Source organism: Eutrigla gurnardus, assembly GCF_963514095.1.
Source record: "Eutrigla gurnardus genome assembly, chromosome: 19".
Classification (NCBI taxonomy): Eukaryota; Metazoa; Chordata; class Actinopteri; order Perciformes; family Triglidae; genus Eutrigla; species Eutrigla gurnardus.
Window position 1 is genome coordinate 7,015,010 of NC_139930.1, and position 288,358 is coordinate 7,303,367.

At 42.3% G+C, this 288,358-nt stretch overlaps 1 protein-coding gene across 2 annotated transcripts; it reads right to left on the reverse strand.

The window, feature by feature from the left end:
- Window positions 1-56,046: 56,046 nt before the first annotated feature.
- LOC311029753 (leucine-rich repeat transmembrane neuronal protein 4) lies at window positions 56,047-163,001 on the reverse strand. Of its 2 annotated transcripts, none has more exons than XM_084035074.1 (3): window positions 162,737-163,001; window positions 153,478-155,039; window positions 56,047-56,703 (listed from the first exon to the last, which is right to left on the reverse strand). In XM_084035074.1, exons 1-3 carry the CDS (start codon window positions 162,738-162,740, stop codon window positions 56,383-56,385), a joined length of 1,887 nt encoding a protein of 628 aa, XP_083891200.1. In that variant the 5' UTR covers window positions 162,741-163,001; the 3' UTR covers window positions 56,047-56,382. The 2 variants fall into 2 exon arrangements, 1 of the variants encoding a protein (XP_083891200.1); XR_014598911.1 differs by having other exon boundaries at window positions 56,603-56,703; window positions 153,415-155,039.
- Window positions 163,002-288,358: the final 125,357 nt, after the last annotated feature.

Genomic DNA, 288,358 nt, shown 5'->3' on the forward strand with positions numbered 1-288,358 from the left:
GTGGCAAAAACCCTCGCCGAGACTGCGCTGAAAGCTCGCCAGCTCCAACCTGGTCTACTTTAGGCGCAAGGCGTAAATAAAGTCCATTCATTCAATGCGAATCACAGCTGGCGGAGTGGAAGTTTGGTTGATGGCGCGCAGTGCGCACACGTCACCGAGACCTCACAGGCAGGTTTCCACAGTTCCAGGCACATTTAAATGCAATAAATAATCACAACAAACACTATTTAATGCAACTAATTGAATCAACACGTGAATTTATATCTATATAGATTGTCCCGTCACATCTGACGTCAGATCAAAGGCGGATGGCACGCGTAACGGAAACTCAGCCTCTCGGACCAAAAGATCTCCCTCTCTCTCTCCTGTTTTTTATAATATGGGCATTGTTATTATTATGATACGCGCGCACAGCGCGTGATGAGCGTGGTGGGAGCGATGGCGCTGCTTCTGTCATCGGGTTGTCAAGTGACGGAACTTGCACTGAACCTCCCCTAACGCATTAAAGGTGAGGAGAGGAGCTCATTTGATTGGTGAAGATCTGAATCGGCTGTATTACAGTTTTTGCCGAATGCTTACACACATGTTGCAGACTTTGGCTCACTGTGTCATAACTTAACACACAGGTCGAGTAAGACACAGCACATGGAGATAAAGTCTTAACTTATACGGCAAAATGAAACTCTTGAAACAAAACCTAACAATCCCATTTCAAAACAGTTTTTAGCATCAAAACATTAAACACATGCACCTTTGTTTGCGCTCTTTCCTAGCAGCAACAACACACAGATGTGCTTTATGCAAAACACAGAGACATGGTAACTAAAATGTTCTACAAAACAGAGTTGTAAGAAAACGATTGGAAGACATTTAGGCTATGGATCCCGTCTCCTGTTGGCATTTGGCCACATCACCTCATCCACATCACAGGCAATGTCCTCCCTTGCCAAGCAACGGGGGAAATATCTCCTTGCATGCCGAATCCAACCCTGTATGGACCTCACCTCAATGTGGCCGCATGCCTCTTCCATGGCTTCTAGAAGAGGCATGCGGGCATGTGGTTGACGGTCATAAACCTTCCAGCGCCATGCTGAAAAGAACTCCTCAATTGGATTCAGAAATGGGCTGTACGGTGGCAAGTTGAGTGTAATGAATCTATTATGGTTGGTGAACCAGTCCCGGACCAGAGCCGCCCGATGGAAACTGACATTATCCCAGACGACAACAAACTGGGGCTGCTCTGGCCCGTCCTGGACTACTGTTTCATAAAGTGTGTCCAGAAAGCGAATAATGAGGGCTGTGTTGTAGGGACCGAGGATGGAGTGGTGATGCAGGACTCCCTGTACACTGATGGCGGCACACAAGGTGATATTTCCCCCGCGCTGACCAGGGACATGCACTATGGCCCTTTGCCCAATAATGTTTCGGCCCCGACGTCTGGTTTTCGCCAGGTTGAACCCAGCCTCATCTACACAAATAAACTCATGCTGCTGTGGAGCTGCATCAAGTTCCAGGAATCTCTAAAACAGAAAAATGTAGATAATGTACAGTGGATATAACGTGATTGAAAACACAGGACTATCACTTTTACATTTACACACAATACTGTGTGTGTGTGTGTGTGTGTGTGTGGCTTACTTGCACATAGTCATGACGGAGGTCTTTGACTCTCGCACTGTTCCTCTCGAATGGAACTCGATATAGCTGCTTCAGTGAGATGTTGTGCTTTTTGAGGATGCGGGAGAGTGTAGATATGCTGACAGTGTTGATGCCAGTGAAGGTTATTTGATCTGCAAGGATCTGCTCTCTCAAATCACGAAGCCGGATTTCATTATTTGCCAAAACAATATTGACGATGGCCACCTCCTGTTCATCACTGAGCATAGCCTGCCTTCCACCCTGTGCAGGTCGTCTGGCAGTTCTGTAGAAAATGAAACATCATACTTTAAACCCATAGACCTACAGTAATACAGCAATGTATTGTACTGTGCATTTGAACAATGTGCAATACTGTAATTTCTTTGGTACATTTTAGTGTGGAAACTTTAAAACATACCTGTTTTCCAGTCTGAACGTTCTAATAATTGAGGCTACTGAGTATAGCGACTCAGGTTTGGATGGACTCTCTGCCCAGCCTCCCTCATTGTAAGGCCATGATTTATAACATGGTCCACCAAAGTGGCCCTCATGTCATCGGATATTTGTCTTCTGTTGCCTGCTCCCCTTCTTCGTCCTCTTCCTCGTCTTGCTGCTGCTCTTCCTCTCCCTCTTCCTGCCTCCAAGTTTCCAAAGTTGGCACAAAGGAGCTGAGCTCACATCAGGTGTATTTGTAGTGCTATGGCTTAGACTGATTGGTCTACAATTAGATGTTAAATGTTTTCATGTGTGTGAGTCAGTGTGCTTTTCCAATTTTAGTTGTGTTTTGTATTTTAAATCGATGTGTTTTCCCAATGATTGCATGAGTCTTCCTTTTTGAACAATGTGTCTTGTGTAAAAAAAACAGTGTGTAGTGTTTTGCAAGAAGTGTGTTGGAGAATTTCAAACACAGTGCAAAGCATATATTGTGTTTGCAGGTTTGGTGCTTTTGTTTAGGGCATGGTCACCAAAGCTAGAGGTTGTGATGATTTGGGCATAGCAACCACTTTTAGTGTTTAAGCATTAGGCAAAAACTGTAATCCCAGTCCACGCCTCGTCTCCTCCTCGTCTCCCACTCACGCCTTCTTCTCCTCCCTCTTTCCCACTTGCGCCGGTGGGCGAGACGGGAGGCACACAGGCACACGGTGCACGAAACTCGCAAAGTCCAGGCGGACACACCCCGTCGGCGCGGCGCAGGTGAGCTGAAAGCTGACTGCGCCTGGTCTACGAAACTAGGGCCCAGTGAATCTACTGATGTTTGGCTGTACCCTTTGTCCGGCCTCCCTCATGCTCATACCATGGACAAGAACATGGTCAATCACAGTAGCTCTGATTTCATCAGATATTACTGTTCTTTGTCTTTGCTGACCACCTCAACCTCCTCGACCACCTCTCACACGAACTCCTCCTTTCAGATTTCTAACCATTGTAGTGCCTCACAAGCTAGTGCTCTCTGAATATATGTTCCCTCACATCGTTAGCCACAAGTGTGATCAATTTTGAGTTGTTGTGTTCAACCAGTGACACCTGTGCTTTACTTGTGTTTGACTTGCCACCTGTGCTCACCATTATGCAACACAGGTACATCACAATGAAAATGTGTTGGCAAGTTGTGTCTAAACAGGTGAAAAGTGCTTATGGCTTTGCCAAAAGAGTGACTGATTCAATCAGTGGGTTCAGGCAACGGAGCATTTGGTTCAGACAATAGGGTTTAGTGTTTTAGCAATTGAGAAAAACTGTAATAATACACTTTATTTCAGGGCGCCTATCTTAACACTCAAGGTCGCCTTAGAGTTTTCAACAGGCAAGTACAGTTAAAACGGGTTCAAGCTAAAATTAAAATAATGGATCAAATAAAATTTAACAAAAAAACATATCTGTGAGTTTGAAAGTGGAGTTAGGTGGGATAGGCCAGTCTGAACAGGTGTGTTTTGTGGGAGGTTTTAAAGATGGGGGAGAGGCTCTGGTGGATAGGGGAGGGAGTTCCAGAGATGAGGGGCTGCACAGCTGAAAGCTCTGAACCCCATCGTGGACATGGAGGCAGATGGAGTGGAGAGCTGGGAGGAAGAAGAGGATCGGAGTGTTCTGGATAGAGTGTAGGGCTGGGAGGAAGAAGAGGATTGGAGTGTTCGAGATGAGTGTAGGGCTGGAGGAGTTCAGAGAGGTAGGAAGGAGCGAGATTATGGAGGGCTTTGAAGGTGAGGAGGAGAATCTTAAAATGAATACGGTATTGGATAGGCAGCCAGTGGAGTTGTTTTAGGATGGGAGTGATGTGTTCAGAAGATGGGGTAAGAACTCAGAAGGGGAAGTTGAAGCCTTGGTACGTCTCATGCAAAACGCGTCTGGATCAGAAGCCAAGGGGCACAGCCATGCGTCAATATTTGATGAGTGGGGATTGTAAACGCTTACAGATAGCTCATCACCTCCATATTTTCACCCTCTCAAGTATGCGCCTCTTCCTCCACTCTCCATTCAAGCAGCTAAGAAGCAGTAATATACTTAACGTGAGATGCATAGCCTCAGTGGGCTGGCTTGAGCCCGTTTAGTGTCTCCTCTATAGCAGTGAGGCATGCTCCTTATAGTTTTCCAATAGTGGATAAAGCCTGTCCTTGTTCTGTTGTTCTCTCCAATAAAAGGCAGCAATCTATAAGCCTGGTAGGCTGGATCCAGGAAAGGTGCTATCCTGAGACAGATTATATGGTGCTAACAGGATCGGCACTGGTGGATGAGACCAGGGAGGAAAATAATAAAAGAAAGGGGGGCTCCTATTGATTGTGCTCCTTTCCTTTCATTAGGCTTCTTGAATGCTTGGCAGTGATGCATTTATATAAGGGCATCCTGGAGACGTGTCCGTCCAGTTTTGTCTAAAGCAACAAATGTGGTGAGATAATCTGTATTTCATCAATGTCATTGATTCACATCACATTTGTGGAAGGAAGATATTTTTTTGTATCCATAAAAAAGCAGTTATTCCCAGAATGAAGGGTAATATGTGCAAAAGTACTTATCATTCAGAAACGCATTAAGCATAATAAAGTAATACTGTTGTCAAAAGCCCAAATATTTTGGACTAACACTCTTTCTACTGTCCATCAGTGATTGCCTTATTAGTTATAAGGTATGTTCCTATGCAATGTCATTTGTAGACTGGTTGTTAGTCACCTTTCATTCAGGCAGCGCTGATGCATCGCAGAAGTAAACGAGACGTCGTTATAGTTTAATGTGTCTTATTCGTTTAAGCTTTAGATATCTAGACTACACAATTGAAGGAACATATTGGGAGTAATGATAATATGTTATTATCCCAATCTGTAATGCTTTACGTTTTTATAGTCACAAATTAGTTCTGGGTGTAGGCTATGCACGCAATTTTCTTCTTTCAAATAAAATCCATATTGGGAGTGTTTTTAGCCATGCATGGCTTTACGTATGACACTGCCTGTCTGCCTCCACCACATTGGGCCAAACATATCTCAACAAAACTAAAAAAAATTTGTACAGCCCTTCATGATACCCAGAGGATAAACTCTATAGTGCCACCAGCAGGTTTAGATTTGTCTTAACAATGGATTTCCTGTTTTAGAAATATTTCTACTCTCTGCAGTAACTTTATACTACGCAACCTTCAAACTGTTCACTGGTAATATATTTATATTATATATTCAACTTGTTATAAACTCCTGGTAAAGTTGAATCATGATTTATATTTTTATGTTTTAAGTGCAACACAAAACACGTGCTAAGGGTGAGGTTAAGACCATTGTCTTGGCTAAATACTGAAAAAGTATTGAAGTGTGATGATGTGATAGCAGTAAATAACTATCTGCAATATTAAGTAATATCAACCTGAAAATGAAGTCACTTCCTTTGTGTGTTGTAATCCAAGTTTCCATGCCGACGCAGAAGCGTAGCAACGGACCTCCAGTTCCCCTTCAAGTGAACAGCTTAGCTTTGTCAGAACTTTTGCTGTTGTTTGCACTTGTAACCGGATGATATATGGTATCTATTCATTTCGGTTCTTTGGTGTCCTCGTTAGTCTGTTTTGCGACAGGTATGGCGATCGCGGCAGGTGTGACACGCCCTTTTCCGGCACCTGTAGTGCCGCCGTGGCCTCGGCCGCTAATGCGGGGTGGTTTATATACCCCCCGGTTATTTAGTCTCTGTCTCTCTTCTGCCGAAGCGGGTGCTGCGTGTTGGCAGCTCCGCCGAGCCATGGTATCCCGGCGTCTGTGCAGTGTTCCGCAGGTTGGCGCGGTGGGCCGGGATGGTGTGTGTGCGTGTGTGTCCCCCCCTGTCCGGGTAGCTGCCGCTGCTGCCGCCGTAGCTGCTAACAGCTATTAGCGCTGATGCGGGCTCGACGCAGCTTGTCTGGCTGCTGTGTGCCCTGTCTTGCCTCCAAACTCTTGCCTTTAATGCCTAGCCTCTCCTTTTACTAGCCTTGCTCTGTGTATTTAGCCTCTGTTTTATTAGCCTTGCTCTGGGGAGTCAGCCTCTGTTTTATTAGCCTCGCTTTGTTTAATTAGCGTTGCTCTGTTTAGTTGTAACCAGTCGCGTTGCTCTGCGTACTTAGCGTAACCAGTCGCGCTGCTCTTGTCGCATAGACAAGCTTTGAAGCTACTGGAGTTCAATCTTGTCCGCTCAGATCAGACCGTGAGTTGTCAGTGGGGGGTAGAGGGAAAATATTGCAGCAGTGACAGTGAAGGACCTGCTAAATATATATATGTTGCATGGTTTATCTTGGTTTTCTCGTTTCAGTTTCCAGTTGATTTGTTTTTGTTTTTTTTAGTTTATTTAAGAGCAGTGACCGCTGCTGGAGCTAGCTGTTTATCGCCCCCCTTCCTCTTAGCTGGACCGCTACGGATGGGTGTAAGTGGAACACCATATTTTCTCTGACATTAAAGAAAATAACTATACAAATGTTTTAGAGCTAACTTAATAAAAATTGTTTACTGCAAGAAATAAAGATTGTTAACTTATACATCATACGTGCCTGTATTCATTTGTGTGCAGACCTGTGTATGGGATGTTTTCGGGAAACCCCCTCTGAGATATTAAAGTTAAAGGAGTATACTCTTTAGGTGGAAGTCCTAAGGTGGCGTTGTCGGTGTTATATAGATTCTCTAGATCTGCTGCTCACAGTTAGACGGGGCCAAGTGCACGCCGCGGCGGCGGCGGGCCACATTCTTGGCGTTGTCGGCAGGATCAGGCCACACACTGTTTGTGTTTTAGTTATGATCTTGCTTTACAATACTAAAACATGACTACAAGTTTATATAACATGTGACATACTGTGTTGTAAGCTGCAGGTAACATGGTATATGACAGCTCTGAGAAACTGCATGCGAGAAACTTGTTTTTAGCCGAGAAGCTAACTGCTGTTTTTATGAGGGCTCCGATGTGATTGTGTTCCTTTCAGAATCTCATCTAGCCATGAATTGCAGTGACTTTTTTGGAGATTTTGTCAAATAAATCCATAATGATGAATTGTAATTTATGTCTTCAAACAGGGAATCCATGACTGAATGTTTTGGGAATTATTTCTTATGTCTTTTTTGTGTGGAAATTAGTTGTTGTTGTTAAGAAGTCCACTAGCAATTGCTGACACCTTGGGTTGTGTCTGGTGATAAATCAGCGGCTTGTCAGCCAATCAGAAGCTGTGTTTCTGATGGGTGGCACTTCTGATCTCAAGCACATTGCGCAAGGGAATAACATGTTATTAAAATGAGCATATATGTTGATGATTTATAATTTACAGTCTATTCAACTGCAGTTTATATGAACAGATCAATGACCAGAAATTTTAGAATACATTTTATTTTAGTACCTTTTAGACATCAAAAACACACTTTGCAAAGTGGCTTGAAAGACGAATAGTTTTTATTGAGTTATTTGCATTATAAAAACCCACTTGTTCTGTAGGACCATCACTGCGGTCCTGGTGTTGAAGTCTTTTTGTACGCCAAGCCATTCAACCAGTTTTATTTACAAGGATGCCAGTCAATCAAGATTTTAATTTCCATGTTTCCAAGCCAACTTTCCAAATACAGTACAAGGAGATGTGTTTGTGTACATCACTAAAGCTTTTTACAAAGCTGAGGTGAGAAAAGAGTCAAATAACGTGAAACAGTTAAAGGATCTGGGAGTGTCAAATCTACTGTCTCCATTCACTTGGATCACTTGCTGCAAAGGAACCAGGAAATGTATTCAAATTCAAATGATCGATAGCGTCCCTCAATTAATAACCTGTAAAATAAAATGTTAACATATCCCAGTCCATCAGCTAATCCCTAGCAAGGGGCTGCTATATGTTCTCACAGAGGAGAGAAGGTCATTCTATGTATGCCGCCGGGGATAAAAGACACCCTGCCGACACCCTAGCTTAGTTAATAATTCAGACAATTCACTACCGTAGATCACTCGATGCAACTTACAACCGTCATAGTGTGAAAGTGCAGATATGATAGTGAGTGGATTAGGGAGACTTCAGACTTGTAGCTGTAGATCAGGAAATCCTCAACACCAAACACAGATTCGCTACTGAGGAAACTTCATAGCGCGAAACAGCAGACACTCGCATAGCCCAACTGAGTGAATCTGCTTCCTCCAGCGCGAAATAGAATTTCTATGCTCTGGGTGATAATCACTCATGTGACTCAAGTCACTCGTAAACTCGGATCAGTTTTGTGATTAACTCAGAAGTCCAAGAGTCCGCACACTAAGTCGAGTTTAGCGCCTCGATTACAAAGTCATACCTTCTCATTCTTTTTCTATTCCTCTATACTGGAAGAAGCCATTCGAGCTGCTTTTAACAAATACCAAAATATACATTGTAGAATTACTGTGTATGTTGCTTCTAGCTTGATGAAATAAGCACCAAAAAGCCCTTTGAGAAATGCAGCTAGTGGAGACTACCTGAGACAGAGCAGTCTTCGGTTCGGACGTGGTATTGATCCACTTACAACAGCTGGCTTCCAGCCTCGGGAGCACGGTGGACCTCGGCTGGGCTCTCAGCTTGCCTTCTGCGTCTGCCCAGCGAGCAAATGGCATTCCAGCTGAGATCAAAAGGCCACCGTGGATGCCAATAGAAGTGCAATCCTCCCCTCTTTCACATTCCATCCATTGCAACATTTGGAGCTGATAGCAGGCAATGATGTGACAAATTCACCCTCCATCAATCTGAGCATTCTGAGCACAGAAACTCGACACTTGAGGGGAAAGTGGAGTTTCTTGTCGGAGTCCTAGCCATCTCGGAGACATGCAAATAGGAAAAAAGCAATTTGCAAGTGCTCTAGCCTAAATAATCTCTCAGGGATGTTGCTGTTGTACTTTTTTGATTTAAGAAATGATGTCAATAGATGTTGATGAAGTACTCCGGTAATTCCTTTGTTTGGATATTTTTTTAAAGAAGTCAAGTTTCTTTTACCCACTAAGCTACTGGCTCAGGACAGGGATTGTGTTTTATCCCTTTGGTTTTGGCAAACATTAGTCTTTTATCGACGCCTCGCATAAACAAGTTGTCACTCAAGTCAGCAGTCGTTGCTAATTAGATTCTCGCTGGCTTGATTTAATGTGTAGGACACTTTATGGCGTGCTGCATTTAACTTCTCATCAGAGCCCTCTGAGATGTCAAACCTAGAGAGAAGCACATTTTAAACTGTTCGTGTTTAAAGAGGACTGCATTTTTGCAGACTGATTTAACAAGATCTTGGATCTGAGGGGATTACCCCTCTCGGAGGATGACAATCAGCTAGAATAAATTGAGCCCTGGTTACAAAAGGTTTTTTTTCCTAAGCTCACTCAAAGGAGTCCTACTGAGCTACTGTGTATCTATGTGGGATTTTCAACAATGTGGAAAGATAAAAGTCATCTTTTGGCTGTTAAAATCTGTAACATGCAGATGCTGAGCTTAATAATGACTGAAAAAATAGCCTCTTGTTACTTTCTAGTGCAGTCACAATCCCCCCTTCTTGTTTGGACTACCTGCCAGTCGTATTATTATCTAATGTGAGGAATCTGTTTTCCCACCCTTTTAGTCACCTTTGCTTCAAACTGGAGAGACACCTAACATGCCTGTGGACCAAAAGTAAACTATAGTTGTTCTGCAATTTTTCTTAACACTGGATTTCCCACCATTTCTTTTTTCCAACCCAGGCATTACCAAGAAAATAGGAAAAAGGAAATGTACTGTCTGTAAATATACTGTATGAGTAGTAAAGCACCCTGACTATTTTTGGTTTGCTCCCGTATTTGGTCGATTAGAGATCTCCTGGAGGAAATGTATTGCAAAGCAATTAAGCAAAAGCGTTGTTTGATGAGTTGAGTTTTCCACAGGCGTCACCTAAGTTGGAAAGCCTCTTCTTTACAAACAACTTCTTTATTTATTTTCAGCGGGGAGGGAAGTCAGGTCAAGGTGTTCGATTAAATGGTAGCAATTTAGAAAAGTGGATCGAGGCTGGCTTTCAGATGGCCCATGGTGCAGGAAAGAGCTACAGGGAAAGTGGTTCAGGCTGAGATACTTGCTCTGCAGGGGTCACCTTCTCCTCTCCACCTCACCGTAAGGAACTAATGCTGCCAACAAAAAAAAAAAGAAAACGTCTCTCAAGAGGACTGAGATGCTTCATGCTATAGAATCATAATGTCATTGGTGAATAAAGCTCAAGCAAACTTCATTTCCAAAGTTTCCTGTTCTGAAAATCATTGCAATTGTAAAAGGGAAATCCTGGTGGTCTGTCAATAACAGTGTATGAAGCTATGATCATTTCACATTGTGGAAAGGAAAAAGTAGCAAGCACTCTGTTGCTGAATACGACATGCAATGCTTGTAGTTTGTAGCAATGTATCAAACTTGTTTCAGGAACAGAAGAATCACTGAAGTGCGTTTTTGTCTACCAAGTCTCAAATAAACTCTAGCAAACAGGAGGATTATGGGAGATCAAATTCTGACTTTTTGATTTGTTTTTTAACTTTTTCTCCTTTTTTTTATTGATTTTTTTTTCTGGTTTTCCCTTTTGTGCTTCTCCTTTTTTTCCCTTATTTTTTCCACGCATTATTTTGCAAAATTCACCCGAGGCAAAGAATAAAATACACAGATAGTTTAAGAACATGGAGACAACAAGACATCAAGGATGCAGGACATGGGATACTTTTGATGTGAAGCTTATCTTTGGTTATGTAAGAGTATAAGTCATGGTGCAAGCATGTGAATGGAGAAAGAAAAAGGGAACAAACAAAAATAAGCACAGAGCAATCAGCAACTTTTAAGCAGCACCTGTCTTGGTAGGGGTCAAAACCCCCAAATCCCCATGAAACCAGAGCAATTTTAGATTGAACCTTAACCCTAATGCAGACTATGTGCAGCAGCTACAATGCGCTCCCTAGACATTTTTTCCCCCAGCAAAATACAATTAGAGCATTTGCTGTTGTCCAGTCTGACCTTTGAGAGCTTGTGAGGACAAAGCCAGAAGAGGAATTCTTTAATATAGAACCGTGCACCCACAGACCAACACTTTGAAAATGAAAAAAAGGGTATGGTTTGGAAATGTCATGATGGTCACACCAAGATTGTTTACTGTTGTGATCTTAAAACGGCAGACCTCCGCTATCCATCACTATCAAATCCTTGATATAGAGTCAGCTATTAATGAATTTTGTACAGCTAGAATCCACCGCTCTGTCCATTTAATTGAGACCTGTCAATAGAGACTCAATTAATCAGTGCTGTTATGCGCCACTGGAAGAGTGGGGATGAATCTAATTGTATAAGTGGGATTATGGAAGTCTAGGTAATATTAAAATCAATAAAAGAGGAAGGGGAAAAAAACCACCAACAAAGCAAAAATAGTCTTCAGGCTCGCATTGCTCCTTAGAAAATCCATTTAGGGACCTTGGGACACATAATGATTCAAAACCAGGGGGATTATTTCCTGCGTGCTGTTCTGGCTGAGATATACAGTCCTGAGGCCGCGCATAGGTCAACCTCGTTTTTTTTTAACTACCATCTTGGGAGAGGGCTGAGGCCGGTGCAAAGCTTACAAGGTAGTCATTTTCAACCCGCCGAGAAAAGGTTGGTGCCATTTACAGATAACAGCTTACAGGGAGCAGAATATGCCTGAAAACAGCATGGCGAGATAGGAAATCACATTCGGCGTAGATACATCTAGTCTCATGCTAAAGCGCCCGTGGTAAATTAATTCAGAATAATCACAGATTGGCCGCTTGAGTAATATCTCCATCGCTGAATGGGCAGCCGATGTAGTCTGGCAGTTTATTCCGAGACATTACATGCTCACCGATGGCGGCATTTTTTTAGTTAATCGCAACCTCGGAATTAATGCAGAGGTGGGGGTTTATGATAAATAGGACAACCGTAAGGCCTGCATGCATAAATGCTGTTTAAGTATGTTCCGGGGTCCGTGGATAAATTGCGCCACGGTAAATTGGGCGAGGTGCTGTGTCATGCTGAAAGGTTGCAGGCGTACAGCAGCAGTGAATCCCCCCTTCACAGTGGAAACACACCTGCAATCTATCTGATTTAACGGTGGCTGACAGGGGGTTTGGTGGTACAAGGGATTCGGGAGAGACACTGCATACAGAAAAAAGAGTGAAGGGGGTAGAGAGGTGGCAGATAGGAAGGAGGATAAAGAGAGATTGAGTGAAAGACAGTCCTCTTGGAAGATGGCCGACAGCTTTCTTGTACAGGAGGGAGGAAGTCACTGAAGCGAAGGAGACACCGTCCCCTTTCCTGCTCCTGCAGGAGCTGACACCTCTCCTCACATAAAATGTCATCCTCCCTTTTCCCCACTTTCCAAACTAACTGACTGTCACTCACAGATATCTGTATCCATTACTTACTTTTATAGACGCTGGCAGAAACAAACCCCATCTTCCCGCATCACCTTGAGCATCAGTATGGCATACAATTATTCAGAACTTGATACAGTGTATGGCTGCATTAGAGTTCAGCGACCTGACCTGAACCCAGTGGGTCCCAGCGACGGGGCTGCTTCGCGGCATGAAGTAAACGTATTGAGACCTTGCTTTACCTGTCCGTCGTTTTCTCTCCGACTCTGTCGGTCTTCTCCGCCGATGCGTGTTATGTGATGCAAGTAGACATGCAATTCCAACTGGGAAGTGGGGTAAAAGACGGGGCTTAGCTTATGCGGTTGACCTGATGCAACCCTCTTCTTCCAAGTTAATCTACTAACAGGTAAGGCAGATCATTTATTATTCTGAGGGTGTGCACCACCACAGAACCTATGCCTAGTCCACTAGAAGTTATATATGTTTTGTGCCGGAGGGTCACATTCTGTGTTGGTCTGTTGCCACTTTCAGTGAGAAAACCTTTCCGAAGAAGCATAGAACACTTTGTGTAAAGAAAAACAAATGTATTGCCAGTTTGGTGTTGAAGAACTTGACAGGCCCACACAGAGCCCTAACCCCAATGGCATCCAACACTTTGCTATGAACTAGATCACCGCAAAATCAATGGGCTCTCACAAATAGAAAAGATGGTCCAATCACATTTTCCCTGACACATTTCCCTTTGAATGTTTTCTCTTTCATTCCTTTTTAAACTCACTGCATTGGTATTAGTGAAAAAAAATTATCTTTCCTTTTTTAAACTCATTAAAAAGAATTGGCTGCCAGCTAAGAAACAAGATCATAACCCACTGATCCTCCGCACATCGTGGCGCTGCTACCTGTTGATCCGACTCATTACTATCAAAGCCCAGAGGTGCCTTGCCAGAGGATATGGTCCCCCTCGCTGCCTTAGATCCTCTGACATTTCTCCTGTCACTGTTCCAGGATCTGGACAGAGACATAAAGGTTATAGACCCTTGGCAGAGTGCTCCTTAACTTTTGAATGCCTTTTGAATAAGTGTTCACTCTTCTTATGTCACTTTTAAAGTTTATGAGGGATATAAAAAAAAAAAAAAAATACAATACGTAATATATAACTTTTTATCTGCTGATTATTTTGATCTGTTTTGTAAAGCTTTTTTGTTTTCATAAAGTACTGTGTAACTTGGTTATTGTCATTTATTATTATTGTACAGTGTGAAGACTGAAGTAAACATCTAAACTAATCATGGCCTCGGTTATGAATAATAAGAGGACTGACGGCCAGTTCATATATAATGGGCTGTTTACAGCACATTTAGGTCTGACTGATGCTGAGAGTGAGTAAAAACAAATTATATGTTTTAATGGCAACGGATGCATGTTAAGTGAGGACATAATGAGAGTCAGTTTCATCAGCATGGATCCGTACAAGCAAGCTTTTATATTAACTATTAAAATGGTAAATGGGGATTCATGAGCTAAATATTTCTGGAAGAAGCAGCAAGACACAAATAGACTGTGATAATCGTCCTGGATATACATGTAAAAGGGAAGCTTGGCTTACTAGGAAGTAAAACTTAAAGAGTACATCGTAATACTAGTTTGGAATGTTAATGAGTTCACTTACATGCATCCCATTCCATGTAGGGAGAAGTAATGACATACATGGAATATATTTGTAACTTTGTTTTCATTATTGTATGATAACATCAAAGTGATAATAGTTTTTTATTAGCTTAAAATGAGCCATTCATATCTACATAGTGAGCAGTCATCTGCTATTGTCAAAGTAGGTGTCTTATGGCAAGGCAAACACCAGGACTTGTGCATTTTAATTAGTTTAATAACAATAAAAACCAACAGATTATGGTGTGTACTGGTTTTATACAGTTTAGACAACACATCCAATTCTGATTAAATCCCATGTCCTTCCAGAAATATCATGTTAGCTGCTCCTCTTGTTATTGTCCAAACTTTCCTTTTCTTATTTTACCATTCCAAGATCTTGCGAGCAGCATATTCTTACAAAACTTCCACTGATTCCATGCAAACATGCAAAAGCACGTTTCTACAGTAACCAAGTCTTGTTTTTTGTTACCTGAAAGTCACTGTGGATCTCCGATACGCAATCTGCAACCTCACCGCTAGATTCCACTGACTCCTACAAAATACTCCTTCTAGTCAGAGAATTCCCGAAGCCAATAAGATGTCTAAATAACTCAATATCTATACGAGGGATTGGCAGGACATTTTGGACAAAGTGGTGGACCAACCAACTGTCATCGCCATCCCGAGATCCAGCTGCTAGAGTCCCTTAAAACGGAAATGTGACATACATAAAATGTGCCAAGAAACCAACCAAGAACTCATTATATTATCTGTGCTTGTTTCGGAGGCTGCTTTCAAGTTTTGTTGGTTAAAAGCATGCAACATTTCATTAAAACTCTCACGCCACGCTACATTTAAATTGCATTTTGCTCGGGGTTGAAATTGTTATGTGCCTGAGAGTGTATGTCAGTAACAACACTGACCAAAGCAAAAGACTTTAATTAGTCACTTCATGCTTTCTACTACATTAATCCATGTTTGGCTCATTCCAATTTAAAGATACTTACAAGTACTTTGATGTCACACACGCCTGGTGGTTTGTGTGTGTGTGTGTGGCAATAGCGGTCGGCAGGAGATTATTTAATTGCATCTTATTACATTTTATTACGTACAACACGTTTGTTGAGACAATTTGTCATGACGTTTTCCACGGTGCAAAGCCAGATTCACCCACCAGCTCAGGCAGACCACATGCTGGATCAGGCAGGAGCAATCTGTTCAGTCGCTGACAGAATGCTTGTCCTTGTATTCTAATTCACCTTGGAATCTGACATTAAATCTGTGAAATCTGGCACTTTGTTTATGGCTATACAAGGGTCCACAGGGCTTTTGTAATGGCAGTCCAAATTAAATGGCAAGATTGAAATCATTTTGGGTTGCGTTTTAATTTAGTTTATTTTTTTCTTCTTCCCTTTATAAATTTCAGATGTTAATCTTTATCTTTTATTCAGCAAGCGGAGCCACCCTAAGAGCAGATCAAGTGCTTGCAAATCCTCACAATCACAAATTTATTAGTTCAACATTGAAACCTTTTAAATTAAGTCGAATAAAAAGATTATCTTGCATAATCAAAGAAGGGTATTGAGAAAAGACAAAACAAACTGAAGATTGGGTCAAGGGGCAACCCACACAATGCACAGAAACACACTGGATAGGCATATCTATGTAAACTAATTCACTGATATTTTGGCCCATAAATGTCATTAAATCCTCTAAAGCTAATACAAATATTTACACTGTTACTTCCATCTTTCTAGGCAGCCATCAGTTCCTATTGATTGTAATATCTAGAAAGCCTTTTGCACAGCCTTGACACTTGTTTGAGACAAGCATTCATCACTCTGAACATTCAGTTCACCTTTATTTCATTTTGTCGCCAATTTAATGGTGCTCGGATGGTGGCACACCCAGACAGAGGGCCGCTTTCAATGTGTCCTTCCTGTGCATTAACCCTGTAAAACCCAGACATGCAGAAACAAATTGCAAAACATTTGTTGATTTTTTTAGGTTTTAGGTTGGGCCTAAGTGGGAATGGAATTTCTGTACTCATACTGTCTAAGTCTAAGATGTTATTTTTATATGTTTAATTTGCAGGGTTAACTGCTTGTTTACCCCCATTATAGTATATATTGCTTGTAATAATATAATAACTGGTCATATTTTTTATCAATAGCCATGTATTACACATAGGGTAAAATTTACATTATCTACATTCAATTTACAAAACTCAATTTTTTTCATAATCCACAGACGACCTCTCTGAACGCAACGATCACATCCTTCAACGTGTACAGAAGTGGCATTCAAATAAAAATGTATTTTCAGAGTGGAGATCCTAATCCTTTCCCAACAATACTGTGTCTGGTCTGTTATGCCCTCTATTATCATACTAAGAGGTATACATGCCTCCACCCCCAAGAACACTTGTCTGCTGCATTGTCCAAGGACGGGTCATCAATGGCATGAACAAAGCAACAAGCATCCCTGAACTCAGCCCAGAACATTCAGAGCCTGTTTCCAGTCTCTGAATACAACAAGCAGCTATTGGGCAAACACACAAAGCTAAAGAAAGCCCTGGATCAATTACGTTTTTTTTTTTTTTAACTTCATGGTCAGACAACTGGACGTATGAACACAACTTCTATCCAATAACATTGTGAGGATACAAAATGGGACCCATTGACTATGTTAATGTGGGCCTTACAAATACAAACATTCAGAGATATTTGTATGATATTGTCTTGTTTGGTTCGTGTCCATTTGTGTTGTGCTATTAAGTTTTATAGAGGCAGTTATTTAACTCTATGGGAGGCGGAGGAATTGTACGGGATTACATGTTTCTGTTTTTACGCCGAGCCCGAATCTGTACCCAAATGCGGATTGTGCAAATGCAGTGTGTGAAAAGCGTCTTTGTGCATTTGTGTGAATGCAGAAAGCTGTTTTGGCCCGTCAACCTACACCTTTCCCTCTCCCTGTCATCTCTTCAGGCGTGCGGGCGCTGGAGCGTGAAGGCGAGCACCGCTTCCCTCCCTCATTGAGGATGCCAGTCGTCTCCTCTGGTGTCCTGCAGGCACAGCGGCAGTCGACAGATGCCAAAGAGAGGGGAAAGAGGAAGACATCGAACTTATAAGAATAACAACAACAACAGCGGCAGCAACAAATTTGAGAGGCGGGAGAACGCGTTGGCCCCATCTGAGTGGCTCCATCACTTACTTTAACAATGTTAAGGAGGGACTTGTGCGTTTTCTGTCTACATCAGAGGAAAAGATAGAGGCAGAAAGAAAACATCTGAGACAAAAAGAGAACGGAAGACGAGGACGGCGCTGTTTAAAGTTGGTGCCAGTGCACCACAGAGGGAAAAGGATTCCAGTGTTTATCCCCTCTTCTTTATCGTACGTACTTCCCCCTGGAATGACTAATAGAATTAGGCATGAATTTTAGGCTGATCTTTTTGGTGTGATGAACCAGAAAAAGGAATCACAGCCACAGTATGCACTTTGATAGGGAATCCAAAAGGAATAATGTAAAAAATGATGCTATTTTCACCCAGGTCTCAGAAGCCATCAATTCTATTTGCACCCAAACCCAGGCACTCATTAAATGCAATATGTGTATCGTCTAATGTAGGCTATATTTTTCGCTAAACTTAACCAAGTAGTTTTTGTTAAACCTAACCCATGTGCAAATCATGATGATAAAAAAAGTGAATAAGTAAAAGTGTTAACAAATGACTTCTGGTGCTATTTGCTGTTGCAAAATTAAGATATAATAATAATAATAATAATAATAATAATAATAATAATAATAATAATAATATTGGCTGAACTTCTTACCATGTAACTACTCTCAACGGACAGTCTGAATAAAAATCACCCTGCTGCATGTATGATACTAAGATGTGCAGGAGGCCGTTCTGGCTACATTTGAGGTGACAATACTAGCTTTTAACACACAGTAAAACATGTATCATCTCTTTTTACCACTCTGCAGTCGATATTCCTTTGAAAAACACATTAAAACAGCGTTTGAGGCTGTCTCTGCGGAGGAAAGGACGCAAATTATGAGACAATTTATTTCTATGTTCTGGCAGGATGCACATTAAGATGGTGAGACCCCATTCTCTAAACCGGGTCCGGATGTGGCCTCACCCTCTCCCTACAACAAAAGCCGAATTTTCAGCTGAATTGATAGATTTGGACAGCGACATTCTATTATCTTGCTGAATTGATTTTCATTTATGGATGACGTGGACGTGCAGGAGGGTTTTCTTTTTTTAAAACAGCATTAAAAAGAAGTCAAATATGATTATGCATCACTTTTACCCTCTTCTGTCTTGTTCCTTCATTTCCTTTCTTTGTGTGTTTTTTTTTTTTTTATCCATCTGCCATAGTAGTTAGAGATAATGCCACTTCCCTGTCCACTAACAACAGCCAAAGGCTAATTAGATGCATGCATTATTTGGAAACAGTATGCTTCTACTTTGCTCCTCCAAGCCGACATTATCTCAAGTACGCACAAGCCCAGATGGAGATAATGGCAAGAAGGGATTACATTTAGTTCACCGCTGCCAGATATCCGAGAGATATTTCCCAGTAGTTCTACTCCACATCCCACTTCTCCTGTCTCAGCTCTTGGTGGGATCAGTGGGACATGCCAAAACAATGTTTCTGCAGCATCTTTGTTTTCTCACTTCGTGCTCTCAAGTCTCATTCCAAGAAGTGAAAGCTTAGCACTGTGGAGGAGCTGGGGAGTGTACCTGGCGCAGGACTTTAATCACTACAAAACAGATTCAGCGGAGTCCATTTGTTTGAATGTGATTCAATGAGCCTAGCAGAAGTCACACCTGACAAGAAAAGAGTTTTGCCATCCCTCCGTGGTTTTGGCAATTGGAACAGGCCGTGGAATGCATGCCAATTACTTGCTTGCACAAAGTGGATTACACATAAAAAAAGTTGACGGTTTAACTCTGGAAAGTGTTGCATAAATTATTAAAGTAAATCTGGATTTGATTTACAACACATTGAATGTGTATTTTGCAGTATTCATCCAGTGTCGGGGTCAACTTCAGTTCTTCCGTATTTTTAAAAATCATCATTAGCAGAAAGTACACTGGGTGATTGCCCTGAAAACTCTGAAGTACATACACTTCTTGTAGTACATTTTATCTGATGAAGCCTCTTCAATGAGAAGCAAAATATCCCTAAAGACATGAAGCAATTCCAGTTACGATAAAGCTTGACCGAGAACATTCAGACATCTTCATCTGATAATTAATTGTGCTACCATAGCTTGACATCATGCTGCATATATATTTGATATTATGTTGCTAACGGTGACAAACACATTATTTATGGAATAAGATATACATTTGGAAGAGTAAATCAGAGTTCAAATAAAGCTTATTTGTAACCAAAATGTGCTTAAAATCTGATGAATATATGGCTCTTTGTATTAGAAAAAGTGCTATATTCATTCAATTTATTATTATTGGTGACAAACTCCTGCATGGTGTAATGAAAATGAAAATCAGTCTCGTTACCTCCTGCTGTTTGTGTTCCACCCTTCTCCCATCACACATGAAGTGTGACCGCAGTAGCATTGTCAGAAAATAATTGTTTTGTTTCAAATCAGCTTGTGGTATTCAAAATAAACTGACAAAAAGATACAAATAATTCAAGAATAAAATAAAGAAAGAATTATGCTGATTATTTTTGCTCTATGTGACCATTTACATATTCAATCCCCGTCATCCCTCACATTCTGCTATTTAGATGTTCGCAGTATTTAAAGCCAAACTGTACATCAGATGTATGGAAGCAATCAAGTGTAAAAGCGCCACGCATTCTTGAACATTCTTCCTCATTTGATAGATGAGATTCAATTAGACTGTACAGCACCGAGGCTGTAGGGCTGTGGATGTATAATTGCCTCTAAATTAAAAAAAGGTTAATTACATCCACAGCTAGTGTTTTCAAAATATGTGAAGGTTATTATTATTTAATGGAATATTTAAACGCAGACATTTCGAGACGTAACGTCGTTATCTAATCTATATTACGAGCTACTCAGCATTTAGACAAATAGCTAATTTTTTCATGCAACAATGACTTTTAACAATTAGAATGTTTAATAGTGTTATTTTTTTAATTAACAGCTGAAGCTGTGTATATAAGGTTTAATGTGTTGAATTTAAGAAAGCATTCTGATTCTTAACCTAAATGACTGTGTGTACTTGGCTTACACATAGAAAGGAGATAGAAGTTTTTTGGGGAAAACCCCCTGTTATTGTGTAGAGTCACTTGTCTCTTATGTAAATAAAGAGTACTCAGTCACAGAGTTATTCAAGGGCTTCATTCAAACTCCACTTTCGTTAGTTAAACAGCGCATAATGTTTGTGTTTGGTCTCTAAATAAATCATGAGTGTATTTTGGCTGTAATCAGGCGGTAACCTCCGAGTCGAAAAGTGAAGTCAAAGCCAAAGTGCCTTAAGGCAGGAACACACCGGCCCAACCATTGGACGTCTGAAGCGTTTGGAGAGGCTCGGACGAGGTCGGGAACACATATGTTTGGTGTGTACAGCTGCGTCGGAAGCTTTCGGAGCCGCGCGGACGTTGTCTGATCAGACTGAGCATACGAAGTCTGAGGAGGTGGGCTGTTGGACGTCTGAGCCATTGGATACTCTGATTGGCGGTGTGCTAGCGAATCAGAGTATCCAATGGCGGTGTGTGGGCGGGGCGGAAGTGACGATGGTAAACAACAAACCACATAAACAGAGATGGCACAGAGTACAGATTTTACTTCGTCGTTGCATCGCACTTTTGGTTATTTCTGCACATTTATCGAAGCAATGGCTACGTGGAGCGAAGAGACAGAAGAGCCGAACGAATACTGAACCAAGACTGTGTGTGCACTGTTTTTATCTGCACTCCGTTCCGTCATTTCCTGTTTTCCTGTTTTGGAGTACTGGCACGAGACTAGCGCCACCCGCTGTTAAGGAGGCTTATTGCATCTCGCGCAAGCGCAGAACGTACACGCTGCTGTGTTGTCGGAAGCACGTCGAAGCGATGTGTACAACGCAACTTTTCTGCCGAACGGGTCAGACGAGAGGCCACAGAGTGGGCGGAGAGTGGTCGGATAAGGCAGTTGGACGTCTGGGCGGTGTGTGGGGGCCTTTAAACTTGCATTCTCTCTGCTGGCCAACAGGGGGCGACTCCTCTGGTTGCAAAACAGAATTTGGATTGGGTGGAAGTCTATCAGAAAATGACCCGATTTCTCACTTATTGTCTAATACTTATTGTCTCAGTAAATATTATGAACATGAGTTTGTGGTCTCAATCTCTTATTTCAAGTATTCTTTAATCCAGCATGATGTTCATTTAGTAAATCATGGTCCCAGCTAGAGTCAAATAGACAATAAAGCAAGGTATGCTTGAGGGTGGGACTACCTTGTGATTGACAGGTTGCTACCACGGCAAGGCTGCCACCTTACCATGCAATTAGCTCCTACGATTTGCGGCTCAAATCCTGGAAGCTAACTTTGTGAACAACTTCACAGAAGAATCCAGATCGAGCCAGGTTCAGGTTGACTGCTTTTCTGGGTGACGTTCTGCTGTTTGGCTTCATTAGATTCACCTGTGACTCCTCTGCATCCCAAATATGGTCACTTCCATTCACTGGTGGTAAAAATCCAAGATCGCAAACTTGAGTCTTCAATCAAAGAGTGTCATCTCTACTTCCTTTTAAAAGTCTGGTGTGCCTGTAAGATTGGTATTAAAATGGCAGATTCAAGTGTTTCTGCAGCTTTGAATGGATAAACTCAACAAATATGGATTTAAACTGAATATTTTGCCTCATAAAAACATGTTTCAATGCATTTTGGATCTCACAGCACTGTGGATTTATTGGAAATGTTTGCAAGTTAGTCCTCAAGTGACCTTCGGCTCTGCAGTGAACGCGTGTGTTGGCCGGGTCACAAGTCTCTGTGTGTGTTTACCTTTGTCTGTTTGTCTTTCTATGAGTGTATGTTTACCGCTTTTTTGGTTTTGATTTTGTTGTCATTGTTTTTCCCGGAGTTTTGCTCACAGAATTGCTCCCTGTACGCTTAATATTGATATTGACATTGGTGATAAAAGGATTGTTTTTCCAAGTCATTTCCATCTGCCCTTCAGCAGCAGGCGAGACAGAAAGCAGCCAACACGCTGGCTAATCCCAAACCCCCCCTCCATCGCTGCTGAGTCCTGCTTGTTCAGGTGATGGCATTATTAAGGCCAGCTGACATGGCTTAAACAGTCTGCTTCCAAATAGTACATAATAGCCAGGTCATTGCAAGGTGAGCAGGCTGCTAGTGGGTGGCGTTAAGGGGGCTCTGAGGGGAGGATACCACTGACCCCTGGGGCCCCCGCTGTCTGCTGTAGAGCAACAGGGGCGTGCTTGTTGGTAGTCAATTCAAGTCATATGTTCACACACTGCTTCAAAGACTTCATGGACAATACCCATAGGTCCATCGGGTTAATCCATAATTGATCACAAAAGCGTTCACCCAAGCAAGATGCAGTTGGAGGGATGTTAAATGTCGAACCATCTCAGCAACATCTGATCCACACTGCAAAAGGGGGGAAATAATTGGGAGGGTTAGCTGAGGTCAAGTTGGTAGCCTGTGCAGTAGTCCTGGCTATTAGGTCTAATAGTGACTTTTCATAAGGACATATGGTTCAGCTCAGCTGGTTCCGTATATTTCTATTCCATGTTCTTGGGTTAAAATGATATCAGTATCTTTAGGTTAAGGTTATGGCATATCATGTTTAAAGCTGTATTAAAAATAGACTAGTCCCTTACACATTATAAAATCAGGTTCATTATCAGCTGCAGTCCTTCATATAACTGCAGTCTCAATGCATTTGGAGGGGAACGTACCTTCCACCAGATTACTAGCAGGTTTGAATCGTGTGATAAATGAAATTGAAACAAAACTGCAACAAAACGTACTTGGTTAGATTCAGTAAAAACACTGCGGTTGGCTTAAATAGCTAAATTAAGTTTGTGAGTAAAATAGAAATAAGTCAAGTAAGTGACTTTGATTTTAACACGGGATAAGAACAGTGATGTCCTGTGTGTGTGTTCCATTCTCAGCTATGTCTCTGAAAAGTAATATACAATATAAAAGTAATTTGTTTCTATCCTAGAAAATCAATCCAGATTTAGTCCACGTTATCACAAGCGAGGAAGTATGAAGGGCAATATAAGTTGTTGTATACACACTTTCTACAAACATGTGACTGCTGCTAACAACATGTTTATTCTCCTGGTGGTCACGTACACGTTTTAACACAAACATGCAACAGCACCTCTGAGGGGTATTCCATCAAACTCGCTAAGCGCAAAGCCGGGCTAATTTCGATAAGCCTCGCTACCTTTAGCGAGAGTTGCGTTCCATCAACGTGACTTAAGGCACTCTCCGCTAAGTAACCATGGGAATTTATCCGACCAAACTAGCCTGCCCCGGGGCAGGCTAACCATCAGGCTTACTTTAGCGGGGTTTCAGAGAAGTCCGTCTGTTGGAAACAACTGTACCAGCAGAAGGTTCCGCCAAGCCTAGTCCTCGTGATTTCGTCACGTGAAAGACCAAAAATTACCAAAATTACATATATGAAGTACAAACAGACTATATTTTCATCAAGCGTCTAAGAATACATGCTTACAATTAAAAAAATATGAATAAATCGTTTATTTTGTTTAATACCAACTGGCCATATTATTGTCTAAAGCCCCCAGTTGGGTGAGTGGTGATGCACCTGCCGTCGGACGTGGGCATCCCAGGTTCACATCCCAGGGAGGACATCTCATGTTTTTTTTTTTTTTTGTGCTTGTATAATTGTCTTTAGATCAGAGAATTAGACCAACATTTTACCTTAACTATGATAAATATGTCATACAATTTCCCCAGAACCCAAATATAACTTGCAAAAACATGATAGGCATAAAGATGTTATTATTAATAGCATGATATAGATCCCAATGACAAAGGCATTGCTGCATGCAATTTTCAGCCACATAAATTCCTTTCAGGTGAGTTCATTAATAAGTTCATTGAATGTGTTCATTGAATTGTTGAGATAAATGAGTTGGTCAATGTAGATACATTTACTAGGCCTATTTATAAAAAAAAGAGAGAGAGAGAGAGAGAGAGAGAGAGAGAAAGAGAAAGAGAGAGAGAGTTCCGGATAAAGAAAGAAGTTTCACAAAGTTCCAGTCAGGAATTGAACCATGGCCAGCCACGTGCAAAGCCAGCGCGTTACCTCTACACTATCCTCACGTTTGAGAAATCGTTGTCAGTGTTATATTAGAACATGTTACTCTTAACGGTACTTCCGTATTTAATCGCTCGGCAATTCTTGCCCAAGCAGCCTCGCAAATTTTTATTTATCACACCTTTTTTGGTTATGATGGGTTTGTACTCCTCGTACAGTTCCATCAATAATTTTTGCTCTGGTCTTTTCTGCCATTTTCTCGATGATTCGACATTCACGATTCTGGTCTGGCTTCATATCCCGTGAACGGCGTAACACAAGACAACTTTAACCTGGCTTGAATTAGCCTCAACAAGGCGCGGCTGAAATGCGTTAATGGAATGGGTTTAGCCGCAGTTGGCGTTAGTTCTAACCAGGCTTAACTAGGTAAGCGCCGCCTTAATTAGCGAGTTTGGTGGAATACCCCTCTGGTTTCTCTGCTTTTCTGGCAGAGACGATCCTGTTGCTTCAACATATGATGATACCTGACGTCCCGCAGAGCCATTTTCATCCAAGATCCAGCACGCTATGGCATTTGAATGGAGAGTATGATTAGACAATATGCACCAGCTGTGCCAATCAACTCACCTGGCACTGCTGTGATGAGCCTGATCCACACCTCTGTCTCTCTTCTGCAGCTCAATACCAACCATGCTCACCTCCACATGTTGTATCTTCCCTCAAAGTCGTGAATACAGTCTCATAGAACCACTCGCATGGCCGTGAAGCTAAAGGTCCTGATAGTGCTGGGATGAAACAGAAACGGAAGAGAACAATAAACATGAGGCAGCAGTGAGATGGGACTTCCAGGCCAACACTGCACCTGCACCCACTGCCAGGTACAAACATGCATTGGACCAGCATCTGAGTGGAAAGAGAGACAAAAACGGACACACACAGAGAGACACACACACACCTATATAGACAGCAAACAGAGGCAGACGTGCAGAAACAACTCATTAGCTGTCTTCAATTCAAACCTTCCTATTTCTATGGAAGAGCTGCATTTGATATTGTTAATTTCAGTCCTCTCCCCATTTATTATCTCTCCCCCGGACGGTTCAACATGTTCATGTGGGCGTTGGGGCTGTCGGCGCGCTCTGCTGACTGCTCCGATTATTGCTATCCATCATTTGTTTATACTCTCATTTAGAAAAGGAGGGCGCTCCTGTTATCGCTGCAGAGGTTACACGGGGTCAGAGCCATCTTTGGCTTTGCTCGCCCCCACACACCGTGCGCTGCGAGCTTGCTCTTCATAGCATAATGCTCGTGCCCACAGGGCTCCGGCTAACGGTGGCGAGGACGCCGCTCCCTGTGAGCGCTGCTCGCACGTCCCCTTTTCACTGCTCCCTCTTACAAAGCCTTGCCACAGAGCCGGCGATGAGCGGAGGCCGATGCTGCACACGGGGAGACCGCTGTTACGGTTTTTCACATGTTGCTCCGAAAAGCGTAGCCTCTCTGAGCGCTGACTGTGTTGAGTCTTTGCTCCTGTAGAGCTCTGAGAATAGGTCATTGGTGGAACACGCCTGGAAGTCCTCCTTATTAAAAAAGGCATACATATTCCCTGTTGTGTTCATGCTAATCCCATACCATTCGGATTTTTTCGCACAGTCCGAGCTGCTCTCGGTGTTCTGGGTGTGCCTGCCTCCGTGTTATATTTTGAATCCTTCGTGAAGTGTTTGACACGGAGCTGCTGTGCAATACAATCTGGGTTAAAACACCACATATGCACCTTGCAGTGATACAAAAAATAAACGCTCAACTCCAAGTTGCCCCTGGCGAGAGAGAGAGAGGAGTATTTCTCCAAGCCGGGACCCTGAAGGATACTGCTGCAGAATTACGCTGCTCGCCGTAGACCTGCTACTGAGCAATAACATCACACACCTGTCACGGTGTGTTCCAGAGGTGGCTGTGTGTCTTTTCCTGTTAGCAACACAATAAATGGAATGCTAAGGGTGTTCTCTCGGACGAGCCACGCACGTACTTTGCTGTGGAGTCATCTCGTGTTAAGTCACGCTAACCGCGGCTACAGGGCTAACGTGCTGGATAAACGGCATTGCCGGCTGCCCACAAGGCAGAGCGGGGGGTCGTGACATTGTCTGGGGAGGGCCTGTGGTCACTCTCAGCACACATACTGCAGGCTTCTTTCTTCTTTTTTTTCTCTCCACTGTGTCAGGTGCTTCAGTCCCTCTTCCCTGTTTGCTGTCCTCTCATTAAGCAGCCTCTGGGGAGACGCTGCTGGGCAGCTCTTTTCTGGTCCATAATGATGATGTTGATCCTCTAGGCTTTCAGCCAAACCCGGAAAACTTTCTATACTTAGAAAGACCGTCATAAGCATATCTGCAATAACATGATCAACGCAGGAATGAAAAATAAGGCTGGGCAAAGATTTTAGGGGTTATTCAGGCTTAGTGGCGTAGTGAGCATCTGCCTTCTGATCTGTCTTTGGGCAATATCATATCAGAATAATGAGGACAGATATACTCCAGCTTTGAGACTCTGCAAAGAAATCTTTGAACACATTTAACATGTAATTAATTTAGTGGCTTGCTGAGTACAGTTCCATAACTCTCATATCATAGTGTGTCAGAGAAGAATTACTCATGTACAGTGGGCAAATGTGACATGTTATACCGTGATACAATGACGAACTACTGAAAGTGAATCCACTCAAATGATTTGGTGAAAGCCTCAACAGTTTTTACACATTATTTCCCAACCTCTGCATGTGGAGGAAGGTGACAGCAATAATTATGGAGAGAGGAGATACACTTTTCACAGACAGAAGCTCAAACGCTGTATGGGGTAAAAAGGAGCCCAGTTTTAAAAGAGAAGGCAATCAAACCATTTGTGTGGTTCATAAACCAGGAAACGGGGGAAAGGACATGGCATTCAAAGAGAATGGATTTTTATTTTTTTATTTGGCTGTATATGAATACAGAATGACCTGCAAAACCTCCAATAATCCAAACATTATTCTGGGATTACTTTTTTAATAAAATGTCCTTTGAATTTGAGATAAAATGGTGTGTATTGCATTGATTGTCTTCTCCTCTGAGGTTGTCACAACTTTCCCGAAAAATGTCTCTAATTGGCAAAATGGGTCTTTATTTATATATTAGTATGCAATTAAAAGCATTTGGATTCAGTATATCTGACACAATGACACACTCATTATTGAAATAGCATATTTGCACAGAAATTTGCACTGGATCAATGTGATTGCCCCAGTACTCCGTTATCACACCAAATGCACAATCACACCATTGAGCTTTTTTGGAAGAAGGTCATTATTTTGAAAGGCGAACGAAATGCACTCATAAATTGTGAACCAACTGAGAGCTATGGTTAGTCACCACGGTGTATACTCATGTGTACAACATTTCCAAAGTTATTGTCCACTGTGATTGGGTCTGTTCTGATACCAGCAGTGAGGAAATCTCTTTCTAATGGGATTCCAGAGGGAAGGACGGGGACCAGAATCCACCGTCTTCATTCTGTGCAACTAAGTTCAACCAAAGTTTATGTGAGTCTTCAGCAGTCTCTAACAAGCGGGTATCTTCCAAAGTGTTTTCGTGCAAATCTCCCTCTATGTTCTGCAATGCCTCTGCAACCGCTCGGCAAAGAAAGAGCAGCAAATTATATTCTAAAACAAATATAATATTGGAATGTAGCCACTTGATTTGTGTAGTCCAGACTGCAGAAACCTCAAATAAATAAAAAAAACTTTAGAGTGCACTTAAGCATACAAATACAATAGTGGATTTTTTTGTCTCCCATCTATTCCAAATTAATCTCTTCTCAGCAATGATTACACTAAGTAATAATTCTCTGAATGTACAACATAGTGCATGTGAATACTGTTCTGAGTTGAAACTTCCTTATAGGCTATAGAATTGCAATATTGTAACATAAAAAAACACAATTCAAATGTGATGTTCTTTTAGTTACGCAATTCCCAGTTACAAAATTCCCTGAAATAAACATCATCAATTCCATTCGATTTAACCGGGAGGTCTATGTCAACAAGACTGAGAAGCCGTGCTGGTATTGCAGGCGTTGAAACTCAACAGTTACTACTGAGCCTTTAGGCAAAGCCTCAGCTGCACTCAGTGTCCAGAGGTGAAGACTGTATCAGTGCAGGGCAGCGTGTGTGCAACTGTGTGAATGTTAAGCGAGGCATTGTTGTAAGCGAGCCTGCGTGCTCAGCAAACCTTCCTTGAATAAATAACGCTTCAAATAGAGAGAGAGCGAGAGAGCACGCGAGATGTGACGAAGGTCATGAGACAGATTCCATGATCTTGCAAGTTCACATTATGCACCTCTACGCCTGCTGAGACACCAAGGCAGCCCATTAGATAGAATTTAATATAAAGAAAGAAACCGTATTTCAGGGGCATAAGCCAAGGCTTTGGCAGGAAGGGAACCGCATTTCACAGAGTGCTGTGCAACTTTGTCAGGTAAACGTGACTGTTAGGGACAAGCGGAGATTGATGGAATCTTTCTTCTTCTTTTTTTTTTTCCTTTTTTTCCCCTTGGCTCAGCATTCTTTGATTTCCACAGCACAAGGGGAGGAAAAAGGGGGAGAGGAGGAATGATAGATAGGAAATCATGTCATTTATATCCCTATAGGTCACTCTATCACTCCACTGGCTGAGAGAGAGAGAGAAGGGAGAGAAAGAAAGATGGCGAGACACGGGTACAGTTTGGAAATATAGAAAAAAAAACATCTTTGTTTACAGCAGCCTCCTGTAAAGAGATTTTGCTGAGGTGCTTGGGTTCAGACATTTCTGGGAACGTGAGTGCTGTCATTCACGCAGTCTCAATTAGCATCTGGCCACTTCTGTCTGATTGGCTGAACCCCCCCAACACACACACGCACACACACTGTTTTGCAGTCCTTGAAGCGTAACTGCGTAGTGCTTTTCAATTTCCGCCTATTGCCGCTTTGCCACTGCCACCTTACATTTACTGGGAGGCAATGCATGAAGATGACCTGGGTTTAAAGCAGAAGTGCTTCTCCTTATAATTGCTTCTGCAGAGACATTGATTGATAAAAGCCTTCGGGGTCTCCAGGCCAGAATGGTTTACAAAAAACAGGGACATGGTGGCCATTGGAACATGCCAGTCCTTATTGCATTACATCAAGGTTTTTTTCGCCTTTTTTACTCGTTGGCTTTCATACGGCGGACGATTCTTTACTGGCCATTTGTCATGTGTCATCGTGCCGTATGAATATATCTAATGATCTGATGAGTTAGAGCTTTTAGAGTTGTAAGTGCTCATTGAGGGGTCGTGACCTACCACTACTGTCAATCTTTTCCTTTGTCAAATCTCACAGCCTGCAATTATCTAGCAGGAAAAGCACGGCTCGGACATCGATCAAAGGAGTGGAAATGTAATATGAAAATGATTTTTTTTGCGTAACCATGTAATAGTTTCGGAAAAAGCACAGTTGATGTTGTCATTTTTGTCATCCTCTTTATCTCACATACTGTTTTGGAAACATCTCTACTTGTCATTTCATTGTAAAACATCCTTATTCTCGAAGGGGGATATACACAATATTGCCAAAAGATATGAATTTAAGTGACATCCCATTCTTAAGCCATAGGGTTTAATATGACGTCGGTCCACCCTTTGCAGCTTTAACAGCTTCGACTCTTCTGGGAAGGCTTTCCACAAGGTTTAGGAGATCATGGGACTTTTTGACCATTCTTCCAGAAGTATATTTGTGAGGTCACACACTGATGTTGGAGGGAAGGCCTGGCTCTCAGTCTCCACTCTTATTCATCCCAAAGGTGTTCTATCGGGTTGAGATCAGGACTCTGTGCAGGCCAGTCAAGTTCATCCACACCAAACTCTCTCCTCCATGTCTTTATGGACCTTGCTTTGTGCACTGGTACACAGTCATGTTGGAACAGGAAGGGGTCATCCCCAAACTGTTCCCACAAAGATGGAAATATCAGTTTGAAAACAGTGATTATGTATATAATATAGTATTATGCTCAGTTTTTTCCAACTAACTTTGAAAATAATAACAGTTAATGTTTGCTATCAATTTAATGAATGATGTTACTTGGTTAACAATTGTCTTTTCAGTGATCTAATTTAATTCTATTGTTATTTCATGTTCTTTTATTTCTTGCTGATGCTGTGCCGTAGCTTGGCAACCATGCACTCAAGAGTCTCTGCATCACCCAACCCATTCACCATCCTCACTCCCCTTCCTCTCATATTTTCTTTTCCTCTGTTCTCAGTTTTAACTCAATTTAAAACATTGACCTTAAAAATGATTTCCCTCATCCTAACCCTTGAAGCTCCAAAATCCAGTGAGAGAGTGGAGTATTGCTTTTTTATTTTTTTTGTCTCGGCGTGTGCTCACACTCCCTCCTTCTATCCCTCCCCCTTTGTGCCCCCGTATTTCTCTCTATCTCCCTTTCTCTCTCTCTTTGTGTGCATAGACCTGCCTGACTCTCTCTGTTGACTGACATGCCTTTCAATCTCTGATGGATTTTCTTTTCCTTCTGTGCCTGTTTTTCTCCTCACCCACGCACACAGGTTCTCTCTCCTTAACGCTGCGATTGTACATCTTACTGTAGCCAGAACCTCCCCCCCCCCCCCCCTCCCCCGCACACCATCACCCATCCATACCCATTCACAGGACATGCGTGGCGTCCCCTTGCAATTAATTGTCCATCTCTTCCTCGCTCATGCAGATTTGTGGCTCAAAAGCGAGAACACTCAGATTTACGCCGGTAAACAATTACCACGTTCCACTGCAACATTACAGCCGCATGTTAAATGACCTGTCATTCGTGTCTGTGCAGGAAAAAGCTTTTGGTTTAGGTTTGATTCTGTGTAAACCCATCAATTGGATCCTACTGAGGAAGGAGGAAAAAACCCATGAGCTTCTCCTGCACACGCTCACCCACAAGACTCATTACTCATCCGAGTGTTCATCCACAGACTATCGGCATCAAGCTTTCCCCATAAGTGAACACTTTTTCATATGCAAATGTGTCTCTTCCAACCCTTTATTATTCCGTATTTGCATGCTGTTCTGAAAATGCCTCAACTCCCCCAACCCCTCCCTCCCTCCACCTGCCTTTCATCATACAAAACAAAAGGTATTACACATGATTCAGTGCAGCAACTGCTGCAAGATCTTTGAGGCACTGCAGTAATGCAAATTAGACCCCAGCAAAAAATTCTGTAGCCGCTAATCCATTTTCTATGCATATTCACACTGTGCCGTCTCTTTCATGAATCCGAATGAAATGTCAAGACACGATAAGGCCTCGGCAAACCGCTATGATTGCCTTAAGCACGACAAATGTCCATGGAAAGAACATCAGGCCATTAAATTAGCAAGTATGACATTAATGACAGGACAGGACCAACACGCAGTTTTTTTGTGGACCCACATAGATTTAACTCATCAATATATTCCCAGGCTTCCATCCAAAGACCATTTTGTGTGGTGTTTAACAAGAGAATCGTTGAGGTTTAAGTTTAGCTTATCTGCAACTAAGTGCATTGACCAACACGTTTTAGATACAAGATTTCTCCGAGTCGTTTGTCAGAGCATTTGATTCATCGATTGCTGTCAGGATGTAAAGAGCTTTTCAACAAATATAAGAAATGTTTTTGAAAAATATTACCAACTGTATCTTTAAAGTGCCAAAAGTAAGAGTACTGGCTGTGCTGAATATTGGCCCCTGTGAGTAATACACTGTCACCTGCACCAGTCCCACACACAGTTGGCTGTACACTCTTTATTTCATCGCCGGTGCAACGTGTGCACACATGTAATACTCGGAGGGGGCCGTGCCAACAAACGCACACTTAATTAGCACAATGTGGTGATTGATCGGCCCAAATTACGCCTCAATTCTACTGGTGACACATTTAGATTTGATGATGCATTTAATGGCCCTCAACAACTTGTGTATTTATTGTGTAAGTGGAACATTAAGGCTGAGTGTTGCCAGTTTAAACAACTGTTACTGCTAAATTGTCTTCTCTCTAATCAGCGAAATAATAATCGCGATGGAAAGAAATGAGCGGTTTCATTTCTCTGTTTATACATTTTCACCATGTTCCTCCTCAGCAGGTGTTGCTTTGCGTATCAGAGCTACAGCTGAAAGGAGAACACTTGACAGAAAGAAAATATTCACTCCGCCGATTTGTCATCCTCCTTGTTCCACTCATCTGACTGGGATGAGGACGGGAAGGGGCGGCAAGGGGGATATCTTTGGAATATCTGTTTAACATCCTAATTGGAAATGACAAGCACAGTGGCGCGTTCAGCCCTGCAGGGGAGATCAAGGAGCTGGAGCTCCGTGAGACACGGCAGTATGGATCGGAACCAAACCGATCCCCCTCTCGCCTTGGCTAATTAACACCTGGCTCCGACTAATTAGCTAAATCTACAGGCATTCCAGAAACCACACACAGAAAAAAAAAACGAGGGGGGGAGGATGTAAGATTTACAGCCCGATGTTGGACCGTAGTTGCGTCGCTAGAGCCTCTACCTGTCAGTGTGAACAGGTGTTCTCGTCCCTCCGCTGTACCGCACAGAGCGGAAAATGAAATGAGTGAGGTGTGGGGGAATTTCAGCCGAGCATTTTGTATCACTAATACCGCCTGTTAAGTGGTCCCACCGGTGTTTTACACAGCTCGTCATGTGTTCGACAGTTCTAGTCAAAAATAATAACCCAGTTTTAGCATCTCCCCCCCTTGAACGATAACTTCATCAAAAACCTGAGTGTCGACAAATTCAGCAAACGTGAAACAGTCAGGAGTTTTGCCTCACTACAGGTATTTCTGTGGTTATTGTTGCCTCAATAAATGAAAAAAATACAAATAAAAATTTTGACAAACTGTCATTCATAATTAATTGGCCTAATATTGAGTTAGTACTGATAACCCACCAGACAAAAGAGCCTCAAGGCTGTTCGACTAAACAAAAACATCTTGGTTTGGCTGCCGTGGCAACAAGAAAACAGTAATTACATTAGGTACACCAGCAGGTGCTTTCTCTCTCACATACACACAACCATATTGCAGTGGCTGCTTTCAGAGAGGGAACAGCCATCACCCTGCATCGTCACGTGGAACCCAGCAACGGGAGAATTCATGTCCATCTTAACTCGTCGACAGCTCCGCTCACCTTCTCCACCTTTTCCCTCACGAGTGTGCTTCAAAGCCGGAGCCGTTGTTTACCCAGCTGATGGAAATTGACTTAGCTTTCATTTGGCGTGTTGACGCCAAGAAGACACTGAAAAGTCTATTGTAGCGCTTCAGCTTCGCTTCAGGTAATGAGCAAAAAGGACAGTCATTCCGTTCGGTGATTACAGGTAGTAATTAAGACACTGATCCTGTAATTAAGCAGCGGCAGGTATGTTGTGCTCAGAATACATCATCTTTTTTTCTTTCCAGCAGTCCATTTACCACCCCCTCCCCTCTTTAATTCTCAAGAGGCAGACACTTACACCAATATTGGAATGAGGCACTCACTTCAGGTTATCAACTTTGAAAACAACTCTCCCCTGTGCCATGGCGAGATTATGAATTATGGCTGAGTCACTCTTATAGTCAGTAGCTTTCATCTGTCCCCCCATCCCTGGTCAATCTGTTGAGCTGTTTGTTTGTCTGTCTCAGTCTTGTCAGCCTCATTCTCCCGCTAATCCTCACTTTCCCTTGCTTTCTCTCTCTCTGTGTCTCTCTGCTATTCCTCTCTTCAGGGGCTTCTTTTGCAGAGGCTCTTCTTCAAGTTCAGCCCCGTATTTTAGTGCAGAGCTAATTTTACCCTGTCAAATATTTCAAATGATTTCCCTGCCACCACTGCAGGGCCGGGGATGCCGTGCATCATGCTCTCATGTTCTCTCCAGCCTTTTTTCTGACAGCAGCTCTCAGAGTTCGAGGAAAAAGGGAACAAACCACATGTTATGGATAATTAATAGTGAGGAGAGTAAGCTGAAGTGACAGCTGTTTTTCACATTTTATAATTAGGCACAATGATTTGCTCTTGAAGGTGCAACATGGAAGATAAGGACAGAATTTTGATTTACAACGTTCAAAAAACGTATTGTGTTGGCAGGGATATCAATTCAAATGAGAATGCTAAACAGCGAGGCCTGTCTTGTCTTGTAAGACCACTTGTATCTGGAGAGGCATTAGTGAGTCACTGTAGCATCCAGGCTGTCCTCAGTCCAACATGAGAGGACGAAGAACTAGAGCTGCCCAGAGGGCTTGTCAATCGCATTGAAGGTCGACGGTCTGTGTTTATTTTAGTTGGTTTAGTGGATAAAATCCAAAGAGCCAGAAATAAGAAAAGTACTTGTGTTTTCATTTCATCAACGCCAACAGTGGGATGCTGCGCTGGGAGGAAAGCGAGCACAGCTCAAGGAGACAGACCTTCAGTTAGAAGTTAGCTTGAATTTGGATCCCAGGTCAGGAAACTTTCTGTTGCTGCCATTATAAAAGCCTTTGAGTTGCTGCAGCTGCTGACTGAGGGTCCGTCTCCCGTAGCCGCTACATGAACACTTCCTATGTCAATTGTCATTATGTTTGAGCACCAAGCATCATTGATATAAACACAGGGAGTCCACCTGCTCTGATCCTGAGCTCTGTCCTGCAATTTGTCTGCCCAGTGCAGCTTGATCTGGGATGCCACGATGGAGCCAGGTCTCTGCAACGATGTTGAGTCACAGACCTCCCGTTGGTGAATTACCCTGAAGCCTTATTTCATCCATCTTATTTTTAGTGACCAGACATTGGACAACCAGGAGCATGCTGGGTAGTGGGCTATACCCTTCGGTATGATTCGGGATGGCTTACATTCCATCTTGTCTCTCAGCCTTCTCCTCCTGTGGCAGTCAACACAACTATTTGTGGCATTTGGTCAGCAGGTCTGGCTGCTGATCAACCGTTAGGCGGTGATCATCCCAAGGTCCATAGTTCCCCGACTTCCTTTTTCAATGTTGATGAACGTATTCTATATGCCATTCTGTGCTCCAATAATAATCTTGAAAAATCAATGAAGAAAAAAATGTGAGCTACCGGCTGCAGTCGCTGTTTGGTCTTTGTTTGAGAGCTACTGTATTTAGCTAAGAATCTATACGTGCAGTAATAACCGTGCATTGGCATTTGATGAGAAGAGCGACACACTACCTGGTGGATGAATATACATCAGAAGACTGGCTGGGACTCTTGAAAGCTCCCTCCGGAGCCATAGAAGACATTTTGCAGGCTTAGTCGTCCTCTGTGTGATGAGTAAACTGAACTTGAACCAATCAGCTCATTATTATTGTATGCTGATTCCATTCTTATTTATCTGACGGGACGAAGTAAGAGCTTGATGTGGGGCCAGTACAGTGAAGTGATCCCATTGTATTATTAATGAGCGGATCACTTCAAACAGACTAATACATCAGAGGCAGCAGGAGATTGTCTAATAACAAAAATCAAGAGAATTAAGGAACAGAAGGTTACGCCACCAGCAAGAGCGTTCATTGAGAGCATATATATATATATATATATATATATATATATATATATATATATATATACATATTGCTTCTGTGGCATCCAAGAGAGGGTATTATGGATTTGGATCTATTGTATTGCTGGGTTCAAGTGTTGCTCATGGAGCAGCGTTATTGCCTCAGTAATAAAACGATACACGAATGGTTGAGAAAGCCCATCTACCGAGAATGAGGTGTAGTGTCTGCTTTTCTCCGTGAGCTCTGCACACCGCACGGTTACAGTAAATTGAAAATCCGATGCATTTGAAATGTGTGCGGCGCACTACAACAAAAGCTTATTAATCAATTTAGCCTCTCTCTCCGGAGCTGTGATGTGCAATACATCCAAATATGATCTGCTTTGGACTTTTTGAAGACTTGCGTGCAAAAACTTGCACACATTTTTAAATACAATCACACAGACCCAGAGCTCTTTGAAAGTCAGACTGTCCAAAAAAAAGAGCCTCTCTCTCTCTATCTCTCTGTTTGATAACGGTGTTCAGTTTGAGCTTTGCAACTGCTTAAGCGGTGACGTGACGAGAGCTGACTTCTACTTGTTACTCTCCGGAGGCGTGATTCAGTTCTTTAGAAGTTAACGGCCTTGATGCAAACAAGAGCTTTACCAAAAATAACACGCCGCAAACTTTCAAAGACAAAGTTTCTGTGTGTGTGTGTTGTTTTTTTTTTTTTCAGTTAAGTTCTATTTCAATTTGCATTGAGCTCACACATTTTTTTCAGAGAAGTAAGGTGTTTTGATGACGAGAAAAAACGAAAGATAGAGAGAGACTATGGAGCTTTGTTGGCAAAGTCTCAGGACGATACAGGATTTGAATTATTTTGTGCCCTTGAACAATGACCACAAATGAGTTAGAGACTTCTGTCTGGAGCCTGGAAGGAGAGATCAGATGCACTCTATTGCTTTTTCTCCTCCTTGTTTTTTCACCCGCATGTCTCTGAAAAAGTTTTCCCACAATGGATGCTGAGCATGTAGAATTTACACATCAATGAAATCTGATCTATTTGACTTGTGGCTAAGGTCTAAACACTAGAGGAGAAATCAGAACCCTACGGCCTCCACAAATGCCCAGTGACATAGTTTCATGGATCAAAAGGGAAGATGAAACATGGATTAAGGACATCTAAATGCCGCTTTCCATTTCTAGAAACATATTGAATACAATTCGGTAAAAGAGCAGGTTGCTACGGTAAGAGTGAACATGAGAACTCTAGGAGTCAGGGGTTACGAAGCTTACCAACACTCTTTTTGAAGATTTCCTCCCATCCGGCCATGACACTCCCTCCCCTGCAGAGAGCAACGTGCTTTGATACATCTTTGCCTTTATTCAGATAAATGAGCAGTCTGTTGGGGCTCTGTGCTGCACTATGTGGCTGAGAGCAAGAAGTCTCTCATTAAGTCGTCTAAATGCCATTGTAAAAGCGTATCTTCAACACGGAGGGAAAGAGCACACATTTAAGTGAGGATGGAAATGAAACAGCTCAGAGTAAACCAGATTGACCCTCAGGATTGCAAGCGGTGCAACAAGCCTTTCAGATTTGACTTCATGTACAGAGGCATTGTAGGGGTTCATTATCAGACTTGCTCACAGTCCCGCAGTTCAGTGTTTACGCTTGATTACTATTCAGCACCGCTGAGCTGTTTGCGAGATTCATTCATTCATCTTGGCGCGTGGTGTTAACCTAACCCGTCTATCTTTATTGCCCCTTTGAGAAAAATAGGATTGTGTAATAGTGCCGGAGCAAGAAATGAAACATACAGTAAATAGGGCATAAATAAGGGTTTTCCCTTTTTAATGGGGTGTTTTGCTGCTATTCAATATTCAGTATTTATCACATTATGCTTCTGAATTGCTCGCATAGGGCCACGGTACATATTATTCCAACAGATATTCTCCCTTCAGGATGAGAAAACTATCAACAAATAAACATGCTCCGCTCCCGTTGGAAGCATTTTTCGTCAGTCACAACAACACCATCGTTGTTTTTTTTGCACTTATATTTGTTAATTTTGCGGCTGCAAATGAATCTGCTTGTGCGTGGGAGGGCAGAGAGCCACAGCTTGGCCTGTGTTTATGCAGCTGAGTGGAGTTCTGTTAATCACTCTGGCATGGAACTGCAAACACAACAGAATGGAGCAGGTTTTTGTTACCCTCACCCCGGTTAAGGTAAATGGGTAATTCTAACGGTAGAAAAGGAAGGCTGTCCTCTTAAGAAGAAACCGTTGTTTCAATAAGTCACCCAAAACGATATGACATATGTTGACAACGATCATTGTATAACATTTACCACATGTGTAGTCTATGTATATGGAGGAGCGCGGGGTCAAAGGATGAGTCTAAAAACTAAGGAGACCCCTGTTCATGTCCTGTGTGAGACCAGAAGTCAACATTGACTAATTTGTTATGTAACTTCCGTACCTCAGTCATGCCACCTGTATTATTATTTTCAAACCACAGTCTTTTTCCTAAACCTAATCAAATAGTGTTGTTGATTAAAGATGGCGTCTGGTGTGAAGCTGTTAACAAAGCGTCCATGATTCAAGGTCAAATTCACAGCTGAATGTTAAAGTAATCTCGGTAGCTAATTGCATTGCTAGACTGGTGGCAAATGTAGCAAGGTCGCATTAGTGACGCTGTGGTAGAGACCTGTCAATCACAAGGTGGCCACGCCCTATAGCGTACTCTGCTGGATCGTCTATTTTAGTCAAAATGGGACCATAATTGACTAAATACGCGGTGCTTTATCAAAGAAGACTCAACACTTATTTGAGATCAACACAATCAAAGCAGATTTTTGCAACCAGTGGAGTCGCCCCCTGATGGTCAGTAGAGAGAATTGAAGTCCGAGGCCCTTCCGCATTGGCTGCACTTTACAGAACCGGAGGTTGCCCCCTGGGTTTCCAATTTTTTTTCTGCGAGCCGTGCCGTTCACTGCAAAATAGACAGTGAAAAAGTGATATAGCAGCAATGTTACCAGAGTTTCAATGACCCTCGAGCTCTCTGTGGACAGAATGCCTTCATCTGTTAACGCAAGGCTTTTTCTCATCTATTGTTCTATAGCAGGTCAGAAATGTGGAAAACACAATGACCTGCATGACTCCATGAATTAATAGAGCACTAGTTTTTAATTGTACTTTTACGCTGCATGCTTAGTAACGGTTCTTACATTTACATTTAGGGTCCAAAGCGACTTAAAATGAGTACATTTCTCGAAAGAAAGAAAGCATAACATATCATCACCGATTAAGTAAGAGCGAAAAAACAGAAACAAGCGTCAGATCCTCATCTGAGTAAAGTGTCTGTTCAGCAAGGATACCTTAAGTACAACAGTGTTCGTTCCACCACTGAGGCCCCAGAACAGAGAAGAGTCTGGACTTTGCTGAGCGACATTTGTTTGATTTCAGCGATGGTGGTACCAGCCGGCCAGCTGAAGTAGAGGAGCGAAGTGCTCGCTTCGGGGCGTGAGGTTTGACCAGTGTTTGAAGGTAGATGGGTGCCGTTCCATTGATGGCCCTGAAGGCCAGTGCCATCGTCTTGAATTGGATGCGTGCTGCAACAGGGAGCCAGTGGAGGTCACAGAGGAGGGGGGTCACATGGGAGAATTTGGGTAGATTGAAGACAAGGAGTGCTGCGGCGTTCTGGATACGCTGCAATGGTTTAGTCGCCGAGGCCAGGAATCCGGCCAGGAGAGAGTTGCAGTAGTCAAGGCGGGTGATGACCAGTGCTTGGACCAGGAGTTGCGTTGCATCCTTTGTTAGGAAAGACCGGATCCTGCAGATGTTGTAGAGGGAAAATCTGCAGGATCGGGCCACAGCAGTGATGTTTGGGGTGCAGGATAGTTGGTCATCGAGGATTACACCCAGGTTCCTCGCAGTTGATGAAGGCAATACTGTGATGTCCTCGACAGTGACCGACAGGTCCATGCGAGGGCAGTCTTTCCCTGGAATGAAGAGGAGTTCGGTTTTATTCAGGTTAAGCTTGAGGTGATGTGCAGTTGTCCAGACAGAGATGTCAGCCAGACAGTCCGAGATGTGAGTTGCAATGTGAGTGTCGGAGGTTGGGGGAAAAGAGAGGAATAGCTGGGTGTCGTCTGCATAACAATGGTAGGAGAATCCATGTATTGTGATTACAGAGCCTAGTGATCTGTTGTATAGTGAGAACAGAAGCGGTCCTAATATTGAGCCTTGAGGGACACCCGTGTCCAGTGAACAGGGTTTGGACATAGAGCTATTCCATGTGACCTGAAAGGTGCGATTTGTCAGGTATGATGTGAACCAGGTTAGAGCAGAGTCAGTGATGCCAAGTTCAGCCAAGGTGGAGAGGAGGATTTGGTGGTTGACTGTGTCGAATGCAGCAGATAGGTCGAGGAGAATGAGAACGGAGGAGTGGGATGAGTCTCTGCCATTTCGCAGGGACTCAGTCACTGTGAGGAGGGCCGTCTCAGTGGAGTGAGCAGTCCTGAATCAGGGTCAAGGAGGTTGTTTTGTGAGAGATAGGATGACAGTTAGTTGTAGGCAGCACGTTCCAGGGTTTTAGAGAGGAATGAAAGAAGAGATACAGGTCTGTAGCTTTGGATGTCAGTTTTTTTTTTTTAGGAATGGCTTCACTGTAGCTGTCTTGAAAGCTGCTGGAATGAGACCTGAGGTGAGGAGTTGATCAGGGTGGTGAGGAATGGCAAGATGTCATGTGAGATGTCTTGGAGAAGAGAGGAGGGAATCGGGTTAAGGGAGCAGGTGGTGGCACGGTTAGACGTAACAAGTGCGTGAACGTCTTCAGAGGAGAGAGGGCTGAAGCTGGTAAGGCCATCAGAGTTGAGAGTGGGGGGAGATGTTTTCTGGGAGGTTATAGGAGTGAATGAGGAGCTGATGTCATTTACTTTCTTGGTAAAGTAAGTTGCAAAGTCATCAGCAGTGAGGGAGGAAGGAGGGGGAGGGGTAGTAGGGGTGAGGAGGGAGGAGAACATGGAGAAGAGTTTCCTGGGGTTGGAGGCGGAAGAGTTGATCCTTGACAGGTAGAAAGCAGATTTAGCTGCCGATACAGTTGATACAGTGAAATCAGAGAGGAGGTGGTGGTATTGAAAATAGATGTATACAATACTTTTATAATAAAATTACATTTTGGCCATGGCCCAGGCATGCTTCATTCTAGAGGGCAAACTATGTGTTTTCATCAAATTGGAGGATTTGTTTTAGCCATACTGCATAGAGTCTGTATGAAGCTTCTCCTTTTCAGCTTTAATCACTGTAGTCACCATACCAACAGGAGTAAGCTCCAACTCTTGTATGTAATCTACAGCAGAGAGTGTGATGCAATACTAAAAATGTGAAGATGCAATGATTTTAATGTATGTAGATATCTATTTTCGCATTCATGCACTTCCCACATCTCTTTGGGCTGGGGTCACACCAGGCTACTCCTGAACCAACATAGTATCCACATAATTTTTGGCATATAATTTTATTTACAAGTTTATGTATGAAAAAATGTACTCTCCTCCTTTCCCAGGCTTGAATCCTGGTTTGGGTTCAGGTTCCTTCTATGTGGTGTTTGCATGCTCTCCCCGTGTTAGCATGGGTTCTGTCCCACAGTCCAAAGACATGCAGGATGGGGATAGGTTCATTGATTAGGTTAATTGTCTGTAGGTGTGAATGTGATTGTGGATGATTGTCTGTCAGGACAAGGCAGGATGTGTTGCCAACCTTTAAACATAAATCAGGTTCAGGTTACAGAACAATTCAATGCTCATGACAACTTTAAAGGTCTGGCAGGGAAGGACTGGAGAGGGAACAGGATGTTGGTGGGCGGGGCAACTGCAGAGCAGATGAGGGAAGTGGGAGCAGGTGTGTAGATGGGTGAGCCAGTCCGAGGGCGTAAAGACAGACTGTGAGAGTCCATTTGTAAAACTTGAAAAGACAGATTCAGGTCTCTATGGGGTCATTGTACAGTGTAGCTCAGTGAAAAACCCAACCATGCATGGTTATACAAGAGGCAGTTCATGCCAAATAAATAATCTGAGTACAACACTAGACACGCCTGTCATTCTCAAATTCCCACTCTGAGAAAACCGACTGAACTCTGAATTGTATCTTGAAAATATTTAACTCTGTCTTGGATCTAATAGAATTTAGTTTGATACCAAAGTCAAAGGCCACTTCACAAGCTATCTAGTTTGATTATGTCTGCTGCTTTCCTTTCTTCTCCTCACTGTCTTTAACCTTTTATCATTTTATTATCTGTAATGCAAGTCAAGTACCCGAGAGCAGATTTCTTAACAAATTAATAGATAGATTTCAAAGATGATTTATAGAAGACAAGAGATGCACGAGAGCACACACACACACACACACACACACACACACACACACACACACACACACACACACACACACGTTGATGTTATGTGCAGCTAATGCTAAGCTGCTAGCTTCGAGCAGAGATGAGTAGTGGGCTCCAGAGTTCTGGAAAACTGATTTCTTTCTAACTCCACAATCCAAGATTTTTTTCAGCCGACACTGAATCATTTGAAGGTACTTCATACAGCGCCCCCTGGAGACACACAAGACTCCCCATTATGCAACAGTACTTCCCTTAAATACTTATGCACTCATCATGCACTCTGAAAATGGGATTTAATATTATTCGTGAATTTCATATATAGAACATTCAATAAAATGGACACTTTGAGTTAAAGAGATATTGGGGGGTTGTTACACGTTACCTTGTGCAAGCAGCTACTGATTAATGTTGTTGGTGGTTTCTTAGGGGAAGGATTTAAAAAATCCAACATCACTCACAATAGTCAATGGCTTTTGTGGTCTTGCAGTTAGAAGCGTAATGTAACCATCCATCAACCCAACCTCTGAGACCCATTTGCACCACAGAAGATGTTCCGTAGTTTAGCGTCCTAATTCATCAATCCCCACTAGTTTGGAGCCTCAGTGAAATCACTTACTGCCATGTACCACCATATAGGAGCATCATTGTTCCCTGATCTGCTCCACTTGCTTTGTTACGCTGTGATGACGTCCATCCCTCCCTTTCAACACTAAAGTCCTTACCCAGTGGAGGGTTTTAGTGCAGCCTTCCCTCAAAGGTTTTCAAATAATGCATGACTCTGTGCGCGCGTGCGTGCGTGCGTGTGTGTCAGGAAGAAGCACCAATTTAGACAAAAGTGGTTTTAGTCGGGGAAGAGAGGTCCAGATCTGGAGAGTGATTGCACCCCGTGAGAGAGACTGAAACCTCCACACGAGGGAGTTAAAGACGGTTTGTAGTGAAAAAAAAAAAAAAAAGTACGACAGGTTGAAACCCCCATGAGAGACGTTGAAACCTCAGGCGACCTACCCGACTCGTTCAGGCTGGTGAAATGAAGCAGTTGTGCTTTGCAGCTATGCTTTTAATAGATCTCACTCGTTTTCTGGCAGCGTTTTGGTTGACTTTTTTTTTTCTCAGCACGGAACACGACAGAAGAGGATTAGAATGAAAAATGTATTCAGCAACGATGACGTTAAAAAGGCTGGTTGGAATAAAGAATTGCTAAAGCGCCTACTTTAAGGATTTCCCCGTAAAGCAGATGCAGGAAGAAAGTTGAAACTAAACATTTGGCTCCACGCAACTTGGTTTAAACACATTTTTTATAGTTTTTTTTATATCATTGGCAGATGAGTTCGGAAAACTAGAATATATATAGTTTTTTTCCCTGTTTAGGGATGTTGTGACAATTACATGTCGTTAGACCTCAGAATTACCTAAATAGATTTGTGAGCAAATTAAGCTAGTCTCTTGATACCTTCACATCTTAGTCTGGGATTCATTACAAAGCGAGGATGTTAAATTGTGTTTTTCAGATGCTTAAAAACCATTTTTCTTAACCATGTTTACTTCATTCCTCACACTGTAGTTATATTATATTATAGTTATATTAAATCAGCTTTGTTACATAGAGGGTTGTCAAATTCAAAACGATTAATTACATTAAAGTTCAAAACACTGTATGCTTACGAGCACATGCTTCCCAGCATGCATTGCATTAAGGTTAAAGTCCTTCCTAAAACATGCGGTTAACAAAAGAATACTGGACGTAGTGCCGTTCAGTCTGCTCCTCTTAAAAATTAGAATGCACAATTGCATTTAAGATCAAGTTTCTCGTGTCACAGCATGCCCAACGTATTGAGCAAATGTCGTGAGCGAACGTTTCTCATCATGTTGTTTTAAAGCCGTGGTGTGCATCTCATGGCATTTCCTGAAGCGAGGTTATCAGGCTCACTGCCGTCCTTGAGATCATGAACTCTTGCGGTCACAAACTCTGCAAACGTCATTCATGTGGAAAAATGTGCTCAGTAGCAGCACACTCTTTAACGGCTTCTACGTTTAGGCACCCTCAACTGTGTTCCCCATCATCATGTGTAGCGTAGGGGAAAGGCTGCTGATTTAAGCTGAAGCTCATTGACCCCCCCCCCCCCTTGCATGGTGTCCCTGCTTTCCCTCCATTACACACTGCTGCTGTCTGGTGGAAGTAAACACCCGTCCGGTTAAAGCTTCACTACTTTGTCAGGAGAACCTCGGTGACCTTGGATGTGCATCTTCAAATCTGTTTGCCTCTGATGCCCAGCAGCCAGGCTTTGTTCTGCTCTGTCACTGGGGGGATGGACTCCCCCTCCAGTGAATCACTGGGTTGTTATGGCGGAAAACACCCGCTTAAAGCTCCCCTGCTGGCATCTGACAGTGTGTGTGTGTGTTTCACCGAAAAGAAAACCTAGAGTAACAACAAAGTTGAAAGATGTTATCTTAGCACACTTAAAGAACACGCACAAATGGATTTTTGTCTGAAGATTTGCACAGAAATTGATAAAAAACTGTATATGTGCGGACGGATCATGATTCCAGCCGATTGCTGCCTGAGGGAAATGTTTGACCAGTGAAATCCTTCATTCTAAGTTATGTCATATCTCCTTATAGCTCCAGGTAGCTTCCTGTCCAAACATGGAACCCATTGGCCGATGAGGAGGAGGGCAATGAAAACGGGAAGCCTAGCAGCTGGGATACAGTAGAGATGATAATATAGCTGATGTGCACTTACGTTACGTGTTGCTCATGGCACAAGGCTGCTCACAACAGCTGGTGTTAGCGTCATTTATTGTGTGGTAAATGTAAGTCCCTGAGACATTCTCTACACGGTTAGTTTTTTTGTTGTGCAGGATATAAAATAAGAGATATTTATTATTGTGATGAAAATAGAATATTGATAATTGGCATCAATATGTGCATGTCAGTGTGCATAGATAAAAACCTACAAATGAATATGATATTGACAATCGTAAATCCTTATTTCTGTTTCTGTTTTGAAGAGAAAATTTAATTTCTCCTATGTGATTGCAGTCAGAGCGTCATTTTAAATGCACTGTCTATTGTGAGACGCTGAAAGAAAAAGGCCACATGAGAGCATGTAAACCAAAAGACAGCAAAATATAAACTCCCCCTTTTTTTTTAAATGTGGACTGCTCATTCCAGGTCAAGGGGAACATGTGGCACAGTGTGTAAAAGGAAAGTGCCAAAGGGAATGGAGAAAAGGGTTTTCTATAGAGGGCAACAAATGTGGATGAAATGTACTTACTCTCGCTTCGGACTCAGCACACAGTTGAAAGCCGGTGTAGGCTGCATGAGGACGAGACATTGTACATGCCTGAGGAGCTCCATTACTTACAGTGGATGTAGGGCCAACAGTGCCATAGAAATCTTTGTCTAGTTGGGGGGGAAAAAAGAGAGAGCGGGAGAGAGTTAGAGTTGCAAAACACTGAGAAACAACCTAAGTGTGTATCAAACCCATGAATTTCTCCATTCCCCTTCCAGCTGCGAGTTGCCGGTCCCGCACCGCCACCGCCGCCACACTGCTTTAAAAGGTCACTGTGAATCAGACACTGCATACTTACCAAGCCACCTGACCCGGCCAATCAACCGGCAGCCACAGGCTTTCTTTTATGCAGACTGAGACGAGGTGGGCTGTGTGCAATCAGCTGAAAGAGGCTGACCTCTCAGCCATGTCAGACCTTCTTTTTTTAACCTTTCAGATAAAGTGCGCCTTTTCAGAGGAAAAGCTGGCGCCCTTCCATTGCATAGTAATTTGGCATGTTGTGATACGAAGCTCACGGCATTTCAGCGTACCGTAAACAGCATCTTATAGTAGCCGAGACATATATAAGCACTTTGGTTCAAATGGTTAAACATTATGATGTTAAGTTGTAGAAATTCAGATGATGTTCTCCAGGTAAAATGAGAACTCCCATGCGATTAGCAGCATCCTTTAGCAGTAGGAAAAAAGGTTCACGACCGAGTTGTGATCCAGGTGATGGTTACCTGGCTACGGGTTTGAACGCTTGATGTAAAGTAGCGGTAATTCCTTGATGTTTGTGTTGACGTTTACTCCAGAGGATGTGCGATCAGTGGAGAAAAGTAAAAGGATAGCAAGACCTCATGTCCCGAAAACCGCTGTGAGCCGGAATGTGAGCAAGCCTGTCATGTTCCTCCGACGCGGTGACGGCGAGATGTGCGCATCTGAAGTGACAGCGGGCTGAAGCGCACAGATCTCCCTGTCTCTGTGACACTGACGGAGCTCCTCTACTGAGGATATTTGGTTCACTCGGAACAACTCTCCAAAAAAAGAGTTTTTTTAAATAAACTCTGAAATGTAGGTTACGTGGCCACTGTCTGGTTTTTGCCCTGTGCCTGTTCAGTACTGTGGTGATTCACCATGCACCTCCGATGAAGGAATGTCACCGGTGATACAGTCACACTGCACATTTTACTTTTTGTGCCACCGACACCTTTCTGTTTGGAACATTCCCCAAAGCATCTTGAAGGGGAGCTCTGCTGATTTCACACGGCAAAGTCTGTTTACAGCTCCTGAGGAACATTGTGGCTTTAGAGGGAGCTGCCAGAAGCCAGTCAGTCAGGAAAGAAGTGAGCTTACCAGACCTCTATAGCAGGCTGCTTATCTCTGACACAGTTCAGCTGCATCGTGGGTAATGTAGGTGCCATATTTCGAAAAAGAAGGAGTATGGGAGGAAAAATATAATGTATCTGTTTCTGCTGCAACAATTTTTGTACTTTAACATTTTTTTTTACGGTCAATATGATGGGATGAGAGGAAGGAGTGGGTGGGTGTGGTTACAAATGAAGCATACACAACGACAGTGTGAATCAGCAAGCTGGAAACTGAACCGGTTCTGAAAGCCTCCAGTTCTGAGAAGTGAAGCCAATGTGGAAGTGCCTTAAACTTGAATTCTCTCTACTGGCCATCAGGGTCGTCCTGGTTGCAAGAAAAGACATCTGATTGTCTAGAAGTTTATCAGAAAATTACCCTACTTCTCACTTGATTTATTATCCCAGCAAACATCGTAAACATGAGTTTATGGTCTCAATCTATAGTTTCAAGTCTTCTTCAATATAGCATGATGTAGTAAAGTAAAAGATGGTCCATTTAGGGGAAATAGACCAAGGCAGGCCGTGTGATTGATAGGTGTTGTGTGTGTTTTCGACTTCATACTTTAACCCTTCCCCAGTGTGTTTCCAGTTTACAAAAGTGAATTGTAACATTTTGGTTACCTTAAAAATGTCTTATTCAGGGTTTGGTCATACTTAACAAAATATCGAGATCAAGACTTCACAATCAGTCTACAATCAGTCCAATGGGTGACATCACGATGACTTTACAGTCAATGATTCGACTGCAAGATCTTCAGTGAACGTTTAAGATGCTTTTGGAAAACTGCTTTTATATCACTTTTTCATCTCTGCTTCATGTTTTATTTCTGGGCCAATTTTGGATAAATTGTGTTCACAAAATGCTGGATAAAGTGTTCTGAATTAGTTACAGCTGTAAGCAGAATTTCCAGCATGCTGGCAAAAAAACACTTTTTTATTTGGAGCTTCTCAGATGCTTGAACTACAGGGGACAACAGGCTCCTCACACCTTTTGTGGGGATTGTGACAATGTGATCACTGATCACAATGTGTCTCATACTGTGGTCCGCTGTTCTTGTTCTCATGGTGCTCTCTGTGGACTGTGTTGCTATTTTGAGTAAAACCCCAGTCAGGCTAACCACAGGCTGTCAAAGCCTGCTCAGTGGGATTCTGTTCCCTCGTTGGACTCTTTGATTGCCCTTCTGCAGGTGGTGAAAGGTCCAGATTACACTCATTAGCCTCCAGGGAATGTGTTTAGATGTCTGGCTGGACATCTTATACCTGTCAGTTACAGTCCAGCCTTGCAGAATTTATATGTATTTGAGACATCTTTGTCTGGCTGAAAGGAATTTTCCCAGGCACAATTGTGGCCAAGGAAATCCTTAAATTACAGCGAGGAATTGAGAAGACAGCGTGGAAACTCACATGTTGAGAGAAATCAGATCTGCCTCAACCATTAGACATTTACAACAAAGCTGGATCTCAAACAGCCAAAGCCACATTCACTGTAATATATATATATATATATATATATATATATATATATATATATATATATATATATATATATATATATATATACACCAGGGGCTGGCAATGCCCATGCATAAATGTCTTTGGACTTTTTCTCCTTTCAACCATTGGCTCAGTGACATACTGTTATGTTAAGAATGATCAATGACCAGTCCTCACTGGGGGGAAAAAAACAACTCTTTCTTCTCTGTGAAGTACCTTGTGCTATGAACTCAGCTTTTATTATTAAAGGTATCCTTCATGAAAAATCAAACGCTATTGAATCACCTTTGCTCAGCTGCTTGTAGCTGGTTTGTTTTGTCCATATAATCCTTAAGGTGAGGAAGCATACAACACTTTCCCAGCATGATCTCATGAACTGTGGAAGGTCAAACAACGACACAGAGAGAGAGTTGTAGGTGGTTGCATCAGTCATCCTAAGCCTACAAAAATAATCCAGTTGAAATGTGGGACTGATGGGACCCTTGCTGCATTTGATGCGTGGAAACCGTGTTCCCATGCTCCAACTGGGTGTTGGAACTGTGTTGTCATGTACCCGCGTTTACCTGTCAGGTGTTTTTGATTGGTTGGCTTACTTAATATGAGCCAGTCTGAGGGAAGAGGCCTGAGATTGGCCGATGACAACAATTTTTGTTGTTGCAAACCTTTGTTGCTCAAGTATTTTGGTTTGGTTTCTGTCTGTGTCTACTTGTTGACCCTAAATGAACCAAACCAAGGTCCATACAAGGTCGACTTTGGGAGAGGAGGATGCTTGGCTGGCATCCAACCTGCCAGTGGCGTGAGCGTTAATGAGTGGAGCAGCGGTTGAGAGGTCAAGCAGCTCGCTGGGTTTCCGGCAAGGCCTGCGTTCACTATCCTAGCTTTTGTTGTGGACTGTTAGAAGGTGGTACAGCCTTCAGGCTTTGTGATAGCTCTCCTCCACCTAAAAGTACCAGTGCCCCATGTTATGTGATAGTAACCCACTCTTGCAGCACTATGATGACTTTGACATTACACTCCTAGCAAAGCATGAACAATGCTTAAAACAAGAACTGCCATTATGGCCTGACAGAGTTGGGGTTTTTACAGTCTAGAAGTTACTAGGTACTAAAATAAAACACAATATTTCTGAGCATGTATTCTTCTCATAGAGCATTGACATTTCATACATTATTACCATATATGGTCATTTTGAAATCTCTGTTATTCCATAGTGCAGTGCAGACCCGGCTGCAGAAAAAACATTAAGGGGGGGCATTACATTTTTTCAGGGGGGCAAACTTTTTCAACATACATTTTATTTGCTTCAGGCTGAACAATGGCTCTGCGACCACTCTTACAGTGCGGAGAAATAATTTTCCTCTTACTAAAAAAGGGCAGTTCATCCCACAATCTAAAAAAACAAACAAACAAACAAAATAGTGTAGTGCTGTGTCCATTTATTCAACTGAAGCATTTATTCAAGAAGACCAGCAACAAGGGTTGTGGCATGCAGATAGCACCATCCAGCTTCACTTCTACTGGAAACGTCAGCACTGATGTCAACCTGAACACTGAAGTTAACATTCATACTGGGAGCGGTACAGCAGCTAGGGAGCTACCTCTCCTAGCATGAATGTTTACTCCAGTGTTACTGTTGACTTCAGTGCTGACGTTTCCAGTAGAAGTGAATATCACTGCTTCCTGCCCGCTCTCGTCGTCACTTCTTGTCCGCGTATTTTTTGGGAAAAAAATACGGATATCCATACCAAACACCACAGCTAACTAGCGACTCTATGAGCAACTGCGACCATGGACGTCAAGTACTAACAGCATCCCTCTCATGAGTCTGACTCAGTGACCCGCCCCCCCAACACCCGGAATTGGCCAGCACGTTGCCTTTGTTCGTTGATTGGATTGGTTGAATTGTATGATCGACAAACCGAGATAGGAATAATAGAGAGTTGGCCACTCCGAGGTAAAAAACAAAACCCAAATAAAATAAACAGCTTCCAGCCCAGGGCGGGCACAGCTGACTCTGTGGGCGGGCACGGCCCGCCAATGCCCGCCCATGCCCGCCCATGCCGCCGGGACTGGTGCAGTGGTCGGCAATTGAGGAAGACAGCCTCTGATTGGTGGACAGACTCAACCAAAGGCATCAGGAATTGTCTTTCAACATGAAACATTAGAATAATAATCCCAAAAACATTCAGAACACATTCAGTAATGGATATGTCCTTGTGGATTTATTTGACAAAGTGTCCGAAAGGTCACTGCAGTTCAAGGCTGGATTACAAAGCTTCTGAAAGGGCTATGATCGCATCAGAGCCCTCATTGAATTGGCACAATGGCTGATTTCTCCACTAAAAGCAAATCCCTCACATGCACTGTCTCAGAGATATTGATATGTTGTATGTGACGTACTTGACTGCTTATTTTCTTCGACTCCTCCAGATGCACAGATTATCCTTCATAACCTCAGAGAACGATATACTGTTACACTGTATACACAGGCTGACTATTACTGCTATCTAATGATGGTGTGTAAAATTCCTTTAATGTGAGTAACGCATTACATTCAGCTCAACAACACATGACAACTCCCATCTTTAGATGTTTATTTCTGATATCATCATCAAAATTTTTACAAAACATTTTCTGACAATAATATACTCAAAGAAGAGCCATATTTTTGCGCTTGGACCAGGTCTCCACAAAAATGCGTTAGGTCTGAATACAGTAAAAAGAACAAAAAAATTGAAATAAGAAAAAAGAAAAACAAAACTCACCAACAAAACCAACTACCAAAGAAAACAATGCAGCGCATATTTACACCCTACAGAAAGCGACGCTCTCTGCAGGAAATGGATGAGAAGGAGACAGCGGGGATCCCCTGGATTTATATGGAAAGCGTTTAAGTGGCGGCAAAGAAAGAAATAGGGAGAGTGCTTTGAACCTGCATGGAAACAAAGACTAATTCTGATATTGCTTTCTGTCACGTTCTCTCTCTCGCTGCACTCTCAAGCCAACTGCAGCCCATTTAAATAAAAACCTTCCTTTGTCTTCGGTGCTCATGTTAAATCCAATTAGGTGCGCAAAAGGGCTTTGTTGGACAAACGGAAAAGTGTGTTTCCCTGACAGAGGTTAATGATCATGATGCCCTCCCTTTCTGTATCCCCCCCCCCCCCCCCCCCCAATAAGAGCAATGGCAGAAAAACAGAGTCAGGACAATGAAGGGTCAAAGGTTAAAGACTTCTTGCTAATGTGAATCGTGGAACAATAACAATCAATGGGGACCGGGCTGGCCTGAGCATCAGTAATCATCAGTAATGGTGACGTTGGTTCAGAGGAGGTAGAGGTGTAAGTGCTGCTATAGATGCGCGCACACACACACACACACACACATACAGGTTGCCTGGGTACATGCAGACTAACTAGCAAAAGTCCCAGTCTCTCTTCCTGCCTTTAAGCACGACAAAGTTATTCATTCTTACCACTTGGCAGTCTGCACGCACACACACACACGCTAATGACACACTAACCAAAAATAGGAACTCAAATTAGGTGTCTAAACTTGGCAGATGGGTCACATTTCTTAATTCTCCTGTATAAGTGCTGACTGTGTGGAGTCGTGACTGTGGCCCGTATATGGGTCCTCCAGCGCTGCCTGTGGGTGAGACACAGACGCATGGTAGAGGTGAGAAGCTAGAACTCCACGTCAGGCTTGGATTTAATTTATCAAATCTATTTATCAGGTAATGGATTAGAACCTACTGAACCGTCACAGATGGCCTTGGGTGAGCTGAAATGGATGGGAGTGTCGAAACCTGCCGTGCTTTTTTATCATCTATCAAAGCATGTGCCTGTGTTTGTGTTTTTTATTTATTTTTCACTTTTTTATTTGTGTATACATTTATTGACCTGCAGTTAAAAGCTGAAAAAATAAAATGGATTTTGGATAACTCATAAGCAAATAAGGTCTTTTTAACAATGTGTGAGTTTGTGTGTTTGTGTAGGCGAGCATGCATAATACATACAGTATAGAAGATGCGAGTAGATTTGGGTATGCCTTTTTTGTGCCGTATGTAACTGTGTGTGTGTCTGTGTGTGTGTGTGTGTGTGTGTGTGTGTGTGTGTGTTTCTGTGTGTGTGTGTGTGTGTGTGTGTGCGCCCGGGACATTCGGAAACATCACAAAGCTTCCCTCACAATACAATGTGTCCTTGTACTTATACCCGTTTGTCCCTCCACATCCTTTATTGTACAACATGTCCCCCTCTTGTCTCCCCTGCTTTCTGATTTGAGTTTTTTTTTTTTCCTCTGCGCATTAACACTGAAATATGGAACTTTTCACTGCAATTCTTCAGACCTTTATTCACCCCTCCAGAAGCAAAAAAAAAAAAAAAAAAACAGAAAGAAAGAAAGAAAGAAACGGAGAGAAAAAATAACAGAAATTTTCCCAGTGGGGACTTGAGCCCAAACTCAAAGAGTAAAGGGGGGTGGTGGTGGGAGGAGGGGGAGGAAGGAGCTCTGGGTGTACAAAACCATAAACAAACAAAAGCAGAGGAGAAAATAAAGCCTGTTGGCATTGCGAGGCAGGCGTAGAGGGTCCTGGAGTTGAGCTCAAACATGCATTATTAGCATGCAGCGCCTGGGCTGCCAGCTCTTGGATGGCAAAAAAAAAAAGGAACGGACAAAAGACTAAATAATTACCGGCAGCAGGATTCGAACATTCCGCTGAACATATCCGATGTTATCAGGGAGGTAGCCATGATTAATCAATCGCCTATTAGTAGTTGATTTAATTGTGAACAAACGAAGATTTTAATAGCTTCTTTTCTAATTACACATGAAGGGCGAAGTAGCTTTGATCATTGTGTTTAGACGGAATTGAACCATTATCACTGCTGAAAACTGGAGTAATTACATCATGTGGGGTACTGGGATTTTTTCGCAGGAGACCATTAAAGGGAAAGCCTCTCCCTGGAGTGAGTGGCTGGGACAGGCCTATTTCTCTGTGTAACAGCCTATGCAGTGCCAGGGAGTTCTACCTTAGGCGAGTTGGGGAGGAGGGGGTGGGGGGTGGGATGGATCGGCACACACGTTGCTTAAAAAAAAAGAAGAAAAGAAAAAAAACAGTGAAGTTGTCCATGACACGTGCTGCTGGTTCTAGGGCACTCCAGACAGGAAATATCTCCCGTACTGTTTGTCTCTGGTTCAGCGCTCCTCCCTCACTGGGCATAGTTTTCCCAAAAATATCAGCATGCGGACAGAAATAGAACATCATTAAACAGGTTCACCCGAGTCACCCGGAGGCAGACATGAAAATTCAGGCCAAGGAGTTAGCAGGGGTGATATAGAGCAAGGCAAGACAATACATGGATAGAATCGAGAGAGCTCCCATTATAAAGACATCAGCACAGCTGCTATTACAAAGTAAACTCCACCAGCACTATTAAGCAACCGCACTGAGCGAATTCAACTGCTTTTGTATGCATTTATCCTGTACACGAAGGGGAACCCAAACCCTAAGACTTTTGGGTCACTTGTTGTTTTGTGGCTGGTTTTTGGTCAAACATTGAACACAATAATGGCACATCAAAGAAAAGAAAAAAACATCCTTCCCAAGTTAAACTCTTGGTATAAAGAACAGCACACTTCCTCTCCCAGAGTGGGCCGTAAAATGGCAGAGTGGAGGATTGTTAAACAACAGGAGGGTTGGGATGCACCTAACAACACATCACACGGCCAACTCCTGCTAGATGAGACATGTCAGAACAGAAAATGTGGATCACTATGAGGTTCTGAAGTATATCATAATAACAGGGCTCCCGATATTCCCTTCTTCTGGTGATGACTGGGTTTTGAGAAATAACCTCGGTAACATAATTAGTGTTAAATGGCTGAATAGTGACGGGAGCATATATAGAAAAATATTTATCATCGAAACAACAGGAGCGATACAGTAGGAACCTCTTCACCGAGTCATCCTGGTAACAGATTCCCACCGGAGAGTGAATAAGGCCCCTCTTCTGTTCACAAGCAGTTTGTGTTTCAGAAGAAGTGAAGTTCATACTTTTTTTCTTTTTTTTTTTTGTTTCCTCTTCATCTTTAAAGATTCACTATTTACACGATAAATATTCAATTTTTGTCCTTTGATTAGTCTTATAGAATTTCTTGACATCATCTTCGAACACCTCAAAAACGGTCTCATGTTCCAAGACAAAACAATAAAAGAAACAAAACAACAAAAATCCCTAGTTTTTCTCTTATCTTGAGGATGCACCCCGCTTTTGCGAGGACATTTTGGCCCCTGGCATTTTTATATGCAGATCAATCAGTCGCGCCCGTGGGAGGACCAAGCACGGTTTTCCACCAACTCCCAAGAGTATGACCACTGACATGTAGAAAACGCCCCGGTGCACTGCTCGGATTAAGCCGGAGATGATATTTGACAGGCTATCACGGCCGTGTCTGCAGTCCCCATTAGCTCCGCAAGTCAATGAGTAGCAGTGCTCGACAGGGTTACCAAGTGCAATAAAGTCCAGCACTGCAGGCACGCGAAAAAAATAAAAAAGATGATGTCAGGCAATATTCCCAGTGGAGTCCCAGGGTTCATACGCAGGTTAAAGAGAAGTCAGCGTGCCGGTTCAACATGCCCCCACTAGGCACGGTTGTTCTCTGTGGTGGAGGGGAGGGGAGGGGGGGGGGGGGGGGGGGAGGAGAGCACATGGCCAGAGCTTTGCCAACACGACCACAGCGAGATGGTGCGCTCCAAATTGTCCAGTGTGATAAAAGTCAAACATTGACTGAACAATGTTTCAAATGACCGTTTGGGGCAGTGACAGTGGTTTGACCTTCTGTAAAAGTGGGCCTTTTATCGGAACAATATGTACAATACTTTCCATTCAAATGGACTAATTTGACCACGTGAATTCCCCATGATTACCTCTTTAAAGCATAGTCGATCATTCAGCTGGGATATAATCATATACAAAGACCTGCCGTTCTGCTGTGAAAAGAGGCCGCTGCACGTTTAAGGAATTTGGAGGGAAACTTCCCACCTTAAAGTGTTGGTGTTTGCCATGCGTGGCGTCACCAAGATTGTGAATAATTGATGTTGGGAAGACCGGGTAGTCGTTCCGATAAATATTCTTTAAAACGTCACTTGTATGCGGTGACTTTGCTAATCTGTGAAGATTACGCCCAGTCCACCTTAAAAACCACCAGGGGGTTTGGTTGTAATTGTGAATGTGAGTTGGCAGAGGCCATTTTAGTAGGCCGACTGGCATTTTAAGAACGCCCTCAGCGAAAGTAGCTTATGTGCATTAAAATAAAAAAAAATAAAAAAAATACAAGTAAACTCTTTGGTTTGACATGCACATTAAATGGAATTCAGCATGAAGTCCCACATCTAAAGGAAACAATGACAAAAGTGAGATCAATTCGATGAAATTGTTTCGAATGACTCATCTTTATGAAATACTGACTCGATACTTTTAATAATAATCACAGTAAGAAGCCGTTCGCTCGTCACATGATATCCAGCTCCATCTCTCTTTTTTTTATGTTTTATGTTAACTGCTCTCACCTGATGGAGAACTTGTGTTTATTGCACGTCCCCCTCAACCTCCTGACTCGGTGCATGTGGACTGAGACGAACAGGTGCCCCATGATGGGATATGGCTAAGACCAGATGTATAAACTAAGCTAATACTTTTTCATTGTAATGCTGTATTATCTTCCATGATTCAGTAGTAACGAGTTTTATGTGAGGTGCTTTGAAAAAAAAAAAAAGGAATCTAAATGATGTGCAGGGATGTCTCACCCACGACTGTATATTAGTGAGACTGTGTGTGTTTTAAGATGCTAAATAACCTCCAGGCAGAATTAGAAATGTTTCGTCCTCTAGTTTACACACTCGTGTTCTGAAAACAAGGCCCCACTGAATAACCAGCTCGCCCGCCCCCTTCATTACAAAGTCCTTGCCCCCACTTCCAACGAGCAGCCTCGGCTTGCTAGCGTCCGAATTTGAGTGTGCCGGTGCGTTCGGCGGGAGGGTAAGGGCCGCTGGGACCTTCAGACGGTGGTCTGAGGGGCGGCGGAGGAGAGCGAGGCCCTGGCACGGGGGCACCTATGCTGGCAGCGGAGGGCACGGCAGGCAGCGCCACTGTCTGTATAGTGCCCCTATCACACGGCCCCAGGTCCTCCAGGCCCTCCAGGCCCTGTGGGGGTCCCTCATAGCCCATGTTGAGCCGCAGGGGTTGATGGGCCTGACAGTAGTCTACGATAGGCTGTTCGTAGCGGTAGAAGGTCAGCGCGCCCAACTGGTGGGGGACCTGTTCAGAAGACAGACAGAGAGCAGAGAGGGAAAGATAGGAAGGAGGGCGTGATGGAGAGGATAACGCCAGGAAAAGTGGACAAGAGTGAAGGAGAAGAGGACATAGAAGGGGACAGAGAGAGAAGAAGAAAATCATTAGCCTCACCAATTCTCAGCCAGCTGTGTGCTTCAGATGTATGAAAATGACTGAAATGATTACACACCAGAGTTATGTCAGTTAATGGTGAAGTCAAATAAATAAATAACTAGGATTCATTTCTGGACTTTTATACATATAAAAACAAATACAGCAACCCCTGGCTAAAAAGCTACCACAGCCCGAGCTGTGTTCTTTTCAAATAAACATTACACACTTTCAAATTATGTTTGGTTGGGGTTTTTTTTTTAATGCATTCAATTTGTCACACAACATTTCATTGTGCCTGTGTGACTCCAAGCCTACAGAGCAGTTAATTTGGCAGTTAACTGCTGGCCCTCTGTAATCATCCTCACATGGCGACCACCTGAGCCTGCAGCTTCCCCCCCCAAAAAAAAACATTTGCTGCAAAGTCCCTCCAAAAGCGAGCAACTGTTTTTCCTTTTACCGATGCGAGAAACATTTCACCTGCCCGAGTCTTGTACTGTAGCTCTCCCTGCAACTCAATCAAATACAGCATTTTGCATGTTAAAATATGCACGCATGAACAGCAGGGAAAACATGCTGCATATGACGACCTCCTCTTTTGTCTTCAACCCTGCCGATGAGAGCTGGAGTGAATACGCTCTGTCTCAGCGCCATGTCACTTGTGTGACGGCCAGGAGCGCTCGTCACATCTGGCTGTGTGTCTTGGCTTGCCCCCCCCCCCCAACCTTCAAACATGCCAAACAAACAGATGAGTCTCTCATGACACTCCACAATTACTCCCCAACTAAATCACACACTTCTTCTTTTTTTTTTTTAAAGGCCAATTAAGAGATCCCTAACAGGCTGTAAAAACAGCGAGGGAAGATGGCAGCTGACCTGGATTAAACACAGCAGCCTGGCAGAGCGACAGATCATCAGATCTGTACACACAGGCGACAAGAAACACACAACAACAGCGGGAGCTGCAGATATGACACCGACACGGAAGACATGAATAATACAACCCCGGACTCTTGAGGAGGCGTAGGAGGAGGAGGAGGAGACGTGTCACAACTGCACCGTCTTTCATGCACATCCTTGACGTCGCGGTTTTAACCTTAACTGGTGGAGGTTCGCTTCTTTAAAAATACTGTAATGTAAATCAGGTCACCCTTTTTACATTACATTTACAAATTACATTTTTGTACTTATCCTTTTTGGTATCTGAACATGAAGATGTGGTTTTAAGGGCCAAGACTTTGAGTTACCTTGAAGGTTTGTGCTGTAACCAGGTGGAAACCTTCGATTCTGACTAGTGAAGCCAATGCAGATGTGCATTAAACTTGCATTCACTGCCCATCATCAGGGGGCGACTCCTCTGGAAAATTATTTTTTCACTTACATTTTACACAATACATGTTATAACATTATGGTCACTTACAAAATGTTGAACTTTAAAACCATGGGTGATGTCAGAGTGACTATGTCCACTGAAATGCATTAGTACTTGATAATTATGATTGAAAAGCTCAAAAGCAACACATCCTTTCCAGAAATAATGGTCTGGTAAACATGGTTAATATACATTTATTGGTTTATACAAAAGAACATTGAAGAAATAATCGGCCCAAAAAGTTTGGCACCAGAATTTTCAGATTGTGTGTGTGATCTCAAAACTTTGAAACCACATGCAAAACTAGTGCTGTTTAATTTGGTCAACTGAGTGGAGGGCAATCGGGAAGCAGAGGATTTTCTAACAGCAATTCCAAATACAGTACAAATTATGTCCCGGAGGAGCAAAGCAGGAAGAGACAAGTCAACAAAGTGGATTCAGAAATAAGAGAATCATCGGTTCCAGCGACCCAGAAAAGCACCAATATTCTTGTACATTTATTAAACTTATCATATAATGGCATTCTGAGTGCAGCAATCCTATTTGAGGGAACTTAAGAGAATGCACGCCAAGCTTTTCTAAAAGAGGGCCGACTGTGTCAATGAAATGCAGATATATGCCGGCTGGGGAGGGGGAATAGTGTGTTTGTGTGAGCGGGCACCGATTTCAAAGTCAAATGCAAACAGTCCGGGCTAACGCTGCTCGGCGGTTCAGAAATGATCCCGAACCACGGGGCCAAGATAAAGCCACTCTGAAAGCATTAACACCAGTTCTGTTTTAGATTAGAAAAAAAATGTTTATTTGTTGCTTCAGGCTTTACTGTAAAAAGCGCAACCATGATGCAGTGCTGCAATACAATTTGGCAAAATTGTAATGGTGTATTCGTGTAAAAAGGCTGCTGAGAGCATGCTTGCCTGGTCTACAGATAATGTACGGTGCCGGAGTTACATATTCACCCATCAGGCCTCCAACCTTACTTTCAGCTCCGTCCACACACCTCCAGAGCCTCCTCCTTCCTTCTTTTCATACCTCGTTCCTCCTCAGATGGACTCCCATAAAGTGCAGCTGACTCATTACATTACAGGCACTCAGTGGATTACTCCCCTCATTCCCCTTTCAGTTTAAACTCTTCACCACCACCACCACCACCACCAGCTCAATCCCAGTCCACCTCAGCTCTCCTCATAGGTCCAACAGACTAATTAACTGATATTAAGTCCAAACCATTTCAGTGGATTACATCACATTGTCAGGGCATAAATCTAACCTTGTGCAGAGTGTGTGATGCATATTTGTACATGGACGGAAGAAGGGACAGAACATAAAAAAAGAGAAAACAGATACAGCAACAGGAGACTTATTCATCTTTTAACATTCCGTCTACACCTTTTAACATTCAGTACAGCTCTAAAAAATGGTGCATAAATGTAAAAAAAGGAGCAGATTTGGCTCGTTGGACAATGTCGTTGATGCAAAACGCTGTTTGTGTCAGATTTTCCGTGAACAAAAAAAGGTGCTATTGATATTCACCGCCCGTCCGTGCAGTCAAGAGGCACGGCTAGCTCATTAGGAATGCTATCGGCCTCTCTTTGTGCCTCTCAGCATTAGGAAATTATTAATTCCTCACGCCGAAGAGTCTGTTGACTGTGGAGGCTGCCAAATATGTAAACGGATAACATCTGGTCAGGCGAACAAAAATACAGCATAGACACTTCAATTTATTTTCCGAATGTTCTAAAAATACGTGGCGTGGGTGGGAATGAATGATGCGGGGGCTTATCTAACAGGTCAGAACGCTGCGGAGAAGTTCCTGCTGCTTTTTATTTTAAAAAAAGTGTAAACTGGGCCAAATCCTTTCAGTTTGTCATCCATCCGTCACTCTTCACGCTTAATCGAGGTGCTTTTGACCATTTATCCACCGTCTTCTTAGCAGATTGCTATAGATGTGCCTACCATATTAAAAAAAGGTGCGGCAAAATTTTAATATTCCATCTATCATTCATTATCTAATTGCTTCCATTAAATTGGAAAACTGGTGGCTGTGTAAACAGAGCGTCAGTGAGGCCTATATTGCAGGCGGCGGGTGATTTCTTCATAAATCTGAAGAGTGAAAATGGTATTATGAGTGTCATGCAGAGCTGCAAAGCATCTCACAAGAACTATCATTTCATGTAATTTTGTGTTGAGCATCCTTACGCTGGAAAACTATGCATTAGAACTGATCTGAACGTTTCGGTGATCAGCACCCGGGCATGCCTCTCTCTTTCGGCACTACTTTTTCAAATTTTTCTATTTTTGTGCTGGAAAGCCCATGTGATTGCAACCTGAGCTCCTCAGGCAGGAACTTCCTGGCAGGTTTAAGGTCTAGACGCTCCCTCCCTTCAAGCATAAAGACATAAAGGAGCAGGCTGGCTCACTCACTAAATCTGAAGCTCTTAGGCTTGTTTAGCACTGAGCACGTCATTTACATATTCAGCTCTGAATGGGTGCCCAAGTATGTTGCCACAATGCAGAAAAAGTAGGTCTAACATAACACATACTGGTCCTTGACAAATTGGTTCATCTTCCACTGGTTCGTCGTGTCTTCAGGGAATAAGTGCTTCATACGGCAGCTTTACTTTGACACATCCAACCTTACCTAAAGTTATGTATCTATGTTGAACACAATAAGAGCTGCACTCACAGTTAGTACATGTGGGAAAGGGAATAGCATGAGGTCATGTTCCTACGCGCCAGGTAGCACATGAACTTTAGAAAGGCAAAGCAATGATCCCAGTATTTATGAATGATTCATTTGAGTTTAAAGGGCCGGTGTGTAGGGTTTGGCGGTAGCAGTGAGGTTGCACACTGCAAACAAGTCAAAACTCTCCCATGGGCCAAGCATGTAGGGCATCTACCATGGAGACATTCTTGTTAATATTGAAGATTAAAGCAAAAAACCTGCTTATTTTCTTTAATTTTATTTTTATTTTTTTCAATATATTTTTCTCTCTTATTTTTCCATATAGTGTTATCCTTATCATTTGCCATTTTGTGTATGAATGTTCTGAAATGTCATCTCCACCTTCACTGTTTTAATGATTTGTCATCTTTTCCACATTGTATTAAAACTAGAATAGGAAAACCGGAATGGCTCCATCTAGAGCCAGCATTTGGTTTGTCCCTCCTCAGCTACTGTAGAAATGTTGAGGTGAAGAGGACCCAAAACACAACTGGCTCATTCAAAGGCAGTGGAAAATGATTATTCGTTTCAGGTAATTACACACTAAAAATCAGACTATGATATTCCATTTCTGCCCATAGATGCCTCTAAATCAGGTGTGTCAAACTGATCCAGTAAAGGGCCACTGTGGCTGCAGGTTTTCATTCCAACCAAGCAAGAACACACCTGACTCGACTTATTCACCTACCTGATTTGCCTTCAAACCTTGATTGGTTGGATCAGGTGTGTTCTTGCTTGGTTGGAATGAAAACCTGCAGCCACAGCGGCCCTTTACTGGATCAGTTTGACACACCTGCTCTAAATGCTACACGCCGTCCCTTTAAGACAAAAGAAGGCCACAGCAGTGATCCTCCTAGGAAGAACCTTGCAATCAAGAAGGGTTTCGGTCCACAAAACCTTTTTTATTATCATCTCCTATCACTGGATGCATTTAAGTCTTGGCATGTGCAGTTGTCAATGTCCAACTCTCCAATGAGCTTTCACCTCTCCATAGGACGACGTTCTCATGTGAGTGTGAGCCTTATTGGTGTGGGTCCAACATTTCATTCTGCAGTTTCTACTTGTCAGAAGACATTTGCATGAAGAAAAAACAAACCTCCCTCAACTCCCCACGCTGCACTGCTGGATGGATTTCTGCTTCTTTGGATCTCTGCCACAAGTACCTGATTGTGCTTCAGCTGACAATGACTGGCATCCTGCCTCTTTATCTCCGGATGCCTGAACACACTAGAGTGACCTCAGGGACATTTTGTCCCAAAAGCGTTGAAACAAGCTGCATGAGGAAGTTAGAGTCCAGCTGAAACGGTATTTTCGGAGTTTCTAGCTTCTGTGTGATGTATTTCCGAGTGAAACAGGATCGGCAGTCGGGACATGACTTGACAGTTAAAAAGATAAGCTCACAACCTTCTCCAGCTCTGTGCAGAGTCAAAGTTGCAGATTGATTGATGGATGGATGGATGGATGTCATGATATTATTGGTAGCTAATGTAAGCACTCATCATATTTTGTTTTCCAGGAAGAATAAAAGATTGAATTTTGAGATAAAATTATGAATAAATGTATTGTTGTGCACAATATCACTGGGGATACGATCTTAAATGGTTTGAAATGCATTTCAGCTTGACTTTTACTTTTTATCGGATCCACTTTTGCTTCTTTTGATTACATAGTTGTCATATTTAAAGCTGTGTGATACATTTTTTATTTTATTTTTGTGCTGGTCAAATTATATATTGCTTTCTTTTAAGTGATACCGTGTGATCCATCATGCACAAGCACATGCCTCATAACCAAAGACTGTAAAAACCTGATCAGAGAATTGCAAAAACAATTTGCATCCTCCATCTGTGTATATTTCCACAATCCTTCCTCATAACAGCTGCAGTTTGTTAGGGGAGTCTCTTAAAAAAACAGACCGCAAAATCCCATAAATTCATTTTTTACAGTGTTCCAGTGGCCCTTTTCAAGTTGCGTCTCATTTTGCATTCATGCTTTTATGAGCAGCTAAGGAGACAGTAACTGTGCCACAGGCAGACCATGCTAATGCCTCCCTGAGCTGCAGGAGCATTCCGGTTCAAAAGTCTGCCGCTCTCCCAGCCAAACACTTTGATCCTCTCAAGTCACCGTATTGTGGCACACAGACACATAACATAACAGAGTGAATCGGAGGCGCAACAGACTCCCAGTAAAATGTTGCCCGGGCTGTTGCTTTTTTTTTTAATTCTCATTAATGTTCAGTCTTTTTATGTCTGCACACCCATGAATTAGCTTGGGAATAACTCATTTTGAGTTTTGTCTGCTTCTGTGAAGTAATCTCAAAAACAAAACAGGTTGTCTATCAATTTTTTTTTAGACAGCGTTAAATATTACTGTTGTTATTGACTTGTATCCTTGTAAAACATTGTTTTCCAGCATGTATCTGTTTATCTGTATTGTGTTATGGAATATTAAACAATTTGTGGGCTTACTTTTTTCATTTTGGGAATTATAGAAATAAACCATGACTGAGCTACTGGAAATAACCGTATAATTACTCTTTTCTTTGCCCAATTCCCATCCCTCCAGTCCTCTACGCAGACGTCGAGAGATACCGTATATTACCGTGATTCATTTCAGTTCATCTATATTTAAAGCACGGCGTGATGCATATTTGATGTAAAGGTCCAGTGTTTATGCCGTTGAAACGGTTTCTCTATAACCGTGTCCCACAGTGCTGTGTTGTTGTACAAAGTACTTACTGCCACTGAGAATAAATCTCAGCTCCCACAGAGCTCTGGGTTTGTGTCTGTCATGCTTGTGCCCCCCCACTACAACATCATTCGCTTCCCGACTATTATCTCGCCTTCACTTTTACTTGCATATTGCTAAATGAAATCATCAATTGGCAATGCATTTAAATTGAATGTGGGACCAGTAATGGTGCAGGTTGTTCATATTATGAATCATTATGATGATATACATGTATTATGAATTATTATATTATGGCATATAATAATACAATTTTACCCTTGCACTGTAATCATACTAATATTAGTACTGAGGTGGTGGTGGGAGGAACAGTAGTGATGGCAGTAATGTTCTTAGGGGTAGTAGTAGTAATAGTGGGATTTGTGGGCATAGTACTGCTTGTAGTAGTAGTAGTAGTAGTAGTAGTATTAGTAATGATGTAAGTAGTAATAGTAGTAATAATAGTAGTAGTGGTGGTGGATGTGGTGGTAGTAGTAGGACTAGTTGTACTAGTATTGGTACTGATGATAGTAGTAGTAGTGGTGGGGCTGGATGTGGCGGTGGTAGTAGGAGTGCTACTGAAGATAGTAGTAGTAGTAGTAGTAATCATACTGATGAAAGTAGTAGTAATGGTGCTGGATGGGGTGGTGGTATTAGGAGTGGTACTGAAGGTAGTAGTAGTAGTAGTAGTAGTAGTAGTAGTAGTGGGGCTGGGTGTGGGGGTAGTAGTACTGGTATTGGTACTTGTAGTGGTGATTGTGGTGAATGCAGTGATAGCAGTAATACATTTACATTTAGGTCATTTAGCAGATGCTTTTGTCCAAAGCGACTTACAATAAGTACATTTGTCAAAAGAAGGAAACAAAGAAACCACAACGTATCATTGCCGATAAAGTAAGAGCTAAAAATAGAACAAGTGTTAGGTCCTCATCTGAGTAAAGTATACCTTAAGAGCAACAGTGCTATGATCAGAGTGCTATAGTTTTTTTTTTTTTTTTTGGGGGGGGGGGGGTCATGTGGTGTCATCATTAGTGGGTCATGCTACTAACAATACTGGTAGTGGTGGTAGTAGCAGTAGCAATAGTAGTAAAGGTTGTGATAGTGCATGTGCTGATGGTAGTATTAGTTGTAGTAGTTGTGGATGTGTGGTAGTAGTAATAGTAGTTTCCAACATTTATATGGTTCAGTACCTGCTGCTGCAGCTCAGTAAAACAGCTCAGCTTACGAAGGCCGTATGTTAACATGTTAATAGCATGTACCGTCTGTACACACGTAGATCGACTCTAAAGACTAAATCACATGTTCTCTGGAAACCTGTGAAGAGCGCTGTCTGCACGTGTGACCGCCGTGTTCCCGCTGTGTGCCGCTCCAGCATGCGGGGGTGGTCGGCACAGATGTTGCGAGGCGGGCTTCGATGACACGGAGCCCACCAGTCAGGTTTTCAGCAGAGCGCTGTGCGTGGACGTGTCTGAGGGGGTGTGAAGCTAAACACCATCCGTTTGTTTTCAGACAGCCCATCCCGAGAGGAACACTTCCCTCGCTGCATTTGTAAGCGCCTGAATGTTTCCTTTTGTGTGTCACATTTCCAAAAAAGTGCTGCTGTTGCTGCTGCGGTCGAAGTGGCTGGAATTGATTCACTCTTCCTCCTCTGCCACATCCTGTTCCAACAACACAAACAGCCCCGGTACAAGTGAATAGAGGAATGGCTGTGGGTCTCTGGGGGCTCTGTGCTTGTTAATTAACGCCCACTTCCAGACGATCGAATCAAGCGCCCCAGCCATCTGATCAAATATTTCCTGAAATTACACCCTGCCCACATATTCCATTTCACCCAGAAATAGATGACAGTAAAGAGGCTAAAGATGCTCTAACTGCTGCTTTATTGTGTCTTAAAGACAAACTTCCGTCGGATTAAAGGGGCCTCCCAGGACTGCACTAGTCGTAGAGCCATAAAGGGTCAGTTAACTTCAGAGGCAGAATGTACAACCTTGACTTCCCCCTCGTAGAGCCGTGTGTGAAAATGAGCCCACATGTCCACATTTTAAACTAATTGATTCTCTAAACAAGCCGTTAGCCTCCCACTAATTCCTTAATGACCAGAGGTCCCTTTATGTGCCGTGACTCTTGATTACAGGTCTCTGGCACAACACATACACACACACACACAGATAGCTGGATGCACTAATAAATACATACAGAGCTCCACTACAGGAATGTGGTTTTAAAGGAAGGTAAAGTGAGAGAAAAAACTGGGGGAAAGACTGGGAAGGAGGGCAGGATCGAGGCCCCCTTCACGCACCGATGAGCGCCCAGCGTCGGCTCATCACAACCTCCTCCCACTCGACGGTACGTACAGTGAGAAAGGGGCTTCCGCAGACCACAGCAAATGGGCCGTGAAATGTTACTCACTGCTCAACACGTTCCTCGGCCCAGTTTGCTTTCACACACACATTCAGCACAACACACAATTACCACAACTAATGAAGGCGAGGGCTGTGGAACAATGGGGATGAGAAGGAAAGCTTGCAGTGTACAGTACGTTTCGTTTCCAAGTCTCATGCTCACTTCTGTCAGTATAGATAAGGCCTCCAACTAATGATTGTTATCGTTGTTAATTATTTTTCTTTCAATTGTTTATTTTGTGAAACATCAGAAAACTCTTTTGTTGCTTGTTTTGTCCGACCGACAGTTTAAAACTCATTTTAAATTGTGGGAAATAGCACAAAAAAAATAAATTATCACATTTGAAATGAATTTTTTTCCATTACAAATGATGACCAATTGATTATCATAAATGTAGATTCTGTTTACCGATGAATCGCATAAATGAATACTCGCCATAGACGAGGTGGACATAGTCATTGTGATGTCCCCCATTGGTTTGTGGACTACGGTTTTCATGCGTCAAGTTCAGCATTTTGACAGTCGCCATCTTGGATTTTTTGCAACCAGTGAATGGGAGTGTGGACACAAGCAGCAGGGCAGCAACCTAACTCCATCTGGCTCCATCTGGCTTCTGGTGCAAAGTTTGCTTCATAATTTGTGGTAAACGTTAGGCTACAGCTAATTGTTTCGAAGCAAATTATTCTTTTCCATTTTTTTGTTGCCCTGTGATTATCTCTCCAGCTAAATACATGCTGCCCTGGGTGTAATTACCTGCAGGCACTGCTTAGGGAAAAGTCATTCACCATATCTGCATGTTTTCAGGGTAACAAAACAACACCTATGTGCTTGGTTTTAGCATTAGCCCATCATACTGAGCATGATAGTCAGAAGAAATTAAACATCACAATAATTATATGATTACATTTTTATTCATTAGTTACCCTCATTTCTGGGTTGTGTAATATAAATTAACCCTTTAGCAGGCACGTTGTGCAGCTGAAACCATCCATGTCCTTTTATTTTTATGTTATCTATATACATGCAAATGATCAAACCCAGGGCACACTGAACAAACAAATTTCAATTGCTTGAGCTCCACTCATTCAATAAATCTCGGAAGCCAGAACGACATTTGTGTCAAAGGAGAACAATTTGTAGTTTAATTTCTGCTGTCCCACATTGAATTCAAAGTTCCCAAATCTCTTGGCTCCTGAGGTCTTGCATTACGTTCTGCTTCCAGTCGCGGCGGCACTGGCAGTGTGTCTGAGTAATGAGCATGACCCAACATAAACGCTGTGTGGCCAACTTGGCTCCACACCGGGAGCGTCAGTCGCACTTTAATCAGGGATATTGGGCAGGAGTGTGCCTGGGAAGGCAGGCCGGGGCTTTTAAAGACCTGACTAATAAGACATGTCAAAGGGAGCTGGGCCGCAGCCAGAACTGATATGCAGACCTTCTTCCTATCTGCTTCCCATCTTGCCTCGCCACGTACTGACTTAACAGCATTCAGGCACAGATGGCGTTTTAACAAAGCTAGATATTCACTGATGCAAACAAACAAACGCAAAACCATCTCAACGCAGCATGTGGCGTTCACGGTTAATCATTTTCTCCCTCTTTCTCTTGGCTCTCTGCAGATTTTCAACCCTCGCACGGACGATTTAAAAGTAAAGACAAGGTCAGGAACGTTCCTTTTTTTTTAAATAGTTCTCCACATCTCCAGTTCAACACATTCTGTTTTTAAATTTAATGTGTGAAATGCCAGTTATTTTAATTATTTCTTGGCAAAATGCTACTCCTCACCCACTCGTCGGTCTCTGGCATGCAGCAGGAAGGCAGCGGCCGTGATTGAGTAGTAGGTGTTTTATTTCATTGGAGAAGATGGAAAGCAAAGAAGATGGAGGGTTGTATGGAGATGCATTGAATTCCTGCCTGTTAAACAGTATTAAGTAATATTCTTAAATTTAAAAGGAAAGGAAAACATGGCACAAAAGCAATGAATATGTGTAAGATGATTGACAAGCTTCCGAATAGACCGGAAGATACAAAAGCTAATGAGTGAAGGGATGGAATGTATTTATAATGATAACTTACAGCATGTGGCTGCAAGAGTCCTTAAATAAGGAGTGAGTTAATGTCAGTAAAAAAGGTGTACATTTAACCTCATCCTTATGGCCACTTGGCCCAACATCATTAAAGTATTGTAACGCTGAAGAGTGCGCATGATTAACGTTGTGAAACAGTCTTTAACGCTGTATGGCAAGGCTGGTGGTACACAAGTCATTTTATATTAGGGTTAGAAAAAACACAATGGTTTGGCTTAAAATAAATAACGTAACATAAGCTACCGACCTGGGACGGGGCTGGGACTGGGGAATATCACAACTTATAGCTATTTTTGTCAGTCATCTAATCAAATCTAATGCTTAAAACACTGAAAGGGATCTTCCTGCTCCAATATTAACAAATCATTCATATCATGTAATTTATAAAATAATCTTTGTAGTTTTTTAGAGATGGGGTCCTTTAAAAATTATACTCCATTTCTGGTTTATACTTGGTTTTGGTCAGCTAGCCCATTCTGTTGGTCAAACGCTAAATGTGTTTGTCAGAAATATCACACCCACAATCCTAACCAGTAAACAGGAGCTGCACTGCTGAGGAGTAGTGGGATTTTAGCCACTTCAACTCCTCTTCCTTTGGAAGTCGATACAAAGAAAATGTTCTCTTGCACCACAGAAAACAGCCTCTTCTTCACATGGCGACTCAGCTCTGCTTTTTCTACCTTTGTTTGAGGGAGCGCCAAACTAGCAAATGTGTTACTTGGTGACATCACCACTTTATGGAAGAAAAGGCAAGATTTCAATTGAGGTTTTTCAAGCAGTTCAGGAGCAGAGTTCCTGTGGTGGGGAGTACCTCCCTTTGGACTAAGGAAAGGGAGAGAACAGGAAAACATCCTCTCTAGGGTCTTCTTTTAAAAACACATGTTGTGAAAGGCTACATTCGGTGTGGTTTTACCAATTTATTTTCTTTGACAAAGTGCACTAACATGCATGGAATTCCCTCTGTGAAATGAAATCCAAAACAACAACTTATTTGGCAGTAATTATGATAGATTGTGGAGTGCTGAATTAATGAGGAGGCGTATGTTTTTATCTGAAAAAAGGTAATTAGCCACTGGGCTTAAGTAATCAGAGGAAAATCCTGGTCGCTACTGGCAATCCCTGAGGGGACGGTTTTGCATATCCATCCGCGGCAGAGCAAATCCCTCAAGAGAGAACCTTTTCACTGAGAAATCTTGACCAGGCAGCCCCTTTGAGGCTCGAACATCTCTCGTTGGAATTTCAATTAGAGGTTGTGCAAATGGATCAAACTCCGCGGCGCAAAAAGACATGTAGAATTCAGGGAATTTGGGGCAAATGACTTCTTTGATCACCTTGCCATTGTTTGACACCAAGTGAAGTCTGGCGCCCGTTTCATCTCTCTTCATTTGCTTCGACACAAGACATTTAAGGCTATAAATCCATCGGTGTCTCATTCATCAACTTTTGGTTCGCTGCACAAACACGATCGCCTAAATAATGATATTAGAATAGAATGCATACCCTTTCTTGTACCCCATCGATCATTTACTAACTCACTTTGCATCTTTTGTCATCCCCTTCAGAGTTGATCTCCAACTTGACCCACAGTAGTCCGTCTCACTGTGTATTTCTCCTCTTGAAGTCCTTGCTTATGTTTTGCTATTATATATATAAACGCTGTGATTCTACAGCTGTGATATCTGCCCATTCATTTAGCAGCACGTCTGTCTGCAGGAAGAGGGATCACTACTGCTATTCTTGAAGTTACTGTAATATAGGTTTTTTTTCGTTATCTGAATCGAACATCTGAAGATAAACGGTGTCAGATGCTCAAGATGTTAAAGCCATTGCAGACAAAAATGTATTACCAAACCAGAGAAGAGCTTTTAGACTGGTTTAAGTATTTGGCCGGCCTTCATTTCGCTCTTAGATGAAGACAAGTTGGACAAAATGAAAGACTTATTTGGGTTTTCAGAGACCTGTTGGAAAGGTACAGTGGCACGGACATCATCAGTCACTTTCCTCTGCCCAAAGACGCCTTTCTGAGCCTGACTGAAGAGTTAGCAGAAGTAATGAGCCCTGCCACATTAAGAAGCCGCGGCATCTCGCCTCGGCTAAAGGTCTGCATATGCTGATTATATTGCCACTCTCTTCGCTGACTTTTCACGGTAAAATGTCCCTGTAATGAATGAATTCTTGAGCAGCTGAGCAGTTTTACAATGCAGTATTATTCCGCGATATGTCCACTTTCATAGCAAATCAGTCCCATTTAAAAGGTGCTAAATCAAAAATTCAGAGCATTAATAAAGCAGCAAACAGCTGATGAAGCCGTCGTCGCAAAGCATATCACTGTTGTTTGCACTGTTAGCTGCTAGCAGCCGTCTCCATGTTGAGAGCCATATGGAGCCAATAGGTCTGAATTTTTTATTGAGCACCTTCTAATATAGCTTTGTGTAACACATGAATTAAGATGTTAATCATAAGTCTCACCATTAGTTTCATGTACGTTACATTTAAAGTTTCTGAAGTCGCCCCCTGGATTATGTCATTCTAATCCATGATAGGCTACTGTAATTTAAGAAAAAATAAGATTTGTGGTTATGAAGACAGACTGACTGTGTTAGTTTACCATGTTCCTCTTCTTGTAACGCACACAGAGCAAAACATGTCGCTGCAAGCAGCAGAGACAAGCAAACACTGAATGACAGCACTGACGGCACCACGGTAAACCTTGTGAGATGCCTGTTTAGCAAATGGTAATTAAAACCGCCTGAATCCTCAAATCCCTGATAAATATTTCATCAGGTGGCTCTTGGTGATTGCTATTGTAATGGAGCAACTGTATATAAATTGCCTTTAGTCATATTATTGCAGCGTCCCCACCCACTCTCCGTCTTACAGATGGCAGCAGCCTGAATGCATGGACACACAAACATGTATATACACATTTGCAGAAAAATTCTGGCTGCTGTTACAAAAGCAAACAATCGCACTCCCTGTCGCACTGTTATTTTTGTCTTTTTTTATGTAAATGAAACAGTATGCAAGAATCATTGCGTAGCACTGTAACAAGTTCCACGCAATACAAATACACAACGTGCACAAATGCTTTTTTGAGGGATTCACACATTTCACATTTTCACAGGTTTATGTGAAAACATAAATATCATCCCCCCCAACGACACCCCCCCCCCCCCCCCCCCCGCCGCCTTTCACCCAATGCATGCTGGGACAATGTTGTACGACTCCATGACTAGAAAATAAACGAGCGCGTATGACAGATGGATGGATGGACGGACGTCACTCCAATGTACAATGTGAACAATGGAAATAAAAAATATCACTCCTCCGCTGTCAGTGAATGAAAGATGGACCATCGAAGCTCGGTTTGAGTGATCGCCCTCGTGGACCCGCAGAACTGTTTAATATTACAGTTAGGCTCTCAGTTCCAAATCATAAAATGACTCTTGTACCACCTGAGGAGTTCCAGGCACCGCAGGATTTCATAGCACTTCTGTTAACATATGAGGTTACAGATCTAGAATAAGGTGGTCCAGGGATGGGCTCCAAACCTGACAGAATTTTTTAACAGTAAAACAGTAAAATACCCCAGTCCTCTGCACTCTGAACAGCAGTTGGTCCGAGCCTACAGTCATGTGTTTCCATGTGCTGTCAAGCTCCCCGTCACCTTCTCTCGCCCACGAGCTGCTCCCGTATCTCCTTTTATTCCTCTCTCCCTCATCTGTACATGCCTCTGTCATCTCGTCCTTTCCGTTGCTCAGCTCAGGTTGGACAAATGATTCGGAGAAACAGCATGTGGTGCTTTGAAACACACATCTTTTACTCTCAGTGGTGTGATTAAAACTAACCCATACACTCATCCATTAGTAATTTATCGGCCATTCTGTGTGTTTTTTGTACGCTTTGATTTGATCCTGAGAAATAAGCAACGTTTAAATGAGCCTATTATAGGAATAAAATGGTTTCTCATCTCATTTCCTTAACTAATTTCCTTATGGCTGAAAAAATTAATGACTGGACTTATTAGATATAACGCCCAGGAAAAAAAAAATAAACGCTGCCGATAGGAGATCCTTTGCAGTGTGACACACACTGGACACTTAAAGGTGTTGCGACGTGTTTTGCATTTCGATCTAGTAGCAGAAATAGAATGCAACAAACAATCCTGGTTGTATTCGATTATAATCTCTCTAAACTGAAAAGAATGCTGGTGTTTATATTATTTTAGACTAAGAATGAGTCATCGGTCGTGTGTAAGAAGTGGACATAGTCACTGTGGTTTGTAGACTACTGTTTTGAGGCTTTGAATGACAATAAATGAGGGCTGAGTTAATTATAACTGAATGCTGAATAAGGCATGTTTAGATGACAACAATGTTACACATAGATTGCATGAATTGAAAGCACACTGGAAGGGTTTAATTTATTAGACAGCAAACACAACTACTAGACCAGAAAATGCCCTAAAGCATACCTGCTTTATCATCCATTTTACTCTAAATGGAAGAATTGCAACCAGCGATTGGGACCATAAACTCATGTTTACAATTTTATACTGAGATAATAAATCAAGCAAGAAGCAGAGTGATTTTCTCACAGGCTTCTATATAATCGGACTTCTTTTTGCAACCAGAGGAGTTGCCCCCTGATGGCCGACAGCGAGAATGCAAGTGTAAGGCACTTCTGCATTGGGTTCACTTGTCAGAACTGGAGGATTCCGCCTACATGGAGTTCGTTGTCTTTCACCGACCATGTTTTACCGTATCGCAGAGTGAACGAAGAGTGTTGCCACCACCATAACACGCTTGTCAAACCGCCTGACTTAAGTTGTTCCTAAAGTAGGGTAATAATGGTAAGGATATCTTCTGAGCGAAGTGAATGGCATTACTATGGATTTGCACTCGGTGGCCTTTTAAAGGAAGGAGTGAGCAGAAGGATGTTCATTTGGACAGGAATGAAGAGAAACAGGGTGACTGAGAAAAAAATCAGCTCAAAACAGCTCACTCTGCAGTACTTCCTCACTCGCAGCCAGTTTAGGCACAGTGTCATGTTTTTTTTTAAAAGAGCAATGTCCCACGTTCTACTAAATGCCAACAAATCCTACGCACACAATTGGCCTTAATCCACAGTTTTAAATGACATTTTAAATGACTATTTTGATGTTACCTATGATTTTGTTTCCACTAAAAGCTGTCGACTCCTTTCGCTGCTTATTGCAGGTGAAACTCAAATGACAAAGGCAACACATTTTCTCACAGTTTTGACAACACTGCAGATGTTTCGTCTGGAGGTAAATCATTGTCCTGATTTAATTTTCTCAGCTCAAATAAACGTGGAGACAAGTCTGGCAGGCCTGTCCTCCAGTGACTAGCTGACTAATGAGCTGGCAGGCTGCAGACATATTGTTAAGAAACATCACATAATGACTCAAGTAAAACACACTTTGGTAGCCGTCATGTCTCTGTAAAAAAATAAATAAATAAAAAATAAAGTCTTTTGTGCTTGGAAACAATAAATAATGGAGCTTTAGCTTGTAGGCATTTTACCACATCACTCCTGGCCAAGTCGAGTGTCAGCCCAAACACTCCAGAGTCCTTCTGGCTGATAATGGCAGTCAGCTTGCCGGTGGCACAACCGACTGGTTTTTGCTGCCTTTGCAAGTTTGACAATCAATTGCTCACTCAGCCCGACTTAACGCATATTCAGTCCTTTACATCCCCCCGAAATAGCTTCATATACATCGGCTTGTCTTTTCTGTTACTTTTTCCCAGGTTTTACATTTCCCGTTCTCAACTCGACCCACAACATTCACCCTTTTAGTTCTACTCAAAATTACATTACGATGATTGGCAGAACCTTCAGCTAAACACACAGACAAACCGAGCGTACACAGGCAAGCTCAATTTGTATCCTGGCATGTGCTTCAACAGGATTTTTAAGCTGACAGATGTAGAATAACGGGGCCTGCTCTGCCCCGACTACTAAATCAAAGAACCTCCACGTTCTCCCGCGGTGCAAATCTTTGGGAACGGCACTCAAAATGGAGCATGGACGGTGAGAGGTGACAGAAATTTGGAGCTCAGGAATAAAAGACCTTAGGGATTCCTCTTGTCCTTGGTAGAGTCAGTTATCTCTCTGCAATGGCATGACAGACACATTCTCATGTTTATGGAGAAATACAGAAATTCATTAATACAGCCGAACTGACTTAGGGCATGATCATACTGCGCTAGAATACTAATACTTAGCTCCATAGCCTATTGAGACCTCGTCCGACTTTTAATAGAGTGTATTTGGATGTCCTTGTCAGAACATTTTGTTATCTCTCACAATGAATATATATTGTCTATATTTTCTTCCCTTTTCCTTTTTTTTGCAGCAGCACAAGGTGATCTGAGGATAATTTTGTTTCAGTTCCATGCTCATTCAGCAAGTTAACTCTTTGTTCAGGTAATTACACAGCAGCTCGTGTCTGTATGGGTATTTATGGAAATCTGAAATGCGGGCTAATTATTGTAATTATTTTTCTCGGTTGGCTCCTTTTATTTAGGAATAGTCATCACATGTGAAGAAAAGAAAACATATTCTTTGCTTTTGATAAATTATTCTAAATATATACAAAAATATTGCATGAATTTGATCACTCCTATTTATTTTTCTTATTTCCATTTGAAAGGATTCTGTTTTCAGTTTCTGGCACTATAGTTCCAAAATGGAAAGTCATGCTGCATTAAACAACAACACAAATATGATGACTTTTGATACTGAAGAAAATGTGACTATTATGCCAGATCTAAAGCTATGAGGAAAGCCTTTTTTGTATTCATTTTTGAGCTGATTTATTTGTCCAACATTGTAAATAGTACTGAACTAAACAGGTTTGTTTTTGGTATTATTTGCAGCGGTAGCTTGCCACCATGGAGCTAGCACTGATATGAATAGAATGCAGATAGAAATGCAGCTTTGCAGTGACAAGTTCAAAATGTCCGGTCTTTGATATGAAAATTCCAAAGACAAATCTGCTTCAGAAATATCATCAACTGGACAGGATGTGTCGGAGTCTGCCAACGGGTAGACGTATCTCTGTATCTGAACCAGCTCCTTATCAAATGCCAAATACTGGCAATATGTGATGTGCAGCACACGATATACATGACATGCAGTCCACCGGTGATGTTACAAGACTCTCATCACATCTAATGTCTTCAAAATCCAGCATGTTGTCCTTTAAAGAGAATAAAAACAACAGGAAAAAAAAGACATGGAAAGATTGAGGACACTTTCTTCACTGTCAGTGATGTGTAACGCAGAGTCAATCCTTCACTTCTCGTGTGTTGGAGTACACATGAAAGCGGCCTGATGGCTCTAGCCTTTTTTAATGCATTTCTCAGGGTAATTGCAGTTTCTTCCTTACTTTTAAAGCCCTGTCAGTCTGCCTGAGCTAAATGACAGCCTCGTGGTAACCGAATTACAGGGAGGAGAGGAGCCAAGAATCGCCTTCCTCTGACTCGCTTGCTAAGTGGTCCGATTGCGAGGTTATGTCCTGGGCATTAAGAGACCACAGTTTCCATAGCAACGTACCCACGCACACGCCAAAAAGTTCCTGCAAGCGTCTGATGCAAAGTCATCTCAATTAATTCTCGGTAATTTAAGAACAATGGGGTTTTTTTTAATCTGTAGAGTCGCTCATGACAGCCTAACATACAAAATTAACTATTATCTGTTTTTTTTTTAAAAACTTCACTTTAATAGCAGTGAGCAATGGTGGACTCCCACGATGGAAAAAGATGCAGCAAAAGTACCCACTGGAGTGCCCTACCAGTAGAGAAAACATGATGACATGCTCTCTGGGGTGCCCTGCCAGTGGAGAAAACATGATGAAATGCCCCCTGGGGTGCCCTACCAGTGGAGAAAACATGATGAAGTGTTCTCTGGGGTACCCTCAAGTGGAGAAGACATGATGATGTGCTCTCTGGGGTGCCCTGCCAGTGGAGAAAACATGATGAAGTGCCCTCTGGGATGCCCTACCAGTGGAGAAAACATAATGACATGCTATCTGGGGTGACCTGCCAGTGGAGAAAACATGATGAAATGCCCCCTGGGGTGCCCTACCAGTGGAGAAAACATGATGAAGTGTTCTCTGGGGTACCCTCAAGTGGAGAAAACATGATGATGTACTCTCTGGGGTGCCGTACCATTGGAGAAAACATCATGAAGTGTTCTCTGGGGTACCCTCAAGTGGAGAAAACATGATGACCTACTCTCTGGGGTGCCCTACCAGTAGAGAACAATAGATGCTAATGGGGGCCCTTAAACAGAGGGAACATGATGTTCATGTTGAGTGTCTCAAAAGAAAAAAATACATACAACATTGTTAAGAAGGTTTATACAGCCATCTTGCTGTAATTATTTGTCTCATTTGTAGCTATGAAATGCTGTTTGAAATCACAGAATGTGGCACCCTTGAGTAGTTGTCATTATTACACTGTTTATGCATAGCAAGTTGTGTAAATGTTCAAATTTCTCTGCGGCGTGCCGCTACAGCTAGCATTTGCTGAATTTAATATGAGACATCAGGTCCTCATATTAGCAGACTGATTTGGCTTTGTGTTTTGCACTGAGAGGCAATTCAGATGAGAACGTCTACATTCAACAGGAGGTTGTTAAATCAAAGGGACTTGAAACAAACGCTGTGGCTGTTTGATCATGACGAGAAAATGTTCCTCATGATTTGTTACTCTATATAAGGAACATGGAATATCAGCATATTTCATACTCCTGCTATCTGTTGGTTTAAGTGTTTTTTAATGTGGTGAGGCTTCGAACCTTAAATAAATACACTGAAAATGGAACCTAGCCAAGCAATAAAAAAGTAAAGTATTCAGCAATCATGTCTATGAAACAGCCTTCAAGTCACCAGGCAATTAAATTGAAAGACTACCAATAGTAGTGAAATACATAAGGCTGACCAAATCCATACATTCAAAGATAAAAATACTGATTTCAACTGAAAAATACATTCACAAAACCATTAATAAAGTCAAAAAGAGTAAATATATTGTGAGAAATTATCAAATATAACTGATGGTTTTTCCACATTGTTATATATGTTGTCAGGGAAGAAGTCCATCATATCAGCAGTGGACCACATGACTGCCCCACTGTCCAATATCCAATAAAAGGAAAAAAGCGTCAACTAAATTGGCAGCCTAACAATAGTCTGACTCACCAGATGTTTGACTCTAGATAATGCCACCATTGGTTCCAGCAGGTTTTGGCTGCCCCCCCTCCTTCTGCTCTGCTCTCTGCGTTAACATGTTCAAAGCCCCCCTTTTACAATCTGCAGCAGCAGCGAAGCTAACAGCACAGCTAGCAGCAGAATACTCGAAAATTCATGATGGAAAACGGCAACGGTTTGATCTTGCGGCCCATGTTGTTCAAACAATTGTTCGCTTAATTACAGTAGAAGGGCAATTTGCATGTCCGCATGCTAGCTCTATTTCCTCCTGACACCTCTGTATTTGGTAGGAGGGATTAGAGAGTGTTTTCTCTCTTTTTTTTGTCTTGTCTAGTTGAAAAACAGGTTCTGCCAGGTCATTACTCAGTCCTGGTAGAACTAAACCCAAAGTGGTGATAATGGATTGGGTAACTGTAATCATAATGAGCTTTATTTAAATAAAGTGCTTTTTTTAAAGACAACGTCATGAAGTGCTTTACAGGGACATCAAGATTAAAACACTCAAAAGAGTAGAAGAGAATGCAAAACAGCCGCATAACGGGAATAAATCACAGTTACTGCAAAGAGTAGCACCAATTCTGAGACTAAAATAGAGTTGATGAATTGCACCGAAGCGCAGATAAATGACACACAGTAAGCTGTAAGGACGTCGCTCCCCGTTCTGCAATGCATCAACGCTGGCTGAGTGAAAGGCGAATGTACAAGTTGGGTGGTCTACAAATGACATTAGATAGAGAGCGGCATTTCTATGCAATGCATTCAAAGTGCGTGTTTGTGGGGCGGAGGAGGGGAGGGGCTGATGGTGAATAATGGGAAATCTGACTGTTATAATGTTCATGTCATATAATGTGTTTGAAAGTTCAGTTTTAATCACAGGGGTTTAAGCTGAAAGGTCATGCTGAGATCTTGTTTCCCCTCTGAGAAAGATTGACATTATAACAGCAGTGGTCATATATTTTTGGAATGTTGCTTGGCAACCTGATACATTACAAGAATAAAATCCACAGCAGAAGACGTGTCACAGGTGGTAATACAGAGATTCAGGAAGCCTCTAGTCTGTCTGAAAGACAGCGACCATGACATCACTTGAGCTTTCACGTGTCTTCATGAAATCCTGGACTACATTTAAGCGCCACACTGTCACCCACCGGTCCCCGTAGTGCACTCACATGTCAGCAGTCACTTTGGCCTTCGCCTCCGGCCCTTCTACATTTTACCTGTCACTTTCATAGTTGACTGTTATACCTTATGCCATAGGGTGTGGTATAACAGTTAACTGCATGATCCGATCCCATCTACAGTGTTTCGGCAACCTTTATGACATGAAGAGCCATTATTTCATTTTCTTATTAATCAGATTGACGTCAGCTGGACAGATAGATTAAGTTTGATGATGTCAGATACAGATACATCTCCGATGGATCTGTCAGGATTTGGTTTCACGGAATGCGAGCGCAAGAAAAATCAATGAAGCTGCCGTCAATAACCGGCTGCACAACTGCCAATGGCTGTGAAAGAGGTCATTTTGTATGTGGATAACAGGAAACTTTAACATTTAAAAAAAAAACTCTCTTGCAAACCTTTTGACAGTGTGCCATTAGACGAGCAAAAAAATAGATATTTATACAAAATGGGATCATTTACTAAATGGCTTTCAGGTATCCTTACTAATTAGTAATCTCCATTTGCACAGATGGCTGGAGAAGTGCTGTCACACTGCTTGTAAACATCATCTGGTTCAATGGGAGCTTGGCTGTATATGCCCTAAAATATACCTCTTACCGCCCGCACACATTTTATGCTGAAATGTTGTGTGTCTTTCATGCTGTAGATATTCCTATATGTTGTATGAGAGTCTTTATGACTAAGAGTGATTCGCTGGAGCAGGTGAATAAGACAAATTCTCGGTCTGTCTGTCTGTCTGTTCTGTCTGTCTCACTAAAAAATGCACCCAAGCAGCACCGAAAACTGCTTCCCCGGCCGTGTTTTGAGATACACTAAACCTCACTTGCTTTTATGCTCCATTTAGCATCTAAAAAGGTATCTGAAAGTATGAATATCAATGAGGACGAGCAGATTTGTGTAGGAGGATGAAGATTTGATACAACACACATACATGAGAGCGGAGATGTGAGGGAAAGAAAAGAAAAGCGAAGGAGGTGGAATCAAGATGAATAGGGAAAAGGTAAAAAAAAAGGGAGAGAGGGAGGGAAAGCAGACAGAAGGAGGAAGGAGAGAGAGAAGGAGAGGCCACATGAGAATACAGTCATGCGCCCACTGAGGCGTAGCGCTCATGGCTGGGCTGTGGCACTCATTATTGATGTAGTAGAAAATTTGCGCCGACAGGAAACGAAGCTGCCAGCTGTCCCCCCCATTATGACATTATCTCAGAAGGATGGCCGACAGCCGCCGTGTATCCGATCACCCGAGCCGCCCCCTGGCATGTCCAGAGGAGAGCTCGGTTCCACAGTGGACATGCACACTTACACATGTGTACACACACACACACACACTCACAGAGGCTACCAAAATGGGGAATCTCATACACATCCATTTGCAAATGGACAAACACAGTAGCTAAAAAGCCTTCCAACAGTCTCCAACGCCAACCCAACATGGCAACGAGCACAAACTGTACACTTTGAATTCAATTATTTTTTTTTTGTGTGGGATGTGACATTCAGGAGACACCGAACCAGACGTGCGGCACAGAGCAGATATGTTGCAACTAATCTGCTTCCTCTATAACGTTCATCCGATGTTCGATGGATGTCGACTGATTTATGTGATAGAGGATCAACTTGGGTGTAGGACCCCAAAAAAAGGATTGGTTCACCCAAATGACACATTAAACACACACAAACTCAAATTATGTGGACATGCCCATCTATTTACTTTTGGTCCAATTTTATTTATATATTCAAGTTTACAGTTTTCAACGTATTTGATGTTTTTTTGTGAGAATACAGTGAGAATATATAAAGGCACATGTCGTCATGTAAAAGATAAAATAAGATGAAAATGACAATAATACGATTGAAAGACAATTAATTGTAAGATAAATCTGATAACAAAAATAAAATATATTATATCAATGTGTCAAATAATGCAGCATGCTCAGCAATTACATGCATATTGTCTTTCTTCCATCTTCACAGAAAGTCTGGTTTAGAGCATTTGGGCACTGACCATGCGGCGTTATGTAACGCATTGGAAGCAACAATGGATCGACTACATACATATAAATGAAGTGTGCCTTCAGCATTGTCGGTAACAACTCCTTCCAGTTTAAACATTATGCACGGAGTGAGTTTCGTTGAGAAGAACTTGACTGGCCTACGCAGAGCCCTGACCTCAAATGTAGCAAACGTTAGGATGAATTGAAACCCAGATTCCAAGGATAATTGGCAGCACATTGTGTCTGATTTTGACACCAGCATCCCAGCTGCTAAAAAACAGTCACAGCTGGGGTTTTTTTTAAACTACAAACACAATCTTGCTCTAACCCTCAACCAAGCAGTTTTCGTTGCCAAAAATGTATCATATCTATTCTTCAAATCAAAACCACTTCTTTTTTCATTAAGGCATGTTGGAAAAAACTCGACATGGAGTAGGCAGCCAGTGGCTACAGCACACTAACGTCTAATGTTCTCGTTTGTTCAACAAATAATCGCAGTGAGTTACATGGTTGCAACGTTGTGGAAGTATGAAAGAGAAAAGCGAGAGTATAAGCCTGTTCGCCGAGCAGTACAAGCCACGTTAATGCATCCAACCAACCTCCGACTCACTGAAAATACGCTGCCATGATGTTCAACAGATAAAGTAGAAACCTACAAGCAGTTTCACAAGGACAGTCACGTAAGGTGAGAGGAGTTATAAAAAAGTAGCTACCCATACATTTAAATACTATAGATTGAATAAATCAACCGAGGAGGTAATGATATGCACATAATAACGGCACACAGGATGGAGGGAACGACATACCATTTGTACGCCCCCCCACCCCGTGTTTTTATGCACATACCGATGAGCCTCCTTGTGCCGAGACAGCACAGGTGATGTGTCTGTTCATGGGCCGGGGCTCATTAAAAACGGAGAGAGAATGGGATTTTTCCGGTAGTGCCTTGGCAGCTTCTCTTACTTCCCTGCACCCCCTTATAGGTATCGCTGACATTCCTGCCGAGGAGGAGCCAACCCCAAAAATGCACCACAAGAGACGGAAATAGATTTGAACTCTGCCCGGCAACCAGGCAGGCACTGCAGATCCCTGCACCAAGTGTGTGGCACGCTAGCGGGCAGACCCCCACGGGGGCTCAGGAGGCTCTACCAAGCAGGACAGACGGAACAGGATGGATGTGAGCAAGACCTCCTCCGCACCAGCTTTCCACTTGAACTCTGAATGTGTCACTAAGATTAATGATTTTTTTTCCCCCTGAATTATTCCAGCCTTTTCTCTTGTGCAATGAGGCCACGAAGGCATCACATTCAGTTTCATTTCAATCTTGAAGAAAGAAAAAAAAACATTCCACTGTTTCTTGAAATTGGGTGGACATTTTTCCCTCCTGCTGCATTGTTTCCATAGCTGCGACTGCCACTGAGTCATCACCAAGGGAGATGAGGAAGCAATTGTTTGCCTTCTAATTAACACATCTCACTATATACAATGTCATGTAGTGACTTCGTCAATATCTTCACTGGCCTGAGACCTGAGAGTTACATTGCAAAAAAGCATTATCACTGAATGAGTGAAAGTAGACGCTGACCTGTAGTGTGAATCTCTCTGCTGAACTGCTGAAGCATCCTGCTTCCACCACAGGAAACACACACTGAAACATCAGCACACACCCCCAGTCGTAAGAAATGTGCAGGATGTTTGAGAAAAATTCACAAATCTCTCACTAGCCTTCTTCTTCCTGTCAGAGCCTCAACAAAGAGCATCTTTTTTTAATGATGTTTCACTTTTATTTATGGAACTTGGCATTAGTTACTGCTCGTATTAATCAACTGCAATTGCTGCCCCAATTAATATGTGTCCGGGGTTCTTTTATTCTGCGAACAAACAACTCATTTTCATTAAACCAACACTTTGTCACATCCCTTGGCATCTGATCCCCACGCACCCTTCAGCATCTGACACTTTCAAATAACAGCAAACACATCTGCTTCATTATTGCACTTTCAACCAGGAGACCTGTGTTCATGTCCCTGAGTATGTTTAGTTGTTTGTGACATGATTTCCTTACCTTTGTTACATTGTTTATGTGTACATGTATTTTAAGCCCAGAGAAGTGTTTTTGTTGGAATTTGCATTAACCACATTAATGCGACCGTACAAGCTATCCAGAACATTCAAAAGTAATGCCAAGAGGTCTGACAAAATTGTTAAGATTCTGTTTCGTTGTTTTGCATTTTGTTTTTCTCCTTTCCCCTCCCTTTTCTGTTTCTTCCCACAGAGCTTGTGTGGCAGGGGGCGTGGCAGGGGCGTGGCTCGCTTCGCCCTCTGCAGCAAACGAGGCACACCTGCTTCCACTCACCTCATCAACCTGCTCCATAAAAGCCTGGGGTGCAGTCGAATAGTCTTTTTTGCTTAGGAAGGTTCCTAACTGAAGAAGTGACCCGGAAGTAAACAAGTGGCCGCCATGATAAGAGCTGTTCGAATTCTCTAAATGCATAGGAAAGGAGCTCCAATGCTTCCTTTCAGAGCTCCTTTAGCATAGGATGCAACGGACCTTCCTATGCGATAGGAAAGGAGATTACGCCGACCCACAATTCTTTGCAAGAGCAACATTTAAAGTGCCGCACACCTTGGCCGTAATGAAAACAAACGATATGTGCATTTACATATTTAACAATGACTTCCATGCAGACATATAGTAATTGGAATAGTGATAATAAATGTGTGGACAGTGATAATAATTGAATGTTTTTTTTTTATTTATTTCAATCATGTTACAAATGTTTGACAAAAACTAAACTAAAACCACAAATGAAAAGTAAATAAAACAACGGTCAAACAGAAAGGAGGAGCTGCTGGACCTGAAGCCGGTCAGTGAACCAGCTGCTTATAAAACCAACATGGGGAGAAGTGGACGATGCGCTTTTTGTAGTCCATTATTGTAGTTTCTCCAGTGCAGACGCACGTCAATCGCCGGTGCCGATCATCAGCTGTCAATCATCAGCGGCCGCGTTATAATGACGTATCTTAGTGAAAGTCCGGTCGGATTCTCTGAGCACCGCGGTCGACTATTCCTAAGTCCTTTTGCGTTCTCCTATCGTCTTTCCTTAACCCCGTGACGTTTTCCCCAGAGGTCAAGGAATAGGAGATAGGAATAGGAGTTAGGACCTTATTTTTTGACTATTCGACTGCACCCCGGGTTTTCATACCACAGCTCCAGATCCCCTTGTTTGGTAGTGTGTCTTTTCCTAGTGTTTGCCACAGTGTTGGTTGTTACTACTCATGATTAGTTGTGTTGTGTGTGTTATTTGCCTTTTGAGACTAAGCAGTGTTTTTCCAGTGTGCCTCACCACGCTGCCAGCTCCTGAGTTTACGTGTCCACTATCCTTGTGGAGCTCCTGGTGAAAACTTTTGTGCCAGCTCCTACCTCTCAACCTGCTCTGCGCTTAAATTAACTTTTTTTTTTTGCACCATCCACCTCTGTCAGTCTCTGCTCGGGGATCTGATAGAAATTGCCTGACTAACAAAAATGTCAGTATGTGACAAGTTGGCAAAATCATTTTTAAAAAATGCTGTCAGATGGGGCTGCGCGGTGGTGTAGTGGGTAGCACTGTCGCACCTGTCGGTTCGGGTTCCTTCTGTGTGGAGTTTGCATGTTCTCCCCGTGTGAGCGTGGGTTCTCTCCGGGTTCTCCGGCTTCCTCCCACAGTCCAAAGACATGCAGGATGGGGATAGGTTAATTGGTGACTCTAAATTGCCCATAGGTGTGAATGTGAGTGTGAATGGTTGTCTGTCTCTACATGTTAGCCCTGTGATAGACTGGCGACCTGTTCAGGGTGTGCCCTGCCTTCGCCCAATGATAGCTGGGATCGACTCCAGCCTCCCTGCGACCCTGAATACAAGATAAAGCGGTAGACGATGGATCGAAGGGCTGTCAAATGACAAATTTGAGACATCCAAGTGATTTAGGAAAGTTTAGCCACAATCTGAAGAGAGCAAAAACAAATTGTGACCAAGACACCTAGTAAAGGCATTGGTACGTTTGGGCTCAAAATCAAAACCGCTATATCGCTTGTTTCTCTTTTTAAACACACATGACTTAATGGATAGCAATGTCATTCTGTTGAACCGCCTCATTCTATCAGATTGATTGCAATGGAATTTTGTGCAGACATTCATGGTCCCCACAGGGTGAAGCTTAATGAGCTAAACTGTTTTGGCAACAACTGAATGGATTGGAATGACATTTGGTACAGACACAATGTCCCTTCTAGGATGAATTGTAATTGCAAATTAACTGTTCAGGTTAGACACCCCAAAACTTTTCATTCAGCACATCATCATCTGATTTGCTCAATATGTTATTTTCAAAGAAATACCTGCAAGACTAATGATATCCCCATCAGCCTCTGCTGTACCTTATGTTAAGTGATAATTAGCAAACGTTAGAAAGCTGACATGCGAAACAAATACCCCCCCCCCAAAAAAAAAAACTTAGCCACCAGACTCTGCTGTACTTTCTGATAAGCCTTAATTAGCAAATATTAACATGCTGCCATGCTAAAACAAGATGTTGAACATGGCATCATTATACCTGCTAAATAAGCTAGCATGCTCACAATGCGGATGCTAACATTCCTCAAAATCACCTCCGTGCCTCACAGAACCGCTAGCACGGCATTAGTTTAAGTCCTGTTCTCTACTGCGTTGCATTTCTGAGGTGGCACCGTCACGTATATTTATATTACATTGCTGTAACCTTTTCTTCTCGTCTGTTATACTGTAAATTGTATGTGCATGATACCCAGCTCTCTCCTCACTCCCTTTCAAGGTTATTAACTGCTTTGTTTGGCATGAAATGATACATCAGTATGTTGCACGTGCACTGAATCCCAAGCACGTCTCACTGGCGCTGCACCGTGTTGTTAGAATGCAGACATAAATAAGGCAGTTACTGTAGACCTACAGCAGCCAAATGGGAGTTTTACAGCAAAACCATTTGGTTTCATTGTAGCATTTCCCCGTTTTTCAGGATCACATTGAGAACCCGCTAACTAAGAGCAACATAAATAGACCATTAAAGCTAATGGTATGTGCTTCAGTCTGCCATTGGATGTTCTTGTCCCTTTGCTTGTTTGAGGTAAATGCCATATAACATGTACAGCAGCTGCATGTAATGGGGAAGAAAAGATGTACAGAGGAGAAATGTTTGTTTGCTAAATAGGAAACACAATGTGCTCTTTTAGCCCCTCACATGAGTATTTACAGCTGCCTGTAATGGAATATCTCCACACACAGAAAAGGAGCCAAGTGATCGGTGGGGTTTCGAGCTCTCTTGTTAAAAAAAATTCCTCACTTTTTACCATTCTGCTGTCTGCAGGGTTTCACATGGCCTGTTTTTGACTCTCTTTCACCCCCACGTTGCACAAGAGTGCATTCCGGAGGTCCAATGAATAAAAATGCCATGTCAACTCGGAAAAGAAGAAAGAAAATCTCCACTCAGAGCTGTCAGTGATTTTCCCTTCTCGCCTTTACCATGGAAAGCTAGTAAAAAAGTTAACCTTCCTCACATAAATTGGCTCGGAGATTTATTTCTCCCCTGACATTCTCTCTGGAGATGCCACCGGGAAACCTGGGCATCTGCTCTTTGGAGGGAGATGACAGGGCTATTGTTAGGGGGCGGCAGCACTGGAAAGCTATTCTCTTGCCTCATCCCCCTCTGTCTCTTTTCTATTTCCTTCTCACTCTCTTTCTCTCTCCTTTTACGAAGCCTTTCAAAAGGCGATGACAGTCAGCCACTTAAAAGGCAAAAGGCCAAGGCCCACATCTGTCTATTTCACCTTATTAATTTCAATATCTTTCCGCTTCATCATATTCAAAATCCCAAGAGACAACCCAGTCAAATCATTGGTGTCATGTAAGAATAGGCATCATGACAGATGGCAAGTATGACGCTCCCTTGGGTTTAAATGTTCTCAATAATAATTATCTAGCTTCGCACCACCACCCTATTTCTGATCTCCCAGAAAAATGATATATGGATCAAATATTACTGGGAGATTTTTTTTTATTTTTTTTATATTTAACAATTACTCTATTAGGGCTATATTTTAGGAATGCAGAAATATGAGTGCCAGGCATTCACTGACTATAAGCTGCCCATGCAATGCAATTGTATAGAATCTGGCTGACTGGGTTAAATTGTGACTGCCACCTCCAGGGCAGCAGAGGCCTCTGGGATGCGGCGTGGGTGTCAAGGCAACTGAGACTCGCACACAGACGTCACCGGGCCAGATTAGGGGGGTATGACAGGGCAGACCCCTAATCCATCATCTGGGAGATTACAGGAACATGACGCAGCGCACCACCAAATCCCTTTAATCATCCAAATGTTCCATTCTCAGCCAACGGTGCCGTAGGAAGAACAATAAGGGCTCAGGGGAGAGGAGCTGTCACAGAATATTTCCTCCCTGGGCCTTTGCTGGCTTGCTTCATGACACTCACAAGCAGCTTAGGTTTCAGTAATATGGAAGAGCTACTCTGGACGGGGCCAAGTCAATTAAGCCAGACCAGTGTTTTTATAAGAGGAGATGCTAAAGAGACTGGGGGTGTAAGGATGAGCAGACGATGCTTGTCTTTGATGTCCCGTGGGTTCTCAGAAATCAGTCCATGTCATGGCTGCAAGAAAGGGCAATTAGCCTGAAGAAGTGTGTGTCACCTGAGTCAATCTTATTGCACTCTGACAAAGCACTCGATCACTTTTTGTCCAAAAAGAATAATAATCGTAAAAAAGAGAAGGTCTGTGAGTTATTTCAAAGAAGTCGAATGATGTGAAGAGAAATGGGCCAAAAGGAGACAAAGGCACAGAGTGAGGTTTGAAAGCAAGTTTTCAAACGTAGCAGATAAACTGCAGGTAGTTTGTCTGTTCATTTCAAAACAACGGTATGAGTCATACAGTGTTTTGTGATCTGCCACCCTTGTTAGTTAGGAAGAGTTTAAGGAAGTAAAACTTTCAAGCAAAGTTTAAAATAAACTAATATTGACTGTTGGTACGAGACAGAAGCTAAAAGCTGTGATCTCCAGTGTTGAAGTAAGCTTGTAGCCTGACTTCAACAACAACACAATACTTGGACCGTTGCTGCAGAGACACCGAATGCCAGCGGATTAGCTAGGAGTGCTACTTCACGGACGCAGGTTATCAAAGATCAGGTGCTTTTAGGATCAGAGGACATACCATGAGATCAGCGAAAGACAAACAACAGACTTGCACTTTGTAGCTTTGTGATCAATAAATCATAAACCAAAAAAATACCAAAGCAATGTGCTTTGCAAAAATTAGAAAACCTTTTAATGAATGGGGTTTCTGCCTACGCATTTTAACTCAGTCTTCTTCAGGGCAATTAAAATCAAGTCACAGCTCACAGATATGCCAAGACTCTTGTCAGCTGCCAGGCAACTGCAATCAGTGTAACGATGGCTAATCGACGCAGGTGCAGTCAAGCAGGTAGATGGGTACAATTCTGATCGAGGATATACAGTATACAATGCCACAATACAGATGATTTGTCAGCATAGGTTCCAATGGCTCATTGAATGTTGATTGTTTCCCTCCAAGAAATTATACATGTTCCCTATTGAAAGCATGCATTAAGTATTATCAAAATAGCAAGTGTTTTATGTGCTGTGGCAAAAAAAAAAAAAAAAAATGATATTGTGCCATTGCCAAGCCTCACTTTTGTAAAGGAGGAAGTGTGAATTAGCACTGGACCATTCACCCACTGGCCGTGTCCATATGTCCAAGCTTTTCTGGGAGAACGTTAAATTGAAAATATATCAAGTTTAAACTGCTTTAATGTAACTTCAATGTCCCTCTTGCCGTAGTTTTTATGTGAGAGTGATCCTTTAATGATCTTTATGGCTGCAAGCTAAACAACTATGACAAAACGGTTGCCCAAGAGAAGCCCTCCAACGACGGGCCCTTTCATCAACGAGCTAACCACTCTCAATGGAAAAGGTGACTTCTAGCCTGCAGCTACATCTAAGGAAAACGGTAATAAATACTGAATGAAATGGGATCCTCATAACTTTCATGGGAACACTGTTCTGTACAATCATCATTATTTAATTCCATTTTCATGGTATTTTATTCATGTCTTACTACTATAGACTAGTAACAGTGAGCGTGCCCAGACTCTTTAGAAATTACCTAGAACTGTACATGTAAATAATATCAGCCTGCCCCAGATCTCCACTTTGTTCTTCGTTAAAGTTCTAATATTAGCAACCAACATCTGTAAAGCAACCTATTTACTGAGCTCTTCCCAAGATTAGACTGCTGTCACTTCTGTAGGATCTTACTCAATGTGTATGGTATGATTTGCATATCCTCTGCTCTGTCTAGAAGGTATCATTCAAGGGTTTTTCAGTTCACTTCAGGTGAATGTCGCTATTCTAGTACTATCTTGAAATTGCACATTGCCTTCAAACTTTTTTTCTCCCATACTCTGAATTCAAGGCGATGCAGAGTTGGATATCTATAGCTTTTTGCAAAACTTATCAAAAAGTGCCTTGATTTTATTGATGTTTTAGTATTATTTCTGACTGTGGAACTTGCCAAATAATGAACTCCATGCACAGCCTTTCATATTCCAAGCTCATCTCAAATTCTACACCCACAAGCCACTCTGCTCCGCTACGAACGATATGAATCATGCATTTGTGAAGCGGCGAGGTGCCGAGCATGTCGTAAGGTTAGCCAAATTAACAGCCAACGTTCGAACATCACTGCGTGTGCAGACTCTTTTCAGTCTGTTTATTATCTGATTTATTTATTTTGGATAGGTTATTCTCAACATTTGATCCAACTTGGTTTATTAAAGTTAATATAAACAATGATTGCAGATGCAATGTGTGTATGCAAATATTGCAATTATCATGTAGTGAAAGTCAGCCAGTGATCGACCACTAACTCATCAAAGTTGTATACATGTTGTATTGTCGGTGGAAACAGCAGTAACCAGAGAGATCTTTGCTTCTACCTGCACGCACACACACACACACACACACACACACACTGATGAAAGAGCAGGCCTGTTCCTGAATGGCAGACACGTCTTTGAAGCCAGATTGCAGGTAACAAGCATGCTGGCCTGATTGACCTCCGAGAAATGGAAGAAAATCCTCAAGTCAAAGCTTAATGCAAAGTCTACTGTACGGAATAGACACAGTGAAAATAGTGTGTATTATATATTGTGAGGAGGAATTGTCAGTGCAGAGGATTCTACCCCAATAACATCAGGTATATAAGCTTAGCATACCAAGTCCTAATTTTTTCTTTGCTTCTTCTGACTGCTAAATTACTACTGATAGCGATACCGCTGCATGATGTCTATATATTGTCACGCTATGAAACCATGCACACTGTGTCTGATGTGTTATTATTTTATTTGTTGCGAAAATGCACAATACAAGACAAAACTGACTGAATAACGTGGGAGCAATGTACAGATCAGGTCCTAGACAGGGCGAATGAATGAATTATATTAGAAGCTATCATCACCTAGCACAATCTTTCTAATGTTTATTTAGTTTTGTGATCATGATTCCAAGCTGTAAATATTCGCCAATTCTGTAAATATTTCGGAGACAGTGTGTAAACATGTTTGACACCGTATGAAAAATATGGCATTGGAAACATGAAACCAGTTGGTATTTTTACAGCACAAACACATATTCATGTACGTCACTCTGAATGTATGTACCCTGATACTGAATAGGAAACAGACGTAAAAGCCATGTCATTGAATTTCTTAACTGATTAACAATTTCCAACCTGAGTCATACTTTGCTTTTTATTCCATTTGTTTTAACAGGCCTCGTCCGACATGACAGTAGCCATTTATAACAGTTGCCAGAGGTAATTTAGTCTCCGCCGGTTGCAAATCATGTTTCTGTTCTGGATTTTGTCATTTGTTCCGCAAACTCATCAACCTTAAAATAAATGTTTCTCCGAAGCGCACGTCTACTGCTTTGAACACATCCGGTTCCTTGGCTGAGTCACTGCTTGTTATGGACTAAATGTGCTGCTTAGGAAATCAGCTTGACAGTGCAAATTACTTCAAACGCATCCTAAAAATGCAATAGCGCTACTTGATTTTTTTAGGTTTTTTTTTCTAAACGACATGTCAAAGATAATCAAAGACGGAAATTAAGCATTTATGTCCCTGGAAGATATATATCAAAGCTGACCATTTGCTCCATGATGTTGTCACAGAGACATTTGTGAAGCTATATCATGTTGAGCTGCTCTACTTTAGTTGTTATTCATTATTTCAAACAGCTATGCTTTAAACATCTCCACTGTTCAACTATACTAATTATTAATCTCTGCAAAACAGAAAACTATGTCACACCAGCTAAAGTTAGTAACCATCGGTTTCCTCAGTCTGTTTGCTTGTCTACTCTAGATAATTTTTTTTCTAGCTGTGATGCCAGAAGCACATTGTAAGAGTGCTTTTGTATTAGATTTTTTTCTCCTTTTCAAACGCAGTGTTTTATTGTCCAGCAGCGAGTCGAACTGCCTTCATGTGTTTTCTTGGAACTGTCAGCTGAGACCAACACGCTGGAGCTGCTTTTCCAGGAGCTGCAGTGCAAAAGGAGAAATGTAACAAAGACACACTGCACACGTTTAATTCCCAGGAGGATGACACTCTCGCTGTATAATTACCCAAAATGACACATCTTGTTGTGACCCATTTTTGTTCATTTTGGAGTCCTTTGAGTCGTTCTGTACATGTTGTGATCGGCTTGTAGCCTGCGGCGGCTGTCGTCTGCAGAAGAGGTCTTTAACGTTGTTCAGGCCAAGGAACCCTTTGCAGTGATTATTACATTATTACATATCATATTAAAATTGTGTTGCTTATTAAACCGGGCCAATAATAAAGTGTCGTGCAGCTTATAGTGCCATGTATAAAGGTACTTTGTAATGATGTATGTATACAATGCTAAGCTAATACATGTTCATATATTTATAGAACATATTGTAATTCTATGTCGGCATTTATACATCATAAAGTTTAACAAATAGGAAGATGTATATTTTCTTTCTGTATTGTAGGTTGCATTCATGTCTATGTGTATTTTAGACACAGGAAAAAAGTTTGGGATTAAACCATTTTGGAGACCCCCCACAGTAACTCTGCATACCCCCTTGCGCCCTCTGTTGGAGATCTCTGGTCTATAGTTTGTTCTGCTATCATAATTGAAATTTTGGAATTTGTATCGTGCAAAAAAGAAAGATGCTCTTGAGATTGTGGTGAAAAAGAGTGCGCCTCGTCACGTGATCGTCCCATCTCTCACCTGCGGTGAGCCACAGCTGTGTCTAACGAAGCATCTAACGGATAATTTCAGTTTATTGAAAACAAAGGAAGGCCTATTATGATAGATTTGGCTGTCTGTTTTCTACCGGTTATGATAACGCTGTACTCATAAAAGTAACTGCTGAGATCTGGAAACGTGGTGGCAAAGGAGTAATGGCCCTGAAGCTACTTAAATAAGATGCAGAAGTTGTAATTGTCAAATCATCTTTTCGAGCCGGCATGAAATGTGTTGCTATCATTGATACGGCAGCTCGCTGTGATCGGTTTCAGCTCGCGCATCAATTTCGAGCCATCGTGTGCAACAACAGTTTTTTGGCAGTTTGAGCAGAACTGAAATGAGATTTGCATCGGTTTTAAAGCGACCACCCCCCTCCCACACACACACACACACACACACACACACACACACAAGCTGCTACCTCAGCAAGGAAGAAGAAAATGGTGGGGAGTGAAGCACCTTGACCTGTTGACAGACTCGTCGCACGCTCTGTTGTGATCGCAGCTGGGTCCGTCCCGTCTTGTTTTGGTGTGGGTGTTTTTTTTTTTTTTTTTTAGCTCCAATTCGGATGAGATTGGAGCTAAAACTCACTCCTACCACGAGCCATCTCCGTCTCTCTCTCTCTCCCCTGCTGTGTTTGTGCAAGACAACGTGGCCGTGTAGGCACATGTGAGAGCATGGGGGCGTGCAAGAGGAAAAACAGACAGAAGGAGGAGGAGCGTTTGAAGCATATCCTTGCCGTGGCGTACGTTGTTTCCACACCTGCGGGGCAAAAGGCTGCACGTGCCTCGTGTGGAAAAAAACAGCGAGGACGAGTTACGGAGGAATGGCAATTAGGCAAACATTCAAATATGCTCTCTCTCTCTATATATATATATATAAATATACATATTTATGTTAAGGTCAGCGTGTCCATTAACAGCCCGATGGTGGGATAAGTAATGGCGTGTGTGGGCCTCGCGGTGCCATGTGACAGGGGACAATCTGCACACCTGTGCTCTCATCTGCTCCTCCGTGGGAGGACTGATATTAAGTCATTACCGCAGGCGCTGCCAGCACATACTGCGATTGCACACATGGCTGCTAGGGCGAGTGTGTCGCCACTGGATCAGGCAGGCTGCATGTTTTTTTCATCAGCCCAGACTCCTGAGCGGACGATAAAGAAAACAAAACTGCCATCGTGGGCGTTTATGGAACGCACAGGCCCTTTGGTAGTTGATTAGTCATAGGATGTTAGATTCTGCATTCCTGTTTTTTTTTTTGCATGAATGGGAGGGGGGGGGCACCCTAGGGATCCAGGAAATGGGAAGCAGATATAAAAAAAAGTCCACCGATTCGAAAGTAAATGGATGGATTTTGTTCGGCAGCGTCTCAGGAAACCCATTGCAAACACTTGATTTGGACTGACAGGCTCTAGGACTGGATGCAACCGGGACCTAACAGGATTTTAGGGTCGGTACTCGCAGAAGTGGAATCATTATTTCAGTGAGCTATGAAAGCTGCACATGCCATCCAACATGGCAGCAAATACCAACCCACTTGACAGAAAAGAAATAAACAAAATCTCTGCTCTCAAGCAATGTGTCGCATGTTAACGGCACAAAACACCGGAAGGCAAAAAGGACACTAACACAGCAAGTAGCATGCACCGCACCGAAGGCTGACGATTTCATGGACCATGATGACACTGTGATGACATACCTCCACTATACCTCCAGGTTAAACCAATACCGTGAGCCAAACATTTTCCACGACACCTAAAAGCTCTTTAGGTTTGTTTAAAAAAAAAATGCTTTTCAGCAGTTAAACACATTTTCTATATCCATTGTTCACAGTAAATTTTACCCATATTAAAAGCTCCGCTAGCATCACCCACAACAAACCCCAAAACAAAACGTATTTGTTAACCTGTGTGTACCATTGAAGTGTCTGTGAATAGTTCAAATTTTTCGCTTTGACGATTGAAGGGAATGTCCGTAAACTACAGTGTAACATACATTCATAACGCAAACATACAGACACAAAGACACCCCGAGGTGGTCTAATGATTCTGCTTTTGCCCCCCCTGGGGTTTACAATAAATGGAGCGAAGCCTGCGAGCTAGTTCAGGCAGACAACTCGAGCCGCGCCTTCATAATCATGTGACATACCTCATAGTCCAATAATCTTCTCCCACTCACATCCTCCCTATTTGGCGGTCTATTTAAGCTATGACGTTTCCCGTGTCCCCCCTTCGGCTGTCATTGCCTCTGCTGCACGTCAGTACTGCTGTCAACTTCGTACAAACCCCTCCCACCTCCCCAGCATCCACCTGTAGGCTCCGGAGGGGGGGTTAAGATATTTACTCATCACTACCCATTGTCTCTTGTAAGTTTAGCTGGGGAGTGATGAGACCGGAGCCTAGACGCCAAACTCTAATTATGTGCTGCTGCTACAATAAACATGTTAAACGTGAGTTGTCTGACTGAATTGTGTTTCCTGTTTCCTGGGGGATGAAAGAGAGAACATGAGACACGCGACGTAGGAAGAATTCCTAACTAGATTGGATGAAAAAGTAAACACAATCTCCTGCAATTTGCCTATCAATCAGGACAGCGTGTCTCTGGGAGAGGCGGGCCTAATTATGGCCCAAATTAACATTGACTGCTTTCTAATGGAATTATTCAGACAGCCTGTGTTTGTAGATGCCAGTCCCTCATTTGCTATTCCCATTCATTAGGGCTGCACATTACACTTTGGTGGTCTTCGGCAACTGATTTACTTTTTTTTTTACGCTTAAGTTCGGAAGCCAGATCGTCCTCCAGAGGATGTGCTTCCCCACCTCGTTCTCTCCTCCTCCTACCCTGCAGACCAAAGGCCCGCCGCTGCCCTCGTTTTCTCGCTTTTCCCTCTGGGTGGCTTGGCAGGAGTGGCTGCTGTTACCGGCGATGACATGGGCAGATTAGACGTCAGTGGCCGGCCGGTAAACCATGCATAAAATAAAAGGAAACGTTCGTAGATGAGTGGGTTTCCGTGATGCTGCATGTACCGGGAGGCTGGGGTAACCGAGGGTGCTGAGAGAAAAGCTAGTCACGAGGAAGAGTTGAGGACGCGTCAAAGCTGGAACGGGAGGCGAACGTTAACGAGCAGAGGGACGCCAAATGGCGCCGATATCCGTGGACTTCTGCCACCGTCACTGCAAGTGCCAAACTTGGTAGAGAGAAAGAAAAAAAATGAGGAGAGGGAAGTGGCATTTTGTGCATGCACAAATGACAGAAAGAGGAGAAAGAGGGAGATATTGAAATGAAATATCACAGGCCTCATTTATGTTCGCTCCACTCCTTCGGGGCCCCGCTGCAGACCGGGCACATCCATTGTGCTTACAGTAACTGCTATCTGCCAAACGACCTCCATCGGAGTTATTTGAGGAGCGGTGGTACGGTTCAAGGTGGCTCGAGGCCATCCTCCAGTAAGTCTTTTAGGGAGTGATGCTCTTCCAGTCGCGGATTCGATGCCGGGGAGACGTTGCATCGGCGATCCCCCCCCCCCGTTCAGAGTCGACGGGGTCCTTTGTGAAGCTCCATGAAAGTCATCATTAAAGTTGCATAATGCCTCTTGACTGCCAACGACAATAACTTATGACATCTGTCTCAGTGTTTCATGTTGCCTGTCACAAGCAGTTAAGAGCCAGTTCTTGCCGTAATCACTGAGAAGATGGATTACCGGGGATTTTTGGGAGCTACTCCTTCATTGTTTGCTGTCATGTGGCAGGAAGATTTAAGCGTTGTGAATAGAAAGGTAACACTGTCAGCTTAGCGAGGCTCTTATAATGGCAGAGTGTGGAAAACACGCTGTTCTAACACGTTTCCCTTTCATGCATACACATATTGTTTTGGTTTGTTTCCTAGACTTTCAGATGAAATAGAGGGACGAGGCTGAGATAAAACAATGAGGCAGGCCTTCACCGCTTAATGGCGTGGAAATACAAATGGAACCACATTTAATGGCAAATTGCGACGCTAGGGGGGCTGTTATTAAGATGACACCTTGGATCAATCCGTCCCCTCAGTTTAGCCTCGTGTTAGGAAGAAAGAGTCAGACAGTCAAGGTTGCAACGCTGGATCGGGGAGGGGAAACATATTCAGAAAGGACTTTGCTATGGGGAAAGGTAAATCTATTTACAGCGACAACGTCTTGGGAAATAGGAGGGGAAGAGAGTGGGGAGGAAAAAAGTAAAAAAGAAAAAGGGCTTGAGGAATGATTTCACCAACGTGCGAGGCAAACAAACAAAACGGAGAACACGAAATAGGACGAGAAGCACAGCTTCAAAGCTCGCGGGTTGATTTTCAAAAAAGAATTTCATGTCGACTGAAGGACATCTCTTTGAAAAAAAACACACAAAAACAATAGAAAACAAACATCAACCACACACACGGCGGAGCCAATTATGGCAACAGCAAAGCTAGTATTACAATTACCTTATACTCTATGATAATGATAATTAAACAGAAGCCGGAGAATCGTATAGCTATCAGTGGGGATACAAAAAAATATGGTTAACAGGATTCATATGCAGATAAAGCGCATGAGAGGCACTTAGTTAAATCATTAACACTAGATGAATAAAAGGCCCGTAGCTCATCGACTGAAATACAAATCATTCAGCCTCTCCTGGAAATAATTAAAGACCGTCACATCCATGAAGACAAATGGCACACAGCGATGCTGTCGCAGGTTTACAGCCAAGAGACAGCCGCCTCGATGTGTTTTTCCTCTCAGAAGCTGCAGCTCCTCAGCTCTCCACATTTTACAGGCCCTTACATCTCATTTCAGCACCTGTCAGATGTGTCTGTGCAAGTGTAGTCGATACAGAAGAGCTTTTCCTTTTGTGTTGCTTACCCATCCTCTTTAACCACATGGATTGGTAAATTGGGAAGGGAGGTGGCTGCATGCAATTTCACCACGTGGCGATGATAAGGACCCGGAACAATTGCAACTTCTAGCATTTTTCCAATCGAAGAATCAAATGGCGTCTTGCTCTCCCGCGAAGCACCTATGCGAGAAGTGACTCTCTAAGCATTCCAGCAGATGTCTTATTCAGAATCTATCAGCAAGTAATATCCCAGAGCAACTACTGTATATCTGATAACTGACGGTGCACAACCCCTCACTTCCTCCTCCATTTCCTGAGAGGAAGCCTTCAGAGGGAACATTGCGTCGCTGATAAAAACTCACACAGCCCCTTTATTTGCCGGGTAAAAAGATTGCCAGAGCAAAGAAGCATTGTATAAGACGGCGGCTCCTCTGGTGCTGCCGCGGATGTGAGATTTCGTCTCTCACCTGACTGCGGGGCCCCCGGACGCTGTTTTTCACAAGCCGGGGTGAAAATAAGGGGATCAGATCCGTCCCGCTGCCACGATTTAATGGGCAGCGACTCACTCTTGACATAGCCGAGAGTGCCATAGAGTAAAACGCAGAGTAGATAGGGGGGACATCCTGTGTATGCCATGCTTTTAAGTTCACAAGGCAGGGTGTGGACATTAAGAGATTTAATATGCATCCAGTCGGATTGTCATAGCTGCCTGCTGCTGGTAACTATTCGCTGAGAGAGAGAGAGGCTTCTCGGAGAATGGATGGCAGCCGTCCGAGTGCACTGTGCACAGGAACCAATTTTAGATTAAAACCCACACAGGGCAGGGAGTTTGCTTTTTCTGTGCGCTACATTTCCCTTTGACATCTTAAAAGCCATTAGTTCAGCAATGCACACCAATGCTTTGCACAATAGGACTTTGGAATGCTGCCTTTTAGACATTATATGGGCACAAACGACAGAGCACTCGCGCAGAGGGAGATGCACAGAAAAAGACTAAAGCAGAGAAATACAGTAATTCAGAGAGGAACGATTCAGGCAGGGTGGCGGAGGGAGAGCAAAGAGCAGAGACAGTGGAGTAAAAAAAAAATGGCATCTTTAGAAACACAAAAGCCTTGGAGAGTTGAGCCGGCCAGCCAAATCCATTAAGTTTTAATAAAAAGACCATCACAAGGGCAATAAACTTCATGCAGTGTGTAAACCTCGCCTTGACTCACTTTGTTGTTTTTTATGGCTTAACAAAGTACGTTCAACTGCCCTCTAGATAATCTTTAGATTCCAACTTTTAAACAAAAAGATAATGATATATGAGACATATGTTCGCTGCCGGCTGCTCTCAGCAAACAGAGCTCACCTTCGGAGGAATATATATCCATAACTGACGTATTTAAGATCCTTATGTCTCCTCCAATGTGTCACATTGTATAAATAAAGGAGAGAAGGGGTTGATGTGGATCATTTGTCAGCATTGGGGATGACACTCCATTGTTTCGATATGTTGTAAACTCGAGGTGTGTGCTTGAGCAGGCCTGTCTCCTAAAAACACATTTTGAGGGAAACGTTATCTTATTATAGTCCACATAAGGAGGGGGTCGCGCTAATGGATGGATCAAACAAACAGGACTTTCACCCAGCAGACCATGGTTCATGCAAAAACTCCCATTTAATGTACTTCCATTGTTTAAATAACGTATTAGAAAAACAATACCACATAATTTTTTTCAATTTACAACGTCGACCACATATTTAAAGCAGTTGAAGAACTGTGACCGCAAACATTTTGCCCCGAACTGTAATTGAGAATGTTTAGTTGTACTTGTGTAGCAGACTAGGGTTGAGCCTGATAAATCCAACCATCAGCTCCTTGTATTATTTCCCCACATCCCAGTCAGTCAGATGTCATGGGTTTCTTTGACCCAGTTAGTAAACCCACCATCAGTCTCTCTGAAGTATCCCGCACCTTGCTTAAAATTAACTTTTTTTTAAGGTTCTTTTTATTCTGCTCTCTGACTTTCAAATAAATAATTTTTTGGTTCTCTTTCCCTCTCCCTTCTTTATTATTCTCCCCGTCTCGTTTTTGTCTGTATGTAAATTGGTGCCCCAGATATATGTGGGGGAGCATTTGTTGTTCTGTGGAAACAAGGCAAGATGCTTCATTTTTAAGGTTTAATTTGGTAAACAGTTACACAATCCTCATTCATTGATGTCAAAACAGCAGAAATTAGGGCAGATTTAAACTGTCAAGCAACCTTTAGCCTGAATCTCATCATATAACAACATCCCTATATTTCTGTATAAAGGCTTTTCAAATTTTTAATAAGGGCCCCCCACCAAAAAAAAAGACATGATCACCAATATTGTGGCTCATACACCATATTTCACTTCAAAATTAGCCTTTTAGATTTTAAAATATGATCCCAGTTAACTAGAAGGCTCATATTTGCTCATGAACAGATGTTAACAAGTACTCTGAAAACAAATTAAAATTAATAAAATGATTACCAAGTTAAGATAATCAAAGGAGCAAAGCGACATGCAAAAGATATAATACACATGCAGCACGATTAAAGGAGAATAAATAATAAGTGTAGGGTATGGCATGCATATCGAAATTCAGAGCATGCAGGGACGAGTCAGTATTCAGCAACGTTTACCGCCGCTGACCGGGTAGCATCGTTTGATCAGCACTTAATGACACTTAACGCAGTCGCTTCAAGACAGCCCCACTCATTGAGAGCAGAACAGATGTTTTACCAAAGCGATGCTGCAGTTTTAATTAGCCATTGATAGCGAATAGCGGCAGCAAACAAGTGCAGTTTGCCACAGGAGCCGAAACCCCGTAGACGGATGGCGAGGAAGAGCCGCGTAATAGAAGGGCGGGGGAACGTAAAAAGGGAAGCCATCAATGGTGGTTGTTAGGAAAGCTGAAATTGTGGGGTTGCTGTCACAAACGGTGATTTGACCATATACTTGTTCTGTCATTCAGGGGGCTTGAGCTGCAGTTAAGAAGATTCATAGGCGAACGCGAGGAGCCTAAACATCTGGTGGTGTATCTATGGAGTGGGCGCCATGCTGTGGCTTCCGAGAACCTCTCCAGGAAGGAGACAATCATCATTTCTTTCTCCATATGGCGCTCCTTAACGGCACAATATTGCACCAGCCATTACTCATTCAAACAGGTGCACTCATGAGCCCGGTTCAAAACTCAAATGTACAGATGGCTGCGGTTTGGAAGAATAAAGCACAAGTATCATCAACTGCGGGATTGGAAACCTATAGCTCAAGAAGGGAAAAAAAAAAAAAAACAATTTCAGAAGCCCATGACACTGGAGGTGCAATGCACTCAAAACTATCAATTTCAGGTAGAGAATTATGGAACGTTCTTATGCTTGACACCGGGAGTTTATTCTAACCACAAGGAATCGTGAGGGGGTTTTCCAATAGATGTCTGCTGAGGCTATAATGCCAGTCCATCTACAGCAGCACACTCCAGCTCCCCTGAAAGCAATTCTCAATGCCATACACAATCCCATTCTCTGACTGATCCCCCATTCCACTTGTACAGGAGCATGTGCATCATACACACACAAACAAGGAGGGGGGGGGGGGGGCAGGGTTGATTGCCTTTTGTCCACTCCTGAAAGGCTGGCCACCTGGCTCCTGCTCACCTTCAAAAGGGTTCATTATGGCGGCTGTGCACCCGTCCAGCTGCTGCTTTTTACACTAAAGACATGGAATCTCTCTTTCGGCCCCCAGCAGCCCCCACCACCACCACCACCTCGTGCTCTTACAGCCCTCAACCCTTCACCCCTTGTTGGCCTGTCACGCCACAAAACGACAAGGTGTTGTTTCAGAGCACTAACCAGCCTGCCGCCTGTCTCGGCGTGTGCCCCCGAGGCCCCGTCTTCAAGTAGCATCCCCACAATAGCCATCCATCCTCCTCTGAAGATCGCCAGCCTGGTGTCTGTAAATTATAAATGGCTGATGTGAACCCTTTCCCCCCCTTTAACGGTGACAGAAATGAATCCCCTGTTAGAAATTGCTGTAGCATGTAACAGCCCTGGAGCGGCCCAGTTTAGAGGGTTTAACAAGGTTAAATGAGTGTGCTGGGATGGTTTAGAAAAGCAGAGGGGGGACAAGAGGAAAAGGGCTCACGCGCAGCATTTTGATGTTCGGATTTGTAAAAACCATGATGATGCGTCATGAGCCTTTATAAACTCATAAACAGCCCCCTCTCGCACCACAGGCAGTAAAGAAAGAGAGACAGGGGAACGCCAGTAAACGCAGCACAAACAGACTCCGGGACGGTGGCTGTCTCCATGTAAAACCAGCCATATCAGCTTTTAATAGGAAGTGTCCCCACTTTGACTTTAATCTGCCCGAGCACTGTATAAACAGCTGAAACTGGGGCGTGAACTGAAAAAAAAAGGTAGTAAAGTGTCTCCTGTGTGTTGATGCTTCGGTCAACATCTGTATCCCCCCCCCCCCATGCTTACGAGGATTATATTACTTGACTGACGGAAGATAATTTGAATTAACATTTCACCATGTGGTGTAAATAGATACCTCAGCTCTCCTACTTGCTATTTTAACTCTCATTTTTATGCACACATAGAAACACACAAAGAGAGATTTTTTTTTTTTGCTTTTTGTCTTTTTCACAATTTTCTTTAAACAAATCCCTGGGACACCCTGCAATATTAAGTGTGTTTTCACAGTTCTTTGGAAGAAAGCCACACTTATTCAAACTTCCCCACAGTAGGACAATGATGAACTGAATTACCCTCGCCTTGTATTCATATTGTCATTTCCTCTAAAGCCCAAATGTTTCTGAGCATAAGAAATTACATTTAGTAAATTAATAAAACATAATGGACTGCATTTGGTAGAGTCTGTTTGATTTTTAACCAACTTTCCTCCCGATAGGAATAAATGTGCCATTATACAAAGACTGCAGGTCCACAGGCGTGCAGCTTTTCACTCATTTTCATTGTCTAACCCTCTGAATCTCAAGCAGTTTTGGGCCGTTTTTTGGTCCCATCCCATTTTACTCACTCTGGCCTCATTTTTCACTGCGATACGTTCTGCACCTCTATGGGAAAAGAACAATCATGGACAGAAGTAGAGAGAACTAAAAGAAAACGTCTTTGTGCAGTTATGTTGTAATTCATGAAAACTTTTTCAATATTCTTTGATAATGTATTTCACAAAAATGTTTTCTACAAATCTACAAAGTTTTGCCAAGTGTCAGTATACCAATATTGGGGGAAAAAAGGCAACTATTGACATTTTTACAACCTCTACTTACCGCCAGTTTTGGTGGTCTCCACCCAGTTAATCATTGATTCCCAGTTGGGTTGATGAGCACAGGATTTAATGGTTGTTCGTTTTTTAACAGGATGTGGTCTGTGCAAGTGGTTTATTTTGGGCAACATAGTAAATGAAAGATGTCGAATAAAGTGATCCGGATTCAGTTTTACAATTTGAAGCTTTAATTTGGTTGCTTTTCCTGAAGGGCTTGTCAGAAATGATGCGTTCAAGGACCGTCAGAAAATTGATAAATTCATCAAAATGTCTGTTTTCACAACTTCTGGCTGTGATAGATGGTGTAATGTTGGGAATTTAAAAAATTAAGAAAAGAAAGAAAACCTGCTTTTCCAACCAGTTGGTTTTGGGATTCAGAAGGCTAAACAGAGCTGAGGGACAAGGTTAAAGGTGCAATCTGCCACTTTTTATGTGTTGATAATATCAAATCAGTGTTGGATGGTAAATGTGGAATTGAAGTAATAAATGCCTGAGTGAGTGCTTTATTGACCCAGAACGCTGAGTTTGCAGCTGTAAAACCATAAATATATATGTATGTGTGTGTGTGTGTGTGTGTGTGTGTCTGTAGTGCAGAGGACGTTACAGATTAGGGTACATCTTACATTGATATGGCCAAATTGTATAAACCATGCGTGAGGATGCATAATGCATCCTGGTACAGAGCAGTAGTAGTTACTCGGTCAATAAAGCACGCACTGAGTTATTTATTGCTTCAATCGACTACATTTCCCATCAACACTGATTGGAGATCCACATAAAAGGTGGCAGATTTTACTTCTAAGTAGAATAAGTACCAGTAATTAAGGTACAAAGATTGTTGCAGGCTTAGTGTGGGTGCATGCATGTGTGTTTTTCTCCACGGAGAAAAACACACATGCCTGTGACTTTGACTTTGCGTGTCTGTGTGTGTGTTTGATGGGGACCGTGATTGTATTTTCCTTTCTCCCGTCCCCCGAGGAGGTGACATGGTTGGTATTGTAATTCCACTCTCATTTCCTACGTTGCGGCGGCAACTGCAGACTTGTCACTCAGGAGCAGCAGAGAATAGGCCTGTCAATCAGTCAAGGAGCCATTACCGGAGCGACGGCTGAAAAGGCTGCGCTTGCCCCGCGCCTTGTTAGCATAACGAAATTTTAACACTTTGTCCATCTGCACACGATGATTAGCGGGATGGGCGACTGCGAGGAAATAATAGGGAACAAAAGGATTGAACAGAGAGCCTAGTGGGAATAAAAAATAAAAAAGTACCATTAGATTACAGTGTCTTTGTTGAAAGATAATCGGTATGAGTGAGGACTGTGAGTTGAACTGCAGAGAAGTTTAACGAAATAAAAACATCTGGCTATGTTGGGGAGGCTGTTATTACCTCATGCTAAAATGATGGTAAACTGTAAATGAAGACACAATGCAAAGTATGGTACAATGATGGACCAGCTCCAGCAGACAGACGCACGGCAGAAAGACAAATGGTGCCAGGCGAGAGCGAAAAGCCAACAAATGAATGGAGAGCCGGAGCAAGGTTGCTTTTTAAAAAAGGAGAAGCAGTAAGAGAAACCTAATACAGGGTGACGTGAGCAGGGTGCGGTGCGTGACAGGTGGAGTGGGGAGGGTGGATGGGTGCCTCAGCCCTGCTGTGTGCCTTAAACAGAGCAGAGCTCTAACCAGAATACCATCCATCATGCAGTCAGTCACAAGTGTGACATGACAGGCGAAACCGTTTCCTGTCAAGGCAGAAAAATACAAAAAGAGAGCATGGGGGCAGGGGGGGAGCTAAAACAAAAATAATAGAATATGAGAAGATGAGAAAAAGGTGATTGAAGGGAGCGGAGGAACAGGAAAGACAGAGGCAATCAGTTCAGATGGGACTCGCTTCGATTGGCATTGTCGGTAAGGAAGCCGTATTTTCTTGCTTCACATGTGAACATTTTAGTGAACGGAAATGCAACTTTTGTCAGAAAACGTCAGAAAAGTGTTTTTTTTTTTTTTTTACCATCATCCAATTGCATGAATTGAGAGGCAGCCTTGTTCAGTTGCTGGAAACATGGGACTATATGACTTTACAAGTCGTTTTCATTCTCGGCAACACTTTCTATTGTCCTGGGAGCTAAAACTATGAAGCTCCACTACAGTTGTAGTAGAGGGATATTAATCTGAAATAAAACAGGTAGGTTTATTCAACACAATCGCTTAGTTAGGTTTCGGAAGATACGGCAAAGAAAAGCGTTTACAATATAACATTCATCCATCAATCTATACATCTACCAGCAATTTAGACTCTATAATTAACCTAGTAGTATAGGAGAACACCCACGCCTCCAAATCCAACGACTCAACATAAATATGGAAAAACACACAAACATCGGTCTCCTGCTTGAAAGTCCTGTGTTTGTTTGACCTGCGTCACGTTTTCCACCTCTACATTCAGGACCTGAGACTATTGTTTCCATTTAACGGCATATCAATTATATAGTCCCCCAGTCCCATCACACTCAGCGATCATGTTCCAGCAAACAAACACGGGTTTGGTGGCGACTAAGCCAGAGCTACAAGGATGATCCTAAATAAATGCGTGTGTTGCTTCAAGCCCGCTGGATGTTTAGCTGGCTGTTTGCGAACACATCCATCATTTGTATAAGGAAACAATATGTCAGCAGATGTGTGTTTTCATCTTGTTTTTGTCTGTATTCTGTCTAAACGGCATCTTAAGTGTCACGCTATGTCTGTCCCATTGGGTTTAAGCCAATGGGCAATATTGTCATTTATTTCTCGGTTTATGGGCTCTGTTGGAGTCTACGTAGCATCTATTCTCACAGACGCCAGTGAAACACTCGACCAGAGTCCATTTAACGGTGGGTGTTTGGAATCCCTGACAGCGTGGACCCTGGAGAGAGCCAGATCATTCAGCCTCGTAAGATGCTTGTACTTTGCATTTTCATCTTATGTAATTCTTTTACAAGGCCAGCAGTTTACTTTAATATCTTTCTTATGTGAAGCAAAACTTTTTTTCCCCCCTTCTTCCTGCCGGATCACATGTTGGAACAAAGCGCACCAGCGCAAAGCGTTTTTTGCTCAAAAGGGCGACGACAATTATGATTTCAGCGCCACGATGGAGAGCAAGACAAATGTTGTTCCGATGAGCGCTGGACTGAATTAGGCCACATGTGTGAGAAAGTCCCAGTTTGTTGGTGCTGTAAAGCACAAACAAGCCGCTGTTGGGATGAAGGAAAAATAAATATATAACGGGAATTGAGTTTGCATCCTGCAGGATTTTTTTTTTTTTTTTTGCGGGGGGGGGGGTGTATAGTACAAATTAGCCCTCTTGAGGAGGAGAAGCCTGAGAAGCCATTAGGGTGAGGAAGTGCAAAACACTTAACCCTTTCATCAGCCGGACCTCATTCACCCCCCCATTCATTTTTGTATTCCGCTCCATCCCTGGTCCTCTTCCCTTCACATCAGCTGTCTCTCGGGGGTTTAGTCCCTCCTCCTTTTCCCCTTTATGTATGCCTTTTTTCTACTCCCTCTCTCTTTCATTTTTCCTCTCTTGTTCTCTGTCACTCTCTCTACCTTCCTATCTCCCCTCCTCTGCTGTTTCTGGCGCACAGAGCAGAGGGCTCCACAGGGGACCAGTTATCGATTGAACTGAGTCAGCTATGTCCACTTTAATTCATTAAACCCCCACTGTCAATGCCCATTGGGCAATTCCAATAATGTAAAGGGACGAGCCAGAGCCTCCGCATGTTGGGGTTACACTATAGGTGTGTGTGTGTATATATGCAATGGCTATATGGAATAATTGCATGCAGGTAAAAAAATAAATAAATAAATCATGAAAAAAAAACTGCTGTCCTCCACGACTCTTGGTGAGAAAATGGAAATTAATAAATCAAGTTGGAGAGGGCAACCAACATTCCCTTCTAACTTAGGGGAGAGCAGTAATGGAATTGAAGTAATGCATTGGCCCTGCTTGCATCCACACTTTACCTGACAATATATATCTTTGCTGCTCTGAATGTCTAGATATAGAGTAAGTAGAGTAAGAATAATTATCCAAGCAGTTCAGTATTTTTTTACGCCGGACTTTGCATTTCATTTGGAGTGGTGAATAAAAAAAGAAAGTCAGGAGCCGTAGCAACAACATGAGAAGCCCGAGCAAAGCAAATCAGGGTGGATTTATCTTCAATCAGGACGCTGCTCTGTTTCATCTCTGCGTAGCTTTAAAAAAAAAGGGCAAGTGGTATCACAACCGCTCTGATCCCCGTCACGAGCCGCTCGCCCCGCTGCGTGGAACCGAGTCTGGAGAAAAATAGAAACGGGAGCCACGTGCGTGCAATCACATTACACACTTGTCAGCTTAAAAGGTCAACGTATTAGTTTGGTTTCCGACTGCATTTGCAAGTCGCTCCAGTCAAGTCATCGCACTTATGTTTTCACTTAAAAAAAAAAACACAACAAATTATATGAAAATATGCATTTTCTAGCTGATGGCATTTTCCCTGTTTCTGATCAAAGCGGGAGGAACAAAAGGGGATGCACTGCAGCAGGGCCAGGGCTTCCAAGGCGGAGATGCATTACATGTATTGTGACACGGGATGCTTCGCCAAGAGTGTGACAGCGGCAATCCAATGAGTGTGCCGCAGCAGGCCCCGCCGCCTCTCCCTCCGCTTCCACGCTTCAGATCGATTGCAGATGGCAGACGCGTTATAGTGTGAACATTGTGTGCGACTGTGCTTTCATTCGCGTTGGTCAATACGAGGCGGCGCTCATCCATCTGCATTACTGAGCCTCCCTCGCCCGGCGTAGGGGATGCGACACATCGGGGCTACATGCATGGGACGCGTGCTGGGTTTGGCTCCCTACCTCCTCACTGTCAGAGGGCCCGACATGTGAGAATGTGAAAGCTCTGTTGCGTTCACACGGCCTTCCCTTGGCGGCTCCAGCATGAATGGCAACGACACTGCATCATGGGTCTGGGTTATCCCTGCCAGCCACTCGAGTCATCATTTATAGATTTACATTTAAGTCATTTACTATCTGGAGCGTGTTCACCGATGGGCACGGAGGCTTTTTTAATCCTTCTGTGGACACTGGCATGCAAACACACCTTTGCATCATTTGTGCTTCGACCTCCGTCTGTATACTTTGTGTGCATGCGAGAGAAGGTGTGTGTGTGTGTGTGTGTGTGTGTTCCCAGGGGGATGAAGCAGTATTCACCAGGCCTTATTAAAATGCCAGTCTGGCCTAACGCAGTTCGGGAAGGCACAGGCGGCTGTCCCTATCTCACACACACACACACACACACACACACACACACACACACACACACACACACACACACAGCTTCCACCACGCTTGTTTCACCACGGTAGGCCGAGACATTATGAACTCTTGTTTTTTCTGTTTGTTGTCCCTCACTATCTCTCTCTCTCTCTCTCTCTCTCTCTCTCTCTCTCTGGCTCTCGTTGTCATTGTCTCTCCCTCAGAATGACCCAAGAAGGTCAGCAGCTTACAGGATGAAATGAATGCATGCGTTCGCTTCCTTATATATGTGATGATCTCCTGGGATTCCTACACACTTAATTCATGTGGTAATTACATTTAATGTAATCACAGTGTTGTTATCCATAAGTGTTTACACTACTTTGCCAGCAAAATTGTGTTTTTTTTTCATACATGCATGTATAATATTAGACACAATTTGCATAAATGATTATGGGTTCTCTGAACTAGGCTTTGGATGAAAAATTAATTACACAATTTCCCCGACCAATCTAACAATTCACATTTCCCAATAGACACATGTTGTTTAAGTGAATCTTAAATAAATCATAAATCATGAGGTCCCCTACATAAAGTAAAGATAAAGCAACTTTATTGCATAGTTTTTGTATTTATGAAATCAGCCTCTATCTATCCTTCCTCAACCACGACGGCGACAGCTTTTTCAAGTCACATGAAAATCTAAAATTCTAATGGGGTTCTTTTCATCATAGCTAGGCATGATGACACTTTCTACCAATTTTAGGGGTGATGACTCGACTTGAACATGAGCCTTGACAGCTGGCTGCAGTCATTCCACATGCATTATTGTCCTCATCCAGCGATATGGCCTCTAATTAATCCTTAGTAGTCTGCCGCTTAAACTTGCTTTAAGCGATGAAAATGTAGACTTTAAAGATGAATAAATAAAGACATACACAGATGGCAATTTAAGTGTCAATTGTCCTGCAGTGACCTTGAATGAATAACTTATTCAAAGAAAAACAGAATTCAGGTAACCCCAATTTCGTTCCGCACAAAAATAAATGGTGCACGGACGTTGTTATGGTAACTATAACATAGTCAATACAATTATAATAACCTTATTTACAATAGTGTTTTAAAGAGTATTACATATTTTAAGATTTATAATGATTTAAGCATTATTTTTCTTTTTGAGTACTGTTAGATTGCTGGACTGACACATGAGTGAAAGTAGACAGAAGTGCCATCAGACGTAGTCCCCAGAATGTTTCATGACTCATGTTCTCTTATGGAGAAAGGTTCTGGCAGTCTGGTATTTAGTTTTTCCCCGTGACCGTCTGCTTGCAGGCTGTCTCTGTGAGGAACTCAGGGTTACTGACCCATTGTTTGTTCTGCACATGAATCCTCAACAGCTGCCAAGACCACTTCTCGTATCGCCGGGTAGACATCAAGAACTCGCAACCCAATTGTCATCCGCAATAAGCAGCATGACCTCTCTTGCGTCTCACGATATGTGTATGTGGAGTGAAACGTCGCGTAAATGGATCTGTACGGCGTCGAGCCCTCCATTGACTTCCACACACAGCTGTGAGTATACATGTATGAGTGCGGCACGCTGTACTTTAAGTGAAGCTCCTTCAGCACGCGGGGAGCCTCCGCCGGCTCTCGTTCCGCATTCACTTCTGACACTCACATCTATTTGTCATTCACTTATACAGAGGAAGACAAGTGCCTCTAAAGTGCTACATTCTCTGACAGAGAGCTCACCTTCAGAGCCTAATGAACATGTTGAAATTCAATGAATTTTAATTTGCCGTGATATTAGGACACGGGATAAAAGCGGGGAGAATTTATTAGGAGGGAAATTGAAAAGAAGAAGACTTCTTGACTTCCTGCACGCTCTTCATGAAAAGAATAAAAAAGATTGAGGAGAGAAAGCGGGAAAAAAAACAATTAGCTTTGAAACTATAATCTCTATCTTAATGGATGGAGAGGTACTTAAAGGGGAGTCATGGCTTATCTTCCTTACTCAGTTCTTCTCATGCCCTCTAATAAGTCTCGCTTTGCCACATACGGTTCACATGAAAAATCCCCCCAAAAACAATAGAAAAGTAGACAACAAGGTGTTGATGTTTTGTTTCTCCCCCTGCAGCTTCTTCTTCTTCTTGAAAGGATGTTTTTCTGGAGGAAAAATAAGGTCATGGAATGAATCTACAAACAGCCAGATTTGACAGGAAACTGTTTGCCACTTTTCTTATACCTCCCGTATGAAATATATCTTTAAAAGCTGTGTGTTTTGTGATGTTCTGCGTTCATGTCTCTATCTGTCGTGCGCATCCTTTTGCAAGTCATATCTCAGACGCCGGTGCTGATGCTAGCGCATGGATAAACTTGAAAATGAGTTTTTTGTTTTTTTTTCAGGTGTACCACGATGCTCTTTCATGCACAGCAATGAGGCGCACAATGTGTCTCTACACAAACACCCCGACCTTCACACACACACTCCGCCGTGCACACTCGCGCCCAGATGTGCACTTGTGCAATGCAGCGTAGTTATAATTAACAACTGGCCTAGTAATTCTTCCCTGCGAGCCGAGCAGGCAAACTGCTCCTCTAACACAGACGGAGTCAAACTGGAGACACACCGATGGCAATGTTCTAAATGTCGTCTTCTAACTTTGTTATCGTCATCTAAAGTGCTTATCAACGACGGCACGGGAGAAGATTTTACTGGGAATCAGGATAAAAAAACAAACGATAAATTGATCCTTTTGAGATTTAATCGTTAATATTGTCAGAAGTGACTTGAAAAAAGCTGCCTCACTTTGTCAGACAAGTAAAAAATATTTTTAAAACTTGCAGATTGTACTATGTACTAATAAAGGCATTTTACAGTCATCTTGAACACTTTTAAGCACATTGTGATGATTATTGGGCTAATATCGTGAATCATAATTAAAAGGATAAAAGCATGCCATTTTCATTTGGCCCATGCCTTGTGGTTATATAGATAAAAAACACAATTCATATGATTAGAAAAAAATATATATTTTCATTAAATACTTCAATTGCTCTGATTCATATTGATGTTTAAATTATGTATCATAAGATTCTAAGAGCTGGTGTAATAATCTCTAATACAGGGATGCCAGGGTTACGGCCCCGGCCCGACTGTATGTCACATCCGGGTGATAAATATATAATATAGATATATTTTTTTTAATTATTATTTTATCTATTTTTTTTTTAAATATATACCGTAAATCCTCTAATACTGGCCTGTATTCTATTACCGGCCAGTCACATTGGCCAGGGCAAGTGTCGACAGGCAGCTTTATTTCCATACTTCCCATTCATTCAGTCAGGTTCGTGTCGCGAAGATTTTGGCTGAGGCTATATTAAAGGATTTACGGTATGCCCTGCAATGCATTCGACTCACGGCGAGTGTGGAGAGACGGTGCGCCACTACCTCCCGCAAGCTTTCGAAAATCTTTTAAACTGAATGTTGTCCATGTAAAATAAAGACAGATTCAGCAACTGCATAGCTTATTTCTCACTTAAAATGTTTTCAGAAACACGTTTCGGTGAACTATTGTCGTAAAATAAGAGAAAGTTTCCAAACGAGCCGCCATGTTGGTCGGTTTAAAATTCGGGAGCAGACAGGACAGCTGTGAAAGCGATCGTCCAATCATGTGCAGCCATGTAGTGTGCATGTGATTGTATGAAGGAGAGCGCCTGTCAATCATCCTCCTTTGTAATGTATGTAATTTAGGCCTCATTGTGAGGCTATTTTGGTGCCAATGCAATTTCTTTTTGATGTGTAGGCCTTCATGAATAATTTCAAATAGCTACCTATCCATGTGTTGAGTCAATGTTTGGCCTTTTTAGTCCGAAAGTGTAATCCGGCCCCCTGAGGTCTCACTTGAAAAAAATCTGGCCCCCTGTCCAATTTCACCCTGGCATCCCTGCTCTAATATCTATGCTGTGAAAACATCTTCAAACAACTGGATTCATTCAAGTTTCTTGACAAAAACTACATTTTATGGGATTACATTTGAACACATCATGAGAGTTAGAATTTATTTTGGGATTTATGAGTTTTAAGACTTCTTCACTCACGCTGCAGATGTTAAACACCGATGACCTTTTGCATGTTTGTGGCTGTGACATGTGACATCACTGCCTGTGCTGCTGTGTGCCGACATAAAACCATAACCACTGGCAAAGACCAGCAAGGAAATCGTAAATGAGAGATTTGCAGGTCAATCACCTCGAAACCGGCCAGTTTTGTTCGGCGGCCGATCGATCAGCGCCTCTGTAAATCAAACCGTTGGCCCGGCCTTGGCTTGCTTTAAGACATTTTTAGAAACCTTCCAACTTTTACACCTGCATGGAGTCGCTTCTCCATACTATCACTCTGTGGAATCGCTGGGAAGTGATTTTTACACTGCAGAGGGTACCGAGCTGCAGGACGTAGTCTACCGGCCCGCTATAAAGCATGACACTGTCTTTGGGGGTGTCAGCATGAGTTGTCACCTGTGAGCCACATCCATCATGGGGAACTACCAGCCAGAGTCGGTGTCTCATCTCCCTCTGTAGCCAACTGCTGCCTTACCGGGTCCCGAGGATGAAGAGCACATCTAAATGAGAGTAAAATGTGAACATGTTCTCGTGGCTACAGCTCCATCAGTCTTTTTTTTAATATATATTACAAAGTTAGCGAGTGAATAAAGTGTGGAGTATAGCAATTAGGAGCCAGATAGAGCTAAAAAGATTGTACATTCATCAGGTGGATAGAAACTCGCCTCTGGATGACATCTAATATTAGTCTTTTGGAAATTTAAATTGGCACCACGTTGGTCATAAAAGCCCCAAAGGTCAGGACATTACTTTGAATACAGTATACTGTAGTGGTATGATCACCTGATATGTACATCTGCTATGCATCATACAGCAACTGCAGAAAAGAAGAAGAAACGAAGCACATTCTAACACAACAAAATCTCTGCCTCCCAAAATGAATGCATAGCTTTTTCTTTCTATTCCTTATGGCAAACAGTGTTTTTAAGAAGAAAAAAAAATTCAAGTAGAGCAGCAGCAGTTATGTTCTCTGCAGCCACCATATTGTCAAAGAAAAAAAAATCTGGAAGAGCTAAAAGCATGAACACTTTGGGACTTTAGCAGGTGCACTTATTTTTTTTTTTTGCTGCAAGAGCAATAAATGAAAGCATGGAAGGTGTACCCATAGCTACACCTGCACAATTTATTTACACTCAAAGCTTTGTCACGAAGGTGAACGGATCATTTTACATGCAAGGTTCATTTGGAGAGAGTATCTGTGCAGGCTATTAATATGCTCTCTTCTGGATAAGTGGATGCTTTTCTTTCCTGCACATGTTGGAACTAGCAAGGGAACACTGTGTTTACAACGGCAACCAGCACCTGAAATAGCTCTCTGTGTGCACAGGCTGTCATTTTAATGCAACAGATACTGTGTATTGTCACTTAATATTATGCTATGCACACCAGGGGATTGCAGTGGCAGGAAGACGAAAAACAACAAAAAGATAAATGAACTCTTTAATCTCTCAGCATAGCAACTCCACCAATGCATCAAATTGAACTATTAAAAGCTTCTGTGGCAGAGTAAAGGAAAGAGATTAAACAAAGAGTCCAAATACATAATGCACTGGAGTATGAGCTAATCCTCACTTTGTTTATGATTTTTAAAATGTAAAAAAAAAAAATATTGGTGAAGAAATCTTGATGGGGATAATTGAGAAAGGAAAAACAAGATTTAGTGGAAGAGGCAGTTCTCCTTTCTTATCATCTAAGGCCAATTAGAAAAACCACATAACCCACATATTTCAGTGTTGAAAGCAACCGAATATAAATCAAACTAAACTGTTTTATCTCATGTGTATTCAAGGCTGTGTGACATAAAGAAATGATCTGCAATAGAAATGATAATAGACTCCCAAGATATTAATAATGCTCAAAGCAATTAATGCCCCCCTTTATGCCTTTTAAAAAAAAACAATTGTTTGTCAAAGCTGTCTCTCTTTTTTCTTATTTTCCTCCAGCAGGAAAAATCCAGCACTGTTTCTGTGGCAACTGGAATTCAAAGCATCAGCGCTGAATGCCAGACATCATGGGTAAATGAAGGTTATGTAAGCCCAATGCCCGGAAATTATTGAAAATTGAAGACTGTTGGGCAGGGAAAAAAAGAGGATGAATAGGAAATGAGTCCAAAGAAGAGGCCTGCTGCTGTAGAACGTGACACACACACACACACACACACACACACACACACACACACACACATACACACTCCAAGAAAAAAGCTGTTCTATAACTTTGCACCCACATTTGATTTAACTCAGTGGGGGTTGTGCCTAGATGACATCAAACTCCCCCATCTCCCCATCCCTCCTGTGGTCATATTGAACCAGTCCTTCCACATATCCCCCCCCACACACACACACACACACCACCTCTGCCCTGTTTGCTCCTCACCCACTGGTAAACATTTCATCACTCCTCAAGGAGACCCATAAAACAAAGTCACTGCTCAGCTGATGATCCCGTCCCGATTCGCTTAAAGGGAAAGTGTGAATAGATCGGCTCGCATTTAAGGAGCAAAGAAAAAGGAAAAAAAAAATAAATTCAGCATGAGCCTTTTAATTTTTAAAGTAAGACAGGGTGTTCCCTGCAGCGAAAGAGATAAAGAGTTAGAGACTGAGCGGGAAAGGAAGGGAAAGGAAGGGAAATGTTATGCAGTTTTCTAGTTGCCTAGATACGGGGAGAAAAAAAAGGGTGGTCACCTCACTTATTGTTAGGTGTCTGATGCGTAAATTGAAATGGGCACGTGCACAAACATGATCGTTATCCGATTTAGTTGTGTGATTCCCTACAGTATATGTCTGGACCTTTTTATTTAGGTGCTCATTGTTCTTCAGGATGGTGAGGAATGTAAGTTGCTCACGTGGATTAACACCCCCCCCCCACACACACACACACACACGCACACACACACTCACACGACTCGTGCACATTTGGAGTGGGAGAAGTGCTGATTTCTCGCCGCTGAGCCCAGAGGAGAAAGGAGCTCATTACGAACTCTGAAAGATTTACGAGCTATTACAGAACAACTCCAACTGTTCATTTACTGAGATGTGCTTTTATTTGTTTACTTCTGTATTAAAGCACGGATTGAGTGATTAAAAATAACATAATGAAGGCTGCTGTTCCTCTCGGTGGTGGTGGGGAGGGGACCGCTGTGTACCTCTGTACCTTACCCTGCTAGGAACAGCATTATGGTGGGAGCAAAGCTTTAAAGAGGACTAAAAAGCCTGTTCTTAACCATTAAATTAGCATCTAAAGTGGCAGGTCTTAATTTCTCTTCATCAGACGGAAATGTCAGCGGAGACGAGGCACGTGGTACCTCTCCGGCACTCACTTCTCACCTTGCCCACTTTGAATACTAAAGCATTCGTCTGAATTCACCTGAAGCCGATCGCAGGCATCTGTTTTGCAAGCGGGGGGGGGGACAGAATTACATCGTAATGTGCGGGTACAAAATGAGAGTTTTGATAAACTGCTTTTCAAGTCCGAGGGGGATGTCCGTTTTCATTTGCTGTAATTGTTTCTCAGTCATGTGTAAAGAAACCAACTTCCCTCCAGGTCTTGCGGGACACCTGATCAAGGACTCGGGCTGATTGGATACATATGCTTTTACAAAGTGGGTTAAGATGAAGAAAATGCTGGAAAACAGCCGATGCATTTAGGAACCTCGGCAGGATCCCGGAACAGAGAGCTTTCCATTCCAATCAACTTGTCAAAATTAGAAACGCATCTGTGCGATGTAATGTCAAGATGATGCAAAACAATCGATTCAAAATCCCATTACGCCCACGTGAAAAATACAGAGAAATTGCATTTTTTCCTCATGAGATTGGTTGTTGTTTTGTTTTAGAGTGTGGGATCCAATATGTTGTTTTCATGGCCAAAAGGAACCAGGGACCCGACAGACAAAAGTAATAATACGGGGTGACTCGTACACGCTCCGAATGTGATAGTGGCACTGTGTGTGGTAACTGGAGGCTTCGGGAGCTGCTGAGAAAGGGACACAAACACACTGGGCAACACATTCTCACTCCCGTCACATACCCTTTATCAGGCCCTACGCTCCAAGATATGACTCTGCAGGTTCCCCTCGAACATCCGTTCTGGACTCAGGGACAGGGTGTCATTTTCATACATACATAGAGATGCTGCATTCATACGCGGAATCTGGAGGTAACGGGAAAAGACTTTGGTAAGAGAAGCATCCTGGTATCCATTTGTGGTGCGAGCGGTACTGACCGATCCCATTTGAGCAAGTTGAATGCAAGTCAACAGTCCGTGTGGGGAGAAAAAGAGGTGGACCACACTGACAGAAATGCAATCTTGGAACCCTCCGACTGTCGTCCGATGTTGATTTAGCTTTTGATTTGTTTAAAATGAGCTTGTAAACTGGCAACTTGACAGACACGCCGGTCACACAAGTCGTCTCTCGACTCCAACTCCAGTCTTGCATATCAAGTTGCTAATCGGACTCTAAACAATGAGCAGTCTGACATCGGAAGCCCCTAATTTCATCCCCTTGGCCCCCCGAGGCTGATCCATTTACAGAGCCATGATTGACAGGTTCTGAGATTCTAACATGCATGCAGTTTCTTTTCAAAATAAACTTCTAACATAACTTTAGTTTTTAGGTTCCTGTCATGTTTCGGCAACAGAAGTACTTAGTTAGGGTAAGTGAAAGAGTGAGGTGTGGGTTAAGATGAGACATGCCCTGTATTATTTAAGTACATTACGTAACAGGAGGGGAAATTAAGTCATTTATTAACTACAATCCATACAGGACATGACTAGCAGTCTCTCGTGTTTGTTCGACCCAACCATCCACCCTGAAAGTGGACTTTATCCCCCTTTTTACCACCTCAGTTGATCGTCTAATACTGATGCAGATGGGTTTACATTGTGTTACGTATTCATGCAGGATCTCCTAACTACCGGTGAGTACGTCGCTACGGTGACCAGGAAGAATGATAGCTGTAAGTATGAATGTTCCAAGTCGCGGTCGCCCCAAACTTGCCCTTTAATAAATTGTATGACGAGGAGTAAAACAAAATCACATTGGAAAAAAGAAAGATGGAGAGGCTGGAAGACGGGTGGTGGGAGGAGGAAGGGTGGGTCGAGAGAAATGCTATAACTCAGACTCGCTCTCTGGGGTAAGGTCTCTAAATTACAGTGAGATGTGGACAGCTTGTCAATGCCGAGGCCTGAGCCAGAGCTGTGGAGCAACACCACACATGCACACACACACACACACACACACACACACACACACACACACACACACACACACACACACACACACTGCTTTCATACCGTTAGTAAGTGCCTCTCTATCTAGCTACCTACCCATTTCCGTTCTTCATTCTCTTTGCTGACTCTAACCTGAAGTCTACATGTGTTACCGCCAAAATGTGCCCATACATACATCCAACACTCACAGACATGTAGTGAAGCAGAAAATTGGATGGCCAATCCAAATTCCTCGCCGGCCGTTTTTCGCAAAGAAGCGTTTTTGGTGCATTAGCAAAGATCCCGCCGCCCCTCAACTCGGTAGTTACAATGACAAGTGGCTTGCACGAGAGTTGACTCAGACGTTTTTATGGTTCATCAAGCCTTCACCTTCGCGATTCATCTTCCCCAGCCGTAGTTAAATCAAACAAATGAATTTGTCTTAAAGATTTCATCGTTGGGGTTGCACAAAAACAGCACAGCGACGGTGACGTCTGGCAAAATCAATTTCAAATGCGGCCCCTTTGTGTGCGGATTCAATGAATGTCATTTTCCCCATTGAGACAGCTTACATTAAATCAATAGGATGACCTCGGTGCAGACTTTGTGTATCTGCTGCAAATTAAAATGGATATTAACTTTGGATCAGATATTTTTTATCAGCAATACTCAAGAGGACGCCAGAAATGGGTTGAAATGGCATCGTCATCTGGTTCGCACAGTTGAGTTTAGAGTTGCATGATGAACAGGGGAGTTTTTGTATATTTTTATGAAATATTTAAATGTCTTAGTAACACAACTTGCTAGCAAAAGAGAACATTATGAAATATCGGGGCACGATGATTTCCTTGATGCAGAAATTAAATTTGACGATAAAAAATTAATCAGCCGTAAAAACACTGAATATAATGGAATTCCCAAAATATGGATGCAGTGTGTGAAAATCAGTTTTTTTTTCACAGCACCTAAGCCAAATTAACATAAGAAACATTCTGTCACTATATTTTGGTTTCATGTATGGGCATGCCGTGTTTGTGTTTAATGGATCACGAGGCTCAGCTCTCTCACACACGCACACACACACACACACACACAGTCATGTAGCAGAGGTGCTCTGAGACGGCTAGCATAGTTCACACTTTAGCTCTGACTTTCCACTCGCTGACAGTTTTTTGGAGCTTCCCAACAAGATCAGAGGCAAATTGATGTTGGCTCTGCGCTCTCGGCTCACGAATGCATCACCTAGCGGGCTAAATATCTGACCTGGCAGGGAGCTACAGTCAATGGGAATGCAAGGCAGGTGTTGAGGGGAAACTTAAGGAAGTGGTCACCACTCATCCAAAAAACCCTAACGGCTAAATTGAAAGCATTTCATTGTACAGAAGATGGAAAGTGTTGTTTTCCAACTGTATTGGATCACTTTCAGTGATTCAAAAATAGTGCAATGTTGGATTACATCATTCACCATGCGATTATAGTATTTTTTCTGTGCTTATATATTGGGGGGGGGGGGGAAGCAGATTTCATAGAATCCCAATAAAAAAAGTTGGTTCTCATATTGCATTCATATGTATACGTTTAAGCCACGGAGGGCTTTTAGATTTGGATTAAATGTTGATCCAAATTTATATGATGAGCAATGAATTGAATGCGCTCTGCAAACTACAGCAGACTTTTCAAACTGTCTTGTGTCTTCGGGTTCTCAGAATCTTCTGGCTGCACCTCCAGTGCATGTATATAGTCTATGTGCAATATCCATTATTTATTTATTAAGTCCAATGTTGTACGCTGGAGCAAATAATTGGAACACATAATTTAATACATGAATGGTTCTGCTGCTGTGTTAAAAAAGACCATCAGGCTCCGCTGTTTTGCTGCAGGTATACATCTCTATTTGTTCAATAATTCAACTGCTGAAATGCTTTATTTAGTGGACCCCTTCAGCTCCATCTAATTCTAATTTCTGCCTTCGGAGCTTGGAGACAGTATTTAGAACTGCAAAGAAAACTCCCCACACCCAGGGTGGCGTTGGTGGTGACTCGGAACAACCACAGCCACATGTTTATGGAAATGAGTGAGAATTGGAAGGCCGGGGTTGATGCATCTCTGCCAAAGCATTCCAGCAGGATTCATCACTTCCAGTTCTATCTGCAGAGAAAAAATGTGGGCTACGGGCCTGTCGTTTCTTCCGAAGCCTGCCATCAACCAGCTGGAAGACAGTCAATTAGCCTGGTGCCCCCCCCTTCTCAGCGGGCTGCAAGCTCCCTCAGTTTCAATCTATGTAGATAGCTGTCAGTCACAAAGAGAGTCAATGAGGGAAAAAAATCCTGAAGAATCCTATAATACCCCTGCTGTGGCCCGAGGCAGTGTGAATGATTGGATGTGTTGAATCGGAGCGTCTGGTCCGAGGCCTGTTGGCTCGGTGCCTCGACCGAGCCGCCACCGTTCTCCACCTGCCCCGCCCCCCCCGCTGTCTGCTCCCATGCTCATTTACAGTCAGCTTGTGTTGTTTTTTTTTTTACGTGATCAATTTTCTCCTGCCCAGCCACAGGCTTCTGCACCTCTTCCTGCCTCGGCGTCCAGCTCCCTGCAAGAGGAGGAGTTGGAGACGGATACCTGCTGAGTCGAGCAAAGCCGCTCCGTCGCCAGCCTGATGCACCATAAAGGACCACGGGAGGACATCCAGAAGTTATTAGCAAGGATCAGACTCTTGTTTTGACTAACAAGAAAGGACAGGAGAGAGGAATTCAAAGTGTGAAGAAGTTGGAAACAGTCTTGCTCTGCGATGCTTTTCTTTGAAGAAGTTTTGAGCTTCAGGAAAGAGGATGTGGCAGATGAAAAGTGTTTGATCCTGTGCGAGATGCAAAGGAAGGTTGGTCATGTTAGACACTAATGGAAAAAAAAAAGTTATGAAATGGTCTTTCTAACTATTCTGAAAAAAATGTAATTATTGTGCTGTGGATGCACTTTGGTATCACGGAGGGGACAGAACTTTAACCCCCTGCAATGTGATGATTAAGATTATTTATATTTATATGCTGAATATCTATATTAAGAGACAACGTCAACATAAAAATATGACCATGTGAGCTTTTATTTGTTTGTATTTGTGTTACTATTGCTCCTCAAATTGAGCAACTTTTGAGATTCCCTGCATGTGCAACAGTGCACCTATTTGAATGAAAGGATTTTCAAGTTGAATATGGTCTTGAAGGCACAACCAATCAATAGTAAGTACAATACAATAAGGTGTGGTGAATGTAGAGCCAAGAAAGCAATAACAAAAATAAACGTGTGTGTACTCTGCTGACAGATTAGAACTGGGCCTGTGACTGGTTTCCAATCCATGAAATTGCAAGTGAAACTGGAAAATCTGTCAAACTAAAGCTGACAAAGCCAGAGAAGAGGAGCACACCAAGAATATGGGACAGTAGTGTCCAGGCTCCTGCTTGCGTTTCCCTTAGCTGGAGTGGTCCTGGGTGTCCCAGGCTTAGTACAATGTACCATATTAATAATACATGGCTTCACCCAGTATGTGGCAGACACAGGGGTTGGAGACGAGATGGCTGCATCCCAATTTGTGCGAGCTATGCTCTCATTGAGGTCGCACAACAAAGGTGTACACATGTCAGCATCAGACTTAATTCTTTGATTTACATTGTTACAGATGCTGAGAAATAAAGTGCAATAGCAGCCTCTTTAAACACAAAAAAATACATTTGTATGCCAATGCTGCTTTAAATCTAAATATAAATCTGTTTCTCTCTCCTCCCTCAAAAATGTTTCTTTGAAAAAGAAAGAAAACCCAAATTTCCCAGCCCTGCATCCATTAGGCAATTTTCAGGAAAATATGCAGGGATTTGTTCAGCTTAGTCACGATTGAACGTGGCAGGAAATCTAAAAGAGCTTAGAGAGAAAGATGGGAGACGGAGTGAGAGGAGGAGACGAGAGCGATGTGGGATGAATCGCGGGCCGCCCCAAACTCCTCGAGGCGTTTTGAGATCCTACTCCCCTGCTTGGAGTTACACAGAATCCACCTGGGGAATAAGAGCGCAATGAACCCGCGAGTGAGCCGAGTGGCACATTGAGACTCTCCTTGCACAGCTGATGATATGAGTGAGGATTGATGGTTGCGGGGAGAAAGACACTTGAGAAAGAGGGTCATTCATGTATGCAAAATTCAAACACATGCAGGAAGGATGGAAAGGAAGTCTCTCTTATTTTGGGAACTGAATGCCACCCAAAAATATATTTCAGCGCAGATTCAAGCATTCGTTTAAACAAAAACATCAGTATTCCTACCAGTTTACAGGCAGTTTGGAAATACTAACCTCGGTATGTCAAAATTAGCTTGGTTAACATCAAGACATGCCAACTACAAAAAACAAAAAACAAAAAAAAATCAAGAATATCCTAAATGATGTGAGACAGTAACAAGGCCGTGGTAGTAAACACGCTGTGGTAGCAACCACGCTGTGGTAGCAACCTGTCAATCACATGGTAGCCCCGCCCTAAAGCATCCCCCGCTGTATCATCTATCTGACTCTAAATGGACCATCATTTACTAAATGAACATCATGCTGTTTTGAAAAAAAAAATAAAAATTAACTAGCAATTGAGACCGTTTACTGAGATAATGAATCCAGTGAGAAGGAGGGTAATTTTCTCATTGACTTGTTTGCAAACAGAGGAGTCGCCCCCTGAGGGCCAGTAGAGAGAATGTTAGTTTAAGGCACTTCAGCTTTGGCTTTATCTTTCAGAACCGGAGGTTTCCTCCTGTTACTACCCTGCAGAAGTGTTTATCCCACCTAAAACACACAATCAGATTGACACGCTCTATGTGACACAATTGGTAACAAGCCAGAGGATCCGTTTAGAAATGTAGTCTGGACCTTCAGGTTTGAAAGTGATCTCAGCGACGCAGAATCAACATTTTCTTTGCCAGGTGAGGCTCCACACACAAACACAATTTACCAGGGGGCTCGTTAGATGCACATTACGTTTGAGCCTGTCATAACTGAGCAGTGCTCACCAGTGGTGCCTGGGGGTCCGGGGCCCACATGTCATTCACCTCACACCTCGCTAATGGCCATCTGTGGTCATTATAGCCCACCAATGAGTCATACCTACGTTCCTGAATGCGGCCTCTGCTCCTCAAGGGCCGCCGCCGCTGTTGTTGCTTACTTCGGCTGTTGTTTTCGATGTTTGTTCTCTCCATCTACCCCCTCAAACACACCACACTGACCCACCAGAATGCCTACAGTCATGCAGGGCCTTGTTTATCTGCCAGCCACGATGGGTGAGATACACACACACACACAGCAGTACACACAGCAAATATGGAGTCTCTAATGGAGGATCTTCTCACGCTTTTTCTCCTTGCAGAGTATATCCTTTTCATTCTGGTTCAATCCCCCGCTCTTACTCCACATCTCTTCTGTTCAGCTCCTTCAATCTCTCTCTGTCTCTCTGCCCTCTCCCCAGTATATCAGCCGGTGTCTGGGCCCAGCTGTGGATTAGATCACTGTGGCTAAACTCATAGTGGTGTTCCATCAGGCCAGGAGAATGGTGGGCCGTTTCATCAAAAAACTCATTCCTCATGTGAGAACTAATGCACTGTAGGCGAAGTCCCGGCTGTGCCAGGGCCCGGGATATGCGGATTCAGCTACTGCTGCCCCCAGATAAAACCCCAGCAGCAAAATAAAAAGCACAACCCATAAAAGGGGATGTGGTGGTGGGGGGGAAATTTATCGGCATGCAGTCGTGGCCAATGGTGACTTTATCTGTTTGTGTGCAGGGGCGGACAGCTACATTTCCACAATGTGCGTCTACATGCTCTGCTGTGTGAGCATGCATTTATATGAGGGGGGTTGTGTCCTATTGTGTGAACCTGCATTTTTACACATATTTGGGGGGTTTATAGGCAGTGGTCGATGAGGTTGCGAACAATTGGTGCTGTGTTTCTCTTCCTCACCACTAGTGGGCAGCTCCAAGCAGCCTTTTCCACAGACTAGAAAACATCTAGCCACTTCCCTGTGGCCTCAGTAATTACACCCATCAGGACAAAGAGTGAAGAGGAATACCAATGAGGGAAAACACAGAGGGCCGCAGCATGGACTCTTGATTATACGTGCATGGCCAAAGCCTTGGTCATGAGCAAGGAGCCAATTCCAAAAGGATGAAACCACTCACGGCCAATGGAATATAACCGCTATTCCATACAAACACAATTACGCACTGTTCAGCTGTAGGAGGTGGGCAAGGAAAAAGACCCCTGCAAGGAGAAAACTGGATGTCAAATTAAATTTGACAGACAGGACTATTTTTTTTAACTCATTTACTCCGTGCAGATTTCTCATTCCAGCTCCCAAATTGACAATTGTGGCATGTAGCCAATTTTTGGCAGTTGAAGATACGGAGGGACGTAGCATGCAGGGTGACTGAGGATATATTCTGTCACTCATTTTGGTTCAGGAAGGGAACCGTCTTCTTTTTTCAAGGGAGGGGGGGAGCAGAAGAAGCCAGAGGAGAATGATGAGGCAGCAATCATACAGAGCGTCCATCTGGCTCTGCCAACTTCAAACGCAGAGGCCTTTTGGGAGAGTGAAAGAGTCAGCTGAAGTCCTCGTAGACAGGCCATTATCTAGACCAGTTTCCCTAACCTTCAGGGCAGCGCTGTGATAGCTCCATCCCGAGGGGCGATCGGCTAGATAGACAGTAACCGAGATGTATGAAACACAGGGAGAAATGAGAAATCTGCATCCCTCCTTGGCAGAGGCTGTGTGGAGAACAAATTCTGTGTTTTCATTGATAAATGGCTGTGGAGAAAGCGAGTGGGCATTGTGCCTCACTCTATCATCCAAACAACAGTATCTCTCTCAGGGAGTCCTTCCGCTTCCAAACCACCCCTACTGGCTTTGGCGTTGGGCGGATCTGCCAAGCCTCCTTGCCCGTAGCCGCCAAACACAGAATTATCCATTGCTTGCTTGCTCTCTTGCTCATTTCCTTCCCCCGTTTCCCCTTTTTTCCTATCTCACTCCTTCAGTGGAATGAAGCCACTGACAGGCAGATGAGCAGATGGGGATCGACAGTGTTCCCCGGGCCGAAAGCTAATTGGGAGAGACTGGGAAAGGATTTGGCGCTGCTGAATAGCCCTGACATGATGGGAAAATCAATGCACACTTCCAGTGTATTTGCATCACGCTGAAGTGAGAGACCACAGCCTTAATGTTGACTCTGCTGGGAGTCATTAAGAGTTTTGTTTCAACTCTGACCCCTGGATCTGACAACCACGCTCCAGACAGATTTAATCACACATGGGTGGTCTTGTGGCAGTCGGGGAGGAGATTTATGCATTTCTCATGACCGCCAAGTCCTTGCACTTTACTACGGTTACTGTTGGACGCCGCTCCATACCGACCGTCAGGAAATGTGACCGGAGCTTTAATGAAGTATTTCGCCCACAAGAATATAGATGCAGAAGGAATCATACTTCAGACAGATGTGCTGTCCAGGTATATGTAGGCTGCAGCCAACCTGCTGTTTGTATGTTTGTGTTTAATTGAGTTGTTGTACTAAAAATATAGTAGGAATAACAATCTCTGGATCATTGTCCATTTCAGAACTCTGGACAGTGCCACATTCACAAACAACACACAACAAAATAGTGCAATCCACGATTGTGAATCGGCTAAGCAATACATCTTTACCACTAATTTTGTTGTGACGAATCTCCTGTAGACATTTAATCAGAGGGCAATCAATTAGCACAAAAAAGATGACAACAGCCATAACTTGATCAATCAGATGTAACTATGAACATTCCTAGTGGGGGGCATCCCTAAAAAGTAAAGTTGCACCGCTTACACAGAGTTAAACTGTTTACATATTTACATGTTTAGATGTTTAGACCAACAGCAAAGAGCCTCAATAACGGCTGCGGTTACTGACCCCCTGTTGTTCCCCCTCATACTTAGTATTGCTATCCTACAGCTTCTAATGAGCTTCTAATTCATGCCGGGGGGAAAACCAGGAATGTGTCCGTTGATAAAAGTCTGGCGAAAACGCAGTTTAAGACATAACAGTTACTATATTAGTGTTTAAGTTATTTGGGATTCAACCACCATATACCTACAGTAAAAAAGTATATATATATAAATGTATTATTTATTTTATTTTTTTAACATACCCCCTATTTCAAGACAGGTGGCAACCATGCACTGAATAACACTTGTTATTATGGTAAACATCGAAGCATGTAATAATGGTACTAAAGGATCAGATCAACCTGGACATTTACATTCCATATTATCAATGAATTATTATAATTACAATTCAAAACAAAGTTGCAACAGCCAAAAGAAAGAGAAGGAAAGAAAAAGGACAAAATAGTTGATTGATATTGGGAGTGAGTAATGCTTTGGCTCAATTTCAGCTAAGACTTGACTGCTGTAGAAAAACTATACGATCTGAAGCTTCTTGGCAGAGAAAACCAGCCTTTAATTGAAAAAAAGGTTTCACCAGCACAACTCCTGCAATGTCAACCAAACAGTCTTCTCTTTGTGTGTTTCCACAGATGCAACATGAATAAATCAAATTTGCAGTACAACATTTTAGAGACACTTAAAAGGAGCCTGACATTTGCATTATTATAAAACTGAACCTCGTCAGAATGTTAATGAACCTCTGCGGGCAAGATTTGAATCGCAGATGATTATTAATGTGTGGCTCCAAAGGGAATCAATATGTGGAATAAAAGTGCTCAACTTCACTTCTCCATTCCCTCCAATTGTTGTATTTGCCCACAATGACTGCACTCTGAAACTCTGCAAAACTATGAGATACGATTCATCACCGGATTCACAGCGTTCAATTCAACATGATTTGATTGCCTCACTGACATTTATAAATGCTATTCGCTATTGATAATAAATACGTATGATATCCCAGAAATGATGCTGAAACGGAAAATGCAATACTGAGATATAGCACGTAATAATCTGCTTCACTGAAGGCGAAATGGTCCTCGATAATAGCGGCTGGCCAAAGTAAATACATCTTGAAAACGGCGTGCGATACTGTAAGTCTGTCAGCACCTTTGGGACTGAGTCAATGCCAGGAGGCGATGGGGAGTTTGAATCTGTGCTCCAGAAAAGCGATGAAAAAAAAAAAAGAAGCCCACCCGCAGCTCCCACAATGAGAGATGGAGGAACATGACATAAACGTTACTGCTTTAAAATCAGGAAGCCTACAGGGGACTGTCTCTCCCTGCATGGAACAGATTGGCCTCATCATTTTCCAACTGTGTGACAATGGAAAAGTGGCTCTCTGATTTTTGCGACATTTCCTTCCTTCTTCGTACATCCCGTCTGATTGTGCACCAGCCAACAACGCCTAAACAATACAGACCACAAAACACTTTGGATGGTGCTTAAAAGGAAGATCTTATCTGAATCAGCGCCATCACTTACAGCTTCCCCTCTCGCCTAATAGAAACGCCTCACCACCAACGCTGACTCCAATTGCAGTGTTGGTTCATCCCAAATTACAAAAGAAACCCATTTTCTGGCTGACCTCTAGTGGAACCGAGACATGCAGGTAGGTGTTGCTCATCTGTGTTGCTGCTCACAGCGCTGTTAAATTACATCACAACAATTCAATATTAATGTGTCTTTCCATAAACCGGTTGTTGTAGATAATCTACCTCGCTTAGGAAATAGACCCCATGGAAACTGAAATCAAATACATACAAATATGGATGCTTTTGCTGTCCATTTTGTTTTTACTGTTAATCAGTGCCCTTTTGTGCCAGAAAAAAATACAATAATAATAACTCCTTAAAACTGCTTAATTCTTAGCTGCTGTTCAATCACTACTCAGTGAGATCATGTTACATAGCCCAACCAAAATATTTGTTAGGTGAAACATTAAATGCAATTCAATGTGGATGTAAAAGTGATTAGCAGTAATTCCCACACAAATAGATTGTACTTATTTTAAACAGCCCAAATATATTTAGCCATTTTAGAGAGAATGACACCATCACCATGTAATGGGTGCTGTGTAATGTCTGCACCGATTGAATGTTTTCAGTCCTGATACAGAACCCTGGGTTTGGGGTATCTGCAGATCCTGAATAGCGATCAGAGGCAGTGGTTAATCAATAAACTGTATGCCTGACTGTGGGGAAGAGACTGGGACCTTACTGGGAGATTATTTTATTGTAAGGAAAAGACAGGTTTGACTTTGAACATTGCTTTCTTAAAATTGTGAAACAAAATTGAAAAAAATGAATACATAGTTGTAAATGTACCATGTTTTTATTTATTATTAAAACACTAAACACAAGCAACTTGGTAAGCTTAGTGGACATATTAAGGGACGCATTTTTTATTTATTGTTTTACTTTCATTTAAAAATATTTTTTCCAACACATAATGTATCCTTCAAAAAAAAATCATGCAATATTAGAGATAGTGATCGGTGACGGCCATCGCTGTCATCTTACTCGCTGCTATGCCGATGGCAGTCAACAAGAAGAACATCCAGGATAACTATGTTGCGTTGATAAAGGGTGCGTCGCCAGTTGACAGCACACTTTGTGAATTATCCATACATTTGACATTTATTCTGATTGATTCAGTGATTTTTTTTTCATATTGTATTTGTACTTTTCAACGCCACATATTTTTATTTGTGATTTTGTTGAACAGCGACACAAGATACAAACGATGATAACTGGGGCAGGGGTTTAGAACGTTGTCCCCCCAACACAACCATTAGGATGAACTGAGGTACTGCTGTGGGTCAGTATGCAGCACCGCCTTATCCCGGATCACAGCGCTGATACATTTCATCCCAGGGTTTTCCGGATAGCACGTTATCTTCATAGACAGCCAATGGGGGATCTTGACCCGTGCACCCGTTCTCCACTGCCTCGTTTTTCCTTTTCAAAATATGAGCAAAAGTCTCAAGAATCTGCGAATGACAACTTGACTTTTGCCGAGATGTTAAACACAGATGTAAGATATTAGCAGTGCCACAGCACAACACACTGCAATTTCACTCTCGCTGCCGCTGTTTGATGTAGAACAAGCGGAGTGATGATCAAACGGTGCAGCTTGATGTGAGCGGAATTAAGCGGCGGCGCGGAGACAAAGATCTGAGGGGAGTTGTGACAATGAGGAGAGAGGAAGATACTCCGCAGTTCTCACAGCGCGGACAGAACACGTGTTCCTCTTAATGTTCGGCGTGGCGCGTCGCTGCTTGAAGACCTCATCCGATGCGACGGCTCAAGAGAAATCAGAAAGATGAGGAGGGGGAAAAAACAAAAAATGTCCCGGTTGTCATGGAAACATTGTCCATCCTGGTGACATTGCCCTCATTGTGACAGGTGCTTCCTTTACAACGTCAGGTGAAATGAAAAACAGTCGATTCTTATTCTCCACCAGTCAGCTATTATATATGAACCTCGCTCTTCGCCTCGCTATCTATCATCCATCCCCCCCCCCCCCCCCATCTTTTATTTGCCGCTCCCATCTTAGGAAGACAAACCTCCGTGTCTATCTCCTGTTCTCTCAAAAGAAACCCCGACACAAACTCTGAGAAGTTGTTTATAGTTCACAGACAGCTTCCTCCTGGGGTTCTGGTGTCCCAGAAAGCCTTGCAAATGCAGTGGGGAGATTAGCTTTCTGAGACCCCCCCCCCCACACACACACACACACACACACGCATACCACCACCCCATATGCTCAAGAAATGCATGCAAATTTGTGAATGCCACTGAACATTTGCTGTGAAATTATGCATTTGATACTATTTCGTTTTCTCATCTCTGTGGGGAACATTTTAAGGACCCCGGAGGTATATAGCACTCAGGATGACAGGTGAAGCCCGTTGTTGATGTTGTTTTGTCGGCCTATATATTGAATGAACTCTGCAAACTTAGTCATACAATATATGTGCATGAGAGTATATAAGTGAATGACAGGGAGCTACAGGAATGAGTCCTAAAATCCATCAAATAAGTCAGCGTTTTTGCACATCCAATTGTCTTTAGTTGGTTTTTTGAAAGGGTTTTTGGTTGGATGCCTGAGGTCTATGTTGAACACAAAGCTTTACTGATGTCAACGTTTTGTTCTGTGATAAATTAATTTTTTAAGCTTTTACTTTTCTCAAAATGAGCTAAATGAGACTACACATCATTGTCATGCCTTGTTGTGTATACTTTGTGTATAACATGGTGTTCATTTATGAAGATGATCTTATAAGAATGAAACTTTCTGAAAAAATCCAAAAGAAAAATGCTAAATTCTGGGTTCAGCCTACGAATGATATATCATATCTGCATCCAATATACGTATATAATGTGTTTTCATCTAAAATGTGTATAAAAGGACAGTGTCAGCCCATATAAACTGAATATAGGGAATATACGATGAAAGTTAGAAAATCCAGCATAAACAAACAACAATAATATTACTAATTTTACACCTTTCGGATTTGTTTTGAGGAATTCCGACGTCATAATGAGGACAGAAGGAAACAAATAATGAATTTTGCAAGCAGGAAGAGACTCTCTCTCAAGTGAAAGAGGCGCAGCTGTCAGCCCTCGACTGGATTCAGCTGTTGCACATCTGAAACTCAATTTGAAAGGGACTTTGACAGGTGCAAATAATCACACCATGCTTGGTGGGAACCTGGGCAAACTGTACGTCAAAATGTAGTGTGTTCCTCTCTGCTGAAAATCCGTCGGATGAGATCAATAACCTTAATTAGCAGCAGCTGCCTTGGAGGATTCCCCCCCCTTTTCCCTGTGAAGAATTCTCTCTCAGGAGGTGCACTCCTTAGCTTTTACTACTACCAAAAGTCCGGTTTTCATGTGGTAACTGACGTTCCAAACAAGACTCTATTTCAGAGGGTAGAGTACTATTTAAAGCAGATTACACATTTCATTTGAGAAGAACGAAGTTGATCTCATTATTGCATTAAATGTCTCACTTTTAGAATGAAATGAATGCTTTTGACCCTGCAGAGGCGCGTGATTGCTGGGTCAAGATCCTGAAGTATGGTCCGGCATGGTCCGACAGGCATTAAAGGGATCCAGCATTAAGTGGATCTGTTCATTCAGGAAGCCGCTGGTAGTGTTTACTACTCAAGTGTCTACTTGTGGGCATTGAACCAAACCCCGTACAGAAAGTAGGCCATGCAAATTATGCCGAGGAGGCCCTGGGTAAGTGGGAGCTATAGAAATAAAGACAGAGAGAACCAAATAAAATCCCACACAGAAAAAACGGTCCACATTTAACAGGCCAAAAAAAATGTGTTTGCACCAAATTCTGATACTCTCAAGGAGGAGATGCAAAGCCGGTGAATCACAGCATCAACTATACAAGAAATGTGGGAGAAACTAGAGCAGACTAAACAGATTTATGCTCAGGGACCGTGATGGTTAAGTCTGCAGACTGTGGCATAATGGTGAGTCACTTTATACACCAGTTAGAGTGCAGAACCTTGAAAGCTCCCCGATCGCAGACCCGCGTGGCCTCAGAGTAACCTGGGATTACAGGCAGGGTAAAGGAGCTGGAGACAAACTCGCCAAGCTGTTACACAGAATCTACAGAAAGCCGAAGACTCTGGCTTGTGTTGTGGCCACGCTCCTTCTTAGAAAGGGCTCACTCCATCCATGGTTCTCCCCAGAGCTGAGCTGTGAGATATGCTCTAAGTTACACAAAGCTACGGTACACCACTAAAAATGTTCACGTCTCCGTCGTAAACCTTTACGTTTCCGCCTGAAACCTAAAAGAAGAAAAAAAAAAATGGGTGAAATAGAAGGTTTCTCAGCTGAAGCTGAGTTCGCTGCAATGCCCCCGTGGCCTCGTCTAATACGGTGAAGGCAATCACGACTGAGGTTTGACATTTGAAATAATATTACACGGGAGCAAGGAGGGAAAGGGATTCTCAGCTTCTGGTGTGGAAGAAACGACTTCACCTCGACCCTCTTTTGGTCTCTATTTCAGACTGCCCCCCGTGGAAATAAGTCAGAAGTGAAAGCGAAGTGAAATAAATAGTACAAATATACTATGTGAATGTATACGTAGTGTATATATATGGTATAATAGAGGGATAGAGAGAGAGAGAGAGAGAGAGAGAGAGAGAGAGAGAGAGAGAGGGAAAGAAAAAAAAAACTGGCAAATGTTCTGTGGAGATGCAGCAGGGAAGCAAGATGACCTTGATACACAAATAGCTCATCTTTACAGGAGAAAACAAGGGGGGAAAGATGAAAAATGATCCCTTAAGATATTTATCAAATTATGGTCCATTGGCAGTGTGGCAGCTCTCTTTCAGGTAATTATCACCTTGTATTCTATCATATTTCATCAGCGTGTTCATATTCCTGATTGAGTGAAGGTGTTGCAGGAGCTCTTAAGATGCGCATGCTTTATCAAACTCAGCTCCATTGGCTTCTTCCCTTTAAATTATTAGGTAATTCATCTTTAAATGGTAAGTGCCGTCAAGTTTAGCCCCTGGTGGTGTGTCCATGTGGTTAAAATGCATCCGCCTTGCTTAAAGTAATACTTTGACATTAATGAAATTAGGTTATTCAGTTTTTTTTGTTTTTTTTTGCAGAGTGAGAAGATTGATTAACATCGTGAAAGGGAGACACATCCTAAAACCTTTACCAGGTGCCAGACACGTTCCTCACTCAGGACCAATCAGAGCAGAGCTGAGCAACAGTGTCTGATCCGCCCACACGGAGGGACAGAGCATGATGAAATGGACGAGAAACGATAAGTGCAGTGTTAAAACAAGCATGTATGAAATATAAAATAACTGGAAAAGCAATTTTCCTAGAAACTACTAAATAGAAAACCATGTAGGAAATATGAACAAAATCAAATTGCTGCAGGATAAAAATTTCTGGGAGATTTTAATATAATGTGTTGATTTTTGAGATTGCTGACACTCATGCTTGTACTGTAAATATTGATGAACAGCTAAGCAGCTTAGTATAAAGACTGGAACTGGGGGGGGGGGGGGGGCGGGAGACAAATACCCTGTTCTTTAACATTAACAAATAAACATCATCATCTTCTAAATGAACTTCAGCAAATATTTGCCTATTCACTCAACCTGCAGACACACATAACATAACCATTAGGACAGATACCGACTGATCAGGAATCAGTGCGATGGAGCCAATATGCTCATTACAAAGGTTTATATTGGAATGGAAATGTCTGATAATTTCAAAGATTTATATTCTCCAAGTTGCTGGTGAAAGATTAATTATTTTGATAACAATTCAGTAAATGTCTATGTATTGAATTGTGCCATTTAGTTTGACAAAGTTACTGCAATGCAGTAAAACCTGATGAAGAGCTTACAAACGCTGGTATCAGATCTGTACTCGATATCATCACAAAGCCTGTGTGGCGGATCGAGACTGAAAAAGCCAATCGTTGCGTCCCTAATTAGCGTTAATCTGGAGTCGTGTTTCTGTCCACTTGATGAATGCAAGTTATTTTAGCGCCGTTTTGAGCTCTGGTTTGTCCCCCATACACATGTGACAGTCGTGGGTTCAGAGCTGCAGAGTAGGTGCTTGTTCTTTCATGGGCTCATCACTACTTTACTTGTCATTCCATCGAATGGTCTAAAAAATGGGGAGTAAAAGTTGATTTTAAAATAACCAGCATTTCTTGTTTCCTAAATACATATTTAGGCCCATATTTTAAAGATGTTCCAGCTGAACACTAGCCCCTAATAAATTAAGCCAATTTCTGCATCCCTGCAATATTCATTTCTGCCTTTTTTAATTGCAGTATACCGCTTTTCCCGCAAGAAAGACAAGCAAACCCTGATGAGTTAATCATGCAGCTCATTATGAAGCCAGCGTGGCGCGTGAGAGTGTCAACAGTTAGTCTTGATCAGTATTCACAGTGCAGCCATTTTTTGAATGGTCCCAGCCACAAGTGGGATAACTGCCTCATTATTCTGGGCACAGAGTGAGAAGGTTGGGCCTCGACGCCGCGCAGCATCATCAAAGTCAGCATCTTTTATACATGGCTCCTTGGCTGCTAGTCACAACTGCCGCCACGGCCTGTTTTTTTTCCCCCCACCAAGCTGGAGGGAAGCATCCGGCGTTTTCCTGTGCCAGTGTTTTTGCAGATTACCGCCGTGATCTGCGCACAGGAGGTGTAGCGCTGGAGGCACGGCGCCATCCAGCCGCACGGTGACCACCTGCATTGTGCGAAGCCCCGTATATCTCCAAAGACAATGTGGTGCAGGCAATCTCCGCCGCCTCCAGCTGGGCTTTTGTCTCGTCCTCGCGTGGCAACACGGAAAAAAAGGACAGCCGTGGCTTTGCCTGAGCTGCCCTCCGCAGCAGCATGTGTTGTGTTTATCACCTCGGAACATATTGTCACCGTTCGGTCAAGCCTGGAAACATGGCGAACAAGACGGAGCGGGAGAGAGAGAGGGAAGACGGCGCAGAAATATAGACCAGGGAAAGAATATCCGGAAGACGGGAAGAGCAGATGAGGGAACGGGAGCATCAGAAGATTGGGCGAGTGCGTCACGGACGGGAGGGAGACTAATTAAGGAAGGCTGGATTAATTAGGCTTCCAGTATGCCTGCCTCTCATGCTCCCACCGAGCTTCATGCCAGTACACAGGCCCCCTAACAAACTCCCAAAAGCCAGCCCATCTATTGTTCCACACATTTTCCATTAATTTACTGGAATGTCTGTTTTCACTCTCAACGCAGGCCACTGTGGGGTTTAAAGCCGCGCTGTAAATTCTGTAAATTACAGTAAACACCTTTTTAAAAAAAGGATAGGCATAACCTCCCGCTTGCCTGTGCAAATGTAATTTACTGCAAGCCGCGTGTTAATAATTGCAATGAGGTTAAATGTCCAATCGTTGAAGGACATGGCCTTTAATTTTGTGATGCTACCTACACAGGTAGTGCAACTGCAAATGTTTGCTTATCAAATCATGTCTGCTCATGATGGCGTCCTAAAAAGACAACAATCTACCAGTTTGGGGGGCACCGTTTTAAAATACTATCATAAAAAAGATCTGCCTTCTGAAAAAGCTACCAGCAATTTTATTAATTGCGCAACGTTCCAATCCAACAGACATCTTCATCAGGCTTCATCAAATCCCCATCAGTCAGCAGTGTGTACAGACACTCCTCACTCAGGTGATTGGAATCTGCATGTTTGAGAGTCAATCTACTCAAGCTGGCCCAATCAGAGCTGTTTCACCTACGACATGCCTAAAGGTACTAAACATCAACACCTGTTTAGATTTCTAATGAATGCAGACAAGCATTTTACATATAACATCTAAAAATTGAGTCTCATACAGAGAAACAAAAACTAAATACAAAACTATCGGGGAAAATACATAGAAAAAGGGAAAAAAAATAATACACTATAGGCCAAAAGAACAAAAATAAAACAGTCATGTCAACATGAATCACAAAAACGTCCAAAATGTATCATGAGACTACTATATGAAAAAAATACAAAAAATACAAAATGTAATACAATATAATGGATTTTGTGTGTCATCATTTACATTATATATATGTTTTTTGTTGTTTTTATCCAATGCCCATTTAACTTTGTTGGATGTGTGACCCTACATCATGTTTGCAAAATACTTCCTTCCAATATACATAATTCAAGTTTTTTTTTATTTTTTATCAAAAATATAATGTATAATAATGTAATACTTTGGTCTTTTGTCCAGTTTAATATGACAGATTTTCACTTTTTTAAAAGTAAAATGATAACATATTTATCATTTCTCTTGACTTATTCCACTAACAGATTTTCACTTTTTTAAAAGTAAAGAAAACTTAAATGCGTCAATTATAGGCAAAATATGACTTTGAGGTTTTTGGAGTGTGCATGTGTGTGAGCTCCAAATGAATTAATATTTGATGTTTATTTCACCTCGACACAGTACAAAAGGAGGAAAAAAGCTAGTGATCTTTTTGCAAGTTACATCATCAACTTGGTTTGTCTTCCCACTCACCTGTTTGTTGTTTGAGTAATTAAATTTAATCCCAGTCCGTCGTGTCGAGAGGTTAAATTAGGGGAAGAGGGTTCTCAGGCTTGCACAGATACAATAAAACTTCAACAACATATTATTTATGGAGACGCTTTCAACGGTTCTTTCTTTCTTGCGTGATAGAAATGGAATGATGAGGCTTAGCAGATGATCTGATGAATGAGTCTGTTCTTCAATCTCCACATAAACAGCCAAAGAGACAAGTGTCCACTTCACCCGCGTTTCAAATGAAGCCGGGGGCTCAGCTGCCACAAAAGGGAGCATAAATCTCACAAAATCAATATTGGGATTATGTGCAGGAGAGGTGGTAGGGTGAAGTTTAAAAAGGGATAACTTTTAATTGTATTAACAGCAGTAATTATTTCCTATGATGGTGATATTAGGAGAAACAAACCAGTCACCGTCCACAACAAGGAACAGAAGTTGCTATTCCAAATTGGTCTAGAACTGTGAAATATTTATTTTATATGTATTTTCTATAGAGTAGGAACATATGTGTTCCCTCTATAGTTTTTGGATCATTAAACTATAAAGCGAGTATGTGTGTCACGTATCTCAAGAACCGCTCATGCTTTGGACGTGCAGGGTCCAAGTTTGTGCAATCTGGATACGTGACACGTGCAGACTGAGTCTGGCTGCTACTGGTAATTGCTCATTGACTGCAGTTCACTTTTGCTGCTGGATGCTGGCTAAAGTAACTTGACAACCGAACTCTTCTTTACTTCCGTGGAGTCCAGTGTTGAGTTGTTGGCAGGCTCTGAATGGCTATGTCTCCCCCCCCTCCAACAACACTGCAAGCAGCAATAATAGGAGTCAAGCATTCGGCCCATTCAGACCGTACACACTTCCAAAGGGCCACACCCCGACGTGGTGTTGCACTAGTCTAATGAATCCAAAGCAAATAACTCCTCCGAAAAAAAAAGCCCTTCTCCGGTGACTCCACTCCAAATGCAATTCGAACCTGCCTTCTCTCCTTCACCAAATACCCTTGGCCTCCGTCTAGCCTGGAATATGATGGGATGAATATTTATTGTGGGTCCTGGCTTTTGATGGGCCGCATTGGAAAGGTTGGAGAAAAAAAAATAGAGTGGAAGAAAATCTGGTATCGCCATTTCTGGCCTGATTGACACTCCAGTTTGTAGCAAGTAATTCATTCTGAGAGGGAGGCACAAGTGCCCCCTCTCCTACTCCCAGAACAAGTTTATGATAATCCTAATAAATTATGATGCGCCGCACAGACATTAAAATCTCTGATTGGCACTAAATCAAACAGGCTGTGCCTCTCAGGTCAGAGAGAGCTGAGAGAGTCAGTGTGCGTGCTCTTCCCCACTCCAACTATCTATTTTCCCTCCTACTTAAAATCCGACATCACTCCAGGTCCATCCACCCATTTCTCTTTCCTCTCTACTTTGGTCTCAACTTGTAATTTTCCATTGCTCTGCTGTGTCCTTGTTGTGACCACACCTTGTTTTGCAGCTGACTTGATAAATAAAGTGACAGCGCAAAATGATTCCTCTGCAAAAAAAACAAAAGCCTGCGACATGGAGTGAGGTACCATGGGAGAATGTGTTGCCTTGCTTTTCTTCTGTATTTGTCCTGATTCCCTGCATTGCTCTGTATGTATTTTTTTTAATCATTTTTTTTTGCAGGTTATTTAATTCACGGTTGAAAGGAGAAACAGACCGAAACCCACCACTTTAATCTGAGCACCCATGCACACATTATTCTACCATCATCAACTATAGCAGTCATACGTCCAAAATCAATTTGTTAACCCAATTCTGGTCAGACTGATGCTGATTACTGCCTTGCACTGGCCCTTAATGAGAAGGGGGGGGAAACTCCATCTCCCTTGATTAAAAAGAGTGGACAAAAAATGCCAAATGCTAAAAAAAATGCTATTTAATTTTTGGGGTGTGTTTGTTCTGTTTAAAAGTAATATTCGGGAATGCGGAATTTCATAATCGACGCTCGAATACATGACGTCTACAGGAATTCTTCTCTGCTCTAAAGATAGCAACCCCACTAAAGGTTGGGATCGCTTTTTAGACACTCATCGGCTCGGTTATGTCATCGCGGAGAAGCTGCATTGTCAAATCAGACACGCTGAAATGAACAATTCAATTAATAAGAATGGAACTGAAGGAGAGTGGCTGAGGTGATTAAAATGTTCTATTTGCATTGATTGTGATGCACTTTGGAATGCGTCCCATTTCGAATGTCCCACGTTACAAAGAGCACCATCCTCCCACTCGGTGAGAGCATCCAGTAAATCATACTCCCCGGTGAATGTTTTAGTGCTGAGGCTAGTGACCCCATCCATTCACAGACAGACTGCTTGTTAATGGTTATAATCAGTGGCAAAATAGCAGGGAGGAATCATATCTCAAAGGCTGGATATCAGGTAAGATGAATGGGTGAAATATCAGACACATTGCCGATAAAAGAAGGCAGTCTCTTGATGGGTTCGGCATGAAGGACGGACAGGTTGAAGAAGAACAGTTGGGCTTGAACAATGTAAAATTGGATGCAGTGAGAGCTGCGATTATTTACATTATCGATCATCCAATTTTCTTTTCTCTGCTCCGAAACCCTTAAATATTCTGTTCGCAATGATATAACACATCCTCCCATTTGAGAAGGTGAAACAGTCATGGAAAAGCTGGAACAGCATTAAAACAGTTAATAATCCTGAGAGATGCCTGTTGTGAATGACTTTCAGTTTTCTTTTAAATTCATAACAAGCCCGCTGAGCACACCAGTCTTTCCTTGAATGAGTCATTACTAGGGTATCAGGAGGCAACATGCAGTTCAATATCCATCTTGGGAGGTTTTATTCTTTTTTAAATACAGTACAACATATACTAAACCTGTCAGATACATAATTCACAGACAATTAGAACCCTGTTCCATAATCTAGTTGTGATACCTGGTACTGTGCCTACATGACACATGTTCTTACAAAAACCTGTTTAATTAAATAACTGTATAAGTCATTGACAAACAGCATACATGGCCAGGTAGTGTTCCACCACAGGAGCACAGGTTGGTATATAGGGATCTGGGAAAAACCTCTATGTAAAATCTTCTTCTTTTAACACAAACAATTTAACACAAATTCCACATCTTAACATGATATCTAGTCATATCGATATCAGGCCACAGACAAACTCTATGCGTTCTTACTAGCGATGGTAGGCTACAGTCAGGGATGTACCAGGACAAAAATCCAGTCTAGGACTTTGGGATGCAGTAGCCTTTCATGAGAGCGTGTGAAAGGCACACGTAGACCCTTTTTTGGAAGTAATTTAAATAGTAATATTAATAAACTTCAAAATGTTGCATACTACATTTACATACAAAGACAATAACAAAATAAAAGACACACAGATACAATACATTCAATTCTAGGCCTAAATTAATGAGTTTGAAGTCATTGTTATAATAGTATAATAAATGCATATTCCCTCTTAAACCCGCTTTGACTTGCACATCCTTTTTCTCCTACTGCTGGGTCCTGCTGGTCCTCTTGGTCCTGCCTCCTCTGTACTCTCTCTAACAGTTCCAAACTTGGCCTTTCCACTACGAAACATGTCTGTTAATTTTGCACATTATGTTTCAATAGTTTTTTTCTTTTTAATCTTATCTTCCCCGCGACACCATTTCTTCCTCATCTCCACCACCTTATTTTTAGTTTCAACATTTTTTCGTTTTCTCTTTGTAAGTTCATTGGGAAGTAAGTGACCCGGCCGAGGCTCAGGCTGAGCCAATCGGATTGAACAAAAAGTGGAGCGGTCCAAGTTGTCAGGGGCCGTTCAGCCGTTTGCATCCCTCCTCTAAATTGACAGTATTAACTTTCCCAGTCTGACTGCCGGGCCAGAGTTCCATTTTATGCCGTCTGCGGATGTGAAAGCCAGGCCAGCCAGTGTTGCAGCTGAGGGCTGTACCGTCACCTGTTTTAAAACGTCCATGATTGGAATGGACATCTGAAATTGAAATATGACCGCCGGCCGGTTCAATCCGGGATCGACCGCCGTTCGGGAAATCTCCCGAACATCCCCACGGCCAGTCGGCCCCTGCTCTCCGCCACCGCCCCAACTTAATTCTGAACGTAGTGGTGTGTGCCCGCAATAACGGTCCGTGTGGAACAATGATCCCTGAGCTGAGCAGGCCACATAAGGCGGGTGATAGGAATTAAACGAAGCCTCGAGGCAGAGATTTAGCTTCAACCATTTTTTGTAGTCGAGTTACTTGAGTAATCGTTTCAGCCCATTGCTGTTCATGTAAAAGTCTGTCAATACTGCAGATGTTGGCACGTAGCAGCAATTAAATGCTGTTTATGGAGGCCATGTCCCAGAGTACAAATTTAACTTTGCTCGACTATATTGGATCATGGAAGTACTGAGATGTTTTGGATGGCTGAACCTAACGGCCAAATAAAGACGGTTACACCCCAAGTTGATGGAGGGACCGTTTGATTCCTCTGTCTCATTCTCCTTAAAAAATAAGAAACCCAGTTGGGATTTTGACCTTGGACAACAATTTGCAATCATGTGAATGTGGCCGTTCCAAATGAATTATTAGAACTGCATTTACTTTTAAAAGATGTCCAAGGACTTTGTGAAGTAACAGATTTATAACAGACACAAGGCTCAGGTGGGCTTTGCACTCTTCATTTCATCATTTTATGGTCATCATTATCTGTGTTTTTTTTTTCATATTCCAAGTGACAGTCGATGAATACAGAGAAGGGGTTCCTGTTCCCGAAGTAGCCTCACTAGTTTCACGGCACAATCAATCCCCAACGTATGCATTGTCAGTTTCATCAATACAGAGCTTTTATTACCTCGCTAATTCAATCGAGAATGATGGACCATTTTATTTCACTATGAAATATGGCCACCAAATATATATAATGTGTTACATAGAGGGTATTGCATAGCGAGGCAGATATTGCTCTGGAACATGAGTACATTAGAGAGCTTTAATACGGTCGTCTCCTTATCTTTTTTTCTTTTCAAAAGTGTCTTGGGATGTCTCTCTGTTTGACTGAACAATGGGTTGGGTCGTATTCTTCGGACAAGTGTTTATATTACGTTCTCCACAGCTCAGACATGTGAGGCCGGAATACTAACGTGAGGCTGTGGGAGAATAGAAGTCATCAATCACAAGAGGTGTGCATGTTCCTGCAGTGGAAGACAGCCTGAATCCGGGGCTGAAGCAGCGAGGCCACAGCGTGGGACGCTGGAGGTTGACAGAGACAGGTAATTAACTAAAAATAATATGTGCTTGACACAGCACAGGAGGAAAAAAATGGCTTTAAGAGGTATAGGAGACACAACGGAATGAAACCTCCGAGAATAGCCCCGCTCCAGAGATGAAGGTTACTTTGTACGCAAGCATGAGTGGATGCAGCACATGCAAGCCAGCCCGCTCTGACACCTACACGCCGGAGAAGGATCAGACTTAAAAGGCACAGGGAAATTTCATTAGATTTTCAACATCAATGTATTTCACTCACCCACGCCGCTTCATGTGAGTCCTTCATACCTAGGGCCTATACGGTGTAAAAAGGGCTGGCAGCACATCAGTGTGAGGAATGTGATGTCTGATTGCTTTTTTGCTCCCATGTAATTATTGTTGTTGCAACGGTTGCAACTTACTTTCCTCAACAATAATGACTTAATAATTTGCTTCTATGAAATCACTTCAGCAAAAACTCAAGAAACAGCATACATGCTGAAAGCAGACCCAAATATAAAAATGCATAGCTAGATTTCCAGAAAAAAATAAATTGATAAATCTAGCGATCAACTGTTCATGATCGATCGCCTCTCTTCGGGTTCTCCATGCAAACCTGTTTGGTTATTACGAGTGTTCAAATGGATCTCCGGCCAGCACCCGGTCTCCTATAATTATACTGTGTGTGTGTGTGTGTGTGTGTGTGTGTGTGCGTGTGTAGGGGGAACAGCAATGTTCTATGCTGAACATTAGTAATTGTTAAGTCTTGAACATATAGTTGACAAACAAAACATGATGAAAAATCCTACAAAACTACATTATGTGAGGCAACAAAACGTCTTGATTAGTTTAAGTGAACACCACCATGGATTGGCTTACAATTACGATGAAATTGTACAAAACAAAAACGCAACACAGGTACTTGGTAAAGTTTCAGCAGCAAATGTACTTGGTTCACACAGGACTCTAACTCCAGCCTCCTGGGTGAAAGTCATGTGTGGGTTTTTTTGTTTTGTTTTTCCAACTACAACCCACTCTGTCCTGCTCCCTATGTGGACTCCTGTTTGCTTATTTGAAATTAATCTGTGATATGCCAAGAGCAGACATTATTCACGCTAATAATTATTCCTCGTAGCCTAATTGACGACGCAGTTTTTGTGTGTGGGAACGTGATCGTTAGTAGACCCGGCTTAAAGACTGCATATAAAGGGTTGAAGCTCTGATTGTCTTATATTGATTGACAGAGTTTATTCTGTAGTGTTTCAATAATGATATGATAATTGTGTCATCATAGTAAACAAGGTGCTGCTTTAATAATCAGCATGCTATTTTGAATATGTATGCCAATAAACCAGTCTGCTAAATAACTTGTCAGAAAACATCACAATTGTCTGGTCTTTAGAATTATGTTCTGGTCTGACCAACATATTCAATCTGCATTTACATTACCTGTTGTTGATTTCATTTCTCTTCATCAACTCTCTTCAATTAACCAACTAATTGTTTCAGAACCACAATAAATGGAAATTAACTATCTCGTCTGCTCTTCAGTGTGTGTTATTGAAACAGCTTAGCACTAAATGCAATTGTACTTTGATCTCAGCAGAAGTTTTTCAATCCAAGTAATTAACCAAAGAAGTTTGACCCTATTTTGATCAAAAGTGCTCTTTAATTCTGAGAAAACACACAAACTCTACTGCACTGCACTTTTGATCGGACCGCTGAAGAGAACACGGCAATCTGCTGGGCTTCGCCTCGGCCTTATTATCCACCCTCAAAAAAAAAAATCTTAGAGCCATCACCCGTCAGTGGATGGACAGCTGTCTGTGGACAAAGGCCTGTGTGTCTTTGTGGACGGACGCCTGCCAATCTAGCTGTCGAGCCTGGATGACTGCCTGATTTCTCTGGCTTTCTAACTGCTCCTCCTGTCCGCCTGTCCACCGCTCCGTCCTGTTGAGCGCGCTTCTCTGCCAGGTTCACTTGCCTACCTGTCTTACTCCACTTCAACGATGAGCCAGTCCATCTTTTCCGCCTGTTGAATCTACTGAGCAGGATGACTTGAAAGCTGTCAGTACCAATAAAAGCTCATGCATCTCCTCAGCTCCGGGAAACGGGGGACATTTTCCGAGACTTAATACCGTTACAGAATGTCTTAAAATTATAGGATGTATTGATACAATGCAGATTTTCATCAGTTATATTTTGCTTCTTTTTTCAAGGTTATTTCTGAAATGCATTTTGTACGATATAGAAACACCATAGTCTGTATAAAAGAAGTTGAAATAGTTTATGTAACTTCACCCATTGGTTGGTGGACTACAGTTTTGAATCCTTGACTTTGGTATTTTGGTCATCACCTTGTTAGTTTTGGTTGTCACCATCTTGGTTTTTGGTCATCACCAGGGTTACAGTTGTAAGACATCAACTTCCAGACATGTAGCGACCTGCCAATCCCATGGTAGCCCAGCTCTATAGCATACCCTGCTATATCATGTGTCCGACTAAAAATGGCACCATAATTTACTCAATGAAAATCATGCTGTATTGAAAACGACTTCTAGTGAATCAGTCCATAAACTCAGTCATTTACGAATAGATTTCCTACAATTGGACTTCTGAATGCAGATAGAGGAGTCTGCAGTTTCATTGTGTCGGCTGGTGACCTCATGTATAAATATATGGTCAGTCCATGAATAGAACGGATAAAGATGTACATTTTCCCATCCCAGCAGCTGCGAGAACTTCAAGACACGAGATGCAGGGTTCACGCTCAGTCAGTGCTGTGAATACGTGTAATTAGTTAAGTGGAAACAGCTGTGAAACAGAGTGCACTGCGGACACATCACATTGGTGAATCCTACAAGGGATCACAAGGTGACTTCTGGGTTTGGAAATTTGTCTGCACAAAAAAAGCATGCCTATTTTTTTTTTCTCCTCCATGTGACTAATTTCATCGATCGATATGAAAGTGCAATTGCATGAGACATAAATGTCAGTAGAAAGATCATGTACTGTGTTCTTTGGTTAGGAACAGATTCAAAAAGAGTACGTAAGAAATCCTAAGGAGACACAAATCTGTGGTCCTTTAATACTATGTTCACCCACAGAGGAGTGCAAAGACAAAGCCTCCATCCTCTCATTTACAGTGTTCCTCTTAATTGCAGTAGTTGGTTAATGAGGACGAGATAAAGATTCGGATAACAACTCTTCCTACAAGTAATGAATTGAGGGTTTAATTCCTTGAAAGATGCAGCGTTTAATTCGAAGTAAGTTTCATGATGCTAGGCCCCACGAAAGATATTTCATAGAAAATATAAATTTGACTTGGGGAACGCTTTAATAATTTAATCTGACAGCAGCATTGTGCAAAGATGACAGGCTAATTACACTTGACACATTGTCAATTTATTAAATTGCACATCATTTTTTAGGGTAAGAGTGAACTAGTCTGCACAACTTCAGCAGAAGTGCTTCATTCAAGAGAGCTGCTGAGATTAAAGGAAAAAAAACCTGATTAAAAAATCCTACCAGGCTTGGTCGCCTTTCACATTTTATGTCTCTTCAGGCCTGAACAGATGCTCTGCTGCAGGTACTAAGCTGTGTACTTAGATGCACATCCATGAAGGACTCATCTTCCCTCTTACCCGCTGATTTACAAGTATTTGAATTTTGTGACTAATGGACAAAGTGATGGTAAGGCTGTCCAACCTTACGGAATATGGTCTTATAGTTAATGAGGAAAAATGAGTGCTTCATTGGGCCAGATCCACAGTAATATCTAACCTTGATTCCCTACCTTCCACTGTTATGGTGCAATTAATATATATACATATATATATATATATATACATACAACAAACTATGGAAAAAGTTGAAATATTTTGTTTTTTTCTCTCTCGATAAATCTGCTGAAATCACAAAATAAATTGCAAGAGAGCGAACTATAGTTCATAAAACCTATTTTTTTATCATGAAAAAGAAGACCTGATAAAATCTGTCAAAATTATCATACTGAATTGCTTATTTTAAGTCTAAAATGTTTTCCGATACATTTTAGATTTCTGGTTCGCTGTAAAATGAGAACGGTTGTGACTTGGACGCCATGTTGAAAACAGTCAAAACCAAGCACACGGACAGAGACTTCTCGGCTTTGATTGGGTGTTTTTTTGTTTGTTTTTTGTTTACTGTCTCAGGTCAACATGTTCTCAATCCAATGTGTAAGCTTGGTCAGTGCTCCAGAGCTTCAAACTATTAACCTCTACAATGACTTTAGCATCACGTTTGCACTGTCAATATATGGTTATTACATGCAATAGTGTCTTTGAAAAAAAAAAAAAAAAACTCCCAAACATGAGTCTACTGATTGTTTGTTTGACCCGTCCACCTCTCCTCACCCCCGTGTGGTCGATTTCCCTCTTTATGCTACATCTGTTGCTCTGCCCATGTCGTGTGCACCGAACACCAAGGCAAATTCCTTGTATGTTAATGTTTTTGGCAATAAGCTCATTTCTGATTCTGATGCAGTGCTCACACAATAATGAGCGTCGGTGTAAGGCACCATGACGCACTGACCAAGCTGCGTTATTTGATTCCTTGGCAGTGAGAACAGGTTGCTCATGCACTTCTGTCAGGATAAAGTACAGAAAAATATAATAAAACAATATAGATTTTTTTTTAAATTACCACATGTAGCGTTAATTACTCGCTGCTAATCAGTGAGTGAGTGTAAATATGTTTTTTTGATATGAATGAAAACAACGATTGCTAATTCCATCTTGTTTTAAGATAGAGAATACATAAATGTGAATAATTCTCAAATGGGATGATTAATACCGGAAAAAGAAAATAAGACTCACATTGCACTGACAGCTTGTTTACAAAAATAAAGCTTTTAGGATGTACATTTTGGAGAGAGCTAGCTTGACAAGATGAAGATGTGTGTGCTTGCTTCGCCTCTGCTCCACATTTGTTCTATAGAAAGGGAGTTTGATATTATATACTGCAATACATGTAACTGAGTGTAGATGCTGGTTCAAGTCATGCTTCTAATTTGAGATTACACTTGCATTTGCTCTGCATCAGTAAGCTTGCCTTCGTTTATTACATCCAATTTATAAAAAAAAGGATGATTTTTTCTTCCAAAATAAAAATCCATTCATATCCAGTATATGTAATTCTGTTTTTTTCATCCACATGGGGGGACTGAATAGAAAAAGCTGTAAAGAGCAGCAGTACTCATCAGAGGTATTGAAACAAATGAGAGGCGGTAAAACTCACAGGAGACCTGTGTGAAACAAATAATGCACTGGTTTGAAAAATGGCTTTGAGAGTGATCAGACCACTAGGGGGGGAAATCATAATAATTGCTGAGCAAGCAGGTGCAAAACAAGTACATGGAAATTGTAAAAGGACTGAAGATGAGCATCATGGACGAGTAGCGGGCATAACGGAGGCAGTGCATCAGGAGGCTTAGCGTTAATGATGCACGTGGGTTGCACTGTGGAAACTGGGAGGAAAAGAAAAGAGAGTCTTGCCTCTTTTCCAGGTAATGTAATTGCTATATTGGTGATCTAACACCCTCATTAAGCATGGATCAAACGGCGGCGCAGAAAGCTGCGGCACGGAACCACAGTGTGAAACAGACAGGATTAGCGGATGAGAGAGATGTTCTCTCAAGCACAGTGCATGTTTGAAGTCTCCCACACGGCTAATTGTCGACGGAAGACACTAGCATCAAGAAGTTCAGCCTCCCCGCTGAATTACAGATAGCTTACTTGCCCTTGGCTCGCCTCCCAGTGTTTGTGTTGATTTTTTTTTCTGAGCAATTAACGATCTGACACCATGACCTGCACTGTAGAAACGGGGCGGGAGGAGAAACGGGGAGAAAGGGAAACTGCAACATACCTTTTTAAGAAAAGTGACACGGGTCAAATTAGTGGTGTGTAGCGTTAATTTCAGAGTGTTACATCATGGCCTTTGACTGTCGCAGAAGTATCAAATATGTGTAGCAAAGCCTTCCATAAAAGGCATCTAAGAAACGACACAAAAGGCTTTTTCATGTAATAAATTTGCAAAAAGAAATACACAAAGTAGAATCCACACTGTATACAAATGGAGAGGTACAAGCTCCAATTTGAGATGACCCTTAAAAATGACCTGTTTCATTTTCCTGATAAACAACCTTGAGTCCTTTTGAATGAAGTAGCATGAAGTTATACTGACAGAAAAAAGTTCTGAGGAGGAGGTTGGGGCGGTTGGTTTGACATAAAAGGTGTGTCACTCTCACTTTCCCTGTTAAAACACATTTAATGCCTTTTTTAATACTATGAAGGCAATCTCAGTAGCAGTTTTCGTTTTAAGTGTTTTTTGTTGCCAAGTAGTTTAGTTAGGACCTGCATTAAAGTCTATAACCCAATGAGCTAGGTGGGGTTTTTTTTGACACAGAACCATCTGAGAAGCAGCCATTGGAACAGGGCAGGTACTTTCAAAAACTATACTTGCGGGTGATTAGATTAGCCATCAATCAAACTTGAACCGACGCGAGAGAAAAGCGAAAACAGGATTGTTCTTTGCTTTTCTTTCATTGAAGAAATGCTTTCCCGTTCTGATGTAAGTGATGCTGTTGCAGCATCTACACGACCCTCTTCACGAATTGTTGTCACATACACACACCTAAACCACACCCAGTGCTCAAGGACACAAACACATGAGTTGAATCCTGACATGGGTCAGGGTTCTCATATGATCAATAATCTTGCTCATGATCTCGTGGGAATCAAGCTGCCATGCAAGTTAACAGTGTGCGAGAAGTTCCACTTAATTCCTGAGTACCAGGATGGAATATAAAGTTGAATGCCATCAGCATGGGTACAAGCTTTAAGACTACAGCTAGTAGTGTTGTTCTGCTTATAGTAAAATAGTGCTAGCATTGCCAACCTTTACTTGTGTAACCCGGTTAAAAATATAGAGGAATAAATAATGGGTTAAGAAAAGCACTCATTTATTATTTATTTATATTGGTTTATATATATTTTTTGTTGAGTTTATTTAACGTGGGGAAACTCCAATCAGTGAGGAGGTTACAGGTCGACTGAATCAGGAAGAGGGCGGACCCCGGAAGTGACGTGCGGAGCAAGGAGGAGCTGCATGGCGGTGAATGCGTTACTGCAGAGCCAAAGACTTTAAGAACTAAGGACGCTGTTTGACAAACGTAAGTCGAGACCAACGGACAGTGAGTCTCAGAGTGACTGTTTAGTCAACACAGCACCGTGTTTTGATTTGTATGAGGACTATTCTGGAAAAGAGTGTCCGACGAAGAAACGCAGCTAAAGCTAAAGTAGCTCACGCTAGCACACCTGACGGACTTCCGCACCGAGCAGCTCGCTCAGCCACTCGCCTGTGTGGAGCCTGTTAGCCTGCTGTGTATTCAACCTACATGAGGAGACCCGCGGTGGGTGTCTGCCACGGACGCTGCCGGGAGAACGGGAAGCTGACTGGAGAGCGGGAGGAATCGTCAACGACCGACGCCGCAGCAACACGCTGTATCGGGGAAGGGACGATTACGACGCCATTACTGCCGTGAGTTTGGTTTCTTTGGCGCGAGGCGCGCAGCAGCCATTGTGGTTTTCTTGGCTCCAACGCACACAAGCATCGGCCCAGGCCTGCATCACTCCACTGACTCATTGGGTACCCATTACATCACATTACAGTACATTCCTTTACTTTTTATTTTAACTTATTGAATAGAAAGTGCCGGCTTTAGAAGGTAATATTTTATTTGTTGTGTATTGAAACTGAGTGTGTTGAGTGTGCACAGAGTGAAAAAAAGTACAGTAAGCAATTGAATTGACTGAAATACTGTTTATTGGGGTTTATGGATCCATTGACAGAGTTAATAGGATAAACATAAGACAGAGGTTTGCCATTGAATAATGTTGTGTTTTTTTATTTTTCATTGTTAAAATATGTGTGTGTGTTTAATATTCACTAAAGTAAATTGCTAAAGCTTACCCGTTGATATTCTTTTCTTTGGTCATCTGGTATCTTATGAGTATTTCTGGTTGGGTCAAGAGGGCTTTTCAGGGAAGTTAAAAGAACTTAAAGGGTCACTAAGAGTGATAAATACAAGCTAAAAACAGTAGTAACAACAAGTTGTGTTAAATAAAAGTAGTTGTAACAAGGGGATAAATAGACAAGGTCATAAATACGTTATTACAGCATACTTACCTATTATTATTAATTAACCTAAAAAGAAAGCGATTTCTTAAACTTAAAGAACTTGGGGAGCGCACCTCAGTAAATTAGACCTGACGTCTAGAGGGCGCTACACTTGATAAAGGGTATACATTCTTAATCAATATGTTAATATTGTAGTTGATTCATTTTCAGTTGATGAATTTTTTTTCTGTTTGAGGGACATCCCCGTGAGGGCCATTACATACTGGGAGTGTGATGAATTAACAACATTAAAAGGGCCATATCAATATTAATACAACTGTAAATATATAACAAACTATTCATACAGGCAGTGCTGTAAACACTTTCCATTGGAAATGCAACTCTTTTGAATAGATTTTGCACAGGCAGAGGACCAACTACCAGGATACTATTGATGCAGAGCAGCATCTGGCAGTCTGTCTGAGGTAAATTGTTGTGTAGCCTAAGCTATTGGAAGCTATTTGATTGAGTTCTCTTTTATCAAAGTGCTCTGAGGGATTTGAGTTCTCTGCGGTAAACCGTTACGAACTGTGTATGTCTAGGACTTTAATTGTGAAAGTTAAGAACCAGGGAGGGGATCAGGCCTGCATCAGGTCTGCCCTGCCTTTTTCAAGGTTGTTGTTCAATGTTTTGAATATGTCTGTTCCACACAATGTGATTGACTGATGCCTTATTAAAGAATTAATCAAACCGGCCCTGATGAGTGAAACAAGCAGATGTAAGGACACTGCAGTTAGGTGTAAAGAATGTTGAGACTGCAGTAAGAGCAACCTCAGCATTGTGCTCTGTACAAACTTATTCAGAAAGTTGGTTAAAGGGCAGCACAGTCAGTACAAGTAGGTGTCATATTATTTGTCTAGGTTTCTAGAATCAGATGTCAGGATCCCCCCCCCCCCCCCCCCCCCCCCCCCCAAAAAAAAAAAAAACCCAAACATTAATTATTTCAAAGACAGCTATACGCAGCGTGACATTATAAGTGGGTGAGATTGTAGTTTGGAAAAGGTCAGCAGTGGTAACAAAGGCAGATCTGAGGAAGAAGAGTCAAAAGGGCACAGAGTAGTCCTGCTGGCAGAAATGAGTTTCAGGAGTTTTCACAATGAGTTAGGTAGACTAAGGTGTAGGGAGTGATTTAGTGGGTAAGACTACCGGGTAGTTGTCAGAACAGGCGGAACATTAAAGGAAGGAACAGGATACGACAAATGAGGGGACCTGGATGGATGGTGGTAGAGGTCAAATGTTGCCAGACACATACAAATACTACAAAATGAAAGACGAAGAAAAATAAAGGCGTTAATGTGGTGTGTGGCCAGGTTACACTATGAGTTAGAAGAAGAAGAACAAGGACAGACAGTGATGTTCTGATACATGAAAAGGTGACATGAGTGGCACGGACTCAAGATCAGGTCAAATCCATCGGCCCTATCAAGAACACAGATGGGAAGGAAATATATCAAAAGAAGATGGGGATGAAATGATCCTCTCTATGGAAAGGTTGAAGTGACGTCGGAAAATGAGGATCGGACCCATCTTCAGGCAATTCAGTAGAAAGGCTGCCAGACGCCACATCCGTGTCAGCATGGACCCGGGGGCTGATAAAGCACAATCATGTGAAGAGGCCCGTGGTGAGTTATAGCGATGGCAGGGAAATCCAAATGAAAGAAATGGCATGAGTGACACAGGAGGATGCAATAAGCAATTCCCACTCGAGAGGAGATGAACAGACCTGAGCCGGCGCGACTTAGAGCCCGAGGAGACGCAGCGACGCTACGCGGCGGGGAGAGTGCAGCAGGTGGTGCCGCCGCCGCCGCCTTCTGTCGAGTGATTTATGCCGGCGCGAGAGCGAAATGTAGAAACAAGACAGCAGCACATTCTGAGGTGAACTCAGGAGTTTGCGGACTGCTGACTGATAGTTCCTGTCTCCCTTCTACAATGTTTTGGGATGAGACGGAGGGATAGATAAGGCTGGAGAGAAGGCATTTTCAAGGATATAAGAAAAACAAAATGGAGGAGAGTGCTGGCAAAGACGGGGGCATTCACTTGCTTTTGCTCCACATGTTCACACACAGATTGCTTTTCACACAATATGGCTTCATTATATGGCTGTAGCTGTCCAGGTTGTGTAAGAGACCGGAGGCCGACAAGCCACAGTGTTGACAGTAACAATGCCCTACAGGTGTACTAATTAGCAGATTGCAGAAAGCAGGGGAGGGAGGGCCGAGTCAGCTTTTAAATAAAAAGAATGGAAAACAACAAAAGCAGCCCGTGAAAGCGAACCACACACCTTTTAGAATAGATGATAAACTAATGTCAGTATTTTCCCCCCAATACCAAACTGTGTGTAATAAACACACCTCACCTTTTTAGGATTACATATGTGTTAAGGTAACAGCTTATACCTTATACAGGGAGGAGAATCAGAATTGGTGAACCTGCCGAAAGATCATGTAATTGATGTGTTAATTAACCTTTGTATGCATAATTGTAAACTTTCTATTGGGAGCCTTACAGTGTTGGCAGTGTATTTCTTTCTAATTGAGTACTGTGGTTTCGACAGTGGCACACTTCATTCACTCTCTCCTTTTATTACTTTCATTAAATCCCTTGATCTATTCCTATTTTTGCTGTAAATAATAAAACAAAAACTCACAATGAATCACAAATATTTTTTTTCCCCTGAATTGTTATAACCTGCTGGCTCTGTAAAGCTGATTTGGCCCTTGCTCCTATTAGTATGGGTTAATTCCTCTTTATTTGGTTCACAGATGAAAGATAAAAGAGTCAGTTTAATTGCCAAGTTCAATCAAGTCAAGATAAAAGGCTAAATAGACGGGATGGTTTCGGTGGTAAATGGCAGGCCGCCTTCTAGCTAACATTGATGGAGAAGCTGCAAGGTATTTTGTGTGGGGTCCCTTGGAGTGGAAGCAGTATGGGGGCAAGTAGCGGGACTGGGGGGACACCTTTGATAGATGCTGCCTCCTCCAGGGCCTGGACCGTGCTATATGAGTGTGAAAATTGTCTGATCCAATTGGAATGGGGCATCGGGAATGAAAATGAGTGCCTGGGAATGACAATCAGCCATTTCATCCCTTGTAATGTGACGTACTGGAAGGAAACCAATGCACATTCTTTTGTTTGCCTTCACCTAGCATGACAGTATCCCCTCCTCCCCATTGCAGCTAATGCCTCCTGATCCTCGGTGCAATAGCCTTCACTTGTTTGTGTAATATTATATAACTGTTGGCAATAACAGTTCTCCACCAAACAATGGTAACATAAAGTATTATTATTGTTCAGGTTCCCTGAAACACATAAAAAAAAAATACAGAAAAATAATTGATTGATGGCAACTAAAACTGAACACGAGTCCATATTAACTGCTATTTTCAAATATGTATTATAATCATTTGCCTATAATTACAACTAACTCTAAAAATGAATATCAAAAATAAATAATTGTTCATTTACTATTATTATTGTTTTTGTATTTTTTTTTTGTTTTAATATAGATGTGGTTCCTGTGGGCAGCTATCTCCTGCTGTGCACTTTCCAAATGAGAGCAAATTGGCTAGTCATGTATATTATGTCCAATCATATTTTTGAGTCCTATTTGTAAAGTTCTCGTACTGGATTATGCTATATTTTTACGGATAAAATCTAAAATTGATGCATTCTATGCATATTGCTGACTTAAGATCATGCTGTGCTGTGAATGAAGCACAGCGGTTGAAAATTAACTGGATCCTCCTATTGCATTTTACATTTTTAAAAATCACACTACACATAAAGCAGCACTGTAGGCTGACAGGAGGCATTCAGAGCATATGGGCACAGGAAACAACAACAAAATAGCTGCTGTGATTTGTGGTCCCTCTTTACAGTAAAACCAGTGCGACCAACCAGCAGGTATTACATATTACTAGGTGACCTGCCTCCAGGAAAGCCAGACGGTCAGTAACAGAATTGAAAAAGAACGTGGAGCGCTGAGTCGTCCTCCTCCACCTCGCTGTTGAAACCTCTGCATTTTATAGTCATTCCTCCAGAGAGAACCTGCCAGAAATCCATGCCACGGATATGCAGAGAAAATCTAGGAACTAGACTGAGTATGAGTGGGCTGGTAATGTGAAAATATAGAGAGAGCTTAACCGAAATATGTCTTATGCCACTTGGGTTACAGCTTCAGATGGTGGGCTACCTGATAATCCTGGAGGATTTAGCCCTTCCGTAGGCCCTCTGTTACAACTCGGCCAGTTAATCAGCGATAATAAATAAATTCCTATGGAAGCTTTGGTTAGCTATAGCTTGGAAAACACAGCAGTAGAATAAAAGAGGTTTCACCAAGCAAGTCAGGTTCACAAAAAAGCTGCTGAAAGCAAAAGTATTCCCACAATGCTGGAGTCTGCAAATACCTTTTAGAAGAAATTCACTTGCCTGTGTACAAAACATTTCAAAGGATTTCCCACTCCTTTCGGGACTATCAAACCCTTTTGCTTTCTGTGTGTGTGTGAGTGTCAAGAAATGTGCCTTCTTTTTCATATCTTTGTGTTGTGTGGACGGCCAATGAAAGTATGCATTTCAGTTTCTGTAACTAATCAATAAAGTCGGTGAGTGCCTTCTGCAAGTCAGTGTGGAAAGGAATGAATGTCAGAAAAGATGTGCTATTGGGGCACTACGGACATTCAGTATTTCCTCAAGTCATAGCTTTGTCAAGAAAAGTCATCGGCTACAGGGAAGTTGTATTATATGAAAAAAGTATCTTGTAGCATTCACATCCTGACTTCAGAAATGAATCTACCACCATTCAGCTATTGTTCTTTATACAATACTGCTCATCAAAGACTGAATAGCAGTGGAGCAAACACACAATGAGAGCAAACACGTGCCTAAACAAGCGCAAATGTCTCATCACAATCTGCATAGCTTAGGCAAGATTATGTGCAATCAGTCTCATTTATCCGTCTGTCGTTACGCCTTGTGCGGTAAAACAAACTAAGCAGAGATTAATGTTTAAGAGAATATACAAACACCCATCTAAAAACAACAGATATGTTGTTATTTACAAAGACAGGCTAAAATCATTTATAAAAAGATACGTGGGTGCACAGCGTTTACCCAACTGTCTGTGTGAGGCTAAGGTAATCAAGTAGCAGGTTTTACATCTATCAAAGCAGAGTAAATAATTACCTCTGGTCGTCTCGCTGTGGACAGAGTTTTGTTTAGGAGGAGTGGCGGTGGTGTGGGTCATACCTCGCATTCTCGGGAGCCGGAGATGGTATAGGTGCAGGGCCCGGTTCCATTCACAAGCACATCCATGGCCTCAGAGTTGGTGGGCTTGTAGTCCACATAGTACTCCTGCAGTGGAGAGCTCAGGGTGCGCTCCGTCTCTCTAGCTTTCTTGCGGCGTTTGCGGGCTGCTGCCGAATGCTCCTGCAGCTGCTTGACACTGCTAGGATAGCGCTTCCAAGACACGTAGATCACCAACAGGATCATCGCAACGGATAGAAAAAGGGCAACGCTTCCGGCCACAATCTTATGGAAGGACACAGGCTCCAAGTCTTGCTCTGGGGGAAGTGCCACAGGTGGGGTAACAGCTGACAATGTGGGGCCCCTGATAGATCCCTCTCCTCTCTTTCCAGAACCAGTAGGAAAAGCCAGAATGGCTGGTTGGCGTTCAGTCTGCTCAGGGAATCTGGATGGGGTTGCTGGAATACTCACAGTGAGCGTTGTTGCTGGGTTTGATTGACAAACACCAAAAGCTTCGACAGCATCCATCACTTTCTCACCCTGGGCTTTCTTGGGGGAGGCGCAGATCATTGTGGTCTCTTTTGCCCCTCTGAAGTTTCTTAGCCAGGCCACCAGAGGACAGATAGCAGGGCCACAATCCCATACATTCCCAGCTAAGCTAATAGTAGTCAAAGAGATCCAGGCATCAACCACCTCCTGGGAGACATTGGTCAGCTTGTTGGAGTCCAGATTTAGGGTCTGCAGGTTGGGTAGGCATTGGTAAACGACAGCATCTACTTCCATCAGATCGTTTCCAGACAAATCCAGTTTCTGGATGGAGGCCCAGGTCCAGGTTAGGCCCTGGTTCATTGAGCGAATGCGATTCCACTGCAGGTAAAGTGCTCGCAGATTGTAGAGGCGAGGAAAGTGGGAGAAATTGATCTTTGAGAACTGGTTATGCTCCAGATGCAGTTCAGTGAGCTTGACTAGGCCTGAAAATGCATTCCGAGTGATACTGCGCAGGCGGTTGTAACCCAGATCCAGGAACTCCAAATTTCTGCAATCTTGGAATAGACGCACTGGGACGGTTTTTAGAGAATTTGAGCGTATGTGAAGGCTGAGAAGCTTTCGCAGGCCCTGGAACTGCCCAGGCTGCAAGGCTTGCAGTTTGTTGTATGACAGGTCCAGATTCCGCAAATTGGGGACGGGGTGGAATGTGGTGTTGTGGAGCGATGTAATCTTGTTGGAACTCAGGATCAACTCTTTGAGCCTGCGGACCCCCTGAAAGGCCATTCCATCAACAGAAGCAATGTAATTGTGGTCCAAGTAGAGCCAGATGAGGTGGTTGAGGCCTACAAACTGGCCAGCGCGAAGACTGGCGAGGCTGTTGTACCGTAAAGACAGGCCCTCACAGCCTCCTGAGAGGTTCTTGGGGACATCGCGAAAGGCGCTTGACTCACAGTAGACAATTTTTCCATCACAGCGACAGCTCTTGGGGCACGGGCGCTCACTCAAAGATGGATTTGCCGCTAGCCACACCTGCATCAGGAGTTGGACCACTAGCCAGCGACGCCGCAGAGCAGAGCCTATAGGGAGAAGAGGGGGAGGGGAAATGGTAAAGAAGAAAAAAGTTAAGCAGTTTAATTTATTATGAAAAAACAAAAACAAATCAAGCATTAATAATTTTCACTTAGTAAACAAACAGTGATTTCCTTGTGTTTAGTATGAGTGTGAATTGATCTATTGTCTGTTTCTCAAGATAATATGTGGATATATTGATATACACCCAGACCAGACTAAATGGTCCCAAAAACATGAGGCCATGCAACCTTTGCAGTTTAATGTACAACCAAATGCAGCATCATGCGTGCTTCTACATTTTAATGTTTTCCTTTTATCATTAAGTAATGATATAATATTTTAGATTAAATTCATTGTAATGATGTGCGCATCTGAAGGGGGAGGATAGATGTGATGGCTGCACTAAATAGTTCATTTTCACCTCAGAGATTTTGTTGACCTTTTTACCGTATGAGTATTTCACATAAATGAGCAATTATATAAATTATGCTTCATACACCATCATTTATTTGGTGTTGTTTAAAGTGTATTAGTTCATATTTGTAGTGTGTACATTCAGTTCACTTCTCTACAGTCAATTTAGTTTGTATTTGGATAACTTAGGCCTTAGGTTCTTTGTTTTTGAGTTTCTAGTGATGATGGTGGAGTTGCTGGATGCTGCTGTTGGAGGGAAACCATGTCAGGATGCAAAACAAAAGATGTACATCAGATTGTACCAAGTGGGGCGACATAATGGCGGAGATTGGGATTTGTTTAGAGATTTTAACCTATATTAGTATTGTTTAGGTTGATTGATAGGATAGTCGTTCTGATATTTCCCTTTTATTTGTAATTAAGTTGGTCTTTGTGTTACCCCTTTGTTTTGTCTGGTCATCCATCATGTATGTTACCCTTCATGTTCTGTTTGCTGGTTGAGATTTTTCCATCCCTTGGAAACACCCTATTTTCACTCAAATGTCACAGCAATGTCCAAGGCTGTCACCTACATTGTTAACACTTCCCCTTACACTGACCCATGTTCATCATGCCTACAACATCACTATTGATATATGTCCAGTCCTATTACATCTTACAATTGAGGAGTATGTGCTTTACAGAAAGACATTGAAACTGATGTCTTCCAGCCTACAGTGTCTGCAGCTATAGATCGAGCTTCACGGTGCAGCTTCTATGTAGGTTATAGCAGGAAGGAAGAGTTGCACAAATCACTGTTCGATTCAAGTCTGACAAAAGTTCAAGAAAACATCTTATGAATAATGTGACTCATCACCACCGAAGTGCATTGCTTATTTTTTTCCACACACATTTCTTGCAGGTTCATGACCTCATCAATATGATTTTATAAATAACTTAAAACTCTTGAGACTCACGTGTAAATTAGAATCGACTGCAAGCTTTTATTGATTTATTTTAAAGAGGCAACAGCTTTTATGTACTGATTAATACCACTCACTTTGATCAATTGACACGTCTCTGCGGTTATTAAGTGGGACAAATCAAAGTCATATTTTAATCACAAATAACATCGTGTGGACTCATTACACAAATGACAAGGTCTTAGCTGTTGGCGATTGATGTCATTTGTGTTGCGTGTTTACAGTGAACAAACACTGACAAGCACTGTTGAAGCAAAGCAACTTGCAGTTTGCTCAGTCATAACTTTATCTGTATTTGTATTCAGTCATCCCATAATCCATCATCGCACCAATGGCAGAAGCAGATAAGTCATGAAAGGCAGGGCATACAGAGCAAATTAACATTCAAGAGCTGCCCGTTCTGTATACAATCCCGGAGGTGCTTTCAATTCAAACTCCAGCCATTTCATGTATAACCAAACCAAAGCAGCACAGGTTCAGCATGAATCATCGATTCAGCTCTCTACAGGTTCAGATGAAAAATCGGTATGAACCCGGTCGAATTACACAACTCATCTCTGCCACAGAAAACAACTAGCTGGATGCCAAAGTGTGTCTGTGGGCTAATTGTGTGAGTGTGAGTGAAAAGTGAGGAACAGTGGTCAGTAGCTTTCTGTGATATCACTCCTTGTTCTGAGGTGAGACAGAGTTGTTTCCATTAAAATAGTTCCCCTTTGCAGAGCCACTAATGATGTGTCATTAAGATACATTGATTTCCCCTTGAGGTAGTGTGTGTGTGTGTGGGGGGGGGGGGGGGGATTCACTACTTGTGTGTTTCTCAAGGCAATACCATCAAGTGTGAACTTTATTACCATAATCACTGTGACGCAGGATTAATAAGTCATGATAAAAGTAGTCCATGCTTTAATTAGCTTACAAATGCACGTTGTGTTGGCAGGCGCCAACCTGAATGTGTTGTATGAGACGTGTTACTTTGGCGACGGGCTAAAACTGGCGCAGTTGAGGCAACAATCAAGATTTCAATTTTCAAGTGGTTTTCGGTAATCTTTGCAGGATTTGTCATAAATGATTCCCTGACACACAGTGGCTGAAAGGCATCATAGAGCATATGCTATCTAACATAGCCATTTCGCTCCATGCCAAGCATCTGCCGATCCCATATGGGTGTTGTATGTGTGTGTTTTGTGTGTTTAACTGAGAGAGACACTTCCTGCTTGTTTTCAGAGGCATCTTTCATCATTCCCTACAGATGGAAAGAACCAGGGAACTGTACAGATGTGTTGTGCTGGCTATTGATTACACCAGCAGATAGATCAATCGTGCTGCTTCATCTTGGATCCCGCAATTGTTATGCTTTTGCATTAATGTTGTCTGGGATCACAAGACGTGGGGTGTCTGAGTGTGCCAATTAGTTTGGTCTCTCAGGTTTCTAAATGTAACTAATTTGCCGATGACGACTGCATGCCTCGCAGGCAAAAAGGTAGAATGAGCAGAAGAATATCGATATAGAACAATGCCCATGTGTAATGTTCCATGTGCATTTAAAGCGATGTTAATCGACTGGGGAACAGAATGTGTGGGCTGTTAAACATGAATGCATACTTTCTAAAAAAAAATATGTGTTTGACTGGTGCGTCCCAGGAGGTTGTAGAAGCAGACCCCATATTGCTTTTATTTCCCATGTGCATAATAGGCCTGCTTCATTCGAAGTGACTCTGCCATCTCTTTCAGATTGAGCCTGTCTTGCAAGGCACCTCTCCCCGCCTTACTGACACTCTATGTGGTTTAATGAGCGCTCTCTTCGCTAATGCCATTGTAAGCCATCTCCTTCCCTACCACTTCTCTAATCTTATTCACAAAGGAGCACACGTCGCCCTCTGAGTTGTCACTCGCAGGGCTCGTGTCTCTATTACCTCTAACCTGAGCTAACTCTCGCAATTACTGTTCTTATGTTGTATCTATTTAAATGGAAAATTCCTCCTTCATTTCATTTTCCGTCCTATTGAAGATGCATGGTAGTTATACACGTCATTGAACCCTGCAGACATCAGGCTGTTGTTAGCATGTGAAGTCTACTCTTTATGCATGTAACTGAAACCAGTGCCTCAGCTCTTCCCCTTCCCTGGTTGATTTTCCATTTTCGCCCTTCGACTGTGCACGCTTTCAGAGGATGAACATTTGTCTTGCTTTCTTTTTTCGCCTCACCGTACAGACCTGTGACTCTCATCTTTTTTATTTGTCACCCTCTGCAGTTATGTGCCGGAATCTAATATGAATGGACAGGTCGAAGCTAAAGTTTGTCCAAAGGCATGCGCGTAATGCTTAGTTAAGTAGCCGACAGCCCCGCTGTCCTCAGCACTAGAAGATAGCTGTTTTTCTGCCTCTCAACCTTAACACACAGAGAGTGCAAGTGCACTTTACTGCTGACCTAAAATAAAACCAAATGTAGCTTAATAACTTGGCAAATGGACTCGCTAACCGGTGCTCTTTGAGTGCACACAAGTGGCCCATTGCTATCCGGCGGCTGTCATTGACAAAACTGCTACCAGCCTTAGCCTTGACTGCACATAAAGGCTGGACAGGAGCCGAACACATCGGGAAGGACGTCCCCAGACCAGCCTAAGCCATCCTATTAGTCTCCTATTATCTTTGAGATGATAGCATGGCCTGCCAAGTTAGGCCCATTCTACCAGTGCTCGGAAAACATTGTGTCCTGGTGTGCCCGTCTTGTATTCGTAGCACTGATTAGGTAGAATGTAGAAAAAAGCACTGCAGGGAGTATTCTCGTGAATACTGCACATGCACACACACCACCACACACACGACCAATCAGCCTTCACTCTACACTGTACTGGAGCGGAGTAAGTCCGTCGCACCATTAGAACTCTGCTCTGTGCTCACCACAATAGGCCTCGTTTCATTATGGTTACTGTGGCAACGCAACACATTGCCCCATCAGCCAAAGTTGTGAAATCTAGGTTTGTGCCAGACAGTATATTGGTAATTATCATTCCTATGCCAAAATGAAAGTGATTTTATCTGTTCTTACTATCACAACTAGTCAGCTGGGATTGGCTCCAGCCCAGGACTTTCATAACGAATATGATATATATATAAAATAATCTCAAGCCCACAGTGCATTAATCAGCACCAGTGATGAGTCAATTTGAAATCCTTAATTACAAACCAGTTTAGCATCTCTTGTCTATGGATCTGACACCCCGCATCTCCGTTCTCCATGTGCGTGCTCACCAAAACGTTATGAATATGTTTATGAATATGATTTGGATTGTGATAGTAAATATAATAATGTCAAATACAACACAGGTGCAGTTTAATGTATAAATATTGTATACACTTACAAAGTTCTAAAACACTGACAACCCCCAGATCAGACAGCATCTTATTAGGAACCTGTCAGTCCCAAGGTAGCCACGGCGTAAAGCGTACCCTGGTTAATGGTCTATTTGACTCTAAATGGACCATCATTTACTAAATGAACATCATGCTGTGTCGGAAAAGACTTCAATTGAGACCATAAACTTTTGTTTACAATATTTACTGAGGTAATAAATCAAATCAGAAGTAGGATACTTTTCTCAAAGACTTCTAATCAATTGTTTTGCAACCAGAGGAGTCGCCTCCTCCTGGTCATTAGAAATAAAACAAGTTTAAGTCACTTCTGTATTGGCTTCATTCGTCAGGATTGGAGGTTTCTGCCTGGTTAGAATTGTTTGTTTACAGAAAGATTAGGGGTTTGATTAGTTTAAAGCCTCATCATATGCTGAACCCAAACCAGGAGGCAGATGTTCCCCTGTTCATCATTATTTCTAAGAGAAACTTCCCTGAATGAAGGGCTCAATACAAATTAAGTTTGAAATGCATATGTCACTGTAAAGGTTGTGCTTTGTTTCTTCTACCATGTCAACCTAGATATGCAATCAAAGAACCGCATCCTGGTCAAGTTGCCCCCATGAATCCCGAGTGATGGTATCGTGTTACTGGGCAACACAGCCCTGAAAATGCAGACCGAACAAACACTAAAAGCATGACTCTGAAAGCAGAAAGACATTTGAATTTTAGATATTGAGAGTGAGAAGATTTTCTTCAAAGAGATGTTTTATTTTATATTAGAACACATACTAAGTGCTACTGGTGAACCTTACCGAGGTGTACTGTGTGTACTACTTGCAGCCCCTACAAACCTGGATGGTGCAGGTAATAAATGCTGCATCCCAGAGTGCTTCACAAGCCATTGATTCTTCTTTCAAATAAGCAAATGTTCTTTCAAACAACAAATGCTGTGATATTGCCCCAAGAGGGCCTGTTGAACCCCTACCTTAACCTGCTTCACCCTGACATTTCAAAAACAATACCTGTTGGATGCCGTCGGTCCAGCACAAGGTCATCTGTTGCCTGCAATACTGAGCTGCTGCGTACACGGACGAGCCAACACCACACTGATTTTAATATGAACAAAGGAGGTTTGCATCTATTTAATTTGGAATTACGCAGCCAGCGTGGGGGAATGTCATTTAGGTCTCCCAGTTCATCTTAAAGCTATGCGACTGCATCTCTGGCTGTGGCTTCCTTTACCATCCCCACCCGACTGTTCCCTTTCTACAAAGCAGATCTCTAATGATATGGTCCATGAAACATAAGTGCATTGCATGCTGCTAATAAAGAGCATCGCAGTAAGGATGACTGAGACCACAGCGACACATAATCATGGAATAATTGCGGGCAACAGCATGAAGCTGCACGCTCGACAAAAGTTGCAGTTTGGACTTAAATGTGTCCGGAGGCCCGTGTGTGCACATGAGTCAAAATCGTTGTTTTTTTGGGTTTTTTTTCTGACATGCTCTGATATTTAATTAATTAACCAGCCCATAAACTAGAGTTCTATGATTAACAATATATGGTTCGCTTTTCAGCCCACATAAATTACGGGCGGGCTCCTCCGGCCTGTACTGTATGGCTTTCCGTGCTGTTGTAGCTTGTATTGATGTGGTGCAGTAACCCACCGAGGGTCGATATATCATGCGGCCTCGCAATTAATGGCACAGCACAGCAAGCAGTGAACTTGGCCATCTGTAAACCAGTTAAGGATGGCTGAGGAGATTAGGATACCCCAGACAACGATAGCTGACCAAAAAAAAGAATGCAAAAGATGGAGAGCGAGCCGAGTTTTTACAAGGTTGCGAGGTTCATTTGTTGTCATTGTACAAGAGGAGATGCGCAACCTAATGCAGGGGAGAAGGCATGCCTTAATACCGAACAGCTAAACAGTTAAATACCAAGAGAGGGACAGAGTGTAACGGGAGGCACTGAGGGTGGCGGGCTATTAGTGTGCAACTGTGCACACGCTTAAGGGAGACAGAACGGGGCAACACTGGTAATTCTCATTAGAAACATAACTGTGAATAAAATGGGGAATGCACATGCACGCGCACAGGCAGAGAAATACCATCATGCATTAGTGAAACAGTGTGGTATTCACACACACACACACACAGCACAGAGAGAGAGAGAGGGAGGGAGATGTAGAGTATTGATACATGGACACAGATTTATGCTGGATTTGGAGAGTCCTTCTTGATAGCAGGTGCAGAATACGACGGCTTTCTTGAATGAGAATCAGTCTTCTAAGCAAAACCTGCACGAGCCCACAAGAGTTTTTTTCTTCTTTTTTTTGGGGGGGGGGGCGTCAGCACCGGGTTGAAACTGGACAGCGAGGTTCGTGCGTCCAAGTCCAATCAATGATTATGCAGGGCCACGCTTTATAAAGTTGACTGGCTTCCAACATTTACCGTGATTAGCATTTCGGTCCATGTCAATGAGCCAGCCAGTCTAACTAGTCAAGAAGAAAAGAGAGAGAAAAAAAGGATAGACCTCACTGAGGCGTAACGGGTTGATTTGCTCGTGGTTTTATTTGGAGCAAATCTTTACGCGCACATCGTTAAATAAGTGCAGGCGCTATAATAATCGGATACCGCCAAGAAACGGGGGGGGGGGGGGAGAGAAAAAAAAACACATTGCAGCTCTGCGAATAATAGGCTACAGCAGAGGCTTCAACCACATCCTCCAATCTCCCCGAACCACTTCACAAAAGACGCCAAAACCCTTATCAGACACTAGAACGACGCATTTTGAAACGACGACCATTTTTCTTGATGCAAACATCTGATTCAACCCGATCGGAAGATACGCTGCGTCCCGTGGTGTATTCTGAGAAAAGGAGGACAACAGGAGACTATATCTCTCTGCATATCTATTTGGATAACAACACGCGCTATCTCGAAGACGGTGACATAAACAGAACTTACCCATATCCGCGTATCTGTCAGCTCCAGCCTACAGGTTTTAATGGCTTCTAGTGCGCGACATCCGAGTCCGCATGACGCGCTCTCCACGGACAGGTACCGTCCTAATCCACTAGCCCGGTCTCTCCGCGCAGCCGCCGACTCCAAAGCGCACCTGCCCTTTACTCTCCCGGACCTGGATGTGCTATCCGGTTTAGTTCTGCATGTATAACGGCGCAGCTGAAGCGGGGCGAATGTCATTTAATTCCAACGCCGGATTAGAAGGGTAAAAAACAACCAAAAAAGAGAGAGATCCGGTTTCAAAACTCCCGATCCATGTCTTCGCGCTGGGAGAGTCGTTTCCTTTTTTCTTTTTTTTTTCTTTCAAGTTACAGCCAAAAAGAGTACCGCAGTAAAGACAGACAGTAGCGAAACCACATCCAAGTGATTCATGTCAGTCTCACATGGAGAATCCGGGAAAATCCTCTCCCGAAACTTCACAAATAGGGTGGAATTGTGAGGGGGGGGGGGGGGGGGAAGACAAGACGTCGTTTTCCAAAAAAGAGTCCAGCAGCCGTTAGATTCCTCTCCCAAGTGAAAGCCCAGTGTTTCTTTCCCCGAGGATGCTCAGTGTGATCCGCGCATGGCGCACAGAGGAAAGTAACGCACGGCTGTCCACGGGACTCCGCCAAAAGCTGCGAAACGAGACCCGCGGAGAAAATCAAACAGCCAAATATCCACCTTTTTGGTCCGAATCCTCCTTTCAGCCTCGCTCGGTTTGAAACGCAGCATGACGCCGTCGTTAATCACGTCCGCATGTCGACGCAACTTTGTCAGGCAGAATCGGAATGCCCTCTTCTGGCGAGACTGCGACCCGCGTGAACTTGTCAAAGGGGTGCGTCGTGAGTGAAAATGTGAGGGTGGCACGAATTTTAGGGGAAGGTTGATACAGGGGACGACATGGATCCTGTCATCAAGGGGGGGAAGGGGGGGGGGGGGGGGGGGCGATGGGGGCGATCCCCTTTGTTTTAACCGTTTAATTAGTCTCTTTCATGTGTCTTTATTCAATAAATGTTTCCACAATTCTCTATTTGTGATATGAATAAAGAATAAAGAATCAATTCATTGTTATATCCAGAATATGAAATTATATTCTGTTGAGACTCAGTTTTAGACTTATGGTTAGGCTTGGGTTAAAATTAGACAGTGTTTAGCTTGCAGGTCGGTTTGTGGTCGGAATCTAAGGAATGCAGTGTGTCGTGAAGGTCGTCACAAGTAGCCTGAATACAGACAAGCAGGAGCCTACGTGTGTGAGAGTGAGGTCCATGTAAAGGCTGCTGGAGCCACATAGCTGTGGACCAATAGAAGCTGCTGTAGGACGCTGTCCATGGTGCTGAAACGCTGCATCTACGTGACTGAACACACGCGGGGCTGATTGTTGGACCTGGCCAAGTCCTAAATTCTCGTTTCTAACAATAACTGGTTATCAGGGAGGGACTGGGACCAGCAGCCACAAACAGCATTCTTCCTAACACTCCGCATTGGAAATGCAATGGCACTTAATCGACAGCGGCCTCCCTCTGCGTCACCCCGGCTGCCTTTTGAAAGCGTGGGTGTATTTAAGGAAGGAATAGGCAGCTGAATATTTAATGTGAATTGCGTCTGCACTGGGTTACTAATCTTTGTTGCCCCTGTCTTTCAAACTTAAATACAGCTGACCTCATACTGGCATCCATATAAATAACTCGTAAGTACAAGGAATTTGGTTAAAGATTTTTTTTTTTTTTAAAGGATTTGTTCATGTTGGCAGAGGTGCTGCCTTTTTCACTTGGGCGTTTCCATTTTTCATATTTTCACTCGGCAACATTTCAAAGTGAAATTATTATGTCTGCCATTCAAAGCATATGAGCTCTCCGTATATTTAATATAATACTGTAGGCCTATAGTTGAAATTCCGATGGGGGGGTCAAACTGGGAACCTACTCCAAAATTAAAATCCACTTACCAAAAATGATGTTAATATTCTCAATGTCAATGAACTATTTTACTTTTTGATACGCCTTGCTTTCAATAAATCACATTTCCAAATGCAGAAATGGAGCAGTTTTTTTCATCACAGTACTTTTACTTCAGTAAAGGATGTGAAACCACTTCCACCACTAATATTCTCGAAGCCCATCGAACATTCAGGGTGATGTATGTCTTTCACCAGGGAAGGTCGGACTATTTAAATTAATGTGTCCTGCAGCTTTTTAAGGTAGTACAGAGGGTTTATACCCTGCAGCACCTCTTGCACTTATTCTCAGCTAATCACTTGGTGATGTGATTGCCACCAAATACCCCTCTTCACTTGATGGTATGGTATATTATATACGTGCATACTAATCAGCATTGCAGCGTTGGCAAGACATGTCGCATGAATGTCAATGACAGCTTTCAACTCAAATCATGTCTTTTTACAGTAATCCCTTCCTGATAAATTAGCATCCCCATTCATCTGCTCAGTGTTGGATTTTTTTTTTTTCTCAGTGCAACTCTCAAAATGGATCCAGACAATTCTCCCACACCATCTTGAAATTCAGCATCTTACAATGTGTGGCTCAGCCTCAGTATCTGCTCCCATGCAATTTGGCTGATGACTTTACTTCTGGATTCGGTTCAACAAGCAGGGGCCATTCTGCTGACGGCGCTGAAACAATTAATACCCTGTGAAGTTATGGAGATACAGACAGCGCCAGCCCACAGCGGTGATTTCTCTCCTGAAGAAATATAACTGTATAGTTTACCCTCACCTTTTTACTCCACCAATGAATTGCCTCTGCTTGTTGGTTTAAGTGTCTGTCAGGTAGGTAGTATACAACATTTGCAGAGAGGGGGAAAAAGGGAATAAATGCAGAGGTCTTGAACAGAACAATCTACTCTTTGCTCTCACGTAAACTATTTTTCCCCCTGTTTTGACATTAAACAACCAACAGTAGCTGGTCACTGTCATGAGTCATTTTATCCTCCTGGAGCAAGATTTAGTTTTAAAGGTGCAACGACGAATGTCCAGCCACCTGCTTTGACGAAGTAGGGGGCAGCATTTCACTTCTGCTACAGGGCCTATTTAAAACAAGCCAACTACCAAGAATGTGTAACCTTCAACCAAACTGCTGAAACTCTGAGAGCCGGTTCATATAACACCGATACCTCTGAGCCACAGCAACCCAGTGCTGGGTCTGATGACGCTCTACGTTGCCCTCTAGTGTGACGCTTGCATGTGTCGGGCCCAGTGTCTCAATATACGCTCATTACATGCATAGTGTCTTTTATTAAGGTGTAGGCCACCCAACCTCTTGACTGACTAATGACTCTAGCGATGGAAACGAGTCACGTGCCTACGACCACTAATTATTCATGTGACAATTGATTTACTTGACAAATTGTCAACATTTTCTTTCAGCTGCCTCCTGGATGAAAATCTCAATCAGAGACTCAGATTGAAGATCAGTGGTCCGATCCCCAGCTCCTCCAGTCCACATGTCCAAGTGTCCTTGGGCAAGATATCGAGCCCCAAATTTCCCCCGAAGGCTGTGCCATCCATGTGGAAATGTGTGCGTGAATGAGTGATAAATTAGATCCTGAGGTGGAAACCATCAATGTATGAATGTGTGTGTGTGAATGTTGACATGTAATGTGAAACAGTTTCAATGGTCAGAAAACTAGAAAAAACGCTAAAAATGCAGGTTCATTGTTGGTTGTTAGTAACTTGAATAATTACTGTCAATAGTCACGTGACTGTGTTGCTCAGTAGTCACGTGAGTCGTAACTAAGTGGGTTTTTTTGCCTCAACCCAAGTTCCAATGAGTCGGTAGTCAGTCAAGTTAACGTTAACCATGCTCTTTTCTGAACCTAAGTTCCTGTGGAGAAGATAATTTAGTTTGAAAAGAAACCATACATGTAATAAGTGTTTACACACTGTAACATGCAAAGGTCACATCTGACATCATCAGACCCAGCGCTGGGGTTTGCACCAGCTGAACTGGAGCTAACTGTTAGCTTACTGGGGGTACATCCCCCGGAGCTGCTGCATGCTCGGCTCCAGCACCATATATTGCCATAACTTTTAATATGACTGAAAAAACGTTGCTTTTCTACATTCTTTTGATTATATTGGTGAATTTCTTTTGAATGTTTCAATACGACAAAGTCATGGCCACATCCTGACTTTTTAAAAATCTGAACCTCTGCCTTGTTTGGAACAGTTTTTGTTGCCGGGCAACGTTCAATTGTTGAACAATCTTTCAGGTCTTAAATGTTGAGGCCTTCAGAGATTCAGAGAGCACTGCTCCTTGAGGTCTCTCAGAAACATATGTATAGCAAACAGTGACGGGAGATGAAGGTAATCTTCTTTGTGCCTGAAAGCAATTCATAAGCTAAGTAATGCTGTGCAAAAGCAAATAGAAATGTGTGCGTGGGATCATCTATCCTGCCTGCTGTCACCAACAAATCACTGTTCTGATCAATGAATAATTGCATATTAAAATAACAGAGCTATAAAAAGAAAACCGGAGATACAAGATAGATGGATGAACAGGCTGTGGACGGTCCAACGTCATATCTGTGTGGTTAAATGTTTGGCATTCACTGGTGCATGTGTTCTGTCTAAGTGATTCTGACAACAGAAGATATTTTAAGGCGTTCTCCAGGGTGAGAGACAGCTCCGCTCCGTCCTTCCCGTGTTCACATTAGACCGGGACTTGTTCTCTCTGGTGTTCTTTTCTTTTTCCATTTCCTCTGATCTTAAGCCTGGCAGAATCATCTTAACCCGCCTCAAGGCAATTTTCAACCTGACACTGAGTTTCTCAAGTTCACCCATGAATGTGAATCATCGAGCAAAATATCCAGGGACAGCTTATATGGCCAACACTATGCCATACGAAAATAAAACTTTTTACTTCCTCCCGTTTGCTTTTTTTTTCTTCGTTTAAAAGAAAAGGTGTTTTTAGTACAAAGAACGGTGCGAAAGCCAAGGTTGCCACAGCAGATGCGGTAGTTGTAAATCTCTGTTTTGCAGGTCGTTTCCATTAACCTTTACCTCAAGCTGGGTTCCAATCTGGAGGGCTGTGTTCCACACACTGCAGCTCCGGTTGGGGCTGAGGTGGTCGGGTTTAAACGTGCATGAAAGCAGACATATGTAAAGCGCTTTCAACGTGTTGAAACAGACAGGTTAAAACACACTATTTGTAGTGATTGCGAGGTGGAGTAAGATCACAATGTGGTGTGAAAAGATTGCACTGGTGGGTTTGTGTGGGACTAGAGGTCAAAGCATGTGCTGTGATTTAGAAATGTGTGTTTTGTCTACCATGAAGTAATTAATGGGTTTCCATGTATTTATGTACAAATGAATATATATAACCATACTTTGGAAACATTCTTAGGTTTTTTCCGTATTTAAAATTGTTTTATACCTGTGCTGAAACATATTATTTGGTAATTGCAGTGATTTGATTACTTTATTACTTTGTTGCTTCTTGAATTTTGGGTTCGGCTTGTTCATTGTTTTTTTGGGGGGAAATAAACAGAGGGTTGATCGAATAAACGGAGGGTTGATTGGTGGAAAGAATTAGCTTCACACAGGAGCTGGGGGTAAGAGGACCTATGTAGACGGACTTTATTTTGAAAGGACGGTACAGGGGTGAAAACGGTGTCATAGTTTGAAGCTTGTGAACAATGACAAAGCTGCATTTGACACATTGGGGTGAGAATATGTTGTGTATATCCTAAACATATTATTCTTCCTTTTATGATTTACTGATTTATTTGCTGTTTGCAAATTTACAAATGTACATTATACATTACTGGCATCTGGGGAATTGTGGTGGAATAGTAAGGAAAGTTTAGCATTTCTTTGCTAAACTTAATTTTAATTCCTCTGCTTATCTACTGCAACCCAACAAATCCCTTACTATGCAGTCTGCATAATATGTGCAAAAATATATATAAAGCACATTTGTTGATATTATGATTTTTAAGTCTTAATCAGTGGCAATTATCACACTGTCTGTGTTGTTCCGCTCCACTCCTGGTAAAGACAATTCAGTTAATTCCCTAAATTAATCTGTTTCTCTTCATGTACACATTCTCATTCATATTTTTGTAGCCATTTCATTTAATGAGGGCGATTATATGAAATATATAATTAATTGAAGTAATGCACCATACAAGCCTACACTTCCTGCCTTTCCTTCCCCTATCCCTGCATGACTTCTGGAAGTGTCGCCAATATGTGCATTCAAAACAGCCAACATTTGAACACAGTGGTCTGGTGCTTCAAGCATTTTTTTTTCTTGAATCACACATACATCATGTTAGTTCTGTACCCAATAATACTAAAATTAAAAAAAAAATGATTAGCCTTGTGAGTTTGTGACATGACCACACTGAAGATCTCATGTTTTGTATTTTGCTGATTAGACATTCTATCTTTGTAGTGTAACTCTTCCCTCAGTGTTTCACTGCAGATTTTGTTCCCTCAACTGCTTGATTCCATTCCCGCTTCATGGGTTTTGTCTTGGCAAAGATGTCAGAGATAAGAGGTGGGCATCTGTGTATGGCAGTGCCTTGCCATCTGTCAACTGCCCATGGGGTCTCTGTGGACATAAGCTCACATGGGTGGAACATGGTTGGGAAGAAAGTTTCCAGTGTAATTCAGGGGATACTTAACACTGATTCTTCAGGTTTATTGTGTATTTATTTGATGGGGTTGGATAAGAATTGATGATAAAATGAAGTTTTAAATCAGCCAAGTGAGTTTCCTTTTTCTTAGGGAAATGGAAATGGCTTCCATCGCTGATCTCATGTTGGCAAATAGAAAGGCTACCAGAAATAAATGGCCTGTCATTATTTATTTCAATGCCCCTATTTCTTCGATACAGAGGACCTTATAATGCCATGTGGGGTCAAAGGAAAAGACACAAGGGATGTCTGCAAATACTCCTGCGAGACGGAATCATTTACATAATGTAAGATGATAAGGATCTATAAACCCAGCAGATCAATGAGGTCCAATTACAGGCCACTGGAGTTTCTTATCTTCTTCAGTTTAACTTTGTGCTGCCTGTGGTCCTCCACTTTCATTAAATCCCCAATGTGATTAGACTGGCTGATTGGCACAAGTTGAAGATTATCACCGAACGCAATCGCTGTTTGCCTGCTTACTTTTGTGTTCAAAGACACAAGGGAAGCATCCTCAAGGACACATTTTAATGTGGTTTCTTGACAAATAGCATTTTGTGCCGTGTCTTCTAGCTATTATCATGTTGTGTCTCATTATTTTTCTATAATTCTGCCAATGTTAATGACTCTTGTAGCTGTGACCTTTGCTAAATGAACACATGCGTTACACATGAAAAACATGGTCATTGTTCTGTTCTTTTGTTTTCTTCCCATCTTGCAGTTTTAGGGGTTTTAGGGGCCTTTTGGGAGGGGCTGTGAGCTGTGGGGCTGCACCTTTTGGTAATGTGCATTCACCTGTGAGAGACTCAGAGCCATCCAAGGTTATAGCCAGGAGGCGCAGAGGGGTGAGCGGGAGCTATTTGCACACAAATGTATGCACACAAAACCACCACCTCCGCAGATTTCCTCCAAACTCAAAAATATGGACAGTTTTTCATCTTCATTTGTTCTTCTTGTGTACGAGTCATTTGTTTGTTTGATGTTCTGAGCTGAATGAACGGTAATTTGAAGTTGGGAGATGAAGGGGAAAAAAGCATTCTTTTGATCCTTTCCCCCTAATTTATTGTTGACTTGTGGATTACAGAGCAGCTCATTGTAGTGGCGAGGAGGACGGGGAAACGAGACGCCTGCACGCAGTGTTTATGGTGTCATGGTGACACATCGGAGGCGTGCAGATAAGCGGGGCTCTGAAGTGGACTTCCATGTGACTCAGCATGTTTGACCAATTAATCAGCATGTCACTTGCTCCCCGAAGCCTGGACACACCCACCTTGTGACACATTCCAACGGTTGTGGTAGCTCATCAGACCCTCAGACCCCCCCCCCCCCCCCCCCCCCCTTCATCCCGCTCACAGCCCCTCATTCCTCTATTTTTGGCATCAGACATTCTGGGCACGTAGGTCTCAGCACAATGTAAATTATTCAGCCTGGCTTGCCAGAGGCTGGGAGCGAATCATAAATCGCAGATGGTCTCAGGCTATTTCATATGGGTGACCGTGGTTAAACACCAATGCACAGAATCATTTTGAAACCCACACAAATATAAGGTTCCATTACTTGTAGCACGGCGCAAGAGTATTTTGCTTTTGAACTTACCTGATGTGGCCTTTTTTGATGTGCACCATGTGACATGTACGGCTCCTCCCAACTCCTGGCTCGGCGCCAAGGAAGTTCCTGCAGAGGTTAATTATCCGTCGATGGATGCAGAATATGGCATGTCAGGTTTTTGTAAATGGCTTTGATATTGTCTTTCCTTCGAACAAGATCTATCTATCTATCTATCTATCTATCTATCTATCTATCTATCTATCTATCTATCTATCTATCTATCTATCTATCTATCTATCTATCTATCTATCTATCGATCTATCTATCTATCTATCTATCTATCTGAGTAATGGAATGTGTGTATTTCTTTCCAGATTTCCAAATATCAGCCATAAGTTGGCATTTAGCTCAGGTATTGTACGGCAAAGGAGCGAGCTGAAAGAACTGAAAGGATGCCACTTCCTCTTTCCGTGCGGTTGTATTTGACATTTCATGACATTTTTCCTAAAGAATACATAAACTCCAACTTCAAAGTGTGCTCTTTGCTGCTATCTAATAATTGGCAACCTCTGCGTTGTGGGAGACGCAGTATAATGAGGCGCCATGAGATGTGTTACTTCGGGGTGAAACAAACTCCCTTTTTGTGTTTCCCAGACTTCCTGACTTATAACCTGTCAGGGTGATGATGTGGTGCGGCTCTTTTTCCCCGTGGCTTCGCCGGTTGACTTCTTTGACAGAGTGAGCAGTGCCATGAAAAATGGGCGAAGGAAGCAGGTCTGGTGTCGGGCACAGATGCCAGAGCGCGGAGGCGCTCAGTAGGGCGGCGTGAGGCAGTTTGCTGTTTAATTACACACTGTGGGAGTCACCTTCCTCAGACCTCGGAGTTCACACGCTCAGGCCAAGGGCCCAACATACACACACACGCATTGAAAACAGCATATTTAAGAGGACATTTTATTGACCTACAATCAAAAAAAGTGGAAACTACGTTATTCATTATCAATGCCTAAACCAAACCCTACCTTAAACGTGCAAAGAAAAGCAGCTCAGTGGAAAGCAGCTCAGGACATAACACTCACATATAATCATAGTTACAGTTTCAATGACAAATGGAGTTGCTTATTTACCCATTCAGCACACATGGAGCAATGCTATCATTCATTTGGAGCTGTGTGTATTTCCATCTGGTGCATAAGTTCAGTAATTGCCAGAGGAGTCCAAAGTACAGACATTCTAGTACAGAGACTTTTGTTCAAATATACTCTGGTAAAAGTTGAAGTAGTGATTCTACTGCTTTATTCAAGTAAAATGCAGGTGTTTGTGTGTGTGTGTGCATGATATATATAAAATAATATTTACAAAGACAACACAATTTGAATAATACCTCACTGGAACATATGTTTGGCATTTCTCTCTTTAACATGTTTTTATTATTTGAATTTGTGGTTGTCTTGTTTCTGTTTTTCGGACGTGTCCTGTGTAATAATAATAATAATAATAATAATAATAATAATAATAACTACAAAACATAACTGACTAGGACATATTGGAAAAACATGCAACCAACTGAGACATTAATTTTTTCTATACATTAGTCTAAAAAAGAACATAGCAGTGTATGGTTTTCATATCTGTGCCTAAAACACAACAACAGAAGGTAAATGTACATAATCCCAATGAAAAGAAAAGTTAGTTAGTTAGTTAGTTAGTTAGTTAGTTAGTTAGTTAGTTAGTTAGTTAGTTAGTTAGTTAGTTAGTTAGTTAGTCAAGTAAGTTGCCAGTTTTAGTCTTTGAAAAACATTTCTGAATAAATGAACTAAAAACAAACAAACAAAATCGGGACAATGTTTAAACACACATAATTCAGGTCACTTTTGGGGACGTTACAATGACATACATTTGTTTGTATGTCACACACACACACACACACATGCACAGGGACAGATGACAGAAAGGTTCATACACACAACAAAAGTCATTTTGAAATGCCCACCATCGTTTGTCTGCTCAGCACCAGTCAAATGTTTTCCTCCGTACTCAGTAGTCTGCCTCGTCCTTGGCCTCTCATGGTCAAACGTAGCTCATTTGTAATGGAGAGTGACCGTCCACTTTGTTCCCTTCTTTTTCTTTTCTTTTTTTTTTTTTTGTTTCCACACAGCATCCACACTAGCTCCATCCCCCATTCACCCTAATTTCCACTAATGATTAGTCAAGGATAAAGAAACGATGGGGCTTTTCACACGTCGCTAACAAGTCGAAGGCTCTCACCCCACAAAGATTAAAGGCAGGCTCTTTTGTGCACTGTGGAGCGAAGACCGATAAATCCTCATTGATGCTCTCGCAGGGTAATTATCACAGGACCCGGAGGCAAAGATCAAATCACTGTGTGGTATTGACAGCGTGGTTTGATACAAACAGGTATGGCGGACCAGACTACAGGAGGCACCACTATCAGTCCTTCATAGCGTTAAAATCCAACACCCCTCTTTTATCTAACTCTTCAGGGTTTAGGCATAACCAGTATAAATGGTAAATGGTCCTCATTTATATAGCACTTTTATCCAAAGCGCTTTACAATATTGACTGACATTCACTCATACACACATTCACACACCGACGGCGGAGTCAACCACGCAAGGTGGCAGCCAGCTCGTCAGGAGCAATTAGGGTGAGGTGTCTTGCTCAGGGACACCAGGCACTCAGCTAGGAGGAGCTGGGGATCAAACCGGCAATCTTGCGGTTACCAGCCAACCCACTCTACCTCCTGAGCTAATGCCCCCCATATGGTCAGTATGGTCAACTGACATATTTGAATTCTGAATATGGAAAAGCAGATTCAATGTACACACTAACTATAACAACAGGACTCACTGGTAACAATGTTGAAACATTGTGACACAGGGGGGAAAAATCTGAAATGTTCAAGTGCCCATGAAAATGAAACATGCCATGATAAAGTGAATATGACTCACTGAATTGTTTTCTCGTTTTTCACGTAGCAATCTCAGCTATTTTTCCTTTAATGCTGTAGAATATTTGTAAAAAAAAAAACATGGCTTAAAGGTTTTGATTGACAGCTTTCCACACAAATCCCAGCTTGACTGGGTTTGTCGCTGTGGAAGTGGAGAGAAAAACAAGATAATCTCTGAATGGCGTGAAGTATTGAGGGCTGGTAGAGGCAAGGAAAGATAAACAGCCAGAGAAAAAGAGGGATAGACAAAGAGAGAGAGAGAGAGAGAGTGAGAGAGAGATTCTTCCCTCCTCTCGTGTGTGTGTGTGTGTGTGTGTGTGTGCGTGCGTCGGCGCTGTGTGCGTGTTTTACGTGCCTTCCAGAAGGGGCCAGTGTTTGTGTGCACATGCTGATGACTTTGACAGCCGGGCTGTATCAGCAAAAACATGGCGTATAAATTGCGATGGTTTCAGATGCCTCATGCAGTATTGACTGCTAATATCGTGGCCGGGCCTCTGTGGAATAGCACAACAAACCAGACACACAGAAAATATGTATTATCTCAGGGAAAACACTGCCGTTCTAAAGGCGGACACGTGTGAACACAATATACATATATATATATACATTTTGATGTGCACAAACATGCTCACACTGCCATCAGGCATACAACTTTGCTCTGTATGTATACAGCTTTTGTGCGTCCTGATGTCTGCAACTATATATGAATACATGAATGAACAAATGAACGTCTCCACTAAATATTCAGCACTTCGGCACAAGGCTCCTCTGACTCTGCAAAACAAGAAAACTTCAGGGAATACTTCATAATAGGCATGTCTAGTAGATCCATTAAACCACTGCAGTGTTTTTAATGCACAACAGAGAAAAAAATCAATCACAATTACAAGAGCAACACAACAGCTGTTTAGGCAAAAGTGTGTACTGCGACTATGCTTAGTTTAAGTCATGACAGACTGGGGATCATGTGCAAGGAAGAATAGATTCTCAAAGGGAAATAAGTAGCAATAAAAGTGATGTTGTGTTAGCGTTGTGTTAGTCGGATGAGACCGTAAATACGTGTTTGTTTGAGAGATACCAAAAAGTCGTGACACATTTGTCAGACATGAACATGACTTTCACACATGACCTTGAATCATGCTGTATCTCTTACGAGTAGAATGGCCCTTAAATAATATGAGCTGTAAAACATGAAATTGACTTCCGTCTCACATTAAAGGAACACTTCACCCACAAAAGTGACCATTTGTATATCAATTACTCACCTTGAAAAGGCCAGACAAAGTGACGTATTTGGGGGCCGTGTTTAACAACAGCAGAACTATATAAAATAACATCTGTTTGGAAAACTCTCAAACTACTTGCGCGGTATAATCCAAGTGCCGTTTATTCAGTACTTCCCAAACTCATGCATCTTCGCCAAAATCTAAAATACCTCCCCATAAAAAGTCTCACGATTAAACATGCTGCTCATCCGTGCGAGTCCAGATGAGTCCGAAGTGTTTTAAGTCATAAGATTTTATTGGAGCTGCATATGTTTGGGAGGTAGCGAGCGTGAGACTTGGATTATACTACTTCAGTTGTGTTTAGAACCGAATGTTTTGGCGTAATCAAGACATTTCTCAGTTTTTTTTATTTTTTTATATTCACTGTGGAGGCATGCGAGAAAACAAAGTATTGTCAAGGTAACAACATTGTTAAAATTTGGCCAGGTACTCATCAGTTCAGCCTCATAAACAGTATGAACATAAAAACAACATGGACGAGCCCACGCGGCACAGTGCTGCTGTAATTCATCAATACAATGTTCTTGCCCTTTTTGTAAAACGCTTATTGAACTGCTCATCATAACTGTATTTATTTGTGAAAAAATAAAGATATATCATTTTAACATTGTTTGAATGATTAAATGTTCAGATGAAGGCCGTGATATCTGGAATTATTAAAATAATCATTTAACAGGAAAATATTTAGTCTTAAATTTTAGTAAAAACTAAGCAATTCCATGTCAGTCTGGAACATTATTATAAGGCAAAACCTTAGATAATGTACTTTATTGTGATTGCAGATAAAAGATAATGATAAAAATGGCAAAATGTGAAATTTTACACATTTTCTCTTTGCACTTTTGGCGATCTGCATCCGGCTCAACACTGTAGTTGTTTTCATCAGACAACATATTCATACTTTAGGTTTGTACCCGACATGAACAAAACATCTTTCTTTGCACATAACAAACAATTTGTTTCATGAATTTTACACACACACAAAAAAAATCATATAAAACAAACATATGCCCTCACTTAGCTCACTTGATATAATATCTTTATTTTTGGCAATTTGCGTGGACAACTCACAAGTCCGTTCCAGAGTCGAATAATCTCCCATTAATGTCTTACGTTCCCATCACACTTCCCCACTAAAGGCCAAAACTGGTGTAGGCTTATGAACTCCCCGAAATGATTGAATTGCTCTGTAATGATCTGTTACAATCCACCTGCTCACCTCCAAATGCCAGCTGCATAATCTGAAACGGGACACACTCAAGATTTTTAACAGTTGTGTGTAAGTAGGGCATCCCACATCGTTACAGTTTGACTTTGTTCTGCACAGATAACTGCTGGAATAAGCTAATCTTAACAAAAACATAATAATAATTATCATTATTATTATTATTATTATTATTATTATTATTACTATTATTATACTTTAACGACTGCTGCTGTTTTCTTTAGTAGTTATTCTACTTTTATTTCTGCCACTAATATGAATAATTTATTTTCTAGGGTTTGACTATGTTGTTATTTTGTTTTTGTACACGTCATCTATTGTACTTATTTCCATCCTTCCTTAGTTGCTCTCCTTCAGGTTTCTTACTTGTTTTACCCTGTTAAAAGATTTAAATTTAGGACATTTCTCCTTTTGGGTCCCGTGACAGAAGATGTTATATGCTGTACATGATGGTAAACCCCTCTGAGGGCTATATGAAGAATATTTAATTCAATTATTTCTAAGGCCAGCACGTTAACAGTCCTGGTTTCTAATCGTAAAGAAATGTATATTAAATATCATAACCATCAAGCACTTCACAGTGTATGACACCCATTGACCGACTTTCATTCCCCACTGTTCAGGACTCGGTCGAACTCGGTCAAATCAGCAGCGGGACTGTGCACGTCGAAGGTGATGAAGTAAAGTCTCAAAGACAGTAAGTAAAATGTATGTACCTGTAATTCGAGTAAGTCCTAATCTTTGCGACTGAGTCAGGTTAAGAGGCTGCCGAACCGATCCGTGTCGCGGGGATCACGGCATTCCAAGACGTCCATTAATACTCATTAATGGGATTCTCACAGGCTTAAGGTTGAGGATGATCTCTTCTAGCCGAGTATTGCTTTCTCTCTGCAGCCGGCTGGGCCTGCCGATGAGCGGATGATGAAGCAAGAAAACTGCCAAGGTACTTCATCAGAGGCTTGGCTGGGATCTGAAATTAGTTATTATTAGACAGGGATACATCCTGGAGTTCATTTCATCAAGTAAATTTGGGGTATTACCGCAGGGCGGTTTGATTTATTTTTGATCATTCATACTGCGTGGGGACTCATTGGCACCGACTACAAACACATTGATAGGATTTTGTAAGCTCCTAGTGGCCCCAAACTATCTGTATCTATCTTTGTATCTATCCAACTAAATTCATACTGTGGTTGCTTTGTGAATATGGGACCTCAGAGCAAAATACAGTTGCTGCCCTATTTGTGTGCACGCCATCCTAAAGCTGGTCATTAATTCTCATTAAGTGCTGTCAGTAAGGACCATTAACCAGGCTAGAGAATAATCACCTCCCCAGAGTGGTGACCCGTTTAGGGCGCAGGTAAGGGTTAACAGAAACAGCCCACCTTAGATGTAGCAACAACACAACATGGCGAGCGTTCTGTAATGGAGCATTTTGCATTCCTAACACCAAAGGGTAAACTACGTCTCTGGAAAGGATAAAAAGGGGAAAAAAGATTAACGGCATGTTTATTCCCTCGACACGTTGAGATTTAAAAGTTTCCTTATCAGACAGTCGAAAGGATCATAGACTTACGTCCCACTCAGCAAATATTATATTTGGAGTAATGCTATACAGTGACATTATTTGTATTGGATAAAGGCTGTTACTGTTGGAATACCCACTTTAGCATGTTGGCACATGTTAAACGCCTATATTCTGACCTTAATCTACTGGATAAGAGCATTATCGCCTGTTTTTCACACCACTGCAGTGATCACTGGGATTACAGGGAGCATTATGTGAGCTTTTTTTTTTTTATCGAATGTATCAAGATTAAATATGTGTGTTCAGTGTTGGTTTAGAGGGGGCGATGGTGTCTTCTTTTATCAGCATCATATGTAAAGTTGACTTAATCCCCAGCAATACTGGAACAATAACAACAGCAACCACAACAGTGCTTTTCTGCATTATTATTATTTTTGTCCTTTGTGCAAGTGGAGGGATGTGATGGTTAAGGTTAGGTTGAGGGGAAGATCATGTTTCAATTGAAGTCAGTACTTGGTTAGAGATAAGGAAAGATTTCGGTTAAGGTGAGGGGGAGCTTTGTTGTCATGGTTGCAATGAACACTTAGATAAGGTGAAGGAACAATCTTTGTCATGCTTACCAAAATTGTGAATGTCCATTGTTTTGTTGACCCATCGATCTACCTTTTCCTCCCTAAGCAGACTTTGTTGCCTCCATAATAACATCACCTGTCTTCCTACTTTGCTCCTGTCTTACTTCCTGTAGAGATTAGGCTGATGCAATGATGTTAAGACCAATGAAGTTAACTGAGGCACATAAAAAAATATGAGGTGTGGTTGAAAACGTACAGCTGAACAGGATGAGGGGCAGTTTGAGCTGACTGGTGAATGACAAAGTGTAGTTTCGGCTGAAGGCAGTTGAGAAATTGTGATAATTTGCTTGAGCTTGACAACTAGTCTGAGGGTCCTTTCACACTTATACCTTGTTTGGTCTGGACTTTTGGACTTTTCCGTTTGACACAAACCAATAATTCCGGTGTTAAACCTTCTTCCTGGACCACATAGGGCCGGTGGAAAGTGGTGGTCTCAGGTTGGATCAAATTGAATCATGGTTTGATCTGATTATTGTGTGAAAAACATTGAACTTCCCAAAAATAGCAATTTCTGGCAGGCAGAACAACACAAAACAAAATGAGCAAGTAGGCTACATGTGGAGAGGAGAGACCACATATTTAACTGGCATTTGGTCTGATGATTTTATGAAAAACCCATTGAAAATAATCACACTTTTCAATGATTTTCCAAGAGGACTGAAGAGCCCGTCAACAAACCACTGGATGGAGATACAGCTCATGTAGGCTATGATGACAGGATGTAGGTATGTCATGTATGTTTCTTTGGTGCACTTGCATGATTGCAATATGAAACCAAAACTTTCCAATGTATATTACGTGACAAAAACGTGAACCACGTTTTGGATTTTTAGGTGTGAAATAGCCTGAACGTAGCCCTGATACTTGTTCTATGGTCCAAATATCATGCTGTGTACAGTGTCTGCAAGCAGTAGATTATAAATATAGAAAAAAAGAAGGTATTTCTGACATAAACCAGTTTGTCATACACATCTGCATCATCTATGCATCGTGTCAGCAGTTGTCGCTTCTATTAACTTGATAATGCAACACCTTTAAACTTTGACCTTTCAGAAAGCAACCTGCCATATGAACCGTGTTGCTCCCTCTCTGTGTGGAGTAGCAGCGATGACTGTGGAAATATTTATCTTGTGGGTTTGAAACCCTGGTAATCTCCGCATGAGGTAATAGAAAGCTCGGAGAGACTGGATGGGAGAAGAAAAGGTCACGTCTCAGTGAAAAAGAGAGTGGCATTTCCCAGTCACAGTCTTGGAAAAACAGTTCAAGCGAATTGAAAAAGTCACACCTTTCAAGCAACCCTGGGTTCTCAAAATGACGTTCCCATACAATGAAACTGCATTCTCAATTATGTTTCGGGGGCGATGGATTTTCTCCCAGATCAAGGTTGCACTTTCAATACACGGTTAAACTAAATGACTTAGTAAGTAAAATGTGAAAAAAAAAGTTTTTGTCAAGGACCATGACTCCTGGTTTTCCTTGTTTCTCCCTATGTTTCCTCCGGTGTCTCCTCCTCCCCCATCAGTGTGTGTGTGTGTGTGTGTAATTCCCTGCACCTGGTCCACCTCCACACCTGCTCCTCATTAAGCCATCAGCCCTGCTTAAAGCCTCCTGGCTGACTGCAAGAAGAAGGCAGATAATTCTACCTGACTTAGTGTCAGTCACTCGGCCGTATAGCAAGAGAGAGCTTAAAAAGATCTCAACTGTGATTTTTTTTTTTTTACTGTTGTAGTTCTGCGCCACCATCCAGCTGTCACCATGAAGGATCTGCACACCTTCACCTTCACGTTCTCCTGAGCATCCCACTCACACCCCGATCCAGGTCTGAGCTGCCGGCCATCCAGGACCTCTGCAGCCAGCGCTGCAGGAGGAAGACACAGCAGATACACTCTGACCTCAGCCATCCCAACCACAGCCTGTTCAAGCTCCTGCCGTCAGGCAGGCGGCTCAGGAGCATCTGAACCCGGACCAGCAGGTTCAGAGACTTTTTTTTTTTACACAGGCCATCAAGCTACTGAACTGCTGAGAAACCCTATGCACACACACCCGCCACTTTAAGAACAACTAAATTCTCTATCGTTTGTATTTCTTTCTACTGATTCCTTTAACATTTGTTTACATTTTGTGCACTGAAGGTAATGTGTATCCTTTACTTTATTTTTGCTAAATTTAATTTGACTTTATTTTATTTGTGACACCTGTACTTTTATTTCTACTTTTCAATAGTTGAGTTTGCACTGAGACTATGAATTGCATTACTGGCAACGCATGCTTGCATTGCTACAATGTACATGACTTAAAAAAAAAAAAAAAAAAACTCTGGACTTTGCTCTGACACCAGCCCGTGCCTCTTCACCATTCATTATTGATTAAACTGTTAAAACTTAACGAGCTGTGGTTGTGTCTGCTTCTGTGTCCAACTGAAAACCAACTGTAACAGTTTGCATACTTCTGAGGTTTCACTCAGTGGATGACCAGCAGGTCTCCTGGGTGAAAGTCCGGTGTTTGTTTAACCTATCCATCCACCTCAACCTCCTTCGTACATGTGTGGACTAGAACATGAATTAGAAATGATTAAACGTTAAAACATGAGAATATGTTTTCCCTAAATACACAACTGACAGAAACCAGCCTGAAACGCAGGAAATTAGCATTTGGATCACGTCGCAGATCCAATCAATTAGTTTAAAAAAGGTACATTGCCCGTTTGAAGAACGACTGATGAGACACCATGGTATAAAAACAAAGGTACCAAACCTAATTTAGAATCTGCTTTTATTAAATGTCTTTCAAGTGTTATTTCGTATTGCAGCTGTAATGCCCTTTGAGGCTATAACAATGTTTGCAGTCTCTATAAATAACTCTTAACATGCGCAAAGGGAAAACAATGAATTAATTTAGCATCCCTTTGTTCCATACAAAATCCACCAACAAGTCCTTGAGCTTTGACACAAATAATAAAAGTCATCCAACCGTATGTCAGTGTAGGTTAATGGACATGAAAAGATTATGGATGTGAAAATCTCAATTGCACTCTGCTATAAGCAGTTGCTTTTCAGTTGTTAGCATTGCGTTGACATCCTGGGGTGGATCAGTAATTATAGGCTTTTGAAAATCACTCCAAATCCGACAGCCCCGAGAAGCAGCAAATTTAACAAGAGGAGAAATAAACAGTGTGACAGCAAGATGCAGAGAGAAATGATTATGCTATTTACAGGATGTTCATAACTACAACCTATATTTTTAAAGTGTTTCATTAAAGACTTTTCTAGATGGTGGGAGCCTGTTATTGACTCTGACTGGCTCTCTGGCCAGCAGAGAAGTTTTCAGCGAAAAGAGAGTCAGGCACTGGATACAAAGAGCAGATTGCAGCACAAAGCATAATGTAGGTTGAATTAACAATCGACTGTAGCAGCGTCCCTCATCAGCGAATGCAGGAAATGAATACGGCACACACACCCATTCGTGAAGGCACATTATGAGCAATCGACCACTTCCACGCCGGGCCCGAACTGTGACAAGCTTCTTCATGAACTCTTTGAAAAACAGTCCAAGAGAGAGGAAGAGAGGGAGAGAGCAAGGATAGCACAAGAAGCCGGCGGGAGCTAGCAGCAGATGTTTCACACCCAAGAGGGTAAACAGCATTTGTAGGGCATGAAATTGATTCAAAGCTTTTTGATGGGGAAAGAGAGGGAACGGAAAAAAGGAAAGAAGCATTTAGGTGAAATGAAATCAACTATATGTTCATTCCAGGGTAATTGAAAAGAAAATGGGAAAGATATGGAAAACGTATTTGTGTCTTTGCATCAGAGAGGATTTTCCCTCTGAAGATTCAGCTCGCTGAGGTTGGCGAGTGCGTTGATGTAAGTTGATCCCAGCAGGTATCTCACCTCTCAGACTCTTAAGACCTGAGGCAAGCTCTATGACACACATACTGAGCATTTTCTTTCGGTATAATGCCTTTGGTTTGAGGGGAGGTGACATCTTCATAGAGTAACAGTGAGCTGTCGAGCCCGAGGCTGTGTGAGAATAGGTGCTACATCTGTTTCAATGCTTTCCCCCCCAGAATCCTTTCAATGGAACTGGACCATTTATCTGGGTAAGCATTGCTTTATTTTATTTATTGTTTTATGACAAATTGAAGAAAGATCTAAACTAAATGACTGAAATAGCCATTAAATTTAACTCTGCCTTTTTCAGTCGAGTAGATTCAGCAGTAGCATTGACTTCAGAGGCCTGGACCCCCTCAGGCTGCACCACGAGCCCTCCCAGGCCAAACGCTTAGTTCTATCCTCAGCAGCCCCTGTGTAATCCCATATCAAAGGTCTCAGAAAATCAGGACCACATTCTCTTGGGTGAGAGCCATATGAGTGATATGAACCTTGTTTTAATCTATCTCCCGCAGGTTAGCCCTTTGTTAATCTCTATAAACAGATTGTGTATACATATGCAGAAACCGAAGCCTTCTGATTTTCCGTTTGCAGTCCGAGTAGGATCGGCCATTCACATTTGGTTGAATGCATTGGCCAAAATGCAATATAGGTACCCACCAGTGGTACATGTCTCTCTACTCCAGTCTTGCACCTGAAGGTGGTTATCTGAGTGTATATCTGCTGGATTCAGTGGTGCCCAAACAATCAAGCCCCTCGCCTCCATGACAGCCGATGTGTTTTGAGATTTGCTCCTTGGAGGCTTAAAAATTGCAATTTTATATGCCTTCATTCCCAATCATATAGATAACTGAAATATGGTCAAGTAAATATAGTTGCATTTAGTTCCCTGATCACAAAGTAAACATCAAGAAGCAAACCCACACATGCATGTTATAACTTTATTTCTATAATAGTGAGGACTTTTCTCATTTGATGTAAGGTTTGAAGATGTTTTAAAATACCACGTTTCACATTAGAAATATGAGTTAGCTGTTAGGAACTCTGCAAGGCTGTCGGCCAACTTGGGCATAGTGGTGCTTGTAGCTGTTATGGGGCCCGTTTCACAAAGCAGGTTCAACAAACTCTGAACCTAACCCTGAACTCTGAGTTGACCAACTTACCACGAGGAGAGCGTCATTAGATATTACTGAGTGTTTATGTAGAAAACGAGCTCATCCTTAGAAAGCGGAGCAACGTAACTGCAGCAAAGTAGCGATAGTTAGCGTGGCAGACAATTACTGCCCGATCTAATGTGTATAACTGAATGAAACAGTCTATTGATCTAAAGGTAATAAGTCTTTATTTTCAGACTTGCACAGCTACACTGTGGTGTAATGGTTAACAACGCCGCCCACGGTGCAGGCGACAGGGATTCAACTCCCGTAGGTCACAAAGTAGCGCAATGAATGAATTATCATTTTCATTGGGTGTAATCCCCCCAGGCACAGAAAGAAAGTGGCGTCAGTAGAAAATTAAGCATAAGAATATTGCGCAAATACGTTGACTAAGGCTTATGATTTTAATCATATTTCACATATTAAACAGTAAATATAAGCAGATATTTCAACACAGAAATGTACTTAAACATTTCATAAATCTCCTGTTTGCAAAAACACTACCTCCGCAAAGAATCTGGTTGCGGATTATGTCCGCGATATGAAATGTTGAAAATGTCGGAGAATATTGTTTAGATAATATCTAATGTGATTGGAAGGAAAGGTAATCAAAATTGTCTCCCAACGCAAAGCTGCTAAAATCACTTTTATTTCCATATCGATTAGGTTGACGATGAAAGGACGGCACATTTTTTCAGAGTTGGTTCAGATTCCGGAAAAAGGCGGAGACATGTAGGGAGAAACTCAGGGTTTGTTGAAGCAAACCTGCTAGCGAGCAGAGGCCTGTACTACGAAGCGGGATTTGGGCTTAGCGAGGTAAGTTGAGCGTTAACCCTGGGTTTTCCGTCCTACGAAGCTGGTTCACTTCTTACCGGGATAAATCGCCATGGTTACTTACGCTGTGGAGCTAACCTGCTCCGGAGCAGGTTATGTTCCTGATAAGAGATCAACGTGGAGAAACACACCGCCGACTGACCAATCAGCTCTCTTGGTGCGGCGACATAAAAAAAAAGAAGCTCGGTGGATCGTGAGAGGGTCTGGTAGGAGAACTATAGAGTGTACGGAGACCGGCAAAACCCTTTTTCTGTCCCTGACGATGTTTTATATGAGATATACAGATTCTCATCAGAGGGAAAGACTTTTCTTTGTCAGCGTACAGCCTACTTGCCACTTTGAATTATGTTTTTATATTTATTTGATTTGCTCCCAAGTCCGTTTTACACCGCCGGGATTGCAGCTGAAAGAATGAGGCTGATATTGTCATAAACCACGTTATAAGAATACATCCAAGCAACAAATTCATTATTTTAAAGTTATATGTTTGGCCTTTTATTGCTGAAGGACATCGTACGAGTTAAAGGGACTAAAGAAAGAGTGACGACATGATTTAAAAGACGGCCGCAGGGCGGATTCGAACCGGGGCCGCTGTAAGGAGCCTCGTAACACGGGTCGGTAACTCTAGCACTAAGCTATCAGCGAAGTTACTGTTGGAGTCAAATCAGTCTGATCTACTAGTGCCCTTTTGATGGGGCAGTCATATTATACTACTAATACTACTAATACGACTTCCGCATTCCACACAGTCGGCGAGTTTTTGCCAGCTGTCCTTCCTGCATTTGGCAGATGACACTGTTGCCTTTTGCCTGTATTATATGTTTAACTTTTTCGTATTTCTGTAAGATTATGGTTCGCTCCTCGTACGTGAAATACGCCGCTCCGCTGCCGTAGTCTGATCCATGTTTGTGATTGGTCAAATGCTGCAAACGCCGCCTCTTTCATGTGCACGCGCTGATAGCTCAATTGGAAAACCCTGGGTTGACTTAACGAGTTGATAACCAGCTTCGTGTGACCGCTTATCTCCGATCTCCTTTGTTAGGGTAAGTCAAGCTGGATCTCTGAAAGAAACCCTGGGTATGTTGAACTCGCTTCGTAGTACGGGCCCCAGGTTAGGTTCACGGAGTATGTTACCCGGGTAACTGACTCAGATTTATGCTGAACTGGCTTTGTGAAACCGAAAAACCAGAGTTTCCCTCATCTCAGGGTTAACTAACTCAAGGTTTTCACTAAACCTGCTTCATGAAACGGACCCATGGTCATGCCATAACTCCAGTTTTCCTAGTGTTTACCATGTCCCCCCTCCCTCGCGTTCCTGACTTTGTTTGTTTGTGTCTCTTTGTCAGCTGCCGTGGGCGTGGTCCCTGTTCCTCACCTCTCTGACTTCCAGCTCCTCCCTGCTCACACTCCTGCAATCAGCAATCAGCACACCAGTCACCAATCATCTCATCAGATCTACCCTCATGTTTTTTCTGTGACGCGCTCTTTTTGTTTTGTATTTTGGGGTTTTTCAGTTCACCAGTCACTCCCTGCCACGCCTGCTTCCCTGCCTCTGCAGCATCCTGTCCCTTTATTGCCATTACTCCCTGAACTCGCATGCACGTTTATTTTAGTGTTTCCATCTCTGTGATACTTGTGTTTGTTCTTTGTGCTTAAGGAACACTGGCTCATCATGCTATCACAATGTTAACAAGCTCATGAAAAGCAGGTTCAGTTTGTGTTCATAAGTGACTGTTCGTTATTTATTTTAAGACCCACTGGAGGGGTTTTCAGACCCCTGATCACTTTATGCATAAAGATTAATGTGTGCTGACTGAGATGTATTTTTATACTATATTTGAAATGTTGCTCTTTTCTTGACAAAAGCTGAGGAACCCCCCTTTACACTAAAAATTGTTCGGTGTTTCCTCGTCTTAAAGATATTAACATTTGATCAGTAAAATACAGGGTATCTTCCAATTTCCATAGGCCTAGTGTTCATCTTCTGGGGAATAAGAATGTCTTTACCAAATCAAAGCCATAATGACAGTTGTGACCCCTTCAAGCTAGTGTTTATAAAATATTAAACATCCCATCCTGTCATATCTTTGACCCCTCAGTAACCCCATGGAGGGGATCCAGACCTACAGTTTGGGAATACAAATATTTGACTAAACTAGTTCATATACAGCAATCTTTTGCAGAAGGGGTAATATTTTCAATCCTGAGTGTCTGGAGCCTTTGCACATCAAGTCCCGCCGATCCACAAACTTTAGTGCCAGTTTAATCCGGATTTGCCATCAGTTTCAGTTGTAGATTCGAGGGAGCAAGCAGTTAATAGTTTGTCGAGGGTTGAAAGTTGGAACTGTGTGTGTGGGATAAGAGCGGTGCCTGAGCAGACAGCTTCATTCTGGTTTTTCTTCGGGTCCTTCTGTGGCTCTGAGCGGATGTGCTGTGCAGGAGCTGTATTTCTTAACTCGGGAAAAGTAATGTGACGTCCTGCATAAGAAAACCCTGAGCTTGCCAAACACTCTCTCTCTCTTTCTCTCTCTCTCTCTCTCACACACACACACACGCACGCACAGTACCGACCGACCACCATAGCTTGTTGTGTAGTAAATCATTGCCCTCTCGCTGGTCTATTAAGATATGGAAAGCTCCACATGGGATTTATACAGTCAATCTATTTTACTGGTCTTTGGTCTCAATGCTGCCATCAGGTTTGTTCCTTAAGTGCCTTATCAGTTAAATGCAGCTGTGATGGACCATGTGTTCAACTGCAAATGTGAGTGTGACTTTAGTATGAGTACAGAGCTACAGTCTATTTGCTGCATATGTAAAATAAATATGCCAACGTAAAATGGCTGTTCTTAAGTAACTTGAGACTTCATTGTTATCTAATCTAAAATAGTATAGCTACAGCAAATTAAGTTGTGTTGTGTATCAGACTGCAAAACTTGTATATTAATGTAATATATGAATATTTGCACAAGTTTTGGAGTTCAAATTGTGCGGTGACTAAGAGCAACAGCCAAAAGACAACATAAAACATGGCCAGAAATGCAGTTGGGAGCATATGATTTCACATTTCTTCTTCTGTTAGAGAGGTGAGATTTTCCACACTGCGTCACACTGTAGCTGCAGTAATAAAGATTACACCAGAGCCTGGGTGAAAAGCCTATTACACTGTGCTGTGCATTAGTGAAATATACAATACAAGAAAAGAAAAAAGGTACCAAAGCTAAATCTCATCTCTTGAAAGGACATTGCATCACGTGATTGTGTGTTCCTAGTGCCTCCAAATTAATGGTATAAATCAGGAGCAGAAGCCCCAACAGATTTTTAAATAGATTTAAACAGTTAGGTATGAATAGAAAGTTCAAGTATCTGACTGAATGAGTCAAAAGTTGGATGTCAATGACCTTTTTACTCATTATAGTAAAACTGTTGCAACTGTGGAGTGAACTGACTGCCTTTGGCGAATTTGTCATTCAAACTTTCTTTTTATTTCTCAAAACAAATCAGTGTATGACTTTATTCAATTTGGGATGAGAATGTATAAATGATGTGTATATATATACACACACACACACACACACACACACACACACACACACACACACACACACACACACACACACAGTGTTGGGAGTAACGCGTTACAAAAGTAATGCATTACTGTAATGCATTACGTTTTGCTGTAACGCAGTAATGTAAGGCATTACAAAAAAAAAACTGGTATTATTTTACTCGGTACAAATCTCAGTAACGCACATTACAATGCATTTTAAACCCGAAATCAATTGACTCTACATTCGCGATCGCGAGATGGGCATACACTCCACTTTTGGAAAAGTGTGAAAGCCGGTCCGTGTGATTCTACACTATGTTAATTAAGCGCTGTTGTTAGCAGGCTGACTCCACGACTCCCGGTCGGTCAGAGCGCAGCCGACCTGGCACACCGAGGATCAACCGCTGAGGGGCGGCGGCGAAGAGGCGGAGGCTCCGATTCTCCCCGTCGCTTTTGAACCGCTTTTATGTCCGCGTCTGTTACGACCCCAAATAGTATCCAGGGGGATCTGGGGAGTAACAAAGAATATTTTTAGGTTCTGGGGGACAAGGAGGAGACACAGACAGAGGTAACGGTAAGCAAAAAAGGTTTATTGATGGGCCAAAGAACTAAGAACCACTTTCCCAAAAGAGGAAAGCACAAATCAAAAGAACTAACTCCAAACCAACCAAATACTTCACTACTCAGAACTACAACAACGGCACTCCGTCACCAGCTCCCACACACAAACAATTGTCAACTGCTTGATGGCACAAAAGGCCCTGTGCAGCTGTCTGCTCCCAGCTTATATAGCCCTCAGGTGAGCACAGGTGCACTAAATTTCCTGATTATATATATATATATGATTTTATTCCGGACACATGAAGATCCATAGTACAATAAAAGATAGACTCAATATAAAAACAACAATATAACACAACACATAAAATAAGAGATCAGCATACAACACTTGCGGTATACAAACATGCCCTCCAATGTCTCCAGAGTGTGGATGAGAACCTGACAGAGCTGAGCCCAGGCTTGACCAATGCCAGGGTTGCAATCAGAAAGGGGGGGGAAAGGTCATCTGGGGAGAGAACACAATGAAACACAAACACAACACACTAGATCCGTAACACTCCCTCCCATAAGAGCAAACATGTAATTTTGCAACATCAGAGCCACCACAAACTCTAATTGTCACCACATGGGAAACCGACTACTCGCTTCACCATTCACGTGGGTCAGTTACCCATACATTCAACCCCAAAAAATGTACAAATGGGTAACCTACCCTCTTCCCACCTTACCCGCGGGATAGTGCGTCCGCCACAACATTCTCTGTCCCCTTCTTGTGCTGGATGTCCAGATTGTAACCCTGCACTAACAAAGCCCAACGCATTAACCTCTGGTTATGGTTGTACATCTGGGCTAGGAACACGAGAGGGTTATGGTCGGTATACACAGTCACTGACGCGGAACTGGAACCAACATACACCTCGAACTGCTGCAGCGCCAGTAGCATGGCTAAGGTCTCCTCTATCGTAGAGTAGTTCAGCTGATGTCTTTTGAACTTAATTGAGAAGTAGCACACAGGAGGGCACACATCTCCCCCTCCTTCCTGCAGCAGCACAGCACCGGCTCCAGAAGCACTGGCGTCAACCTCTAACTTGAACGGAAGAGAGAAGTTAGGCGCAGCCAGGACAGGGGCACTGCAGAGAAGAGACTTAGCAGCGTTGAAGGCATGTTGGCACTCATCGTTCCATGCAAAAGGCACAGCAGGGCTACACAATTTAGTGAGAGGTGCCACCACAGAGAAGTTTTTACAAAAACACCGGTAGTACCCAGTCATACCCAGAAACCGACGGAGCTCACGTCTGGTTGTAGGAACGGGATAGGACAGCACGGCGGTGATTTTAGCGTCTACTGGACGGACCTGTCCGTGACCCACCTGTTTCCCCAGATACGTGATTGTAGCCTTACCAAACTCACACTTTGCAAGGTTTAGGGTCAGAGAGGCCTCCACAAGCCGTTGGAACACCACGTTCAAGCTGGCTAGATGGTCAGCCCAGGTGTCAGAGTACACCACCACATCATCAAGATACACATTGCAACGGGGCACATCTCCCAACACCAGTTGCATCAGACGCTGAAAAGTAGCAGGTGCATTCCTCATGCCAAAGGCCATTACGGTGTACTGCAGGAAATGGTCAGGCGTTACAAAAGCTGAGATATCCGAAGCCCGTGACATTAAAGGAACCTGCCAATATCCCTTTAATAGGTCTAATTTTGTAATGAACACTGCTGGGCCAATGCTGTCTATACAATCTTCCATCCTAGGCAGTGGGAAGGAATCTGGTACAGTAACTGCATTGACTTTGCGGAAATCCGTACAAAAACGGGCCGTGCCGTCAGACTTAGGAGCCAACAAACATGGTGAGCTCCAGGGGCTGCGACTGGGCTTAGCTAAACCATTTGACAACAGATACTCTGCCTCTTTTCTCATGACCTCCCTTTTTGCCATAGGGCAACGGTAAGCATGCTGCTTGATAGGGGCGGCATTACTGACTTCGACATCGTAGCTCAACACATTGGTGCATGATGGCACATCATGGAACAAAGTGGGACAGGAGTGAAGCAAACGGATTACATCTTCCCACTGACAATCAGAGAGATAAGATAGATGTGTTCCTATTTCAGACATCGAGTTCAGTAACCTGCCACATTGCTGACCGTTGATAATTGAGGCCAAACCATCATCAGACATGGCTTCCCCACAAACCAATGAAGCAGAAATTGCTTCGGAAGCAACAGTATCCAAAGTTACCTTCTCCTTTACTTGGACCTCTTCCCTGGAATGATAAGGTTTAAGCATGTTGATATGGCATAGTCATGTTTTTCGTCGGCGCTCAGGTGTGTGTATGATGTAATCAGTGATTGACACCTTATTCTTCACCACATACGGACCTGAGAAACGAGCCGTCAGAGCAGATCCAGGCAAGGGTAGTAATACCAGAACTTGATCACCAGGTTGAAACTGCCGTTCAACCGCTTTCCTGTCAAACCGTGTTTTCATACTCTCCTGGGATGAGGAGAGTGCCTCTTTAGCCAGCAAGACTGCCCGATGCAGATGCTCCCTACACTGGGAGACAAAATCCAATATATTAGTCTCTTGAGAGGAATCTGACATAAACCGCTCCTTCAACACTTTAAGGGGGCCACGCACATTATGCCCAAACACCAGTTCAGCTGGGCTGAATCCGAGGGACTCCTGTGTAGCATCACAAATTGCAAAGAGAACAAAGGGAAGCCCCTCATCCCAATCCTTCTCTGTATCATGACAGTACTTCCTTAACATCGACTTTAAAGTCTGGTGCCAACGTTCAAGTGCACCTTGGGACTCTGGATGGTATGCACTAGACACAAAGTGCGATATGCCTAAAGACTGCAACGTCTGTTGGAAGGTTTTGGAAAGGAAATTTGTTCCTTGATCAGTTGGCACCACTTTGGGTAACCCAAAGGTAGTGAAAAACTTAGTCAGAGCTTTTGTAATGGTTGGCGCGGTGATCTTTCGCAGGGGAATTGCCTCTGGAAAACGAGTGGTAACACACATCATAGTTAGCAAGAACTGATTACCCGACTTCGTTTTGGGCAGAGGGCCAACACAATCCACAATGACCCGTGCGAATGGCTCACCAACAGCAGGGATAGGTCGTAAGGGGGCCGGAGGCACAACCTGGTTGGGTTTCCCCACCATCTGGCAGGTGCGACAGGTGTTACAGAAACGCCTCACATCAGCTTTCATTCCTGGCCAGAAGAAATGTTTCAACATTCGGTCATACGTCTTCGTAACACCTAGATGACCAGACCATAGATGCTCATGCGCTAATTCTAGCACCTGCTGCCGACACCCAATTGGAACCACTAGCTGTTGAACCGTGCCCCAATCCTCAACTGAATCATCTGATGTTCCCATCCGCGAAACCCATTTACGCATTAACACCCCATCGTCAACACTGAAACACTGTTTCCTACTGCCCTTACAGTCGCCTCCCTTGACTGCGGCAAAAAACTTTGATAGGGAAGAATCCCTTTTCGGAGCACTAATTAGTGCTTCACGAGTCAATGACACTGGTATTTCAGAAGCACTAACAAACTCTTTCAACTCCTCACTCTCCTTTGATGTGCAATCTACCAACCCGTCGCCAGGTTGCAACACTTCCTCAGATAACACTGAAGAAAATAAGGAGTCAGACAACTCAACTTCTTAAGCCTGTTTTTTAGCTTGAGCCCTAGTCAAAACACTAACCTTAAAGACATCCGGATGGTGATTAACCAGGTCATCAGTTCCAGAGTCATGAAAAGGAACACTAACAACCTCAGGAGCAGGATAAACCTTACCTCCCGCTATGTCGTTCCCTATTATGAAGTCGACACCTTCGATTGGAAAGCAGGGGCGGACAGCAACTGGGAAGAGACCGTTAACCAAATCTGATGTAACATGGATATAATGTAGAGGTGCGGGTACAAAACCCATCCCGATACCTCTTACTATGGTACTTGTCGTACAGGCAGAGGTATCACTCACAGGCAGGACGCTGGCAAGAATGAATGATTGAGAGCCACCCGTGTCTCGCAACACGGTGACTGAACGCTGGTCCTCCGACTTTCCAGTGAGAGACACCGATCCGGTAAAGATGAATGGCTTAAAACACTCATCAGGGATGTTTTTATCTCCGGGCCGGCTATCGGAGGACACTGTTTTAATTAAGCCCATTCCCTTCATCGGCCTGTAAGCTGCCCCAGCTGGTTTCGGACCTGGCACCTGCTGCTTACGCTTCATGGAAACGCAATCTGCAATGAGGTGACCAGGTTTGTGACAGAAGAAGCACTGTCTCTCCACCATAGGACCTGACAAGGCTGCTCTGGGCTGAGTGATACGAGCGTCATCAGACCTCTGCGAAAAACCACGATGGAAGGGAGGATCTGATTAACTAAAGACACTCTTGTGCATGAGAGCAAACTCCTCCGCCAGTGTAGCAGCCTGCTGTAGTGTAGCTACCTTCTGCTCATTCAGGTAGATCACAGTACGCTCAGTCACACAGTTTTTGAACTCTTCCACCAACATCAGCTCACGCAGTAAAGTATAGTCCTTTGCCTTACAGGATGCACACCATCTGTCGAAGAGGATCTCTTTCTCCCTGGCAAAGTCTATAAAGTTCTGGGTTACCGTTTTCCTGAGACTACGAAAACGCTGCCGGTAGGCCTCTGGCACTAGCTCATAGGCTCGAAGAATAGCGCTTTTTACCGTCTCATACACAAGACTGTCTTCCGTGGAGAGAAAAGCACACACTTCCTGAGCCTTACCAGTTAGTTTACACTGCAGGAGTATAGCCCACACATCCTTTGGCCAATGCAGAGCAATGGCAATGCACTCAAATGCACCAAAGTAGGACTCTATCTCAGTCTCTCGAAACATAGGAACCATTGCCACATTCTTACGAACATCAAAGACGTTATCAGGATCCGACAGTGATCGTCTACCAGAGATAGAAGCGTCGGCTTCACTCTTCTGTAACTCTAACTGGCGCATCCTAACAGCCGTTTCTGACTCCAATTTCTTTAACTCGAGCTCTGACTCAAACTCCAACTTCTTTAGTTCCAACTCTCTCCGGAGTTGAAACTCTCGCTCTTCCTTCTTATCCTGCGTCTCCTGCTGAAGACGAGCCACACAAATTTTTACCCGGGCACTTGCCATAGAACCCGGAGAGGTAGAGAGTGGCTCAAACCGTGGCATCGTGTACGGTTTTACCCCATCCCCACTATCCTCTCCCTCTGGAGTAAGACCACCCGGCTGAGGCTCAACCACCCTTTCCTGTCTCTCCTCCGAGGACACCGCTGCCATAGCCCCAGCTATCGCACCAGGTGACTCTTCCAAAACCTGTGAAGCAAGAATTCCCCTCTCTACCAATCCTTGCAAAAGGACCGCTTCAGTTTTTTCTTAATAAGGGACCTTGACACAGATATACCATAGTACTCGGCAATGGTACACAAATCATCCTTCCTACAGCCATCAATCTGACTTAAAGTAGGATGAGCCACAAACTCTTCTATGCTAAATACTGCCATAATAGCAGAGGGAAGCTAAGAAGAGCCACAAGCTAGTCATGTAGCTAAGCTACTAACAAATAGTGCAACAACACCAACATGTATATCCACTGAGCTTACTTCCTCTTTCACTAGTGACAAGTACGATGAGTGTCAATGCTAGGTGCCCACACACACACACCAATACCAAGCCCAGCCTTATAAAAAAAAAAACAACTTCCCCAGCTTCTACCTAAATCTACCTGTCTTCTGGAGCTTGCCAGGCTCGAGGCGACTTGAAAGGCTAAACTTCAGCGGCCGGAGCCCTGAAACGCCTACCTCCGTCAGGGAACTAGTCCCCACCCAGGATTTACTCCGAAAACAAAAAAGGTAAAATAACAAATGAGTGCCTGAAGGAAAGATTAATAAAGTCCAGCTGGACACTCCCCTACCTCACTGAGGAAGCCATTTTAACCGTTTAATTAAGACTGAACACCTGGCCAACCAGACAATGACACTCACCACGTAGCCACCACTGCTAATGCTACACCTACAAACCTGAGCTTTCCAATAGAACCAACTATCGAGCTACTCCTTGCCGGATCCCGGACGAGCCCCCACTTGTTACGACCCCAAATAGTATCCAGGGGGATCTGGGGAGTAACAAAGAATATTTTTAGGTTCTGGGGGACAAGGAGGAGACACAGACAGAGGTAACGGTAAGCAAAAAAGGTTTATTGATGGGCCAAAGAACTAAGAACCACTTTCCCAAAAGAGGAAAGCACAAATCAAAAGAACTAACTCCAAACCAACCAAATACTCCACTACTCAGAACTACTCAGAACTACAACAATGGCACTCCGTCACTAGCTCCCACACACAAACAATTGTCAACTGCTTGATGGCACAAAAGGCCCTGTGCAGCTGTCTGCTCCCAGCTTATATAGCCCTCAGGTGAGCACAGGTGCACTAAATTTCCTGATTGCCAGGGTTGCAATCAGAAAGGGGGGGGGAAGGTCATCTGGGGAGAGAACACAATGAAAGACAAACACAACACAAACACAACACACTAGATCCGTAACAGCGTCATAACGCTTTTGATGCAAGTTTAAAACAGTAGGTTTATTTCAAAACATGAGCGTCAGACGCTGTCAGAGCATTTATGAACGGTGATTTAGAGCTCCCCCTAAATGTCTCAGGTAGGCTTTCAGGTAATTTCGCAGCATAACACAGCGCCTTCAGGGTCATTAAAAAAGACGTACGGCAAATCTGGAATGAAAAATGGCCCTGTTATTTCATCCCCGAATCCCATTCATGAACACAATATCTAATATCAGTTAACGAGTTGTTTTCTGTGTCTCGTTTTCCGTTTTTGAAACGAATAACGGGATACGAGTCATTTTCCGTTTTTCGTTCTTTTATTTTGAAGCGAATAACATCACATCCTGCTGTGTAATGAGCACAAGAAGATCTATTGAGAACAAAAAATCCATATTTCCTTTTATTTTGGCGAAAAGTAATGCAAAAGTAATGTAAAAGTAGTGTAATGCCTTACAATTCAAAGACAGTAATATTGTAATGTAACTAATTACTTTGAAATGACAGTAACAAGTAATAAATAATGCATTACGCTTTTGAAGTAACTTGCCCAACACTGTATATATATATATATATATATATATACACTCAACAAAAATATAAACGCAACACTTTTGTTTTTGCTCCCATTTTTCATGAGATGGACTTAAAGATCTAAAATTCATTCCAGATACACAATATTACCATTTCTCTCAAACATTGTTCACAAATCAGTCTAAATGTGTGATAGTGAGCACTTCTGCTTTGCTGAGATAATCCATCCCACCTCACAGGTGTGCCACATCAAGATGCTGATCTGACATCATGATTAGTGCACAGGTGTGCCTTAGACTGTCCACAATAAAAGGCCACCCTGAAATGTGCATTTTTTTGCTTTATTGGGGGTCTGGGGACTCAGAACCAGTCAGTATCTGGTGTGACCACCATTTGCCTCATGCAGTGCAACACATCTTCTTCGCATAGAGTTTATCAGATTGTCAATTGTGGCCTGTGGAATGTTGGTCCACTCCTCTTCAATGGCTGTGCGAAGTTGCTGGATATTAGTGGGAACTGGTACACACTGTCGTATACGCCGGTCAAGCACATCCCAAACATGCTCAATGGGTGACATGTCCGGTGAGTATGCTGGCCATGCAAGAACTGGGACATTTTCAGCTTCCAAGAATTGTGTACAGATCCTTGCAACATGGGGCCGTGCATTATCTTGCTGAAACATGAGGTGATGTTCATGGATGTATGGCACAACAATGGGCCTCAGGATCTCATCACGGTATCTCTGTGCATTCAAAATGCCATCAATAAAATGCACCTGTGTTCTTCGTCCATAACAGATGCCTGCCCATACCATAACCCCACCACCACCATGGGCCACTCGATCCACAACATTGACATCAGCAAAGCGCTCACCCACACGTCTGCCATCTGCCCTGAACAATGTAAACCGAGATTCATCCGTGAAGAGAACACCTCTCCAACGTGCCAGACGCCATCGAATGTGAGCATTTGCCCACTCAAGTCTGTTACGGCGACGAGCTGGAGTCAGGTCAAGACCCCGATGAGGACGACGAGCATGCAGTTGAGCTTCCCTGAGATGGTTTCTGACAGTTTGTGCAGAAATTGTTTGGTTATGCAAACCAATTGTTTCAGCAGCTGTCTGAGTGGCTGGTCTCAGACGATCTTGGAGGTGAACCTGCTGGATGTGGAGGTCCTGGGCTGGTGTGGTTACACGTGGTCTGCGGTTGTGAGGCCGGTTGGATGTACTGCCATATTCTCTGAAACGCCTTTGGAGACGGCTTATGGTGGAGAAATGAACATTCAATGCACGAGCAACAGATCTGGTTGACATTCCTGCTGTCAGCATGCCAATTGCACGCTCCCTCAATGCTTGTGGCATCTGTGGCATTTTGCTGCGAGACAAAACTGCACATTTCAGAGTGGCCTTTTATTGTGGGCAGTATAAGGTACACCTGTGCACTAATCATGATGTCAGATCAGCATCTTGATGTGGCACACCTGTGAGGTGGGATGGATTATCTCAGCAAAGCAGAAGTGCTCACTATCACACATTTAGACAGATTTGTGAACAATGTTTGAGAGAAATGGTAATATTGTGTATCTGGAATGAATTTTAGATCTTTAAGTCCATCTCATGAAAAATGGGAGCAAAAACAAAAGTGTTGCGTTTATATTTTTGTTGAGTGTATATATATATATATACCACTGCTGACATTGTGAGGCATCCCTGTACAGAACATTCTGAGCATTTCATGAAGCTTACTGAAGCTGACATTAGAGTCCCTCCCTGATTTTTGACATGTATTGAAGCATCTGATGTGCTGTTCAGATTTTTTTTTGTTCACTTCAAATGCATGAACATGGTTGCCAGGAGAAACTAAGCACATACCTTTATTACTGTGTGTGTGTGTGTGTGTGTGTGTGTGTGTGTGTGTGTGTGTGTGTGTGTGTGATATAACTTTATCAAACAAGCTCTGATGGCTTACATAAACGTTTAATAAAATACATTAAAATAAATGAAGATTGGATGCTGTGACCACCTTATAAATGTACATAACGTGAACAATTAATACAAAACATGTATGATGCACTATTCCACCAGTTGTGGTATAAGGAGCTTTTATTAAGAACTGTAGTACTGTGAACATGAACATGCAATACATGTGTTACAGTACATGAAAACTGGAAAAAAATATGAGGATTCAAGGGGTGGGTGTGCATTAAAAGGTTTTTAAACTAAACAGATTGCCTTTGATATGAGGGAGCCCGTCTCTGAAGGCCAAAATCAATGTTTAATTTCGAGGGAAATTCTAAGATTGTATGCGTGCAGCGCTCAGCACTAACAAATAGCTGGTGTGAGTAGCACCACGAGGAGGAGTCTGTCCAAACATCCCAGGGCCAGTCAAATTATGGGGCTATGCAGTAGATTAGGATGAAAATGGACATGAAAGAGACAGTAAAGGGTATAAGAGACAAAGACGAGAGCAGAAGTCATACTGCAGGAACTGAAAACATGCACGATAGAGAAAAAAGGGGGTGTGGGAGGCAGCAGCAGAAGAAGCAGTCAGTGAAGGAGAGGACACAGTGAACCAGGGCAGGACTGAATGAAATGGGACAGAGCCGGGGGCACGAAGGCAATCCAACTTCCTATGAATAATGTTCACATACAAGTCATTCATATTGGCGAGCCATTCCTGAAAAAATTATTTTAATCTCAAATAGACTTTTACCTGGTTAAATAAAGGATATAGTTTTAAAATACATGTAATACAGAATCCATTATTATGTTCACTGGCAATGTTATTTTTGGAAGTGGTCGTGTGACGAGAGCTGCACAGCCAGTTTCCCTTGTTAATCAAATAACCAATTGACACACAGTGAACTAGGGTCTTGGTGTTCAGATGTCCAGGTGGTAATCCAGTCATGGAGGTATGAATGGCCTCATCAAGTCAACGCTGATTGTTTACCTTTTTTTGGTCATTTCCTCTGCAGTCAAAATATGGTCCGCAGTTGCAATCAATCCAGCCATTGTTTCCTCCAAAGTGGTCTGCTGATTTTAGTTAGTTGTGTATGAAAATATTTCATAGGAGACCCGGTTGGCACCCGACAACACGTCAGTCAGATTTATTAAGGGTTTCGCACTGCGCTGGCAAGGTTTGCTGACTGCATTTGCATTTAAGGGGCATTTGTGGAAAGGCCAGTTATGTATCCTGCTGGATTTACTAAAGCTGTAATAATCAATATTTTTATATTAACAAATGAATGTGTTTATGTTAAAGAGGTAGCTCATAGAATCGTACTTAAATGATTACATTTTAGGTTGAGTCCATGTGGCCACATTCCAACATGCCCTTGAGAATACTGTTGTATCCAGTTTCCCCCTTCAATTTTGAATTTGTTTTCCAAACCAAAAAATCATAAGCGATGCCAGATAATTATTGAACAATAGTGGTTGCATTTGGGCTCTAAATATTTTTGGTAGACATTTTTCTTTGGGTCCTCTGCTGTCCACCCTGTAGTTTTGAATAAATTTAAACTTTGATATGTTAGTCAAGATGTTCAGCTGATGTCCTGTGAGACAAGTCCAATATTGCTAACCCTACACTTTTAATCATAATCCAGTATCTTTTTCTTCCTGTACCACAAAATATGAGGTGTACTTCCATCAATTATTTTCAACGATTAAGTCAATGGGCCCTAGTTTCGTGGCGCAGCGCAGGGCGGCGCAGGGTGGCGGAGCCGGCGCAATGCAAGTTTCGACCCGTGCAGCCTTGCGCACCATCAGTTTGGCAGTTTGGTGGATCGCCTGCGCCAAGATGGGTGTGGCGGCGCAGCAGGGGGAGGCGTCACAGATTCAGCTCGGCGTAGCGGAAGTTTCATGGCAAAAAGCCTTGCCGAGACTGCGCTGAAAGCTCGCCAGCTCCAACCTGGTCTACTCTCGGCGCAACTCGTAAATAAAGTCCATTCATTCAATGCGAATCACAGCTGGCGGCGTGGAAGTTTGGCTGACTGCGCGCAGTGCGTACACGTCACCGAGACCTCACAGGCAGGTTTCCACAGTTCCAGGCACATTTAAATGCAATAAATAATCACAACAAACACTATTTAATGCAACTGATTGAATCAACACGTGAATTTATATCTATATAGATTGTCCTGTCACATCTGACGTCAGATCAAAGGCGGATGGTACGCGTAACGGAAACTCAGCCTCTCAGACCAAAACATCTCCCTCTCTCTCTCCTGTTTTTTATAATATCGGCATTGTTATTATTATGATACGCGCGCACAGCGTGTGATGAGCGTGGTAGGAGCAGCGGGTTGTCAAATGACGGAACTTGCACTGAACCTCCCCTAACGCATTAAAGGAGAGGAGAGGAGCTCATTTGATTGGTGAAGATCTGAATCGGCTGTATTAATCCCAGTCCACGCCTCGTCTCCCACTCACGCCTTCTTCTCCTCCCTCTTTCCCACTTGCGCCGGTGGGCGAGACGGGAGGTGTGCCTGCGCGAGCCTGCCCGGTGCACGAAACTTGCAAAGTCCAGGCGGACACACCCCGTCGGCGCGGCGCAGGTGCGCTGAAAGCTGACTGCGCCTGGTCTACGAAACTAGGGCCCAATATGTCCTGTTTCGTTCAGAAACATGACTAAAATTGGAAATTAGATACTCTTATAATGCAGATTCACCTCCACACCTGTTAGTATCCCAGCGTGGCATAGACATTATTGCTCACTTGGCACTGGAATATAAAATTGTTCCTATTTGACTCTGCACATAATTTAATGCTGAGCTTCCAGTTTCTTTTACCAATGATGACCAATATGTTCTTCTATTTTCACTCAGCTATAGCTCAGAAGGTTCTGTCTCATTTCATGTCAGCCTGGTTGAACCATTGTGCAGCATTTTGTTCTCAATGTACGAAGAAATCTGTTATAAAAAGGACCTTCCGCAACATAACAACATGTTAAACGCTTCAAAAATAAAAACAGTTCTTAGACACAGACTGGAATGATTACAGAGGAAGGAATTAGTAGTGAACACATTGTGTATATCAAACCTGGACTCAAGTGAACTGAGACATTGCTACAGCTTAGCAACTGTCCTCTTTGACTTTTGTGTTGAGTGTTTGCATTTAAGTAAGTATTGACATCTGCCACATCAACACTGTCGCCACCTCCACTTGATCTCGTTAGCTGTTCATCCCGCTCCTTTCAAAATCAATGACACTCGAAATTTTTCAATGCAGTTTTATGCATTCATGAATGCTGTCTGTACCTCAACCTCTTTGTCCATAATCTGTGATGGGAATTTTTAATTTAGTAGTTTATTATAGGTTAATTGGTAGGTTGAATAGTTTGAACTTATAATATTCCAGTGTCATGAGGTTACCTGTACATTGCACTTATATCACGTGTTACATGAGTTGTAGAATAGACCTTGTGACACCAGTACAGCTGGCAAATCAACATGGACCGATAGACACCAATGAGTGGTTCGTCAATTATAGACCCACAGCCTGGGCAAACCTCTCCGTCTACACAAACAACGGAACAATGCTTCCCTGATGACACATTACCAACAAATGTATAAAAAGCTCTTCTCAACACTGAAGAATTGGTCAGACTCTTAAGGAGTCTGCCCCTATCTGGCCAGATAGTTTGCTCTGAAGCTGTATGTTGGTGACTTGGTCCGCTTGGACACCCTGTTAGCGCGGGCTTTGACTTATTAGACTTTGTCTGTTTACAGTCTGTCTGTAGCGACTGCTAGCCTGTTGCAGACTCTTTATTTAATAAATGAGTCAAAGCTCTGATTGAAGTAGTATTCTTATTTCTCGCCAGGAAATCATAAACTGAATTCCGCAACAAAATGTACATCGGTACTAACTGTATCTGAATGTGTCCTTGTCTGTCTGCTAGGCATATTAAGGCAACTATAACATATCTGTGAGCATAGACAAGCCATATCTCTCTGTTCCACTAGTACCTGAATGAAATGAGATGGAAAGTTGCTTTTGATTGTTGAGAATAAGGGGAATGTCCTATAAAGAGTGAATCAAAGGAGGAGAGTGGAATTCAAATTGAATCACAAACATCTTATAAAGTTCCCTCTGCAAACAGAATGCCTTGTTGAAAAAAAAATGTATCCCTGTACCCAATGCTATGGAGTAAAACTTGAGCAAGTTTCCGTCCCTGTTTTCTCCTCGGATGATACCCTGAGCTAAGGACAAACGGCAAAGAGTGTGAATCGATACCTCCATTTACAACATGAAAATTACCAGTGGAGAGAGGGAGAGAGAGAAGAAAAACAAGCCAATAATCTTCGCACTGTCATTCCCCTTGTGCAAGGGGAAATCAATCACTGGTTTGAATTCCAATGTGCACTTTGGAAATCACAATCATACATCACAAAAGGTACATCCGAGTAGCGGAGCATGGTGGTAAACATACAAGCAGCCACAAAGACTTTCTGTTTGTTTTGATGCTCTTCATTGACTTTCTGAGATCTGATTTTTCTGACAATTTCTTTTTCTTTTTTTGGTGACATTGTCATAAAATTGCAGTTCAACTTAATAAAAATTTATATTTTTATTTTGCCTTTTGATAATAGAATGATGCAAGACATGAATTAAACAGCAAACATCTAGAGTGTGTCAGTGTGTGTGTATGTGCGCGTGTGTGTGTGTTAAAAACAATAACATGCAAATAAATGTCAAATGAAATTAACTAAAATAATCAAGACACATTATCGTTTGTAATTAGAGGCTTTAGTCCTTTTACACATTTCAATTACGTTGTTTAAAAGAGGACAATGAAGGAAAGCCGGTCAGGCACTGAGCATTTTTATTAATCCCCTATGTCACGTTAACTCTGCATATGTTAATTAACCAGTGTGGCCAATCACACACAGCATCTGACAACTCTCAGGATCGGCTCCATAGATTTGTGAGCAATTGTTTCAGATTTCTACTTCATTTGCATTCTGGTTTTGTATACTTCTAGCTACTTATGGTTGAATGCTGTCTAATCTTCTGGTGAGGTTTCAACAAGATATACGTTTCCGAAATAATCTATTTCCACATAAAATCCCTTGGAGCTAACATTAGTCGCGTATGTTAGCACATCAAGTCTATGCTAGCTACAGAAGGCATTACAGAATCTATACACATGCCCCATTGCTTTTGAATGATTATAACAGTGAATTAAGATCCACACGGCTGTACAGGAGCAGGAGTTCCTTAAACTCATTATCTACTGTCTCGATCACCAGGTACATTGTGATCTGTTAGATTTGAACTTTTATCTTTTTAACTTGTTTTTGCTGCTTAATCATTTGGAGATGTTGCGATTCTCACCACCTTCTGTCTGCTTCTCTCTGGCATCGCTTTTTCCTTCTATTTTCCAACAAAGTAGATCACACTTGTGCAGGGTGGGCCTGATTGTGACAAGTGGGCTCTCTAGGGCTCTCAGCGAAGGGTTATTCAGCATGTGCACAGCCAAAACCTACACTTCTATGCTCACAATGTACCAGCGACAGCATGGGTTCTCATCCTGAACTACTGAACCACTAACAATTCCAATAAAGTTTATTAAAGCAAGATGACTGTCTCCAATACATGTTGACAAAAAAAAATATAACGCTGCAATAATTTGCGCAATTTTACTACAGTATGAACAGAAAGCTTTTTTTTAAATCTGAAAAATGGAGAAAGATGAAAACAATATGGTTTGTCTGACTTAAGCTCAGTTTAACCTTAAAGCACAGTCTCAAGAATGCAGCTTTAGCCACCAACATGTTAAATACTCTTGGAATGATGTATGCAAGAAAGCCTCTCTTGTTATTCAACTTAGACTCATAGCTCAGCAGTAAACCTCTGAAATTCCTTGCTTCACAATGGGAGGTGTGTGTGTGTGTGTGTGTGTGTGTGTTCCTAACACAGGATACCTCTGGGGACACATTTTTCAGACTAAAGACCAGTTAATTGAGGACGACAAAGGCCATGTCCCAATTTGGGAAAAAGATGATATCTGGGTCAGTGGTTACGGTTAGGGTAAAATGTTATGTTGGTTATGCTTTATGTTTATGGTTATGGTTAAATCTCCAGGAGATTAATGTAAGTCAATGTAATGTCAAAGGGGACATGACAAACGTCAAAGGAAAGAGACATTACAAAAGGAAACAGACATTACAAAAGGAAACGTGTTTGTGTGTGTGTGTGTGTGTGTGTGTGTGTGTGTGTGTGTGTGTGTGTGTGTGTGTGTGTGTGTGATAGTTATGTGGGGGCACAGTTAAAAGAAATAATAAAGATAAAACAGCAGCTTGTCACTTAGAATAGTGCCGGTCCACCTTAAAGGTCAGGCCACCCTAAGTGTTGCTGAGCCAGAGCAGCAAGTGTAGTTGCTAAAAAAATTTAGGTCCTCATGTCTTGAGAAGTTGTAGCATTTATTCACCGACAAATAAGCGGGACAAACACTGACCTGCTCCATTCAGGCTGTAATGTTACTGCTAACTATACTCACCATCACACACGCTCTCTCTCTCTCTCTCTCCATCAGACACTCACAAATGTTACATCGGGCTGTAATTCATCAGCAGACACACAGCTGACAACTTCACAGCTAAATGAACTGCTGTGGTGGAGACTCACTAGACACACACAGATGATTGCTCAAGGATACGAGTCCTGTCCTAGCTAATTAAAAAAAATAAAAAACATTTTCAGTCATATTCTCTGGAAATACCTTACAAGTAAATGTTCTATACCTCTGGGGTATAATGTTCTATTTAATGTATTATCCAAATGACCAGAAACACTTGATTGGAGCAGCATGATCGTCCACTTTTGGTAATGTAGGCATGAATGAGTGTGTGTGAGTGTGTGTAAGAGAGACAGTGAAGAAGTAGGGATCTCATCTCACCCTGGCCCTTTGCCCCATGACTCAGATACATCCAGTGTCAAGACTTTGCCTTTGGGAACGATGTCAACCGCAAAGCCAAGAGAATGGATGTGGCACAGCGTCACGCACCTCCCACTCATCATGCTTCACTGCAATCTCATCTTAGTTTCCCTACGGATAATAACCATGCTCTTGTCCGGTCCACGTATATATGCACATGTGTAAGTGCCCACACACACAGAAGGAGACAGGGAGAAAGTGAGACAGTCTGCTGTTTCTTGACTGTGAGAGAAACACAAAGTAAAAGAGAAGCACAGCGATTTGAAAAGTTGGAGCATTTGGAGTGACAACGAAAACTGATACATATTATTTAACTTCAAGTTTAGAATTTATCAATACAAAATAAAATAAAATGTTCCTCATTTGGCCAAAGCACAAATATACATGACACAAACATAAGCAAGTAAGTCCTGGAGAGGACTTTGTAAAGAAAAAATAGAGATAAATAAAAAGGTAATATGTTGTAGTATTATATTATTATTATTATTATTATTATTATTATTATTATTATTATAAAAATGATTTCTTTGACCTATAATTATCCTTCAATTGCAATCAATTCAAACTCTTTTCCATATTTATATTTTAATTACTTCACAGTGTGTTTCCAATTAGCTTGTAAAACAAATTATTTATGGTATTCATTTCTACAAATGACTTCACAATATGCAAACAACATCATGTGTAAAAGCAAACATTACAGAGAGCACCTCCATTCCCTCAACATTTGAAAGCCAAGTCCTCCAAATGCACTGCTATTGTTCATTTAGGAACATTGAAAAGAAGGAAACAAGCTGAGGAGTACATTTGATATTCGAAAACAAATAATAAAGAAGTCTATCTACCAGGCCTTCAAATGGGCTCCTATTTACGTCAAGATATTTGAACAAGCTGCTACTGCCATGTTAGTACATGTTTTGATATCTTCCAATTTGTTTCATGCATTGACTTCGACAGACGGTCTTTTTAGCACATCGCCCCAAAAAAACATATTGGCCTTCGAGTGACAAAGCCCTCTTGTGGCTGTTTGTAATTATGAAGGGGAATTCAGGTTACATTTTTAGAGTGCAATTAGGTCGAGACAAGTGTTGGGTGGATGAATGGGACAGTCATCAATCAGGCTTTAACACAGGAGATCAGTTCGCTTTCCTACCGCTGTTTATTTTGTAAAGCACAACGACAATCATTCCATAACCTTTACCACATTTGTATTACTGTAACCTTGACAACAGAGCTCTGTTAAGCCGAAGTTATACTTTTAATGTCATTCCCCCATTTTAGCCAAATATGAATATTAAAATATAATAATTGAAACCAAAACCAATCAATGCTGACAAATGACGTCGTACTAATTAGATCAGAAAATGCCCCTATCCTGTTTCACATGCTGATGGCGTTTCCTCCACACAAACATGGCATTTCTTACTGATGGTGTTTGCTGAACAAACACAGTGCCTCTGACACTCAACCTTCCCATGGCCTGCCTTCTATTTTCTGTTTAACAAGGCAAGTTTGAGATATCCACTCCCCGCTGCGTTCGGAAATCTGGGCTGAGGAAAAAGGTTCACAGAGGCTCAGGAAGATAAGATGACACACGGCTGGCAAAAAAAAAAGGAGAAAAAAAAGATGACAACCGAGATAGCATGTGGTGTGACAATGAATAATTGCATACAAAGAGATGTCAGAGCTTTGGCAAAACTCAGTTGCTTGTGTCGGCTACGGCCATGATAGGTTATGGGATGGGTTTATCAACGAGGTCCTTAAAATAAAAATATATATAAAAAAGGAGGTGATTTTTTTTTGTTCATCCTCAATAGCACTTTTTGGGCTAAACAGTTCTAAAATTAACATCTGACTTAATATGATATTAGAATGGTATTTATAGTTATTGTGATATAATTATACAGTATGGTAATATTGAATTACCTGTAGAGTTACAACAGCAGTGTGTTGGATGTATATGGAATTCTAGTTAAAAAAGTTTCACATAATTCCATTTCTATGTTCAGATCTTTTTTTTTTAAATCTCCTCAGATTTTTTTGTCATTATTTTTTCCAGGGTCCTGCCGTCATGTTTCTTCCTTTGCTCCAGTTTATAGCTTGTGATTAGCTGTGTGCAGAGCAGGCGTTGTTGCTAGAAACAGATGTAAACTTTTAATGACCAACAGATGATGGAATCCCTGTGGTCAGTGTGGGTCAGTGTTTTGTATGTGGGTGAAAGGAAACAGTCCTGCCAATGGTTTCTCATCAAGCCTGCCATCTTTTACAATTTAGTTTGGAGTGAGTTAGTGAAATTACTTCAGGATCCTCCTGGAAAAGAAATCCTACTGCACTTCATTTCAGCAAACCGCTTAAGGAAAACATTGATTTATTTAGTTTCAAAATTAAATTATATCTTCAGCGTGTTACGGTATAATTTGAGATTATCTTCCCTGTATAGTAATGCACCATGGAACTAACTCAAACCTATAATGGAAACTCTTTTATGGAGTTAGAATGTATTCAAATTACGAGTCTTACTAGATTAGCAAACACTTGTCTGTTTGTGTGTTGTCAGTGTCCTCTTTTCTCTCTGTGTTGTCAGTTACACATTTGTTTTTCACTACGCGAGAAATTGGCAAATAAACGTGGCTGCAAAAAACATTGGAGTTAAAATACTTTGCAAATGAATTAGGGAATGCATTACTTACATATTCACATGTTTAATGTGAATGTCCAAAACAGCAAAGTATCCTAAACGACTTTCGATTGGCACTGTTTCCCTGCTTAATACCAAAACGTAATTCAAAAGTAAAGTGTTGTTAAAGGAAGGATCATGGTCATTTTATGTAATTCTATGAGACTCGCTGTATCTATTATTAACATATTTAACATACCATTCACACAAACTACCAGTTCAAAGATGTTTAAACGCAAACACATAAAAACATCTTTCGCCAAAGAATACATTATTAACCTTTAGTGAAAAGCGCAGAACTCCCTATTCCCACACAGTTCATTTTTCACCCACTTACATCCCCATTAAGCCTTTTCCACCTGGAGTTCCTATCGAGCCGACTTCAAATGTCAAACAGGGTAAACTCTTCTTTGGAAATGAGGAGAACTTCCTTGAGAGTGACAGAAGAGAAAGCTTTTTGAAACCGAGGGAAGCTAAATGTCATGATGAATATATAAATACAGCCTGACTGCCTTCATCGCTCCATCAATCCCCTGTTCTTTTGATTTGCATTGAACAGCCCTTGTCAAAATGATTATCCTTTTTATGTTTGTTCTCCTCATTGCGGAGCCATATGCAGCTTGTCATACTACCTCGAGTAACGCTTCGCTCACTTTGTTGTGTTTTTTGCGCTTTTTTTTTCTTGTTTCAAGCGAGTAAATGTAAACGAAGTAAATCTAAAAAGAAAATGTCATGAAAAGAAATCAGCCCAGGAGTTCTCATGTGTGACAAACCAATTATTCATAGTGTTCTTGCTTTCATCAGCAGAGTTAAATGAACACACACATTTTTTTATGTTAAGTTATCATTAACATGCCATTTTCTCACTTTGTTGTATAGTTTGCCTCACACCCCTTGCAGTTTATTTTTTTAACCCATGGAAATTATTTATAAACGCTGTCTCTGCTTTAGTTCGCAAACTAGAGTGCAGGGTTTTCTTCTCCCTTCTGATCAAAAAGCATTCAAGTTGAATTCAGCTTAATGCACCGACCATTACCTCATTGGTTTTTCTGCTACCAGTGCTGGACAGACGTCATGGTAAGAGCTGACACAAATCATCTTTACAGTCTCCTGTAACTCTTCTGCGGCTGCAGCATGCCAGGTAGCAGTTTAAGGGATGCTTGGTGCAATACACTGGAATTTGAATTCTAAATATGCTTGCATGCACTTACACCTCAATTTCTAATGTCATATTCAGCCAAGCTGCTGCCCCCGCTGTTGTACTTAGACCATCTGAGGACTTTTAAAGCACTAAATGGAGAGGGATGGGAGAGTTGATCATGTTTATTAAGTCTGCTTGGCTTCATGTGCAGAATCGTGCTCCGCAGCAGCCTACAGGAATGGTGTGGCATGAAGCTGAGTAGATGTGAAATGTGGGCACAAGCTGTGGGCGAGATCCACTTCCTCCGTCTCCATAGAGATGACAGCGAGACAGGAAGGCCTTCTGCACGCTAAGCCATCACTAATTCAAGATGGCAGCCACAGTCAGAGGAGCTGGCATCGAATGATAATGTGTCTGAGGAGGTCATTGCTGGTGACAACAGAGCAAAACATCTGTTTGTAGCAGCTATGTGAAATACCTTGTATCATTTTCTGCTTGATAGAGCTTTGTCCACTGCCATCTGCCTGCAATGTAACATTTATCAGTGACATAGATTGGTGAAAAAAATGGACCATCTGCTTATGAGAGAAGGTCATTTGCCATTTGTTCTGTATGACAATGGTGAGTCACTGCATTGGTCTAGTGAAGCTGTCCTCACCAGAAAAACAACAGCAGTGGCCTCTCAAAACAAACTATGTTTGCAGTTCTTTGGGCAAAGTCCTTCAGTTTGGGATGGCAGCGCTGTAGGATAAAACACTCCAGAAGCAATAGCATTATAGTTTGATTATTTCCTCAAACTCAATGTTTCAAAATGCTGCGGTCATGAGAATATTGTCTGTGTAGAAGTAGAAGCGCTTGTCAGATCAACAAACATCCTACTTTCCAATGTTGGAATTTGGGAGGCGGTGTCCGACAATTTCTGTTTCCAAAACCGTACTTTTCCCTATTAAAACGTTTTTTTGGTGGCTTGTTGGCTCAAATAGCAATGGTGCAGGTGAAGACCTGTTCATGCTTTTAAGTGAAGTCAAAAGTAGACTAGAAAGCTAATATGGCTGATGTTCAGTCTGTGAGTCCTGCAATATATGTGATGACAAAGAAGACAGATAGGACACGTGATTTACATAGCAAATCTGTATGCTGCACTGATTTCTATTGGAAGAGTCATTGTTAAGTTCTTATAAGGCACTGACAAAAGGACCTGTTTTTGGGAGCGTTTACATGTCTAATGTGTTTTAACAAGCAGTGCAAATCGAATGCACTGTAACCTGGATGGAGCTAAATCGATGGAGTATGCAATTTACATTTCTGAAATGCAGGTCTGTGAAAATCATGCAGATCCTGACTAGAATTGGAACTAATTCAGGAAATTTGAGGAGCAAGACTCAATCACATGACAGCTGTTTGACTCAGAGGCAAAGTGCAACCTTCGGAGTCGGACACCCCGCTGTGGCTCTGGCTCATCACCGACTTGTGTTGAATAATTGGCTGATGTGCTTTTATAAATGGGCTTTTCCACTCTCACATGTGCACCGCCAACTCCCTAAGCTCCCCTAGTCTTTGTCTCCCAACATCAAAACGATACAGTTTCCTCAATAAGACAACACCAGTCGGTGTATGAGTTGCTTTGATCTCTGTGTGATTCCAGCAGGGAATAAAGCCAGGCCCCTTAGCTGCCTATCACCATGTCAAAGAAGTGTATATTTATGTGCTTGACCTTAATAGCTGTGATTGGCTAACCTCCATTTAGCCCTCTTCCCAGCATCCTGTCAATAAGTCAAGAGTGAAAAGATAATGGTTCGACTGCTCACATCTAAAGGGAGCCACCGCTGCAGGATGGAGGAATGGAAACGCTCTGAGTGACACATCATTTACCAATCCCTTTAGTCAAAAGAGCGCTTCAACATGAGTCACCAGAGTGCGTGACGGGCTCAATCGATACCGAGCCAACATTGTTCACCTCTAACTGGAGGAGCCATGTGTTGCGATACTGCACTCTCTATCGGCCAAGAACAAATTCAGAGGCACACAGTAGGTTCGGGAGAAACCATGGGAGGCAAGAGGGGGGAAAGGACAAGAACGAGAAGAGAAGATTGTGCAACAACGTTGAGAGGAAAATAGGATAAAGAGGCAGCGAAGTGCCCGAGGATGTTCATTTTGATATTGAATGTCTTCCACTGATCCAATGAAAATATGTGAAAAGAAACAAACAATCACTGATATAATCAATTCCTTATTAATATCATGACCCAAATCAAGGCTGAAGGTCTCTGTTGATTGTATCTTTAGATAAAAAGAAAACAGTGTGAATTGAATTGACGTATTAATAACTACTTCAATAGCTGTTCAGTGCTACCATGCTGGTCCTTTACTTGTGTTTGTGATTCCTATGCTTGGTACTAAAATGTTGATAAATGTTCTGTCACAAAATGAAAATGTTTCCAAAGCCGGAGTTACTTGAGTACTGTCTTTGATGTGCGATTGCAGCCTTGTCTCATTCCCAGAGTGGCAAATCCTGACGCCTGGGTCCAAATGCACCAGTTACCCTTTAGGGTCTACATGAGACTTCATGAGGCTCTCAACTAAATCTGACATAATGTCAAACAAACTTGGGACATTTACTCAGCAGACAGATGGGCTGTGTCCCATTACATTCCACCCATAGCTTACATTGCATTACAAGCATTATGTAACAAGTTTCGGATTACAGGTTTGGACCCAAATGCACACACAGATGAGGGGGTAGCAGGAACAATGATTTAATGAAAAAATAAACCAATGATAGCAGGTAACAAAGGACAATCCACCACAGCATATGAAGACACGCAGAGCAGGCTGGATGAAGGCGGATCCCCTCTGGAGGCCTTGCAGGAGGACAACCTGCTGTGTCCAACACATCCAGAGTCCTCTTAATATGCCGATTGTGCGCTCGATGGTGGAGCAAGAACGTACTGATTAAAGAACACCTCCTGGTGAGTTTGATGGTTGGTGTGCGGTGTCATCAACCAGGGGGCTAGGGCATATCCTTGATCTCCGAGTAAAATATGTCAATTATAGGAATAGAGCCAACTGTTGCTGGCATTTTACAATGAATTACAGCCATGCAGCTTGCAGCTTGCGGCCACCCTGTCTCCTAGCTCCCTCTGAAAGCCCAGTGGCTAAAAAGCACAAGGTGGTACCTGAGAACAAATCTCCAATAAGAAAACATTAGTGAATGTCAGAATCTTCATGAAAACTGTGAAAGTGGGGTTTAAGAAGAAAGTCTTCTTTAGAAAGGTTGGGTTATGAGACCCAATGACTAAATGAAAAGTAAACTTATACATGTTAGTCCAGAAAACAGCAGGCAACATAGAAAATCCACCATGGCGCAGGAACACTCCAGGAGAACAGGCTGGACGATGAAATACCCGTGAAACAGGAGCACAGGGGAGCGGGCTGGATGATAGTGAAGTGAATTACACAGGACAAACTGACAAAGACACAGGTGGGCAGACGTGAGGCAGGCTGAAGGGTGATCGGAGGAAGACACAAGGGAACGGGGTACAGCTGACGAGACAAATATCACTCAGGTGATACACAGAAAAAGGGTGGGGGGGGACTAGAACAGCAGGAAGTGAAGCTTAAACAGGACACAAGAGACATAAACTACAAAATAAAAGAGAAAATAAACAAGACTAAACCCAAGTTCATGACTCACGTTTCTCGCATGCGTTCAGGCTTGTGAGCTTTTGCTCATACTTCAGTACATAAAATATTTTTTAAGTCAGATGTGAGTCTGCCCTGTCGGTTCTTTTTTCAGACTGCAGGCTTATCCAGATTCAGATTTAAGCTTTTAAAGCTTGATGGGATTAAACAGCCAGTTTATGAGTCTAGAGGCCCTGACGTACTCCTGCTGTCCCGTGGACAGCTACTACTTAAATTATGATTATGAAACTCATTAATATAACAGTTTTTTTCCAATAACTCCAGAGCATCGTACGAAAGTCAAAATTAATAAATAACATTGTAATAAACATGAAATTGAATAATTCTAAAATTCACATTTTTATTAAAAGAAAACATTAAGAATAGTCTGCTTCAATCCATATTTGTTAGCATGTACCCTTTCAAAAACTATTTTCACTGCAGAAAAAGTACAAAATTCTCTTAAATAGCAATGTACCTGGTGTGTGCATGCCTGGCTTTAAAAGAGAGATGTCACTCTGATTTGTTTAAATCATGTTATGCTTAAAAAACACACCTATGATGACTAAATATGACCAACTTGCACTTCACTTCGTACCCAGATTATCCTCCATTCAACGAGCAAAAGCCAATCTGGACATGTTCTAAATACATTTGCTCCGTAGATGTCAGACCATGTGATAGAGATCCTTTAAATAGGGCACCAGGTGTGTTTTAAACCATCGCCATAGAGCCAATTGGATCTGTTTCGTCATGACTTCTTGAGGTACATTTGTATTCTTTGCATGTATTTTTTTAATTTAAATTTTCATAGAACACAAACACGACAGTTGTTCCCACATTTGGACTTCAATCAGAGCGTCCAAACATGGATTTTTTTATGGATTTTTTTTAGCTTGATTTGCAAAAAAAATTAAAAAGAACTCTCTAATACCCAGGGCAAAGCTGTGGTTCACCAGTTAACTGAGCACAAAACCTTCCTGTCTAAACAATTAATCAAAATGTGGAGAAACGGAAGAGGTTCATTTATTTTTTACTCACTCTGGCATTTCTTCATGGTCTGGTAAGAACTGTGCTAAATCAAATGTTTTAAAACATTTTGATCATTAAAGCTAAAAAGACTTTGGACACAAGCTTTTTTTCTTTTTGGAAATCATTTGCCAAAATGAGGTGTTGCGTGTGTTAAGACATTAATATTCCCAAGTCATCTGAACTGTCATTACGATCATTTGAATTCCATTTCTGTGGCAGGCCGTGACCAGAGTTTGTTGAAAAACGGTTAAAGCAAATTGGAAACGCAATTTGATGTCAGCACTCAGAATGGCAGACATGCTCCTCCATGTTTATGAGCAATGAGCGTTGAGGACAAGGATGGTGTCCCTGTCCGCTTTTCTTCTATTTCTGCGCTCTCGCTCTTTCTCGCAAACGCATAACTCTCTCGGCGGAGAAGAATGGAAGAGCGAAGCACAGAGAGGAGGCCACACAGCGACGTTTTTATCTGTGTTGTGCTGACTCGGCTGAACTCTCCCTCTGAGAGGCTGATGAGGAGGAATGGCCTTGTGGAGGAGCCAACCGTGTGCATCCATAGCTGTCATCATCATCTGAATCCAGGACTGCTGAGTCTGCAGCTTTGGCCCCCTACATGGTTAGGAAATGACCTGTCTGTGCTCGCCTGACACCCTCTCTGTCTGCAGCCGAGCCACTCGCACTCCGTCCACAGCAACCCTACACAGCTCAACCCCGTCAGCACGGGTCACTGAGTTTTTTCTTTAACATAAAGACTGACATGGTTCCCGCCTTTAAACCTGCAACTTCATTTGTCATCCATGCCTGCTCTGTGGCAGAGCCCATATTCCTTAAGGACCAAGGGAAGACGTGTTTTTGTCAGGTTTTTTTTTCACTATTTTGTTTCTCTTCTGGGAAACATCCATACGCTTCAAGTTTGACAGCAGCATGAGGAGTATTTTGTGCTCAGGTCCAGGAGTCTTTTTTAGGATGGATATTTATTTATTTGAATGCTGAAAGCCAGATATCAGCATACACACCTTAAAAGACAGGAAACAAAACAAAAAAAGGAAGACTCTGGAATGAATAAGATATATCTGGTCTGTGCAGTTCAGTACAACTTGAGCACTTATACACTCATACTGGTGGACACATTATCATTCTTCTTGATAGACATGCTGCCGTACAGTGCATAGCGTGGTTTGGGTTTCTCATTGGTAAAACCTCTAACCAGCTCAGAGATAAAGCCTTTCACCTGACTGTTAGCCTATAAGCTGCTTATTCCGCCTAATGATCCAAAACACAACCACATGTGTGGCATTAACCCTCAGGAGTCTTGGAGTATTTTGGCATTTTCTTAACATTTCCTTTGACCAGCTGTTTTGAAGTAACATAAAAGACAGATAGTTTCCTGTCTTCTTTTTTTTGCTGCAAGCTTGTTTACAGGGACATTGTCTATGTGGTAATATACAACATTTTAAGAACTACCACAGTGTATAGCTAAAGCATCAAAGAACGGCTTCCTTTTTGTGCTTGAGAAGAAGCTGTCAAACAATGGCATTACCTCCATCTCGCTCATCCTCATAATATTAAACAAAGCTATATATACACACAATAATATCTTTGAATACTTTGGTGATTCACATTTGAAAAGCGTGGTCCATGAGTCAGATTTGCCTTGTCAGCTCCCCGCAAGTCTAGCTGTCACCACTCTGGGGACAAGTGCTGCAACCGCTGGCCAGACTGGATGCAATCGAGATCATCCTCCCAGTCTGCAGATGTGCATTTCAGTCACAATCACGTCACTGTCCCTTCTCAGACGTGGCCCCGAGTACAGGTTCTAAAACCAAGTAGTGTTAGAGACCAGTCTGTAGAATCAGCAAAATGGCCCAGAATCATGGGAACCCACACCAGACTCCTAGAAGTCACAGTTATATATTATATTATGTTTTGAAAGAAAGTTTTGTAGGAAAATGATTAAAAAGTCAGAGGAAAGATTGTGGTTTTGGTTAAATATTAATACAGTACTGTTTGTCCTTTGCTGTTCCTTCAGTTTTTCAACCAAAGGCTGTTTGTTCCTAAACATAACATGAAAACTTTCAATCTTGGGTTGCTATGAGTGAACTTTGTATTGCGATTATGGATCCTGTAAGAAAACAAATATACGCTGTCAGTGAACACTTTGATGATACGTTCATTATTATTAATGTTTTACAACTTATAGCAGATACTAATTAAAAACATTTTTGTTCTGTTGATAAAAATGATAATCCAGATGTCATCACAATTATCTCAAAATGTGCTTGCGGGGGAAAATGAGTTCATTTCATTAGTGCATCTATTTGGAGATTTAAAAAGAGCATTTCCTCAGCAGCGTTTGGTAGCACATTCAGACATCTAAGTGTTTGTATGGTGATATTCAATATTTTTCTTATTGTCAAAAAATCCTTTGAAAAGACTAAAGCCAACAATGAATAGACCCTACTATTTCCCTACAGCCAAAGGCTGATATAGACTGTTCCATTGTCCCATTGACATCCATTATTGTCCAAATACAATTGCAAACACATCAATGAACCACACCGTTGCCCTTCATACCACATATGCATGTGGTTCACTTTGAGTCCATTTCACACAAAAAGAAGTCGTTGAAAATAGTCCACAACAAATGCAGAATTTACTCCTGATTGAGTGATTGATATGTTTTCTGAAAACTACAGTGCCCAGCTGTTGTAGGAAGCATTTAAAACTATTTTTTTTATTACTGATGTGCAGTATGTTAATTAACAATAGTACATCAACAGACCTGTCAGAGAAGTTGGAATGGTTGTTTTGCATTTGATTTAAATACATACAGAATTACACCCAACACATTTAATTTGTCATAAAATGTGAAAATATAATATATGACATAATAATGTTAACAGTACATGTAATTTACCATACATGGAAAAGGACAACATACCTCCCCCAATACACAAATTACTGTGGGAAGTATAAGGGAGTATTTTTTCACTAATGCCAAAATGAAAAACAACCATCTATCCAAATCACAGCTTGGGGGTGGGGTGATGGGTGGAAGATCCCTCTAAGTGTCTGTTTGTACAGCTTCCTGTAAGACAGCCTACGCAGTCAATCAGGAATATATCTAAATGTACAATCAATAGTGTCTCAAAGCCCGGTGTGATTGATAAGAAAGACACGCCCATCCAGTTTCTGGTAGGATGGGTGCTGGATCAAAGAAATATCTGGCAGGATTTTCCATATAGCTCCCATTTTAAAGGATTTATTTACAGTAATGTTTCAAGCTCCAGGCTCTTCCTTGGACTTTAAATGTGATATATTAACATGCCACATACATTAGTGCTCAAAAATGGCCTTGGGCTGAATAGCCATGATACTAAATTACATATGCATATGCAGATTATCGGCGCTGTTAATACGACAAAATGAATATGAGAAAATCCATTAAGCAAAGCCCGTAAACTGACCTAATGTGGAAGGCAGTGCAAGAAAGAAATGTAACACTTACAGCCAGCGTTTACTGGGCCAAACACACAATGGATTGATTTGGATTCAATGTGAGAAACTTTGCACATGCAGCTATCTCTTTTCACACCATTCTTTCAATTTCCCACTTCCTGTTGCCTCATAATAACTTGTGCACAACAATATCAAATGTATTTCACAGTCGACTTATTGTCTCTTTAACAGAGAAAACATTACAAGGTAAATATATTCGATTTGTTCTTGCATGAGGGAGAATGGCATCTGTTATTTTCAGAACATCATTGTCATATAATTGTTGATGTGTTTGTGAGAAGTGTGGTTTAATTTATTTCTGAATAAGGTACATGGTACAGTTGCCAGCACCTCCAGCTTTGAAGTACATGCTGTGCTAAAGCTTTCCACTTGTCACTGAGGTATTTAGCACACTGCTTGTCTGCTTTGAACGCTCCTCATTCCATCGCTGCAAAGCTCGAGGGTTGCAAGCAGATGAGTGCATTGTTTTCTCCTCTTTACTCAAGGATCATACTGGTGCTTTTCAATACTTTGTCTTGTTTACTATATTTAATTTGAAAAGCATGCTACAGGCTGCTTTGTAACTAGCTGACATTGCCTGTGTGCTGTGGTGCTTTTATTTGTTCTTCGAACAACTGATTTCTGGGACTTGAGGGTTGGCTGCTGAATGCCAACTTTTGAAATTATGGATGCCAAAAATGAATTGACTTTTTTTGACATGGCATTACAATACGTCTGGCTTATTGTTTCCCAAGTTTGACTTTCTGGGCCCTAGTTTCGCAGACCAGGCGCAGTCAGCTCTCAGCGCACCTGCGCCACGCCGACGGGGTGTGTCCGCCTGGACTTTGCAACTTTCGTGCACCGCGCAGGCTCGAGCAGACACACCTCCCGTCACTCCCACCCGCGCAAGTGGGAAAGAGGGAGGAGAAGAAGGCGTGAGTGGGAGACGAGGAGGAGACGAGGCGTGGACTGGGATTAATACAGCCAATTCAGATCTTCACCAATCAAATGAGCTCCTCTCCTCACCTTAAATGCGTTAGGGGAGGTTCAGTGCAAGTTCCGTTACTTGACAACCCGATGACAGAAGCAGCGCCGCCGCTCAAACCACGCGCATCACGCGCTGTGCGTGCGTATCATAATAATAACAATGCCGATATTATAAAAAACAGGAGAGAGAGAGGGAGATGTTTTGGTCCGAGAGGCTGAGTTTCCGTTACGCGTGCCATCCGCCTTTGATCTGACATCAGATGTGATGGGACAATCTATATAGATATAAATTCACGTGTTGATTCAATTAGTTGCATTGAATAGTGTTTGTTGTGATTATTTATTGCATTTAAATGTGCCTGGAACTGTGGAAACCTGCCTGTGAGGTCTCGGTGACGTGTACGCACTGCGCACAGTCAGCCAAACTTCCACTCCGCCAGCTGTGATTCGCATTGAATGAATGGACTTTATTTACGCCTTGCGCCGAGAGTAGACCAGGTTGGAGCTGGCGAGCTTTCGGCGAAGTCTCGGCGAGGCTTTTTGCCACGAAACTTCCGCTACGCCAAGCTGAATCTGTGACGCCTCCCCCTGCTGCGCCGCCACACCCATCTTGGCGCAGGCGATCCACCAAACTGCCAAACTGACCGTGCGCAAGGCTGCGTGGGTCGAAACTTGCATTGCGCCGGCTCCGCCACCCTGCGCTGCGCCACGAAACTAGGGCCCTCTGACTGCAGAAGCCAATACTTCAGTGATAGGGATTTGCATTGGATTTAATGGTGAGTATGACATACTCAATGCAGGCCCATACTTGTTGTATTCATTTCTTTAAATACTTTATTTTGTTTTTATTGTCTTGCACAGGTATCTCAAGATTTCTGCCTTCAATCCATGGTCTCATAAACCCAGTTAGTCTAAGCCTATGGAAGCCTAGCTTCCACCTGCTGTGGCCCGCTGAGTCGGCAGCAAAGTGAGATCTGTGGGAAAGCAGGAGGTAGAGGAGCTTATATACCTTGATGAGTGTGTGTGTGTGTGTGTGTGTGTGTGTGTGTGTGTGTGTGTGTGTGTGTGTGTGTGTGTGTGTGTGTGTGTGTGAATCACATTTGCAGTAATATATAGTTTTATAATGACCTAAGATGAGAGTCCACTCTTGGTAATATAAGGGTGTGTGTGTACATTATTATTTAAGAGACATCTATACATAGATATCTATATATCTATCTATCTATCTAACTGCACAAAGAAGATGTTGCTTATAGCTCAGGGAATTTCAGCTGGTTCATGCCTGAAATATGTCCAGAACTAAAATTCCATGAGCAGTCTCGCAAACATACCATACACACATGTATTGACAGCTGAAAGAAATACAAATCTATGATTTGTGAGTCCTTTGATTGCAGTTTGAGTTCCCTATCCATATTAATGGGTAGCTGTCAGCTATTCCTCCCTTCAGTATTTTCTGCAGAACTGTAAATCAAATTCTGTCATGTTGGAGCTCTTTGACAGAATGCTAAGTAAGTGAAAGGCTCTGCATTTCATTGAGCTGTGCTTCAATGAATGGAGGTATTCTAAATATAAGAACATAGTCAGCAGTGTGCACTTTGTTAAAGTCGCCCAAGCTGCACAAACACATAATTTTGTCCTTCAGTGTCGCTGAATGTAAGATATTTATTATTCAGAGAAAAGAAAAGGTTCTACCCTGGACACATTGTTTTTTTTTTCTTTTTTTGTATTTCAATTATTATTTTTGATTATGAGCCTGTACCAAACAAGAGAGCTCCATTATGGTAAATGTCTAATCATAGCAAAAGTACACGTTTAACAAATACCATGAATGTGTCTTCCTTCCAGTGAAATTAAATACTGTTTAGTTACACATCTCTTCAAATGGACAAGAGCAATATGTAAAACCCAAGTAGTGAAACATTTTACATATAACATAAAACACAAAGTCATTTTTGAGTGGAACCATAAAAAAGACCTGTTCATCAGACCTGTTCAACAGTACAACAATCTTTTTTAATAATGTCAATAATAGAGTTTTTGTTGATGAACCCTCTTTTTGAGGATATCTTCAAATTCAATCAAGGTGCGCCACACTCAGTGATCAGCATGAGATTATTCACTCTCTTGACCTGTTACTTTGCTTAAATTAGGGAATATTACCAGGATCATCTTGGATTTAACTGACTAACGACATTTTTATTGGCAGCATCATAACTTCACTTCACTTCACTTGGTAATCAATGGTAATATGCAATTGTTGTAAAAAAAAAAGGTGTTTTAGCATTAAGGGAGATATAAATTGGCTCTACCAATTGGTAGAGCATTTATATTCATTTTTTCTAATTATAAAGTCATCAGACTTTTTAGCAGGTATTCATTTATAATATTGTGTCGTGTCCAGTCAATCCTGCAAAATGATATGAAACAAAAGGATTGTAAAAGCCACCACAAACAGGACACAGGCTAAGAGTGATTTTTCTTTTGTAATAATTGTACACCAACATATAAGTTTAAACATGATGAGACATTTAGTAATGATGGCCAGGTGTTTCAGCAGTAATGAAATAGAGTGACAAATTGAAAAATTAGACACCAGAGATGAAGATACATAACACTCTCTTTATCTTGCTGTCTCTCTTTCAATATAATTTATTTAATAAAACACAGTATTCTTTTTAACCAATTGAGTCTTCCACATCCAAACTGTATGTTTATACTTCTAGTTAATGAGGTCTGGAACAGTGTTATGAGTAGAATACCATTTATATTCATACAGTAAAAGCAAACAAGACTCTAGAAGTGAGTAACAAAGCAATTGTGAGTTTCCTATACCCCCAGAAATTACCAGAGATTTGCTGTCATCACTAAGTTTGATTCCTATTCCTTACAATAGATTGATTCACAATTAAGATAAATTATGAAGAGCTTTGCTTTAAGGAATAATCACAGTACTGTACATGAGCTGGAAATTATATTGATCACCGACTTCCCCATTAATTCTTATCAATCCCTTCAATTACTCAGCAAAACCTTTCATAGCTGAAAGAGATCCTGTGTCATCATGAGCAAGATATGACTTGAGCTTTTGAGAAGTGAGGCTTTATGCTAATTACCAATTTGTACTGAAGTCAAATCATTAAAACATGGATATTGCTGTTAATACGGTACATTTTGACTCATAACACAGGCTTTATCATGCCTTTAAAGTCCAATAGATTTTGAAGTGTTCAAAAAGTTTGACAATTGATGTGTGCAGATACATATTATTAAAAGGCAGGCTGTTGAGAATGGGGACTTTTCATACATCTTAAACGTTTTAAAATCCTTTTGATATCTCCCCACAAGACTCTTTTGTTTACAGTCTCATGCAAAGGAAAATGTTCCCACTTGGGAGATAATGGCAAACTTTTGAGTCGCCAAGCCTCCTCTTTAAAAGTTTTCTTCCGATTTCATTTTTCCACACAGTAATCATCAAAGTCTCAGAGTGCCATTTCTAGTCTTTTACAAAAGTGGCTTTGAGGAAAATTTGTTGCCATGGCAGATAGCCTACAAAGAACGGAGCCTTTGCCTCTGATTCCTCGGGCAAGAGAGATAAAGGCTTTGTCATTGTTTGTGTTACATTCACACACACGATATGCCACGGAGCATCTGCCGCGACAATGTCAAGTATGAACCTATTGCTCCTGACAAAACATATACAAGCGAGGGCTGAGCAGCGGGCGGATGCTAGGGAGGCATCACCTCAGATGTATGATGAAAAATAAAACTCCTGACAGCCTAGTCTGGGAGAGCCCGGCGCAGAAGCACAGCCAGCGAGCCCTCATCAGTTTCTATTATTGTGCCCTGCTTGCGTGTATTGTCACTAGTGTTTGGATCCTGCTGCGGGGTAATTAATGGCTCGGGCCAGACAGGGGCATTCGAAATGCCAGCCAGATGAATGAAGGTGAGGGATTTGGCTCTCTGACGCGGCGAGATCGAACTGGCTTAAACGGTTATCAGCCCGCAGATATTGATATATTTCACCTGGGCACACTGATGCGAGATGCTTCACTGAGAGCTGCACCCGAGGGAGGCACACAGAGGGTTGTATGTTACCGTGGCTTTACGGATCACAGCATTAAAGATCCTAGAAGATTAACATTACCTATGTGGCTCTAAAGCATCATAATGGACATGTTTGTCCATGTTTTATCATGTTTTGAAGGGGCTGTACGCATTCAGAGCATCTATGATCTAGGGCCTGTACCTTGAGGAGACTCTTAACATGGTGATGGGTGAGCTACTAGTTTTCAGCTAGCAGGGTGAACAACAGTGCCAAGGGAGCTAACAGTGAGGGGGAAGTAGAGGGTAAATTATGGATACTACAATAACAAATGCATGAGGCTAATCTGCCGCTGATTAGCTAGTACTCTTTGGTTAGGTAGGTTAAGCTTAGGCATGATGCATTTTCTGTGCAATTAATTCACATGAATTATTTTCAGCCATGAGTATTACCACACAGTACACTAATATTACACTGTGAAAAAGCAAAACATTTGTCATACAAACTGGATTTTTCTCAGGCAATAAAGACATCAAACAATCATGATGTGTGGAACGGACATATTCAAATGTACAATATAGTGTAGAACAACACAAACTTATATTATAGTACTCTTTGCTCATAGTCCGAACCAAGAAAGCAAACTTTATAACTCTTTCAACCTTGACAAAGGAGGCACATACCAGGTCCAATCCTTCCGTTCTTACTTTCACAATTAAAGTACCAGACATAAATCTGTTAACTGGCGAAAACGAAATTTCATTCAGACCAATTTGCTAAAAGACAATTTAGGATACCTTTAGTTAGTCCTCTGTATTTATGAAACTATTGAAACATTTATTGAAACTTTTTGTCACAAATGTGTATTGCTGCAGGTATGAATAGTTATGATGTAAAATGAGGTGATCAGTTTGCATTTATGTGTGGTTTATTTTTCACGCCCCTAATTTGTAAAGGCCCTTTTTGTTTGGTTATGATTTGAAGTAGGCTGCGTCAAGCCTTCGCCATGGGAAGAAAAACAAAAACCTCAAACAGCAGAGTGGGCATCACTTCCACGACATATGAGCACAGTCCAGAGTAGCAGTCATTGTTTGCCTTTAACACATTGTAAAGTGGAACCAACTGGAGGGGTAAGGGGTGACTAATCTGTAAAAATCAAGTTGTGGATGAGTCAGAATATTCCCTCGTATTTCACTTTACTGTGATGACAAACTCTAAAAAAGAAAGAAAATCTAATTTGGTTGTCTATTTGCTGTGCTGCTATCAGCAGTTGTACCACACATGCTCATGAGGGACTGCTTGAAAACTCAATTTGTTCAATATGAAATTATGTTTTTGTTTAGTTTTTTGTAAATATGAGTCACACAACTGTGCTGGTCAACAAGAGATTGAAGGAGCTGTTGTGAATGATGTGATGTCAGTTGGAGTAGTGCTTGAGGACAGCAACACTGTAAACAAGTGGACACATGGTCAGTTATGATAAATGACAATCACAGTAAAGCAATGACTCTGGACTCAACTGAAACCGGGAGCTCTCCCGAACTGACGAGCCTATCAGTGAGCTAAATGTTAAAACGTGATGTCAGGAGAGAATTACTCTTCCAATTGACTCACTTTATAAAGAAGAAAAACAATTCAAATCATGATTTGTAAATTCATTAGATGCATTATAATGCATATAAGGCAGCCACTTTTTTCTAGTTATTTTGTACCTCAATGTAATTATTTATTTATAATAATTATAAAATAATTTTATATAAACATTTTATTTATATAGCGCTTTTAAAAGTTCTCAAAGACAAATAAAAATAAAACAACACAGTAAAAAATTGACACTAATAAACAGGTTAAAATCATACATTAAAAGGACACGTCATGGATGTGTTTGGGGAGGGAGTTCCAGAGGGACGGAGTAGGTGAGCAGAAGAACTTTCTCGATTGTCACGATAGCGGGAATGGGTGAGCAGAGTTCTGGATCTACTGGAGTTTATTGAGGACATTGGATGATGAACCGTAGAGAATGCTGTAGTAGTCGATTCTAGATGAAGACATCAGGGTTTCGGCTGCAGAGAAGGAGAGTGATGGACGGAAACAAACTATGTTTTTGAGTTGGAAGAAGGTTGTTCTGGTGATTTGACTGACATGTTTTTCAAAGGAGAGGTTGCTGTCGAAAATGACTCCAAGGTGGTAGGGGAAGGAAACAGAGTGGAGTTGTCAATGGTGATGCAGACGTCGTGAGTGGTTTTGGTGAGAGATTTGGGACCTATGATGATCATGTCAGATTTATTACAGTTGAGTTGAAGAAATTTGGCTTACATCCATGATTTCATTTCTGTGAGGCAGTTGGTCAGAGTGGAGTGAGATACAGAGATGATGGAATTGGTGGAGATGTAGTGCTGGACGTCATCGGCATAGCAGTGGAGGCTGTGATGGCGTATGATATTGCCAAGGGGGAGCATGTATAGCAGGGTTCCCCAGTTAATTTTTAACTGAGGGCCAAATTGTGTCCAGGTTGCCAAGTCGAGGGCCAACTTGTCTGTTTTTGGACCACTAAACTTTGTTTTATGTGCAAATGTTAGAAGTATCATTATTGTAATGATTAGTACTGCTACCAGTGGTAGTTGGTTATCATAGCAGATACAGTAGTAGTCATAGCCTTTGTTGAGGGACAGATAAAAAATATGCACACTTCAAAGAAAATAAGTCCAATATCAACAATTTATTTATTTGAATGCCACTGGGGAATATTTTGATTAACAAAATATGACCAATTTGATCAACCACAAAAAAACAACAGTACTACAGCAAGTGGTGCACAAGAGGGAAAAAATGTATAATAGTGGAGTTATTGATTTTTGATTGCAGCATCTTGCTCTTGTCTTGCAATTTGCAGACGGTCCCTGCGCACTCGCCCGGCTGCTGGCTGCGCATAGAGATCAATGTTCTCCATCTAGCTCGGAGGACGGTTTATTTTTGTTAAAAATAAATAAATATATTTCCAACTTTACCGAACTCTTTATTTCACCTTATCGCGGGCCGAATTTGGTCCACGGGCCGCTAATTGGGGATGGCTGTATAGGATGAACAAGGGGGGACCAAGCACTAAACCTTGGGGGATGCCTAGGGAGAGAGGAGCGGGGGAGGAGGTGCGGTTGTTGATATTGATGAACTGTTGTCTGTTTGTAAGATATAACCTTAGCCAGGAGAGGCCAGTGCCAGTGATGTTGATGGAGGATTCAAGGCAGGAGAGCATGGTGTTTGTCGTTTATTGTGTCGAAAGATGCTGTGAGGTCGAGGAGGATGAGATTGTTGAGGTTACCAGAGTCTGAGGAGAGGAGGAGCTCATCAGTGATTTTAACGATGGCTGTTTCTGTGTGTGGGTGGAAACCGGATTGGAAAGGTTTAGACAGATCGTTGGAGATGAGTTGGACTTTGAGGTGAGAGGCAACGACATGTTTCAGTATTTTTGAGAGAAAGGGGAAATTGGAGATGGGCCGGAAATTATTCATGTTTTTGTGATGAGACCAGGAGAACTGAGACAGGGGATCTATGGTATAGATGTATTATTATTATTAGTTATAATAATTTACTTTGTGTTATTTACTTATTGTATTGAATTGCCTTAGTTGGCCCAGTCAATTAGGGATAAGCCTCTCGCTACCTGTACCTGCAGCTCGGCTGTACTTTTCATCAAATTATTGAGATTATTATCTATAGACAAATTTCCCTAAACATATTACTCCTAGCTTCAAACATGTTTTATTGAAATATTTGTAAGGAAAACATTTTTTAAAGTATGTCCTAAAATGATATTCACATGTCTCTTTGAACTGAATTGACACATTATTCGTATTCCTTAAAATAACCAGTCCTAATTTCTCTTTCAATGTGATGGGTGAAAAAAAAATCCACTGTCCTTATTCTGTGCAAAATACATTCAAAACTTTAGCTGAGGCAAAGGGTACTTTTCTATGAAAAAGACAGGAACATTGGATGATATTCATTTGACTTGCCCAACTAAAACTGCTGATGCCTCACATTTAGTTTTAAATAAACTTAGGTGTACATTTCCACACAGAATGAGAGCTGTAGTTTCCATCCCTCATCACTTATATTAGAAGCAAGTTAGGGAAGGATCTCTGAAGACGAGAATACTTTTGCTGAAACACCAGTCGCTGGCCTCGAGCCACAATTTTAGTATATGGCAAATGCTAGAATGTAGCATCATTGGAAGAGAAGAATCATTAAGCAAACTTACTCAGTTGTTGCAGTTATACACTTACTATCAAAAGTTGTATTATACAGTAGCTAACTAGTACCAGATGTGCTTGGCCTGCTATACCGGCTCGTTGTCCTGCGTCTACAGATGAAGCAAAACACATTATGATTTGCAGTATGTGAAAGGTCTAAACAGATTTCCTGGGCACGCTTGTGCTCTGTTCATACTTTGCCTCTGATAACCCTTTCAGGCCAATGTTTAATGCTAACGTCAGCCTAGCTGTGATGCTAACCAGCATTTTAAGGAGGTGGGATGGTGTGACAGTGTGAGCCCTCACTGTCACTAAAAGGACAGCCTTTCCAGACCTATGACTCCTGATGAGGGTGCACACTTGTGAGGAGGATATGAGCAACATCAAGGTCACAAGTATGTCCTTAATTAAATCCACCTGCTTCCCAGTCACCACACAGGGGTAAGGTGACACACCTGAGACTGGTTGTGGCTGATTGAATGGATGCCACCATCTCTAATTTTACTTTTGTTAAGGAAGTACAAAAGATATCAAGGAAACACTATACAAGACAAGAACTTTATAGGTTACATTATTTGTATTTAAAGTCATGTTATTATGGTGTTTATGCAATAATTATTTAAAGACAGGGATTGTCTGCAATCCCAGATGAAGCAAAACACATTGTGATATCAAGGAAACACTATACAAGACAAGAACTTTATAGGTTACATTATTTGTATTTAAAGTCATGTTATTATGGTGTTTGTGCAATAATTATTTAAAGACAGGGATTGTCTGCAATCCCAGATGAAGCAAAACACATTGTGATATCAAGGAAACACTATACAAGACAAGAACTTTATAGGTTACATTATTTGTATTTAAAGTCATGTTATTATGGTGTTTGTGCAATAATTATTTAAAGACAGGGATTGTCTGCAATCCCCCCCCCTGTCAGTGATCTGGCCCGTTTAGTGGGAGGGGCCAAGTGGTTAAAAGGGGGTGAGCTGAGGCTCGGTTCTCTCTATGCTGCTGGTCTGTTGAGGTGCAACAACTGTCTCTGAGGAGTTGAAGTTTGTTTGTTTATTAAGTCATGACTGTTAAGTTAATTTGCTTGTTTTGCCATAGTTAATTTATTTGAGTTTGTTGATTCTAACTCCTTATTTCAATTAATACATTCAATGTGTTTAATTGTGATTATTTATAGTTGTCTCTCTTTTTACAGAATGTGTTGGTCTCTTCTGTCATTGTGCATGTTAAACCACTTGGGTGAATAAACTCAGCGTCAGCGTGTCTTGCCATCTATTTAATGTCAACCCGGCTCCAAGGCCCTACACTACCCATACCTGAGGTAGAGGTGTGACAGATGGAGATATAAGGAGTTGCATATATTTTCAGCACCTGATGGAGTTACAATACTCTTTTTAATACTTTTCATTAGGTAAATATCTGTTAAACCCACAGGCAGAAGTAAGGGGTGACCAAGCCTTGATTTATTAAAATAATAAAATATTAAATATGGAGATATAAGGTTTCTGCCCAACAGCAAGTACAAGCTACTGTATTCAAGACCAAGTACGTTCTTTAAAATGATTACACCATACAAAAACTGTTTCAATGTGGACACATAAATATTGTTTTGAGATGGACTTCAAATGAAGATAATTTATGATCAAATTGTTAAACCCTGATACCTACTGCCATTGTTATAGCAACCGTATAGGGAAGAGTATTCAAATTCAAAGGTTTAAATGAAAAAGTCCACCTCAAGACCCCCTGACAATGTTCGTATTTCACTTGAATGTACTCGCTGGTTGGAAATGAACAAAATTATTAATTAATGAATACCGTCTATTTAGTGGACAGACCATTTTGTCAGCTTTGCTTTCGCTCTCCCTCTGTGTTTGATGTGATAGAAACACATAAAGATGTGAGAGCAAGAGCACGTGTGTGAGGAGGGTTGGGATTTAATGGAACAAAGAAACAGGTCGGCCGTGACAGATGCAGAAAGTAAGAAACTTTTTTTTTTTTGGGGGGGGGGGGGGGGGGGGGACGTACATTCTGCACAATTATTTTCTGACTGTGAATACAGTTCCCCCTCCCGTAAACGTGGGAGGAAGTCTAGCAGGGGTGGCCAGAGCTGTGATACTGGGAGGCCGCAGTGAAGAAGAAGTAAAGGAGGGGAGCAGATGGTGAAGAATTCTCAGGGTTTATTTCAGGAGAGTTCAGCGTTTACGGCTCATATACTGACTTAATTACGAGACAGAGGGGAGAGTGAACCCCTGGAAGAAGGATTTAAAGATGCCGGGAAATCTTCATTAAGCCCACAAGGAGGAGAGCAGCACTCACTGAAATGACTCAACCATCTCTTCAATGCCACTAACTAGGGCAAGCGATGTAGTAGTGGTTGTAGTAGTACTACTTTAGCAGTAGTAGTATTCAAAACTGAGTAGAACTCTTTATGCCAAAAGATATGAACAAAACTTCTATACGAATGTGAAACATTCCACATAGTACAAGTACCAATTAGCTCAAGATTTATCCATATTTTGTATAACAGTTTTGTATAAAAAAAAGTATATTCTGCTTTAAACAACTGTGAAAAGGCTGGAATTATAGTGGTGCAGGCACTCCATTTTGGTTTGAGAGCCTTTGTATTGGATTATGTGGTCACATGAGAGCTTTGCATTCAAACTAGACACAAATAATCAGACCTGTGCCTCATTCTAAACATTAATTATACATGTAGAAGAAGGGTAATTCCAAAATGAAAGTGTTCAAAACAAACAATACAAAAAAAAAATTCTACTGTAGCGGTGAGTATCTTTCCCTCACAAGACTAGTCCATACATACCTAGATAGGCTACATGGTCTGAGATAATATAATAATAATAATAATAATAATAATAATAATAATAATGATACAGGTATCCATATAGCACTACTTGGATACGATCCATTTCATCTCTGATTGAATTCAGCTTAATTCATAGGGTTCTCATGGCATGTCATACTGTATATCCTATAATAGGGAGAGGCTATCCTGTTCCCCTGCACGCTGCCTATATCAATTGGGTAAAATTACAGATTTGTAAAACATTTGAGTGTCCCTTCATATTAAAATTTAAAAAATGCATACGTACATATGCATTATATGTTCAAGTATCTAATCCATACAAATAACACAATGGTGACACACCATAGAGTTAGTTAACAGCACACCATCAGTACCCACTTGCTATACAGACTGAATGAGTCCAAGGTAAAGAGCAGGCAGCTCAGTAACGGTCAACAGAAGACAAGTGAACCATCTGTGATATGGTTGATAAATGTCCATGGAGGAGATGGATTAAAGTTCCATTAAAATGTCTGTCATGTTTCACTTCAGGTGGGGTGCAGTATAGCCAGCCATCCACTCTTATCCAATAGTGACATTCTTGATTTAAGAGATGAATACATCAAATTTAATAATTTCCTAAATCTGTATGGGCAGAAAGGGATGGAAGCAAACATGAGTCTGGGACAGTGGCAGATGCTGGAGGTTGCCCAAACTTTGCGCTCTCATGAACCCTGTCAAATGCAGTTATCGCCTCAGATGGGCAATTTGATTATCATCACAAGGTCCTCCTGTTCCACTCATGATAACAGCTCATCCTTTATTTTCTCCTCCAGAGAAGATACTATTTGGTCATAAGGAAGAAGTGAGGAGGCAGCCATGCTTCACGGCCAGCATCTGCAATTTGATAACGGCGCAGCCTCTTCCAGCCTCTCGGTTTGTTACCAGATGATTAAACATCTAACAGAGCTTGACTTGGAACGACTGACATGTTGGCGGCCATTTCTCTTACAAAGTTTCGGCCCTGGCCAAGGGGCTGACTGAGAAGAAAAACATGCACGACTTGTAATACTGGTAATCTGTAACATAAACAGAAGTTTAGAAATGGACTTGGATATTTTACTTTTAAAATACATGTTCATTTTAATGGTAAAATTTGTTCTGAGTCGAAAGAAGCGTCCAGATATCAGGACTCTGATGCAAGCAGTAGCCTAACTGTTGACGCCAGAAGCACATTTTTCTGCACCAGCCTACAAGCGATTCTGCTCCTGTGCTGTTTTCTGTAGAGCAAATCTCTCTCTGTACTTATGTATATATATACTTTATATTATATTATAAAACTATAAATGAATCTGCACCTCATCCTCATCCTCTCTCTTCATCCAGACTTCTTTGTGCTGAACATGCCGCCCAGGGACTTGTCCTGGCTGTCGGTGCCTCTGTCCAAATGTCTCGAATCTGGACCTTCGTCCTCCAGGAGACGACAGCCTCTCCTTCTTGTCTCACTTGCTCTCCCTTGAGTGCATGTTGCCCTTGTCTCCTTGTCTCTCTCTCCATCGCTGTGTCTTGTTCCTGTCTCCTATCTGTGTAAATGGTGATCTCGTTTTGATCCTTGTGTGATGTTTTTCTAGGTCTCCATGGTGGATAGAAGGATGTGTGCCTTAGGTCCAACACTAAGCTTGCTTGATGGTCCTCCAAGATTCATATGCTTTGTGTGTTTACAATCTATTCATCATAAACTGTTCCTGAGGTTTCTACTGTTTTTAATCCCTGTTTCAGGTTATTTTTCAATTTCTTAATTTGAGATATAACCTATCTTCCCTTAATTTAACAACAAATTACATACACCACCTACAATATGCAGCGCTTAAGGAGTAAAGACTCAAAACTGCATTTAACTGATCACTGAGACTGGCGTGTAGGAGTATGCAATTTATTTGGAAAAGTAAAACCAAATACCATAACTTGAAATATAATACCGGCAGTTTAATTCAATTACTTATCTCAGTGTTGCAAGTCACTATACTAATATTTCATACAAAAAGAAACATTTCAAAAGAGTTACCTTGCAGTTACAAGACGTGACATCAGGCCAATGAATGTCTCATTGTGAAGGTTGTTATTTGCTGATAGATGTTGAAGTGCTAGCAGGTCTCCGGTATATGCACACTCTTCACAGGTTGAATTAGGCTTGGGTCAAGGGGCCCAGGGACGAGGAAAAGCCACATATTGATGCAAGCAAATGGAAGCACACTGGAAGCAAGCCAGCATGCATGTGCTTAGTTTGGAAGCATACACAGCAACAGATACAAAATCACTTTACTCTGGCTGTTGGTTTCCTAAGGAGGAAATTAAAATGCCGATCCCTGCAGCACTACCTTGTGCATTTCAAACCAGTCTGATTTACATTTAGGGCATTTTGCACCTGCTGAGATCAAGTTGGATTACATTTTAAATGTGATATTAGAAGGGATGCAAACAATTAATTGATTATCGATTAATTGTCGATAAGAATTTACTAGATTAAAATAAATTAATTGCAATTAATTGCGTTTTGAACCCGTAATTCCCCGCCAGTCCACGTGAGGGCGAGGTGGCGAGTTTGATGGCGCGTATAGCCCCGTTCACATACGTCGCTACTCGCCCGTCACTCGCTTTCTTGCTGAATTCTACTCGCTGGCAAAAAAAAAAAACTCACTGCCGCCGGCGGCTAATTTCAAGCAGCAACTCTCTGTGGAACTCTCTGTTGACGTCAACTGTCAATCATCTCTATTCTACATTCTGATTGGTACTCGCTTGGTACTCACTTCACTCGCATCGCAGAAAGTTAAAGTTATTTTCTCTCCGTCCCCGCCCACATTCCGCTAGAACACATTCCCATTGAAAGCTGTCGCCCAGAGATGGGCGAGTGGCGACGTATGTAAATGGGGTTTTAGTCAGACCCAAAACACCAAGGACGGCTGAGGAATAGTCACCCACTTAAATAAATAATAATAGTTATAATAAACTAATAGTTTAAAGGCTCAGCACTGTGTTTTGGTCATTTTTGTTTTCATCTTTTCTTGAATACTTAAACTCCTCAACCCCATTTAGTATGTCAACATTTGGATCAGTACCAGCAGTTTGTAAGAAATTGGTCAGGAAACGATATGTCATATTTTGGTTCTCAAAATTCCCCAAATTGATGCATTAAAATGAAATTATTCAAAATCTGATTTGCATTTTTCTTTATATCATAAGGAAGATAGCATTTGATGTTACGTATGCAGTAGATGGAACCTATTCAGAGGGAAATTCAGCTTCTTAGAAGAATTGCCGCTTATCAATTAATCGATCATCGATCGATAAGATGAAACAACTATCAATTAATGAATTACTCGATAATTTGCATCCCTAGATATTAGTAATTCAGTAAGATTAACGCTATAATTGATGTAACCTGAATCTAATGGACAGATATTGCACAATACCACCTTAAAAAATGACAATGATCTTGATAGGCTGATGAGATGAATTAAGGCGTGAGCATGACAGATGGTCATCAGTCAGGCAGAGAACCTTAAAGGCCCCTACACACCGCCCAGACGTCCAACTGCCTTATCCGACCATTCTCCGCCCACTCTGTTGCCTCTCGTCTGACCCGTTCGGCAGAAAAGTTGCGTTGTACACACCGCTTCGACGTGCTTCCGACACCACAGCAGCGTGTACGTTCTGCGCTTGCGCGAGATGCAATAAGCCTCCTTAAACAGCGGGTGGCGCTAGTCTCGTGCCAGTACTCCAAAACAGGAAAACAGGAAATGACGGAACGGAGTGCAGATAAAAACAATGCACACACAGTCTTGGTTCAGTATTCGTTCGACTCGAGAAGACCTTTGTGGACTAAATACTTGGCATTTCTGGAAAGATGACTCTGGCTAGGGTGACACTCGCGTTGTGTGCTCTCGGGCTCATTATTTTACGAAGACGTCGTCTCAGTAGGGAGCGAGTAATACGGAGTTTACCATCGTCACTTCCGCCCCGCCCACACACCGCCATTGGATACTCTGATTCGCTAGCACACCGCCAATCAGAGTATCCAATGGCTCAGACGTCCAACAGCCCACCTCCTCAGACTTCGCATGCTCAGTCTGATCAGACAACGTCCCCGCGGCTCCAAAAGCTTCCGACGCAGCTGTACACACCAAACATATGTGTTCCCGACCTCGTCCGAGCCTCTCCAAACGCTTCAGACGTCCAACGGTTGGGCCGGTGTGTTCCTGCCTTTAGACAGAAAGAGGAACTATTATACTCCTTTTCTGGTGCATAAATGTATTTCAGGTTAGCATTGAAATACGTTTATCTGCTTTAATGCAACAACAACAAAAGAACATGCTTTATTTTCCTCATCCTGGCTGTGCTACAGCAGCTTTTCTCAGTCTCTCTAAACATTCTGCTTTTGAGCTCCTGCCCCTCCCTCCCAAAAAGCCCATTCTGCTCTGAATGCTGTCCCACAATGCAGATTGTTGTACTGCTAAGAAATAGTGATAAAAATAAATTTCTGCATTGTTCTTCAACTCCGCCGCCTTTTGGAAGTCCATACAAAGGACTTTTTCTTTTAGAAAACAGCATCTACTCAACATGGCGACCACTAACCAATCTATTCAGATTATGCTCCAGTTTGCGCCAAGTACTTTTGATTGAGGGCATGCAAATTAGCAACTGGCCAGGTATTTTCCAAATGTGTTACTTTTACAGTGTAACTTCTTTACAGAAGGAAAAAGGCAATATTTCAATCGATGCATTTCAGTCAGTTCAGGTAGAGCAATTCTGTGGGGAACAGTAACTCAATTTGGGCATGAACTTTAGGCGCTGCAACTTTGGAGACCTATTAGATTCACAGAAAAACAAATAACACTCTAAAGGAAAGGGAACAAGTGGAATAGGTCCTGTTTAACTCAATTGCTTGTGTAATGGGCCATGAAACTGGTGCTGTTTGAGACATATATGGCAGTTGTCTCAACTATGCCATGTTCCCCATTTAGCTTGTAAATTTATCCTACATTGGGACTCTAATCAGTGATAATTCCACATCATGGGAGAGCAATTTTTTTCCCTGGTGCCCACAAGTGGTAATGACCTTAACCGAAATGCCAGAAACCTGTTTAATCTCTGCTGAGTCTTTATGATTCCAGAGTCCTACTGGAACCAGAGTAAAACTTGGACCCAAACTATAAAGAATCCACAGAGACACACTGCTATTTAAAAAAATGATTTACTGAAAACCCACTCAGCAGGATACAGAGGGACAACAACAAACGCTACTGCCAAGGCAAGACTAACAAGACTAATAACAGCTCTGCAGAACCATCACGCAAAAAAAAAAGGAACAAAACAAGAAACCACACTGACCCAACTAAACGTACGAACATTTACAGAGGCAGTGATCAGACAAGGTCAAACCTTTTGCTTGTTTTCCGTTGCATTACTTTGAATTTGCTCCCCGACTGAGCACACTGTGTTAAACAAGGGACATAGCTGATCACACATCAGCTGGCCACATACCACAGTAACAAAAAAATGTTTAACATTCATGCATTCCTTCGTCTGTGATGAAGCTTAATCATCAGGTAAAAAGCATTCCAATGTTGCTTTGTGCAATGTGTGTATAGTACAATGCCATTTAAAGGAGTTTATTGATGCCGTGTTAAGTTTGATGCATTGGGAAAATAGATTCAGCTGGATGTGGCACAAGGGAGCCGAATAAGCAGTGCTCTTTAATAAATAATGCATAAAGGAAATTTATACATATCAAAAACAAAACAAGCTGATTTGTCTATATGAATTAATTTAATTGTAATTGTGGTGCGTGTGTGTGTGTGTGTGTGTGGGGGGGGGGGGGGGGGGGGGGCATTTTCCAAGGGTGGATGCAAGCAAAACTGAAGTATCATATATAATTTCCGATTATGTGAATAATTTAGAGTTAAAGTAAAACACCTCACCGCCTTAAGGTAACCCTGTTCCTGACAATATGTATTTTCTTATTTTTTTTTACTTTTCCTCAGTCACTGGCTCACAACTGCTGTATTTATTAAAATAATATGCTATTTTGTTTGCCAGCAGGCACAATCAGTGATGGTACACAGAAGATCCTGAAATTCCACCCCCTCCCCCCTACTCAAACTGAAGTGCACATAGCCTCTGGTCTCTCTTGCGTCTCCAGTCTACGTCAGATAGCTCCCTAAAACTGCTGAGCCTGACTGCCTGAGACAATTACTGTAAGTTAACAATGAAAAGAAATGGCTGCCTAAAGGAAATTCCGATGATATGCTGAAGGACAGAAGAAAAGGAAAAGATAGGAAGGGGGAGGAGAAAGATAAAATGGGACTTATTGGGAGGATAAATTAATTCATAGTACTGCTTACGGGGAAGTACTTTGAGTTAATGGCTTTCCTAACGTTATTTAGTTTACTTCAGTTCGTGCCCAGTAACAAGTAACAAACACACAGTGGATTCACGCAGAATTGAAGCACTGCAATTCTGGAGCAACGCTACAAAGGCAAGCTAATTGGGTGTCAGGTTGGTTATTTTCAGGTGAAGTTTGAGTTTTATTGTGGTTTTTCAGGTGCCGATATCTCAAACTAAGCTGCTGTGTTATTTAGCAATGGTTGCTAATTACGGGGGCTTCTGTAAGAATGGCTCTGGTGTATCCTCCTACCCTTAACTGACCTACTCCAAAGGTGAGCCTGTGGTCTGATGCATGCCTGTTTGGAACGGACCAAAAACCTCCTGTTAAACCAACTGTCCTTGCAACGCCCTGGTCCAGTCAGCCATTTAACTCGTTAAGGATGGATGCAGGCAACACTGATGTGGGTGCTGTCCTTTTGCAGGAAGGGATTAGAGCACCCAGTTTCTTATATTTTACAGAAACTTGATTGCCACTGCCATTTATTGAGAAAGAAATACTGCTGCTTGTCTTGGTCATGGAGCTTTTCAAGGTTTACGTCGTCTCATCGCTTGCTTCTGTAGTTGGGTAGGCTATATAATCCTCTCGTTTTTTTGCACAAAAGGAGTTTGATGAGGTGGAGTCCGAGAAGGCAGGCCTTCAATGTGGACACCATACACTGTGGCAGTTTTCCTGTATTAAAATATCCCCCTTTCCTCATGAATGGAAGGCATGTACCAATTTAACTTTTTCTTATTTTCTCAGGCAGATTATCACCTAGTTGACATGTATAGATTTATTATATGAATATAAACCAATCAACCAGAGAGCTCCGATATTTACTGAATTTGATTGACTTTTCAAGTCGGTGTATACTGCACTGTGTATGATTCAGATACAATGTGCTACAGTACAGTACTCTATGTCAGGTAGCTTACAGAAGTAATAAGACTATAGATTAAAAGGCTGTTTGCAAATGCAGTAACATCAGTGCTGCTAACAGGCTATTAGGCCACAGCTTGCAAGTGTTGGGACCTCACCATTAGGACTACACAATGCGGCCTACAAAAGCCTTCACATGCAGTCAGGACAAAGGAACAAAAGGAGATTAAAAGAACTACAACCGCCATTTTAGTTTCACTTCTCACCGAGGTGCGAAGTGCAACGTCACACAACTGGTGCCCTATTGGCTGACAACCACAGGTACCCCAGGGGGTCCCTGGGAGCAGCCGAAATATCGAATATTGCGCGCGCATTCTCTCCCTCTCTTTGTTTGTGTCCCGCTAACACACACACGCACACATACGACCCCACACACGTATTCCATCTCCGGACGCTAAGGACATAGCTCCATCTGGTGGCTGTACCCGGCCATCTCTCGCTCTCTCTCTCTCTCGCGCGATTCTATCTGACGTCAGTGGCTCCGCCCCTGAACGCTGTGAGGAATAGCTCCATCTGGTGGTCGCGCCCGGCCATCTCTCCCTCTCTCTCTCTCTCTCTCTCTCTCTACACACACACACACGCACACTCCACGTGTGTCTCTTCCCTTGTTTAGCTTAGCTTTGTGTGTTAGGTAGTTAGGTAATGAGGCTTTGTTAATTGCAGTGTTATTGATTGTGATCATTATTACTGATTTTAATAAATCTTATTATATTACAACTAGCGGTCTCTTGTGCTTGTTGTGTATATGTCACTGGATAACAGCAGGTTGTGAAGGCTAGTGCTCGAATTTCACGCCTTTTTAATTGTTCGATTGTTTTTATATATGTACTTCTATGCCAATGATCACGATGATTGGCATGGGTGTAAAACTTTTATATTGAGTCTGAATACAGTTTTAGGTTAACTTTTCCCTGATCCCAGGGTGGTGCCCCATATATTCATGATTATATCATATTAATATATTAAATATAATTATTAATATCGATAATCATATTGACATTAATAATTAGCTGTTGATAACCAAATCTGCTCCTGCTACTTCCCCAACACAAGTAAGTGGTTTCAGCGCAGTTATACTTTTTAACAGGTCTGAAAATAAACATCATTGACCATCACCAAAATATAAAATAGTTAAAACAGTATTTTACATATGTTGTCATGTAGGAAAAAGCCCAAATTAACACTAAAACTCAATTATAAGTATCGGAGGGATTCTTTCCAAAGCTCCAATAAACATTAGTGGATGAGGCCATTTTATGATCACTACAAGCAGTTTCCACTGAAAATAATCAGAATATATTATTAAAAAAATATGAATTATATATGGTACAGCTGTAGAACTAAATTAAACACAATAACTATTTATTTTTGCATAAACATGTCAGCACTCAAACGTGTGAGTGCCCTCCTGTGTGCTGTTAACTCATGTTTACCTATTTCCTCTCAGGTGAAGCTAGTTGGGGCTTGATTGAGGAAAGTCAATAAAAAGAGATCAGGAAGTTCATGTCACTTCCCCCTTCCAGCCTCAGCAGCAGCAGTATTGTTCTTAGGCATGGTTTCAATCATTCTTTCGTTTAGGTTTCTGATGGGTGTTGTATTCCCAGTCTTGTTTTGTAGCCACATTTCTGTTTAGTTTTACATTGGCTGGTGAGAAGAGAGAGGTCCCTTTGTGGCTTGGTTTGTGTGACTACCCTTTTTGGCCAGCCATGTGTAACCAGGTGTAAAAGAAACGCACAGTTAACTGAGTACAATAAAAGAAGAGAAACTGTTATTTATCTTTATTTGTTTTGCATCGCCAAAGTGTCAGTTTTCCTACTGCATTCGAATGCACCGCTCAACTCGCATGGTCCCACGTGGGGTACCTAGTTCGGATCCCAGCCGGAGAAGCGAGGGCAGCTGTGTGCTAAGGAGAAGAGGAAAACAGGAGAAAAACCCGGAGTTTACCTGTGAAAAAGGAAAAAGAGAGAGTCGGAGCACTTACCCAGTGGAGGTCCGGAGCCAAGTGACTGAACGAAGGAGAGTTACGTCGGTAAGACGAGTCAATTATCCGATGAAAAAACAGCTTGTTGACGCTTACCGTCGTCGTCCATGCTAATGCTAGCTCTGTGCCTAACAGGCTATCTGCTTGCCTTTCATCCGGAGAGCTGCTACGAAGTTCGGCATCGGCTTGCTCCACCTTGATACACAGAGCAACGGTGAGAAATGTGCTCTTTAGCTGCTCTGGTGCTATTTCCCTCTTGTTTTTCCGTGTGTTAAAAGAAAGCAGTGGTGATATTAGGGTTATCAGAGTAAATTGAAATGAATACGGGTAAAATACTTCTGAACAAATGCACATTGTATTATTTTATGCTGATGTGAATATAATTAAAGGGGAAGTGTTTTATTTTCCTTATGCCAATTTAAAGGGAGAAAAAAAAAAATTTGGTATGTTGTGAATGTGATGAATGTAAAATATTTTATTTTGTACCATGCAATTTATTGAAGACATTTGTTATTCCAACTGAGTTTAAAGCAACTAGAGGGTAATTTTTGGTGCAGATCTCGGACATGAATAGGCCTATAGTGTAAGAGTAAACTAAGCACAAATCTTTAATACCTCTGAGTCTAACTCAAAATGTGTACTGTTATGTTATTTGCACATGGTTCCATCCATCCATCCATTTTCTTCCGCTTATCCGGGACCGGGTCGCGGGGGCAGCTGCCTGAGCAGGGACGCCCAGACTTCCCTCTCCCCAGACACTTCCCCCAGCTCCTCCGGGAGGACCCCAAGGCGTTCCCAGGCCAGCCGGGTGATATAGTCACTCCAGCGTGTCCTGGGTCTTCCTCGGGGTCTCCTCCCGGTGGGGCATGCCTGGAACACCTCCCAAGGGAGGCGTCCAGGGGGCATCCGATGCAGATGCCCGAGCCACCTCAACTGGCTCCTCTCGATGTGGAGGAGCAGCGGCTCTACTCCTAGCTCCCCCCGTGTGACGGAGCTCCTCACCCTATCTCTAAGGGAGCGCCCCGCCACCCTGCGGAGGAAGCTCATTTCGGCCGCTTGTATCCGGGATCTTATTCTTTCGGTCATGACCCAAAGTTCATGACCATAGGTGAGGGTAGGAACGTAGATTGACCGGTAAACCGAGAGCTTCGCCTTTCGGCTCAGCTCTCTCTTTACCACGACGGACCGATACAGCGACCGCATTACTGCAGCCGCTGCACCGATCCGCCTGTCAATCTCATGTTCCATCCTTCCCTCACTCATGAACAAGACCCCAAGATACTTAAACTCCTCCACTTGAGGCAGGAACTCCCCCCCGACCTGGAGGGAGCAAGCCACCTTTTTCCGGTCGAGAACCATGGCCTCAGATTTGGAGGTGCTAATCCTCATCCCGGCTGCTTCACACTCGGCTGCAAACCGCCCCAGGACATGCTGGAGGTCCTGGCTCGAAGGAGCCAACAAGACCACATCGTCCGCAAAAAGCAGGGATGAAATCCAGTGGCTCCCGAACCAGATCCCCTCCGGCCCACGGCTGCGCCTAGAAATCCTGTCCATAAAAATAATGAACAGGACCGGTGACAAAGGGCAGCCCTGCCGGAGTCCAACATGCACCTGGAACAGGTCTGACTTACTGCCGGCAATGCGAACCAAGCTCCTGCTCCGGTCATACAGGGACCGAACAGCCCTTAGCAGAGGGCCCCCGACCCCGTACTCCCGAAGTACCTCCCACAGAATGCCACGAGGGACACGGTCGAATGCCTTCTCCAAGTCCACAAAACACATGTGGACTGGTTGGGCAAACTCCCATGAACCCTCGAGCACCCTGCGGAGGGTATAGAGCTGGTCCAGTGTTCCACGGCCAGGACGAAAACCGCATTGTTCCTCCTGAATCCGAGGTTCGACTATCGGCCTAATTCTCCTCTCCAGCACCCTGGAATAGACTTTCCCGGGGAGGCTGAGAAGTGTGATCCCCCGATAGTTGGAACACACCCTCCGGTCCCCCTTTTTGAATAGAGGGACCACCACCCCGGTCTGCCAGTCCAGAGGCACTGTCCCCGACTGCCACGCGATGTTGCAGAGACGTGTCAACCAAGACAGCCCCACAACATCCAGAGACTTGAGGTACTCAGGGTGGATCTCATCCACCCCCGGTGCCTTGCCACCGGGGAGCTTCTTAACTACCTCGGTGACTTCAGCCCGTGTAATGGGTGGATGAACCTCTGAGTCTCCAGCCTCTGCTTCCCCAATGGGAGGCGTGTCAGTGGGGTTGAGGAGATCCTCGAAGTATTCCTTCCACCGCCCGACGATATCCCCAGTCGAAGTCAGCAGCTCCCCACCTCCACCGTAAACAGTGTTGGTGGAGGGCTGCTTCCCCTTCCTAAGGCGCCGGATGGTTTGCCAAAATTTCCTTGAGGCCGACCGATAGTCCTCCTCCATGGCCTCCCCGAACTCTTCCCAGACCCGAACCTTTGCTTCAGCGACCGCCTGTGCTGCAGCACGCTTGGCCTGCCGGTACCCGTCAGCTGCCTCGGGAGTCCCCCGAGCCAACCAGGTTCGGTAGGACTCCTTCTTCAGCTTGACAGCATCCCTTACTTCCGGTGTCCACCACCGGGTTCGGGGATTGCCACCACGACAGGCACCAGAGACCTTACGGCCACAGCTTCGAACAGCCGCGTCAACAATGGAAGCAGAGAACAAGGTCCATTCGGACTCAATGTCCCCCGCCTCCCTCGGGATCTGGTCATAGCTCTCCCGGAGGTGGGAGTTGAAGACCTCCCTGACAGAGGGTTCCACCAGACGTTCCCAGCAGACCCTCACAACGCGTTTAGGTCTGCCAAGTCTGTCCAGCTTCCTCCCCTGCCAGCGGATCCAACTCACCACCAGGTGGTGATCAGTTGACAGCTCAGCCCCTCTCTTCACCCGAGTGTCCAAAACATACGGCCGGAGGTCAGATGACACAACCACGAAGTCGATCATTGACCTCCGGCCTAGGGTGTCCTGGTGCCACGTGCACTGATGGACACCCTTATGTTTGAACATGGTGTTCGTTATGGACAAACCGTGACCAGCACAGAAGTCCAATAACAGAACCCCACTCGGGTTCTGATCGGGGAGGCCGTTCCTCCCAATCACGCCCCTCCAGGTAACACTGTCATTGCCCACGTGAGCGTTGAAGTCCCCCAGTAAAACAATGGAGTCCCCGGTTGGAGCACTCTCAAGTACCCCTCCCAGGGACTCCAAGAAGGCCGGGTACTCTGCACTGCCGTTTGGCCCATAGGCCGAAACAACAGTGAGAAACCTATCCCCGACCCGAAGGCGCAGGGAAACGACCCTCTCGTTCACCGGGGAAAACTCCAACACATGGCGGCCGAGCTGGGGGGCTATAAGCAAGCCCACACCAGCTCGGCGCCTTTCACCGCGGGCAACTCCAGAGTAGAAGAGAGTCCAGCCTCTCTCAAGGAGTTGGGTTCCAGAGCCCAGACTGTGCGTGGAGGTGAGCCCGACTACCTGTAGCCGGTAGCGCTCTACCTCCCGCACTAGCTCAGGCTCTTTCCCCCCCAGTGAGGTGACATTCCATGTCCCCATGGCTAGAGTCACCGTCCGGGGATTGGGTCGCCGGGGCACCCGCCCAGGACAGCCACCCAAATCCCACCGCACCGGCCCCTTCTGAACCCTCCTGCGGGTGGTGGGCCTACAGGAGGGCGGGCCCACGTCGCTCTTTCGGGCTGTGCCCGGCCGGGTCCCGTGTTGCACTTGGTTCTGATATGTTTATGATAAATGATATTTTGTATGTTAATGGTTACTTACCATAAGTATTATTGAAACTGTTCACATGAACGGGTAAATGTGTGAGCACTTTAATATTTAGTTCTCATAAATGATACTTAAGACTGAACGTTGTACAACTGAGACAGAGATTTGAGATTTGAATAGAGATGAAGATTTATGTCAGAATTAGATGTAATGGTGTGCATCTTTTGACATCTGATATCCCTAATGATGCATCTGAGAATGGAAAGTGTTGAATGTATTGTGTGACCCTGTCTACAGGTCAGGTTTTTTAGGAGGACTGAAGAGTCTGAGGTTCAGGACAACTTCCTGCTGTAACAGATGGCGAGCCAACTACCCTGAAGAAAGATCAGCAGCGAGGAGATATCCACGTACACACTCATTCACACACATAATACACTTACATTACACTACAAGGAACCTTGGAATCAGGTGAACTTGCACAAACTCTACAACGATAAAACCTGCAACAACTCCTTTTTTATTTTAAGGGCCCCAACGGACATTTTTGGTTTTAGTGTGCACACTACTTTTTTATTTTTCTTACGGTTTGGGTTAATATTTTGTATTCTGTACAAACCAGACAAATCATTTTGTCCACTGTAAAAAATATAAGAGTGGCTACTCAATTGTTACTCTTGCGTCTGCCTCATTATTGTTGCTCAGTACAGTGGCTCCTCTCGAATTTAGTTTCTTCTGATTCTGGTCCAGGTCTTATCATTAGTTCCACTTCTTATTATACTGTAATTCACTTTTACACTCCTAAAATTACACATGCAATCAGTGTTGTGTTGGTAGATTTTTGGTGGAGTTGTTTTTGTTTGAACATTATTAATTTTGTTTAATAAATTAAACATTCTTCTCTTCTTCTGCCCATCCCCTATTTTTATTAGAATTTAGCCTAGTCTCACTACTTTTGTGGTTTTTGACATGGGCTACTTATTTAAATAGATTTAACAGTTGCGCCTTAACTAACACAAGAAGCTTAATTGCTTGTTTGGAGTGGAGGAATGATGGGTCAATATGATGAAATCACCCACCTTCTGCTTGGAGCCAACTGTTGTTATATTAATAAAACCTATGCCCTCACATTTGTGGGCAAGATATTTTTTTTTTTTTTAGATATTGATATCTCCACAATGGATTTTAACACTTCAAACTGTATGTGATACATCCAATTAACTGTGAAGGGGGCCCTTACAATACAGACCCATAGGACCCTGGGAACAAGGTGATTATGTCAAAGTGATCTCAAGTGGCCATGATGGCTCTGGCGATCAGGTTGTCTTTGTAAAACAGTTGTCAAGCACACTGTAGTAAATTTGGCTTTAGTCTACCAACTTCAAGTACTTGACTGCGTAGTCTTGTGTGAAATATAGTTGCATTTAATGAGGCTGAGATATTAGTAATTGCATTTTGAAGGTTAATGGCAAAACAGTGAGCCCATAACTATCTTTATACTTTATATGTATACCTTATTTCATCCACCATATACATTCATGACATTTGACCTAAGCTTTTAACCCACTCATCCCAAATAGTATATAGCAGCTGGCTGCTGTGAAGCAACTATGGCTTCAGTGTCTTGGACAAGTCAGCAGGAGTGGTTTGGGATTGAATCACCAACCTTGTAGTTAAAAGACAACCCCCCATTGAATAAAAATGTCATGCTTGAAAGCCATATTTGGCCCCAAACCCCAAAGGGCCTCATGCAGGAACCTCTGGTACAAACAAAGGTATTCCTAAGTGGCTTGTATAAGTGATCAAGGAGAACTTTTCCAACTTTGTTTCATGTCACTTTAGTTCTGGGGTGTATTAATTTAACAAACTCTGAACCTAACCCTGAACTCTGAGTTGACCAATCCTGAGACAGGAAACTGAGTTTTCAGTTTCAGAACAGCTGTTCTGAATTAGTTTAATCAAACCTGTTGAGTTGCGTGTTTGCCTGCCAACTATAAAAAGCCATAATCAATGGAGTGCCGATACTAGGAGTCACCATGGCAACTGGAGAGAAAACGAGGTCCTCATACTTTACACCAACAGAGGTAGAGATACTGATATATTGTGAAGGTAAGGAGTGTTTTATCCCAGGAAGATGCTGAAAAACTGGCCTATTCTTTTATCAGCTAGACTGGTGTAATGCGCTGCTCACAGGACAACAGAAGGAGCATAAAAATAGCTTGCAGCTACTTTGGAAAGCAGCTGCAAGAGTTTTAACGAGAAAAAGGAAATATGACCATATCACACTTGTGCTGAGGTTACTACTCTGGTTCGCTACATTTTTAGATTTTTTTTTTAAATTTGTTTTTATGAGCCTGCATGATCTGACACCTCAATATCGCTCTGAAATGCTTATGAACTATGAAGCAACCAGACCCCTCAGGTCATCTGGATCAGGCCGTCTATTCTCTCTCCACAAAAACTGATGCAAGTGCCTTTTTAACTATTTTGCTGCAAGCCACTCCTTCCCACTCAGATTGGGTGTGCCCCTATGCTATTGTCCTTTTTAAATAAACTTAACACATACTTTTAGCTGTGCCTTTCAGTAGTCTGGTTGACAGTCTTAATTATAACGTTTTATTTTGTTCTTACTTTTTCATTGGCTTTATCCTATATTTCATATTTTGTTTTTTATTTTAATCTTTGATTATTTTAATTGTTATTCCTATTTCTTTAAGGTTTGAATTCACTTGTTCATTTATTTGTCTCTTTTTAATTGAATTACTTCCAAAGTGTTATTACAGTTGTGCTTGGTCATTCCTTTTTGCAGCACATTGTGCTTCCATCTGCAATGAAGTGTGCTATATAAGTACAGCTTGTTTGAAGTGTAGCAATGCGAGAGAGAGCTTTAACATGTATTGGGCATGGATGGTATACACTGTGAAAATTATGAATATTGCATAAGTGTTGCATGACCTTAGTTACTATAATATATTATGCTATTTCTTTACAGGTGCTTGTTGGTTTAATAATTCCTTTTGTGCTAAGGATATTATTTTTAATTTGTATTTGGCATCGTAGTCTTATGCAATTAGTGTTTAATTTCATAGCCCGCTCTCTTTCTTTTTTATTTTGAACATGAATTCTGCTAATTATTCCCTTTTGAAAGTTGATTTTACTATTCAACATGTAAGGATTTTATATTTAACAGGTGGCGAAGAAATTACGGGGTGAATCAATTTCACAGAGACAATTATATCAGAAAGATAAAAAGTCACACACTGTAAAAGCAATCCATGCTCATCCCACTCATGCATTGAGTTGAAAAGTAAAATTAATTGTGTGAAAGACAGCAGCCTCAAAATTGATACTTCAAACGAATGTGCATCAGTTAACAGAAGTTGATTATGTGCCTCTGCATTACAGAAATCCTAAGTGAAATGTAATTATTTACTTAATTACACTAAAATATGCGAGGCCCCCATTTAACAGTTTAAAGCTTTCTAAACACTCAATTTCATCTGTGTCCTTTTTTGTGTGTGTTGTCATTTCTTTTAACTTGGATCCATTATGATCAGAAACTGCAATTGAAATCTGCATTTGGAATAAAGTCTGAGTTTACTCACGTTTGAAGCCACAACAAGTCGCAGCTGCAGGAAGACCAGCAAATATCGGCAACCCGGGTATCCAGTATGAGCACATTTTATACATAATTCTAATGTGACTGGATGCTGGTTGTCTTTGTAAGTTGCTGCTATTTCCCCTTATTTCTCGATTGTCGATTCACAATGGTGGTCAGGAGAGAAATCACCCGAAACAAAGACACTGAGAGTGGACTCAAATAATACGTATTATGTGAAAGCTGAGACACTGAGCTGAATTTACTTCTCTCTGAGGAATTCAACAAGATGTTTGGGGGAAGCACCTTGAGGAGAAAGGGACTACTTTCATTTTATTTATTTATTTATTTTATTTTTTTACGATTTTTAATATCATCCAAGAGGCTGCACGGTGGTGTAGTGGGTAGCACTGTCGCCTCACAGCGAGAGGATCCCGGGTTCGATTCCCGGGTCGGCCCTGGGTTCCTTCTGTGTGGAGTTTGCATGTTCTCCCCGTGTAAGCGTGGGTTCTCTCCGGGTTCTCCGGCTTCCTCCCACAGTCCAAAGACATGCAGGATGGGGATAGGTTAATTGGTGACTCTAAATTGCCCGTAGGTGTGAATGTGAGCATGAATGGTTGTTTGTCTCTACATGTCTCCCTGTGATAGACTGGTGTCCTGTCCAGGGTGTACCCTGCCTTCGCCCAATGACAGCTGGGATCGGCTCCAGCCACCCCGTGACCCTGAATACAGGATAAGCGGTAGACAATGGATGGATGGATGGAATATCATCCAAGAGCACTTTTTGCCATCCTTATAGTACAATTAAGACACTCTAAATTCTGAACTTTTCACGATTAAATGGATTGAGGGCTTTTTGTAGTCCTATTTAATGATGAAAACGCACGATAAATTGTAGATTGAAATCATTCCTTTACATGAGGTATGTTAACAAGCAGGTTCTCGCCATAAATTGGCTGCGGCAATTAAAGTCACAGGCAGATTCATGTTTTATTAAAAGAGCGGGCTGCTGTGCGAATAATATTATGTATATTCTGATGCAGCTGTGTTGTGTTAATAACTGTTCGGTGTTATCTCTGATATTTGCAAAAGATGCAATGATTGATGGGGGGGGGGGGGGGGGGGGGGTAATTCCCAAGATACCGAGGATGCACAAAAGCGGACGCACCATGGAAGAAAGAGATACTGGGAGCCAGTTCACTGCCCCTCAGCTGTAGGAACTCAAATTCTGCTCCATTATTTATCAAGCCCAGCACACAACAGTTTCTAGCAGAGATATGTCAAGTCATTGCTCTCTTTAACTTCAGACCGAATGCACTTCAACATGGCATGCTTTCTGTCAGGGCTAGAGTGGACACTTGCTGCACAAAATTCTCTCTCTCGCTCTTTTTCATCTCTCTCTTGTGGCATTGGCATCCATGTGGCATGCAAATACACCACGTCGTCCTTCTCGCCTTGAAATCTGAGCGATAGCTGCTTTGACCTTCAGCACCAAAATATCCTGCAGTTTGATAGAATTGGCACACGCCGTGCTCACAATAACACGTCATCATGTACAGCGCGCGTAATGGCTGGGCCGTAAGAGCGCAAGATCTTTACAATGGAAAGTTCTTCTTTGCCCTGGTTTGAAAAGGAAATGTTCATACACCGCACAATGCACATACAGTTGTGGCTGGTGGTGGTGATTTTAAGATATTTTTGGTTAAAATTGATTGGTACTAGCTGGTATGCATGCATTGCATTGTGTTCACCAGGAACAATATAACTTTGGATTTTGAAATAAAAAATAATAGCAGGAATACTCGCTTTAGACACCGGAAATAGGACTATAATGGCCATATTATGCAATGACATTTACCGAGCACCTCCACCCTTTCAATGAACAAGGTGCCCTTTAACATCTGTATGTGACACACTGCGGTTTCAAGTAATTACAATGTAAACCCATGCATTATGAGGCACTCAGAGAAAATGCTCCAGGAGACCAGTGATGGAGGTTCCCACGTTGGTGTGTGTGTGTGTGTGTGTGTGTGTGTGTGTGTGTGTGTGTGTGTGTGTGTGAGAGAGAGTGTTTGTGACATTTTGTCCTTTTTATTAATTTTTTTACTGTATGTATTTAGTTTAAGCTCAACAATATTTTTTTCTGAAACAACTACTTGTGGTGCCTAACTGGGATTTTTTTTTTAATTCAGTGTTAACTTATTTAATGTCATTCATTGTATCAGAAATTGACGGCGACGGGTCTGACAAAACATTATGTGACGAGTTGGAATGAAAATTTGTTTTACATTTATGTTTCTGCAATGACGAAGCCCTCTGGCAGTTCTACTAAGCGAGGGAGCAGCCTGATGTTATTATAAAGCCACACAGTCAAAGTTGGACTTTAACAAGGGAAACTGTTTCCAATGTCCTACTTCTGTTGGGTTTGAACCATAGCATTGGTTTGTCGATAATGTGATGTGCTCGTAGGCATGGGAAGACATAAACATTTTATGTCACGGTTATCCTGGTCAAAATAATAAACAATATTATCCTGAAAATCATCAAAATATGAAACGCTAAACTCTTAAAATGGCACTGAAACATTTTACACTTTACATTTTAAACATACTTTTATCGCAGATTAGTCACGTCTTTTTTTAGGGAGCATCCTTTCTCGTGAAAAACATAATCTTAAATAAGATGATCATGAATCATAAGCTATCCCTGCATATATAAATAAAATGTATTTTAAAATCTATTTTCCTATCTTTTATTTTCAAACCTATGGCTCTATTTTTTACTTCTCTATTGCCAGTTGCGACAATATTTATGACTACCCTGATAATGTAAATTTACCATGATCCACTTATAGGTTAAATCATATAACGTCCATCCCTATTTGCTCGGGTGTCGTCGGGACACAATCTCATATCTTGTTTGGGATGCCATCATCTTCATACTGATATTGTTTTTGTACTTTAACTATAAAAAAACTCATTCTTTTTAAGAGAGCACCTCTGTGATAGATGGTTCTGACCTTTATTCCACCTGGAACGAGAAGAAAATGTTTCCTGTGACAATACATTATCTGATGTCCTGCTATCAGTTATCTTAAACTTGAAAAAAAGCACTGCCCTGTAAAAAGTGTGTGTGTGTGTGTGTGTGTGTGTGTGTGTGTGTGTGTGTGTGTGTGTGTGTGTGCTTTTCAATAACAGAGAGAGGGAGAAAGACAGAGAGAATATAACTTTGCTCGACTCTCCATCACAAAATAATATATTCTGAACATGGAATGCTTTATTTGTCGATTGATAAGTACACTCATTTGGTTGGTATTTAGAATTCAAACGACTTCCACTGTGGTCTATTACCCCGGAATTGATATGGACCGAGTAAGCTGGGCAAAGTCATTAAAAAAAGAAAAAGTCATTAAGTAAAATTAGCTAGCTGCTGTAAATATAATCAAATGAAATGCCACAACGGGGTACCTTTCACTAGAAATAAATATGCCAGATAATGACTGTGCTAATGTGTGACTGCACATGCACCTCATCCATTCTTAACTAATAACATTCACACACCCCATAGAGTGATTAAAAGCATCTGTGGCAATGAGGTGTTTGTTATGTTTTAGTTTTTTCTGTTATGATAACTGGTACTAATGACCAATATTTCCCCTGTGTGTGTGTGTGTGTTTGCATATTAGTTTGACAAAACCCGCTTTAAATGGCAGCCTGTCACAGTCCAGTCAAACGGTGGGGGAATCAACACAATAAAACAAAGACACAGTTTTGACTCACTTCCTATGAAAGCGAGTATGCAAACTCTTTAGTGATACGTGCTTTTAACTCGGGCCATTTGGACACCTCTTAATGCAAGTGTGCCATACTTATTACCCTGGTTGTTACTGTTCAAGCATGAAACGCCTATCTAAGTGAACCTGATTTGCACTTAGTCGGGATAATCGAGTTTAGCTACTCTCCACGGCAACACTAAAAAATGCATGTTAACCGCATTATGGCTAATGGATGAAATGGAAAAAAGGATTTCTCTTCCTTTAAATATAATTTGTCTGTTGTACTTTGAAATGTAACTCTTCTGACCCAGACTATGGTGGCATATAATCTAGCACCATAGCTTCTTTCTTGTGTAATGCAATGATGTCCAAATAATGCACTTAATTGTGTTCTTGTTGGACAAACAGCAGATATCTGCGAGTACTGCATTGTTCAGACTAATTTCAATATTGCAGTGGTTCAAATAACTTAACCTTAATCTGTGTAACAGCATAATATGTAGGAAATAGGACAAGACTTTGCTATCATTAGTGTTTACATTTGTAGTCCTAGGAGTATCGACCAATCATGTGGGAGCAGGTAAACATGGATGTAGTCATTTTTCCATAAATTGCGGCTGTGGTAGCCACATTGTGGTAGCTACCTGTCAAACATGTTAGCCACACCCTAAATCATCCCCTGCTTTCTGGTCTATTTGACTCTAAATGGATCATAATTTATTAAATGAACATCATGCTGTATTGATAAAGACTTGAAACTAGAGATTAAGACCATAAACTCATGTTTACAATGTTTACTGAGATTATTAATCGAGAGACGTAGGATCATTTTCTCATAGACTTCCACGCAGTCGGAATTATTTTTGCAACCAGAGTAGTTGCCCCCTGATGGCCAGTCCCAGAGATTGCCGTTGGAGGTAAACAGTCTGTGTAGAGAGCACCAGTTATTGTCTTGAAGTTCATTTCGCTTTTGATTGGTTTTAAATGTGCGGGTAAACTGCCTAATGAGAAGATCTGGTCTTATACATCGACTCTCAATTCAAACTGCAGTCTTGTATATTATGCCGCTAATCAGCTTGGCCCGGATATCCAGGGGACAGAAATACAGCTGCTTGCCCAAGAGGCTTATGTGGTCAGACTGTTAGCCGATGGGTTCCCAGATTGCCCTACTAACCCTCACCATTGTTGTGTTTACTTAGGGTATTTTTCAGCATTGCATTGCAAATTTGCGGTTGAGACAAAACTACCGTATCTTTCATGCCAGTGCACATAGGAGGATGACTGATTTGTATGGATATGTAAATTAAAATATTAATTGTAGTATTTTTATTGAATGAGTTGTTAAAATCATACAACCAATCTCTGAATCTTGTGATTCCACCAGGTATACGTTTGTTGCCCAAAGGGTTATGAGCCATATAATATAATACAAAGTCATTGATCATGGTTAGAGAGATCTGATGGCATTCGCTGACATTCTCTGACCCTATCCATCATGCCCTGTGACACACTCTCTCCCCATTAGTTTACTTTCATTCACCATTCACTTGAGGTGCACAATGGGAATTGTATTTTTTTTCCAAAGTTAGCTGTATGCCTAGTGGGTGTTGCCACTCCTATAAATTAGAAGACAGAATAATGAAGGTTACATTGTAATTCATGAGTTCAGCATTTGTGCCAGATCTTGAATATGTGATCTGACTGTGTCATTAAACATAATTAGTACTTGCTTTTCTTTTATAATTGCACTGTTGGTGATAAAGCCTTTTTGTTAAACCTTGTTGAATGTCAGCAAAACTTTTAAAATGGCCCTGGTTGTCATTAAACTGTATTTTTGTTAAGCATTAATGGTGCATGATTCAGTAATGTTAATTGACATTTCCTATTGTCCATGTTGCTATCAGGACTCTCTTAATAAAGCAAATATTTGCATGCAGTGCATACCTGAAATCTACATTTACATTAAGGGCATTTAGTAGACTCTTTTGTCCAAAGCGACTTACAATAAGTACATTTTTCGAAAGAAACCACAACATATCATCACCGATAAAGTAAAAAAAATGAAATAGAAACAAGTGTCAGGTCCTCGTCTGACTTAAAGTGATGGTTCGGGGTGAAATGCACCCTAGGTAATTTCCACCATGACATCCAGCCAAATACCCCCTCAGAAGCATTTTTAGCGATGGTCAGCATTGGTCAAGATAGGGCTATCAGCCGAATGGCTTAGTACTAGCGCGATGGTACATCTTGATTATCTCGTAAATGACCCCACTAATAATGCATGTGTGGCCCGTCGCCGCCGCGGCGTGCACTTGGCCCTGTCTAACTGTGAGCAGCAGATCTAGAGAATCTATATAACACAGACAACGCCACCTTAGGACTTTCACCTAAAGAGTATACTCCTTTAACTTTAATATCTCAGAGAGGGTTTCCCGAAAACATCCCATACACAGGTCCGCACACAAATGAATACAGGCACGTATGATGTATAAGCTAACAATCTTTATTTCTCGCAATAAACAATTTTTATTAAGATATCTCTAAAACATTTATATAGTTATTTTCTTTAATGTCAGACAAAATATGGTGTTCCACTTACACCCATCCGTAGTGGTCCAGCTAAGAGAAAGCGGGCCGATAAACAGCTAGCTCCAGCAGAGGTCACTGCTCTTAATAAACTAAAAAAAACAAAGAAACAAATCAACTGGAAACTTAAACGAGAAAACCAAGATAAACCATGCAACATATATAAATTTAGCAGGTCCTTCACTGTCACTGCTGCAATACTTTCCCTTTACCTCCCACTGACAACTCACGGTCTGATCTGAGCGGACAAGATTGAACTCCAGTAGCTTCAAGTAGCGTCTATGCGACAATAGCAGCGCGACTGGTTACGCTAAGCACGCAGAGCAACGCGACTGATTATACTTACGCAAGTTACGCGACTAGTTACGACTAAACAGAGCAACGCTAATTAAACAAAGCAAGGCTAATAAAAAGAGGCTAACTACACAGAGCAAGGCTAATAAAAAAAGAGGCTAAATACACAGAGCAAGGCTAGTAAAAAGAGAGGCTAGGCATTAGAGGCAAGAGTTTGGAGGCAAGGCAGGGCACACAGCAGCCCAACGCCAGACAAGCTTAAAGAAAAAAAGCAATCTTTAGTGACAACGCCTAAACACACTAGCAGACAAAAATAGCATTTAGCTCATAGCATGGGTTACCTGCGTCGTGCACACATCAGCGCTTATAGCTGTTAGCAGCTATGGCGGAAGCAGCGGCAGCTAACTGGACAGGGGGACACACATACACACACACACACACCATCTCGGCCCACCGCGCCAACCTACAACAAAGGATTGTCAGCGCAGCATCTTGTTACCTCGTCACGTCATGAGACTGCGCTACATACTTGCGGAACACTGCACAGACGCCGGGATACGATGGCTCGGCGGAGCTGCCAACATGCAGCACCCGCTTCAGCAGAAGAGAGAGAGAGACTAAATAACTGGGGGGTATATAAACCACCCCGCATTAGCGGCCGAAACCGCAGCGGCACTACAGGTGCTGGAAAGGGGCGTGTCACACCTGCCGCGATCGCCATACCTGTTGCAAAACAGACAAACAGACTGGCGCCTGGTTCACACTGGACGTGGAAGCGCCGCGGCAATCGCGAGCGATCCGCGCACCCCGGTTCAGACCAGACGCGTATTTCTCCGCGGTGGTCGACAAGCGCTTCTGCTCAGCTGTTGTTCATTCAGAGCTATTTTTTTCCGTTATGAAGTAAATAACCCCATAAAATTAATACGCCATGTTTCTGTAACCAAGAAGTTTGTACACTTCTTGTATTTATCCGTTCTCTCAGAAAGAGAGTGAGAGAGAGAGAGAGAGAGAGAGAGAGGGACACACACACACACAGACAGAGAGTGTGTATGGTAGTAGACAGTAGTAGTGCAGATATACTGTTGAAATACACATTTTTTTATCTACTCTTCACATTTATTGAATGTATTGTCTCTTCCTGTTTCCCAGTGCGAGTTTAGATACAAATATGATCGCGGTGTTTTATTTTGAAAATTGCTTATATTTTGAAAATTGACCGGATTGTCTCGTGTTTCTCCGTGTGATTTCCTGCCAGAATTGACGCGTTCACTCGCGGCACGCGCAAAAAATAGAACAGACGCCGAAGCGATCGCTTCTGGTGTGAACGACACAATTGCTTAACAGGGGCGCCGAATGGAAGCGGGCGCCGAATGGAAGCGGGCTCCGCTACGCGTCTATTCGCGGCGCTTCCGCGTCCAGTGTGAACCAGGCGTAACGAGGACACCAAAGAACCGAAATGAATAGATGCCATATATCATCCGGTTACACATGGAATGTTATCAAACTTCTGCAGTAGTACACATAGGGTCTGTAGTCCACAAAACGAGGCATTAGTGGGGTAATTTACGAGATAATCAAGATGTACCATCGCGCCAGTACTTAGCCATTTGGTTGATAGCCCTATCTTGACCAATGCTGACCATCGCTAAAAATGCTTCCGAGGGGATATTTGGCTGGATGTCTTGGTGGAAATTACCTAGGGTGCATTTTACTCCGAACCATCACTTCAAGTAGTAGCTTTTCAGCAGGGATACATTAAGTACAACAGTGCTATAATCAAAGTGCTAACAGAAGTGCAATTTGAAGTAGAGGAGCGAAATGCTCGCATCGGGGCGTGTGGTTTGACCAGTGTTTGGAGGTAGATGGGTGCCGTTCCTGTCATGAACTAGACACAAGAAGGCAAGGGACCCAATTGCACGACTCGGCGGTTAAATGTTAAAAAAAAGCAGGGTTTATTTCGAGCAGGGTTCGGTACACGGGCAAGCAGTCAGACAGGCAGAGGTATCCAGTGAGCGTTAGGCAAAAGGCAAGGTCAAAAACAAGCAAGGTTCAAAAACACTAGTAAGCTCTGAGTTATCTATGAACAAAAGGCTGGGACGCGATCTGAGGTGAATCAACGAACTGGCGACGAGACAAGACACAAAGGGGGAATATATGCAGGGTTGATTGGGAGTGATGAGACAGGTGAGGGAGGCACAATCAGGGATCAGGTACACACAGACAAGGAGGAGGCGGGGCAGACAGGAACCTGAAACAGAGACAGAAGTGAGTGATCACAAAACACAGGAAGACAAGACATGAAATAAGAAAATAAAATACTAAACCCAGGGGACATGACAGTACCCCCCCCCCCTCAGGGGCCGGCCCCTGAAGGCCCAGGGTGGGTGGCATGGAAGTCCTGGATGAGGGAGGGGTCCATGACGAATCTTGATGGGATCCACGAGCGCTCCTCTGGCCCATAGCCGTCCCTGTCGACCAGGTACTGGGTCCCCCGGCCCCGACGGCGGGCAGACAGGAGTTTCCGCACAGTGAACACCGGATCACCATCAATGAACCGGGCGGGTGGAGGGGGTCTGGCCGGAGGGACCAGAGGACTGGATCTGACCGGTTTAACGTGGCTGACATGAAATGTGGGGTGGACCCGCATTGACCTTGGGAGCTTCAGCTGGACTGTGACGGGGTTGATGACCTTAGCGATGGGGAATGGACCAACAAACCTGGGAGCGAGCTTCTTGGATTCCACCCGGAGAGGCAGGTTCTTGGTGGAAAGCCACACCTTCTGACCATTCCTGTAGTGAGGGGCCGGTGTCCTCTTGCGATCTGCGGCTGCCTTGTAGATCTTGGTCTGTCGCAGAAGATTCTGGCGGGCTCGCTCCCAGGTTCTCCTACAGCGTCTCACCAAGGCCAATGCGGAGGGCACCGAAGACTCCGAGTCTATGGTGGGGAAAAGGGAGGGTTGATGACCATGAACAATATGGAATGGAGACAAACCAGTGGAAGTGGACGGTAGATTGTTGTGAGCAAATTCAACCCAAACCAGTTTCTGTGACCAGGTGTCCGGGTTCTGGGAGGCGGTGATACAGAGTCCAGTCTCCAGTTCCTGGTTGAGGCGCTCAGACTGCCCATTGGTCTGGGGATGAAATCCGGAAGAGAGGCTGACTGTGGCACCCAGCAGGCTGCAAAACTCCTTCCAGAACCGTGAAATGAACTGAGGGCCACGGTCTGAGACAATATCCTTGGGAAAACCATGAATACGAAAAATGTTAGTCATCATGACCTCAGCCGTTTCTTTGGCTGAGGGAAGCTTGGGCAGGGCAATGAAATGTGCCATTTTGGAAAGTCTGTCAACCACGGTCAGTACCACTGTTTTCCCACTAGAGGGGGGCAACCCTGTGATGAAGTCCATGGAGATGTGGGACCAGGGGCGTTGAGGAATGGGCAGAGGCCTGAGTTCTCCAGTGGGTTTCTGGTGGGAAACTTTGTTACTGGCACACACAGAACAAGCATTGATATAGTCTGTAACATCTTGAGCCATTTTTGGCCACCAAAACCTTTGCTGCAGCACAAACAATGTTTTGTTAATACCAGGGTGACAGACAGTCTTGTTGGTGTGAGCCCAATGAATTACTTCCCCCCTGAGAGCCTGAACAACAAAGAGTTTGCCCTCAGGACACTCTGGGGGAATGATTACTCCTTCGGCCGCTGCCTCAACCTTACCCTCGACTTCCCATGACAGCATGGCAACAAAACAGGTCTCAGGCAGGATGGTCTTGGGTTCGGGGTCGACAAGGTCACGATAAAACAAGCGGGACAAAGAATCAGGCTTAACATTCTTGGAACCAGGTCTGTATGAGAGGGTAAAGTTGAAGCGGCTAAAGAAAATAGCCCATCTAGCCTGTCTAGCATTCAACCTCTTAGCAGTCTTTAAATATTCAAGGTTCTTGTGATCAGTCCAAACCTGAAATGGGTGGGAAGCTCCTTCCAGCCAGTGCCTCCACTCCTCCAGGGCCACCTTAACAGCCAGCAGCTCGCGGTCACCAATATCATAGTTTTGCTCTGAAGGAGAGAGTTTCTTGGATAGGTAGGCGCAGGGGTGCAACTTACCATCCATGGAACAGAATTGAGAGAGGACCGCTCCAATACCAATGTCAGAGGCGTCAACCTCCACCACAAACTGCTGGCTGGGGTCCGGGAGGATGAGAACAGGGGCGGAGGTAAAGCTCCTTTTGAGGCCCTTGAATGCAGCTTCACATGCAGGGCTCCAGACAAAAGGTCTGTGAAGGGAAGTGAGGTCATGCAAAGGTGAGGCAATGGAGCTGTAATTGCGAATGAATTTACGATAGAAATTAGCAAAACCAAGAAATCTTTGGACCTCCCTGCGTGAGCTGGGGGTGGCCCAATCCGCAACTGCGGAGATCTTTTCGGGATCCATCCTGATCTCCCCCTCAGCCAACACAAACCCAAGGAATGAAACCGAGGGTTTGTGAAACTCGCATTTCTCTGCTTTGACAAAAAGCTGATTTTGAAGCAAGCGCTGAAGAACAGAGCGGACATGGAGAGTGTGGGTCTCTTCATCGGGGGAAAAGATCAGGATGTCATCTAAATAGACAAAAACAAACACATTAAGCATGTCACGGAGAACATCATTGACCAAATTTTGGAAAACAGCAGGAGCATTTGTGAGACCAAAAGGCATGACCAGATACTCATAATGACCAGTGGGAGTGTTAAAAGCAGTTTTCCATTCGTCCCCCTCCCTGATCCTCACCAAATTGTAGGCATTACGGAGATCGAGTTTGGTGAAAATGGTGGCTCCTTCTAGCAGCTCAAAAGCAGTAGAGATGAGGGGGAGGGGGTACCTGTTCTTAATGGTGATGTCATTGAGGCCCCGATAATAAATACAGGGCCTGAGGGTTTTATCTTTCTTGTCCACGAAGAAAAATCCTGCACCAGCAGGGGAGGAGGATGGACGGATGATTCCAGCGGCGAGAGAGTCCTTAACATAGTCTTCCATAGCCTTGCGTTCTGGAGCAGAGAGAGAGAATAATCTGCCCCTGGGTGGGGTACTACCTGGAAACTGATCAATGGCACAATCATAAGGACGGTGTGGCAGTAGTGATGTGGCCTTAGCCTTGCTAAAAACCTCAGCTAAGTCATGGTAGCATGGCGGCACATTAACCAGATCAGGGTTTGTGGGGACTGAGGCGGCAAACGAACCACTGGACCTAGGAAGACAGGTTTCAGCACATCTAGGTCCCCAGGATGTAATCCTCCCACTAACCCAGTCGAAGTTAGGGTTGTGGTTTTTAAGCCAAGGGTGGCCTAAAATCACCTGATGATCCTCTGAGTCAAACACATGGAAGCTTAGCTTTTCAGCATGGGAGTCAGGGAAAGTTAGCTTCACTGATTGTGCCCGGTGAGTAATCAAACCCAGGGGGGTGCCATCAACGGCTTTTACCTCAAGTGGTCGTTGGAGGGCGAACCTCCTCAGCCTCAGTCTTCTAACAAGGGAAGAGTTCATAATGTTAGCATCAGCACCAGAGTCAATGAAAGCAGAAGCCGGCAATGAATCATAATCTGAGGTGATTTCCACCTGAGGCTGAAATCGTGCAGGGTTACTAAAAACGAAACTTCTACTCACCCTGAGCGGTCTCATAGTCTGTGTGCCGGCGCCCTTGACATGACAGGCACTCACTGAATGTCCCAACTGTCCACAGTAAAAGCATCGCCCGTCTCGTTGACGCAGGCGTTCCTCCAGCGACAGACGGGTACGACCCAGCTGCATAGGCTCCTCCACAGGATGGTTACTTGGAAGCAGGCTGTCAATAGGTGGGCGGACGGGGTTCGGCCGGTCCTGAGAGCCGCTCCTCCACCCGCGGTGTGGTGATGAACGAGCCCGAAGCCGTCCCCGCTCCTGGTCCCGCTCGGCGAGCCTCTTGTCGATCCTAATGGCTAGGGCGATGAGTGAATCCAGGTCCATAGGAAGATCGATGGAAACCAGCTGGTCCTTAACCGCCTCCGAGAGTCCCTGAAAAAACGCGTCAGTCAAAGCCGCCGGGTTCCACTCGCTCTCAGCAGCGAGGGTGCGGAAGTCAATGGCATAGTCTGAAACCTTGCGTTTACCTTGCCTAAGCTTCAGCAGTGACCTGGCAGCTTCCCTGCCCGTCGATGTATGTTGAAAAACCTGCTCGAGGGCTCGAGTGAATCCAGCGAGGGTGGAGCAGGTTGCAGATCCGCGGCGCCACTCTGCCGTGGCCCATGCCTCTGCTCGCCCCGTGAGGTGGGAAACAATGAACGCCACCTTGGCCCAGTCCGTAGGGAAAGCAGCGGCTTGTAATTCAAAATGTAGTTCGCATTGAGTCAAAAAGGGTTTCACATCACCTGACTCCCCGGAAAAACCTCTCCGGACGAGAGAGCTGAAGGCAGGGCGGCGTGGCGCCGATCGAAGGCTGCGTGACTGCAGATGAACCCAGAGGTACGGCCGGATTGGTAGCCGTCTCCGCTGGCACTTCTTGTGGTAGGTGAGCGAGCAATTCATTAAGCTGTGAGCCCAGCGTTGTCATCATTGAGTCCTGGCGGGCCGCCAGTTCTCTCAGACCAGCACTCAGGGAGGCTAGCTGCTCTTGCTGTTGAGCCAGCTTTGGTCCTGTGCATGGAGGGCTTGTTGAACCGGTTTAGAGTCGGCTGAGTCCATTCTGGCCAGTTCGTTCTGTCATGAACTAGACACAAGAAGGCAAGGGACCCAATTGCACGACTCGGCGGTTAAATGTTCAAAAAAAGCAGGGTTTATTTCAAGCAGGGTTCGGTACACGGGCAAGCAGTCAGACAGGCAGAGGTATCCAGTGAGCGTTAGGCAAAAGGCAAGGTCAAAAACAAGCAAGGTTCAAAAACACTAGTAAGCTCTGAGTTATCTATGAACAAAAGGCTGGGACGCGATCTGAGGTGAATCAACGAACTGGCAACGAGACAAGACACAAAGGGGGAATATATGTAGGGTTGATTGGGAGTGATGAGACAGGTGAGGGAGGCACAATCAGGGATCAGGTGCACACAGACAAGGAGGAGGCGGGGCAGACAGGAACCTGAAACAGAGACAGAAGTGAGTGATCACAAAACACAGGAAGACAAGACATGAAATAAGAAAATAAAATACTAAACCCAGGGGACATGACAGTTCCATTGATGGCATTGAAGGCCAGTGCCATTGTCTTGAATTGGATGAAATCTACATGTATCTATACAATGTGTGCAATGCCTTATAAATGACAAAAGTGTGTATGTGTGTGTGTATTATGCAGTTGTTATACAACACCATTTTTTTTGCTTTCCCTTTATAATCATTTTAGGGATTAATGAATTGCAGAACTCTGATTGCATCGATTGTGTTGAATCAATCATTCATTTTTATTTCAACTATGTTTAATAACAGCTGTTCTTCCAATTAACATAGACACCAACAAGGGTATGTTGTGTTGCCATAGGAACCATCTGTTTCACTCGAATGTCTCTTTGTTATAATGTAGAAGGAGGGGGATTGACTCCAGGCCGGCATTACCTCTTTTGTTCAGTCACCACATTAAAACACAAAGGGTGTCATCTGTGTTGGTTTGTTTTTTGTTTTTTTTTACTTTGTAGACATTCTGTGAAAAATGTCAATGAACAGACTGACACCAAATTGGCAGTGTTCACTGAGATTGGGTATTTAGTTACTGATAATGGAGTGAAAATACTGCATCATATTCAATCACAGCATTAACTTTTATAGCTCATGTAGTGTATTACTACATTATTATGTGGAATCAATTTTCTGAGTGTAGGCAAATACTGGTTATCAGTCAATGTGGACAAAAGTGGTATTTCCGAGTGTCAGATTCCCTTTGGTTACCTTTTATTTTAATTCAGCAGGATCTGTAGGTCTACCCCACACAGTCCTGGTTCTGAGTCTCCCATGCCTCCCTTCCCTCCAGTGGGACCTGTAAAATGACCTGGGCCTCAAGCATTTCGGTGTTGGCTCCCAGCGGGGACTGGAAGAGCAAAGCCAGATCTGCGGCTGGTCTCTGCCCCATCTGAGCTGAAGGAGTTGCCGACCTGGTGGCACCGATGACAAACATTAAGAATACCCATGAATATATAGCCAATCTCAAAGAGTCCTGTTATCATGTTCATTAAATTAACACTGCAGCAGTGTCACAACTCAACACACATTATTATCACTCTTTATGTTATGAAATTGGCCACCAATTGCATAACTAGCATGTATGTTCGTAGTGACTGCGATTCTGTTTAAAAAATGCTGCTGCTCTCATCCCAAATGAGTGGTGGTTTCAGCTGTTTAATTATCCCTAATGGTAATGCCAAAGAATATCGGTGAAGTAATCTACGTATTGACAGCAGCCTCTGAAGAAAAGTTGAGCGGGGTCAGGGTCATACAATATGTGTCAATCAGCCATTGGCATATTTGACCATCTGACCTGCTCACCAAACAGAATGTTGATACTGAAGGATCTAAAAGCCTTGCTTACGTTTAGGGGCTGGGGCTCTGGGTTTGTCAGTGTTTACTGCTAACACATTACTCTGGCACATATAGATGTAGAATGTTTGAGGTAATAAGTAAAAGGCTAAATATTAAAAATAATTATGAAATGTTAAAAGACACCAATGACCATTGGTTGACCATCAACACTGTCTCTACAGAAACATTATACAATAATTATTACAAAATTGATTGGAAATCGTGTGTAACTCAAAACTGGAGTCTGGGCCAGCAGCCGATACCTAGTGTTTAAACACCAAAGAAAACCTGCAGTATGAGCACCCGACAATCAATAAACCTTCTTCTGTGGAGTCAAATTGTGCTACCTTGAAGGGAGGACATTCATTGTCAAGTTGAAACTTATGGAGCCAGACAAGTGTTATTGTAAAACTAAATAAAGGAAGGTTCATGTTGGATCTGTTCCTTTGATAGTCTGTGGACTGGCCCGTCTGATGGCTCTCGATCTCATCCTTCACCGGGGGGTATGTGACAGAAGAGAAGAGAGGGGAAACAGGCAGCCCTCAGAGGCAGGTCTCTCAGTGGCGTTCTTCTAGAAAGGTCACTTGTGCTTTGAGATAAATAAAACAACACCTGGCTCTTAGAAGAGCTGCCGGCTCCATGCCAATTCCTGCAGAGAGACAGAGGTCCCAGGTGCCAAGCACAGCAACCACTTTGAGCTGCCTGAGGCTGAACATTACACCCTTTATCCTGAGGATGGGCTCACTGCACATACACCTGACAATAGCTTTTTTTCCCTTTCCTATAAGTGAAAACATACAATAACAAAAAAGAGAGCAAAATTTTGGTGCAAAGCAGTTGTAATGGATGAAAAGGTTTGCATTCAGAAAAAAGTGTCATATTTGTAACATCTTAATTTGTCTGTGCAGAATAAAAAAGAGAAGATATGTAGCTCAGATGTTTGTTCTTGAATGTTCTGGGTATTATGTTTTCCAAAGTGAATCACATCAAGTGGTACAATGCATGTGACTTCAAGTGCGGGGATTACGTGTCTGTGGTCACATTGTCATGCTGAGAACACCTGAAGAATGGCGATTTTTCTCAGAACGAGTCCTTTTTTTTAATTATTGCATAGCTGCTTATTCTAGCTCTCTGATTGGTTACACAGTATAAAAAAAGTATCTGGTGAATGCTAATAAAAAGGCCACGTGTAAATAAACTTGTATTTCAGAGTGAAAATGAACACATTGACAGTGTTTTTGGAATTCAGATTTACATAAAACTATTATTTACATATTAAATCTATTTTGAATTGAATTGAAGAGTTGCACATCTCTGGCTTTAATATGTTTAATTGCTTTTCCACATTTGCCACAAGGAATTCTTTCAGCTTTCAAACACTTGAAACAACATAATGTTCAGGTGAGTCGACTTTACTCTGCAGCGTACGCACTTCATGTCAAAGCACTGAATAACATCCACCAACGGATGTTTGACATTCTTAACTTTGAGTTGATTGTAGACGAAGGCAAGTCAGCAGACAGATATAGAGGAATGCAGGATCAAGAAGATTTACTGAAACCAGAACCAGACTTTTCAGTATCACTTTAAAAAATTGCTTGATCCAACAGAAATGGATTGACAGGAAGCAAAAAAAAGAGGGAGTCATGTTATCCTCAGTGTCATCACAGTGGAAGATACTTCACAAAGTCTCAATGTCGGATTTTTTTTGTTGCCTTTTCTCCCTCACTATGTTTGACAATGTCTATGATGTGCTTAGTGATGCTTCAGACACCAGGGTTGATGACACTTTTGGTCCCAGAGGTCTGTCATTGGCCCCCGTCTGTCTCATCACGATTGCACGTCATGCAGAACATGAAAGACCGTCAGCTATGATTGTTAAGGGATATAGTGCTTAGTGTGACAAGTCTCTTTGCTGAGTGACAGCAGGACCGTGATCACCTGATCTGACATTGTGACCGTCTGGAGACCCATGCAGTCTGACCCTGAGCAAATGGACCAGCTATGCTCACATACGTACATTGGAGCCTAGCCTGATTTTTTGTTTTACTTCTTTTTGCTCTCTCCAATCAGAAGCGAGTAATGTATCCATCTCAGAGACGTCCTTTTCAGCTCAGACTGGCTAATATGACAGACATTCTAGTGAGAAAAACAGTGATAAAGCAGCTTAAAAGGTCAGTCTAAGCAAGCAAGGTAGCACAACAGGTGAGTTTCCATTCAGCTTTTGTTAAATATGTACAACATTTAGCTACTGGCCTTCCTCAGGCAGCACAACGTGTCAACTCATTCCATGTTTAGTTGTTTAGAATGCCTCTGATTGAGCTTTTCTTTTAGTCCATATATTCCAGTTACCAGCGGGTCACCACCTACTGGCATTACAATGGAAAGGCAGTAGTCTCCTGCCTTTATAACCTGAGTGATGTCATGGAGAGGTCCGGTGACTTACATTTACATTTACATTTAGGTCATTTAGCAGACGCTTTTGTCCAAAGCGACTTACAATAAGTACATTTGTCAAAAGAAGGAAACAAAGAAACCACGACGTATCATTGCCGATGCAGTAAGAGCTAAAAATAGAACAAGTGCTAGGTCCTCATCTGAGTAAAGTAGTACTTCAAGAGTAACAGTGCTACGATCCGAGTTTTTTTTTTTTTTTTTTTTTTTTTTGCGGGGGGGGGGGGGGGTCGAGGGAGGGTGTTAGTGGGTCATGCTATGTAGAGTCGAGGTGAAGTCTGAACAGGTGAGTCTTGAGCCTTTTTCGGAAGATGGCAAATGACTCTGCTGTCCTGACATTGGTCGGGAGTTCGTTCCACCACTGAGGCGCCAGAACAGAGAAGAGTCTGGACTTTGCTGAGCGACATTTGTTTGATTTCAGCGATGGTGGTACCAGCCGGCCAGCTGAAGTAGAGGAGCGGAGTGCTCGCTTCGGGGCATGAGGTTTGACCAGTGTTTGAAGGTAGGCAGGTGCCGTTCCATTGATGGCCCTGAAGGCCAGTGTCATCGTCTTGAATTGGATGCGTGCTGCAACAGGGAGCCAGTGGAGGTCACGGAGGAGGGGGGTCACGTGGGAGAATTTGGGTAGATTGAAGATAAGGCGTGCTGCAGCGTTCTGGATACGCTGCAATGGTTTAATCGCATAGGCCGGGAGTCCGGCCAGGAGAGAGTTGCAGTAGTCAAGGCGGGAGATGACCAGTGCTTGGACCAAGAGCTGCGTTGCATCCTTTGTGTGGACTTTCGTCCAACTTTGGTAAATTTGGTGTTGTCAAGGCAGTTTCATTACAGTCATAAAAAAACTAAAAAAAACTTGAGCTTTGGCTTTGCATGGAGGCCCCTCTGTTGTTCTCAACACATGGTCTAGGTTCCCAACAAGACCTGCCTGAGGGTTCCTGGTGGACGATAACAAAAGAAAGACAAGGGTGGTGTGTCACCGTTGTTGGTATGAATTAAAAGGCATCCATCATTCGGACCGCGCCACCAAGATATACGTTTCATCGCCCAGACGAGGACGGAACAAACCAGAGCCCAACCCTTTATCCTCACTGCTTTCAAGTAGCTTTTAGACGCAGATGCAGAACCAGATAAAATAACTAGTAATCTAAAAAACTAGTCATTTACGAATGAATTAGTCGAAACTAATTGAAACACTCCTCCTCATGCACACATTCTTTCTTTTATTATTCTATCTATTTAGTATCTTGAGTTTCATTGCATTATAAATGCTTTTCAGTTTTATAGCCTACCGTCAGTTCAGTTGTGACCGTAAGCACGTAGCCGGGAAAGTGTTTGTTGAGTGTTTTTGCACGAGACATGAGTTTGATATTTCCCCAAATGTTTTAGAATGAAAACTGTTTATCAAAGTTGCCAATTCCCCAGCAAGAGGACTGTATCTGTCTTTGAAAAGGACACAACTGGCGTATTAGTAAAAATTGTCAGTGTGCGGTCGTTCTAAGCAAACGGCTTCTAGCAAATCATTGACATTTTATATCCGCTAGACATTTATTATGTTTGCCTCTTTTATGCGTTCAACTTACCACTGTTATGGTGACACTAAGGATTACCTCTAAAATGCCAGGTATGAAGGTGGTTGGGAAAACTATTCTGGAAAAAATAAATAAAAACTCAATAAATGAAATCATTTTAAAAGGGTAAACATTGTATCACGCAACGGTCAAGTTTCCCAGACCTTGTTTCATTTACTAAACTAAACTGGGGCAAACGTTGAGCGCAGAGAGAGTAGGGGAGCTGCAGATCAGACACATGGATTCAATTCAGCTGGTCTGTCAACCCCGTCATTGGAGCCGCCATGCATGTAGAGGCATTGTTCCTTCGTGCACAATCATTATTCTGGACAAGGCAGAAGCATTCAGGTAAGAGAAAATCAACAGCGTGCAAGGCGATGAATGGATAACATGAAACAAAAACCAATAATAGCAAGCAGAGGGTGACCCGGCAGAATGGATCATGATGTGTGTGTGTGTGTCTGTGTGTGTGTGCATGCATGTGTGTGTGGAGAGGGTCATGTGCATAGGAAGGAGAGTATATGATGAAACTACAAATAATGATTTGTATGTAAATAAGGTTCATCATTCATTTGATGAGGCTGGGTGTTATTAAATAGCTCCAGGCATTTCTGGTTCATTTGATGGGAGTTTTTTTTTTTTTTTTTGTAAAGGTCCCCTGAAATTAAATGCAGATTTTTTTTCCCTTCTGTATGCATTATATGTTGGGGGTTTTATAACCGCAATAAAATAATTAAACAATATTTTGCACATGAAACATATTCAAGGGTAGAAGTGCTCTGCCGTAGACAGCAGAAAAGGTCAAGGACGACAAAGAGAGAAATGTTTGATTCTATGACTCAGGCTGTGTACGGAACATTTGAGCCTTTGGCAGGGCAGAGAGCCAGCAAGAAGTTGACGATGTTGTTGTAAACCGACAGCTACATAAACAAACACCTGAGAGCCATGATACCGCTGCTATCTCGGTAGACCTTCAGGATTTATATGGCAGGAGGTGTGAGGAAGAATCTGCTCCCTGAACTGTCAGGTGGGCAGCCCTCTCTTACATGGTTTATTTCCTTCTTGGTTGCCAGTTTATTAGATGCACTGAGCTACATCCAATACAACCGGGTTGCAATAAATCCTGCCTTTCATGAGGCTTATCATAATCATTTTTTTGTTTTTGTTTGTTGTTGACGCTGTCATAGAGGTGCTGATACAGTTCTGTGGTCAAGTCCGTGGCGGCTGATGACCAATGTGGTGGACAATTTGTTTCCGGAAAAGGCTTATAAAATCACATGCAGAACAAACTGTAAACACAACCAATATACATACCTACACAAGGGCATAAAGATATGCTGACCCGGCACACAGAAGATGAGCATGTGTTTACAACAGCACGGACCATCTGATCTTAACCAGACTAATCTAGAGGCAAAGAACGAAAGGCATCTATCCTCTTACTTTACCACACTCTGCCCTTTAAGGTCACATGACCTAAGAGATACAGTTGAAACTTGAGGGGTTAAAATATCTAAGTCATACAGAAAACAGGCGGCAACACGGAAATTGAAGGTGTGAAAATTGTGGAAGTGTCTTAAACTTGCAACTTGCCATCAGGAGGTGACTCCTGGTTGCATCAAAATGTGCATGGAAGTCCATGAGAAAATGGCCTTACTTATCTGTTTATGGTCTCCATCTCTAGTTTTAAATCTTCTTCAATTTAGCGTGATGTTCATTTAGTAAATGATGGTCCATTTAGAGTCAAAAGAAGCAGGGTATGCTTTAGGGCGTGGATATTTTGTGATTGACAGGTTAAATGGGTTATGAAGGCACCTTGGTCAAAGTCTCTGCTGTCTCCGTTTTTTCAGATATTCCCATAATTTGAGAATGCTGGTCTTAATCATGAAGCATGGCCAATAGTAGCTTACATGACTACTCAATTTACTGATAGATTACCACCACATGTATGCTGACAAAACTATGTTGGAGCGTAGTTAAGTTCTCTTCAAACCAGTTGGTGGAAACACTGATAATTCACGTTTCTCTTTTTGCCTCATTTCAAATGTTGGCTTAAATTTGCTTGACAATTGAGTGGCTACTGAGGTTAAGTGGTGCTTAATACACTGTGTATTTAAAAAAGAGGGAACTCTGAGTATACTAAAATGGGAACCAACATTCTTTGTTGTCATCTAAACTTCCTTCTTTTTTTATAGTTACAATTAACATAGTGGAAACACACTTGTCTTCAAGGGTTTCTATTTGTAACAGAAACTACAGCTGCTGCTTCTAATTGATCTCATTGGACTGTACCAAGTTTTCGAAGCTTGGAAGGAAAGCGTCGACTGGTTGTTTATGTAGTCTCGATCAGTTTATTTGTTGTCAGCAGTTGACTTGAGAGTATTTATGAATACTGAGTTCTCGTAGTTATCGATTAATGACACCTTCTTAAGTCTATTTAAACTCAAACTTGGTTGATGACTATGTCTATGCAGTTCAAGGACTGTGGACTGAAGACATTTAAGTAAACCAAAGTACTATTACTACTAGCAGCAGTTTGTCAATAAATCTAAACTTGAATATATCCAAACCTTTGTGATAGAATTTCATTTCCTGAGTGCAAGATAAGGAATCTGATACTTGCAATTTTATATGTGTGTGTGCGTGTGTGTGTATATATATATATATATATATATATATAATGGTGCAGATTGTATCAAATATCCCATCAGATTAAAGATTGGATCTATTTTTCAACTCCTTATTTCAACCACGTATTTTTTTATTGTATTTTATTCAATTATCATGGAATGAGATGTCAAATTAAAGATTTTTATCTGAAATTGCCGTTGAGGCAGCTCGCCACAGACTTGATGTAAAGGTTATTTCTTGATTCCTACAGGTTATCCATTTATTGCATTCAGTGATAGCCACAGTGCGACCGATTGTGTTAATTTATCAATTGTCTCCTTGCCGAGCCATAATTGTGAAAACCCAGGTGAATGGCTGACTGTGGAAATGAGTGCTCCATCTTATCGAGTCCCAATTCCCCCCTGTGCATGATATACCATGATACTGTAACACTGGCCCGGTCCTGGCGGGAACAAACAAAACAGCAGCAGCAGAAACAGTAATAGGTATGTCAATGAGGTCATAGTCCAAACTGGTTCACTTGGGATCCAACATGCTGTTCTGTACATTATTTTCACCTATTTGTGGAAAAAACGCATTACAAGACTTTATTTAATTTTTTAGCACAGTGCACACCAGCTTCCAAACATACAACTATCCCTTATGATGATGCATTTGCGACACATGCAAGGTTTCCATTTGGGCCAAGAGAAGGCTAATGTTAACACAAGCAATGTAATTGAGAATGCTATGTTTTAATTTGTCTGCTTTGATAAATGGTGTACACGGAATGCCTCTTGTACTGCACCGTGGCTTCTGAGGAGAAAAATAACCAGGGTTGAAATGATCACACCCTGTGGTTTATTAACGCGTACTGTATCACCGAAGAATTCCATCATAAATAATGCGCCTGAATTTTAAAAATATGCAACTTTTGCCACTGCCTTCCAGGCTTTCTGATTTATAGCAGGATCCAGCACCAGGCCTCAGCCCCTTGCTGAAAACATAAGCTTTAATATAATAACTCACAGTGAACTTAACAGAGATCTATGAAGCTAAGGGACATTAATACTACTCCGAGGTACAGATTTGCTTCCTACCAGAGCTGCAGGTATTACAAATTCTCACACCATAAACAACACTTTGTTAGTCCAACCGCACATATAAAAAATAAAATGTACAAGGATGATATTTTTTGGGTTCAGGAAGATGCAGAGTGAAACTGACTTCTTAATTCTCTAAGCCGTGAGATTTAAAATTCCAACACTAATTGAAGTCCCACTCGGCCGGTGTGCGCTGTGCAGCATGGTTGGGTAGCCCAAAGTTTAGCTGCGGCGTCGTCTTACACATATTAAGAGGATGAGAGAAGCAGCACAGGGGATCTTGTTTGGGGAAATAACTTCTGGTTGAATTTGCCATGTGCCATTTTTTTTCTAAATGGCCTTCCTTCCTTTGCTTTGGTGATTTGAATTGTTCACATCTCACTCCGAGCAATTGGCAATATGTTAACAGTGCAAGTTCAATGTTGTGTCATGTACACTTGGATTGGGAATGCTGCCCTTGATTGACAGTTTGTCAATTTTGCAAGCAAAATCTGCTTTTTTATATTTAATAATAATAATAATAATAGTCATAATAATAAGTCATAATAATAACTTGATTTATATAACACCTTCCAAGTTACAAAGTTCTTTATGTCAAAGACATGCTTAAGATGAGATTAAGATCAACATATAACAAAATCCAAATAATATACCATCAGTGAAGAGACAGGCATTATGAAAATGAGTCTTAAGAAAGAAGATCCTGAGTTCGCCTGAGGGAGATCTACAGCTGAGGCGTCCATTGGTGGTGGCCCTGCCAGAGGAGTGAGCAAATTACATTTATAGACAGGAGCCAGACCATTCAAGGCTTTAAAAACAAGCAGTAAAATCTTAAAATCAATTCTAAAAAACACATGTCACTAGTGAAGGCAGCAAGGATTCGTGAGATGTTGTCGCCTCTTAATACGTGTTGCCTGGCAGCAGTGTTTTATATGAACTACAGACTTTGAACGTTCTGCCTGTTGATAGCAGAATAAAGAGTCTTGCGATAGTCAAATCTGGAGGAGATACATACCTTTTCTATAACTGCAGAGGAAAGAAAATGACCAGATATTGCAACTCTTGTATTTGGGCTAAGCCAGACTACACTACTTCAGTCACTTGAGCATTAAAATGACATTTGCAGGACATTTTTGGACATCAGTTTTGGACACACTTGTGTCAAAATATTTCACACTGGTCTGAAAGAGAGAAGTAAGCAAAATCAGAGCAAAGACATATTAGATTTAGTGAGGTCAGTGCTGGGGCTATTTAATGAGCCTAAGAACACAGTCCTTTTCTGTGTTGTGCCTCAAAGCCATTTACTCATTAAGCTAATGACATTGAAACCCTGCTTCAGTAATGTTTGACTAATGGTATTGATAATTCCTTTGACAAGTTAGACTCAGGGCTAGTCTGGTTTTTACCATACTAAGGTCAATCTTTTAAGATTGAACATTAGTCTGGGGAAGCTGCGCTTTGTTTCTACTGCTCAAGAGGCGGGATCAATGGGCATCGTTCAAATGACTCCGTACGCAATTGGATAGTCCTACAACCAATCAGAGCAACTTTCCGGACAACAACTGCTGCTTTGCGTCGCTTATGTTTCGTCATCGTCACGTCACCGGCCAATAGCGTGCCAGGAGAGAATGGCCGTTTCTGATTGGAGCCAAAGATTCTGGCAATGTAACAGCGAAAGTAAGCCTGAGGGTGTCCAGCCTAAACTGCCGAGCGAAATCCAAATTTCCCGGAAGTTTCAGGCAGGGTTCACCCAGCCTAACTCAGGGCATCATCAGATGTCAATACAGCTCTCTAGTTAGTTTGTTAAGCAGCCATAATGTAGATGCCTCAGAGTTCAAAATGTGTGACCTGTAATTTATGACAAAAAGATCACAAATCACTGTATTTAATGTTTGACTTTTAGTCAAATCTAAGCTTCTAAATCTAACACTTGTTTGACCTGTCAAATGAGAGGCTTCATTTAGAGCGAACAATAATGTATTACAAGGTGTACAATAAGACAAAATATTGAAGAGCGATAAGGCCCCATCGAGACTTAAAATATTAAAGGGGGTAGTGATGCGGAGATCCATTCCAGAATAATTCCCCTGGAGTCTAGACGCTGGTGGTGGTGGAGGGAGTTTGCTGAAGATCCATTGATGGGATGTGGAGCCGGTCACCAGATGTGCGGAGGACTGAATGTGGTTCCTACTAAAATGACAACTTATATGATTGGCAACAATATGATTGACTTTGGTAGATTGTGGCAAAATCTGGTTGGTTTACCTTGGAACGCCCACAGATAGAGATTTGTGAAGGATGAGTGTTGAGAGAGTGTTATTTCCACTAAGCTTCATTTATACAACGCTATCATCCACAGCGCTTTGTATTGTGCCTCTTATTCACCCATTCTGCCCAAACACTGCTCTACTCGTCATCGTTACATGGGTTTGTGTGCCTCTCTCAAGGACACGTTCAACATGTGGACGGGAGGAGCTGAGGATTAAACCAGCCACCCTACGATTAGGGGACGAACCGCTAAATGTGGAACCCTTGTCTCCGCATTTTACTTGACACTTCACCTTTTTTATTGACTTTTTCTTGGTGCCTAGTCATCCTGGGAAGCGGCACAGCAAAATTTGTTCTTGCAGAGTTGCAAGAAAATATTTGGTACTGGAAGATTGGTGGCAATTTTTAACTTGGACAGTATGAAAAACTCTTCTTTTAAATCACATTTTGGTATAAACAACAGTTTATTAGTTGACATCACTTGACACAATATGTTGTGGTATCACAAACGGCACAAATAAATGCATTAGGGGTTCTGGTTGGCGACGCAGAGTCTCTGTGAGATTGCAAATAAACAGACTACATCAATCAACTCCACCCTTTTCCAAATCCAACAGTGACTTCATTTTTCATATCATGTAGTAGTCTCTGTATTCTGCATCCGCAGTGGCAGTGATTTCCCCTGACGAATCACAATGCATCGCGGAAAGGAAAGCCATGTGATTAGCAAAGACACGGCGGCTGAACCTCATGTGGAGGGAGACGAGTCAGAGAAGGCAAAGGAGGAGTCGGGTAGTTTTATACGTGCACCTTATTTGCCTTTGCTCTTTCCAACCAGAAATGACGTGAGAGGTTCCAGCTGAGGACAACCACATGATTTTTTGTTGACCAAAATGTCACAATCAACTTTCAACAGGAAAAACACTGTGAAAGGGTTAAATTTGTCAGACAAAAACATACAAAAACACACAAACATTCATCGCTGTGGTAGCGACCTGTCAATCACAAGGTAGCCCCGCCCTAAAGCATAACCTGCTTTCCGATGTAATTATTATCAAACATCATGCTGTATTGAAGAAGACTTGAAACCAGTCAGATAAGACCGTACAAAATGTTCTGCTGTAATGAATCAAGTGGTCATTTTCCCACAGACTTCCGTGCAATCTAGAGGAGTCACCTCCTGCTGGCCGTTAAACGTACTTTTGCGTTGACTTCGCTTTTGTTGCAGCCTGAATACAAGGGATTTTGAAGGATTTATGAAATTGACGATGAAAGATGAGAGTTCTGTTTGGGGGGTGAGGGTCAGGGGGTTCTTTTCAGGGGTGAGTGTCAGGGGTCATATATCATTATGTTGGACAGGGTCAGCAAGATAAAGTGTTTGCTTTGGCTGAACAGGACAGTGCCGTCCAGCTATGAAGTTTTATTTTGTGACTATGAGTCCCAAGGGAACCCCAGTAGAGCAGAGCTGTGTCCGGGGCCCCTTGGCAGATATCCCAAAGCTTCTGCATGGTTGATATAGGGCCCGGCTATCTGCTGTGACAACTTCTTATTAAAATCTAATGCGGTTGTCCTTTTTTTCCCCTCCCCTCATCTCTCCCTCTCTCCCTGTTTTTCCCTGTGTTCTCAACCTCAAGTACATGGGAGTTGGGGGACTGGAAGAGGACATAAATCCACCGCGCCGCCCCAGGCAAGGTCTTCATCCCGAGCTCATTTCTCATCATTTCACCTAAAGTCAGCAGTCTGCCTGTATAATTACACTGAGTTTTGGTGAATGCATCTCGAGGAACCCGCATTCCAGCTCTCCGTTGTTGAGTTATTTTGCACAATAAGTGGTTCAGAGGAGAAGAATCACTCGGTTGATCTGTGACGGGGGAACAGTGGCCGCAGAGAAAGAGAAGAAAAAATGTCTCACTGCATAAAACATGAAATAGTGTCATTATGTAAAATTGTAATAAATTATTAAAACGGCATACATATCTTCTATGTGAAATACTTGCTTTAAATTCTGCATGTCCAACAAAATCGATGGATTTTTACAACTGCCTGGACAATGCAACTCACCTTCAATTTTCTCTTTCAAAGAAAATACATTTATCTGTGTTGCGATTTCTTTTTTTGTATTGACAAATTGGAAATCAGAGACATTTTCATAAGAATTTAATTGAAGCGCATGCATGAGTTTCCCCCTCTGGAGTTGATGACTTTGCCCTCGCTCTTTGTCCTTGTTTCATTAGTAATTACACAGCCACTGAAATATTAATTCAGTATTTTTAACTAGCAGCCATTAGAGCTGTGGGTTATAATGTTCTGTCAAGAAGGTCAAATCAGTTGAACAAATACTGATGGTCACCAAGACGGTGGTTATATACAGCATGTTTGACTGAATCAGCTCCTGCTATAAAGCATGCATGCATGTGTGTGTGTGTGTGTGTGTGTTGAGGTGTAACTTTGCAGTGATTAATGTCCTGCGTCGCCTCTCTGTGAGAGGGAGATAATACAGGAGGCTGTGGCCTTTGTGTTCTCACTTTGAGTTAATGCCTGCACCTATCAGGAGATTTTTAAAGGGTCTAAAGAATCACATTTGCCAGGGTCTGTTCATGGATTGGTCATGGCGAGCAAATCCCACAGAATAGAAAAAGAGTTGAGGACTGATGCACAAAGAAGAAGAATAAATGATTTAGTTTTTTTTGTTGCGTCTTTGGTCATTTTAAATTATAGTTGGCAGTTATTTCATGTACATAAAGAGCCTGCATATGTGTATATGCATATCCATACACACAGTGGAAAAAGCACAGGTATACATAATCAGATTATTTTTTGGACACGGGAATACAGAGCCAGAATAAGGGATATTAGAAACTTTTCTGACTATTTCAAGTCCAAATATCTATTGTTATGTATTTATCTTCCCTCGTGCTCTCGTTTGCGTAGGTGGTCCTGCTGCCAGCAGAATTTCCCTCTTAGGAATAATGAAGGTCAACTTGACTCCCAATCGTGACTCTTGTGCAGATAATTTCAACTTTATTATGGAGAAACGGTTACATCCTACCTCTGCATATTCATACCTGCACCGCGGTCAAGTGCATTTTTTCAATGCATCACAAGTACTGCTAAATGCAAATCAATGCACAAGTTGTATTCATGGGACAAGAAAAATGAATGGAAATATTTGCCACTCATTACCTGCATGCACAAATCTGCACCCATGGTGTTTTTGACTTTTTGACAAACCAGAGTTTCTCCTCTCTGGTAGACTTTTGTTCTGAATCCAGTCCAGCTTTATAAGTGGGCGTGTATTTTTTCTGGGTGAAAATTCCTTAGCACTTCCACCTACTGAAAGCAAGCATTTCTGCTTGCCTGACAAATGTGCGAAGGAAGAAAAATAACATGCATTGTACTACACAGCAACACAATGTACATAAAAAAAGAAACACCTCCCCAGCCTCCCCAAAGGAGTTGGAGAGGAAGAAAAAAAAACTTTATCTCACACATACTCTCTGTATTTTCACCACCACTCACTCAAGTACGCAAGACCATTTGCTGGCTTCTGTGATAAAGAGGGCATTGGAAAGTATTGTAGAGGTCTGGACATATGGGCATGTCATTCCTACAAATATTACATTCGGTCAGGCTGGAAATGTATTTTTGTTACTAAAAGTAGTCAAACTGTTTGCATTTCTAAACCCATCATGGTAGCTGTAAGGTTTTAAATTCCCTGATGCCCCTTCAAGTATGTGTGTGTGTGTGTGTGTGTGTGTGTGTGTGTGTGTGTGTGTGTGTGTGTGTGTATTTATTTGTTTGTTTTTATTCTGTCCGGTATGTGACCACAGACACATATATTCGCACTATTGCAAATATATACTTGCAATACTTTCATCAGTGGGCCATTGACTCAATTAATATTGTGTTCCAACATTTTGTGAGAGATTCATTGAAAAATCTTCAACATTGCCACTTTAACAACATGGGCTTTTCAACATGGCCTACATTTATCTGGACCTGCAGTTCATCTGGCTCAGTGTCAACCAGACAGCCCTCAAATGTGCTGATTTTACAGTGGAACGACCCTCCTGGACATAACAGGTGATGGTCAATGTCTGTAGGCGTAGACATTGGAAGTGGCCAGAATAAATAATTGGCAGTGGACGTATAAAAGTGAGGAAGAATAAATAAGGCAAAAAGCAGAATCAAACATGAGAAAAGATGGTGACAAAGCCGGAAAAGAAGAAGTTAGAACAGGAAGGCTATAAAAAAAGATGCTACAGCTAAGATGTAAGAACTGCAATTATTCTGTAGTTCAGACAGAGGAGAAAAAAAGAGGACTGGATGTATAATGTCACAGCACAGAAAGGGAAAACGATGTTCCCCCAGGTTTCGGTCTCAGTGGTGAGCTGATTGTACAGGGCGCCAACACAGAAAAGTACTTTTCTTTTAATTTTTGAATATTCTGTTTGGGAGATTGTGTTGCTGCAAACCAGAAATATGTCAGCACACAGTGACTACAGTGTGTAATTCAGATTGACCATCACTGAAGCAGATTTTTTGACGTGCAATGAGGAAGTAGTGGAGTGGATACATTTTGATGATGCACTAAATTGAACAATTAGTGCAATCTTTTCTATTAGTCTCCTCTTCTGTTTTCCACTGTTGAGGGTGTTTGTGGTTTATTTAAGGTCTTAACATCCATCCTCATAAAATACAGAATTAATGAGACATATAAACTTATTTGACCTAGTGGCATCCAAGTGACCTCCATATGTCTTGTTGCTGATGATTGTATTATTTGCAGTCTCTGGGTAGGATTATTTATTTCCAGCGAAACAAATTGCTAAGAAATGTTGAGCTCCAACAGTCCTAACTGTTTATAATAAGCAAGGTCAAAGAATTTGTCTTTCCTGCTATAGGAAATAATCATTGATAGACTGGCTGTTTTGCACTGGTCGAGGTTCTACTTCTAATGTCCAACGTGGTGGAGAAGGTCTAGTTCAGTCATGACCATCAGTGCACTTTAATCCCCAAGAAAATGTTATATTTGTTGTTGTAAATCAGCCTCTGCCTGTTTGTGTGTGGCAAGCATGCTTTTGGTTTGGTGACCTGCAGTGTTCCTTTTGTTTTCTTCTGTTAAAAATTGTGTATATAATTTACTCAACAAGAGTCTCCTATCCATCCTTCTGTCCACTAACATCAATGGTTTCTCCCGGTTCCATATCGGGAGGTTACCAGCAGCTACCATGAGACTGACAGGTCACTACTGCGCTGTAAAGTTTACCTCGAATTATGGAAGCTAACTTTGTTAACTGGATAGCACCAAAAGCCAGATGAAGCCAGAAGGTTGCTCCTCCACAGTCCAAATATGGTCATTCCCCTTCACTGGTTGGAAGAATTATGAGATGGTGAAGGCCAAAATGCCAAACTCGTGGCTTTAAAACCGTAGTCCACAAACCAATGGGTGATGTCATGATGTGACATGACTATGACCACTTCATATATACAGTCTGGGTTTGGGACACTTTTGTATGGAGACCAAATAACCTTCCATAATCAAAGACTACTACAACATTGGAAATAAGTCAAATAAAATGTAATTTTTTTTGAGGGCCAAACACAAACCTGAAAGCAACAATTTTGTTCAATGTATAGGGAGTGCATTTCCTGTTTGGAACAAACAAAAAAAACAACAATACATGGATGAATACATACATATATTCAAGACAAATTAAATATAGATTACACATATGTCATACAATATATCAATTTCACAAATTCATACATTTGTGAAATTGATATATTTTCGTAATTTGCTCAGTGAGGGAATTTGACAAAAAAAAAAAAAAAATTCTGACTCGCTGCTCCTTGAGTGAACATTCACTCTGTGACATCACTGTGTGTCTTATCCACCTGGGATACGGCTTTTGGCTTGTTTTTTCTGCTTAATTCATATGTAACAAGATAGGGACTGTAAACAATACTGTTCCAACCGTCCCAGGGAGAGCAGACACTTTGGACTTATGTGCCAGATACCAATACAAATTCAGACAGCTATCAAACTGAAAGGCCAGAACATAAACTTCCAACAATATGCATTTCTTGTATGTGACAGAGCTGAAAAAAATATGGTAGGAGAAAAGAAACTAACAAAAGAGCCATAAATGTACTTCCCTGCTATATTTTAAAGAACATATACAATGTGAGAAATGGTCAAAATGCCTCCACTTTGAGGTTGAAAGTGAAGAGTATGTGGCTAGTATGAGTATGGTTCCATGTTCCAACCTATAACTCTATAACCTCCTAGTTCTCTGCCTGCGATATTTGAACCAGCATTACATTGTGAGCCTAGCCTTTACAAGATGTGCTTTTAATGGGGATGTGAGCTGAGAGGGGAAAGTTCAATACCTTCAGTTATGCTGTTCGTGTAACAGGTCAACCAAGAAAGACCTAGAGTGTACTGGAACACAATGATCCAAGCCCGACTGACTGTCAGACAGCTCCTCAAACTTCTGTGTTTATATCACTTTCCACAGAAATGAGTAAAAGTGACCAAATTTGGAGTTCAGTGCACAATTATTTAAACTGATGTTTGAAAATGTCAAATAATTCATGCACTTGATATTGGATGTCAGTCCAGAACTGACCGAATCTTGGTGAGAGTATATTGGGAACAGCTTCAGCCAAGTGAAGTTGAATTTGTTGCTACCTGCAAGTATGAACTAAGAACAGCACACTGGAGATTTTGGATGATTAAAAGAAATGTTTACACAGGTGTCCATTGTCTTCGGCTCCGAGTGCGAAAAAGCGAGTGACTTACACATCTGCGCCTGAACGCATCCTGCACAGAAGCGGCTGCTGCTCTAATGTGCTGAAGCTCTGCCAGCGTGAGAATGAAAGGCTCCAAGTAGATGCTGGTGTGGAGGTGCATCCACGTGAGCAACAGCAGTTTATATGCAAAGGAACAGAGCGGCGGTACGTTGGCAGGCAGAGTAGAACACCAGCACCACACCGTCTGCATGAGCAGCGTGTGATGGCCGCCTCGTTGAACTGCTGTGTCTCTCACACGTGTGGTGTCCACACTGTCAGTGTTGCTGCTGCGCTGATGTTTCCACTCTTTCTATATTAAGTTTGCTTTTTTTTTTTTTTTTTTAAGATTTTTTTGAGGCATGGACGCCTTTTATTAGCAGTGGATAGATCGGAAACATGAGGAGAGAGAGAGGGGGTGTGACATGCAGCAAAGGACCTCCGGCCGAGATTCGAACCGGGGTCGGCTGCGTATGTACGTTCGTACATGGCATGCGCTCTAACCACTCCGCCAACTGCGCGCCTTAAATTTGCTTTTAATAATTGCCAGAATGTTTCAATGTTACTTATGTAATTTATATTTAATTAAGACATAAAAAAAGTTAAGAAGTGTGTGCTAATTTGCCATTCTTTTGTTAACAGTGAGGGATCACAGTTGGATGCCAAAGGGCTTTTATTTTGAAAAGTAAATGGGAAGTATTGAGTTTAGAATACATCTGAAATGGTTTTTATGTTCATGTTCTACAAATATAGACATTAAAACTGTAGTGATGTCGCTGGTCTGATGTCAATATATGAAAAGATAATTTCCATTACCTAATTTTGCTGTGTACCTCTCATGGAAAGAAATTGGCAAGACTTTGACTCTTTAGAAGAGACGGAGCCGAGAGGGAGCCGAAACGCATATAAGTGGAGTGGCTGCTGTAATGTATTAACACGGGCGCTGTAATAAAAAGCGAGACGCTCTGTGAGGAACACACGCTGCTCAGAAAGGCAGTGTGCTGCCGGCATGAGAGTGGGTAGAGCACTGGAAGCAGCACGACACAAGTTATTTGAAATGCAGCAAAGCCTGCAAGCTAGTTAGGGAAGTATGCCGCTACAATGCAAATAACTGCCAGAGGTAAATGTACCAGGCTGGCTTCATTTGACTATGTCATCGGAAACACCTGCAACAAATGTAGCCTGTAATGAAGACTCAGAGTTTGAAAGAAGATAAAACACGACAGACAAATGCTGATGTGGCCCGTCGCCGCCGCGGCGTGCACTTGGCCCTGTCTAACTGTGAGCAGCAGATCTAGAGAATCTATATAACACCGACAACGCCACCTTAGGACTTTCACCTAAAGAGTATACTCCTTTAACTTTAATATCTCAGAGAGGGTTTCCCGAAAACATCCCATACACAGGTCTGCACACAAATGAATACAGGCACGTATGATGTATAAGTTAACAATCTTTATTTCTCGCAATAAACAATTTTTATTAAGTTATCTCTATAACATTTATATAGTTCTTTTCTTTAATGCCAGACAAAATATGGTGTTCCACTTACACCCATCCGTAGTGGTCCAGCTAAGAGGAAGGGGGCCGATAAACAGCTAGCTCCAGCAGAGGTCACTGCTCTTAAATAACCTAAAAAAAACAAAAACAAATCAACTGGAAACTCAAACGAGAAAACCAAAATAAACTATGCAACATATATAAATTTAGCAGGTCCTTCACTGTCACTGCTGCAATACTTTCCCTTTACCTCCCACTGACAACTCACGGTCTGATCTGAGCAGACAAGATTGAACTCCAGTAGCTTCAAATAGCGTCTATGCGACAAGAGCAGCACGACTGGTTACGCTAAATACGCAGAGCAACGCAACTGGTTACAGCCAAGTATGCAGGGCAACGCGACTGGTTACACTTACGCAAGTTACGCGACTAGTTACGACTAAACAGAGCAACGCTAATTAAACAAAGCGAGGCTAATAAAAAGAGGCTAACTACACAGAGCAAGGCTAATAAAACAGAGGCTAAATACACAGAGCAAGGCTAGTAAAAAGAGAGGCTAGGCATTAGAGGCAAGAGTTTGGAGGCAAGGCAGGGCACACAGCAGCCCAACGCCAGACAAGCTTCAAAAACAAAAGCAATCGTTAGTGACAACACCTAAACACACTAGCAGACAAAAATAGCATTTAGCTCATAGCATGGGTTACCTGCGTCGTGCACGCATCAGCGCTTATAGCGGTTAGCAGCTACGGCGGCAGCAGCGGCAGCTAAGGGGGACAGGGGGACACACACACACACCATCTCGGCCCACCGCGGCAACCTGCGGAACACTGCACAGACGCCGGGATACAATGGCTGAAGAGAGAGAGACTAAATAACTGGGGGGTATATAAACCACCCCGCATTAGCGGCCAAGACCGCGGTGGCACTACAGGTCCCGGAAAGGGGCGTGTCACACCTGCCGCGATCGCCATACCTAACGAGGACACCAAAGAACCGAAATTAATAGATACCATATATCATCCGGTTACACTGATCTGGACTTTAATTATTGCTCTGTACAGGATATTATTGAGGTTCCTTTAAAGAGGACCTATTATGGTTGTCTGTGTTTTCCCTTTCCTTTAGTTGGTCTGTGCTTGTAAAAGATCTCCAGACAACCTAACATCGATGCCCAAAGGGAGTTTCTCTTTCCCCAGAAACTCTGCTCCTGATCGGCTTCAAACGCCTCTATTGAAATCTTGCTTTTTCTTCCTTAAGGTGGTGATATACACATTTGCATAATATCTGCCTGTTTGGCATGCCCTAAAATGAAGCTAGTAAGAGCAGAGCTTAGAATGGAGTCGCCATGTGGAGAAGACGTAGTTTTCTGCTCTGCAAACGGAAATGTTTTTTACAGACTTCTAAATGAAGAGGAGTTGAAGAACAAGTCACTGAAATTACTTTTTGAATCACTATTCCTCAGCAGTACAGCTCCTGCTATCTGGTTATGGCAAGGGGTGGGACATTTATGACCAACACACTGAGCGGATGAGCAATCACAACAGAGTGGGCCAGCTGACAATCGGAGCAGATTGGCTTTTTGGGAGGGAGGGGCAAGAGCTCAAATAGAACATTTGAGGAGAGGTTGAGGAGAACTGCTGCAGCACAGCCAGGATGGGAAAAATTAAGAGTTTTTTGAGCATGAAAGCATGTAAACATATTCTAGCAGTAACCTGAAATATAAGTATGAACCAGAGTAGAAGCATCATGCATCCTCTTTTAGGAGATGGTCCTTTTCTTTTTATTTATCATATCCTTTTGCTACAAAAGTCCAAGAAACACATGTTAAAAATAGTTTTGCCAATTTAGTGATTTTTCTGCAGAAGGAATTTCAGTTTGAGGTGGATCATTGCATGATTGGTTCAATTCAATATGAAAAAAAAAAGAAAGAAATTGTCCCAATTAGCAATAACGATTCTTCAGAAGCTGAAGCCACTGACCATTTATTTTTTAAGTGTTCTTACACTAACTTGTTTTGGACTAAAGCTCTGCGGGAAGACAACAGTAAAACCAAAATATTTCCGAAAATGTCACAGTTGAGATGTGAGAGCACTAACCATCAACCTAAGCAGACATGACAGGGAAAAGGCCTTTCCTCTTGTTTTTCCATAGCTGCAATGCATCTGTTATACTGCCAGGTTGTAATTTGGTCACACTTAGAAAATCACCATCTGTAATCATTTCAATTTGTTAGAAAAATGAAGAATCACTTTGGTTAGGTTACACGAACATGACATCTGACTAGGATGGATTGATTTATTTCCGTTTTGAATGAGGCTTCGGCAACTGCAGCATTGTTGGTTTCAATGGGCTGATGGAATATCACACAATAGCGGGGGAGACCAAAAAAGCCGAAGTGTCTGAGAGGCTATACGTGCACTAAGGGAGAATGAAGAAAAAACCCAGGGAGGATTTGTTTTGGAAGATGCTAATAGAATTTCACATTGTGAAAGAGTGGAACGGACAGTATCTGAATGTGAATTCTACATTGACCCTGACACAAAAAGCCCTTGTGGGACAAAAGACAGCGGGAGGAATATAACTTGATACAAAAAAGGAGAAAATTAAAAAGTCATTTTTGCAGGGTTGTGAAAGGCGAGGTTTAGAAACACTTGTCACGTACTCCCAATAGGCATAACCCCATTTTCATGTACAACTAATTTAATCAAGGTGACTTCTCCTCCCCGCCTCTCCCAGGATGAAGGCGGGAGTTTGCTGTTCCCTTGTGCCCACAAGCCAACATATGCTAAGATTTGTGTCTGCGGTTCATCCCCCGTAGAAGCTCAGAGCGGCAAAATCTAATCTGCAGTGTGGATAGCCTCTCCTTGCCCATATTCTCCTGAGGAGCCTTGTTGTTTTAATGACTGCCCTAAAAGTTTGCCTCTGCCATGTCCAATATTTCCTTTTTTTCCTCTTTCTTTTCAAGGTCAGAAAATCACTTTGTGGTTGGTCTGAACTGCTCTATTACATCAGTTAGAATACAGCTGCTACTGTTAAATATAACTATTTAAAATCAAAATAGGTTGATATCTTTGGTGGCATTTATATAAGCGGACTAAAATAATAATGACGAGAATGAGGACAATGTTCACAGGAATTATTTCCCTTAAGGCATACTCTGCTTTCTCGCCTATTTGACTCTAAATGACCAGAATTTCATAAAATGAACTTCATGATGTATTGAGTTGAGACTTGACACTAGATATTGGAACCATAAACTCATGCCTACAATGTTTACTGAGATAATAAATCAAGAGAGAAGTAAGATAATTTTTTCATAGACTTCTTTACAATCAGACTTATTTTTGAAACCAGTGGAGACACCCCCTGATGGCCATCAAAGAGAATGCAGGTTCAAGGCACTTCAGCTCTGGCTTCACTTTTACGAACCGGAGGTTGCCGCCTCTTTGAAACGTTTGGGAAATCGTCCGTTACCTTGAGTGAAAATGAAACAAGCTCTTTGTTATAAGAATTTTGTATAACCTCATGTCTTAAAGTTTTCTTTGTTCAGGTTACAGCTTTATGTGTTGAACTGTTTATTACTTTAGTATCCCCGTTGCTGACCTAAATGTTATCAGAGGCCTGGTAGTCATGATGTCTTGTTCTACATGAAGGTTAACTGTCAATGATGCATTATCTTCTGTGCCTTTAAAAGACTCAAGTCACAACAGTGATTTGAGCACTTTCTCTGTAGCATCCTCCCGTTATTGCATTGTAACTGCTCCTCTTGTACAAGATTAATGTCAGACGTCGACTTTACTTATGTCTCCGATCTCCTCCTTGGGTGAATTTATTTGTTTACGGACAAATTCTTTTAACACTCTTGTTGAATGTTTCATGTTTTTACTGAATATTTGTGTTCCCCTTTCACATTGTAAATTGAAACAAAGACACATGGGCCGACACAGAAAGACATCTTCTTTCTTGTCTCCAAAATCGAGTCATATCATCCATATTAACAATCCAAACTATGCATAAATCATCAATCACTCCATCCGTTCATCAGATTCCCATGTTGCGCTTCCCTGTTCAGATCTTCAAAGACCTATTTTTAAGACACAAATTAGCTGTGACAGTCGACCATGTGACGAGGAAGAAAGAGAGCAAAGAAACGGAATCAAAGTCTACTGCGGTGTCACTGGATGCCGTGCAGGGGCTCGTGGTTTTGCACAATTGGCTCGGTAAACAGCTGCTCCACACACATCAAAGAGCTTGCAGCACAGGGGTAAAGAATGTTTGAGTGAAGAAGTGCAAGGATCTGTTCCTTTTTCCTGAACTTACCCTGCCGATGGTGGGGAAACCTCGTGCTAAGCTATGGCAGATTTATGAGCCAGCAACCAATGCCCTTCTACATGATAAGTATGAGTGTATGTATTGATTTATTCTCTGCTGCTGGGCTGGAAATCAAAATGGATTCCCGGATCGGTGTGACACTGAACCCCAGATCCAGATGATTGTGATTTATGGAGCTGATGTCAGGTTACTGGGGTCACATGTCTCTGCAGTTCAATGTGGTATCTAATTATAAGCTGCTTGTCATCTGTGTGGTTTTGGCATTGCTATGTCATATTTGTTCAACAATTTAAATGAAATTAATTAAAAAACAAATTTCCAATCAGCCTTAGCTGTATTCTGATTGTAGTGCTCATTATCGTTGTGCATTTTAGAATGTTAACATTCCACAAAAAGACAGTTAACATTAACACACATTAACATTACCTGCTAAACATCAACATGTTAGCATTGTCAATATGAGCATGTTAGCTTTTAGCTCAAAGTATGGCCACCCGTATATCAACCATTGCTTTGCAGACGATGGTTTTAAAACCACGAGTTGGGCATTTTGGCTGTCGCCATCTTGGATATTTGGAGCAAAATACAACCAAATGATAATCAAGACATTCCTAGGTGACCAAAATGTGACAATTAACTTTTATGCACTGAAAACACACTGTGGAAGGGTTAAAGTTTGAAGAAGAAAACACTGACAGTAGTGACCTGCCAATCACAGTGTAGCAACACCATAAAGCATTCCTGGCTGTATCTTCTCTTTTATTGTTATTCAACTTTCTAAATTCACATTGGAGAAGAATTGAAACCAGCGATTGGTACCATGTTTACAAGGTTTACTGTGTACAAGTGAAAGTAAGGTCATTTTATCATCTACTTTAATACAAACCAAATTATTTTTGTAACCAGAGGAGTCACCCCCTGATGGTCATCAGAAAGAATGCAGGTTTAAGGCACTTCACTTTTCAGAACTTGATTTTTCCACCCAGTGCACACATACAGCCTCTGTCTTTAGATTATTTGGCATATTTCATTTTTCAGTGATATGCAACATTAATTATTGTCAAATCACCTTAGTTCTTACTCTCAAGAGAAGGCCATGATGCATTGCTCTGTGTTAAAATGTTGAAAGGGTTATTAATGAACACCTATTAATTATTTGTGAGTAAGACTTTTATTTGTACAGAACAGTTAGTATTTACCCTGAAAACATGGAAGACGTATAAGTGGAAGAACTGTCTCTGAGGGACATTGTTTTTGTCCACCAAATGTCATGAATAGTAACTTTGGGTTGAATGCCACAAAAGTAGCTAATGTAGTGTCTCCAAACCCAAGAACATTTACTACTTGTCTTGATCTGTGTTTTATTGGTTTAATTTGCTGTTTTATTTTGTAATTTCGTCCCGTGTGATTTCCTGTCTTGTACTTCCTGGTCCTCGTTGTTTCCGCTGTCTTGACTCCCCCACCCTCTCGTGTTGATTACCCTACCTGCCCTAATGTGTTTCACCTGTCCCTCGTCAGCTCCCTGCCTCCATGTGTATAGAGTCTGTGGCTGTATTTGAAACCGCATACTACCATACTGCCTACTACATACTGCGTTAGTATATACTGTATACTGCGTACTGAATGTGGGATTCAGTATGCTACTTCAGCAGACCGACGCCGTTCACACGTATGCAGTATGCAGCAAAGCTGTTTTATTTCCCGCTGTAGCGCTGTTATTATGTCACTTTATTAAATTTTAATATTTTTTCATGCGAGAAAGTAACCGTTTAGATCCCCAATGTGCGGTTAGTTTACCCAAATGACGGCTGTTTAGTAATTTGCCTCAATGTTTTCGGAGAAATGAAGCTCCGGAAGGAGCGGGTCGTCTCAGAGGCAGCAGCCCGTCTCCAGAGGTGTTCCGCCGGCCAACATGCGTCGTTGTCCCGGGGGAGACAGCCAGCCAGTTATCTTAACCGCTGTTTGTAGTGGACAGTATACAGTATAGCGCTGTCTCGGGAGCTCTGCATGTACAGAAATCACCAAATATTAATAAAAAAAAGTTTGAATTAACAGAGTACTTTTTTTCATTTCATATGTACAACAGCCTGGATTTCTATTGTAGCTTTCGTCACAATAATCAAGTAGCCTATGCACTGTACTTATGTAAACAACTATAACAAATATAAACGCCGTACTGCTCCGGCATTTGTATTCCCCTGGAAACGCTCTCTTGCTCCGCCATTACTCGATTTATCCAGGCTCCAGCGCATTGCATTGTGGGAAACAGTAGGCAGAGTAGAAATATTCTCCGAATCAGTACGACATCCGGGAACTTTTCGCATACTGCAGATTTTGCTTTTGTTTGCATACTGCATACTGCATACTATATTTTGGCCAAATCAGTACGTACTAGCAGTATAGTATGCGGTTTCGAATACAGCCTGTGTGTTTCCCCTGTCTCGCTGTCGCGTCATTGTATTGTATGTCACTCCCTGCATGCTGCACCACCTTGGTTCTTTGGATTACTTATGTACCTGCGTCCAGCCTCCCGTGTCCCTTTGTGTTTTGGTTGATTCCAAGTGTTTCTTTTTGACTGCTGTTTTTGCCATTGTGGTCTTTTTGAGTTGATACTTTTTTATTTTGTTAAAATAAAAATGTTTTGCCTTCACCCTTGGTCTCCTGCCTGCATTTGGGTCCAACCCCTTTACCCCTCGGTTCAGCCGTTACACTACTTAAGTTCAGTATGTTTGACTTGCTTGATACGTACATATGCCTACTATACAGCTACACAGAACCAGCTCAAACACACAGGTCTCGGGGGGTTTAGACCAACCATAAGAGGGCTGGTATGGATGTGTGACACTTTTATAAAAATCAAAGGCCAAACTAGACACTTTTATTGTACCAGATTAATTGTATTTATCCCCACAAGTGTAACTCCCATGTTTGCAGTGTGAGAAACTCTTTGTTTGAAGGAAAAAGGAAAAAAACCCACAACAATGTGTTGTTTTCTGGCATGATACGCATCAAAGAGACGATGAGTGTTTTATCCTTAGATGACGGAACACAATGAGATGCATTGCAGTCGGGACCATAAAATCCTGCCATGCTGGAGAGTAGCTGCACCGTCGTGAGGGTTTGGATTTCACATCATCAAAAAAGCAACATGGAGTCTACCTCGGCATGTTGTAGTCAAGTTTTTTTTTTTTTTTTTTTTTTTTTGCAATTTCACACAGTTGCAGAAGTTTGCTCCTTTTTTATGCAAATGTTTAAAATATAGGATTGCGGGTTCATTTGTTTTTTAGATAAATAGTGTTAGTATATTGAGAGCCAACCTTTTCCCATGGCCGCCTCATCTCTCATCCCTTCGCGACACTTTGTCAGATACCGTGACATAGAAGGATAGACAGGCGGCCAAGAAGATAGACTGACAGATGGATGAGATGAAATGAATAAATTATGCTCGCAAAATCATAGGCACACGAGCCTTTAGTCTTAGCACGTCGTCCCGGAGGAAGGTGGAGACGAATGCGACATTTCAAATTTTGAGCTTCTGAAGCCCTGATGCAGTTTCACCTCGGGGGACCTTATTAGTTGATGGGTCACTAGTACACACTGCACCTCTAACAAAACACACTCCTGTGCCCATGCCAGAGCTTGTCTTGATTAATTATCAACAGAGGCCATATCCAGCTGCCACTGGCAGGGAGGGAGACGGCGAGAAACAGGGAACATGACTGCTGCAGCTAATGCTGCTGCTAATGCTGCTATTTGCACTGCGCCTCTCGAAATCATGTTGCAAGTTGCTAAACATCAAATTAATAATAAACATAAATGAGCTATTCAGCTACTCATATATGTGTTTTTAGTGCTTCCTACCTGCTGCTGTCAGGTTGCACAATCAACTCTCATTCCTTCATTGACTCACTCATTTATATGCAATGATCATATCAATGCACAGCACTGTGCAATATTAAAATCCTTGCAATATCAACATTCATACATCTTATTTGATATGTGCAATATTCTGAACTCAACCACTCAGTCCATCCCTGATTATGTTTTATATACTTTTTTACTGTTTACTTATTTATGACTGTTACCTAGATATTTATATCTATCTGCACTTTCCTCTTTGCTGCTGTAATACTGTACATTTCCCCACAATGGGAATAATACATTATCTTAGTGTTAAAAGAATTTTCTCGTAAACAAATAAATTCACCCAAGGAGGAGATCGGAGACAAAAGTAAAGTCGAAGTCTGACTTTTAATCTTGGCCAAGAGGAGCAGTTACAGTGCAACAACGTATGAGGATGCTACAGAGAAAGTGCTCAAATCAATGTTTTGACTTGAGTCTTTTAAAGGCACAGGAGATAACGCGTCATTGAAAACATGTAATACAAGACATCATGTGCACAGGGCCCCTGATAACGGTTAGCTGTTCTGCAGGATAGCTTTAGGCCCTGTTCAGGTCATTAGTAGAAATACTAAAGTCATTAACAGTTCAGCGCATATGAACCAAAGTCATGGACAGTTCAATATATGCTTTAAGGCATGGGGCCTCCTAAGACATGGGACCTCAGAGGTCACCGTGGATGATAAAGTCGTAAAAATACTGAGACCCCTAAAGCTCTAACACAAACAAAAGACACTAAAAGCATGTGGTTATACAAAATTCTTATAACACTTAGCTTATTTTATAACTGTTGTTATTGTTATTATGACTGTGTCTATTCATATTTGCCTGTGGAATTGATGAGAAATGGACACCTTTCTGTTAATTATATTTAATTTTAGCCATCATACATTAGAAGGTTATATGTGCTCCATTTGCTGTCTCATAATTACATAGAGGTCAAGTAGCATGTTTACAATTAAGTAAATCTTCCGACAGGACCTGAATCTGTCAAAATAAACACAATGCTACTGTCCCTTTTGTAGACTTGTAAAACCCAAGTATATGTGTGCCTTTTTTAGTGAAACTGTTTCTGACTCGCAGCCAAAGTCTGGGTTTTTTTCTGCTTCTCTGGCTGAACCTGGACACGGACCTGTCCCTCTGTCTTTACCTGAGGGTGTCCAGCTCC

Coding starts and splice junctions, on each gene's coding strand:
- LOC311029753 (XM_084035074.1), bottom strand. Junction 56,704..153,477: donor CCGGCTCCCGAGAATGCGAG/GTATGACCCACA, acceptor TCTTCTGAACAG/GTCCCCCACCAGTTGGGCGC.